Genomic DNA, 245,853 nt, shown 5'->3' with positions numbered 1-245,853 from the left:
CAACTTAGTGGATATTTCTCCTGTGTGGAAGGAGGAGGTCTAAGATGGCCGCTCTGCAGGTGTGGGGAAGGGATTGCTGAACCTGTGAAGCCCATGCTGGGCCTCAGCTGTGCTGCATCAGTTGCCATAGGCTGTGACTTAAGGATCTTTAGAAGGTGCTGAGATAATACCTTCTATATCAACTGGTCTGTTTTGTATGCGTGGAACTGCGTTTGCTTAGCCAGTGCTTAAAATGAGGGTCCTGGGTTTTGTGTGAACATCTTTGTAGAGTTGCTGAAGTGAGGTAGCATATTCCTGCTGTTCACTAGCAACTGTCCTGATTATTCAATCGTAACTGGAAGACCAAAATCTCCACTTGCACCCATGTAGTCAGCTGAGGGGAAAGGTGCAGGTATACCTGAGGACAGGACTTGGCCTGATGTGTTAATTGTAAGGATCTTGGCTTGACGTTCGTATCCCAGATTAATTTTGTAAGACTGGCAGCTTGGAAACAGTTTTACTTAAAACATCCGATAAGGACTCATTAATACAAGAAAAACCCAACCAGAGGTGCTGGCTCCAGTCAGGTACACAGTCCAGTAGGACACAGCCTGGAATCCTGTTTCTGATGAGGGGAAATACGGCTGCAAAAGAAGGGGTGCCCTGCTTTCTTGGGGCTGTTGTGGTTTGTTGGGGGGGGTTTAGATGCAGTGGAGCTGGCATGTTGTTCTTCATAGCGGAATCTGCACTTTGGTATTTAATTTCTGATAGTTTTTTGTTCCAGAGTCTAGACAACTGTTTTCAAACACTGCCACCTTTCTATAGTTAATTTTAAAAATGCTCTTATGTCAGAATACTTTTGAACACTTGTCATTTTTCACTTTTATCTAGAAATGTTTCATCATTCTTTATTTTGATGTGGTTTGTTTTCATCTTATTGCACCCTAATCCACTAAAGGAACTAAATATTTATTGGTGTCCTACACCAGGGGGCAAAGTCCTACATCTTAAGAAGCCACTTTGAAAAAACTCTGTATATCTAATCCCTCGTGTGACGCTGTTCACGTGATGATAGGCGATGGACGTTGCCAAGCATGCAACAGGGGTTGTCCTTTGGGCAGGTTCTCTTCATCAGCTGTTTCTGGCTTCTTGAGGGACTGATCTGGAGGTACAGCAATGCCCATCAGGTCAGCCAGCTGGAACAGCACAGTCTGCGCTCAGAGGCAATTGCTCCTGCTCTTCTCTTTAACCCCGAGTCCCAAAGCCTGCAGCTGGCTCGTCCTGGCCATTCCAACGCAAATCTATAGCATATGAAGTGTTCTGGGGCCACTTTGAATGGAAAAATGTCAACTGTGCTTTTTTCTTAAAATACTATGCTGACACATGGAAAACACTACTATAAAATGGATCTGAGGAAAAAGATAGTCTTTCTTGCAGTGAGTTTCAGGTCCCACAGAAGACTTGATGGAGTCCTCTGGAGCTCACTGGATTTACACGGTTCGTAGCATTTCCTTTTCTGCCAGGAGCCTTCAATGCCGGAGCTTACCTTCCCAGCACGTGCGTGAATACAGCAGCCCAGAACTAGTGACTCATTTTACACTATATGACCCTTTTTCTACAAAGCTGTCCGAGACCTGTATTTACTCAACCTCAGGGAGCAATACAGGGGCAGTTTGTTTGTTAGCCTTGATTAACTACAGGATGAGAGAGGGGGATGGGAGGGCATATTATAAATATCCAAGGCATGGAAGAAAGTGAAGGTTCTAAATGATAAAAAGTAGTTGATACAAACTGTGTTGTTTAATGGCCAGCTAGGGCAATGTTTGCTTCACCATTTACCGGCAGTTTGACAATAAAATTCTTCATTGCTAATGGTAATTTTGCCAAGATCTGTCTGCAGGGTTGTGGGTGGTCTGCGTGCTGGAGAAAAGAGCTCGCTCAGATCTTCGGCGAGGACTGGTTATGGCGCAATTCTGAGATCACTGTCTGAGCGAGAGCCCCCTGCAAGCTTCTACCTGTCCTCACTAGCATGAAATCATCTCACCCACCTTGTTATAAATTGCCTGCAGTAACAAGCTGAACAATGTGCAGTTAAACCTCAAATACCGAACGGTGGAACAGTGTATTCCTGGAGCTGGTTACATAAAGAGTGCATGTCCAGGAAACGCATGCAGTAGTAACGTCTCTTGTGTACCTAGACTCAAGTTTTCTTTTTTTTTTCCTGAAGTGTTATCCTGATGTACGGAACATTTTGAGCTGAAATTTATTTTCTTTTTTCTGCTGGCTGCATCAGGTTTTTTCCCAAGATTCTGCTTCTGAGTACAGCTTTTATTTATATGTCTATTTATGTACATATGCAGAGATGGAGATTATTTTTTTAAATTAAAAGAAATACACTCAGTTCATTTCTGCTTTAAGGCTACAATAACATTAAAAACTTAGAAAAATTTCCATTGATATCTTTGAAAATACTACATACCTACAGCAAAAAACGCTCTTCTAGGTGTTCTGTTAAACTTAACTGTCCTCCCTTTAGGTGGACTGAGGAACAAAACATAACTGCGATATGACTTATGCAGCCGTTTGCCTTATGGCTGCCTGCCTTTTCCAAAGTGGCAAAGGGAGAACAGTAGGAGCTACATACGTAACTTCCATATGGGCCAGTTGCTTTTGAAATCTCAGCTAGCATGCTTTATCTTTATACAGCAATCAATTTTTCTAACTTCAAGTAGTGTTCAGTAACCTATTGTATTTCTCATGAACTCTGCAGGAGTGTTCTCTGGGTCATCTCTGGTACGTTATCAGGTTTGAATTCTTTAGTGTCTTGCTTTTCCTCACTAAAAGTTATAAGAGAATTGTTATAAAGATAAAGAAATTATTTGTTTGTTCCTTTTCCTTGGTACATGAAAGTGTGACCAGTAATCTGATCTGGTATGCAAAGTCTGAGAGGTGCTTGAGTCACTTTGTATTATTGAACTGTGGACTCTGTACATAGCAACAAGTGCTTCTGTTTATTTGTTATACTGTACATCATGTTTCTTATCACAGCCCCTAGCTCTGCCCACGCATATTGCCTTAATTTTGATATAAGTCAAGGAATGCTAACAGTACAGCAAAGATTATTACTTCTGAACAGCAGCGTCATCTGAAATACTAATACTGGTTTATTTCATCAGGACAAGATTTGGTAAATCTATCAAACAGATTTATCATGGCCAAAGCCTTCAAAAATGCAACAAGCATCTAAGCTCGTATTCAGACACAAAAAAGGCACTCTGTTTCATAGGTGCTTGGGAGTTACAGGAGGTCACTGCACGGTCTTCATTGATCAGACTGCTTTACTAAAAGCCTGAATAGTTGCTTATGGAGGGATTTAGGATATTGAGTTGAGGTCAGTAGAAGCAGAGTGGGCTGTTAGGCGCTTTGGGGCTTCTTTGGTAAAATAAATTTCTAGCAAAAGAAATTATTTTAAAGTTTGTAAAGGTCTCCTTGTAATCATAATATGCTATATGTTACACTGAAGGTGTTCTGATCTGTGGAACCCCTATGAGATGTGCTTATTAGATGAGAAATTTTAAGTGGTAGAGTTGATTAGTCTGAAGTTTTGAGGGACGCGATTTTATAATTCTGCTTCTCCCGTGCAATATCCCATATTTGTTATCATGTGGCTGCTTATATTGGCCAACTCATTCGGTGGTGGTTTTTTGCTATACTAAATTCTGTGAAATTCTTTTCAGATCATTTTTAGACTTCCCTTTGTTTTACTTCCTGAGGGCAGGTAATATATCAGAGCCAGCTCACTGTTTAACTAATGTCTCATAGGTAGGAAGAGAGGGAGGAAAAAAAAAAAAAACAGGGAAGGGAGAGTGCGTCACAATGGAGGAGGAGGGTAGCAAAGAAAAATGAGCTTTCTTAAACAAATTGTGTGCAGAGGGACAGGCTGCCAGGGCTCGGGCGCTTCTCAGCAGGGGCTCGGCTGTCTTCCCGGCTGGCCACAATGCAGGAAGCAGCTGGAGTGCTGAAGGAGGGCTTCCTCGTCAAACGGGTAAGTGCTCTGGCTCTCCTTCGTGCGGTTCTGCTCCACCGTGGAAGCAGCCCTTGAGCAGGGACGGGATCGAGCCAGGGCTCGTGGCAAGGCAGCCCGTTGGGTGCTGGGCTTGAGGGGCTCCTGCCTGCTCCTGGGAAAGGAGCTCCTCCAGGTTTGTGCAGATGCCTGCTGGGGGAGCTGCCCTCTCCCAGGTGTTCACCACCCTCCCTCGAGTTTCCCTATATTGGCATTTACCAAGAGGAAAGTGAATTAGCTCTCAGGATTACTCAGGTGACAGAAAGCCAGTATGTCTGTACCTAGGGCAGACCTCTGCAAAGAGCACGTAAAAAACTACCCAGCAAACGGCTACACGGCAGCAGTGGAACTGGCCATGGGTGGATGGAGAGAGGGAAGATGTTTTGGCAGTCTCTTAAGATAGTTTGTGCTGCCTTTAGTGACTCAGGTGAGCAGGGTTTCCCATTTCGTATGAGTGGATGGAGAACAGACTATCCTTTTTGAAGGGGATCAGAGCAATGCAAACATAGAAATGTGTTTGAAATAACTTCTTTCTTCCACACTCCTCAAGCTGCGCTATAAGAAAATCTGAGCCAAAATGTGGAGAAAAGAGCTGAAAGATGGTGTCACGGATTTCAGCCTTTCCAGCACTTCTCCCTACAGGACTGAGTCATAGCTGGGACACGAGGGCAACTTAGCAAGGGGCATAAGCTGCTTTTAGTACCAAGATCCTGTCTCAATGACTAATACAGTCCTTGATTGCACACAAAAAAAGTGATTCAAAGGTTTGTTCAAAGCTTTGCCACGCCTTGGGAAGTGCTTTTGTACAGTACGTGGCAGTGCTGCTGGTGCTAACGTGAAGGTAATCCTGGTCAGGAGCTCTCCTGGCAGGGCTCTCAGCTAGCCGGCCAGCCCTGGGCGGAGAAGGGCTGCATGGTCCGAGCTGTTCCTCATCCTCATCCTCCCTTCTGCAGCAAGGGCAGAGCAGTCCCAGGTCCTGCTCTGCTCTCTGGGCTATGGTTGTATTTTGTGGCAGGAAGCCGAGGCGCTAAGTGTGTGAGAGCAATAGGTTTTCGGCAGCATGCTGAGCTGTAACTGCCAGCACGCTGTACATCACTGAGGTACGCTGCTTGATAGGAAGGGGACCACAAAGATGACTGAAGGAAACTGAGGGAGAAGGAAACAAGGGATCCAGAGAAAAAAAATGAAGGAGTGGGATCAGGTAAAGAAAACAGAGCTTTCTTGGGAAGAGAGCAGAAGCAAGGAGATGATCTAAATGCATTATAAATGACTGAATTATGTATTGTAATGTATTATAACGTGAAAGTGTAGAAGTCAGGTGAAGATAGAGGAAAAAGGTAAGGCAACCTCCTGAAAAAGAGGGAATCTCCAAGAAGGAAGGAGAAGAGCCGTAGCAAGGAACACTCAGGAAAAATGGCCAAGGGACTTTACAACAAGTGAAAAACACACTGAAGAAGGCAAAAGGAATGAGAGAACAAACCCAAGTTAGATAAATTGTAGAAGACATTAGATCTAAAGTGCCCTGGATTTTAGAGACTCATTATCCCACCTTTTCTTGGAAATTGCTGGGTTTCCCCTTTACTCATAGAGAATTAATGAGCTTTGATTCCTGCCACAACTGGACCTTGCATGTTCCTTTCTTCTAGCTATGCCCACCCTCTCCCAGGTGTCAGAGCTTCCTCTACCCAGTGCTTCGCTTGCTGGCTGCAATGCTCCATCGCCTGTAGACATGCAAGTCAGCTCCCCACACGGCGAAGCTGGACCTGACACCATCGACAGGACTGAGCCTGTCAGTGCCAGCCCTCCCTCGGTTTGTTCTCCCGTACAGCTGGGCTAAAGACAGCCGGCGGCTGTTTACAGAGGGGGAAGAAGAGGATTTGTCTGTATTCTGGTATAACCCAGGAGGTATTTGATAGCAGCCTTCATTCGGTCTTTTGCCATTAGTCTATCTCCTTTACAGGAAACAGTAGAACAGGGAATGTTTTAACCCAGGAGGTTGGAGGAAGGTAAGAGAGAAATAAAACACTCATTAGCAGTAAGAGGGGATGTAAGGAAAAGCTAATTCACCCAGCAAAGTGCTCTCAAAACACTTGGCACCTACAGCCACATCAAAATGACAAAGAACAAAACACATCGAACACCACCCAGGGGCACCAGAGAGGAGGAGTTTGTCTCCGAGAGCCCTCACACATTTTGGATTTAGCCCTGTTCCTGCCTGGTGCTGTCAACGGGCAGGCATGCACCTATATGACAGGTCTTTAGGATAATTCATGTGAGCTTTTGCAAGAAACAATTCTTGCCAGCAAAGATGATGTCCTTGCCGGAGAAAGAGCAAAGCTCCATGATTTTATAGTGATGGAGCTGTGGTATTTTGTTACTAAAACCATGTATTTCAGGGAGAACAGGACTTGTGATAACTTCTTGTGTTTCTTTTCATACAATTTGCTATCAGTTTATGGTATTTTCACCCTTCCCCCCCAAAAAGAAAAAAAAGAAATAAAGTATGGTCATTTTTCAATGCTTGTGTTAGTTAGCTATGTGGATTTCTTCCCCTCTAGGGACATGTTGTTCGTAACTGGAAAGTGAGATGGTTCGTTCTGCTTCAGGATAAGCTGCTGTATTACAAAATTGAAGGAGGCAAGAAGGAGCCTTCTCCAAAGGGCAGGATCCTCTTGGATGGCTGCACTATTACTTGTCCATGCCTGGAGTATGAGAACAGACCGGTATGACTGGAAAAATGAAGCCCTTCTCAATGATACTCACTTTCTAACTTCTCCCTAGTTTTTTCCTCTCCTCCTGACTTCTTTGATTACTGCATCTGCATCACTGGGGTATGTGTTTCCAGAATTAGGCCCAGCCAAAAGCAAGCTGCCATTAGCAGTGTAACGAGGACGAGCAATTAACTCCCTCATTGTGTCTTTGCCCAAATCTGAGTCATAGCCATTGACCAAAAAAAAAATCAAAACCCAAAACAAAACACCCCCCCACACACAGTAGGAAGAATAAAAGCAAATGCATCAGCCCAAGAGTGTATGGAGGGAGGACGCAAATGGCTCAATAAAATCTGAGGAAGATGGAGAAAAAGGGAAACTTGTCATCTCTGGTAGCTGCCTTAAACCTTGACTGTGTCCCCGGGACGCTCCTGGGCAGCCAGGTCAGACTCCCTTTTCCTTTGCCAATGGGACTTCACTGTTGTGGAAAGTTTCCAGCAAGAGGGTTCTGGAAGGGAAAGTGCCTCCTGCACTTCTCCGCTCACCCATGGGTAGTGGCAACGCAGCCTTCCTCTGAGCGGGGCCAGAAGGGAAATGACTCTGTCGGTTGCTGACTATTTCAGTACTTCTCATGGCAGAAAGAGCCTAGTGAGAGTTTGTAGTTGTTGAGAAGCTAGAGATCTGGATGTGAAATCTCCACAGTCAGCAGTACACTCCTATGTAATCCAATATCTGTGTGGTCTGCTGTATTTTATGTACCTCAAGCTCCATACATGTAAACCATGCTTGGAACTGAAAACACAGGGATTAGGTTGGGGAGGGAGCAAAAAAAAAAACCCCAAACAACCAACCCCAGAGTTATGCCCACCATCCTTCTGATCAAGAATTGCTCTGTACAGCTCAGGTGGGATGCCATAATCAGACTAATTTGTGTCACTTGGGCCAGTGCCAAAAGAAGCAAAAGGCAAGTGAGGGACAATAGCTAAATGTTGTTATTGCTTTGCACTTCTTTCTCCACAGCTACTCATCAAACTAAAGACAAAAACGAACACAGATTATTTCCTTGAATGTTGCTCCAGGGAGGAGCGAGACTCTTGGGCTTTGGACATCACTGGAGCTATTCATGCTGGTCACCCAGTACAGGTACAGGAGCTTCACAAAATGAAGAACTCTTTCAAACTACTAGAGAACATCAGCCTCCAGTAAGTGTGTATGGTTTCTCCTCCTGCTATTGCTGTAGTTTGCAAAGTGCCTGAACTGATGGATGGGGAGGGTCAAGGGAAGCTCCCCTCTGCACAGACCTGCTCCCATGTGGCCAGGAGCCTCTAAACTGGCTGCTCTGCCCTAGGTTTGCACAAACTTTTGCCAGGTTACGGGAATGCACTTTTTCCTGACGATCATTTTTTGTGAGTATGTGGGTTCTGCACGGGCACCTCACTGCTGGTTTGAAGACCTTCCTACTCAGCTGCAAAGGCTCTCACTGGGGAGGATGTATTACCTTGGAAGATGTGATGTCAGGGAAAGACTGGGCGATGGCAATGTTCATGCCTTTGGGGACCTTTCAAAGCTGATAGCCAGAATCCAGACTAGGATTTTTAGGGTGCATCATATTAAACAAGAGGAAACAGAAAACTGGTTAAGAAATATGAAAATGACATTAATTTGATTTGTGTCGAGGAGGTAAATGGAGGCTGACAGTAGCTCAGTTTGAAGTGTTTTAAATTGAAATATACTTTGTGAGGCATCTTGTTTAGTGCTGCTATTGGGAGAATTAAATTTTCCTATACCATACTTAGGACAAAACTTCTGGGGAAGTATCTACACTGTTTCCCATCTTTATGTTAGCAATCATTAGGGCATCCCAGGTACTGACAGAAGTATGTGACAATTTCTGCCTGTCTTTCTATTCTACTGACGTTGTCCTGTGTTCTCTTTTACAGTCAAATAGTGGAAAAGATGTGTGACAGCAGTACTGGAATTAAGCTGACCCGCAACTTGGAGCAAGGCAACAGATACAAAGAGACCTTCACAGGTAGACCTGCAGCAGGCAAAGAGCTTCCTCACATCTGACACACCATGTTGCAGAGGAAAGGGAGCTACAGTACTACCTTCATGGTGGGAACAGTTGTGGCCCAGTGGCAAGTAGTGGCGCAGCTCTCCGACACCTTTCTCTCTCGCTCTTTGGATATGTGGAAGCACGTGTAGGACCCCACACTTTTGGTCAACCTTGCACTTCATTGACAGTCTTTGTGATGGTGCCAAAATGCTTCAGCAAATGAAGATCTGCGTGGCAGGAGACCATCTGTCTTGCCTCGGAAGAGCACATTTTCTTGGTATGAGAGCTGCCTTTCTCCCTGCAGGTTCTGCCCTGGTGGACTGGCTCATCTCCCATAGCTTTGCTGTGTCACGATTCGAGGCTGTCACCTTGGCATCCATGCTGATGGAGGAGAACTTCATCAAGCCTGTGGGAACCCGCAGCACTGAGGCTACACGCTACACAGACCTCTCTGAGCAGTTCCTTGATGACTCCACCGCACTGTACATGTTTGTAAGTCATGTGGCTGCCAGCGGAGACACCTCCTCTGCCGCTCGCTTGATTTGGGGCAGTGGCAGAGGAGACGTGCACAGCATGGAACCGAAGGCAAAATGTGCGGGCTATGAAAGTAAACATGGAAGGAGCAGCTCTAGGCTTTTAGTAGTGCTAACACTTGCGCTTTTGCTGGAGACAAATAGCTATGCGGATATGGAGGGAACTACAAATTACATAATTAGGCATTAAAAGGGGTGTGTCACTCAAGTGCAGTGCTGTGTCTGCATTTAATGGGGGCTGCGCTGTAGTTATGCTAAAACTCAAGGCCACAGTGCGTGTGTAGGCTTTACGCCTGTAATTTGTTGCTTGTAAATCTCAGATCTGCAAAGCTGAGCAGCAGGGTTACAGAGTAGAATTTACTTGGGCAATATGAGCTAAAAACAGCTCAAGGAAAATAAAATGCAGAACTTTGTGCTTAAAAGTTTGTTTAGGTTAAAAAGAAAAGTGGAACCATCTTTTCCCTATTTTCAGGCTGAGAGCAGTAAGAAAAGTACCAGTTCCAAGGAACAGCTACAATTTAACATCTCTGAATTAAGCGGCACAATTGTGAAGCAAGGATTCTTAGTGAAACAGGTAAATACAGTCTTTGAACCTTCACTGGGAAACAAGAAAAATGACAGCTTTTAGGGCTTCCTAGAGAATAAATGTGATTTATATGAGCGTGGCTGGAGAGTTGTGGGCAGCAGAGGTAACTTGCCTGTCAGTACTGCTATCAGAGATCATGTGGTGAAGAGTATCTAGTCATAAAGAAGTGAGCTATGGAACTTGCTGCTCAAGCAGGATTAATTGCCTATTCAGTATATATTGAGTGTATACTGAAAGGAATAAAATAGTATCAAAAGCAAAAGTCCCACACAAACTCCAAATCCCACCAGAGGTGCTACATTCACTTCCAAGCAGATCCACTGTTGCTCTGGTTTAACCTATCCCATCCGGGTCGTGTGAGCAGTTATGATGTTCTGCTGGCCGCAGACAAATTTCAAAGCTGAGCAGACTGACTTTTGCATCAAGTGGACATTTACCTGTGGACAGTCACTCAGGTACACATGGATGCTCAGCCATAGTAAGGGGCTCCAGGAGCTGGGGAATGCTCTCAGGACCTGGCACAGGCTTGCAGTGCTGCCCTGCACCGTCAGCGGCTGAGAGGGCTGGAGGGGAAAGAGTGGAGAGCTGCAAAAGGACCCAACATAATCCCCTCAGAGCATGCACAGCATGGGTTTTTAATCCAAGAGCCATATTTAACCTGAAATTAAGAGCGGGAATCAGGTATATCATCACTTGATCCTGTCACTCTGCTTTCTTGGTTCTCAGCACAAGGAAGGGAGAGAGGAAGGACTTAGCAATGCGTGAAGAAGGATGTTAAGCAGGAAATCCTGGGAGTTACTAAGATGTCAGAAAAGATTTTTCTCTGTTGGCTCCAAACCCTCTTTTTTCAGTACCTATTTAGGTCTGCCCTACAGCCTGCAGGAGAATGGCCATTGCAGGAGGTATTTACTGGTTGTAACTTTAATTCTTCTGTTTTGCAGGGGCACAAGAGGAAAAACTGGAAGGTGAGGAGATTTGTTTTGAGAGCTGATCCTGCCTTTTTGCACTACTATGACCCCACTAAGGTATGTGAGTGGGGAGTTACTACCCCCAGAAATCCTCTTACAGACCTAAACATGATAAGGAAAATACAGTTGCACTGTAAATGTTTCTCTCACCCAAATCTTCTTCTGGGTTCCTCTATCCATTTCCTGGGGAATAAGACCTCTCTGGTCTTACCTTGGGAGGTTGTCCTTGTAGGATTTTCTATCCCTGCATCTTCCCTCCTGTCTTTCCCCCAGCGAGATTCCTTTTCCTTAGTTGAGGGGCAGCAGCCTTCTTGGGATTGGTCTTTTGCTGTACCCACGCAGTCTGGGACCATGCTCCTGCAGGGATTCTTCCTGGGCTGTGATCTTTCTGGGCTGACATCCCACCACTTGAGGGCCATGCTGCTACTGGGATTTTTTGTGTTCTTATTCCAACAATTAATAGAATCTCCTTGATGCCAAAGAATTTATAGGATTTTCTGCTACTCAGTTTTAAACTTACTTAGGGAATAGTAGAATTTATCTTCATGAATGTAATAATCACTGGGAGCAACCCAGAAGGGCATGTGGCTCCATCAGCCCCAGATGCATAGGGTACCACAAAGCCCAACAGGTTGCTAAGAGAATGTCTATAGAAATGCTTTGTGTGACTTTTAAAGAAAACACAAACAACATAACAGTGAAAAGAGCTTATGGAGCTGGTTCATTTTTTTTGTTGCTTCTTTCTTTGTGGGTTGTTTTTTTTTTGCACTGCAACTCGCCATTGTAATGCTATAAACCCAAACTGCTGAACCTGAAGATCAGACAAGAGAGACTGCTTACTAGTGAAAACAGTCGATTTTTTTCCCATACAGTCTCAGTGAAAAGCAGCAAGCTAAAACCTTGCAGAAATATATACTTTTTTTTTAATATGGGTTGTTATTGATAAGACTACATGTAAGTTTGAAATGTGATTCTTGGCCTACCTTTGTGCTTTTGATTATCTCCACCATTCCCAACTACAGCAGAGAAACATCTGAGACTGAAACAAAATAGTAATGCATTTAATTACATGTCCTAATTGACTTCTCTTGTGACATGGATGTTTTAGATCTGGAAAAACTGACATTACATCTCCACCCTCATAAAAATAATTTATGCGCTCTGGGAAATTATTCTAATGATGATATTTTCCAGATAAGCCTGATTTCCTTTTTCTTTGCAGGAAGAGAACAGGCCAGTAGGTGGATTTTCTCTTCGTGGCTGTCTTGTCTCAGCTCTGGAGGACAACGGAGTCCCAGCAGGTAAGCAGGACCCTCTAAACTTATATACATACATACATACATATTTATGCCATAGCAATACAGTCTTTGGGTGTGGATTTGTGTGTATGGCTATCGGTATGCACAAGTGGGCTGGCCTTTCCTGTCCCCTTGCAAGCAAGGGAAGAGGCATATCATAAAAAATCCCCATACTGCTGGGTTGTCCATACCAGAGGGGACTTTTTCTGTGTTATTTCCACTTATCTTGGGCTTCTCTCAGTCATATGACTTCTGAGACAGTCCTAAGATACTGATTAATATTCCAGAGTTAACAGACAAAGAGGAAACACTTTCTTTTTGGATGTTGTATAGCTCAAAGTCTTGACGCATCCCGATGCCATCCCTGTTCTGTGTGTCCTCTCTGCTTATGCTATTACCTTTTCCTTTTTGATCTGCTAGAACCCAAATGTAGGGGAGACATAAAGACAGCAATACAAAAACCAGTTCTGCTCATGAATATGCTTAGCTTAGGCATTTGTCTAGAACCGCAGCCCCACAGATAAGTGTTTCTGCTGTTAAAGCAATTTATTTTATGGCAGTAAGCACAATGTGTGGATCTCAAATAGGGAGCATCTTTCTAAAGACAAAAGACAGGGTCTGAAAAAGATATGGTCCACGGTGGGGGGTATGATGAACAATAGAGCTACTTACTAAGAGGAACCTGAAGATGGGCAGGAGCAAATCTAATCTACTGCACAAACTGGTAGGGAGTTCATCCCTCCATTGTATAATTCAAGTAAGATTCTCCATCTAAACAGAGGTTATTTTATATATAATGCATAGTACACAGTAGTTCATACAGTCTATGTGAGGGGCGTCTGTGCTATATCTTTATTTTTCAGAAGAAAATCAAAGACACAAGACCTTTAGATGTCTTATCCGTATTGACATGGAAAGGTCTGATACCCTAATTCAGGAAATTCAAATTCTTCCCTATGAAGCATTTCTCTGTGCACCTTCCTGATTTGTCATATTCTTTTTTCTCTGCAGGAGTCAAGGGCAATGTGCAAGGCAACCTCTTCAAAATCATCACCAAAAATGATGTTCATTATTATATCCAGGCCAGCTCCAAGGCAGAGCGAGCACAGTGGATTGAGGCAATCAAACCACTGACATGAGTAAGGTGCCAAATGACACCATTTGTCTCCATGCCAAATAACAAATCACATTTGTGACCAAGTTTCCTGCTCTCATTGTCTGGGAGTGTTGTTTTTCCCTTAAACAGTCTACTTTTGTTATTTGTATTGCCATAGCACCTAGCAATTCCTGGCAGACCAGCATCCGAGGTGCCTAGGAGTCATGTAGATCCAGAATAATTCCCCACCAAGAACTTACCATCTAACCAAGAGACAAAAGACAACAGGTGGATACAGACAAATGGGGCTTTACAAAGAAACAATGAGATGTAATATTCCAATATGGAAGAAAACACTTCTTTTGTACAAGTATTCAGTCTGTATCTGACACATCCAGGTGGTGCTTTATCCTAAAGCAGAAACGTCTTGCTCCTTTCCCCTTTATAAAGGGGCTCATAAACTTAGTTACGACTGTCTGAATCAAAGTCATGAAAGGTCCTGGTGTCTGAGGCAGCCTTTCTTGGTATACCGCAAGAGTCTTGTGCTAAACTGCAATCCAGCTGCCAGGATAATCACTATTGCGAAACAAACCAGGGGTCTGTCTGCCCATCCGTCTGCTCTACCATTTGGTTCTCTGTTAGGCTGGAAAAGACCAAAGGATCCTCCTCTCCAGTATAAACATTATTCTTGTGCTGGTAATGACCCATAGCAGTACAGTACAGTACAGGATCCTGAGTATCAAATCAGACCAGTGGCAGTTATTCCAGACAATCGCTGGTGCTGAATATATTGGAAGAAATCACTCAGCCATAAAAGCAAGACTTTTTCTCTTGATTATCACCATGAGTCCATTCATGTCGAGCACCACTGAGAACCCTAATAGCGGTTCTGACTATTGCTTTTTTCTATTTTAAGCCGTTATATTTTCCATTATTTGTCTAGTAAATTTGACTTTGATATTATTAAATATAAAAGAAAGTTCAGCGCATTTTAATCTCCTGTGCTCTTTAGACATGATTTTTCTTAGGGGGCAGTTTGAATATATGAAAACAATGGTTTCACACACTGTAAATTTAGATTTATATAGAAACTGAGACATTCTCCAGCACACCAGAGGGTGGAATGGAATGTATGAGATGATTAAAACACCCGACCACCCTGCCGATATACAATTTTCATAAAATTCTTCATGTTATCTGAATACCGGTATCTGACAGCCAGACTCTGCAGAGCCTCCAAAAGCCCTCTGAAGACAGCATACTCTTTATCTTCCCTGAAGTCCCAGAGAAATTTGATAGCCCTCTATCCACAGAACCACCTCTTCACAGATATTTTTGTTCTCCCATTTATATACTGAAAAAAGTCTCTTCATCTAGAGACTTTCCCCTTCATCCTGTTACAACCAACCAATCATAACAGAGCCAAAGACAGCAGCTATGATATATGCTTATACATGTATTAGAATAGCCATTTATTTAAGACTTTTTTCTAAATCTACAGCATTGAACCAACAGCACAACACTCACGTGCATTCAAATATTTAACAGAGCTAAAGAAGTTCGCCAGAAGATGCAGTTTTAATTAGATGCACGAATGGGCAATGCAGTTTCAGCCACAGATACCATTTCCTAGGGCTGGTCCAGAGAAGACTGTGAAATCCACAGGTGTTGAAACCTTTCAATTCACGAGAATGCTACCTGCAAGAGACCGGGATGCTGGTAAGGCCTTTATTGCTCTGTACTGGGAAGCACAGGTGGCTTTGTGCTGATTGAGCAGAGCTTCCAGGAAAAGCAATTCCTTCCTGATAATGTGAGCCTTGCTGGGGCTCACCAGGCTCCCTTATTCACTTATAAGAAAATCTCCTGCTTCTCTTTTCTCAGTCCCACCACCTGCATACTGCCCAGGTCTAGTCACAAGTGTAAGAGCCACCCTACCACAGAGGACTGAGCTCTGCCAGCTGGTATGCCTGGGGGGTTGGGAGGCCCGGAGGATATGAGATACTGCATAGCATCATAAACCTTGCAGTTTAGAAGGTCAAAAGAGCATCCCAGCAAAGGCTCTCTGATTTACCTGGACCAGCCACATTTACCTGCACATTTACTCTGATTTACCTGCACCAGCAGTTGCTGAGTGTGTATGAGGAAAAAAGTGTATCTTTCAAACACATCAGCAAATTAAAAAAATACAGTTCCCATTCTCCAGAATCAGCCAGGGGAAAAAGATAAAACATTTCTCAGACAGGAGAAAGTACATTTGCCTCTGTCCCCTGGTGATATTGTGGTCTCCTTTTTTTTCAAGCCACTTTGGTAAGCTTGATGTCCCCCGAAATCTGCAAAGCTTTCACCAAGTTCAGAGGCTGAATGCGGTGAGTGAAGTCACAGAGCTGCCGTCCATCAAGCAAGACTCGTATTTGCTGGTGTTCACATAAGAGCTCCATCTGCAATGGAAAAGGACAAGGGAGGGTGTTAGAGATCATCAGCAGAGTCGATTTCACCAGCATGGACTTAGAACCCCATGTGATGGGGACAGTGAAGCACAAAGTCTACCGGTTCTTCTGAAATGCCCCCGATAAACAACCTACCCTCTGCTGAGATGATATTGTAAAGCTCCTTATAGTGAGTTCTCTCACTAAGACTGGAGAAAGGAATGGATCTCTCCCATCAGGGCTTGAACTGTTGCTCTCTGTGCCATAATAGACTAGTTAACCTGGCAATGTCAATAGTTAGCTATTTGTGGTCATATATGTAGCCTTCAGCCTTTCTCCCCTCCTTTTGTCCACCCTATTTATAGTACCCCAAAAATTACCTTAAATGTGTCGCCTGCTGTAAATGGGAAGTAGGGAATAGTCTTCTCCTCTCTCCCCCATTTCCCAGCAATTCGTGCATTTCGGGTGATGGATTTGTCACTAAAGTTAACTGTAAATAACAGCCCAACATCTTTGTTTGCATCCACTGGATCACAGAGCAGAGTCACTGAAAAGCTGAAAAAACAATGAAATGACTAGGACTTTCAGAAATGTGAAAGGACATGGTGAACACAGCAGATGCCTATAAAGACTACAGATAGCCATTGATTTCTTGTCAGACTGAAACACGGGACTTCTACAGACTTAGAAGCTGCAGAAAGGGATGAAAACAGGCTGGTCTTTGTTTCTCCTCCAGTTTCCAGTAGGATGTTAGTGACTTCTGATGTTGCTTTCCCTCTTGCGACTGAAATCATGCCAACATTTGTGCATGAGTGAATTTTAATTTTGTCCTAAAAGAGGTTAGGGCAAACTCTTTATGAGTGGAAGCACTGGAGTTGATCACTGTAGACGCAAGAAAGTGTAATAAACACAGTTGTTGTCATCCAGATTAAACACAGCAATGAGCCTGCAGCCCCAGCAGACAACCAAGATGCAGGTTCAGAATTGCACCTTTTCCTGGAGGAGAAATGCCACTTGTGTGCCCCCTCCAGTTTGCATTAGATAAGGGCAAGGAGTAGAAAATCCTGACAGGGCAGTCAGAAAGGCTGAACAGTGAATTCTTTCTTGCCCTTTTAATCTTAGTCTAAGAGCAGGAAAATTAAATAAAGCCATAAATTATGAATCTGTTTGATTTTCTTCCTCCAAAGAGCACAGACCCTCAAGAAATCTTTTGAATTTAGAAGACAGGTAAGCATGTTGTATGACAGGGTGAAGCCCCCACCAGCCCTTTCGCCTACCTCTTGGGGTTGGAGTGCACCATTCCTATCACTGTGAGCTTCATGGCTGGTCTCAGGCCACCTTTAATTTCACCAACATACTGCTCCACCTGCAGATAACAGTGAAAATGTGCTGCAGTAGGTCACACTGTGGGTAAACCAGCTTTAACAGCTGCTTTGGTCACCTCATATAACTTGATTTTATTTTTACACGTACAAAAGAACTTAAAAATATTTCTGGTCTGAAGTACTTCTTGCACTTCTGGTATAAATTCTGTCCGTTCTGGTATCTGAGGTGAGCGAGAGGGCTGCTGTAACCGAATGGCTGGGAATGAGATGTTGGCTGCCCGATGGGGCTGCTGGCTCCGGTGGGCAGTTTCTGACCAAAACTGCCATCAGTAAGGTGAGTGGCCGCTGTCAGTGCTCTACCTGACCAATACGTGTGATTGATGACCCTGACGGCATGACTCAGGTGGCTCTGGGAACAGCCACCACCGACTTCAGGTGACTGACGCCACTCCCCAAGACCAGAGCAGGTACTGCAAGCGCTGCGGTGACCCACACGTCTCAGGAGACAGGACCCAGATAGCTGGCACACTTGGGACGAGCCGGTGATGGCTGCTACGGTCTAACAACACAATAAATCTGGTTGCAGCGCTCCACGCAGCAGATCAAAACCTTCGTGGCAGCATGACGCAGAGCACAGACTCTGTGTGAACTTACTCATCGAGTTCAAATTCGTTAACTTGGTAGGCTAACTTGACACCAGCAGGCTCTACACTGGGCCAGGTGGCCTCTGTCCTCTGCCATAAGAGCACAAAGCCAGCACAAGCGCTGCACCCCCATGGCATGCTGACAGAAATGCAACCGTGTCCTCGCAGCTGATCCCAGTCACACCTGTCCCCACCACTTGTTCAAAGCCAGAAGATGGCTTCTTAGTGGAGCTACTGTTGTCCTGTTCACAGAGACCTACAGTTGCAAACTCCACCCGAACATCAGAGCTACATTTACCTGCTCCGAGTAATTCTCCGACTGCTTCGATGGTCAGTGGAGAAACTAATACAGGCTATGGCCGACATGGAAAAATAAAAGAGAGAGCTTGGAAGCAAGTGATAGGGACGTTTTGAGACTTCAGTTTCAGAAATGGCTTTAAAAGGTAAATGCTACACTGTAGCATCTAATCACTCCTTATGCAGAGTCACTTAGAAAGCAGCTGCTATAAAACGCTAAGCATTATTAGCAATTTGCGTAACACTGATAATTTTCCAAGGCAATGCACAGCAGACTCTATTTTAGATAAAAAGCGCTTTATCGTTCCACTGTTACAAGGTAAAAATTCAGACATTTTTTGCTAGAAGACCTGTACATTATATGCATGGTTTAGTATTTTGACTATGAGAAGCGCTACATCAGCATGGAAACCCAGTCTTCTGTTCACAGCAAATGGGCTTCCATTCCAGTGTAAGTTGCTATGAGTATTTCATATGTATTTTTAAATTTGGAAGATATAACCAATGTTAGATTTTTAAATTATTGAATGCCAGCTTGCTTAACAAAAACATAGATTCAAGATGAAAAATGTTTTGCCTATACTCCATTTCATAATTTCGATATACTAGTTATATCTTCTGCTAAGATGACCTTAAACAATTTATCTTCCCACCTTTATATTTACATGCAGCCACATTTACAGTTTCACAGATATATTAATAAACCTCTAATTTCTAACAAGACCAATTTTGGAAGAAATGAATTTAAAAATATCTTTGAAAATGACAGCACTACTTGCAGAAGTGGGCAGTGACTCTAGAAGGTATGTTTTGAACTTTGTAACAAAAGAAAAGCATCAACAACCTGAGATGTCTTATGTGAGGGAGCAGCTCCTCAAGTAAGGAGTCTGACTGTAAGGAGATACTTTAAATTGAATAAAGCAATTAGAGAATGGGTAATAAGCCTTAAAGATCCCAGGCTAAATGAACTTCATTCTCATACAGGTCCTGTGTCCCACTAAAGCTCCTTCCTACACAAGAGACAAGATACAAAATAATACCCCAAACTGAAAGTGCACGTTGAGAAATTGTTTGCGCAGAGCTGCACCATAGTAAGCACCATTGTTAAAGGCACAGGGGATCAGAACTGAGCAGATCGAGCAATGACCACATGGTTTCAGCACTTACAGCTCTTCCAGCACGGCTCAAGTTCAGAGGTATGACTACCCACGTGCCACTTCTCTGCCGACATTGACAGCACAGGTGACAAGTACTCATGATGCCGTAGGAGGTATGGTACAAGCTCCTGTGGCATCTTACATGGTTTATTGGTGGGTGCCAGCACGTGCACACGGTCATAGCCCCCTTCCCATATTTTCCATTCAGGAGCCCTGGGGACTCACTCGGTCACTTACTTTGGGACACCTCTCCTCCGTCATCACCGCTCTGCCTCTTACACTTGCCTCCACCACAGCAGTCCCCGGAGTTTTTGTTTTGTGTGCCAGGACAAAAACAAACACAAAGCCCAGAATAAAGGGAGGATGTTGGGGGGGGGGGGGATTGGGGGGGGTGTTATCTCTGCCAAACACCAGCTGGACACCACCCAGCCCAGCAGCTGAGTCACGGCCCCCCGGGCCCCATCCCGCACGGGAAGCTCACTAGTAAGATGGCTGGTGAGGGCGAGAGGGCAGGGGGCCCACACGGGTGTGCAGGCCCCTGCTGCCCCGCACAGGAATGCCTGGCAAGCCCATGTCTGTACCTGTATCTCTATCTATACCTACACATTGTAATGTAAGTATTTATAATTGTGTGTGTGCAGAACGGATTGTATATGTAATACATATAAATAACATGTAATTTATTTATTTTGGTAACATTTCTGTCCTCGAAGGGATAAATACATATATAACTTATACGCCTATATAGACCTATATAGAGTGAGGTATACAGATAGGGTTATATGCATATACGAGGCATATACACGCTTACATGTATATACCCCGTATGTATACCTCTCTCTATATATAAGTGTGTACATAGATGTATATAACATATGTATAAAGAGACTCCCCTCTGAGAGCCGAGGCGCGGACTCTCACGCCAGCCGTCACCCCCGACCCCACATCTCCCCACAGCCCCGGCCCATTCCTGAGCGCGCGGCACGCCGCCGTGAGAGCCGCAGCGGGGCTGTCCCACTGCGCGCCAGGGGCGGAGCTTCGGGCGAAAGCCAATCAGAACCACGAAAGGCCCGAGCACGGGGCGGAGCTGGCGTGTGGTGAGAGGCGGCCGAGGGGCGTGCCGGTGGGCGATGATAGGCGTGGTTAGTGGGGAGGGCGGGGCTTGCGCTGCCCGGGTTCCTGCGGCGGCGTCAGGCGCCCCAAAGAAAAATGGCGGTTTATTTACATTCTGCCCCAGCTCGGCCAATGAGTGAACGTCTGTCCGCGTGCCCGCCCGGCGGCGCGGTCAGCTGAGGCGGTGCCCAAGATGGCGGCGGTGAGAGCTGGTGTTGCCGGGGCGGTGCAGTAGAGCCCAGCGCCGCCAGGGTGGCCGCGTCCTGCCCCGCCAGGTAAGACGGGCCGCGCCGCGCCAGGACGGGCTCTGGGGGCCGCCAAACCGGGCCGGACCTCGCGGAGAAGGGCGAGGCTGCGGGCGGGTGCGCGGCAGAGCGCGCGGCCCGGGGCAAGTGGCCGCCGCCGCCCCCAAAGACAGTCCCTCTCCAGCGGGACGATGCGGCCCGGGGGCTTGTGTGGCGGTGGGGAGCGGTGGGAGCAGCTCGCGGACCGCTCGGCTGGGTCTCCGCGGGCGGCGCATCGGCGGCGGGGCGGTCATGGCCGAGCGGCAGCCGGGTTGTCAGCCCGTGGTGTTTGTGGCGCCTCACCCCCTGCCCCCATGGGAAGAAGCCCCCTGAAGCCAGAGCTTGGTTCTCCATCTGGCCCTGCCCAGGGCGCGCTGTCAGTGCGAATAAGAAATGTGGGGTGGTGCCCCAGAGCGCCCTTACGGCATCTGCCTCGCGTGTGTCACCCTGCCCCAGGTCACCTGCTCGTCCTGGGAAGATGCATTCTTTTGGAAACGAAGAAGCGGTCTCTCAGGAGCGGCTCTTTGGGTTTTTCTGTGAGTGCGTACAACACGGAGACTGGGAGCTTGCGCAGGCCTGTGTGCCCCAGCTGAGCCAGTGGCACGGGGATGGCTCTGAGAAGGTGGAAGCAATTCTTCAGGCTCTGGTAGCTTGTCCCGTGGGGGTAAGGTAAGTAAGGTACTGTTTTGGTTCAGTAGGCTTGAGTGTGAAATGAGGGAGAGCAATTAGTTTAGTGGTGACTGTGGGAGACAGGTAGAATCTGGGAAATAGCACTTACTTCAGTGCTGAGGTATCTTGGATGTGTCTAGATGTGCTGTTATCTGAATGCTGACATCTTATCTCTGCAAAGCACTTAGCAGGCTGCCCAGCCTGCTGGAGTAATGAGCTGTGTTCATTTATGCAGTTGACATGGTGATTGATGCAAGCTTAAAACTATTTGGAAGCATTTCAGAACTGATTTTGTTATGTTTTATTGAAGGACAAGGAGAAGAAATATCTCCTGAAGTTACATTCCTTTGACACTGAGCTTATGTATTGAGTTTGCCTGACAAGGTTTTGGTAGTGGGGCGGGGGGCTACAGGGGTGGCTTCTGTGAGAAGCTGCTAGAAGTTTCCCCCTATGTCTGACAGAGCCAATGCCAGCCGGCTCCAAGATGGACCCACTGCTGGCCAAGGCTGAGCCCATCAGTGACAGTGGTAGTGCCTCTGGGATAACATAGCTAAGAAGGAGGGGGAAAAAAAAAAAACACAACAAAAACCAGGAACAATTGCAGCCATATTACCATTTATTGGTAATAAATTAAATTTTCTAAGTTGAGTTTGTTTTGCCCGTGACAGTAATTGGTGAGTGAGCTCTCCCCATTCTTATCTTGACCCATGAACCTTTCATTATATTTTCTCTTCCCCCCCCTCTCCAGCTGAGAGCGACTTTGTGGGGCACATGGTGTCTAGCCAGGGTCAACACACCGCAGCTTTGGTTAGTTTAGAAATGGAACCAAGATCAGTGCTGTAGTCATTTAAAATGTTCTTTTGTTTCCAATTCTTGAAAGACCTTCCAATTTCTAAAACTCTAAACTATAAAAAAAATCAAATTATGCTATTGATTTCTTATTTCTGTCGCACTGGTTTTTGAAATGGCATCGGTTTTACTCAATCCTAGTTGGTATTGATCTCTGCTTTTCAGGTAGCTGCATATGCAGGGTGACTTTCTAGCACTTCAGGGAACAGTGGTATTCCCCCTCTCCAAACAGATGATCGTACTTCTTCACATAAAAATTTGTGTAACATTTTGGTAAAGGTTCTAAGAAACAGTTGACACTGATGGCAATTAAAAGAGTTGGTAGGAAGGCATGCACATGGTTAGATGAATATTGTTAACGGCCATGTGAAACATGAGCGGTTTTGATCTTTTTGTTTTTGATAGTTGGACTATGACATCTAAAGGTTTTAGTTAGCACTGCTGAGATTTTTTTTTTTATGGCCAATAAACTATCTTGTGCTTTTTTTCTAGTCTCTTTGACAGTACTGAATATGTTCCCTAACTATGTACGTTTTGGAATGTAAGTACTGGAGCACAGGAAAAGCTTATGGAAATTAGAAGTATTCTTTGTTTAATTAGTACAATAGTTTACTTTTAGTTTGGACATGGACCTGCACTTGTGCTGCTATGACCTAAAACTTAGTTTCATTTTTTGGGGGTAGAACTAGACAGAACAGGAAATAGCAGTGTTTGGCAAGCAGTCAGATTTCAAAGAAATCTGCTGAAGCGCTCAAAGAGGGGCTACACAGACTGAACTTCAGACCAGAAATAAATTTGATTGTTTTGAAGCAAAGAACTATGGCAATAGCAGTGGTATTTGGCAGATCTAAAAGCAGTTACTTGCACAGCAGAAAATATTGAGTTAATGTGTAAGTAGTACCAGTATTCTGGTTTCCCTGCATTCTCATCCTGTCTGACTCATCTTCAGCTATTTAATCTTTTTTTTTTTTAATCTTACACAAAGAAATATAAAAATCAAAATGACCTTTCACAGTGTTTTCCAGGATCTTAGAGATGAGAACAACCTTGTATAATCCAGTGTCTGTGCCTATTGCTTTTGTAGATGTGGACAGAATTCTAGCCCGTGGAGAATTGCATGGCTTTGGCTTCTTGTGCTGGAAAAATGGCTTGCCAGGAGTCAGGTACAGAAACATCTAGCTGACTTCCAAGTGTGACTTTTAGTTCTGACTTCTAGCTGACTTCCAAATGCAAAATGTCTATCCAGTTGCTTATTGAAATTATAGGCTTTCCTGCATTTTGTGGAATTAAGTTCTCAAGGTGCATTGCTTTCACTTTAACAAACTTGTCAAGAAACAACTTAATCTTTACAGTTGCTTTCCCTTCTCCATACTGGAGAGAAAAATTGGGAATTATTTTTGTTTGTTTCCAAATGGGTAAATGTAACTCACTGGTGTGGGAGCAGAACCTAATTGTGGAATAGCCTTTAACTGAGAACTAGGTATCTTCAGAGAGATATTTCAGTCTGCCTCAAAATGTTGATGAAATAGCTAAGATTATTTTCGTTATCACGTAAACCTAAACAAAAGTTTTATTAGCTAATGTCTTTTCTCTTGTATTGTTTCAGAAAACTGTTCCAGTTGTTCTTCAGAGAGAAACTGAATTTTTATTGTTCTTGGAAGAACTGCAGAAAGATGTCTCTGAGGAAGTCCTAAAGGTGAGCTACTTATTTTGCCCTAGTTGTTCTTGTTAGTTATGCAGAATATCCAACTTTATCAGGTTGACTGCCTGAGATACTAATGTGTTCTTAATCTTTTAGGCAACTGAAAGAGACTGTAATTCAGATATCTTTCTGAATTTAGTCCAATGTGCCTGCAAGTGATTTCTCTGACTAGAGAGGAGGCTGTAGGCAGGCAAGGAACAAGCTTTTCGACATGGTCTAACACACTTCATTCAGTGCAGCTACTTGTGAAAGCCTTATATCTGTACACATGTTTAATAATCATAAAGCTAAAACCCACTGTGAGCCAAAATGAACCACAGTCAGCAAGCATATTTTAAAAGTATGTCTGTTTTCTTTTTTTTCCTCCCAAGGTCTTGATTTTCATCTCCTCCGCACCCCTTTGCCCCCTTCTTGGAAGTTTTTGGGTGCTGTACTGTTATTACTGATGTTTTTTGGTAATTGGTATGATGTGTGCTCTGAGGTCCAAGACCCATTTTTCCATTTTTAATTAATACATGCAGACTGATTTATTTGAGAAGTACATGGAAATACACAAAGATGGATTAATACCAAAAGCAAGTATTGGGCAGAAAATCAGGAGAGTTACTAACTGTAGAACTGTCCTAATTTGGTGTTGGTTACAACAGAGTTAGACCTGACATGGTGTGTGGAATGTGCTCAGATTTTCTAGTCTTACAGGTTCTAATTCTTTAAAGATTTCTTTTTTGTTTGCCTTTTTTTAAGAGGAAAATGAAACTTATTCAGAGGCTATTTGCAGCTTTTAAATATGAGTAAGGAAAGGGTGTTCAATATTTCTATAAGGATACAGAATTAGCAATTACAGGATGAAAGCAAGCAAGGTAAACTTGACTGTTGATTAAAATCTGCCTGAAGTCTGTTAATGACTGATTAAGTCTGTGTATATTACCATCTTACCTCCAAGGTCATGAAAGATATCACCATTATCTGCAGTGTTGCACAAAATAGGAGATTCAGCAACCTCATATCATTGTCATAATTACTGTCAGAGGCATGTTAGTAGGTAGAGTTATGTTTTGATCCAGCAAATAAAAAAAAAAAGAGGCTGTGGACTTGTCTTCTACTGCTAATATTTTCTTTTTTGCACACACCAACCACCTCTCCCCTCCATATTCTCTGAGTTGCCTTTTTCAGCCAAGGACAGCACACGCATAGTTCCGGAAGTGCCACAAGTGCTACTGAATTGCTGTTCAACCGAGTTGTCCCTCATCTTCCCACGCCTTATTGGGAGAGCTGATTGGGGGTTTTTTGTTTATTTGTTTTCCCCTTCCTAGTTCTGCAATTCTAGATTTGCTTCTGTTAGTAAGAAAAATTATTGTTCCTTAAGAAAGAAGTCTGTGAGATGGTTTCTGAATCTGTTGGCCAGTTTTAAGCAAGATTGAAAAATTAGTGTTGATGAGAATGATGCAGTTGGTAGATAGATGGTATGAATTTGGAAAAGCAGGATTCAAAAAAAAAAAAAGACTGGACAATAATCATCATACTCTTACTGACTTATGAAGATACAGACACATCGATATATTGATAAGAGGTAGAATACAGTAGTGCTTCAGCCATCCCATAGGAGCTGTCTGTGAACTAAGGTAACTTGCTTATGAGCACATGGCCCATGTAGTGTAGTTAAGTATTATAGGATTCTTTATATTTTGTTATGTATTCAGGCATATCCAGTCTTCTAGGAAGGATATTGGACAAGGTGGACCATTATTAATGGGTTTCCTAGGTAATATGATGTTTCCAAATTAGTTTATCTTCTTGCATTCTCCTATTTTTAAAATAATGTATTTCATATTTTTAATGGAGTCTGAAAGGCTTACTCTTTTATTATTTCCCTGCCAGGAGCTGTTTGAAGCATTTGAGTGCACCCAGAACAAGCACATCACAGACAGGAAAAGAAGAGATGGCTGTTCTTACAGATTCAGTTTGGATGTTGTTTCAGCCCTCCGGAAGCTTTTGCTGCGGGCTCCCCAGAGGGCAAAAGCCCTGCTGGAGTTCTTCCAGGAGGAACAAGGCACGCACAGCTCCTCGCTCCAGCAAGATTTCTCTCTACAAAACATCTTTGCTGAATTTCTTCGTGACTCCTTGAAATCTCTGCAGGGGCTTCAGTGCAGTTCTGAGATTCCAGCAGAACTGGATCAAAGAGAACTAGTAGATACCATTTATGCTGCTCTTAGTATAGTGACTTTTGACGTGGAGCATCAGGCAGATGAAGTACGTCACCTATTCAGGGAGCTCTTGGATGTATGCTGGGCTGAGGGTAGCCCACTGAGGGAGGAGAAGCTACTAAGCTGTATGCTGAGGAAACAGAACCATGGCCTGTTAAGTCTGTATAGCAGTGTTTTCATAGAAAGAACAAGAGAAAAACTTCTCATGTCAAAATCAATAGGAAAAGGTTTGTTTCACTTTTTGCTTTGTTTTCATTTCTTTTTTAACAAAGCCATTGAGGCATTATGCAGGCAAGTTGTCAAGAAGTCAGGCAGTGTTCTTGCTAAGGTGCCTTAACAAGCTATGGAGTCTTGTAAAAGATAATGCTAAAATGACTTTAAGCAAGGAATTGGCATGGGAACCCCAGGGCTCTCCCTACATTTCTGCCATCTATGCTGCCTTCTTTTGTGAGCACTTCCTTTACCCACCCCTTGTTGTGATCTGTTTTAATCTGCTCAGTGTTTCTTCCTGAAGGTCTTGCTTGTAACTACAAAATTGACTCTCTGTATGTTTATAAAGTCTTTATTGGTTCAGCTCCAGCTCTGGGTTGTCTGTGTTGAAGGATGTTCCATTTCAGGCCAGTAACAGTTCAACTACCTCAGTAATCCCAAAACGTTCAAACTCCTTAGTATTGGAGAAGAAAACTTCTGGAAGTGGAAGGGGATGTGGAGTGGGCCAATATCCCAGCTGGAAAGAAGATGTAGTTTGATTACCTGCTTGCTTGCCAGAGCTGAACTGTAGTTTTTGTACTGGCAATAACTTCACAGCTTCTGTCTAGCTCCCTATGACTGGTACGTTTAGTTGAGGCTCTCAGTTGAAGCTCAATGGCAAATGGTGTCCCTGCTCTTGTCAGGGGAGTGACAGGTGAGTCTGCAAGGAAGGAAAAGCTAGAATGCCTACCCTCTTTTGCTTGTCTCTGTACACTTGAGGTGTAAGTCAGTGGGATTTGTATCCTCCCTCCTCCCTTCACTCATAGGGACTGCTGAAGGGAAGGTCAGGCTAATGTGGTGTGGCAGACTGTGGCATTTCTGATAATAACTGCAGGTAGTGCTTCCTCGTGGGAGAAGAGAAATGGAGATATGGATACCTTCCCTCTCACTGGGAGTAGTTCACTTCTTGCTTTGCACAGGTCTGAGAAGTTCCTGTGCTGGACAAGGCTTTGCTAAGGCCCTGCAAAGCAGCATAGTGTCTTGAACCACAAATGAGAATTCATGCAACATACAGATAAGATGCATATGACTAGAGAAAGAAAGGCAGTGTGACCTGAGCTAATGCAAACAACCCGTGTGCTGAACAGGGTCTTGCTATGCTAACAACTGCCCAGGCAGTTTCCTGGTTTCCTATCTGACCTGTTTATTTTCTACCAAATTTTTCTTCTTGACCTTCTTGTTATCCAGTAACAATATCTGAGCATCCTGACTGTTAACATGTAACAGCTGGTTAGTATTTGAGGAAATGTTGAGTGTTTCTCAGTTTAAATTAACAACAATTATGCTTCTTTCAAAGGTGCCCCTCTGTACTGGAAAGTAATCTTCTTGTGATGTTTTTTAGGTTCATCTGAGCAGCTGGATATAGAGCGAACCATGATGAGTTTGTTCGCACATCCCAAAGAGGTTGCTTCTTGGAAGACAGCCTATTTCTACTGCTTGAGCAGCAGCAAGCACTTTCTGGAACAGATTCTGGTACGGTCATAAAGTCATTAAGAGGGAAACCCAATGGTGGCTAAAGTCAGTCTGTGTATTGAACATGTCTTGGTGGCGCACAGAAGCGTTTTGTATTCAAATAGTGCTTACTAGGGGTCATGACTTACAGGAACAAGGAGGTAACTGGTGATAACTCCCCTACTTTCAGCTGTGTGATGAACTCAGAACATTCAGCAAGATTTTTGGAAGAGCTCATCTGCATGCAGACTGAAGATTAGATCTTCAGGATTTAAGAATTCCTGTGTTCTGCTCATAATTTTGTTGGCTATGCCACTTGATTTACTCCATGATCTTGAACTTGTTGCTTTGTTTTTCTGATGCTGGTAGACTTGGGGCAGTGAGACTAGTTTACATGGTAAAATTTATATTTTTAAAGAGCTTGAATACCTGGTGAAAAATGCTCTGGTATGAATTATATTATTTGAATGTATTTACATAGATAGAAGAAGTAGAATACAGGCAGATGGTCACTGTGAAAGTGTGAGTTTTTAAGGTGGAACATATTTCTACTTATAGATAACATGCTCATTCAAGTTTCTTACATAATGCCCTTGACAGAGACATAATTAATAGAAAGAATGTAAAGATAATGCAGTGAGGGAATGGGAGTTGGTTCTGTAGTAAGCATTTGAAATGATTTTTTTTTCCCTCATGACAGTTTTACTGAAAAGTAACCTGATGGTGTGGAAAATACAAATTTAGGGAAGTTCCAGATGCAGAACTTCACTATTTTAGTGAAGTTAATACTGAAATGGCTACTGGCTTACATAACCTGCCAGGCAGAGTCTCTGCATTTTGGAAAGATAAATACTTCTTCCTTTTGCTTTCTAGATAACTGCGTTAACTTTAATGAAAAGAGAGGACTACTCAGGCCTGAACAACTTATTGAGGAGAGAATTCAACCCTCTTAGCCGCCTCTTGGTATTGCTAGGATGGACTCATTGTCAAAGCTTGGAATCGGCAAAAGCATTGCTGTGGACTCTTCACAAAACTCAGGTAAATCAGCAGAAAGCAAGTGGCAGTATCCCAGTCTGAGTCCAGATAATGCAATTTGTTTGCTTAAGTTGTTGGTTGAGTTTCTGATTGGATTTTTTTTCTTGGCTTGCAAAAAAAAGATTTGAAAAAACCCCCCACAACTTTCAACCTCAAATTGTGATAATCTGAACTGTGAATTTTCTTTCAATAAAGAAATAAAACAGGGGGTTTCCAGCGACAATGATAATCTTTCTCAAAATGGAATTAAAGAAGCTGAGATATTGCAGTTGTATGTAGGTAACATTATTTGACGTTTGCCTTTCTTCTTACTCCTCAGCAGTGAAGGGAGTATGATTGCCCAAGGAGATTCTGAAAGTTTCTCTTGCATGAGCTCTTCAGCCTTTGCTGTTAGCATAGAGAAAGACAGCAACGGTTGTTGACTAGTCTTCAAGAGAGCTGGGGTTTGATCTGTGTCATTTCATCCAGTGAGTCATCCCTGGATAGTGACTAATTCTGGTCACAACTAACCGGAGTTCAGCAACAGGATAGCTTGGAAATTTCCCATACCCGTTCTCAAAATGAAATGGTAAATGACAAGAGCTGTGACTGAAAGATCCACCTTGTTTTGGGGCAGTCTTCATCTTTGAAGAGTGAGGGTTCTAACTCGGGGGGGTGTAGTTGCAGTTCAGATGATGTCTGCCTGCATGCAAATGGCTTGGATGACAGAGGTGGGGAGACAGGGAGCCTTGCACTGCTGGATCATTGGGGCAGGTCTAGGCTGGTATTGCCTTAAGGGAGTTACCAAGTATTAGTAATAAACTGAAGGTCTAGTCAGTAGCCTCTGCAAAGTGAAAGTCTTACATCTGACTTTAACAGGCAGGCATCTGTAGTAGAAAAGCACATGGAAAAGAAGAATAACTCCCTGCTACCCAGTATATAATCTGTTCTGGTACATGATTAGTTCTAGAGGTTAGTGTCTTGAACTGTTATTAAGAAGCATTAATTTGCATTTTGAAAGTTAACCTTGAGAAGGGATGTAGCCACCTTTCCATGGTCTATAGGTGTGTCGAGTGGAGGCTGGCTGATTTTGACAGTCCTTCAGAGTAGCTCTTCCTTGCTGGCTTTGTAATAGAACTGGCAATTTTCTGTACTTGAAAGTTACTGTCTGGGTAAAGAAGTCTTATGAACATCCCATATGTGACACAGGGTTGGTTCTGCTGTCTGGCTAGAGGATTGTTTTAAAGGGATTCTTTTATTTGTCTTTCCATGTAGGATATGTGCAATGATTCAGTACTGAAAGATTTCTGTGATGGGCTGTGGGCTCAGGTGGAGGTTCTTGAATGGTGCATACAGCAAAACAGGTAAAATGGTCAGAAGGACTTTTTCTAAACTATCTTACCAAATCTGCCTATTCGTCAATTTATGTATGCAAATTGAAATTGTGTTCTTTTCTGTGAATCTTGGCTAATCATCTCCTAGTGAGTGTGTATCACAAGCTCTTTGTTGTGCTTCATGGGCATTAGTTAGGCTATTTGTTTTTCTTTCTAACTGCAGTAGTTTGGTTGAATCAGAATTAGTGGGAGATATTTCTTTAAAAATGGCTGAGACCTAAATCTGTTTGTGCCACCTCTTTCTTTGTTCTCTCTTGCAGTATTACTATCCCAAGGAAGGTTCTTTTGCAACACTTGCACAGTCTAGATTGCCACACTGCAGTGTACTCTCTTCATCATCTCACTAATCTTCTGGCACTGAATGAAGACGATGTTATTGAGCTTCTTCAAAAAGTTCCTGCTAGAGACCAGCAGATGCAGGGTAAATGTGTAGGGTCGTGAGAACACAGAAAACCCCCGATCCATCAAGTATGTGCTGCTCAGTATTTCTGCCAGGAAGAATTTGTTCTTTTGACCTACTTCTGTAAATAAGGAAGATACCGCTTATCAGCTGTTTTGAGGAAGAAAACTAGAGAGCATGTGGAAATTATTTTAGAATCTCTTTTGGGAAGTAAATTGTCTCCCAAGAAGGAAGTGAGAGCTCTTTGATTTCACGAGGACAGATCTCTGAAAGAGCTTTTTCAAAATTGTAACAAGACTTTGCACATGCTCGTAATATGTGCTACTCATTGTAACTTATATACTGTATAATACCCTTAGCTTGAGAAGTAAGTGTATGTTTTGGATTCCAGCCATCTGTGTGCTTAAATTTAAAATCAAAGGGCAAAGCCAGATGAAATTGACAATATCTCGTACTCTAACATCTTCATTTTTGAAAGATATAAAATGTGTTGTGATTTTTTTCTTCTAATATTAAGTCTTACCAAATCTACTTTAATATTAAAATCAGTAAGACTGTGTTTACATCCCTCTTGCCTCACTTCTCTCATCTTCCCATGTTCCAGGTTGGTGCCTAAAATACCTGAGATTACTAAACACATTAGTTCACTTAGAAGTGACTCTCCCTGTACATTCTTTTGATGGTGGTCTATGTCCATGTTCAGCTGCTGCTATTTTAATGCTGTTTTATGATAGGCCTCTTAATAATGATGCAGAAGCTCAGTCTTCCTGTGTGTACTAGAACCCAAGAAGCTGCAATTTTTTCTGCCTTACTCCTTCTATGGATGCGAATTTGTACATATATAATTTCAACCTGAGTTGTGTGAAGAGCTCTCAGTGATGTAGCTTGCACAGATTTTCCACGTTGCCTAATGGGATGCAGTTTTCTCTCCTTCCACTATCATATTGTTAGGATTGGTTTTCAGTCCTATTTTAATGGGTTTTGTTGTTAAAATTATCATGACGGTTGTCTTGAATAGTCTTAAAAAAATGTAATGATTGAGACTGTATATAGATTTCTGGTTTGTGTCCTGCTTTCTGAAATTAATTGTATTGCTGTTGCTGATGTTGGGTTTTTATAATCAGTTCTCACATTTTAATTATTTTCTGCTTAAATTCTGTCAAAACCTTTCACAAGCAGGAAGAGGCAGTCCCATCATATCTCCTGGGAGCTGCATGACTGTAGCAAAAGAAGTCTAATTGTGGTTTCTCTTCTTTTTTCAGATCACCTTAATTTACGGAACTAGTTAGTGGAAGACAAGTCCTCCCTCTTTTTCAGCCCAGTGATTATTGTAAAATTCAGATAATTCTATAAACACGTTTTAATAGAATCTCTTCTAAAATAATCTGTTTTGAAACTTAAAGGGAGGAGAGGAATCATGAAGTTTTGATTTGTCTGACTTGGTAGTGTGCACAGGCCTTTTTCTTCCCTAATGCCATGTACTTCCCCTTCTTCCCCTTCTTTCTGACACATCTGTCAGCTGCAGTAGTGAAATTGAAGTAGTGGTACTGGTTGACAGTTGTGTTCAGACACCCGTCAGATCAGCACGTAACACACTAGCTTTGATCAGTCACACTAACAAAAGAAATGGTGGGCAGAAATTTCCTCATGAGTTACAGAATTCAATAATAAGGTGTTAATATTTCTGGCATAGGAAAAACAAGTGTTTTTAGTTAAAGGGTAGCTCTTTAGTATTGGTACAAAGAAAAGGGGTGGTTTAGATGTGGATACTGACACAGACACACTGCATCCAAGTCTTTCCACATGGGAGCCAAAACCTGCATTTGATTACCAGTGTGTATCTTGTAGTACCATCTAGCTATTTCTCTTTTTCAGAGACTTGTATTTGTCATATCTCTGGCTTCACCTCCCTGAAGCCCTCTTAAGGCAGTGGTATTGAGAGCTTTCTAGGTGCACGTATTAGTGTAGAGCTGCTGGTGCATTTCTGTGGCCATGTGGGTTCTGCAAAGGATTCATACTTGGATGTTTTCTCAGTTCTGTCTGCTGTCTACATTATAGTTTCCACCATTGTTGCTGTTTAGAATTGAAGTGATAGGGAATAATTGGTTTCAAACAAACTGTTTGTGCTCTTGGGGCTTTTGTCGTGGCTGCCCTGTAATTTTTATAAGAGTTCAGGCTGGTACTTTTCTTTGAAATCATGCTCTAGCCTTGTGGAGGACAGTGCTGAAACACTTTCTAGGTAATGCTATTCAGTCCCAGAATTTGAATGGGGACATTATCAGTACATCAAAACAGTGCTTTGTTTAAAAAAACCTTTGCTAATGCTTTCCCAGTGTGGCAGTAGGGATAGGGGACAGTCTACCCTTTATAGAAGAACATAGGAGAGTGGATTCAAACACTAATTAACAGTGTCTGGGGTTTTGGGTTTTTGTTGTTGTTTTTTGGGTTTTTTAACCTTTGTACAGTAGTTGGATAATTCATCTAAACCTAGCATAACAGAATACATGAGTATATCGTGTTCTTGGGCGAAAGTGATGATATGACTTTTACATAATTTGCATCTCTGTTCTGTTATACTAAGAAGGGATCATGTCTCTGGCATGTGACACCTTCTTTCCTCAAAAAAAGCAAAAGGGACAAGGAGTGGGTGTAGTACTTCTCTGAGTTGCCTTTATTGTAAATGTGTGAAGGAAACTGTGGGACTGTACTTCTTCTTTAATCAATTGCAGATTGTATGTGATCTATATGGCCAGGCATTGCGGATAGAATCAACCGTGATACATATTTATTAGTACAAATCTGTAGAGGTGGTGGTACTCTATTCTCACTATGCTCATAGCCAGTCCATACTATCTCCCTACTTATCCACTGTGTGATAGAACGCAAAGTTCTAAGACACTGGAACAAGACAGGGTTTGTCCCTGTCATGAGCAGATTTTGATCATTCTGTGCTGTAGCCAGGTCCTATAACACAAATCCACAGAAAATTTCCTTTTCAGAAGGGGATCCAGACCTGGCTTTTCTGTGCCCATCTGTATGTATTTGGTTTTGTGGGGTGTTTTTTTCTTTTTTCCCCAAATGTCATGAAGTAGCAGTAAAAGCAAAGCTGGGATGGAAGTGACACTGGGGAAGAAAGACTGGATAAATATTGCTGTGTGGGAACTGCAGGAGAAAATTAACTTGTTTTCTTGTCTACCTCTTACTCTCACAGTGGTCACGCTCCCTAACGCCCTGAGTCAGCAACGCAATCTGGCACTCTTTCGAGCATTTTGTGCCATGAAGTATGCTATCTATGCTCTTTGCGTGAATTCACATAAGCATTCCAAGTGCAAAGATTGCATACGCAGCCTTCTTGGTGATATCCCTGAAGACACGACTTTTGGAGAACCAGCAGGTAATTGGCCTCCTTTCTCAGGTTCAGTAGCTTGTGCTTCTCTGTTTGCTGGGCTCTGAATTATCACTTAGTGTTGGGATAATATTGCACCCTGTGTACCTATGATGTTTTTATCCAGTGGGCTATGAATGCTTTGCAAACAAGTATAATGGCATTTCTTTGAGGTGGTGTTACCTTTAGTAATAATAGATATGAATAAACTACCCACCTTGTTCTAAAACATTTAAGGTAATTGTATTAAAAATATAGTGCAAAAAGAAGGTGATATTAAATATAGGATGGTAGCAGCAGGGATGATTTAGTAAGAGCTTATTTCCCAGAGCTAAAACTGATTTAATGGCTAAAATGGGTGTAATCTGAGTTTGCACATCATTGCACAAGGTGATAATTGGCATTACTGAGAGGGAGGAGGCATGCTACCTTTTTATATGTCCAACATTTCACATTTATTTACTTGATTTGTGGAGGAATGATTGGCTCTGAGCCACTGGGACAGTTCCCCCTTCTAGGATTTTCTTAAAGGGCAAAGGTTGGAGGAAGGAACTCCTGGAAAATGTTGTAAATGTTCTTTATTTTTGTTTTTAATTATACAGATTGCTCTTCAATATTTCCTCAGTACCTTGTGAAGTGTCAGCAGTTCTTAAGGAGTGTTCCTGCTCCTCTGCGCCTGGAGGTTTTGGAGAACATCTTCTCCTTGCTTTTTGTTTCCTACAGTGACCTCCATACTGAGACTGTTCTACCTGAGGACTATGCAGAGGATGATGATCTTGACAAAAAGAGTGCTACTGTGAGTGTAGAAGGCAGTGCTAGTCGGCAGTCTTCCACTTCAGAAAGTCCACAGCACCTAATCGAGGCTGAAAAGAAGTTAGGGAGGCATCTGCTGGCTGCTCAGACAGTTCACACACATACCCAAGATCTTCATGACTCAATATTAGGTGGCAAAAGCTGTGAAACCTCTAGGCTGAGCTACCTGGATCTGAAACACTTTGCCAGTGGTGTTACTGGATTTTTAGTGGATGATGTGGCCATGGATGCCTTCCTCACATTGCTTCTCAGCCATCTGGAAGAAATTCAGGCTTCTCTCCCATGGGACTCCGGTAACGTGCTTCGTGAAGAGCTGGAGCTTGTTGAGTGCTTGAATCTTTCCACAAGCAGAGATGCTTTTGGAAGTCGTGTGTCACAGTTTTCCAAATACCTTTCTGAAGCTCACTGGCGATACAGGGTGGTGATGAGTAACAGAAATGCAGGTAGGTATTTGGCACTTTCCGATCTATCGACACTGTTCTGTTACAGCTGTCCAGGCAGTGGTCTCAAGACTAATAATAATCTTACTGAGGGAGCACATTTTGTCAGATATTAGGGCAGTAACCTAGTTGGAGATCACCTGGTTCTTGCACCATTCTCCAATAGGTGTGATCTCTATTCCACTCAGAAAGCTTGGGTTTTCTTTTTCTCTTTTCCCTCCCCTTTGTGGACGCACTGCTTCAGCTCACCTGTCTTTCTCCTGCCCCTTTGTCACAAATTATGTTGACAGCGCAGTGATATGAAGGGACATGGTGATGTGTGATCCCATGCAAGCCAGACAGACTCATCTCATTCATGGACAGAGTGTTAATTTAGCCTAGTCTAGAAGCATGTTAAGAACATGTATCAGAGGAAGATGTATTATTCTGGGATGCAGACCACTCCTCAGGAGTAGCTAGAACAACGTACTTGGGAAGCTGTTTCCCACCCTTCTCCATATCATGTACTTCTGCGTCCTGACTTCTAACAAATGAGAACAACTACTTTGGGAACATCTTTCAGGGAGAGGTGGCTGGCTTTTCTTGACGCTGCGTATCTCTTGTATTTTCTGTCTCAAGGGCTGTCACCCCCATTACTTGCTCACTTCCAGAATTGTTGACTGAGTTAGGGTCCCCACTACCCTGCATTACTGAAGAACCTAGTTATTTCAGCAAAACTTTAATGACAAATCAAACTCTCTTTTACTATTTTAACTCTTATTCTTTTTTGCCTTGTTTCTAGCTGCTTATGTACTTGGACTATACTGAATTTCCTGTATAGTTAAAATCATAGAATCATTTAGGTTGGAAAAGACCTTTAGTACTCATCAGGGATATGTAGAAGGTATAGTACATTCCAAGCAACGTTGGATGTGAATGTGAAAAACACAGTATTAGTTGAATTGCATCAAAATGACTTCAAGGTGCTGGTTTAAACTTCGCTTTGCAGAAGAGCTATTAGCTGAGATCAGCTGTGTTTCCTTCAGAGATTTGCCATCATAGCTCTGCCTATGTAGATGTGCTTTAAGGTAGACAAATAACTGTTTATGGCCTGTCCAGCTATTTGGTAATGTTTTTGCTTAAATGTTTCACAGAACATCAGCTTGCAGTTTCCAGGAGATACTGCTCTTTAATCAGGTGCTCCAGCTTTAAGAAACGAAGTAGATCTCAAAGGTACAAGACAGGTGGGTTGAAAAAGTGATTTGGAGAAGATATCTCTGAAAAGTGCATAGTTTTGCTGAGCTCATAGCTGAATGCAATTAGATTTAATGGACTATGGAACTAGATTTATTTCCTTTAGTTTTCTAACTGGTTTGAAGTCTCTTAGTCCAGTTCCACTTGGATTGAGGTTGTTTTCTTAAAGCTCATTTGCACAACAAAAAGATAATTCATTTTCTAACCCGAATTTAAAATAACTTCTTTCATGCATAGTCTGATTCAGTGCAGGGAGAACGTTGCAACTACAGTACCAATTCTTTCTTTTCTCCACTATATCCAGTGACTGCTTGGCGTATTTTCATTCCTATCACAATAGTATCTAGGATGTGAATTAACAGGAATTTGTGGCTTAAATTGGCAGCCTTAGGAGAAAGTTGGGTTCCTCACCTTTTTTCTATTTAGTCTTTAAAAGGTATGGCTGGTTTTGGAGTGGGATGTTCCAAAATAAGAAGCTTTAAAGTATCTGACATGAGTCACTGATGGGCCACCCAAACATAGTCTCTTGCCTAGCATTTTGTTCAAATCAGTAGTTTTTGCATTTATGATAGACATCAGTGATGGGTCATTTGTGAGATACTCTCAAAGATATCTTGCAGTTGCCTGATCTGTTATTTACAGTAAGTTTTAATTACCTTGTTTAGAAAAAGTGCATTTAATGTGGTGGTTTTGATTGCTTTCCATTTTAGATGGGAAAGATGGAACTTCCAGTCCATCGTTAGAAAGTACAAGCAGTGAGCTGAGCACCAGTACCTCAGGTATTAAGCCACACAAGTAGTATTTCTTTATCTTGTCAATGTGCATGATGAAGTATTTTCTTGACAAGTTAATGTGAATTACTGTTCTATTCAGGACAGAATTAGAGCTTTTAGCTTCTTGGAGCTCTCATTTTTGGCTGACTTTTTTCTAATTAGAATAGTATATATCTCTTCTTCTGGAATAAGAAAATTATATTTTCCTTTATGTTTTTGGCTTGCAGGAAATGGTATGCAATATAGTGATGTCCAAGCTAATAGACTGGTAGTCGTGTAACCTAAAGCATGTTTAGGCACATTAAATTGATTTAATAGGTCCAATACTTAAGACTTCTCCCTTTATCCATATTCAACCAGTGCCCTAGCATTGCATCCACATTATGTAGCCGCTAAACAGTGTTACGTTTGGATGACATCCAAACTGAAATTTCTGAACAAACAGTGAAATATTAGAGAATTTTTAACAAGGTGTTTATGTTGACCTCTTTATCCTAAAACTTGCTTGTGACTCTGCTCCTATATTTTTGTGTTTAATATGTGAAGTACTGTTACCTCATAGTTGGCCTTTACCTGGTGAAATGTTTTTTCCATAGTAGTATACTGATTAATTCTGTTGTCTTGCAGAGGGAAGTACCAGTAATGTGTCTGGCTCAAGTGATTTGGAAAGCAGGGTGAGACCACAGCAGCAAAACCCCCTCATTCCTATGATGCTTTCCCCACCAGAATCACTGTTAGTTTCTTGCGTTTTGAGAGGAAACTTCATAGAAGCCCATCAGGTAAATGAGTTGCGTGTATTTTGTGCAATTAAAAAACTAATTTGGTATTGATGTTTATGGTTGTGATAGTTGATGAAATTCCTGCTGCTTCTGCATTAGCAAGCATAGGGCTGAAGCATATGCGTTCCAAGTGAAAGGGTCACTTCAGAAGTGGAAGCAAGGGAAAGGAACCAACATCCCAAGGATGCCAGAGTTTTTTTTTCTTGTTATATAAAAATTCTTTCTCTAAACCCAGGTTCTCAAAGTGTGAAAATGTTTGATGAGAACTGGCCAAGTTTAGTGTTTTAGCTGAATGAAAAACACAAAGAGCTCATGTGAGGCCTCATGAGGAAGCAGCATCTGAACTGCTTGCTTTAGTCAGTGAATCAAAACCATGACAATGCCACTTGTAAGCTTGGCAGGAACATGCAGATGTATTTCTTACTCAGAGCTGAGCCAGAGTGATGGTTACGTTTATTTGAAGAAGGTGTGTTTTGAGGTTAAATTTGGGGTACTGAAAACAGGCAGAAAGACTTGAAATTGACAGTCTGTATATTTGTAGTTCTTTGCTCCCTCACAGCTGTGCATACCTTTCTCTATGTGACTTCTGGGCTGATGCTCTGAAAAAACATCTTGAGGTACATCAGTGATTGGATCCTCTGCAGAAAGTAGTGACCTGGCTGAGTTTCAGGTAGTGATATCAGAGCAGCTAATATCATTTAAGCATTGCATTAGCAGCAGGTTACTGCTCAACTCATTAGTTCTGTTTGTCAGGCATGCCACTTCATCTTTTCCCTATGTACAGGGCCAACAGAAGCATTTTGTTTTGCTTTGTTACTTTGAATTTCAGTATTGCTGATGATAAAGAATTCAAGCTTGATTTGTGTTCTGTTGTTGGTTTGATAAGCACAGCTGTGCAAGTTCCTATTATCTACTCTGTGTTAAATTTCTAGAAGGTATTACTTGCTGAATACAAATTTGTTTAAAATGGTTTACTTTGGAGGCCCAACTTGATAGATTTCTCTCGTTACATAGTGTATTGAAATAATGAAGAGACATTCTGAAAGGTATGGTTTGCAGAAATTTATTCAACTCTAGCCTTGCAGAAATAATAGCTGAGCGTTATAGAAATAGTTGTAAAATGTCTCTTAAGGTCCTGTTTTTCAGGCACTTAAAACTCTCTGGAAAAAAACCCCACCATTTCAGCCTGCTGTGTCTGTGGGGATGTTTTTCAGTTAAAATATCTGGTTTATTTTATTCCCTCATCTCCTCTAAAAACGCCAAAAGCTCTTTGACCTTTGAAAACTTCTTTTGACTACTTCTATTCTTATTTTTGAAAGGTGGCTTTGATGTTTAATCTGGATACTTCACCTTGCTATGGCGAATTGGTTTTCATGGAGCGCTACCAGGAGGCCGTACAAGAAATGGCAAGAGTGGAGCACAATATTGAGAATCAAGCATCAGATGGCACTGGAGGCATCAGGAAATCTGGCAGTGGCCGTTCCACACTTCAAGCTATTGGGAATGCAGCAGCAGCTGGTAAGGACTGGATTTTTTGTATTCTTCTCATAAAAGGTGAGGGAGAAGTGGAAAACAGGAGAAAACAATTTGAATACTGTCATAATGGGTGCAAGAATTGTTCAGAAGAGTAAGTGGTGGTTCTTAACTTAAAAGTCAACTAAGAATGCTGAAATTTACTGTTGATACCCAATTAGTTTTATCCATTCTGCAGTAATTGGTCCATGAAGCAGGCCACCTATTGAATTATTTTCCTTAAGGATTAGAGAATAATTATTCATGACAGGATCTGAGATAAATATGCTGTTTGATTAGCAATTGTGTTTTGCTGACATATGTAGGCATGGTGTTTTATTCCATCTCGGATGTTACTGATAAACTGCTCGCAACTTCTGGAAGTCTTGCCCCTACTCTCCAAGAAAACTTCTGGATCAGCAACACCCAGCTGGACCATACCGATCCTCTGCGGGAAGTCCTTGAGGACCTCAGTCCTTCAGCAATGGCGGCATTTGACCTAGCTTGTACTCAGTGCCGTCTTTGGAAGACATGCAAACAGCTTTTGGAAACAGCAGAAAGAAGACTGTACAACAGCCTTGAAACTCGGGGTAGGCTTTTGATTCTTGTGTTCATCAACATGGGCTTGAGAGCAGAAAATGTGTCTCTGTGTTGTGTTGTTTGTGCTAACACCCGAGTCTTAATTAAATCTCATTTTATACTTTCATGTTAGGAGTAGAAAAAGGAGAAGCTAACGCTTTATTTTGTCCCCATTTGCGCAATGACTTTTCCAGGCCACCGACCTGACTTTATTTTACTGCACTCTGAAGGTGTAAAGGGTTTCCCGGCAGTTCTCCAGCAAATAAGTAAAATTCTCAACTATTCCTGCACGTCACAAGGCCAATCCAAGCCAGGTAGTATGCTTTGCTGGTAAGATTTTCTGTTGAAATGTGGTTACATCAAATTCTTGCCTTCTGTTGCAATGGAAATTTGAACATTCCATTTTTGTAGCTTAGTATTTAAAGCAAAAAAAGGCAGGGGACACCCAAGCTCAATTCTGAATAAAATGAAACACTTTGAATTTGGCAAACTAGTTGTATTATAATACAGTTTTGGTTCTGTGGGCCTTTTTCTGTGCAAAAATATTTGTCTTTGTAATAGTTGCTGTTTCTTTCTCCCTTCGTAGAGGTCTCAGATGAGAAAATAGGGAGTCATTTTCGATGCAGTATTGTAGACCACCTGCAAGCTTGCTACCCTGCCTTGACTGAAGAAAGTATTACTAATGAAATTGTTTTATCACAAAATCTGGATCAAATCCTAAAAGCACTGACGCATGTTGAACGTTCTGTGGGTGAGTTATTTTTGTGATCGTGAAGACTGACATATGGATCTAAATTTTTGTTTTGACCTGTTCAGATAACTATAAATCCAGTAGTAATGCTCTTTGACATATGCATAAATATATATATTTTTTAAATCATAAATGCAAAATGTAAAATTTATCTGTAATTCTTACATTCTGAGCATTGGTTTTCAGAGCTAAAATTGTGAACTTGCTAGAGAAGAAAGGAAAATATCAGGGAGTACAACTGAGGTTATTTGGCCTATTTTTCTTCAGTCCAAACAAGGAATTAGAATCATAGAATCATTTCAGTTGGAAGGGACCTCAAAGATCATCTAGTTCCAAACCCCCTGCTACAGGCAGGGACACCCTCCACTAGACCACGTTGCCCAAAGCCCCATCCAACCTGGCCTTGAACACTTCCCGGGATGGGGCCTCCACAACCTCTCTGGGCAACCTGTTTTGGTGCCTCACCACCCTCACAGTGAAGAATTTCTTCCTAACATCTAATCTAAATCGACCCTCCTTCAGCTTAGGGCCATTACCCCTTGTCCTGTCACTCCATGCCCTTGTAAACAGTCCCTCTCCAGCTTTCCTGTAGGCCCCTTCAGGTACTGGAAGGCTGCTGTAAGGTCTCCCTGGAGCCTTCTCTTCTCCAGGCTGAAGAAGCCCAACTCTCTCAGCCTGTCCTCATAGGAGAGGTGCTCCAGCCCTCTGGTCAGCTTCGTGGCCCTCCTCTGGACTCACTCCAACAGCTCCGTGTCTCTCCTGTACTGGGGCCCCCAGAACTGGATGCAGTACTCCAGGTGGGGTCTCATGAGAGTGGAGTAGAGGGGCAGGATCACCTCCCTCGACCTGCTGGTCACACCTCTTTTGATGCAGCCCAGGACATGGTTGGCTTTCTGGGCTGCAGGCACACACTGCTGGCTCATGTTGAGCTTCTCATCAATCAACATCCAAGTCCTTCTCCTCAGGGCTGCTTTCAATCCATTCCTCGCCTAGCCTATAATTCTTTAAGTGTATTTTGACCTAATGGCTTATAGATAAATAGATGTATCCTTACTGTTGCTTTTTTTTTTCTCTTAACAAAAAGGATATAAACTTGTAAAACTATTGTAACATAATACCTTCCAATTTTTGTAGGGCTATCATAAAACTTCTTATCCTTTCTGAAGAAGTCTTCCATGGTTGCCTTTTCTCAGAGCTCTCTTCATTATATAGCACTGGAGTGTTTTCTTTTTTTTTTTTCTTCTTTCTTCCATTCACCAAATTTCTAAATGGCATGTAGGTGCTTGTAAAATATTTAAAGATATTTCTATGTTTAATGAGCAAAAGTTTAGGAGAGCTCTAAGCACAAGGAGTGGTCAACACCTGTGTTTTAGAATAAGCTTATGTGTTAATGACACACAACTAAATATATTTTAGGCTTGCCTTAATATATTTCTAACTTGTCAGAGGCATGGTTACCAATTTAGATGAACCATCGTTTTATTCTGCTGTGAAAATTTCTCTTGCTTTCAATAGGATTACAGTGCCCTGACTAAGATCTGTAATTGCAGAGAGGAAATTAGGCTAAAGCGTTTATCTCTCTCTCTCTCTCTCTCTCTCCTTTTCTTTTTTTTCCTTTTCTTTCCCCTCCCCTTCTTTTTGGCATTTAATATTTACTTGAATCTTGGATATATGTCTGTTCTCTTAAACCAGACTCTAAAGGGAGCCTGCTTGGCACCTTGGTGGAGCAGGCCTCTCTCAAACCTGCGGAGCTGGAGAAGCACCTGGTTTGGAATCAAACACAGCTCCTGCTGAGAACTCTTGACCAACATGTCCAAACTGTTCCAGAGAGCAATGTGCAGTCAAACTTCGTGAAGGCCTTTTTTGACTACATCACTACACTGGCTGCTGTTGTGTTACGAAGTCTGAATGCAGAGCTGGGTAAGGGGTTTCTGCTGCAAAGTCTGACCCTAGCTGAAGATACCCAGACTACATAGTCTGACCTGATTTTGGAAAGTAATTGTGCAAAAATGGTTCCTTGCCAAATGTGCCTACTGCCTGTGTATAGTCAGATCTTTTGACCTCGACCGATTATTGCACTGCTTTTTAAATTTTATTTAACACCTAGGCCACCCACAGCTAAGGTAAAAATAGCTGATGGCAGTAGGAGTACAAGAACAGTAATGTTAACTACTGACCCAGATTCTACACTTCATTTAGACAAAATAAACAACCCCTGGCCTCCAAAAATTCTGATCACTACCCTGTAAGGTGAGATTTATTTTTGCATCCAGTGGATCAGCATGCTGTGCACTTTTCAGCTCCCTTAGAGGCAACCAGTGCCCTGCTGCTCCACAGGGATAAGAAGAGAGTGTGTAGAAGGCTATGAAGAGGTAACCAGGCAGAATTTTTTCATAGAATCAGCAGATTATGGTGGTCCATGAAAAGAAATGCACCATCAACACATAAAGCTGTCAGAAGGACAGAACAATTCACTGTGCTAGGGGAAAAAACACTTGTCTGTCTGTTAAAGTTGACACTAATTGAGCTGTACTAATGTAAAATACCACAGTACTGATTTCAGAGAATACCTTCCCCAGAGGGTAAGAAAAAAGGGCAAAGATCTGTTTTCAGACATGCTGTTTCAGCTCAGGTCACTACCATGCCAACCATAACTTCTGTATGGATTTGATTCATTCCTCATTGACTAACTGCCAAAGCCAAAAAATGCACAATATTTAAGGGCTGAGTGAGTTTTAGGAAAATTTGTACTGGAAAATAAAAGGAAAAGGTAAACTTAGGAGAATCTGTTCAGAGTTACTTGACATAACTCAGTAGTGGATACAAATGCTTTTCAGCAATACTGGCCGGGGTTTCACTCCTTCTGTAAAAGTAGCTGTATGTGTCTAAGTTCCCTCTGCCTTTGCTCACTTTGACTTGAGTAGAGTGTGGACTCACTAATCTACATCCAGAGACTCCTCAGAAACCAATACTGCACGCTTTCCGTGTCTCACCACAAATATGTGTTTTGGTGAAAGTTTGAAGTAGAGTTGTTAAACTATTTGAACCTAGATCTCACGTAAAGGCCAAAGACTCTCCATTCTACCTGTTTTGGTAATAGATCCAGTTAAATGTGAGTCAACAAGTTTGAGAGGCATATCATAATCACAAATGCCTTGCAATTTACTCTGGATTTTACCACAATAATGTGAATGTGGACCTCTGAATCTAGTCAAAGAGGTTTCAGGCTCTGGCTCTTAAATTTTGTGTTTTTAAAATAAGACTTGGTTGTTGTATTCAGCTAATGGGTTTGTATTATGATAAATATTCTGTTGGGTTTTTTTTTTTTAAGATATATCTACAGAAGTGAAAGTGGGGAACCCTTTCATACTGTTACAGCAGAGTCCATCTCAGCTGCTTTCCCAGCTTGTGTTTGAGAGACAGGTTCATCCTGACAGGTTGGTGCTCTTCAGATTATATACTTCTCTAGGTCATTTTGGTGTTGGTGACTTTGGACCTCAGCCAGGATTAAATTCTACTCTGGCTACTTAGCACAGGTAGTACAGCCTGCTGTGTCCCACTAGGCGATCACTTAATGCTGCAAGGATTGGTGTGCAAGGAGGAGCTTTGTCAGTGGCTTCTCTACCAACCTGAAGATTTTTGGTAGGGAAAACTGTGGATCCATATTTTCAACAACTATTGTCTGTTGTAAAGAGAGAGTGCATTTACGTGGATTTTTTTAACTGAATGTGTGACAGTTCAGAGCAGTGCACTTGCAGCTTAGCAATGAAATAAAATACACCAGTTGGGATTCGTAAGAATACAGCTGGGTGTGGCTCTTGTCCTGGTCAGTAGGTAAACTGGATAATCTAAGGTCTTTCCCTCACAAATTATTAAATTAGGCTGGCATGGAAAGGGTCTGATATGACAAAATAGCTCTTAAAAAGATGAGCACTAATGGTGAACTGGTTTAGTATGTTGCTTTTAGATAAAAGTCAGTGTTTGATGAGTAAGTTCCTTTTTTTTTTTTTTTTTTTTTTTTTGTTAAAAGGAATGGCAGCATAAGCTCTGAGTTATCGATGTCGTGCTGTCTGTGTTTTTTTCATACTGAGTAAGCATAGTATATGTACTCTTCCTCTATATGTACCTGTGAAGAATATTAGGGGGCTTGTGTTTTTGGAAGATTTATGAAAATACGTAATTGTAAAGTACCTTTTAGATGTGCTGGGTAAGCTGATTCTGTTTTCGATTCTGTTTTCAATCCTGCAGGCTTTCTTCTCTCTTGGCTAAAGAAGAATTGAACTTGAATGTGCAGCAAGTTATTGTTAACTGTTGCTGTGAACCACTGTCCTTGTGCAGTGCAAGGCAGAACAGCCAGGCAAAGTATCTTCTGACAAACATCAGCAACTTAGCACAGCAGTGTGCCTACCACTGCCTGCCAGATGTTGAAATACCTTTTCACAATTCTGCAATGACCTCTGAGGATATCTCTACTCAGGTGCCATCCTCTGTGAATGACTTGAGCCAGCACACACTCACTGCTTCCTCCCTGGACTTCCTAAAGTCTCAGTCGAAGCTAATGGCCACAGTGGCATGTCTAAGTGCATCTAATATACAGAAAATTCCCAAATCAAGTTTATCTTGGATGGAATTTCGGGGCAAACGGGAGGTTCCCTTAGGTGTGGAACAGATTTCCAGGGAGTGTGAAGCATTGTTGAAGGAGTTCCCAATATTGGAACGATTTCTTCTTGCTATGTTTGAGCCACTTCAGAATCAGCAAGAGGAAGGTGGTAGTTTGGCTACTGTCTTCTCTGGCAAGATGTACATGTCTCTGGTTCTCCTAGGATTGCATTCCACCACAGCTGTTAAGGTATTAATGGGAGTCTTTGAGCAAGCTCTTGCTGCAAAGGATTGGGACAGAGCTCTGAAGGTCTTGGATCTGTACAGTCAGGATGTGGAGGAGCTGGTCAATGTGAAGGATGCTGTGCTGAGCTGTGCAACTGCTGAAGGTAAGAATTATTTAGTCAGGCTTTTTTCCTTCATCTTCTTTTTTTAATGAAGAATACAGCCTGGATCAGGAGGTGGAAACTAAGATAGTAGTCCTTGGGCAAATCCAAAGACAGAAACAGATCCCTTCCCTTCATCCTAGATTTGCTTCCTCTGGTGGTGCAGATTCTGTTTTGCAAATGTGCAAATCCCGACCAATTTAGTACAAGAGAACTGGAATGCATCTGTGGTGGTATTTTTCTGTGAAAAGCTGAGTGCCGTTAATGGAATCTGTCTTACAGCAGTGTCATTGTCATACATGGATGATGTATGCTGTGAAAGGAGGTGCCTTTTGGAGCCTAAAGATACTAAGTGTCCCGTGCTAACTTTGGTTACTTCCCAAGAATCTGACGCTTGGGATAAATCTAGTATAGATTTTTCAGCGCTGTACTGTTTCTTTTGGTGATGCGATCCAGTGAGGATGGGGATTTTTCTATTTTCCAAGTTAGAGAAACTGAGTTTCAAACTAGTGGTTTGTTTCCTCCGCAGATAAAGATGGTTGGCAATACTTGTTCCCAGTAAAAAATGCAACACTGAGAAGTAGGCTGGCCCTGCACTATCTGGACAGATGGCCCCTTGATGCCAGTTTGGAAATCCTAGCTTATTGCATTTCTGATTTGGGCATAACTGATGAACTAAAAGCCAGTCTGCAGAGCAGGAAGAAAGAACTTCAGATTTATCAAAAGGTACAAAGTAATTCTTTAAGTAACCTGTGAGATGAAATAGGCAGCAGAGAGCAAATATGCTTGTCCTTTGAGAAAGTCTTAGCCCTTGGTTCTCTTTTGATAATAATAGCTCTTCAGGTCTTTAATCCAAAACAGTTCATGTGTTTTCAGTGCTGTAGTATACAATTAACACTCTCCTTCCATCTTTCATAACTTTCCCACTCTCCTATTAGCATTCAGGTCTGCAAACATGATTGGACATAAACATTTGTGTGAGGCTGCTTTTTGCAAAGTTTTTGTTTTTCCATTCTGTACAAACGTTAGAGCCTCAGAAAGCTTTCCATGGCAATTCATCATTTTAGAAACTTGAGAGGTGTAGATGTACCAGGTAGACATGGTGTACAAGACTAGTCTAATAAGCGTGTCTGTATTGCAGTCAGTTCTTCTAACTGCAGATAACCAAGTTAAGTCAGACTAGCTGGCCTGGAGTTCAGCACAGACTGAAAAGTCAAACAGAGCAAAAGGGTCATAAATCCCTGCTGAGCTCTGTTTGGTGGTGGTTCTGCTAACTGTGAGTTATCTCGGTTGTCTTTCTGTTAGTGCCAGCAGTGTCTGCAGTGTACATGTGCTTTTTCATCCATAATCGTTGCCCTCTAGTCTTTTGAAAATCTTCCCTTATAAATGTTCTTTGTAGACTCATACCTCTGAGAAAATTGTATACTCTTTTTTTGCAGTGCAAGTGCATTGCATCATCCCAGAAATCTCTTGATTTGATCAGCTCAGCTGTTTTCTTAGGCTTAATGAGTGTTGTAGATAAAACTTTTAAAATTTGTGCTGCCCTAATATTAACTTTTTCAGATTTTGAATGTGCAAAATGAACCATTGTGGAATGACTGGCAGGATCTGAAAAAAGCCTGCACTGATGACCCCCAGGCTGTCATGAATATCATTCTGAAAGCAAAGGTTAGGCATCATCATGCGAATTTTGTTGAATTAGAATGCGTTAAACTTTGAATAGATAAACTTGTTGAAATAGCATCTGAAAACACTGATCAACAGAGATTACTGGGGGGAGGAAGAATTCCTTTCCTCAGTTCTGTGCTACAGAAACAAATACAGTTCTGTGTTTAATGTCAAGATTTACAGGTACTTAATAATCCTTAAGTTTAAGTTATAATTCTTAATCTGAGATACAACCTGTTCTTTTCTCTTAGAATTTTGAAGACTTTAATAGCATGGCTTTTGGCATAATACAGGCTTGATTATTATATAAGTAATAATACTGTAGATCTGGCTGGCTTTAAAAGTGTCTCTCTAAAAAGCCAACTTGCTTACTGTGAGATGGGAAGATATTCTCAATGAAGGCTGTGACTCTCACAAAATTGACTATCATCGTCTTCTCCTTGTCAGTGTAATTACTTACTTTTTGCATGTGGGAGAGGAGTCTAAGCTACAGAATTTCTTGAAGTCGATCAGAACTTTGGGAGAAACAGCTGTATCAGAGAGTAGAGTTTTTCCTTCTTTATTTTTTTATTTTTACTCTATTTTTTGTTTTAATTCTTTAGGATTATGAGTTGTGTGAGGAATGGGGGCGTTTGTATCCTGTCCCAAGAGAAGACTTGATCAACCTTCACCGTGAGCACCTTCTCTACTTACTGGAGATGGGAGACATGGAAAAAGCATTGCAGGTAATAGCAGAACTCTTTCAGCCTTACATCCGTAGGTCAAGTAAGTTGAGAATTGTTTTCTTTGCCTTCTTCATGTGTGTTTTCATGGCCTTTTTGGTTCCTCTCTTGAGATATGCTATTTGCTTAGATATGCTTAGGATCCTGGCTCTCCCCTGTTCCACTTAAGTGAAAATCCAGCTTGGCAATCTAGTTGTTGGACCTAATAGCATAAATGTCACTTACATGGAAATACAAGGCCCCTTTTATCTGAAAAATCATAGTGAAGCATTTCTGTGCTGCTCAAGCAGAAGAAACAGAAGTGAAGCTAATAGCAGGAATCAGTCAGTTGTGCGTCAGGGCCCAAATTAGTGAAGCATGAATTCTTCTGGTTTTAATAATTATGGAACTATGTTGCTAATAACAGAGAGCATAAAATGAAGTGCGGGCTCTTTCAGACTACATAGCTTTGAAAATATTCTGGAAGCAAAGTGAAGCCTTCTCATCACTACACCTTCTGTCCCATTCCTTCCTTAATTTTTTGCTTGCTTGAATTTTAAAAATATTTTGATTAATAAATGGAGAAAATAGGCAATGAGTAGTCTATAAATGGATTATCTGAATAATCCCTATATATGTAAGACACTTATGCAAGTTACTATGCTTGCTGGACCATTGTAGGGCAATAATCTGTCATGGACTGCCTCTCATAAAGGCTACTTTCCAGGAACGTAGTAGGGATTCACTGTATTTTATTTGTAGCTTTTACAGAGAATTGAAGACCCTGGTATTTGCCTTGCCATCAGTGAACAGTCCCTTGATCAGCATCCGAACTTGGCAGCCTCTCACTTCTTGGCTGATTACCTCACAGCTCACTTCTACGTGAATCTGACAACAGCACGCCGTAATGAAATCCAGGCACTCTATATGGGATCAAAGGTGAGTAAAACTCCTGCATTGTGGGATTAATGGCAATATAGAATTATGTAAGTAATTTTATAATATACACATAATATATAAAGTCTGTAGATTTTACCAGAGCATTCTCACCATACCAGGTCTAAGATCGTGAGTCTTAGGATCCAAAGGAAGGTTAGAGATAGCTTAAAACGTCTCTTCTCCATCTTTGCAGTTCCTGTATTATGAGGTGGTTGTAGCTCTCAATATGAACAGAGCAGTCTGGTGTTTGAGCTGTAGGGAGTGGAGGAATGCACAGGCTGGGGGGGCGGGGCGGGGGGTAAAATAAAATCATGGTGTTTATCAGGACAGTCGCTATCTTTGTCCCAGTGAAAAAGAAAGCACCCTCATCTTATTCTCTGTGTTAGAAACACCAGGTGTCCTTCCTGTGTAGCAATATAAACATATTCTCACCTGTATGGTGGTCTTTGACACTTATATGGCATGTTTCTCCCAAGTGCCTTCCAAAGCTAGACAGTATCACTCCTCTTTTTGGATGGCCATTGCCTGTACAGAAGTCATATAGGTTCTGTGCTCAGCCTGGGAATAGATGCATTAACTAGTAGACTACCTTAGTCAAATTCATTGTATGTAAACTAAATGCAGTGCTTTTGATAATGTATATTTTGTTGTAGGACTACAAATAGCAGCTTGCTCCAGTGTGTGCCACAACAGTATTTTGCTGGGCTTCCTATTTCCTTACTTGTCCCTTTTGAACACGTGATTTAATTTGGAAAGTGTCCATATTACGTGTCCGTCTTTAGGAGAATTGCTCTTATTTCCTCCTCTTGATGTTTCCTCAAATGATGGAAGGATGAGGCTTGGGCTAATATTATTTTTCTGTGCTTATTTTAATAGGACCATGTGCCCTACCCTGCTACAACATATTTGTCACAGGGTCACAAAATGTTTTCCACTCTTCAACTGCCTCTGAAATGAGACAGTGTTGTATAGAATGGGAAAGTGGAAGCTAAGTAATTTCTGCAAATCCACTCAGTAATTCTGAAACAAAAGCAGAAATAGGTCTGAGAGGTCCCACCTCCATTTTTTGGCCTCTGTATTTTATTCCATCCTCTGCATAAGCCACTGTGCTAATTTCTTGTCTTTAATCTCACAGAAATACGGTTTTGAACATGTATAACTTTAACCTATGGGTTTTTCCTTGTGTCTCAGGTGCTGCTGACTCTGCCTGAGCTCTCCCGTGTTAACTACTTCCACCTCTCCTCCAGGCCACTGCTCATGCTGGAACAGCTCCTCATGAATATGAAGGTGGACTGGGTAGCTGTTGCTGTGCAGACACTACACCAACTCTTAGCTGGACAGGAAATCGGTTTTACAGTAGATGACATTGACAATTTGCTCTCCAAGTATGCAGAAAAAGCTCTCAACTTCCCTTTCGCATTAAAAGAAAAGAGATCAGGTGACTGTCTGTGAGAATGGCCTTTCTTTCCCAAGTGAAAGACAGCAGTTTCCCCACAGAATCACGTCACCAGTTGTGCCTCAACATTTTTAGATGTGTGCCTCCTCTCTCTCTAGCCCAGAACATGTTCTTAAAGTCTTTGCCTTTCTTGTAAATAGATGTTCTCAAGGACCAACAGCTTCCAAAGTTTCTTGGACTTTCCTTCGTTGCTTCTTTTTGGGTCTTTTTTCTTATGATATTGTTCAATTTTATTTTATTCCTGTTTAACACAGTCACTGATGACTTACGCAGTTCTAAAACCTGCAGCCAACTGCATCTTCCCCCAGATAGAATGGGGATTTAATCTTCCATAGTTTTTCCTTCTACCAGAGTCCTGTTGCTTTTTTCATATAAAAATTCTATTTAAAATTCTCAGCACAGTTCTCCTTTCTGGTTTGCCAGTCCCTTCTCATCCATGTTGTCTTTGATTCCCCTGCATTTGGCGCTCTCCTTTCAGGGTTTTAGAACCGCAACAGCAGAGGGTGCTGCAAATCAAGTCCAGTACTTATGTTTCACTGTATTAAAACTGCATGACGTGTGTACCTATCTGTATCTATTTATACCTATATATATGGTACCAACTTGCTTTATGCCAGTTTCCAAATGTTGATTTTGTTTCATGATTTAAAGATGCAGCTCTTGCTAACATAAAAGCATCAGACTTATCTATCTTTTCCTGCCGAATGACCTATAACTTTGCAAGTATGTTACTTCCACTGCAATGTGAAGCATTTAATATTTTCCATGAGCATCTTGTGTCAACTAATTGTTTTCACATCTGATATTTATTCTCTGTTGTGTTACTCCTGTGCCTATCAGTAGTCTGTTGCTTTGGTAAGGATCCCTTTTCTGTGTTTTAGGTCATTGAATTTTATATAGTTTTGCATGAATTGTTGTGGGCTAATTTTCATGAAAACTTGGTCATTTGTAATCACATAACTAGTCCTGTTTTGTGCTGACATTCTTACATACTGTGTGAATGGATTCCTCTAATCTTTGTAAAAACAGGTAGATGTATGGCTAGTATTGTTCTCTGATTTTTTTTTTTTCTTCCCTTTGTCTTAGATTCTCTGATACGTGTCCAAGAAAGTCTCAATCAGGTGTTGGAGTGTGAAGCACTGTCTAAATCAGCCTCATCGGAACTATCTCCTGTCAGCTTTACTGGTAAGGTTAAGACCTTGGTGCCATTTTCTTTCAATCTGTTTTGTCCTCTATGTATGTGTGTCCCATGGCTTAATAGTAACTTGGGTCGCATTTAATGCAGGATAGTAGGTCTCTACAGTTGGATGCTTTGGGCCCAGTTAAAAGAAAACTTAAACAGGAACAAGTAGTGTATGGGTTTGTTTTGATCTTTGGTAAGTATCTGCAAACTGTCTGAAAAGTCAGCACAAAACCTTTTCATTCCTGACCCTACAGAAAAAAACAAGCCTGAACAGACCATAGGAAACAGGACTACATCTGCAGGAAAACAAAAATTACCTCTTTGCCACAGCTAGGTTGCTAGTGGATTAATGGTGCTGCAAGTTAATCTTTCTGTGTCTTGACTTCTGTACTCTCTCAGTATATAGGCAGAGCTTGTCTGGAAGGCCGTCATTGTGGTACTTCTCCCTGTCTTTCTGTTCTTTGCTCAGTAACATTTTTTCTTCTGGATCTTAACTTTGGTTTTACAGTAGAAATCTCATCCATGTTTTATTTTTTCGTCATTCTTTTGGTCCTTGAATTTATTTTTTTCTGGGATTCCTCTTGTGACCGGAGGGAAATAGCACACCTTGTATTGTCTGAGAGGTTCCACTCACAGTCCTCAAACACAAATAAGTAGAAACAGCATAACTTAAACCAAAACAACTGAAGAATATTTGTGACTTAAAACCAACCACAAATCCTTCTATAGGTTCCATTCAGCATCTAATGCAAGAGATGCACTCTTTGGAGGGAGACAAGAGGTGCACAGTCTGTGCTCTCAGGGAACGACTAGCAAAGGATATCCTCAGACCTCCAAGGCTGGTGATTCTCAGCCAGTGATGGGTCTGAACTAGAGCTGCACAGTGATATTCTGATCTACAGTTTAGGGTGTCTGAACTGTTCTCTGGTTCTGTATCCTGAACTGAAGACTCTTCCTGCTCTGCCTACATGAAGTGACAGCAGCGTCTTGGATTAGGCTGTGTAGCTCTTCAGTTTTTCTCATAATGGTCGGCTTAATATCTGTATGTTGTTAGAAAACTTGAATGCATTGTCTTCTAATGTTCCTTTGCAATCCACATATCCAAGTATCTACTTGGATGAGCATGACTTAGCTTTATTGGAATGGAGATTTTTTTTTTTTCTTTTTTAGTTTAGTATTCATGTACACAGAAGATGGCTTGCAGGGCTGCAAAGACATGTTGAACTTTTTAATTAGCCTGTAGTGTAACTGGCTCACATTGTGTAAACTAAAAGCCTATCTAATACTGTAACCTTGACTCAATGACTATTTCATTGGCAAGGTCAAAAATCCCGAAGGCTGAAAACTTAAACTCCTGCCTCTTTGAACTGATTTCACCACAGTAGATTGTAGAGGAGCCAGAACAGGGAGTGATATGCTGTTGCTAGCTGTACCACACCTCTCCTGAGATAACAAGAAAAAGTCTCAGTCTTCAGGAATGTCAACACAGGGTATCCTTAAGATTATATTTTATGCTATATTGTTTTTTGGTATCCATACACCGGGGTATTTTTTTTTTCTTCCTCTTCTAGGTCTCTGCTTATGATACAAGAACAGATGTTGACAAGTTGTCTTATACTTCTCTAATTGTTATGGTAAAGGTCTATTAATAAGTATGTGCTCTTGCTTGTCAGTATTGAAGAACAAGAAGTTTACAATCTTATAATTTTAGCTTAAAGCATATATATTCCTTACACAATGTTATTCCGCCATGCCTGGTTGAAAGATAATGGTAGTCGTCTTGTGAACCAGAAAGATCTTTTAGCCTCAGTAAGTCTATAGTGTTTTCTGGTATTCAAGACTCCATTAAACAGCTTAAATCCTGTTCCATCTTTTTCTTGGCCTGGCTCTTTTTAAGGTGTCACCGTATCTGCAAGTCCTAGAGACAGAAGTCTGCAGCAGAATTTGTTTCCTCAAGAATTTGTGCCTCCTGAGAAGCCGCCACCAAAGCAGCAATGGATCCCTGATGACACTGAAACAATATGTATGGTTTGCAAAACTGAACGCTTTACTATGGTAAGGAGCACAAACGAAGTACAGACATTCCTAGAGCTGTGACCTTAATATGAACACTTGCTCATAGTCTGTGTCCTAAGCTTTAGCATGTTTGACTGCATCAGCATAGACCTGACAAGATTGCCAGTCCTTTGAGATTTAACCATTAGTTTCTATTTAGTGTAGTTGAGGAGACTGGCAACAGTTAGCTCCTTGCAGAGTCCTGTGAAATGATAAAACCTAAAGAGGAAATCTGGTCATCAGAGAGGAGACAACTATGAGATCTCAAAAATGTCTAATAGCAGTAGTAATATTTCAAAAGGCCATCTAGTTGACTGTGCTGGCAAGGAATAATCTGAATTATATGATGCTCACGTTAGCAATATGGAAAATGTAATCTTTGTTGATGGTTACACTTTTCTAAGTGTAACCAGTTGTTTCATAGAGTATTCCAGCAACTGCATTGGTGCTCTAAGGGAGAAGATTAATTTTGAGTTTTGCAGGTGTGCTGGCATTCTGTTCTCTTCTATTGCTTAGAAACAGTACTGATTTCTCAAAGTATCTGTTGCTTTTGAATTTGGAAATTACTAAGAAGGTGTCAGAAAGATGGTCCACAGCTTCTGACTTTTCCAAGAGATGATCTAAATAGTGCTGTGATCAAAATTGGGACAATTTAAATAGCGGAAAGCCCAAGACTGCAGCAAACGTTTTAAATACCTGCCTCTGGGTTTTGTGTGGTGGGGGGTTTTTTTGTGGTGGTTTTTTTTTTTCTTTGCCATGCTCTCTCCAGAAAGGAATTGTAACAGTGAGAATCAGTCATTGTATAGTTCTGTAAAGCCTCATCATGCGTGCTGTTTCCTGTCTTCAAATGGAGTAAGCTTACTCACGAGTGGAGGCAGATATAGGAGGGGACTGTAGTAAATTCTTTTTGTTGCTCATCCATGACCTCTTTTGCTTAGTTTAACAGGCGCCATCACTGCAGGCGCTGTGGCAGGCTGGTGTGCAGCTCTTGCTCCACCAAGAAAATGGCAGTAGAAGCTTGCAGAGAAAATCTCTCTCGTGTATGCGATCAATGCTATAGCTACTACAACAGAGAACATCAGCCTGGCTTGGTACAAGACATAAGCACGTAAGTCCTGCCATTTGGGTTCTCCTCAATTTCATGTACACAGCAGAGTACGTGAATGGAATGAGAGAGAAATAAGTATTTGGGTTTATCTGGATAATGTAATAACATCAGCTTTTTGGCCTCCAGCTGTTGGGATTTTCAGGTTTGATAGGTGTGGGGATGTTTCTTATGCCTCAGTTTACTTTTCATATTAGAAAGAACATTGGAGAACCAGGCAACAAAGTCTTTCATTCGTTAAGCATTAATCGATCATTAAACCTGAGAATTGAATACTTTGCAAAACATATTCAGCACAAACTACTACAGTGTGACAAAGTTTCTTGCAGTTTACTCGGCTCCTGGATTAACATCACATGTTCACTAGCTCTGCTGAACATACCGGTGGTTTTATGTCATTCCATAATCCCTTGATTATGACTCCTTGAACCCTTGGGGATTCAAAAGCAAGTTCACGATTAGATAGGCTTTGAAGATTTCCTTAATAAAAGGGACTAGCTGTGATGACAGATTTTCATGATGTGGTTGCTTTAAGCTGAGGATTGGACCAAAATTCATTGTGCGTGTGTGTGTGTTAGACCAGCTGGTGAAAAGTGCAGCTGAAAAGAGTGAGTTTTACTCTCTGTGACCCTGTCAAGCCTGCTGATACTGCCATAGCAGATACTGCTATCAGCAGGCTTGACAGGGTCACAGAGAGTAAAACTCACTCTTTTCAGCTGCATTTCCTCTTTTCCTAGCAAGCCTGCAGATAGCAGTATCTGCTATGGCAGTACCAGCAGGCTTGCTAGGAAAAGAGGAATACTGTGCGGATCTGAAAAGGAACCTCTGAAAAAACAAGCAGTCACCTCTAGCTAAAACAGTTTGCTTGAGAATGGTCACTTACACTGCCAGATTAGGTCAGCAGAGCCTAGCAGTGAGCTTGAATGCCACCTGACATGTTTTAATTGCTTAAGTGTCTGGGGTTTTTTTATACTCATCCTTATTTATATAGCAAAACCAACTAAATCTTAAGGACAGAGATCTGGAAGCCAAAAACTTCATTTTAGCTCTGACATATTCTGATACTGGACAGTTCTTGTTCTCAGTGTCTGCTTTTTTTATGATGTGTGCAACATTGGTATTCCTACAGATGGTTATAAGAACTAATTACTTCATGTAGTTGAAATACAACAATGCAGAGGCAGCATCTTAGATTTCCAGACAGTAGGGAGTAGGGGCAGGGGGCAGAGATGTTAGATTTTTACAAGACAGTGTTCAGAAAAGCTAGCCATATTGATCTCTCTTTTAAAACTATGTCTTCCCCAGTGTGCTGGAGTAGGCATGATGTTTCTTTCTGTCATTTTATTACAGCAGAAAAGAAGATCAGGACCAAGTGGAAGGTAAGGAGTAGAGTAATGTTGAACTTCAGGGGTTTTTTTTTTTAATTTTTTTTAAATGCCTGATTAGCAGCAGAGTTAGAGATGGGAAGCTGATATGTTTAGTTGCAGTTGAAGGGCAATCGAAACTTCAGTTACAAAATATCTGATGGGTATTGCATGTGCAGGCTGAAATTGAGCATTCCAAACTTCTTTGAATGGAAATTGAGATTTAGGAGAGATGTCTGAGCCAGTATTGAACATGCTGAATGGGGATTAAAGGAAGGAACTGAAGAACAACAGTTGGAGAATGCACTTTGCATACTAGAAACAGTCAGCAAGAGGCTGTGGTATGAGTAGGAATTAATTAGCCCACTACAGAGCTGTGCTGAGTGATCCTCTGTTTACAAACCATGATAGTACAACTCTGAATACCACCGCAGTGTGCTGTGGTGTTTGATAGCCCATGCTGCCTGGGGGTAGCACAGGATGAGGCCCCTCTTGTGGGTCTGGTTGTATCCTGAGTTCCATCTCCTTTGCTGGTTGTGTGAATATGGACTAGTAATTTCCCTTCAGTGCCTCAATTTCCACATCTAATATCACAACACTTCAGGAATAATAACAAAATTTAGTTGACTTTTTCTCTGCCATTTTTCCTCAGAAGGTATTTACTGTTTGTTGCGTAGTCTGGTGTTTGAGGTGATTCTGCAAGGTTTTCCTACACTGATGTGAAATTCTGGCAGACCAAAACATAGGTATATGAAGTGCTTATAGCAGTAATGTGAAACATGGTGCAGAATTTGCATTTGTGCTACAAAACAGCTGAGAATATTTTTCTTTTCTTATCCCTTTTTAAGTATGATGAGCTATTGGAGCTTTTTTTTTTCTGTTGACAGAAGTTTGCTTTACTGCTACCTTTGTTACAAGACTGAAACAGCTGAAATACAGTTTCTGAGTTGTTGCTTCTGGTTAAATCTTTTTCTTTGCCTCCAGCATTGCTACACATCACTGGGCCCATATGATTCATTTAGTAGGAGGGAATAAGAACAGTATGGAAATCCTCAGGTTTAAGAGGGAAAGTGTTTTATTCTGCTTTTCTAACTTACCTGATGAGGCTGTGAAGAAGGCTTATCAAATGTTTTCAAGCCTGAATTATTCTAATTATTCCAGTTTCCAGTTCAATTTTAAAAAGCATGTTTCTTTTGTTACTCACCCTGCAGTTTTAGAGTTACTCCACACTCTAACAGTCCTTCTGTGAAATCTAGAACAGTTAACTTTGAGACTTTTTTTTTTTTAATGTTAAGTTTTTCCAGGGAGAAGAGGAAGTTGATCCAGGGAAAGAGTAGCAAATTAGCATTATTCTCCATTTCTTAGCATTGTGAGATTGGCCATTGTTTTTCTGCCAGGAACCACAATCACAAACTTGAGCATCAGGGGGCTTGTGCATTCTCAGCTGCACTCAGATGACAAACAATATTTGATTTGTAGCTATTCTGGGTTACTAATTTCAAAACAGAAATGTCCTTAATGTGGAGGAAAGAAAAAGATTTTTCACAGAAATTACATTTCTTGAATCATTTGATCCAAACTCCAATTTTCTGCAGTACTATCTTATATGAAAACTTAATGTCAGGAGTTAGCTCATCTTCTTACAATCTTTCCTCTTAAGCTGCTGGGCTATACCTTAAAATAAATAACCTGAATTTGGAAAAGAAGATACAGGCAGTTAAGTCATTTACCCTTTCTTTTACAACTGGTTCTTCAGTTTCCCTTTTTAGCTGTAACCCACAGCTTGCATATTTCCAGTTCCCTCCTGTTCGGAAATATTTAATAACTTGGATAATCATTTGAAGACATGTTACTGGAGCCAGTTTTTGGTGACAGGGTGTTGGTAACAGTGAGAGTAAGTTCAGGTACAATTCAGCAGCCTGCTGAGGAATGGAAATGTTTCTGTAATCTGTGTGCTGGACATGTGATACTGGCAGGAAGTGGCACAATGGAGAGGATTACAGATGGCTGTTTTACGAGAGTATAGGAGTACTCTGCATTATGTGTCCTTAGCCAGGTTTGTTGCTTCTTGTACAATGATTCTACCCGGTGTTTTCTTTTTGGCTGCAGAAACTTCTAATAATGAATATTCCACAGTGGTGCAAATACCCAAGGCGACTGAGCTTGAATGGATTTTTTCCCTGAATGAAGAGGAGAATGAAATTGTACGCAGTGAATTTTACTATGAACAGGTCAGGTCTGAAGAAAGAGAGTCCAATATAAGCAGTTCCCTAGAGAACTACCTCAATACCCATGTTTGTCTGTCTTTCCTCAAATTGTCAGGCTCCCAGCTCTTCCTTGTGTATTGCCATCCTTAGCCTGCACAGTGACAGCATAGTGTGTGGCCACCAACTGATAGAGCACTGCTGCAAATTGTCCCAAGGGCTTACTAATCCTGAGGTGGATGCTGGTCTCCTTATGGACATCATGAAACAATTGCTCTTCAGTGCCAAAATGATGTTTGTAAAAGCTGGAAGGAGCCAGGATCTAGCTCTCTGTGACAGGTGATTTATCAGATGTTCGCTAGGATGTATTGACGTATTGTCGAGGCCGTTATCCTTTTTTCCTGGGGAGTGGAGGGTGAGAAGGTTGTTTTGTGATTGCACTATGGACATTTTAAACAAGAAGAGAAGTTCATGACGTAAGAATAAATGTAAGAGTTCAAATAGTAGAAATTCAAGTAATATGACTACATAATAATTACTGAGAAAATTCTCAGAGTAGGGAGAAATAATTCACAAAGACAAGGGTAAATATTCTGCTTCTGATATTGTGTATCTGCTTTCTGCAATCTATATTTCAATATAGCATTTTAAACCTGCACTTCCTGAGAATGAGCATTTTACACTTTCCTCAAGTTTTGTCCTACAGAGCTTGAGGTGGCAGGTGTTATATAAATTTCACATGTACTATTTTGATTTGGTAATATATAGATAGTGTCAGCAATCAGGGCCTGCTGGTGTTCCACTGAATGTGGAAAAAAAAAGCCCAATAAAAAATAGTCTGAATAGGATGGTATGATGGATAGAGAAACCTGGTATACTGGTGATTAGGAACCACTGTTGTAAGAGACATAAAGTTCTGTAAGTATATGATAATAGTGAAAGTGTATGTATTTGTTTAACCTCTTTGTTTTCTCCTAGCTACATCAGCAAAGTGGATGTGTTGAATATTTTGGTTACTGCTGCCTACCGTCCAGTACCATCTTTGGATCAGATTCTTCTCCCTGCAGCAGTAACGAGATTAAGAAATCGGCTTCTGGAAGCAGAGTACTATCAACTAGCTATAGAGGTAATGACAATGGAGGGATGTCAATGTTAGTAATGCTTCTGTAGTGGCTTTTTTTTTTTTCTCCCTCCTGAGTTCAGATGGAGGTGATTTGTGAAACGGACAATATTTAAACTGTTGCAAACTGGGATTAAGTTTTTAAACAAGGGAGAAATAATTTTTTGAACACTGGAAAAATTTGAGAAGGAAAAGTCCTTCTGCTGTAGAGCAGGCTGCTGAAGGCAAGGGTAGGGGCCTTGTTTTCCAGTACAGTTAAAAATGGAATGGACTAACTGAAAGAAAGACATTAAATGGAGGAATGTTGCATCCAGTAGAAGGGCTGAGACATCCTTTGTGGCAGGACTTTATCTGAAGTTTGTATGTTTGATTTCATTTGTCTGTAATCCCACAGCAGACACTAGTAAGGCACTTTTCCCAAGCATTTACTTGGAAATCAGCAATGGTGGCAAATCTGTTGGAGCTCATCTGGTGTGGTTTATCATCTTCTGTCTTCCTCCTGCTCCCAGTATTTCGTAAGCTGCTGTTTTATGGCATTGCAGTTTAAGAACAGGATTATGATACTACAAACTTGATTAGGATTTTTAAGGGGTAATAAACAGCAGGAACAGATGACCTATTTGAATAAAAACAGTTCATGTTTAAAGGCAGCTGGTCTGCTAAAGAAAATCAGGAATAAATTTGATCAGCAAAGTTATGCAAAATGAAAAATTTCCTAGTGGTTCATGAAGCATCTTCTGTTGCTTTTTTTTAAACCACAAACCTGATGAATTCTACTCTATAAAAACCATTTGCTGTAGAAAAGTGGATGTGAAAATGTCCTGAGTTTTGAAACTGCTGAACTGAAATTTTCCAGATAAATAGTTGCTTAAACTTGTACAATAAAAAAAATACTTCCTTGTTTGGAGATCGCAGGTGCTTCAGTAGTTGGCATTTTGTGCCAGTAATATTGAAATAATCAGCATGGGTTTTTTTGTGTTTTGTTTTTAATGGGAAATGTGCTCTAGGAAGTGAAAGGTCACAATCACAGACTGTGTGATAAGCCAGTTTTCCTGCTTTCTGTACCGGGACTGATTTGCAATATTAACAAACAATTTTGAATTTAGGTTTCTACAAAATCTGGGTTGGATCCAGGTGGAGCATGGCATGCCTGGGGCATGGCATGCCTTAAAGCTGGAAATTTAAGTTCAGCAAGAGAGAAGTTTAACCGATGTTTAAAGCCACCTATGGATCTAAACCAGCTGAACCATGGTTCAAGGCTAGTCCAGGATGTGATACAGTACCTGGAGTCCACAGTGAAGCCCATACTCATTGCGGTAAGAGTCTTCTGTCTGCTCTGAAGGGCTATAGTAAGGCTAAGTAATGTTGTAATACACATCTTACAGCAATGCATGTTACAATATCAAGTGTTAGGGGGTTTTTCCTTTATCATGATTGCATATTGCAAACTGAATTTGTTGAAAAATTCATTATCTGTTTCATCAGAGTGAATTGGTGGCTGAGAACGAGATCATAGGATTTGATAGTAATTTGTGGTATACTTAGTGGAGGGGAAAGAAGCTGTATTGGTTAACCTGTTATTACTACAGTCTGAGGAAATTAAACTCAGTCCCAACAGTATGTTGTGATGCTGCAGTGATGCCATTTTCCTACTGAAACTCTGATAACTTTGCAGGAATTCAAAGGAGAATTTACAAATGCTGTCCCACTCTTCTTTCCTTGTCAAAAAGCACTATTACATGGTTTGGGATTAGCTCTGGAAGTTCTGATTAGGTACCAAAAATGACTTTTAGTACTAAGTAACTGCAGAATCATTATGATGAAAGACCTCTTAGTGATACATATTTTAGGAGAATAAAAAGCCCTGTTTGAACTAGATTATTGAAGTAGCTGTTGACACTGGAATTGTGCTTAACTAAATAAGCCTCCTGTCTGTCCTGGAAAGAGCCACGCTAGCTACAGCAACAGTCAACAACTCTGTTGATAGCAGGGTTCCAATCTAGTCTTTCTAAAAAGCATTACTCACCCCTCTAAAGTAATATCTCTTTTAAAAACAACTATCACAGAAATGCTTCAGGGCTGAGGGGCAAGATCTAATTGAAAATAAAGTTTTCCTCTTACTCATCACCTACCAATTCTCTGTTTTAACGGCAGGATGACGATTACTTTGCAACGTTGAGGGAACTTGAAGCAACACTGAGAACGAGAAGTCTGTCTCTGGAGATGATGTGTGAGGGGAAGATTCAACACAACAGCTACTATCAAGAATGCTTGTTCTATTTACATAGTTATGGCACTAATCTGGCTATAATAAGCTTTTACATGAGGCACGACTGTATGAGAGAAGCACTGCTTCACTTGTTAAATAAGGTGAGTGATCTAATTTGCCATCACCTAAACTGAAATGTGAAAACTAGCTAAGAGGACTTCAAGGCCAGTCTAAAATGGTAATGAGCATCATGCAGCATTCTGGGTGTTTTTCTGCACAGTTTTGAGGTCCTAAATGTTGTTATACAAACTATCCAGTGACTGACAAGAATTCAGCAACATAGTGACATGAAAAAATAACTTTGATCTTTACATCTTATGTTTAATCTCTCTTCCCCATTGTGTTGAAACAGTGGCTTCTAGAGGGGAGAAAGTGGTTTGGGTTTTGGTTGGAGGGGTTTTTTTGGGTTGGGTTGGGGTTTTTTTGGTGTTGTGTTTTTGGTTTTTTTTTTTTGTAGAGGTCCTGCATCAACAGCACTTTGTCTTTTTTCTGCAAAGCTGAAAATCTGGGACTATTGTCATACAGTTCAGGAGAGAGAAAGAAGATTTTGAATTCCAGCATGCCAATAACGCTAGACATTTTACTCTCTCTCTCACAGTGGCTCTGTCACTTGGTATAGTTTGTTGAATCAGAAACCCACAGGAACCCGGAGAACAGAAGTCTAGGGAAGCCAAACAGTGGTTTCCAATTTTCCCTTAGGAAAATTGCATAGTATAGGAGGGCTTAAGAATATCTGGAGAAAACAGTTCTGTTGGTGCTAAATTACAATTAAACCTAGAAATTATCCCCACAAGGTTCTCACGAATTCATTAAGGGTGCTTCTCAGGAGGTGTGGAGGAGACTTGAATCCATTATATCTCACCAGCTTGAATGATGAGTGTGGGGGGTTTTGTTTGTTTTCTTTAAGTTTCTGTGCTTGTGTTTGACACACTGATTTTTTTTTTTATTATTATTATTAGAAATAATTCTTATTGAGAATGTACAACTTGAAACACCAAATTCCATTAACTTCAGTCTGCTTATGAGCTTTATTAATAGAAAATTAAGTTGTCTTATCAGCTCTGTTTTCTCATTATATCATCAGTCATTCTAAACTCATATACTCATCTGCATATTAAATTTGCTTTTCAAATGTGTTCTTTATATCAGTTTAAATCTGCCTGTGAAGAAAAGTTGCGTATTTTTTCAATGTTGGCAAAATAATTTCACTAGTTAAGCAGCAGAATTTGAAAATACTCTAGACATACAATTGATGTGGAAGTTTTGGACAAGGAGACTGGTAGTGATCATGTAAACTAGAGAGGAAGGTTTGTTACCTTTAAAGCTGTAAGGTTCTAGGCTTCTGATGAAACATTTTTCAGTTGGCTCATTGGAAACATTTTATGTGTACAGGCTTTGTAGCTTGTATATTACTCTGAGATTAAAAAAAAATACCTATCATGTCTTTAAAATGTTTATGCAGGCCATATTGTCACACACGCTTCTTTCTGTAGTAACATTAATATGTGAGGCTGCATTTGCGAGACCATAGTTAGGAGGTCAAGGGAAGTAAATATCCCCCTCGGCTCGCTACTTGTGAGGTTTCACCTGAACTACTGTGCCCAGTTTTGGGTTCCCTAGTACAAAACAGACATTGTCAAAGTGGAGCAAGTCTAATGGGAGGCCACCAAAGTGGCTAGGGGCTTGAAGCACATGATATAGGAGGAGAGAGATAGAGCTTGAAGAAAAGTCAGAGATCTATGTGCTGTTTTCAACTACCAAGCGGGTGATTATGAGGAAGATAGAGCCAGGCTTATCGCACATGTGCAGAGTAAAAGCGTAGAGACAGTGGACACAATTTGGAGCAAGGGAAACTCCAACTAGATATAAGGAAAAGTTTGGGTTTTTTTTTTTTTTTTTTTGCAGTGAGGATGTTTAGACATGGGAACTGGATACCAGAGAGACTGTCGAATTGCCCTACTTGGTTATGATCAGAACTTCACTGGACAGGCCCAGAGCAGTGTGACCTAACTTGGAAGCCGCTCTTTGAGTGGGGATTTGAATGAAATGACCTCCTGAGATCCCTTCCAACCTAAATTATTTATTAATTTTATGATCTCTGTCACTTAATACTCCTTTATGATATATAAGGAAAATCAACAAGCCACAGTGGCTTTGCTTCAAACTACCTTTCTGATATTTGTGTAGGAATCCCCATCAGAAGTGTTCATTGAAGGCATCTTCATTCCAAGTTATGAAAGTGGAAAACTGCATATGTTGGAGAACTTGCTGGAAACCATTGATCCAGGATTGGAGAGCTGGGGAGTCTACTTGATTGCAGCCTGCAAATACTTGCAGAGAAAGAACTACTACCATATTTTGTATGAGCTGCAACAGTTTATGAAGGTAAGACAAGGGTCAGTGCCATCTCTTTCCTTGAAATGTTGAATACTGTCAGACTTTTGGTTATTTATTTGGTGTAAATCCGCATGATGGACAAGTATATTTTTGCTACTTTTCAATTCTAAAAAAACAGATAGGAAGGCCTGAGCCTCACTGAAGCTGACCTGCTATGTGTTTGTCATGGATCTAGTGCGTTGCTGTAGCTTAACTGCTGTTTTAACGAAAACAGAGTATTGTCTTCTTGTGTGAGCGCTTTAGTACAGACAACGATTAGTGAAGGTGTTGTACTTTGAACCGTCTTAGTGTTCAGTGTATTTCTTCTAGGATCATGTTCGTGCTGCCATGACCTGCATTAGATTTTTCACTCATGGAGCAAAGTCTTACACTGAACTGGGAGGCAAACAGACATGGCTTCTAAAGATCAAGGACCATCTCAAAGTCTATCTGCAAGAGGTCTCAAGAAGTTCAGGAAGGAAAAAAATGGCATTCACTTTTCGGAAGAAAATGTCTGCTACAGATGTGTCGAGGTATCTATAAACAAGAAGCCAAATGGTAGGAAAGAGGAAATCCAGGCTTTTGTCTTTTGGTTTTGTTTTGGTTTTTGCTTTTTGTTTTAGTGGTTGTGTTTAAGTTGGCTTTAGCTAACACATGCTAACTGTGCCTGACCCAAATCTGACTTTTATGTAGTTGCAAGTATAGGATTCCCATTACGTTTTCCCCCAACAACCCAACCCAAGAGATGAGCAATTGTTTCTACTAAAAATATCAGTCTATGTATCATCTAGCTTCTTTTAATTTAAAAAACCAACCAAACAAAAACCCTGTAGTGCATAGACGACTATATATTGATCCACAAATTTTCTTGCTTTTACTCTTCCTTTCCACAAAGCAAGCAGCTTTTACTCTTCCTTTCCACTAAGCAAGTGCTTAGCTGTCTACTGGGGTTAATTCAAAACATTCAACTATGTACAGGTTATAGGTGCCAGACATAATTGAATCCCTGTATTCCAAAGTTGAAGTATAAATTTGCCTTGTACTCTTGATCTGTCTTGTACTTGGGCTTTTATATCTTAGTTTTCTTAGGGGCTTTTTTCTTTCTTGCTTTTAGGCTAGACTCTAACTTAAATGTGGGGAGGGGAAGTGTGTGTGATGAGATGAAAAAGAGGGAACAGGTATTTATTTGTCATCCAGATTCTCTGGCTCACTTCTTTGAAATAATGTGAACAAGTGCTCATGTTCAGCTTGTGATGCATGTTAAGTGCACAGATCTGAAAAGTGTCTCATTGCTGCAGACTTAGCTACACAAAAGACAAAGGCAAAAAGTAACTAATATAATTATTATTTGGAAATATGTCTTATTTTGAAATATGTTCAAGAAATTAGTTCACACTAATAATAATTGACACTTTATTTCAAAATAAAATAAGAATTTTTCCTCTATCTAGGCACATCAATACAGTTGATCTGCAGATGGAAGTAACAAAATTCCTGCATCGATGTGAGAGCTCAGGAACATCTCAAATGACAGGTTCCTCCTTGCCCACACTCTTTGGAAACAACAACATGAAAATGGATGTTGCTTGCAAGGTACTTAGTGCTATTTCAAACACAGCTCTATTTTTTTCATCAACAATACTAAGTTGATATACAGGTTGAAACATCTGATGGTTGGAGCAGCCTCTTGTATTTTTCATGGGCAGGTTACTTGGGCATGTATGCAACCTACTGTTCATGAAAAAATCCCATTTTTCCTCAAAGCAGCAGAGAACATGCAAGAACTTGGAGTTCCTCTCCTCCAAGTTCAAGCTTTCAGAGGCAGATGATCCCAAATACAAATAGGCCTTTTGACTATATACTCTGTTGTGTTTTGAAGCAAGGCAAATACTGCTGTTATTCTGACCCTTCTTAACTTCAGCTCAGCTCCATCTGTAACTTGCCCAATGTTCCACAGGGAATCACTGTGTGACAATAGACCCAATATTTGCTGCTCTTGTTGGGGTGGTGCTGTTTTCTGTTGAAGCAATGCATTGTCTTTTGGCCTCTGGGCAAAATTTGGAAATGCAGTATTATTTAACTGTATGTAATGAAAAAGGAATGTGCATCCCTAAACTTGTCTATGCCTCTCTTTTCAGGTCATGTTGGAAGGCAAAAACATTGAGGAGGGGTTTGGGATTGCATTTAGAGTCCTTCAGGTATGGAAAAACTTGAGATAACAAGCACTGTTATTACAAAAGTAATTCCTGCAAGCAGCAATTGTTTAAGCAAAAGACTTTTCATGCGAAATGTCATTTAATCCCCCAAAAGAAAAACGTCCTGTGAGAAAAGGCACTAGTTCAAGTCTTAAATGTCCATGTATTTGAAGGCAGCTTGGTAAGGAAATTAAGATGCTGCTTCAGTAGGACACTTCCAAACTAATTGGGTCCTACAAAAGAACTAAGTACAGCTTTTCCCTTGCTGTGCACCTTGTTCAGTGACTTAACTCTGGCAAATCACAATCACAGGTGTGAGTAGAGAGCTTCGACTTGGTAGCTCTCTGCAGTTCATGATAGCCATTGAAAGACACAGTGAATAAATAAGGCCAGGCTTATCTCTGCGCTGTTCTTCTGGATGAGAGAGTAAAGCTTATTAACTGGAAACTCTCTCTGGGGACTTCTACTTCCACATGTCTGGGTAGAAGTTGAGGTGATTATCAGTCAGGATAGCTCACGAGCCTCCAAACTTTTCTGTGTGTTTCTCATCCATATATTAGGAGCTGTGTGGTGGGTTGACCCTGGCTAGAGGCCAGGTGCCCACCAAAGCCGCTCTATCACTCCCCTCCTCAGCAGGACAGGGGAGAGAAAATATAATGAAAGGCTCATGGGTTGAGATAAGGACACTCCTTCGGTTGCCTCTGCCTGCTCTGTCATGGGGTCCTCCACAGACTGCAGGTGGAATCTCTGCTCCACCATTATCCTCCATGTGCTGCAGGTGGACAGCCTGCCTCACCATGGTCTTCACCGGCTGCACAGGAATCTCTGCTCTGGTGCCTGGAGCACCTCCTCCCGGTCATGCACTGAACTTGATGTCTGCAGAGTTGTTCCTTTCACATCTTCTCACTCCTCCCTCTGGCTGCAAATGCTGCTGGGTTTTTTTTTTTGTTGTTTTGGGCTTGGTTTTTTTTTCCTTTCCTTCTTAACTATGTTATCGCAGAGGCGTTACCACCATCGCTGATGGGCTTGACCTTGGCCAGCGGCGAGTCTGTCTTGGAGCCGTCTGGCATTGACTTTATCTGACATAGGGGAAGCATCTAGCAGCTTCTCGCAGAAGCCACCCCTGTAGCCCACCCCGCTACCAAAACCTTGCCACGTAAACCCAGTACAAGCTGCTAAAAGATACTGTTTCAAGCAGTATAGTTTGCAGTTGCCTCCTGTCTGGGATAGGAAGGGCCACTTCTGGACAGAGGTGGCACAGTGAAAGAGTATTTGTGGATATGGCAGGCCCTGCTCTTTCTGTCACATCAGGATGTACAAGGCAGAACGCCTGTTTGGAGTGAGATGGAGACCCTTAGAAAAATAGCACTTCTTAGCAGCAACAGCAGTCACTACCCCCCAGTAAAAATAGAGTAGCAAGTCCAGCTGCCTGGCATCACTTCTGTTTTCTTCCTTTTTTTTTTTTCTTTCCTTATTCATGGCAAGATCAGTCTGCAGCTTTTATCATCTCTTCCTTCATATGGGAGGTGTACAATGGGCAGTTGCCTCCTGTTTCTTGGGGTACACAAAGGGTGGCTGCTGGTGGAGTGGCTGGAGGAATACAGTGGGAGCTTGCTAAGTGAGGAAGAGGTGAGTAGGGATGTAGGAAAGATCTTTTGCCAGAAGAAATAAAACTGGTTTTTTGCCACCCCTGAAAAGGAGGTGGTAACAGTGCTCTTGTTCTTGAGGAAAATTGAGCTTTACCAGTCTGATTATAGAAAACCTTTAAGCTGTCCCTGAGCAGTGGTGACTGGAAAATCAGAGGCCCCCAAAACAGCTTTGAGTTTTTGGAGCATGGTGTGATATTTTGTCCTTAGGAGAGATTGTCTCAGTTGTATAGAGTCCCTGTGAGAAAACCTGCTGAGAACATTTAACATGTTGCTCTAATGTTCCAACTACCTCTAGGACTTCCAGCTGGAGGCTACAGAAGTGTACAGCAAAGTGGCCAAGCAGCTGGTGAAGCAGCAGAAGTACAGTGAGATCCGGCAGCTCCTCAAGTGTGTCAATGAGTCTGGAGTTGCAGCAAAAAACGATGGGGATAACATTATCCTAAACTGTCTAAATGAGTTCAAGAACATTCCTGCTGAGGTAATTCTGTTCTGCATTGTGACTCTTTGGAAGTAACATGAGTATATAGAACACAGACTAAAGGGAAACCATCCTGTGGTGCCTGTGCTGGTCTTTTAGTGAGTTCTTCGTATCTTCTGGCTCTGTACTACATGCATTGTTTAAAGGTGGGAGCGTGTGGCTTGCCTTATGCAAGTTACTGAGAGGAAACAATAGGGAGCTCCTACCCTGTGCTTCCCAAATGAGTACCCAGGATGGGGAGAGAACCTTTGCTTCACAGGGTCCTGCCAAATACTCCTGAATGAGGTGGGACGTGTTCCCTTCAGTGAGGTTTCCCTGGCTAACAGAGAGATGTGTGGAGGCAGAAACCTCCTGCCTCCATAGGAAACAATTTTAAGATTCCCTTTGCCTACCACAGTGTGTTTTCCATCCCAGTGAAGGAAGAAGATGCCCTCTATGAAGTTCTACTAATCAGGCTAGGGGACACAGTCCACCCCTGGGGTCAGGGTGGGCCACAGGAGCCGACTCCTGCTGGGGTGCAGAGAACCTACAAATTCATTTCATGCAACACAAGCAATGTCCATGGGGGACTCCTGGGCTCATAGCATTCTCTGGGGATACCCCACAGACGTGGCAGGCAGGAGAAGCTGTGGTAAGGGGAAGAATTGGACTTTATTTTCTATATCTGCAGCACTCGCTGTCGGACCAATGTAACCACCTAGCTGTGATCTCAGCACCCCTTCCTCTGTGCAGGGGTTGGGTCCCTGATGAGGTAAAGGTTTGTGAACTATAGTCACACTAAATATGAACACCTTTTCCCTTCTTTGAATACAGGATCTCGACAATCTGATTCAGGATATGGACAGTGATGAAAACAAGGTAAGTACAAGTACAGTAGAGGAACTGCTTTAGCAAGAGCTAAACAGCCCAGTCTTGCTCTGTGGGCTACATGCTCTCTTTTACCATCTTTTCTCTCATCCTCACTTAAGCCAGTTTTGAAGGCCACTTCCTAGATTGTAGAAACCACAGTGAATTCCTCAAGGGTGTGGTGTTTGTGACTGTAGAGCTGTGATGTGAAGGTACTGATTGATGTTATCCCTATTAGTTCCTTGACAGCCCTCAGAGTGAGGGCTAGGCATTTGTTATAGTGGGAGGAAAGTATTTCAGAGAGGCTTGTTGGTGGGTTTGTTGTTACTTTTATCCAGCTTTTCACATAAGTGCGTGTAAGTTTCTATTAATGGCAGACAGCTAACGAGGATCAACATACCTCCAAGATGACCATTTCAGCTTATTGTTTCAGGATTATACTATTTCCATTGTGATCGAGAGTTAAATGATAAAACTTCTCCAATTCTGATACACATTTTTTCTCAGAGGCCTAAACTACCTGGTTTCTTTGTTAGCTTTCATACCAGCCAGCCAAGCCACTGGAGAGTCACAGATAAATATGTGAACTGTAGATGCATGTTTATAGATGAAGAGGCTGTGGCTCAGCATTTGTGGATTGGTGTAGATCCTGAGTGGCATAGCTGGGAATAAAATCTTAAGATGTGTGACTATCCTCTGTCCTGCTCCAACTGACAAACTCACTGTTGTATGTAGATTGAAAAATGGGCTTTTCATGCTGCCTTTATGTAAGATCTATCACTGAGAGATGTGAGCTGTTCTAGAACCAGCAATGGAAGAAAACGTCTGGTTTAGACTCTTTGCTCTAAGGATATGGTAAATTAACGCACAAGATAGGATTCCTGATGCTAATTTCATGGTGATGCAGTGAAGGAGTTTCCACAAGAGACAAACTTAATAAAATACAGCTGTCTGTCTGTCTTTTACATTGGGACCTGCTCCATGCCATACTCTGCTTCATAATATGCTGCTGCTACCTTGTTCACCAGGCTTCTGAACTATGTATTTCCAGTGAATCCTTGCTTAAGCTTGTCCTGTTAGTTTACTACAGCTTTCTAGCCAAGTTCTGACTTCCTCTTCTGCTTCAGATCCAGGCCTATGTGATGTGCAACAAGTTGCGTTCTGCCTATCTGGTCTCGGTGAGGCAGGAGAAGACCAGAGCAGTGCAGCTAGTCCAGCATGTGCGACAGCTGGCTGAGAACAGCGGCGATGATGTTGTGAAGGCCATCTGTGCCCAATGGCTCTCGGTGCACCAGCCCAAAATGAGAAATCGGCTGCCCCAGGGTGCTAGGAAGTAGTAAGTAATTGACGTTCACCATCATACGGAAGGGGAAGGCTTCATGACAGCTTAAAGGCGTGTGGTTCAGCAATCTCTTGGTGAAATGGAAGTCTCTTGACTGATGTTGATGGCAAATGGATGCTGCTAATGTCCCTCTGGTGAAAGGAAGGGAACTAAATTACAAGTGCCAGACTTGTATTTTGACAAACAGTCACTACCTCAGGGTGTTTTTTGGCTATCTTTTTGATGGGGGGGGAGGGGGGTAGTTTCAAACTGAACAAGCAAGAATTTAAGTGTATGGAAGAGAGCACTTCTATTTCTAGTTTGGGGGGTTTTTTGGTTGATTTTTTTTTTTTAAGGCACTGAACTTTATTGTATGGGGTTTTTTTATTTTTAATCCAGAAAACCTATATAGAGAGGACAGAAAATTCTTATCAACTCAATGTAGCCTAAACTTTTTGTAATTATGGGTTTCCTGTAAACTTTGTCAAGATTGGAGAGACCTTCTTTGTAAAAGACTGAAAGAGATTTTTTTTAAGCCTCTATACAAACCATTGCTACTCTTCTTTTTTTTTTTTTCCCCCCCACTAGTACAATGTGCCCAATTTGTTTAGTTTGTTTGAAAAGGTAGGAACTGATTCTTCATGGCAGATTTCTACTTAGCAGTCATACTGTCTGACATGTGCCATACATATGGCACTCGAGCCCTTACTAGATGGACAGAGTTACAAAGGGCATATCCTATAAGGGGAGTACAAAGGAAAAGTAATCCTTTAAAATAGTTTCAAAATCACATAGTTCTTTCTTTGCTATGGTAATATGCAATTAGTTGTTGCAATGCAGCTTTATCACTGAACAGTTGCCAGTAAACTTCCACAGTTTTTTGTCAGGTAGAGCAGAAAATATGGATCGAGCAAGCTGTGGTAAAATTCAACAGGGGGTCTGTATCCCTGTCACACAGGGATTTGTTTCTTACCAGAATAATCTGCCCCTGTCAGGTACAATAGAACTCCAGACTAATTTTTTTATTAACTGGACATACCGTATAGACTCTATTGACAGGCTTTGCTCTAGAAGCATTAGGTTTTTATGAAAAAGCAGGAATCTTTGTGTAATGGCTGTGTTCAGGGATGCTGCAAAAAGCAGCTGTTTCTCTGCAGCCATGACTGGGATATGAGAAATGGGCAGAAGAAAGGTAGACAGTAGTAGGACCTTCAAAAAGAAACAGAACAAAACGTGGCACTCCACAAGAATTTGTGTTTGCCATTTACATGTATTTCAGCACAAGAGGTAGGAAAACTAGTTCACTCTTTTTGTTTAAAAAGCTTAGTTGTTCAAAAGAAACAACAGGTTTTCTGAAGTGTAATATAACTGTAAATAGTTTAGTACATAAAATAATTGAGACTGTCAAATAAGAGTGTTGCACCAGCCCCAAGCTCACTGTAATGACAGAACAGACTTCTATGGTCTTGGAAAGGACTTGGTCCATCTCCATTAGTGTTTCATGAGCAGTGTCCCACTGACATAAACACCTCTCTTGGAGGTGCTCCGCTCACTAGAGCAGGGCTAGAAATGTCTCAGAGCAAAGCAGTCAGAAATGACCACATCTAGCTTTCAGAATCTCCTGACCACAGATTTGCATTATCTCATTAGTGAGCAGTACTAATGAAAGCTGCTTTTGTTTTCCTTGCCAGACTGACCTAGCTTTCCATCAGAGTACAGCTGCTAGGCTAATCCTAAAACGTGACACTATCCATGCCTTTGATCATTTCCAAATCTCTAATTGTGGGGAGGAGGTTTTACTGTTTGTGGGTTTGTGCATTGCTGCAATACCTACTTTCCTGCTCAAGTTCCTTCAGCTGTATAGAGGACAGAGTGGAGTTTGCCATGCAGACCAGTCAGTTCTGTACCTGCCTTTCTTCCTGACCTCTTTGCACTGTACCTGATGCACTTTATATAGTAGTGTTTGTTGTCATTTGATGTTCTTAACCTGGAATTGTAGGGGTCTTTCTCTTACCAGCAGAACTGGAATTCTGATCCTGACTAACTGCCTTGTGTCGCGAATAGTGCAATTATCAAGGGGCTTTGAATTTTTGAGCATCAAAAAGGGATTGAGTACTGCCAATTAAAAAGAACTTATCTATTAATGACCAAGGTTTGTTTACAATGAAAAAAGAGAATAAAGTATTATGACTGTTAACATGTCTTCTGTTTGCTTTTTATCTCAGTATAGCTGGCACTCTCTTTCTAGATCTGTATTTTGCTTTTGGCTGTGCTTAGCAGAGTAATTAGAAGGGGGACAATTGTTCTGTCATGCAAAATCTCTCTCTGCTATATGATGTCCTCAACACTTAGATGAGTTGGAATATCACATCTTTAGAAGTCCTCCCAGTAGCTAGGTAGCTAGCTCAGCCTCATGCATGTACTCTCACAGACCAGTAATCCTCTTTAGAGAGCTTTGCAAGTTAATCTAACTCTCCCTTACAAGCCTCCCTTTGAGACAGCTAAATGAGCTTTAGTTCCCTCATTTTACAGATCAGCCTAGAAGAAGGTATAAATTACTTGCCCAAGGTCAAAAAGAGTGGGGGGGTGTCTGTGGAAATGTGTAGTTCCATGTCTTATGTTAAATCTACAATCAGACATCTTTGAGAAGAGCACTGACCTGCAAGGGCAAAATATTCCAGTCAGACCCAATACACTACCCGTACGTTGTAGTTGTGGATTTAGCTTCATACGCAAGATGAAGTGTAAAGAGGGAGGAAAAAACGTAGAGTGACAGGGAGAAACCCAAAGGGACTTTAAACTGTAACCCAAACTGAGTTCTCTACATTAGTAAGGCAGGTGTGGAGAACAGCAACACCAAAAAAACTGATTCAGCGTGTGTGAAGGAAGGTATAGTCTCCTGTTGTAAAAAGAAAATGTCTTTATTTAGTATTGCTCAGAGGTAGCACAGGACTGATCTGCATAGATAGCATTCAGACAGAATTAATTGTAAAATTAGCATTTGTTTCCCAAAAACTGGCAGTTGGTCACAGTGGCACACTCACATGCAGGTCCAAAAGCTTCTGAACTTTTTTTTTTTTCAGAAGCAGAAGATAATTCTATGAGCTGTAGTGCTTGTCTTCTAACTGCTTAACTCTTTCAGAAATAATCTCTACTTATGGATCATACTCTAGCGGTTTGCACCAAAGTAGCACTAGAGTTCCAAGGGAGCAGTCCCCTTACTACATGGAGTGACCCAGCTGCCTTTTGGAAGCACAAGCGGCATGGCAAGGCCAGGCTGGCAGCCTTGGCCAGCCAAGGCCAGTAACTGTTGGGCAAATGTAAGGATTTCTGTGCAAGTCTTACTTTCCTGTCCTGCAGCTAACTTGACCGTGATACCAACATAGTCCTGACCTCTGCTTCAGCTGTTTAGCTCTAGGTAGTTTGCTGTCATTTAAAGCTAAAGTCTCAGCTGAAGTTGTTCAATGTTTTTTAACATAGTTGAGATGTTCTTTACTCATTCTGCTCTCTTTTCTAGGTTCTAAAGTCATTTAAAGTGCAGCTGGGGGGGTTATTGTGACACTTACACCATCTTTGCTCAATGCTTCCCAGAAGAGATCTTAATTTTTTAAAATAAGATTGTAGCACTCCTGTAGCTTTTAACCTCCCAGTCACTTGCACTGAGACCTGGGTTCTCAAAAGATAAGCCAAGACTCAGTTAACTTACTGCAAGTCCAGCTTCTTACAGAGAATATAGAAGGGAAAAAAAATTTATTCCACTTTAAAAAGTTGCCTAATGCTTTGCACAAAAAGGCCAGCACCTGTTTCTGTGTGCTTGAGAGCATTTGTATTGCATGTAACTGCCAGAAAATCTAATATCCTAAAGTACTTTCACTCTGCCAGGTCAAATAGTAGGAACTGAAAATAACCTCATAGATCATAAGTTTAGAGTCCTACCTTTTTACTATTACTGTTAGGAAAAAAAAAATTAAAGTAATTCTTTGTTACTTCATAATCTAAACCTAAGACTGCAACCTCCATTTCTATTCTAAAGCCAGAGAACAGTAGCCTCTGGCTGTTGCGTGAGATACCAAGCAAAGGTTGCTCCCTGCATCGTACTGTAATTCTTCAGCTGGGAAGGGGGCCTGGTTGCTTACTAATCTCAATCCCTAAGTGTAATATTCCAGAAATTCACATTAGTTTGTGTTCACAGAGCCATCATGAGGGCTGCTGAAATATCAGCATTCTAGGCTGGAGGTCTCTTAGCAATGCTCTTCCCAGGAGAGGAATCGCTGGGCTTAGCCTGAAACACACTTGAGGTCCACACTGCTCAGTCCCACTGGATGCCGAGGAGCTCACAGCTCACGCTCCAGAGCTTCTTTGCTGTCTCATCATCCCGACCCCGTGGAGATATGTATGCTGGCTGGCAATCACTGTAAGAAGAATATTTTTTTATTTTTAAGTCAAAGATCTCCGCCTGCATTAGCACACTGCGATGTCTGTGGTAAGATAAGGGAGTTGTTTTCTACCAGCTTAACTCCAAGACTGATTGAAGAAGGGTGGAAGGCTATCTAGCAAATGAGCAAGGGCTGGTGCTAAGCCACCTTGAGGAAGCTTGCTTTCCAACTGGCTAGGGAAGAGTCTTCCCCCACAGCACCAAGAACTGGCAAGCAAGTCTATACTCTTCAGTGTACATTCTCATTAATACCACTAAAAAGGGCTATAAACACTAACCAAGCTTTTTCAGGAGCAAACACTACAAAAAAGCAACTTGAACAGCTCTTCATTCCAAACTATTCATCCCACTATATTGTCACTGCATGAAAGGCAAAGCTGCCCCAGGATACCACCACTGCAATAACTGTGTATAGTTATCCCCTTTTCCATTAGCCTCTGGACTGTGGCTCCTTTCTTCTCAGCTCCTGCAATCAGACAGCACTCTGTCTGGAACAGAGATCATATGTTCTCATCTGTAACTCTAGATGCTTAATAACATGGGAGTTTAAGGGAACAGGGGAAATTGCATCTCGTAAGATTTCTGTCCAGCCTAGTATTTTTAGAGCTGCAAGTACAGTCTCTCAAGTTCCTGAAATTACTCTGGTGGACTCCACCTGTCTTGCTGTAGCATGCAAATTCTTTTCTTAATGCCTGTACTAGTGCTTTATATTCTATTGCCTGGAAAGTGAAAAGGATTTTAGGCTAGTCCAATGTAAATTGTGAATTACTGTTTAAGCTATTTATTTCCCACCAAGTCCAAAACTCCTTTCTTTTTTGAGTTTAAAATCCACCAAATTTTTTTGTATTCCAGCACATAAATTCTCCATTTATATCCTGGGACAGACAATCATCCAAGGAAGATTAAGAAATCTATTTATACATTCAAGTCTGCTTAAGATGGTACAAACTCCCAAGTGAAGAGCAAAGTCATTACAGAGACTAATCTGGTCAGATATCACGAGAGGAAAGCTCTGCAAAGAAGCAAAGGCTCCAACAGTACCCAAGTGAATAAAAAAAAGAAAAAAAGACACCTTTTCGTGTTCATTTCCCAAAAACAGTATTGTTACACTGCTCTACACAGAGTGAGAAGCTGACAGACACATCTGAACAAAAGCTATTCAAAGGGCAGACTTCAAATCCAGGATGATGACAACTTGGAACTGCTCTGGGCTATAGTTTTGATGGGGGGAAAAGGCATGATTATGCAGGGTCCCAGAGTAAGTCAAAGACATCAAGAAACAACAGGGTTTGTAGCAGGAGCTACAAAAGACAGTTGGCAGGACAGAATGATAAGCACCCTAGCAGGAGCCCCTTCCAGCTGGTAGGCCTGTCACACTGACAAATCAAGTCATTTTGTCACATGCCAGTCCTGAAAAATCTCACCTCCTCACTCTGCAAGCACCATCAGCCCTCCCAGCTCCCTGGGAGCACAGGCCCCTTCCTGCTCCAGTGGGGTAACACTACAAAGAGAATCAGAGTGGTCTTCCCAGGATTCCCTCAAGTGACCTTATTAACTAAACAGAGTGATTTTCCTGTCTCAGGCAGATGAGGATTAGAGCTCTGAGCATGTGACAGCCACTCCTGCACTTTGAGTACAGTGATATTCCTAGCACTGAAGGACCTGCTATTGTGTGAAGCGTTGCACAGGTCAGGGGTTTCTTCTAACACAATATCCACTGCAACAGATCCAGAAGGGGTAATGCTCTAGTATTTGTCACCCTCAAGCTTATCAGCCAGCCTCTTACCCAGTCCCTTCTTAATGAAGAATGACACTAAGTCTCATTTTCCCCAGCCAACAAGGCTGCCTTCCACAGCACATCACTCCATCAGCTTGCACCCACCTGAAATACTGTCCTGTCACAGAGTCTAGCTCTTCTGCTACTGCACAGTAGACACTGGTCTGAGCTCCTTCCTGAGGTGTCTTCAAGAAGAATGAGAATATCTTCCACAGCCACGTCATTACAAACGAGTGCCGGACCAGTTCAGAATGGACAGAACCAGGATGGAGAGCGTTTGCTGTGACTTTAGTGCCTATGGCAAAAGAAAGTAGTCCAGTACAAATCCGCATGCATCAAACTGCCTTTAAAAAAAAGAGTAATATACTCCTCTATTCCACCTGCAGATGTTCTACAACTGAAAGGAGGAGTCCAGGCATAGATACAGGGAAAGTAAGTGAAATTCTCGGTAGTTACTGCTTGCTGGATCACCCCCCACTCCCTTGCAAACGCTGCAGTCACTACACGCCTTCTGCAAAACAATGTGCTAGAAGGCCTGGATGCTAAACACCAGCAGTTTCCATCAGGTTTTTGAGAAGACCAGCTTCTTTTGATTTACTGTAATACTAATTTCCTAGAGAAGACACTACTACTTACGTTTATGAAAAGAACTGAATGACATGGCTGTGACAAATACTATGACATAAGAAGTACTGCCTAGTCCTATGCTTCTATTTTACAGGCCATTGACACTTAAGGCAGCTGAGTATCCCTCAGCTCTTCCATTGCAGACTGCAATTGTAGTCCAGCTCCTTCTGTTTATACAGCTTCCAGCCACGCACCACAATTGTCTGTGTGGATGCAGCTAGGTTTTTGGGTGGGGGTTTTTTTTTGGTTTTTTGTTTGTTTTTTTTTTTTTTACAAGCACCAAAGAAAAAAGACATCCATTCAGCTGTGCCAGGCTACTAAACTCCTCTGCCCTGCTGCTGTAAAGACAATTAGTGCTTTAAGTCTCCTGGTTCCACAGACAAGAGATATTTTCTTCCTGCATCAAAGAGCTGTCAGTGACCCTTGCCTCTAACTATTTCATTTCTATGTAGCCAATTTCCAGACTTTTCTTCAATCCACCCTCCTGACTCATGGTGCTCAAAAACCAAGCAGAAGAACACTCTGCTCTCCGCTGGGACTTGCCTTGCAGCCGCCTTGCCAGCTCCCGGGTGAAGAGCACGTTAGCCAATTTGCTGTGGCAGTAGGCGAGGCCCCGATTGTAGCTCTTCTCACCATGGAGATCGTGGAAGCGGATTCGGCCTCCGTGATGAGCCAGTGAGGACACGTTCACTATGCGGGCTGGGGCAGACTGCTTCAGACACTCCAGCAATAGGAATGTCAATAGAAAATGACCTAGAGATGAGAGGAAATGTCATCCTTTTCTGAAAGGCTCTGCTGCTGGAATTTTAAAGTACTTTCAACATATTACTTACATGTTACATCTCATTGCTGCCTGCATTTCAAGTCCAGGGAAAAGACGACCCCCCTGAATCAACAGCTAAACTTTTTGGGGGCCATTAACTTCTGCTCCTCAGCTTCAAAAAGCCAGAGCTGTCATATGTTTCCAATGTCCCAGGTAACATGTACAGATACTTAAACTGGGTCCATGATAAGTAAACACATTGCATTGCATCTCCAGAACTCTAACTCTGGCCTTCCATCCTTCCCCAAGATGGAGGAAGAGAAAAATCTGACAGCAGGATTTTCCTCTGGCATTTCCCCACAGATAGTGAATGCAAACATTCCACTGGCCTTACCAAGATGATTGACTCCCAGGTGCATCTCAAAGCCATCAGCAGTCTTGGAGTAAGGGCATAACATTACCCCAGCATTATTAATGAGAACATGGAGTTCCTTCTCCTCTGCAACACACAACAGACATCCTTAAACAGGAAAACAGAGAGCAAAGACAGACAAGGCAGCAGCACAAGTCAGCCAAAAAAAAAAAAACCCCCACCTGTCTGAGTTGCAGCCACATTGCCTCAATAAAATAAGGGCAAGTCTCCTACCACAAACTAGCTCATGGCCCCTGACAAGCCCCTGCCTGGAACCACAGTACCCAACACGGTACAGAGATATGCAGGTCAGGGATTTGGCATTTGCTAGAGGAGTGGACAGCGGTACTTGGTAAAATATTCTCACTGAAAAGAAGGATCTAGAGACCGTACCTGCTAGAAATTTCTCAGCAAACTCCCGGATGGACTTTGTATCAGCCAAGTCCAGTTTTTTCACAATGACTTGCTGGTTCCCTGTCTCAGCTCGGATTTCACTGGCTGCAGCCTCTGCCTTCGCTATGTCTCTGCAAGCGACAATCACCCTCGCACCTGCAAGGGGAGGGGAAAGCAGGAACAGAAGCTGAAATCACTGGGAGCACATTGGATGATCAGGGCCATGACAAGCAGGCTGACTACACACCATACTTACACACAATGTATTGTTTCTTTAGGGAATTAGCATCAAGTTAGGGGAGCAGTTGGGAGAGATAAAGCCTTTCCTATTATGTTGTTAGCTCCGATCCAGCTCAAAGCTGTTTTCAGACCAGGAAAATGCACATCTCAAGTGCTTCTGTCAAGGTTCTCCCATGTCAGGCGCAGGTACCACAAGACTGGTATGTTAGGGTTATATCTGCCCCTATAATGGGAGTTGCAAGCAAGGAGCACATGAAGATACATGGATTCCAGCCACAGTAATTGCTAAACGGATTGTGAACAGGTAGTGTAATCTCCTTATCAGTTACCCAAAAAGCATGTAAACCAAATTAGCTTGAAACACAAATAACTAAAGCACACAGCAGTGGACCTATGACAGTTCCCAGCTTCATACAAGCAGAACCCAGTGATACCAGGAACTTCCCCGCTCTTCTCAAAATGGTTGCAGTGCAGAGCATTTTCATGTCACAAGGCACATTTTTGGAGTTCAAGCAATGAAACCAGCTGAGGAACTGGGCACTTGCACTTCAGTGGTTACAGCCTCTGGAGGAGCAACACTTGGGCTTGTCTAAAATAACTTTGGAATCCAATTCACTTAAATGTAAGCATAAAACGCTCCTCCTGTCGATCCAGAAGAGGGACTACTGACACACAGATGCGTACACATCAGCCGCACAGGGATGCCTGCTGATGAAGGCCGGTGACTTGCCTCTTCGTGCGAGGTCTCTGGCGGTCTCCTTCCCAATGCCTGTGTTGGCTCCTGTGATTATCACCACCTTCCCCTCCAGCCTAGCTGTTGACTTGCACTGTCCTCCAGCGACATACCTCCTGCAAGAGAGGGCGGCAGCAGTCACGACGGGATGAGGACCGAGGGCAGCATCCCTCCTGAGGGGACTCGGGTCAGGGCTGTGCGCCCAGAGCCCCGCGTTTTGCGCTCAGGACCCCGGGGACTCACGGGCGTCGTTACCTGAAGCAGTTGATCACGATCCTGTCGTGACCGGGTCACCGGGAACTCGCCCTCCAAATCCCCTCACCCCCCGCCTTACAAACACCGGCCCGAGCACGGACCCGCCGGCCCGCCCTTGCGTCAAGTGGGGCCACGGCTCCCATTGGCTGCCGTCGTCCACTGTGGAGACTTGGCCAATGAGCTCCGCCGCGGCGCCGTGAGGAGAAGGCAGGCCCCGCCCCCCGGGCACCCCGGCCGCCTCTCTCCGCGTCCCGCCGGCTCCGTGGCTCCGGACAGACCCCAGAGTAAGTTCCGGGCGGTCGGAGGCTGCGGGAGGCCACCGAGCCACGCGCCGCCGGCAGTGCAAGAGCTGAGCCGAGCCCCAGGAGCGCCCCAGGTCCTGTCGTGAGCGCCTTAGGGTTACTGAGGCGCTGGAGCTCGGAAACGTGAGCCCCCCTACCCCAGCGCGGGCTAGAGAAAAGGAATCAGTTTTATTCTTACTCCCGTCAAACAAAGAAAGAAGCAGACCTGGCCGCCGTGAGACGCGGCACACGCCGGGTCTGCCCGCCCGCACCCGCCGCTACTCGTACACGCGCGAAAAACCAGGGTCGCGCTCGGTAAGACGCACCTGATGTAGGGCGCTGCCACGAGAAGGAGAACGGGGACGGAGACGGCAGCCCCCAGAGCGGCTCCCCAGCAGGTGACCATCGCCGCCGCCCGCTCCATGCACACTGTCGGTGTCCGGCGCTCAGCGGCGGCCGGCCCGCCCCGGCCCCGCCCCGTCTCGGCCCCGCCCCTGCCCCGCCTCGGCCCCGCCTCTCCGCGGCACCGGGACCCGTGCGCGGCGCTCTGCCGCGCGCAGTAGAGCGCGCACCTGGCGCCCCTGCGCAGTGCCCCTCTCGGCCCAGGCATTGTCGGTCTGTTAGCCGGGTCGTGCCGGCTGCTCCCCGGGCCTCTCGCACCGGACAGCCAGCGGGTCCTGCTCCCTGCCGCGGGCGTGTCCCCGCTGGGAATAACCGCTGGCGGTAGGAAGCTGGCTGGCTCTATGCCAGCAGCCTGCTGCTTTTTTCCCTGGGCAGCGTACGACTCTACTAGAGCTCTCAGAACAATCTGAAACTGCCAGTTTAATTGCACTTTCCAATTAATAAGGTGAGAAATATCTGAAGAGAAAGACCAGTGGCTCTCTGGAAAGACATTCAAAATACATTTTCATAGAATCATAGAATCATTAAGGTTGGAAAAGACCTCTAAGATCACCAAGTCCAATCATCAACCCAACACCACCATGTCTACTAAACCAAGTCCCGAAGTGCCACGTCTACACTTTTTTGACACCTCCAGGGATGGTGACTCCACCACCTCTCTGGGCAGCCTGTTCCAATGCATGACCACTCTTTTGGTGAAGAAATTTTTCTTAATATCCAATCTAAACCTCCCCTGGCACAACTTGAGGCTGTTTCCTCTTGTCCTTTCGCTAGTTACTTGGCAGAAGAGACTGACACCCATCTGGCTGCAACCTCCTTTCAGGCAGCTGTAGAGAACGATAAGGTCTCCCCTCAGACTCCTTTTCTCCAGGCTAAACAGCCCCAGTTTCCTCAGCCGCTCCTCATGAGACTTGTGCTCCAGTCCCTTCACCAGCTTCATTGCTCTTCAGACATGCTCCAGCACCTCAATGTCTTTTTTGTAGTGAGGGGCCCAAAACTGAACACAGTATTGGAAGTGCAGCCTCACCAGTGCCGAGTACAGGGGGACGATCACTTCCCTAGTCCTGCTGGCCACACTACTCCTGATACAAGCCAGGATGCTGTTGGCCTTCCTGGCTACCTGGGCACACTGCTGGCTCACGTTCAGCTGCCTATTGACCAGCACCCCCAGGTCCTTTTCTGCCAGGCAGCTTTCCAGCCACTCTTCCCCAAGCCTGTAGCGTTGCATGGGGTTGTTGTGACCCACGTGCAGGACCCAGCACTTGGCCTTGTTAAACCCCATACAGTTGGCCTCAGCCCATTGATCCAGCCTGTCCAGATCCCTCAGAAGAGCCTTCCTACCCTCAAGCAGATCAACACTCCCGCCCAATTTGGTGTCATCTTCGAACTTACTGAGGGCGCACTCAATCCCCTCATCCAGATCATTGATAAAGAAGATATTAAACAAGACTGGCCCCAAGACTGAGCCCTGGGGAACATCGCTTGTGACCAGCCGCCAGCTGGATTTAACTCCGTTCATCACAGTTCTCTGGGATCAGCCGTCCAGCCAGTTTTTTTACCCAGTGAAGAGTGCACCTGTCTAAGCCATGAGCTGCCAGCTTCTCCAGGAGAATGCTGTGGGAGGCAGTGTCAAAGGGTTTACTAAAGTCCAGGTAGATAACATCCACAGCCTTTCCCTCATCCACTAAGCGGGTCCCCTGGTCATAGAAGGAGATCAGGTTGGTCAAGCAGGACCCGCCTTTCATGAACCCATGCTGGCTGGGCCTGATCCCCTGGTTGTCCTGCACATGCCTGGTGAGCGCACTCAAGATGAACCACTCCATAATCTTCCCCAGTACCGAGGTCAGGCTGACAGGCCTGTAGTTCCCCGGATCCTCCTTCCGGCCCTTCTTGTAGATGGGCGTCACATTAGCAAGCCTCCAGTCGTCTGGGACCTCCCCTGCTAACCAGGACTGCTGATAAATGATGGAGAGTGGCTTGGCAAGCTCCTGTGCCAGCTCCCTCAGAACTCTCGGGTGGATCCCATCTGGCCTCATACACTTGTGAGTGTCCAGGTGACATAGTAGGTCGTTAACTGCTTCCTCCTGGATTATGGGGGGGGTTATTCTGCTCGCCATCCCTGTCTTCCAGCTCAGGGGGCTGAATGCCCTGGGGACAACTGGTCTGACTATTAAAGACTTTTTAAATAATTTTCATAACCTCATGCCAAAGTTGATGATATTAACCCTAGCAAAACAGATGAAATTATGTACATGTGTGTGTAAGCATGTGTTGACAGCTGGGAGAAACGTGGTGGTGGGTTCAGCGGTGCTCACTGTCGCCTTTACCACAGAGCATAAGAGACAAAAGGCCCGGGGCACGGAGCGGCGTTGCCCTCTCGCACCCCTACCTCCTCCAACCGCTGCGCCGCGTGCTGGCTCCGGTGCTGCCTCCCGAGAGGGACTACAACTCCCAGCAGGCAGTGCGCGCCACGAGGCCCCCTCCTCTTCTCGGGGCAGTCCGGGTCAGCGCCTGATGGGCCTTGGCGCCGGTGACCGCCGGGTGGCGTCGCCGACAGCCCCGTCGCAACGCGTGTGGCGGCTCGTTCCCACGGGGAGCAAGCCGCAGCGGGCTGCCCGCGCTGCCCCCGCCGCGGGGCGGTTTTGCGGTCGGGCGGCGCTCGGGGCGCCCGGGCTGCGCTGGAGAAGGCCCAGGCCTCCGCCGATGGCGGAAGTGGCTTTGTAGCCGCGGGGGCAGGGGGAAGCGGTAGCTGTCGCCGACCGTGGCCGGAGGCGGTTGTCCGCTATGGCGGGCCGCGGCTCCGGGTCCTCGGAGCACCTGGAGCGGCTGCACGAGATCTTCCGGGGATTGCACGGAGATCTGCGGGGCGTCCCCGAGCGGCTGCGGGGCAGCGCGGCCGGTGAGGCGCGGGCGGGCGGCGGCCGCTCCTTGTTCCTCGTGGGAGGGCGTAGCGGTCGCGGGACGGTGCGCCGGCAGCAGGCTGGGCTTTACCGGGAGCGGGGGCTCGGGGTCTGGCCGTGCTTTCCCTCCTCCCTGCCTGGGGGCAGCTGGCCCTCCGGCTGGGGCTTCCCCGCGGGCGGTAGCGGGGCTCGGGAGGGCCGTCCAGGGGGCTTTGGGATGTTTCTCCGTGCATAAACCTGGTTTTGCAGCCGGGAGGGCAAAGTCCCTTTACGAAAGCCGTTGTGCGGGGAAGGAGTTTGCCGAGGGAATTGCAGGAATGTAGCGCGTCGCTTTCGGTAGACGCCTCCTTGGAGGGGGCTGGCGGCTTTGCCTAGGTCTGGCTTTACTGCGCCTTATTTGCCGGTTGCTGCTCTGTTCTGGTAGCTTTGCTCCGGAGCATTAGGCCTGGTTGTGCAAAGCCCCGACTCTGTAAGGAGGGAGGCAGGTGCGTCGCTTCACTCCTCTGGAGCAGCTCCTCTTGTCTGGCAAACTTCACCTCCGGAGCTTCGGCCTCATCCCTGCGGAGGAGGTGTGATTGGGAGGTTATTTCGTGCTGTTTCTGGGTGAACTGCCTAAACTGCAGTGCTTTGGGGTTTTCTTTTCTTTTCTGGTCATTGTTGGACTCTTGCTTAAAACCTCATCACCAGAATTAAAAGCAATTTTTGTTATGACAACTGTCTACAACCATTTGTAGACTTACTGGAGAAGATTTTCATTTTAAATTACTGTTTTAAAAATCTGGTTTGTGCACTGCCTACCCACAGACAGGAAAAAACTATCGAGCTACACAAAGTTATATTAGAAGCAAAACCTGATTTTATGGGTATTCTTTATACCATACCAGTTGGTAAAACGTGCTGACAGAACACTTCTCTGTAGGACTTGGCATTGTATTTCTTATTCAGTTCTTATACTTCTGAGAAATGGAAAGGGAAGTGATCTGACAAGGAAAATTTTACCAGTGTCGCTGAATCTCTTTGATCAAATACTTCCGTCATATGAGAAACACGATACACAGTTATCGTGAGCTGCTGTAGCTAATCTTGGGTTTTGTACCACAAGAATGAGTAAGGGCTCTCAGCCACATTCTGCAATAGTCTTGTCATTCTCCCAGAATGGATCACTTTTAGGTGTTTAGGTGTAAAATCATAAAAATGGTTTGTTCAGAATATACCAGTCTGTGCTAGACAGCACAGGCTATGAAAAGCTTGACGTTCTGTTTCTTACCTGGCTTGCCATTTAATAATGAGTTAAATTCAGGGGCACAGTCCTCGTCATCAGCATTTCTAGAAAGGTTGGTACAAGAAAGATGTTCAAACCTGCAAATGACAGCTTTCTTTCAAAGCTGGCTTAATTTCACTAGCAGTCAACAAAAATGAAAAGCATAAAAGATATAGAAAGGAGAGCGGTCAATTTCTTGGTGAAATAAAGCTTTGTCAGGTCTCCTTGGATCTGGGGTAGTCTTGGGCGATGAATTCTGAGCAATGGGCTTAAATGGAGTATTTACGGGCAGCAACTTTTGCAATGCGTGTAGATATTTTTTTTCAACAGATTACAGATAATTACAAACTGATTTTTCAGACACGCTGTGAAATTTTAATATGACTAGTCTTTAAACTTGTTGCTGCAAAAATCCTGATAATATTTTTGGAAAGTATATCTGAGAGAGTTTAAGATCAGTCAGGAATTTGTCTATCTGGTAGAGGCGTTGCACTCTCCTAATGTGCTGTTTGCTTCTTGTGTTTATGGGCAGTGGGGTATATCTTATTTTTCGAGTTATCTGATCCTGAAAACTTCAGGAGGGGATAAAAGATACCCTGCACATGCTTTTAAGATGATTGGCACGCTCCCAATCTTGAGGGAAGACAGAATCTGTAGTCCTTGGGATATCTTTGAAGGGCGGAGGTTTGGAAATGCTGTTCCACTCTATATAAACAAACAAGATAACAAATTCCTAGCTCTAGAAACAAATTTTTTCCTTCCAAATTTGTAAGAAGGCATTTTAAGCAGCCTGGATCAGTTTCAAATATAGATACTTTCCTCTAATTCAGTTAGCTGTACTTTTCGACTGAATCTGTTTCTAACTGGTTAGAAATAAATCAGCTAAATGTTGATGAGCATGTGGGTAACGTTACTGTGGCTTAGGTACTTTTACTGCATTAAAAAAGTTCTCTCAGTATACTTTGAGTCACAGATTAATGTGGAGTGATATGAATTAAAGTGCTCAATGTATTCTGGCATTTCTGTTAGGCCAGATCCAATATGATACTTTCAAGCCACATTGCCGGATTTGTTTTTGGCATATAGACAAAAAAGTCTGAAGCCATTGCTACTTGACTTTTGGAAACCAGCATTTCTTTGGCTGTTCGTTTCTAAGTGCAGTGTTGTCTTAATCTGCTTGGGAGACACAAAGAAGGTAAAATAATGCTTTTTCAGTACTGCACTGGGTTTCAATTAGTTTGTGATGGCAGTTGTTGTAAGAGGGTGCTGCTTAAATCGGATTAGTGAAATGACCTGTGTGAAACAAAATATTGACTTCTGAAGGCTGTTTTCCTGCACTTCATGTCCATGATTTCACTTGCAACCCAGCTACACAAATAATTGCATCGGCACAAATGTATCTGATGGCAAATCGTGGAAGCACTTGAGGAGAGTGTATTTAGGAACCTCAGAAGTCAGCATTTCCTCCTGAATAAACCGGGATGTGAAACTGCGTTTCCTGATTCCAGCTAGTGTGTAATATATTAACAGTCATAATGTAGCTTAGTCTGCAATAATTCTGTGCTACTTGAGAGCACAGCTTCTTGTTAGCTGATGGGTTTTAATTCTGACTTAAGTTCTCTAAGTTCAAATTCTGGGACTTAATATGAATTTGAACTGAAAAGGAAAGCCTGCAGCTTAGGCATGTCGTGTATGTGAGAGGAGCTATCTAAAAATGTTTTGATTGCTTCACATTTTTTTCCTATTCTTTATTGAGAGCTCAGTGGTTTAAAAATTGCTTCTTTTGCAGAGGACCATATTTACAAAAAGTATTATCAAGTAATTTTTTTACTGCAACAATGTTTTCATAATGTCATCTTTAATTTTGTCTTTAATCAAATTAGAGAGGTTTTACCAAGATGACTGACTGCATTTTTTTTTTTTTTTTTTTGCTACCCAAAATTTTATTAAGACTGAATTATTCTTTTTTGAGAGAGATGACTTAGGCTAGTGCATATTTATCAGACTTGTGATAGAATTTGGTTTCATTTGCAGTACTCTACAAGAGTCCTCTGGTGGCCGTCTTCAGAGCTTTTGCAAAAGCTTATAAAACATATCTTTTTGCTCCATAGAGATAAGGAGAGTTTCAGAATTATACTTTCTTTGATTGTGGATATTAGAGAGGTGTGATAGTTTTTTAACACATGCAAAATACATGTCTTAAGGTTTTGTTTAAAAATAGAGTAACAACGGTGAAACCCATTCCCTAGCTACAAGGATCTTCGCAAATGACTGTCTCAAACAACTGTAATGTATAGTGTTGTTGGCTGATTCAAACAACCAATGTCATTCCAGAAGAGGGAAGCTTTTGGGCATTAATCTGTGAACCTGAGGTGATATTTTGATGGCATCTTTAATCTCTGAGTACTCTAGAATGCTTATCCCTTTTACCTAGTTACTTCATGACCACGAGAATGCAGAGTGCCCTATCTGCCAGGAACTTCAGGGCTCACTTGGAAATGTAAATTGACTTGATGTTCTGTTCAAATCCAAATTGTAGTTTCAGCCTTCAGTAATCTTGCCAAAATATGTGCAAGAAATAAATATTAATGAGCTGTTTACCAGCATGTCATCTTTGTTATTCTTTCATGTTAAATGTTTTTCAAGACGCAATTCTGTCAGTGGAGATCGGAGGATAATACGTCAGAAGAAATATTTCAGGTTTGAAAAATGACTTCTTTTGTCTACCAGAGGTAGCGGCCAGCATTTGGAAGGGTGGTTTCTGCTCTCCCCCTGCCACCCCCTTCTGAAAAGTTGTTGTAAGAACAGGCTGTTCCTGTTTGCGGTAGATTTTGACCTGGCGTCTCTGTAATCAGCCGTCTGTGGCAGCTTCCTTGTCTGTAATGGATTGAGTTGGCATTCTGTTGTCATTTCTGTATAGTTTATCTGACATACTACCTTTTCTTTCACAGAGGAGAAGAAAAAACTAGTTCGAGAATTTGATGAGAAGCAGCGTGAAGCAAATGAAACGGTAAACACAAATCTAGGCTGCTGGCCTTTCTGAACGGTTGAAATATTGATGCCTTAAAAAGGACAATACTTCCAAATTTTGCTTTCTTTATGGATCCTATTCTGGCAGGCAGATATTGTATTTTTTAATGTTTGATTAGTTGATCTGTTAGGCGTGTCTGTGTTTGTCAAGTTTGTTGTATCTATCTATATACATATACAGCTATAGACAAATATTTTTAGATGTGTTTGTGGGGTTTTTTGAGTGCTCGGTTTGGATATTGCCTTCCCTTTCAACAAAGGAGAGTGACAGAGGTGCAATTAAAATCGCTGGAGATTGTAGGGACAGCATGTAGCGAATCTGCTGCTTTTTTCTTACCTACTGTCTTTTTTCGTGTTGGTCTTAACCCATCTGATCTTTCTATAATAATCTGATGGTTGATTATCAGGCACCTTGAATATTTGAAACCTCTGTTGTATAGGCTTCCTGGACAGCAGGTGACATGGAGCAGCAGAAAGAAACACCATGTGACTTGTCTTTTTAAGCAAGACGTTATGGATTAAGCTTTCTTTTCATATTAATGTTCTATTTGTTAGGATGTTTTTGAGTCACCGCTGAACGCAATGCTTTATTCCTCTTAACTTACTGGGTTTTATTGAGGTGTATCTGTGTAGGCGATGTATGAGATGTAGAGCTCATATTGTGAGCGAGCTCATTTGGCAAACAGCTTGAAGCATTGTGTATTTGTAACAGCTGTCATTAAAAGTTGATGTGAAAATTCACACATCCAAAATCTCAGGGTTTACAAATCCTAACTTCATTTGCCATGCCCAGATGTTCAGAGTGTGAATTTAGTGGCCTGCCTGCCTCTGCAATAGATCTCTAGTACATAGATACAATGAGAAGCTGGTACCCATCCTATAAATGCTTAAAGTATATGAAAGTGAGAACTGCAAATTTTGAAGTTCTGTAGTGATGTTTCAGAAAAAAACAAGTATTTAAGCTTGGTAATTTTTATTTTTTTTTCTTGAGGCATTGTGTACATGAAAATCTATGTGGGCTGAACAGCATTAGGTAGAATGGCGTACTTGATACTAGATGAGGAGTATAGGGTTTGGGGTTAATCCCCCTCGCCCAATCCCTTCATCTGGTGGTGAGTTTTGAGTATGGCTGCTGATAAGAATAGATTTGGTGCTTTAAAAAATAAACACCTTTTCTTTCGTTAAAGCTGCGGGAAATGGAGGAAGAACTGAAGTATGCTCCTCTGCCTTTCCGCAACCAAATGATGAGCAAAATCCGGGCGTACAGAAGAGACCTCTCCATGTTCCAGAGAGAGATGAGAAGCACAGATTTGGGATTGGGCCCTGGAAGTCACGGCAATATAAAATATGGAATCTTCTCCACAGAAAATGAACAGAGTGTGAGAATTAGATATAAATTTTATTTAACATGGCTGTGATTGTTTAAAGACAGTATTCCAGATGTGTTGTTTACAGTGTTTCTACTTTAATCCACTTAGCTTCTGTGCTTGTGTAACTCCCTGTATATGTAACATGAGTATCTCAGGGAGGAGAAGAAACACCCAGAACTCAGAGGAGAGCTTTTTGTTCTAAAACAGAGATATGAATATAATCAAAATGGAACTCCTTGAATGCCATGCGGTTAGTAACTTACACAACGTTCTGTACTGAAATGCTTGATTTAATCGCCCTACAGCAGTGAAGACGCAAAAGTGATGCTACTGACTGAGAAGAAAGGTCAACTGATCTAGTTTTTAGTCTCCAAAACTAGCAAAGAGTGTGAATCATGCACTGTATAGGTTCCTTGGTAGAATTATCTTTTTAAGCAATCACAGTGGAAATAATTTCAAGAAAATATAAAAGTCATCCTCTAGCACTTTGTTCACTATGGATGTGCTGCTGCAGTGGAAGAAATACACCAATTTCTTTGTTTACCAGATACACTTAGATAGTTATATCTGAGCTAGTGAGACTGAATCTGCTTATTATCTCCAAAATGCTGTTGTCTGTACAGAAAGTTCATGGAGGCTGGCTTTTTGTTTGTCTTCCTTAGATAAGGAAGGTTTGAGGGAGGCTCTTTCCTTAGTATCTTGTTCTGCAGTAGCTTGGTAAATTTTTGTGTTTGATTCCTCTTGATTGGTTCCTCTAAATCCTGAGAGCAGGGTGGTAGATTAGACATTCTGAAGCTTAAGAAAATACTTTATTTTGAGCCACCTTTTGGCCCCAAGGTCAGCAAACATTTCTTATCCTCTAGCTGAGGCTGCTGGCATGAAAAGAGGATCTTTGTTACTGAGCAGTCCATCTGTTAGTGCTGTTTGTTCCTAATCCTTTTGACTGTAAACTCTTAATGATTTCCCTGGCAACCAACTGTGAAATCACAAATAAGACTATAGATACCAGTGGAAGGACAAGTTAGCACCTGGAAAGCAAAGAGATTGTTTTCGTGTAAATGTTCTTTGATGGAAAAGTAGATTGTTGCAAAGACGGTTTTTTTGTAACTGTATTAACTCTTTAGCTGTGCGTCCTTCTTTTTCAAGGTTCAACCAGATTTGGCCATAATCTTACAATGTGAATAAGAACTCTTTCAAAATTAACTGGGCTGCATCAGTTAACATAAGAAGCATGTACAGCTAATACAAATGGATGGCCTACGGAGTCACGTCCTAACTTTTTAATATTGCAGAAGCCTAATACCTCTCCCTTTGTGCTTAATAGTTAAGCGTACGTTATTTTTCAGACTAATCTGCAGTCACAGAGGGTGCTGCTTCTCCAGGGAACAGACAGCCTGAACCGAGCCAGTCAGAGCATTGAGCGTTCGCACCGAATTGCTGCCGAAACAGATCAGATCGGCACCGATATAATTGAAGAACTTGGGGAGCAACGGGAGCAGCTGGAACGCACCAAGAGCAGAGTAAGCAGAGAAACCGTGGGCATTGTAGTAAAACAACTTGATGTTAGCTTGGTGGAAACTCTGTGCCAGTAATGACTCTTGGAGACCTCCCTAGACGTGGTAGTCCAATCCGTGTTTCTGCATACCAGATCCAGGCTGCCATGTTTCTATGCTGCACTCATAAAAGGAAAATAATTACTGTAGAAGGGCCCAAAGGGTAATGGCCAAATGTCTGCTGCTGTGTCTGTGCAAGATCAGATAGCAGAGCTATAAACTTGCTAAAAACAAATAGCATTACTGAAAAAATTACAGATTTAAAAAAAATGCTAAGGAGTAGCCCACCACTAGGTTACTAGTAAAGGTTTAGATTTGAGAGTCAGTTAGCACGTTCTTCTAATGAAATGAAATTTAATAGAAGCTTGGTTATGTAGTAACTAACCTTCCAATATTTGTAGGTTAGCTAAGGAGGGAGAAAGTGGTGTCAGACAAGATGCTTGTTCTTCATCCGTGGGTCAAGCAACTCTGCTTCTACTGTGGAAGCTTTAAAAAGTAGTTAATTTGTTTTGTTTACACACATTTGCAAACCTGGTAATTCAATTTTTGAAGTAACGAACTGATGGCATTTTCTGTGTGTACAAGGGATCCTCAGTGTAAAGCTTTTAGGTGAGTGACTTGCAGGGGCGCACCGAGTTTGGCAAGTAAGCATGCTCAGCCAAAACAAAAAGCAAACCCCTTTTCTTGGGAGTTACCTCTGCTCGTTGCAACAAAGCCCGTAGTTTTTTCATTTAAGTAACTTTTTGATTGCAGTCAGAATTTGATTTGCCCTGCTCCCAAATTTGGGTTGAAAAGCAGGAAAAAAAATGTGATCTTAAGGTCTGTAGGTATAGGTTTTTTGTCTGTTGTTTTTCTAATTAAAAATATTGCAGTCCTTCAAGCACGCCAGTCTGTCCACAGATTGTTCATGAAGCTGTGACATCTCTTGTGAGCCTCTTAGGCGTTGTATTGCTGCATTGCTTCCAGTTGGAATGTATGGGTAATGCAAAGATGGGAAATCTAGTATGCTTTGAATGGACTTGATAGTTTTCTTCCCAGCTTGGTCCAGTCCGTCTCAGTGCAAAGTAATGTACCTATGGAGCCAGTTGAAGGCAATGGCTTAAACTACAGAGGAATTGTGCAGGCAGGTGTCTGTGGTGGTAGGTGACCTGGCTTACCTTCTGCTTCCCTTGGAGGTTTGGAAGTGGAATAGCGAAATCTTACCTGGGGACCTCCAGTGGCCATACACCGTGAATCCTGACTCTGTGAGACAACAGCTTTTTTAGTTGTCCGTAACCTCACTTAATTACCTGCTGCTTAATAGCTGACTGAGAAATACCTGACAGTTTATTTCTGAGCATTACAAAGTGGAAATGGATTATCTGTTAACAGGCCAGAGCTCATACGCACTGGGTCACTTAGACCTGTCAGTGCAACACAGTTTGTTCTTTGCTAGAAATTGAACAGCATTTCAAAGGGTTCCAGATGTGTGCTGGGGAGTGTCAACACATCGGTATCATTTTCTTCTGGTGTCAACAACTAGAATAATGAAATTTAATGAAAGGAGCTACTACCAACTTTCTGATACTTGTAGATTAACTAAAGAGTCAGAAAGTCATCCTAAATTGCATATCTTTGTATGTAAATACGGGAAAGTAAATATGGAAGTTCTTTCCTCCTTAGAAAGGAGACAATGCTTCCAGCTTGTATTGCGTGTGGAGAACAATGTTGTCTGAATTTTCAGAATATATGATTAGCCTTGGTCCCATTATTAATTGTAACATTTCAACACCAGCTATTTCTAGGTGCATCTTTACAGAGTTGCTGTATACTTGTTCAACTGTGAAATCACTTTTGTTTCTTCTTAGTTGGTGAATACAAGTGAGAACTTGAGCAAGAGTCGCAAGATTCTACGTTCTATGTCCAGGAGGTGAGTAGCGTGACTGACCTTAGAGCAACTGCCAGGTTTCAGGCAAAATAATAAAGAATAGGGTGTCAGCTGGAACTGCAGGGAGGTTTAGGGAATGTGTAGACAGACTGTGTGCCCCTGCACAGACCCTGATTTGGGTTTTCTCCTCCCTGGTAATTACTTAATGAGTACAGGCAGTTGAACACTACTGAAGTTGTGCTGCTCGTTTAGGGTAATACAGGGCTTTAACCATCCCGTGTGGTCAGCTGTGGTAAGGGCATAAGCGCAAGTTACAGTGCATTGCTAATGGTAACTTTAGATGCAACTCTGTGTTACTCAGGTTGGAAAAGGCTGTGCCATAAATCACTGCAGCATTAAGTGAGTTAGATGTCTGATGACACAGACAAATCTGGTTAGCCCATAGTAATACCCTAGAGTAGCCTGATTGTCATATGAGAAACTCTGAGCCTGACCGTATGCTATTTTGATGACTAAAGTCTTGGCTGCTTAAGTGTATTTACAGCTTCTTAACTATGTGGTTTAATTATCCTTGTAAACTAGTTCATGAAGGATATTGCCAATAGGTACTTCTGGCCTAACAGCTTTTCCTTTATGCCCATTGCTAAAGGAAGCTATGATAAGTCAGTAATTTTCAGGAGTAAAAGTACATCATTCTTTTGGGATTTGATAGTTTTACTTCAACTACAAAGTTCTAAGAAAAAGCACCACAACATGGGTTTTAGCACAGGAGTTCAATTGATACTTTCCTCTTGGCTTAGTTGAATGAGTAGGCACACATAGAGCAGAATGATCTGCCTTATGCAGGGTGGGAGGAGATGAACAGAACTGCTACTCTTGAACCAGAATTTCCAGGAAAACATGAGTAGGAAACTACTGAGTTTGTCCCTTCCTGCTTGTTAAGAGCTATTGAGTAGCACTTTGGGGTCTAACTGAAACAGGGACTATACTTATTGAAGGTAAGACGGTGATCAAATTGTCTAGAATCTGCTTTCATAATCACAGGGGAAAAAAGCTATCTTGGATTTTATTTTTTTTTATTTTTTTAACTCTAGAGTAACCACTAATAAGTTGTTGCTGTCAATTATCATCATCCTGGAACTAATCATCCTCGGAGGTGTGGTCTACTACAAGTTCTTTCGCAGCAGATGAATCTTCATGACCAAGATGAGCTTTTCCACTGCTGAGGAACTGGAGGGGCTGTCTGTTCCCTTTGATTGCCTGAGGAGTGAACTGTCTCATGAGACAGCATGGTCAGCTGAAATTGTACTGACACTAGAAAGACACAGAATGGGAGTAAAAGGAAAATGCAGAGACAGACTTGAACTACTGGTAAGATTAATAAGAAGGTAATAAATATTTTATTGTCTCAATTTGTATATACTTAACTAAATGAATAAATCTTGGTATGTAATAAAGTAGCCACCGATCAGTGGAAAAGCTAGTTTATTTAAAAATTGAGAAGTTAACAGTATTTGCCAAGTGTTAACTATCAACTCAGGTGCCTCAGCAGAGCTCTATAATGTCCAGTGTACCCAACAGGTTGGGTTCTTAAATCCTCACTTGCTCTTTGCTGTCAGATTCATCTGGAGAACTGGGTGTTGGGAGTTCATCAAAAGCGGTGTGTGCTCCTTCCCTTGTCTGCCCAAAGCACGTTGCTATCACGTCCACTGCAAGACTAGCAGTTGCATTCACTTCCTCTTGAGAAGCTCCAAGCAGTGGATTGACTTCAACCATGTCTATGGCTGAAAGCATGCCTGTGAAAATGATTTACAGCTTTGTTACCATGAAAAAGGGTAAAACCTCTAGTAGGGTTTCTTTTGCAGCCTCTCATTCATTGCAGCAAGGCTGATATTTGAGCTTGTGACCTATTCTATGTCTTAGACAAGTAAAATTGGCCCTCAAGTGAGGGATGAGGTTATCATTCTTAGGTGCAAGTTTGTGGTTTTAATTTGGTTCTTTCTTACATTGTCACTACCTCATTCATGCTTTTAGTATTCAGGAAAAATAAGTTTGATGTTCCATATACGCTTATGACAGGAATGGTTTTTACGAAAGGAATGGTTTGTTAAGCTTGTTTTCTCCCAGTCCAAAAATTAGGGGATATAAAATAGTCTCAGTATTTTTTGTCATCCTATTCAGGATTCTATTGACTCTGTTGTCTGGGTGGTATCTTTTTCCATTCTTTTACTGCAAATAACTCATTGTTTAAACACATTAAATAAAATCTCCATGGCATAAGGAGGTAAGTCCTCATATATTGAGTCAACTTCAGTATACTTAGGGAAAGCTCAATTTGTTAGACTTCAATCCTAGAATGGAACTTCAGACTGTTTAAAATGGTTTGCATCTGTTTTTTTATTCTAGATGCCCATTTTTTACATCTCACCTCATGTGTCTAGGAATAGGGGACAGTATTATACAAGATGACCAAGTAATTTTTGGCATCAGTTGTTAATATATTATGTATTTCATTTACTTTTGGTAAGTTGTTGATGGTTAAGCTGCTTCTAACACGTGTAGTATTGCCCAACCATAAGACTTTTCCCTTACTGAAGGCTGAATTGACTTTGTAGGCACTTTAGCTTTGACTACATTTATTAGCTACTTACACAGGAAAAACATGACCAATATATAGTTTGTCCTGTCCACGCTTAGTCCAGTACTGCTGGTCAACTCCTACCTGTGTTGTGTATTTCCTCCGTGATGTACATGCCTTCTCTGTAAGTTAATCCACCTAGAACAGGAGTCCCAGTTGCTGGAGCCAGTGAAGGATCAAAAGCATCAATGTCAAAACTCAGGTGAATTGGTCTCTGTCTCCTGAAACAGAATAAAACAAGAAAAGCAATCTCAGAACCTTAAACTTTTTCTACATTTACTTCCTACTGTCCAGGCTGATCAGTGAAGTAGCATCATGCTCCATGATGTTAAAGGTGCCCCTTAAGTCCTATACCCTGTCTTATATGCACTTGGAAAGGATTTTTTTTTTTATTTTTACATCTTTGGACTCTGAAACGTCTCTTTCCCCAGTACACATCGGGAAAACAGAAGTTTGTCTTCTAGTTTCACTGAGCAGCCACTCAGGGTGTGATTTGGCTGAAGAGAAGTACTTTAGTTCTAACCATTGTATCTGGTATTTGTCTCCTTAGTTGGAAGAATGTAGAGAAATGTATGATATAATCCAGCCTTTTCTCCTTTTGTACAGCAGGCCAGGGTGAAAGGCTGAAACATTGATTTGCATGGCATCTAGGATGAAGGAAGCACGAAGCTTGAGGATTTCATAGACAGCTCATCAAGATGACTGGGGCATTCTCCATTTTTCAGGTCAATAGTTGAAGGCTGCCTCCAAACTCTGCTACGTAAGCCTAGTTGATGAAAAAGTGAAGGATAATCTCAAACCTAAAACGTTAGTTAGTTACTACATGAAGTCTGGCAACTGATGACAGCCTAATAAATTGGGCACTGCTTGTCACTCAGATGACCTATTTAAGTGGTAGACTTGTACTTCCAACTTACTGCAGGTGCTCAGTCAGGTGAAGCATCTGGATTAGCAACTTCTTTACTTGGCCCAGCTGCAGCCAGGAAGGGTGAGCACATGTTCAGATACAACAGCATGCAGCACAGACACCTGGACCATGTTCTGCTCACAGGACTTGGTTCTACCCTGTGGTGAGCTGTTACCCTTTCTAACCCTGATCCTCTCCCTATATCCCCAGACTAGCACTGATTTGCTCCCTGATCTGGTTCCCCAAACCTCAGCAAGGTTAGCAAAGATACCAGTATTGAACTTAAGTTTAAGAGTGGGTGCAGTGAACTGAAAGTAGCAGTTGTCATCAGGACAGCATTCTGATGCTTCTATCTCATGTACTAACAGCTGAATTCAAGTTACTGTCAAGCTGCTATATACATTTTTAAAAGTATAATGTATACCCCAGACTCTGAGTTGATTAAAACACCTTGTCAAACTGCAGAATTCCTCAAGAAACAGAACAAATCATGTAAAACAGCTACAACTGTAGAAACTAATGTAACTCGTTGGTTTTTTACTAAACACTGTGAAATGGTTCCAGTTCAAGATGTGAAAGTCGAGGACTAAAGTCAGTGGTAAGACTTTTCTGAGCAGTGTCACAGTTCTGTTAGGCTGCCTCACAGTGAGAGTGACATTCGTTTAACTTTCAGCAAAGTAGATAGTCAACAAGTGGATGGTAAGTTTATCAGATAATAGTTTGTTACCTGCCCATCAGTTGTTCGAATGTTCTTTCCATAACTTTCTGAATTCCAAGGCGATCAATATCCCTCATGGAAAAATACTGGATGTCATAGTTCTTCAAAATATAGCTGTTAAAATAAAATTTTTGAAAAAAATCACTATTGGCCTAAATCTAAATCTAACAACCCTTGTGACCAGCTAGATGTGGAAAGAAGTTCATGATTTCAGCCTTCACAAAAATCCTTTAATGTAAATCAACTTACTATTCAGCAGGATCCACATCCCTCAAACCAATGTACACAATATCAGATGCTGAAAGGCAGGGCTTTAGCCAGGAAAAGCCAGGAAGTTGTGGTACCTGCAAGCAAAGGTTTGGTATTATGTTATTTTAATGACATATATAGGAAACCTGTATTTAATGCTTTCCTCAATACTTTATTTATAGCATCCTTTTCTCTGTTTAGACAGAGAAACTTGAGAGTTTGGCTTCCTGATTTAATCAGTCCTTACCTTTGTCATACCATTTTACCTGAGTTGAATGCTAGTGGATGAAGTTTTTAGCTCCTCTACATTTTCCAGTTTGAAGAGAAGAAATAAAAAGCGCAAGCCCACAAGCAATAGGTAATTAGCATCAGTGCATGTAAGGGGGGATGATAAACTAGATACCTGGATGGAGATCACTTACACAGTATATTTAATGGTAATGCTATGCAACTTACCTAGTACATCGTACTTAAGTGGGAGAACAAAAACCTGTGCCTTTTTAGGAGAATCACTAAAGAGTCATGTAAACTTTGTTGCAAAAAGAACATTAAAGATGCACAAATTCAAAGAGGGAAGTTAAAAAAAAAAAGGTATGACAAGAAGTTGGGCCTCCACTCCACACTGGGCTACATCATACTGGTTTTTAATGTAGAACTGAAGAGAGCAGCTCTAGGACAGCAAATTGAAGATGATAAGCAATTATAAAAATCCTTCAGTTAGTAATATCTACTAATTTTAGGAGTGCTTTAAATTAACTCAAATGTCTCTTCTTCCTCTCCCAGCTCTGAAAATGGCTACAGCCAACACAGCTGTCAAGCAGCAAGAAGGCTTTGCTTCCCTCATATACTTCTCAATTACTAATTATATTCTAGTTACAACATTTGGATTTGCTTCTAAATGCTAACACACCCATGGCTAATTTAATTACCTTGGGATTAAATAAGCACATATGATAAAAGTATTTGTTACTCTGGGGCAATGACCTGAAACTTTTCTGCAGTCATGAATTCAGAAAAGGGGTAAATGAATTGGAGTGTTGATAATATTGACAATATTGTCAGATACTCTCTAGTATCAATGATTTAGTAGATTTAATACTACCCTTTTTAACTATACCTTTTCCTCTTTAAATAAAGAAAATGGAATGCCTTAACTTCCTTTGGTAGGCTCTGTTTTTACTTTCTTGCACTAGAAAAGGAGCTGCTGATAGTGAAGTCACACAGGCATCAGAAAAAGGTGCAGGCATTTTCATGGTAAGTTATTAACAGCAGTTTATGAGTTGAGTTTGAATGGTTTCAGGAGCCCTGACACTAATGGTTTGAGGAATGCCAGTCAAAGGATTATAATTTTAAAAAGTTTTTAAAAAACCCTAAAGTGCCACCTTGTTTTGAGGAGTACCAGGGCACTGCTCCTGTGAAGCTACCTGGCCCAACATGGGGGCCTGTGAATGAACTGTGCAAGCAGCACCAGGGTTTGTTCTACAGCAACCTGGCCAAATGCTTTATTTTATTTCATAGCCAGATGCATCACTTTTATACTTCATGTTGTCTGCTACATGGGGACATTTAATTCAGTAGAGCATTGACCAAGCTCATTAGCATTGGCTAAGGCATTCTGAAAACAGGTGAGAACTGCAGCACTTGAAACAGGCCTGGGGAGTTCTTGGCAGTTGTGCTAATTTAAGCAGTTGCTGCCACATCAGTTCCACCCTCATTATGTTGTGCTAGGATTTGATGTTTCAAAAACTAACCAAGCAAAGAGACCGTGCTCCTGACTCAGGTCTCATTCAATCCCACAGAAGGTTACAGCAGCTAAACCGAGTTGGTGGCACGAGGTCAAGAACAGTAAACCAATTGTGCCTCCAAGAGAGACAGTATGTTACACCACTACTTCTGTCTCATGGTCTCTTAATCGGGAATGAAGAACAAGAAGCCTGAAGGTGCTGGAAGAGCAGTACCAGTTAGTAGAGATGGGCAGTGAATCAGGAAGATAAAATGTAATCATGTAGGCTATTTTGCTGTCTTTTTATATCCTCAAAGAAGTTGTTTCTCTGTGGTTCTACAAGACAATCTATACAGGGAGTCAAGTGCTAACTAGCCTTCCTGAGACTATTAGGTTGATGACCAGATCTTGTGACTCAGAGACAGTTTGGTGGAAGTATTGGGGTCCTCCTGGAGAAGCATACACACAGACGTGTCATGGTACAGAGGGGTTGCTCAGAAACCCCTTCACAGCATGAGTGAAAGCAAGGAAGGAGATACAAGGCTCACCACACAATCTCTCTTGTCCTCTCACACTGCTATGCTACGTCCCCTTTGACAAGGTAAAAACCTCTTTGAGAAGCAACTGCTTAGTTTGTCTGTCATTTTGAGAAAGAGCTTATGCTTAGCAGAGTGTAGGTCTAGAGCAGACTTCCTGCTGGTGGCAGGCAGTTTTAGGATTCAAAAAGAATCCTTGCAAAGCACTCAGGAAAGATGGACAGTGATTTTTTTTGTCCCGTTATCAACCCAACTGCTCTACTGGATGCGAGCAAGAGAGCAAGCCATGTGCACCTGTTAGTACATGAAGGTTACCTCCAGTGAGGCTGATATGTAGCCACACAAGCATTGTCAAATGCATGTTCTACTACTCCTAAACAGCTATTTTAAAATCTATACTGTTGTAGAAGTCATCTTGTAGTAGGACAGCTGTTTGTTTTCCTGCTTCTGAACAGGAGTATACTATGGTAAGAAAAGCCTCTAAATGAGCACTCACCTGTTTGTAGCTGCAAATACAGGTGAGGCACTTGTGTCAGATATTTCTGCATAGGCTCCCTGATAACTAGAATTTCAGTGGGCTTGTAATGAGATCTTATTAGCAGCACCATACCTGACTAATTAAGTTTAGCCTAATGTTACTTTTTCTTGACTACTGCTGCTGACAAGAGGCCTGCTCCCCCACTGACCCCAGAAAGCTCACAGTATTCTTTTAGTAGCTCTGAAAAAAAATAAAATACTGCTTTTCTCTGCTGCTCATGAACAGGAGCCAAGCAGACCAGAAAGCAACAATGTGTATCCAGGAAAGAGATTAAATACTTTTGTCTGATTGACAAAAGAAGAAAGCAGCCTTTCTCCTCTTTCCTCAGCTATCAAAGAACTTGGCTTTGTTCTGTTCTCACCAAATATAAAGTGTTCACCTTAGATGAGCTCCAAAATTTACAAAGTTTTCCTTTGGTCTTCCTAGCTCTCCTGCAGAAGTGGGTGCATTGCCAAAAAGAAAAAAAAAATAAGAATCACCCTCTAACTTAGAGGCAAGAAACTAAAAATGTGGTAACCTTTTGTATGAACCTTCTCATGTCTGGGGATATTTCAAGAAGCCCTACTAATTTTGCATTACTTTGGGAAGTCTAGCATGTTTGTAGAGACCACACAAGCATTATTAGGAAAGAGGAAAGTATGAAAAAGCACCAACTGACTCGACTTGTGGATGGAATTCATTCAAAAGAATTTGCAGGAGAAAAGGAGACAAGCTTTACCAGATGATAGCAGTGTTGCTATGCCAAACAGGTACTAACGCAAGGTTATCTTCAATAGCCATAAAGATGTTAAACATGCTTGATCTTACTTGGATGAGACATACTTCCATCAACACATCGCATACAAAATTTATCAGACAGAAAAAAAAAAATCTAAGAGAAATAACTAGCAATGCAAAGCACCAGAATAAAATTGAGAGTCAGGTTTTCTGCAGCTCCGGCATCGATTCTTAACATGTAGTTGCTGATCCTGCTCCCACTCTCCAGCCTAAGCTTCAGCAGAAGCAGGTTGTCATATCTAAGTTCGTGATGCAAAGGCAGCTGCTAACACCACATAGGCTGCCACTGTAGTGTCTCCGGTAGATACTACAGGTACCTGTATACAGAGGTACAGTCTGCAGCTAAGCCAAAAAGGATATGTAGGCCTTAGGTCAACCTACTGCTTAGCATCTTGACAGTAGCTAAAACTGGCGATGCACATTTCGTGTGCCCCGGTAAAGGGCTCTTTTTGATAATTTGTCCATTTTGGAAGACAAAGACTATCTCTTTAAAAGCACCCTGTAAGCAGGTACAGCTGTTCTGACTTGCAATATTTGCCAGTGGAGCTGACAAGAGCAGCCAGTTAGGAGAGATCATGCAGGAACAGCCCCTGTCAGGCCCGAAGGTTGTCAACACATGGAAGAGCCAAGCTAAGCAGAAGCAGCATGCAAGGTGTGCAGGAACCAGCTGTTACTGGGGGTGAGCTCTGCTCTCACAGGCTCAGCTGAGGGGAGGTTCCCACTTTTGTTCTGTTGGTAGAATTGCCAACATTGCACAGCCTCAGCACCCACTCCACTCATCACCCAGGAATGGCACTATGGTCAGTTGCTACATGCAGCTTGCTGTACAACCCACAAGGGTGCCAACACAACAAAAAGCTTTTTCTTATTCTTGTTTTTAAGTCTGTGTGTATGTATACCTATATTTACATATGTCTGTATGTATATGTGCATGTATACATATTTCTATAGAAGTTAGAAAGAAATTCTTTACTGAGTGGTGAGGCACTGGAACAGGTTGCCCAGAGAGGTTGTGGATGCCCCATCCCTGGAAGTGTTTAAGACCAGGTTGGATGGGGCTTTGGGCAACGTGGTCTAGTGGAGGGTGTCCCTGCCTGCAGCAGGGAGGTTGGAACTAGATGATCTTTGAGGTCCCTTCCAACCCAAACCATTCTATGATTCTATACACACACAAAAAAATACATATTTTTGCTCATACTCAGATAAAAGGGGTCCACATTTGCAGCAGATATAAGAAAGCACCTCACACCAGAAAAAGTAAAATACCCTGAGGATTTCAATGCAGGCTAACTGTACAAGCAAGATACTTACTTTATCTTGAAGCTCTCTTAAGAGAAAAGAGAGAGGTTGTCCATGGAGGTTTCCAGACTGAGTTGTAAGAGGGGTGTTGATATCAGCATGCGCATCCACCCAGATCACACCAAGGTGTGGGCACTGTCGTGCGTGGCCACTGACAGAACCAAGTGCCAAGCTGGAAGTACAGTAGCAAAGTCATTAGTCACCATTTCTCCTTCAGAACAACTAAAATGACAATGGCAAGTCTCTGCAATTTCAGTCAGCAACATTGTCATGTTTCAACACATCAGATATCCGTGACAATAAAGGGTGCATCCCATACAAACTGTAGATGCCACTATCATAATTCCAGGAGACTCCAAGGAACTCTACAGGACTATACTAGTACTGACAGATGAGAAGGAGCTCTTCTCTCTCTCCACCATCACCCTTCCCACACTCTAATCTTCACCTGTTCTAGCTCCAAATGATCTTAGAAAATCTAGTGTGCTCACTCATCAATTCTGCTATTCACCCATTTTTGGTTCCAGTCATGACATCTTCCCCCACAACTCATTCTTACATGCCCTACCTTCTTCAACCAATTCTTAGACCAAAGGTTAGTGAAAAAGAGGAGAAAGATATTCACATGTTATAAGACCTATTACAAAGTGGTCTGTGCACAGGCATTACAAACACATCCTACAAGCTGACGTCCTGAGAGTTGAGGGGCAAAAGAGACAAGTCACTAAACATTCAGGAATAAAGAAACTGCAACAGTTCCTAAAGGGACCTGTTTGGGAAAATTTGTGTGATCAGGAAAACCTCATTTGTACATCTGCAGATCACAGAACAGTCTGGAACTAAGCAGTACTGTTTCAGGTGGTCAGATTTTTTGTAGCTGTCTTATGTTCCACCCTAAAAGCCCCAGCAATAAAATCAAAATGCTGCTAGCCTATGGTATTGCCAGGAAGTGACCCCAAGTTGTTCCCATCATCTCCTTATTTTTTAATTAAATTCTTATACTCCCAAGTGTCAACCTGCAGCATGCACCACTAATTGTTTCTAGTTGAGCTCACCTGTGATCACCTCCTATAGTCACACAGCTGTGTCCAGCAGCTACTGCTCTGCTTACAGCATCAGCCAATACCTGGCTGGCTAAGCCCACTGACCGTGGATATAAAATCAGGTTGTTGTACAGTTCATCATTGGGAACTTGAGTGAAATTCAAATCTCCAAAGTCGTACACTTGGCATCCTGGAAAAACAGCAGAAAAGGAGAAAGTGAGTTACTTAAGTGCCCAGAGAAATATTCTAAATATAATCCCCTCAGAAAATCAGTTGGGCAAGTATGAAAGGAACAACAGGAAGGGAATGGATTCATTTGACTATTTGCATGCCCTTGCAAACAACCATGTCACAACTTTACAGATAGAAAGCTTAAGATAGTATTAGATACAGCAATCATAGAAAGTCACCTAGAAAAACAGTTTGGGTTTTTTTAATTATTTCTTGACAAATTTAACATGAAAAGTACAGTTTGTATTGCCATCTTCCTTCCCAGTTAGACAAATTGTATACAGCCTTAAATAAGCTCAGTTGCTCAAAGATGCCTAGGACTACACATTTCCCTAACTATACCTGAGTCCTAACAGTTATTTTCCATTTTCAAACCCCACAAGAATCCAAGCACAAAAAATGTCAAGTTACCGATAATGGAAGTTTTCTTACAGTACTTCCAGGCAACTCCATGGAGGACGCACTACTGTTTTGTAAGAGAATCTGTCCATTTTCTCAATACAAGATGTTCTAGAAGCCATTTTAATTCTGGGGCTTTGATCCCACCCCCCTTTGAGATCCTGTCATTACCAGATACAACTTAATTGGCTGTTGAAGCCTGACAACATTCTGGGTCTAAGACTCAGCCTTTCCTAAAATGTATTTCTGTCTACTTACCCTGAAGAGGAGTCACTTCACAGATTGAGAAACAAGGGAACATTTCTGAGTATTGTTTCTCCTCCTCCACCCAACTAGGAGCATATGTATTAACTGGCTGCATTTGAAGTTTAATTCTATTTCATACACACTATAGAGCTTATCCTTTGAAGTTCTGCTGTCCATTATCATGTGCTTTCTTAACAGTCATTTAGATACCAACATTTCTAACAGTATTTCACAGGCCAGAGCCTCTCAGTTCCAGATAGGTCTGTCGCTGCAGGCACTGGCGAGGAGGACTACAAAGGGCGCATGGTATTTACAGCTACCCTAATAGTGGCTTAATAAGTCAAGACCACCCTGAATACTAGTCATGCTTGCTCCATTTGTTTCTCAGAATCACTAGTCTGCTTGCAGTTCAAAGCATCCAGGCTAGAGCTTGATATTTTGCCTTTAGCCATCCTATGCCTAACAGGGCAATTTGAAAAATTAAGGCAAGCAAATCAACATGAAGAAACAGCTCACTTTTGGGGCTCTGGGTTTCCTGCTTAATTTCCATTAAGCCATTAGTCTAATGTCTAGAAAACAGGCTCCATGAATTTGCTTGGTGGAACTAACATAAAAGTAGCACTGAGAAAAACATGACTTTATTATAATTTCAAAAGGAGTTTTGACTGGTAAAAAGAGTGAAGGAAAATGTTTGAGTTACTAGTGAGAATTAAGCAGCTGGGAAATAGGCAAGCATATTTTTTATAACAGGGACATTGATGGACATATGTCAGGGTATTTGCTAGGAGAGAACATGTCAGCTGAGCACAGCTACTTGACAAGGGATTAAATAAATGTAGTCTCAGCAACTCTGCAGATAATGTGTTTTCTCCCAGAGACTTAAAGCAGTAAGCAGGACCACAACATAACGCTCCCTGGCTTTCAAAGGCAACACAGGCACACAACAGCTTTTTTTCATCCCTTAGGCAATACTTAATTAGCCAGCAGGATGATGGCTCTGGAATTTTGAGCCCATTTTGTTCAGATTTGAATATGCTATCTGATCTCCCTGTGACCACTACATATTTTACCCTGTTTCATTCTGCTGCTGTGCAGCATCCGAAGAGTTACAAATTCTGAGAGATGTTAAATGAGTGTTAAATGATCCTGTCCCCCTTTTGGACAAATAGTACTGTCACATCTCCTGCATCAAGATACCTCTCTCTAGTTATTTTTATAACAAAAGCCTAATGTCTGTTAAAGACAATACATGCCTTCAGTTTTTGTTACTACCTTCAAAAGGTTATTATTGTTCAGATAAGAGTTTATAACCCTTGTAGCAGCTTCTTTTCTCAGCTTTATGCTTCCTTCTTATTTAGGCCCACTGGTTTTATGTGCTTGCAGAGGATAGCTCAAGTTTCCAGGGTGATAGGAATGTTTTCAGCTAAGTATCCAATGGCTATCTGATTAAGATACAGTTAATCTCAGAAGTATGCACTAATCCAATCCTCGAACATTAAAAAAAAAAATAGCAGGAAGAAAAGATATTATTAATTGTGCCTAGAGATTTAATTATTAAATTATTAAATGAGCTTAGGGCAAAAGGAAAGCTCAATGAGTAAGATAGTACATACAAAAAAAAAAAAACACAGTACACAGATAAACCATGTATCTTGAAGTGATTAGAAGTGTGTGTATGCACATATATTTATTACGATTGACCAGATAAAGAGATGAAATCAACATGCACATTTGTCTTAATGCTTACTGAACAGCAAAGAATTTGTCAAATTAAAGTAGTTATTGATGTATTCTCTTAGGTTCTATTTAGAGTGTCTAATACTTAAAGACTTGAAATGTTTTCTATTTAATCTGCCTGCACATAGTTTTGATTTAAAGAAATTAAAGATCTAAGTATTTCTCAAGTACATTATTTTGCCCAACATAGAAATTGCTCAATGGATAGACATGCTGGACTGCAGGGCAATCTGGTGGATCTTGCTGTTACTTGGCCATTAGTGAAAGATTTATATAATCCACCACACCAAACAATATGCACTTACTTTCTCTGGGAGTTGGGGCACTCTATTTTAAGATACTAATAGCCATAAACAGCTTTTTAAATCAGCACAGAAAGTCCACATAAAGAATACATATAGGTCTTAAAAGACAGACAGAAGATCCAAGTTCTGAAAACTAGAAAGAGATGTGGGTAGATAGGAAAGGCAGCTTCTTTACATTCATTAGAAAGCACAACATCCACACCATTTGTCAATGCAGAAGATCAGGTCTAGCCAGGATTCAAGTTCTTTTTAAATGAAATGGTACCATACAGTGCTTACAGACTAAACACCACAAACATTTTGCCAGTAACTAAATAATATGAAGTTAGATATAATCAAAAAGTCTTTTGTTCTGCTTTCAAGCTCTAACAGAAATTACATTCAAATGGAAAATATATTCTGTTCGATTCATTAGTCAATTATCAACAGGGCAGAAAATTTATATCATTCAAGTCAGCTCCATCTGCACTCTGGCTCAAGGCGGGATTGCTTTTTAAAGCAAGGAAAACAACAAAACAGGCTTGATTCATCTATTTCTGTTACAGGAGCTTGAAAGAGATATGAGGGACATAAAGGTGTCAATCTGAATATGAATACACAGTGTAATTACATGAATAAAATGCATATATGCACAACAGTCCTCCTGTTATGAATGATTAGTGTGTAAAGGCAGCATACACATCTCTTCTACGGCTTAAGAGTACAATCCTCAGTGGTTCAATGCCCCCTCTGACTTAGTTTCATTAACAGAGCTGCTTGGGGCACATTTCAGCCAAAAAATAATAAATTAGCTTGAAATAGCTTGTACAGTAGATCTTTCCTAGGTCAACTTCTTTTGACCAGAACAGGTTTGGGAAAGGTCACACAGGCATTCGACCAGCAGACCAGGGGAGAGAGGGCAGTCATTTCTTCAGCCTGCACAGCCAGAACCAGAACATTACCTTTATCTGGTAAAAGAAATCAACATTTTTCATAATTAGGAGCCTAACTTATACTTTGGGGGAAAAGGCAGAAATAAAAATTAAGAACATATTTAGAAAATAAAATTTACTGCTACATAAATAGCTTATTTGAAAATGCATGCACTTAGGCTCAACCCAATAATGCTTGTAACTGGGACATAAGATGCTCTTTGCCATTGCCGTATAGCTTGGTAACGTTCACTTCCTATCATCTTAAGCAAAATACAGTCCATTTATTCAGTACTCACAGTAAGTAGCAGTTACTAGAGTAAGTAATTTCCCTGCACAGATATAGAGAAAATTTTCTTCTATAAAAGCAGGTGGCTCAGAAGTCTGGGGGCATTTAACTGGAAAACATCTGAGCAGCAGCTGGGAAAGCCTCCATCCCCTTCTCCTCTACTAGGACACCACATCAGAGCCAGAAGCGGCAATCCGATAGTAGGAGATTCAGTTTTCAAAACCCAGGCTGCCTGCTGACACTGCCCAATGGCATGCTACTGTAACAATTGTAACAGCTCTCCTAGGCAGCAAACAGGAATTGGAACAAAAGTGTGTGGAATGTGAGATAGAAATGATCTCCTGACACGGCCTGTTTACACTGCATATCTGTGAACTAGAGGTGGAAAAAAAAAATCCTAAATTAATAGGAAAATCTTTCCTCTTCCAGGTTTCTAAACCCTGCTGAACTACTTTCAAAGGAATCTGGAAATCCCATAGTTATTAGACCTTACTTCATACTATGTGTTATGTAAAACTGCTCATGTGAAAGCATCACTCCTCCAAAACGTTTTCTCAGAGTACAGCCCATTTAGTTAATTGCCACAGACAAAGAAAGGCTTTTCAGGAAGCCATGAGTATTGGAAAAATGTTTATAGACAAAGTTAACATTTTCCATCCTGTGAGCCAAACAAGGGGCTACAAGCCCTTACCATCTTTTTCCGTATAAACTCATTAGCTTATGGTATGGACTTTGTAATCCTTTCTCAGAGACGCTGTCAAAATGTTGCACAACAGCAAACAAATGACTCAATTCATTATGGCCAGTGCATTCTGAAGCCTTTTAAAAGACAGTTTGAACCCTCCAGAATTATCCAGGGGGTGTGTGCGTAAAAACTATACAAACAAAGTGCATACTTTGTGTTACATCAATATGAAATTAGGCTAGCAAGGTTCCCACCACAAAAGACGGAGACTTCAGCAGCCTGGTTTAGTCATAACCTTCTTGCTTGGAAGTTCTTTACACAGTGTCTAACTCTCTTTAAACTGAATATGCCTCTGCTGGAAGAAATCTCCTATTAGACACTGGCATTTGATGGATCAATAGGTTTCTGCCAGCTCTAAAATTTTACTTCCTAAAAGACAAGCTCATGTCTCAGTAATTTCCACCCTGCCTTTTAGAATTTTGAAAGGTATGGTTTAAGATAAAGTTTCCGTAGCCGTATCTGTTTAAAAGACTTCAGCTCATACAACAGCAACAAGCAAACCGTATTCCAATTGCTACCCCAAGTCTGTAGTCTCAAGTTGTCCTTTGCATAAAATGAGCCAAGAAATATTTTTTATCAACCCCAAACTGAGCAGCCACCTCATTTCCCTTTGATAACCATTTATAACTTTAATGTCTTATGAAATCCAGTGTGCTTGACCTGAAGAGGTCTCCAAAAACGTCAGTATTAGGTGTTGGGAAACATTTGCACTGTGACTTGCATCAGAGATGAGCCAAGGGTGCAGCTATTGCAGTCTGCCACTCCACCAAACCCTGCACAAGTTCTAATTTCCTTCAAATAAGCTTAACCCAGAAACAGTTCCTGATAGCAAGAACACAAGTAGGCACTTACAGCCATAGGAAGTCATAATACCAAAATAGCTCTCTTCAGCAAGCAGCACCTTGTGCTTTAGATTGTTACAGAAGTAGTTATTATATTAGTTAACCCAGACAGGTAACAGCTGAGAGGAAGGGAGAGCAGACTATATCAGAGATTACTGAAGTTCTCTCTGTCTCCCTCCCTCTTACCAGCTGCAAGAAACTAACACCAGACCAGCTCACATTTTCATATTTAAATGAAAGATCTAGTTTTATTTATTTTTTTTAATTTGACTTCAGTGCCTCATTCCCTGCTTTTCACCACAACAGATTTTTTTCTGTTTTACAACAGAAATTTCTACCTTCCATCCAAAAATAATCCTCTGTACCGTATTCACATAAGCACATACCTGCCATAGGTATCTTGGTCTTGTGAGTCCACAATGAGAGAAAGGATTAAAGTTTCAAATGAGAAAGTAATAACAGATTCTGTGCATCATAAAGCAGATCAAAACCCAACTCATTACCTAAATTTTCCCTCTGTCATCTCCCCTTGTGCCCCTCCCCAGTAACCTTTCTGCTTCAACACCATTCATGGTAAAAAATAAGACAGCATGTAATCTGAACTTATTCCAATCCAGAGATAATATTACAGCTGCAGAAATTCAGCTAAGTCATGTATTAAACCTAATTTTATAATATGAAAATATCAAGGATGAAGGGCATCACCATAAAACTAAAGAAATACAAAACCCCCAAGAGCTCTGTTCTTTGAATCTTATCTCCCTTTACTGAAAGATTAGGAAGAAATAATCAATTCAGTTTTCCTGATCTGCATCAGCATAACTTAATTTTTTTAGATGTATTTAAACTAAAGTGATATGCGGAACGATTACAATTAAAGCACCAAGTGAACTTTATTCCACGTTAACAAAAATTTCTTTTAAAGCCAACTTCATGGATAATACACAACCCGGAATATGCACCAGCCAAATGGGAGAGGAAAAAACCAAACCAACATCAAATCAATGACTGACACAAAGCTTTTCATTCTGAAGCAAACACAAGCAGATGGTGTCCTCCATTAGCATGGGGAAGGGAAGAGAATCAGAACTGACCTACTGCAAGGAATGCTCTGACTACACGTACTTTCACTGCGGGCATTTTTCTAGTAACTTCTAAGGCAAGTTGTAATCATGCAAATATCAAAGAGTACAACATGCAAAAGGATAAGCCATAACTGCTGTCAGAGCACACTCCCCCACGTCGAGGGGCTTAGCTTCCTGTGCTCAAGGTGAACTAGCCGATGAGGCCTGTTGTGAAGAAGCAACCTAGAAATGGCCTCAGTGGAGGCCTCCCCAAAACAGCTCTCCTCCAAAGCCAGGCTCCTCCTGGCTGCCTTCCCTCATGGAGTGGAGCAGCACCTGCCCTTGATGCGTTCTGTCAACTGGCATGATTTCAAAGGCTCACTGCAAATGCCAGTTACGACCAGCCCATTTGACTGTGCTTTGATTTTTGTCAAACTACTGGGCTTTGTAGCTAACTAACCATGGCTAATCAACACTTGAGAGGTAAACAAGAAAAATAGAGTCTCTTGGATCTCTCTCTATTTCTGTATAAATAAAAAAGGTCACTTATTCTAGTTATGGAAGCTGCAGTAAGCATGTTTTATTGCTATTAAACAGAAATGATTGTGCATGCTTGTGTCTAAGGGAAAGAAAGGTAAAAGAAGAGGACTGCCATTTACCTGTTCTCTTTCAGGGGGAAGGTGTGCCTGGGTAAGATAAAGGGCATTCCCATTTCTACTTTGTAGGGCAGAAGACCTAGCTGTTAGTCTAACACCTTTATGCTAGATCCTAACCACTCTTTTCCCGAGAATGTTGCTAGCAAATTAATACTTAGCTTTGACAGTACTGACAGCAGATGTGATCAGAAAGAACCCATAAACAGTAGCATTTCTCATCTCAATAATATAGAGATTTAACTAAACATGCTGCTTAAAATGCCACAGTTATTTAAAATTGTCTGTCTCCCATTTCAACTTTATTAACAGCAGAAAATGTGAGGAAAGAGGCTAAAAAAGACAGATCTTCATGTTACCTATACAATAAATTTAGACTTTACTGGAATTCTACAGATTAGAGATACTTGACTAGCTCTACTAAACTAGAAAGTCTTAAAAAGTTTAAAATACTGAGCTTTGAAGAGAAACAATTGAGATAAGAGCTAGTGCAAAGCTAAACGAGATTCTAACCCAAGAATACTGAATTCCCGACAGATCTTGTTTCTGTAGCTTGACAAAGATCCATTTATGTTAAGCTGTAAGTCCAATCTTAACTCAAATATAGGGCAAGTAGAATGGTACAGTTTATCAAAGACTTCAGGGATACAGGCAACTCTTTCAACACATATTTATTGGATGGGTTGATGAAAATTATTTTCCCAGCACTACAGCTGTAACTCTTGCTAGTCCACATCTGCTGAACCCTAGCATCAGTACTTCATTATGCATCCCTTGGTGCATAATTGAAAGACTATTTATCTTCCTCTTAAAAATTCTTTACCCAAGAAGATTAGGTGGAAAAAGAGGAGATATATGTAGAAGAAGCTGCTTCATGATTTATTGTTAAGACTGAAACTAACCATATGAGCAACACTGATGAGAAAGTTGAATTGCTATTTTTGGCAACAGATGTCAGTAGGAGTCTGATGGTTTTAGGCAAAACAGGAGCATATCTCCAGTCACATGGGGATTAGCAGCTCCATTCCTCTTTTAGAGGGGGTTACTCCTTTCTGAGTCACTACACTGACCTCCTGAATCCTATTACTGAAGAGCTTTGTTTCGGTCAAACAAAAAAGAGTAGTAATATGATGGTCGTTATCTTTGACAAGTCTAGCTCTACTTCTAAGTCACATGTCTCCTGCAGTCCACTAACTTGACAAACCAGCAACTCTGATCCAAACTTTATTAATCTATTCTAGAGTAATCCAACCCCAAGTTCAACTAAACTCAGCAACCCTGCCACATCCAGCTCTAAATAAAGAAAAGAAGGAAAAAGAAAAAAAAAAAGAAATCAACAACAGTGAAAACTCAAGAATAAATACTTGTGAAGAAATTTTATACTAACATTGTGCCATATTAGCAACAGCAGAGGTGCTCTAAGTCACCTCAAGGGCTATAGTAATTAACACAACAGCTATCTATTACTTCTTACAAAAAATGTGAGAGGACTTCAAGTAAGAGGACTCTGGATTTAAGTTTGATCAGATTCACTGCTTAATCTGCAGCAAACAGAATAGGTTCAAGAAATTCTCACTTTAAAGAACTTTATACTTTGCATCTTCTATAGCTTAGGTCAAGTGCATCTTTCACTTATCTTCCCCACTCCTTCCCACCAGAAGTCCAAGAACCCGGACATATTGCATCCATTTATCTTCATTGCCAGAAGAATACATAGCCCTACAAGCTTTGTACTCTTTCCTCCCCCGTGCCAGGGAGTTATGGGCCTCTCTTTTCATACTGCAATTTTTCTTCTTTAGCAGGATGGAAGAGTCCTTTAAGGTCTTAATATTTTAGTTTCCCTTAGGAGAAGGGGCAAAGCCAAAAGAAAAACATCACCAAGGTGAATAAAAAGCCTTACAGGCTTAGTTATATTTTAAATTATCCCTGCTACAGACTTGCACACCCACTGTTTTTGGCTTAGGAGCTGGATTCCTACTACATTAACTCTCCTCCTGACTACACCTTGAACTACTACCAACACGTGACTGTTCTCTCTGCTTCTAACAAGGGGATAAGAGTCAAGTTAGCGGCTCAGATTCATCTCTGGCAGTTTGGTACAGACTAGCAATACCATCTGCCTGTGAGCTCCCTCCTCATATTTCTGCCTAAGCATAAACTGTTCATAGGCAGTCATCATATTAGGCAGCCAAGAATTTATCACACCATGTAGGTATAGTCAGTCTCTTTCAAGGGAGGGATTCCCTCTGAAAAAAACCAGAAAACAGAGCAGCAGCTCAGAACACTACAATAGGACTATGGAAGAAGAGAAATTAGAATAGGGTGAAAGGAACAATAAAATTCCCTCCCAAAGATACCAGCCAGTGAAAGCAAAATGCAAAATAGTGCAAAAAGGAGGAAACAAAGGTCTAGTGTTCTCACTCTGATGCAGCCACTCTGTTTCAAGGCCAGGTTGGATGGGGCTTTGGGCAACCCGGTCTAGTGGAGGGTCTCCCTGCACACGGCAGGGGGGTTGGAACTAGATGATCTTTAAGGTCCCTTCCAACCCAAACCATTCTATGTAGCTTGACCACTATCAATGAAAGTCATTAAATCAGGCATACAAACATATGAAAAGCCATGTGGTTGCTTGATATTCAAAGTAACAAAGAGTAAAACAAACAAGCGCAGTGCATGCATCTTACTACCTGAATGCTACATTTTAGAGGATGCTTCAGAGCATCTTCATTTTATGCAGGTCAAACTGAAGTTGAATATATGAATGAAAAAATAAATCAAAGTTTACAATTTCAGGCAAACAGAAGAATCTGATCACCAGAAATCTCTTCCACTTGAAACAAGTGAGAGCAATTTTATATGAGAGTTACTGTTAATACAGAGTTGTCACTACAGGAACACTTTCCACCACCTATACTTCCTAAGACTGCTCAGAATCCATCCTTGCTCTTTTACTGAGAAGCATCATTCCACAGCTGTTCTCATGTCTGGTTGTAAGCTTGCAATGGCATGGAAAATCATGTTTATAGCACTTCTTGACATCCCAGCTGGGAATGGGAGCATGCAGCCACAGCAACACACACTCCCACCCACATACAAAGACCCTATGGACACACATGCTTCAGAAGTAGCCAATGCAGATGGGAGAACAGAAGCTCTATTTCTTAGATAAACGTTGTTTCTTTTTAAAGGAGAAACCTGGTCTGCTGCAGTATTGTTTACCTGCTCCTTGAAGACAAGCAACAAGGTCTCACAAAAATTATTATTTTAGCATAACAGAAATAGAATATCCAGGTTAATAATGAGAATAATACTGGAGCTCTATTCTCTTCTTCAATGTATGAAAAGAAAATTCATAATGTTAGAAAGATAAAGAAGAAAGCAGCTAAAGTTTTACTGCCAGTTCAGTGTACTACAGGAGTCCAAGCAATGGCACTATTATCACAGTACTACAGACAAAGCTATCCTGCCAGCCCAGGGAAGAAAAATAAACAGCCCTCACACAAAAGCAATCATTTGTTAAGTTTCCATGAACAACAGATGTACACAATACAAAAGGCTACATGGTAGTGTCCTCAGTCTACCACCCTACCCTCAAGCAGATTGTCTTTGCAAGATAGACAACTCCTCTGTGTATGCTGGTGACGGTCATTGTTTCAGGATGGGCCTTCACAGCAGAACCTGTTACAATCCATGTGCCATCCGAACCTGCTCATAAGAGAGCTGCAGAGATATAAGCAGCAATAAACATCAACACTGACTGGAAAAAAAAAACCCCACAACAAAACCCTACTCCAGTGGAAGAACATGTCAGCAATAGGAAAATGAAACTGCAGGAGAAAGAAGTTCTAGAGTCTTTAAAAATTATAAGGGAACAGCAAGAAAATATCTCCATGTGCATTACTGATTAATGAGTAAATAGTCCATAAGCAACTAAACCATGAAAGTATTTTTCACCTTCAACTTACTTTTTAGGTTAGCTTGCTTCATTTCTATCCCCACAACTTTTTGTTACTGGAATCCAGAAATAGCTTATATTCTCCTTTCTTTCTACTTTCTCCAAGTTCCTATTGAAGTGAGCTGTGTCATGCAAATGAATTTTTTCCTAGGTTTTTTCCCCCAAAAAAGAATTCTTACCAAAAGGAAGTATTAGATCTGAACTACTTGAAAGAGAACTCCAAGCCTTTCAGTATAAAGTTCTGTCATCGACACAAAAATAAACTGCTGCCTACAGTCTTGTCTAGAATAACATTCTCCTTTCAAACCTGGTAACCTGTTAGTTTTAAATAGACCCTAAGCTTGGGAACATGCAGACCTGCTTTAATTCCAGTATATAAGACCTCTTTTAGCCATCCTCTTCTATGTTTGTAGAGGTTATAGATCATGCTTACTAGAATTCAAATATTGTCAAGGACAGCATATATCTCAAGTTTGCACAAAACAAGACAGGAAAAGAATTTCTACTCATTTGGTTGCAAACTGGGACTCTTCAGCTTGTGAATCCTAAGATATGCAGGATAAGCCTACAGGGCTGCACAGAACAATACCTTCTGTTATAAAGGGGTCTTATAATTCAGAATAAATTTGCTATAGGGTTATTAGGCCATTATCTTTCCTCTGCATGCATCTAAACTCCACTGGCACTAATCAGACAGAGAGCAGATAGCATAGTTCTTTCTGTGGTCCACTCCTGCAATCCACCCCCATCATACAGTTTTCAGCAACACTTTTTGGATTAAAGGTTCTCCAAGACAGAGTTCAGCTCTACAAGTTTCTATCCCTCATGCCCTGTTTCTAATAACCACAATACAGTTTTCTGCAGGTTTCGGCTTGTAGAAGTGATAGGTGTGAGAAGCTGAGACACAACCAAGTGCATGGATTTGCTGGAATAACTATAGAGGTAACAGTGAAAAGACCAGAAACTTTCTATTCATGCAGTGCTATTCGCAAGTGTTTTCAAAGCAAAGCTTCAGACAAGACCTCATACACAAATCCGAGGATTTCTCCAGAAAGTTCTGAATTTCATCACCTGAAAGCATACAAGTATTTTAGGAACAAGCTAAGTAGCTGGTACTGAACGTGGAAAAAGAAAGCCCATGATACAAGAAATCGAGGAACACAGTCAAGGGTATTATTTGACTGGATACACTGAGCACACATAACGTTTTAAAGAAAAGCTAGAGAAACGTGAGGCCATTAAGTCAACATGGGAATAGCACGCACTCTGTATGCCAACACAGAAGACAGACTGGTACACCCAGCAGTTTCTGGGAGGCCGGAGAACATCGCGCTCGGCGAGCCGTGAGAGCCAGCCTCTCTTTGTTCGGGGAACCCCGCGAGGCCCGCGGTGCGGCTGTGCCCTCCTCCGGGTACTTCACCAGCGGCTGAACGGCACGCACAAGCTGGTATGCGACAAGCCTCTCTGCCGATACCGCAGAACCGCGGCAAGGCATCGCCTTCCCCCGGGCATCGGTAGCTCAGGGGTGGTTTGGGTTTCGTTAGTCACTGAAGGAACCGTTTCCACCTCACCTCACCCCACCCCCCCCCGACCCCCCCCCCCCCGGGCTCGCAGCAAGCGGCTGAGTCACGCTTCGCCGAAGCGAGCTGTGAAAGGGATGCCCTGCCAGGGGAGGGAAGATGAGGGCAGCCCCACAGTCCCCCCCCACCCCGCCGGCGAAGCCCCCTACGCCGCGTCGTGCCTCACCAAGCCCGGCCAGCCGCTCCACCAGCCCCGCGGCGCGGAGCGTAGCGGGACCGTGATCCACTCCCCGCCGTTTCTGCGAGACAAAGAGAAGGGAGATGCGTTAGCCAGCGCTGCCTGCAGTCAGGTACGCGACACCCGCCGAGGGGAGGGGAGCCAAGAGGCTGCGGCACCCGCCTGCCCCCTCGGCGGGGCGGAGGGCGCCTCTCCCTCTCCTGCCGCGATGCCCACCTGCCCCCTGGAGAGCGGGGCGCCCACCAGCGCCACGGAGTGCGCCTGCTTAGGCAGCTGGAGTCCCGCATCCGCCTGCTTGCGGAGGAACCGGGCAAAGCTGCTGCGCAGAGCCATGATGGAAACGCAGCCGAAGGATACCGCTGCCGCCGCCGCCTCGCTCCTTTTAACGAGGTCCAGCCCCGGGCGCGCCGCGGCCAGTAGCCGGATCCCCGCCTCCCGCCCCTCACACGCCCGCGCCACCCAGCCAACGGCGGCGCGCGCGCCCGGAGGTGTGTCCCGTCCCCCGCGGCGCACGCGGCTCAGCGCACGACGGCCCGAGGCAGGGGGAGCGGGGGGCAGGCAGGGGGAGCGGGGGGGAGGCAGGGGGAGCGCCAACGCCCCGCACCGCCGGCGGGGCTCCTCTCCTCCCTCCCTCCCTCTCCGCCCGCCCGGCCTCCCACCTCCCGCCGAGCAACGCCGCGCCCGGTCCTTCTCCTCCTCGCCGGGGTTTTTCCACTACCAACCGCCACCTCCCCGCGAGGACCCGGGGCCGCCTCACCTCGCTGCCGGTGGCCGGCAGAGCTGCCAGGCCCCCCCCCCGGGGCGGCGAGCTGCCGTCCCCTCACGACCGCCTCCACGCGGTCTGCCGGGGCAGGTGCCACAGCGGCTCTACTTTCCCTGCCGAGGGGACAGGCACGAAGCATCGGGCCAGGCCCGGGGCTGGGGGCAGGGGCACATCTAGCTGGGAGAGGCCTCGGGGAATAGCCCTTCCGTTGGTACTCCCCTTCCAGCCGCTGGGAGAGCCCAGGCCCGGGGGCGATGGATCTTAGCGTGAAATGGCGGAGCTCGTCACTGTCCTGGGGGGCAAAATACCGCCTCAGCCGAGCTCTCAGGCAGGCCACCCTGAACTCCTCAGAGCCACCTTGCAGGAATGCTACTCCTTGGCTTTCCTAAAGAAAAACCAGGGTGATGCTCTTCATCTGATAACCTTGATAAAGCATTAAAAAAGCCACCTCTCCAGCACCTGCCTCGAATATCTGATCTCAGCATGTCTTGGCCTGAGATGGTTCATAACTTCTGAAAGCTCTCGCTGTTCCTATCCACAGCGCATCTGAAGGATTACAGATTAAGAAATTATTTAAAAACCAGCAATGCCCCCATCTTTCCTTTCTGTGACAAGGCAACGTAACTCCTGCTCTCAAATGTGCAGTCTTAGGTACACATTTGAAAAGACAGGCTGGCAGCGTTCACGAGACGAGAAATGACAGGGCGCAAACATGGTTAAACTGGGATTTGCCAGTAACACACACAAAAAACATCCATGCACACTTTTGCTTTTTCCCCTTAAGATTTCCAGGCCCGCTCCTTGCCTCTGTATCTCAGTAGCTTCCCATCTCTTTGTGAATGTGAGTCACCATTACCACTCCTCTGGGAGTTCACACTTCTTTTTCCTCCTGTCACTGACCTTCTTGCTCTTCACATTGCTTTCTTTTCTACCCCCTACTCTGATTTTTCTTTCCCCATCTCCCTGTCCCCATCTCTTAGGCTGTCACACCAGAACTCCTATTTATTTACTTCAGTCCTTCTCAACTGTCATTTCAAACATTCCTTCCCTTTTTAAAAAAACCCCTGTAACTCCAGTTTCAATTTATTGTTTTTTTCCACTTTCACTCCATCTATAAACTTATTTCAGCCTTTTTACCATCAACATTTTCTCCTCCATTTCTGCAGTTCATTGTCTGCCATTATTATTTCTTTTTTTCTCTCCAGGCCAGCTCACCTTTTCCCATCAGAGCTCCAGCCTGGCTCTTGTATCAGTGAGATCCTGGACATATTGCATGAATCTTCCACTAGTGCCAACCATCACCCACTCCTCTAGGCCGAGCAAAGATCTTGGTAGTGATTCTTCAACACCCTTTTGCTTCTCATGTCCGTTCAAGACTCCTTTGCTGCCCTGACAAGAACAAATTAACAAGTTTATATATAGTACCCACCCAAGAGCTCTGAAGATACCATGAATGAAGTGAATTGCTCACAGAGAGATGGTATCTGCAATTAAAGCTAGCGGGCACACTCCGGGAGGGGAAACAAAACGGGGAAAGGCGTTAGGATGATGCTTTGGAAATTACAGAGCTGTAGCTTTATGCCAGTGCCAGGTAAGTCATACCAAGTAATAACTGAGAAGCGTTAAAGAGAACACAATACAAAGATTTATTAAGTCTCTGCACAAAGCCAAGTCTCCAATTTACTACATACTTAGCAAGGAACCAGAAAACACCGCTCTAAGCTTTGGAAAAAAACACCACAAGAGCCTGTAGTAAAAGATGGTACAGATAAAATGCTAAGTTTTTATGCAGTAGGAACTGATAAAGGCAAATGAGGGGGAAAACCCATTCTTCTTCATCATGGCAAGAGACACACACAACAACCCTAAAACCTGCGTCGTTTAAAACTTACTAAAACACCAGCGGAAGCAAGCAGTGAATCATCGACTCTTGCAAACCGCGGAAGCTCCTGATGTCGATCAGGATTAAGGAAAGACGCTGAGAACCCAGCGGCACCACCTCCAGCTGGCCGTGCGGCTGGCGGCCTTCCTGGGGCCGGGCCGGGGCGCGGCGCGGCTGACACCCCGCGGCCCTACCAGGCGGCTGCAGACCCACTGCACAGCGGGGGCGGGACACCCGCCCGCCGGGCCGCGCCGCACCCCCACCGCCTTCCCGCAGCGGGCGAAGCGGCGGAAGTATGCGCTTGGGCCGTACCATGGAGGCGGGCGGGCCGCTCTAGGCTGCTTTTCGGTGGTTCCGGTGGGGCGGCATGGAGGAGCGGCGGTACCGCTCGGCCTCCGGGGCGCCCATCGCGCTGCGGCGCCGCCAGCACAGCGCCTCCTGCCGGGAGCTGGCGGTGCGCTGCCCCCGCCTGCAGCTCCGCTCGCTCAGCGCCGTCACCTCCGCCGTCTGGCTGGCGGCCTACGGGCTCTTCGTGCTCAGCGAGGTACCCACCACCACCCCCCCGAGCCGCGGCGCACCGGCCTCGCCCCGTCCCGCCGCCACTGAGAGCTCTCCGCGGCTCAAACGCCGAGAGGTGTGCCGGGGGCCCGGCCCTGAGGCGGCTGCGCCCCTGAGGCGGCTGCGCCCCTGAGCCTGTGTCCCGCTGAAATGGCGGGGGGTAAATCGGGGGCTGTGGTTGGCATCCGAGGGGCTCGGTGGCGGTGTATGCGTCCCCAAAGCCCGCCGGCCTGGCGGGACCCGCGCAGCCTTTGCCGAGCTGCTCCTAGGACATGGGCAAGGAAGGTGGCCAGAGCCTGTGGAAAGGTGGTCCGTGTATCCTGGGCCTCCTCCATGCTCCAGGAGCGCCGAGGCAGTAGATCACGATGAGTATGCGGTGAAAAAGAGAGCTGTGCTAAGCCAGTGTCTGAGGGCCCACGGGCTGCGGCCTGGGTGCTCTTGGTGGCTTCTCGGATGCCTCCATTGGTTTGCAGCCTCTTGCCAGATTGGGTGGATGTACATATGGCTGTTGAGTGTTGCCTAGCCCATCCTAGTGAGTCCAAATAACACATACTTACTTGGAGAGATGAGTTGTGGGAATCCGGCATAAAGGATATATTGAGGAAGGTGAGTGTTAATCCCCAAAGGGATTTTCTTGAGTGACTCAGAGACCACTGCACCGTGAATGTCATCTATTTGCTCGTGTTTCACAGCTGAGGCAGTATGACCTTGGCACTACAGATTTCAAAAGCTGCTGATAAATCCAAAAGTGTTAGTTTAGACATCAGATCTGTGACCCATATGTGCAGGGAAGGACCGACTTGTAGACCCAGACCAGTTATCTGTGGATTGAAGTCAGTAGCTTGACTGAAGAAGCTTGTCACTGTGACCAGTGCTATGACTGTCGCGCTTCAGTTCTTTCAATAATCTTTTCCAAGGAATCAAGACAGAGAGTCAGTTGGCAGGTTTCCAATATGAAAAGATGGTTCCCTTTCCCTGGCTGAAAAGGAAGCCGTGTTTGAGTTTTATTTGTTATAAAAGCATACACCCTAGCCAGTGGTTACCACCCGCTGTCCTACTTGGTTTTACATGTGCTCATGCAGCTTTTATGCAAGTGACTGCAGTCCTTCCTTTCTGCCAGGAAACCAGATGTGAAAGTCTCTTTCTGTGTGGATTTCAGTGTCTGCAATTAATGACTGTTTGTTTTTTCCCATGATGACAAACTTCAGAAGTCCTGTGTCCTGTTTGAATGTGGCCATGGCTGCTTTACCTCACATGGTGGTACAGGCCCAGCTTGAGTGGTAGGACCATGCAGTTCCAGTCCTTTAGGAAGTGTCAGTTATGACTGTGATTCATGGGTATGCAGCCTGGAGCTCTCTAAGAGTGTCCCAGAAATAGGTTGTAGGACCTTTAGGATTTATTAGCAGGTCTTCAGATGACTTACTGTTGTCTATAGTTTCATCAGTTACATGTTATTTTGTGTAACAGCAATCCCAAGATTGCAGTGTGCAAAAGACATTTGTCCTCAGACGAAGCACATGAGAAAGTAAATGTTCTCTAGGTTGGTATTTAAGGCAGGAAGAGAGAGGAGGTTGGAACAAGTTTAGACTTGCAGTTTGTGAGAAGAAAACCACTAGGCCAGTAGTTTTCCTAAAAGATTTTTCTTCCCCTCTGAGACTCTACCCTTAGTTCAAGTAAACATTTCACAACACTTCTCTGTCAGTGACATCATCTCTGTCGATATGTGTATAATATGCAAATAATTGATGTAACTAGCTGGTTTTGCTTGAGATTTCTACACTAAATTTACAAGGGAATAGAATTTTCTTGCAGTTTTCAGTTTCAGCTCCCAGTTCTTTCAGACCATACTGTGAAGACTGATTTAAACCTCATTACACATATATCAGCCAGCCAGGTGAATAAAAGGACTCCACCTAAGTAAACTGTAACTGTAGCTTTAATATTATCATTTACTGTGCAATATTACTTTCTCTAAAGCCATGTTCAGTTAATTGTAAGATCAGAGCTCTATCTTTGCTTGGCTTGTGTTACAGAATAGTATGGTGCTTTCTGCTGCTATTTTCATCACGCTGGTTGGCCTGATCATATACTTGCACTTCGTGAAAATTGACCAGGAATCCCTATTGGTCATCGGCTCACTCGGCATTCAGGTGACTTCATCCTATGCTTCGGGGAAGGAGAGCACAACCTTCATTGAGATGGGTCGGGTGAAGGATGTGGTTATCAATGAAGCCATCCACATGGTAATCATACACAGTCTTTCTTCTGGTGTATCTGTGGGCACACTCACATCCACTCTATTTTCATGAGTGTGATTTACCAGAGCAATTAAAAGCAGCACCATCTATAGCTTTACTGACATCAGGAGCTTTGTTTCAGATTTCTCTCTTTATTCTCTTACCTGTTCTCTCACTTTTAAAGGAGAACTCAAGCCAAACAAATAACCTCAAAAAGCCAAATCCATCCCATAGATAATGCCACTGACACTGAGCTAGCGATTTTAGTTCTTTGCATTGTACTGTTCTTACAAATCCTGATGCCAAACTCTGTAAGTAATCAAGATGGAGATAAGACAGTGCAAGAGATGTTTTTTCCTATTGCTGGGGTTTTCTGCAAAACTCCTGTAGAAAAGCAGACCGTACCCTTCCAGCACATGTGTGTTCTTTTCAGGTTAAAAATTTAATAGAAAAAACCACAGGTAAAATTACTTTTTATTGTGTGAAGGGAGGAAAGCTATACATACAAATTTGTGGACTTGACTGTGGCCTGGGGTGATTGGCCTTCAGCCCAATGAGTTGAAACAGATCCTCTTTCTGTGGTAACTCCAGGCACTTTGATAATATTTTCAAACTCCGATGATTTTGTCTGTTTGTCTTGTAGCAAAAAGTTATCTACTACCTGTGCATCCTCCTCCAGGACCCTGCAGATCCTCAGGGAGTATCTGAGGTTGTGCCGCTCTTTCAGGTGAGTTTGACTGAACGGTGGAGAAATCCAGATCTGTGTGTGTGCGTGCCAGTATCTTTATTCCACTACAAGTAGCTGATTACAGTTGCCTTTCCCTGGCTGGGCCTTCAGGGTGAGTGTTACAGCGCTGTGGCATGGGTGGTATTAGAAGTCTCGTAGAACTACGTATCGGGGATGGTTTTTTTCATTTGCCCTCCATTCAAAGAACAGGGAGCTGTGTAAATCTGAACCCAGCCAGGAGTTTGCATGAACCAGAAGTCTTTGGCTCACACAGGGTACCGAGGACTCGTACAGCTTTCTGTGTAGTCTTGTGCTCAGTGTTACCATCATAACTATGGCACTGTTCTGCAGCTGATTTTTCTGTCAGCTCTGTGTGCCGTAAGTGCTCATAAAAACCTCCTTGGCATTAGAATGACTTCCCCTTTCTCACCCGTTGACAAAGATCACAGTACAAGGTGTGAGCAATTTGCTTAATGTATAATAACTTGTTTGCTTTACCATTACCCTGTCTCCCCTTTCTCTTCTCTTGCTAACTTGTTCTGACTGTTCATAATCCCATTTTTGGGATGGGTTTTCTTTCTGCATGTTCATGCCCAACACAACAAAGCCCTGATCCTTGAGTGGTGGTAAGCGGTCAGAGGTACCTCACATCTTAGACTGCTGAGGTTTATAGCCCTCTCTGTCCTTCTTAATTCATCTGCTGCTGGTGACTCTCATTTTGTAGTCCACATCCAGTTTATGACTGGATACAGTTAGTCTTCAGCTAAATACTTATGGGTAGAAGTAGACTATTGATACTTGCTGCTAACTCAGTCCCACAATTGTAAAGATGTTTACTAACAATAATATAGATTATTTCACACATAGTCAAGGGAAAAAAATGGATTTGCTGGAAATGAACAACTAATAAATTCCAGAGCGCTGCAATCAGGAATCTGATTTTAGTTATACATGCTCCTTTCCAGCTTTAAAGAGGCTGCCTGGCATTTGTGTAGTTTCTCTTTTTTGTTTGTTTTTTTTCTTTCTAGCTCAACTCTGAACAGTTTTATTTTCATGGAAATATCTTAGTATTTGTAGAGTTGACTCCATCAGCAAAGGAGGTACAGAAAGAGCTGTGTCAGTTTGCAATTCATTACCTGCCAGTAATTCTCACTTTAACGTGCAACTTAGTATGTTACTTAGTTTTGAAGGACCAGTAATTAGTAACTTTATTGTGTCTCCTTCATTGGGTTCCTCTAAGTTATGTCAGCCTTCAAAAATACAATTTACCGTGTCACTGAGCCCAGGAACACTTCTGCGATGAACTGACCTATTGTTCTCTTAAGCAACTCTTGCAAGGAGAGGCATTTGATGGACTTTACACAGTAAGGCTGTTTTGGGAGCTCAAAAGTCATGGGACCATAGGAACTGTGGGACTGGGAAACTTTCACCTCCTTGCTGGTTTTAATCTGGTCCAGGTTAGAAGTGATGGAAAATCATTATACTTTGACCACTGTTCGTTGTTGGCGTGAAATGAATTGATGTTTTCGGTTAACCTTCTCTTGTCCTTTTGTTGATGGTACTAGCAGAGGCCAAGGGCCAGGTGTCTAAATTCCCTGTCCTGAAGGTAGATTTTTCAGGGTAGAGATCACCTAGGATGGTGGATGAGTGTATGGATATCTGCTGTTTGGTAGGTCTCTAGAGGGACTGTGGCCTAATAGATAGGTTAATGGGTTGGAAGGTGGAGATTTTCTTCCTTGCTGTCACTGTGCACTATGAGCAGAGAAAGGAGAGGATTTCTGAGTTAGTGAGAGACTCAAGCTAACTGCAGAATGGTGCTGCATGTTTTGACCTGACAGCTTTAGGGACTGGCATTTTTCATCACAGAGCAGGTGTGGCTTATGGAATGGCTTTGCATTCCTGTATCACCAGCTTCCATCAAACACCTGCTGGAGTTTCCTGAATTATTTCTCAACGAACATGTAAAAGGGAAATCTGTTCTCCATTGACTTAATGTGAGAAAGCTAATCAACTGCAGGTATCTTGCTGTTTCAGTCCTTCTACATGTCTGCTTTTTTGATAGTCAGCTTTGTGTCAGTTGTCTCCACATTCCTTTCTCTGCCTGACAAATCTCACTAGTGAGAAAGTTAAAGCTTTCCAGCTCTTTTACAGCCAGTTCAGAGCCTCATTCTCTGTTTGACTTCAATTCTAGAGCTCCAAGCCACGTCTGGACTGCTTGATAGAAGTGTACAAAAGTTGTCAAGAAATCCTGGAGCAGAGGAAGACAGCTCCACAATCAAGTGGTATAAAATAGTAAAAAAAAAAAAAATAATCAAGGCAGCAAACTTGCAGCAGGACTCGGAGAGACACATGGAAAAGCAAGCAAACCTGCCCCATGGCTTTTTTTAATTAGATGAGTAGAAAGTGGTGCAGCAGTACAGTGATGTTAGGGCTAAAGGCTCGCAGAGACTTACAGAGTTGTTACAGAAAATGTCAGCTCAAGCACACAAGTGAACCTTGAAATCCCCTGCTACGAAGATGGTGAGCAGAACTTTTTAGATTCAGACAGAAAAGGTTTTTCCTTGCCTTTCCAGAAAAGAATTAGAAAATAGAAGGGAAATAAGAGCAAAGGGAGGCAAGAACATGCATCAAAAATTTACTCTTTTGTGGATCTGAAAATTCTGATAAACTTACAATGTAATCCTGGCCAGACTGCCAAAAATGTGCACTTTTGTTTCTATTTAACCCTTTGTTTGAAAAAAGCATTTACCACTCTAAATACCAAAGTGGTATTTAGCATTTACCACTCTAAATACCAAAGTGATGGGTGGGCTGGGATGGAAACTTCCTAATCCACAGGAGAAATTCAGAAAGAAAATAACAGAAAATTGCATTCAATTATGTTTAATGAAATAACCATAGGAGAGCAGACCTTGGCCTCTTCAGGGATCTGCTTGAAATAGTCCCATTGAATGGGACCCTGGAGGGGTCCAAGAAATCTGATTGCTCTTCAAGGATCATCTCCAAGCTCAAGAACAATCCATCCCAATGAGCCGGAAGTCAAGCAAAAATGCTGGGAAGCCTGCGTGGATGAATAAGTTGCTCCTGGCAAAACTCAAACACAGAAAGGAAGTGTACAGAAGGTGGAAGCAGGGACAGGTAACCTGGGAGAAATACAATGACACTGTCCGAGATGTGGTTAGGAAAGCCAAAGCCCACCTGGAGTTGAATCTGTCAAGGGATGTCAAATACAACAAGAAGGGCTTCTAGGAGAACATAAATAGCAAAAGAAAGGGGAGATGTGGATCCATTGCTGAATGGGGCAGGGGCATGGTGACACAGGACATGGAAAAGGTGTGGCATTAAAAGGGCCACATCAATTGCTCTGAGAATATGAGGAAAATCTGTTGTTGGCAATGATGGTAATGACTATGTGAATAAAGTTTTACTGATCTGTGCTCTACGGAGTAACTTAAGGTTGGGAAATTCTTCTTTGGTGATGAGCAAAAATTTACTGTAACCTTTACCTGGTATTTTTCTCTCTTTTTTTTTCCCGTGACTCCTTAGTGATATAACAGACAATTGAAATGTCAGAACAAGAGGTAAACCAGTGAGCTGTCAGGAGCCTTTCAGGCTTAATTTGCATACAATGCTGTACTATGGTTGTCTACATAATCTAGAATTAAAACACGTGGCAATCATGCAATATCATCATGCAATATGGTAGAGATAAGGGGATTATTTTTTTTTCCCCATGGTGCAATGAAGTTTTAAAGACACAGATTAGCTTGTGTCACAGGATGTATTCTGGTTGTCCACATGAAAGGCAGCACCCTGGGGATGTGCGACTGGCTTTTGGGTAACGATGTCTAGGTTATTTCATTTTTTATGGTTTTATTTCTCGTAAATACTTTAAATGTTGGGGTTGGCCAGATTTTTCAGTCCAGCGCTGCCCTAATGTAAGTTGGTGGGTCTCTCTGGAGTTAGTGAAGCTGCACCCTGATGCAAACTGTGTTTGGTTGTAGGTCCAGGCAGAACTGGGGAAGGCAGGTGTTGGGGCATGGGGAGCAATTGGCTCTTAACAACAGTGGCAGGCCCTGGGAGTGTGACTGCGTAGGTGACAACAGCGGAGGTCCTTTGACTAAGAACCATGTGGTACACTTGATCTGCGTATTGCTCAAGGTGTGGTTCAGCCAGGTTGTGTTTCTTCATGGGGAGGAGAAATGGTGAAAACCCTTGAGGAGCACTATAGCAGCAGGAAGAGTTGCTGAGCGGTGGGGAGAACATGTCAGAAAATAAATTATGTCTCAGCAGAGTGCACAGAGTCTTAGGCTTGAATGTGCTGGGACAGTGACTATGCTGTAAAAATCCCACGAAGTCCTGAGAACGTGCACTGAAGAACTGACCAAGTAGCTGTGTCACAGGAGGAAGTCTGGAAGATTGTTTTAGCCATCTTTTGAAGGCATGAACATCCTGTGCCCGTGAGAGTGCGCTTTAGTCATCTGCTAAAGCTGAGAGAAGATCAGCAGAGAGAAACAAGGAGTCAGACTAGGGCAGGTTTGCACCAGTTACGTGCCTGGATACCAAACACAATCTTTGTCCATTTTTGTTTACATCGAGACTGTTTTGGCTTTTAGAATAGTTTATTTCACTCTGAAAACACTACAGTTTAATTCATAACTGCATTTTATTAAGAACAAAAATTTCACAGTATCTCCCAGACAGCCTTTTACATACACACAGCAGTTAGGAAAACAAAGGCTTTTGTCATCTCATTCTATGCTGCAGCAATAGTCATTGCCAAAAGCATTGATTAAAATAAAAATTGTTTTCTCTACCAAAGAATCATACAAAATAGATATCTACACAGGGGGTTTTGTTTGTTTGAAGTCAGGTAAGCTATAAATAGGAGGTATATGTGCATCCATCAGAGTGGCGTCGTCCCTGAAATACTCAGGTATTGGTGAATACATTTAAGAAATAAGAAAAAAAAGTTCTATATGCCATGCTTCTCAATTTAAAGTGCAGTTATGACAGAAAATAAGCTTCAGGATAGTCTTGCGTATTCAACACCTCTGCTTCTTGTTTGCCCTGGTACAAGCCTCTAAGGACATGAGTGTTAGCATGGTAAGGTGATTACAGCCCCTGAACTGTGAACTGGAGACTTCCATGCCTTGAGCTTCCCCAGCACCGACGACAGCTCAGCTTATGCTGAAGCAGCTTTGTTATGGGGGGGGATAGAAGAAGCAGGCTGCCAAACAGACCCTCAGGTGCAGGGGGAATTGTGAAGCACAGGGGAGGGAGGAGGAATAATACTCCCTGTATTCAAACTGACGTATCTATACTAAGATGATTCTATGTGTGTGTGCGTGTGAGAGAAAGAGGAAATACATACTACTGACCACTCTATCAGGATATATAGTCATTTAAAAGTACCTAAGGAAAAAGACTAAATACCTTCTCAAAATTGTTTTTGGCTCAGAAAGCTTCCACCCTTTTCTGTAACTTCAAGGGATGGTCCTTAAATTCATAACAAGTGGGTACATTACAAGATGTGCAAATCAGGTCTCTGTTCATATAATCTTTTCCTGCCTTATGTCTGCCAGATTGTTTCCACAACCCACCATGGGATGGTTTGGGTTGTGGGTTTGTTGTTGTTGTTGGGGTTTTTGTTTTGTTTGGGTTGTTTTTTTCTTAATGTTACAAAGATGCTGATAAAGGATTGCTTAGAATGATTTTTTTTTTGCTGTCCCATGTTTTCTTCATTTGTGGCTTTGCACCCACCAGAAGCGTGAAACAAAAACTTCCTGAAGTATCAACACCACTGTGTGCATTCACTGGCTATTTCAAGGTTGGTGGCAGGTACTAGAGAGTAAAGCCACTGGTATGGTTGGTTTGTTCATTTGCAAATAGCTTTGGTTTGCTATTGCTGAATTCTTTCTAATGGTTGGATTCACACTGTTTTAATTTGGGAAAGTTGCCCATGAATGCATAATTGTTATGAAGTTACACATGGTACTTTTGAAACTAAAGTTATTCTTTCTCAGCTTTTTTAGAATGCTTATCAAAATAGCTGAACTCAAGCCAAGTCGATTTAGATTTTTCAAGAAGAATTGCTATTTTTCTTTTATTTGTTTAAAATCCATTAACCTTCTCTAGCATAACAAAGAACCTTTGCAACAGATCAAAAAAACCCCAAACATTCTTTAGAAAAATCCAAAGAACAATACTTGAGCACACAGTTGCTGACTACCTCCTCCTTGCTATGGTAGCATGAAGGAAGCAGGAGTTTGAAAGGCGCAGCCTCTGTCAAGTCAGAATGGCAGAGCTGGTTTGGGGGCTAGGGAAGATCTCTTCCAGTTGCTGAAAGACAGAAAAAGTACAAGATTTGCTTGCCTTGTCTTCCTTTGTCTGAGATTATGTGCAGTTTCAAACCCATCCTGAAACATCTGCAACAGTGATTAAGAGAAAGAGTCTTTGAGAGTGCTTGTCTGATGGTGGAGCACGTGACACATTCAGCCCTGCAGCAGAGATCTAACGTTCACCTATTGTGCAGAAGAGTGTCGACTCCTGCAATGCAGCAGTCCTGTAGGAGCTGGGGCATCATCTGACACCGGGACTGGAACAGTCGTTCTGAGTCCTCGACGTGCAAAGACACTAGGTTTCCACCTTTAGTTCAAGTTGAAAATATTCTTGAGTACCACTGAACTCTGACTCCCTACATCAGGTCTGAAATTACCCTTGGCTTGCATCGGAATTATTCTTGTCAGTTTAGTTCCTCTTCCTTCTCAACAGTGTCTTTCTTTCACACCTGGAGCAACCACTTGGAAAGTTTCTGTCTTTCACTTTTAGCATCAGTCTCAGGGAGGAGTCGTTATAGCTTTAAGGCAATTTAAATTGTCGTGTTGGTTGTGTTAAGCAGTTGCATAAAAACTATTATAGACTCTGCAAAAAGACTATTTTAATAGTGGTTCTGGGAGTGGCAACATTGAATTTAAAATTTAATATGATGGCTATTCACAGCCAGAGCATAGAGCTGAAGTTACGTCTAAACTACCCGATCAGACCAGGTCATGTTAATCTTTACGCTCTGGTAATAGCCTTTTCAGTGTATATCTAGTTTATGATGCAGTGATATGCAGCTCCTAATACAGGCAGTATTCAACAGGATGCATCCTTGTACAGGGTTCATGCCACATGCCACAGCAGCCATAACCACCTGTTTTTACTGCCCTCAGCCCACTGCAGTCAGATTCAAGCCTATAGACCACTCAAATCTGCCTTGCAGAGGTTGCAGTCTGATTCAAGTAAAAAGTGAGCAAGTTAGGGATTGGTGCAAACAGAAGATTACAGGAAATGATAATAACTGAAAGGGACTATGATGAGAAAAAGAGGTCACTAGGAGTGTTAAGAGCTGGACTGAGATTCCAGACACAGGGTGTGCAGTGATCTAAAGGCAGGTGCAAAACTGAAAATGGGATGGATCAAAGAAAACACATGTGCTTGTATCAAAGCACTAAGATCAGGACATGGAAGAAGAATGGGTGCAGGGAAACACAGCAGGAGAGCTAATGTGACTAGAGCACTGTGCAGGCAAATGACCTGAGGCATGGTATTTTGGATGGAGTGTGGCATGGAAAGGAAACTCCTGCACAGTCCCCAAAATCAACATTTTTTAAGAGAAGGGACACTGCCTCTACCCACACTAAGAAACTTTGTCTATTATTATGGAAAAAGAATCAGAGCCCTCATTAAAGTAAGGTGTGTAACCAGCAAAATCATAGCAGTCTGCAATTCAGTACAGAGCAGTACAAAAAAAAAAAATCCACCCCAAAATTGCACCAAAACCCCACCCCAAAATCCCTAAAGTAATTTGGAATGAGCCCTCAGAGCAGGGTGGGTGCCTTAGTGCTTCGAGGCACGGAAGGAAAAAAGCCCTGACTTTCAGTCTCCCAGAGCTTGTTAGCAGGTGTTTTGCTTCGGGAGGGCTGTGTAGAAGATAGGAGTGAAGGTGTCGAACGGTAGTTAATATAGCTGGCAATAAGAAGTGTTGCTTCAACAATCTAGGGAAAAAAGAAAATGATTAACTGTAAGTCAATTAGAGGTAAGAGTGCCCTTTGATTTTTAGAACCTATTGACTGCATAACTTTTGCAAATGGCTTTCTCACATGCAGTTGTTTGGTTTTGAAATGAAGATCTATCTGTAAGAGTTCAGTAGAATAAGTCTCTTGATTAAAAGTTCCAGCTTATGAGGGACTTCTTGAATGTATATAGCTAGTGCTGCAGCCCCAAGTACCAGTCCCCAGGGCTTGTACAAAATGCCCAGCTGTGATGCTCCCAGCTGGAGAGAAACTTATGGTTCATTTTGTAATTACCTTTGGAATTGCCATTGTGAAAAGAAGTTTTTCAGTGCTGTTTTTTCCAGAACTCCTTTCTTTCATTTGACTGACTACAATCATGAAGTCATCTCGACAGCCTCCAAAGGTCAGCACAGAGGAGTATGAATAAGAGACCTTCAAGTGCTGCAGACAACAGAGAGTTTGAGAGAGTCATAATTCTGTAAAAGAAAAAACAGCCACCTTAAACTAATATATTTGCTACTTACTGCAAGAACACCAGATCTCCAGCAGTAACAGGCCGTATAGGTAATTGGCTCTATAGGTAACAGCTGGCAGAGAAATCTCAAATGAGAACCACATTTCTAGTTTTCTCCTAGCTTGCTCGACGCCTTATTGCTTCAGAGCACTAGTCCAAACTGTGTTATATCCCAGGTGGTGGTGGTAAAGCACATACCACTGAGATTTTGCAAGACATATGAGCATGTTTGCTGCCCATCAAAGAGGCAGTTAGCTGTTTCATGAAACCTTACCTTACACTGTAGCTGTAATTTTCCTTTGTTTATGTAGCGTTCAAACATAGCACTGACTTCCCTCATCTCTGACTTCTACAAATTAACTTCTGGATCCATTTGAAGTTAAAGACAAACTTTTAGTGACTTTAAGTGGACTCAGGGGAATGTCTTTCTGTGGGAGGTAAGTTATTGTTCTTAAACAGTTTTCCTCACCATACCATAGTGTTATAATCCAGTATGCTGATGCCATCTTCATTCACAGCTATCCAGACTGGACAGTCTTCCAATGAGGAAGGCAAAATGGGCTAGAGAAAAAGAAAATTATTAATTTAGATATTTCTTGACATTTAGATGTTTCTGACATAAATCTTGGGTTTTAAGGATAAAGCGAAGATGAGAGACAATCCCATAGGCTGAATCCCATAGGTCTGACCTGGTTTGATTTTAAGAGGACTTTTGTCAAAATCTGGAATAACATTTTCAGATTTACATAGAATTTTGGGCCTAGTGGCATAAGAGATGCAATGATAATGAAGGCTTTGAGATTAAATTAATTAAATTCCATCAGTGTAGTTAAAACTGAAGGAAATGCTAGTGCAGAGCAAAAAAACATCAGTTCTGCTCTGCTCTGGCTCTTACACTATTCCCATCAGTCAGGCAGGCAATGAAGCCTCTTGGTTTCTATAATACCTGTGCACCCAGTGCCATCACATCAATGCAATTTTTTTTCTTACAGATTTTGACAAATGTGCGTCAATTATCTGTTAAAAATTAGTTACGTGGTCTTATGGCTCATGACATGAATCCTTCCTGGGAATCTGCTCTTACATGGCTAAGGCCATAGGCTTTGCTGTTTAACTATTCAAAAGTTATAAAATATGGTAATCATCAGAAATATCAACATTATTTAAACTCTGAGTGGAACTATTCTATATTCTGATTCTTCAGTGTTGGTAACCTCAAATACCAGTAACCTCTTCTGCTTTTACTCCTGACAGTGGAAATGATTGTCTTTCTGGAAACTTCTTGTATATTTTCTCACGAGGTCTCTTCCATCATAGAATCATAGAATGGTTTGGGTTGGAAGGGACCTTAAAGATCATCTAGTTCCAACCTCCCTGCCATGGGCAGGGACACCTTCCACTAGACCACATTGCCCAAAGCCTCATCCAACCTGGTCTTAAACACTTCCAGGGATGGGGCCTCCACAACCTCTCTGGGCAACCTGTTCCAGTGCCTCACCACTCTCACAGTAAAGAATTTCTTTCTAACATCTAATCTAAATCGACCCTCCTTCAGCTTAAACCCATTACCCCTTGTCCTGTCACTACACTCCCTGATAAACAGTCCCTCTCCAGCTTTCCTGTAGGCCCCTTCAGGTACTGGTAAGCTGCAATTAGATCTCCCCGGAGCCTTCTTTTCTCCAGGCTGAACAGCCCCAACTGTCTCAGCCTGTCCTCATAGGAGAGGTGCTCCAGCCCTCTGATCAGCTTCATGACCCTCCTCTGGACTCGCTCCAACAGCTCCATGTCTCTCCTGTACTGGGGCTCCCAGAGCTGGATGCAGTACTCCAGGTGGGGTCTCACAAGAGTGGAGTAGAGGGGCAGGATCACCTCCCTCGACCTGCTGGTCACACCTCTTTTGATGCAGCCCAGGACACGGTTGGCTTTCTGGGCTGCAAGCGCACACTGCTGGCTCATGTTGAGCTTCCCATTAATCAATATCCCCAAGTCCTTCTCCTCAGGGCTGCTTTCAATCCATTCCTCGCCCAGCCTCTAGTCATGCTTGGGATGGCACTGACCCACGTGCAGGACCTTGCACTTGGCCTTGTTGAACTTCACGCGGTTCGCATGGGCCCACCTCTCCAGCCTGTCAAGGTCCCTCTGGATGGCATCCCTTCCCTCCAGCGTGTCGACCACACCACGCAGCTTGGTGTCGTCGGCAAACTTGCTGAGGGTGCACTCGATCCCACTGTCCATGTTGCGGACAAAGATGTTGAACAGTGCTGGTCCCAGTACCGACCCCTGAGGAACGCCACTTGTCACTGTTCTCCACTTGGACATTGAGCTGTTGACCACAACTCTTTGAGTGCAACCATCCAGCCAATTCCTTATCCACCAAGTGGTCCATCCTTAGACTTTATTCCATAACTACAGCAGCTTTGACTTCAAAGCAAGAGACATGTATCCATGAACAAGACCTATCTCAAGCTTTCAATAGAGGAGGTTTCTGCTGGGTTGGGGAAGATGGTTAGTGCCAAACCAAGATTTCTCAGACAACCACTATGTGCTAAGACATTAGTTCAGGCAAGGGTAATAGGTAAGAGCTCTAGCCTGGGATGGGCTGAGGGATGGTACAAGCTACTGGGAGAAGTACCCTCTCTAGCTGTTCTTTGCTCTCCCGCCAATGCCCGTGGGCTAGCAGCTTACCCAAATATGTGCTTTAGTTTTTCTGTTTCTGCAACAGAAATGTTAGGATGTTAGCAGTGCTTGCCTCTCTCATGTGGCAAGGAAAGCAGCCAGCTCTGTGTCAAGCAGAGGACAGGACTGAAATACCCATTCTCCTTTTAGCTAGCGTCAGCTGCCTGGTGTGATTTATGGGGCAATCTTCCCTTCCACCCCCCACAGTGGTATGTAAATAGTATTTTTTAAACTATCATTGCAGCCTTGATGACCAGGGAAATTCCTGCCTGAGAAAGCTTTGGCAAGGTTTGTAAGGAGAGTTAGTACCCTGTATTATGATCAACTGATGCAGCCAGGGAACCTTCAGTATTTATTTACTAAACGCTAGCAACCCCTAGTGTTTAGAACATGTTTCTCTTCCCTCTTTCTAAACCTATGTGGTAACAGAGCTGTTTGTTCTGAACAAGAGTATTGTTCAGTTTTCCCCCTTCCTGAAGTAGAAGCGTTTTCAACCCTGGTTACCAGAGATCACAGGTATGTCTCTGCCCAGATAGTTCACTCTCAGGAACAGAAAAATGCGTACTCCAGTTACCTTAGCAGCAAATATTTTGGTTCCAAAGAGAGGCCATTTCCGGGCCACCGTCAAATAAATTCGAATGCATTCTGGTGGAGAGCATCCCTGCAGCACCATCCACTTCGTCGCCAGCCTGTCAGCCAGTTGCCTTTCAGAATCCAAGACACAAGACAGCATTATTTACTAATGTCTTCCAAGGAAAGGTGAGTAAAATTGTAACAGTTAACATATGTACCTCGTATTCCAAAAGGGCTGTTCTACATAGCACTACGGACAGGGCTGCTAGCACTGTCAATTATGAAGGTTGTACAACCTGAGTTTATTTTAGCATTTTCTCTACTTCCACAATTATTTTATTACTAGTTATACTGTAATGCCCAGGAATCCCAGTCACATATGGGTTGCTCGCTGGCATATATATTAAACAACTGTAACGACAAACACTCAGGCAGCTGTTACAATAAAATCCTGCCCACCTTGTCTTCACATTCAATTATACTCTCACCTTCCTCTTAACTTGTCTGTAGTATGCTCTATATGGAGTGGCCAAATATATATTAACTCACTTTTGATTTGGCTCACTAGGGATGGTTTGGCAGCTATCTTGCTACATGCAGATGGAATTTGCTTCCAAGAGGAGCTAATTGTGTTAGTTCCACCACTGCATCCCCAAGTAGCTTTGGATCTGGAAGATTACCATCCTCTCTCTTTAAAACAGTTAGAGCTGAGATCCATGGCAGCATTTGAATTCTGTACTTGAGATCTCTGCATTGTGTGTGAGAATTTCCAAGTCAGAACATCAAAAAGCCCTGCCAAAATACATCCTACCAGAATTACTGCATGGCCTGAAGCAGCCCATATGTGCTGGCTTTATGGCTCGTTGCAAATGTTAGGCATCTGGATTCAATTGACACTTGGGGGAAGGGTAAAACAAAAATTGAGAAAGAGAATTCATATTAGGTTAGAGTTTGTTGGAACTGAGATGCCTAATTTGGAAGTGAAAGGCTTAAACTTCTTGTCTAGGGGAAAATTAGTTGGTGATTTGGCTCTTTTTATATTAGTTAACTGCCATTTTCTTTTAAAGGAACCTTTTCCTGACACTTGTGTTTTGTTTAAGTTTCTATATCAAATAATCTTGCCAGGACTCCTTGAAACTTCTTAAATATAAAGACAGAATTTTGCAAGTAAAATTTGTTTTCAGTGCCAAGTATAGAAGAACAAGCAATTTACCTGAGCTGTTCAGGAGTACTGTTTTGCTTGTAGCGTTTGGGGTAGAATTTATCTAAGACCTGGTGGAGAAGATGCTGCATTTTCAGTTGTGATGTTCCCCCAGGACCTGAAGATCCTGGACGATCCAAATCCCCATATTCCACCTAAGACAACATTATTGTTTATAGTGCAACAGAACTATGGGGGTTTTAGTGCAGTAGAACACTCCATAGATTCCCATACCAATAACTACTATGTTTATTAGTCATGCAAAGAGATGCCATTAGGCAGTGGAATTTTGTCTACAGCATTACCATAGTAATGCATACAACAGAACAACTACTGAGGACATGACTGCCCAAGGAATTCTTTACTGATCTAAAAAACTGAAACAAGATCTCAGCCAGCTACTTGTTGTAGGGAGACACTTCTGCATAACTGCCAAGCTTTTGGGGTTTATTTTCAATTGGCCAATTAAAACAGCAGCCTATTTGTAAATAGTTTGGACAATGTTCCCGCCTTCTCCATCTCAGTTTACATTGCTTTAACAAATGCAACAATCAGTTTCAGCTCAGTAAGAGCTGCTTATCATGCCCACAACCCATACTGTGTGTTTTATGTGGTAAGATGCTAAACGCAAGCCTGGAGGTCTACTGGAGGATCCTACAAGATGCCCGCGTAAGAGGCTATTGGCAATGCAACAGGGAAAATTTTGACTATTAAGTGGAATTCTAGTAAGTGATGTGATTTCTATATCTCTACTAAGGCACTACTTGGAGCAGTTCTGGGGATAGTCCAGCCTCACTTTTTTTTCCAATGTTTTTCTTCAGAAGGAAAGGAGAGGCACTTCTATAGCAAATTTCCCTACAGCAAAAGGTGTTCTAATAACATGTGTATGCTGGTATAATGTGTTTCACATGGTACATCTCACACTGTATGTTTGATAAGAAATATCACTGTTGATGTAAGAGATAGCTGCTTAGTAAAAGACATTCAGTATACAGCTGAAGTCCCTGGAGGACAAAAGGGAGTATTTCTGCCCATAGCCATACTCACCTGAGCCATCAGAGCCACCATTTCCAGAGCTAATTCCTTATTAACAGGAAACCTTCCATTGGCTATTTCATTGCTGACTTGGAAGGCCAGTAGCAACCGCTCCCGGTCTGTCTCACCTTTGGCCTGGCTCCGAAAATATAGCCTAAAAAGCAGAGAGGATTGTAAAGGTAAAAAGGTATTGTAAACCTAGAGTAGAGGTGGGAACTTTAATCAAGGTGAGTAAAAGTGGGGTTTCTTTTTCCTCCTTCTCCAAAGTGAACTTAGTGCATTGCAGGCGGTACTGGAGAGACATTTGGAAGCTGAGGTGCTTCCCTTATGAACCAGATTTGGACAAGGAGGCTCAAAACATACTTTCTAGCTTTGGAAGCCCTTTGAATTCTGAGCGCCAACCACTTTAAGACAGTGAAGCCTTATTAAACACAGGTAAATCAGTGGCCGTCCAACCCCATCAAGCACAGACAGGTAATGTTTAAGATAGGGCCTTCTCTGCTTATCACAGAATACAGAACTGCCTCTGCTCTACATGTATAAACTTCTACATGACAGCCTTGTAGACTTGTTATTTTTGCCAGCTTTGTTTTGATCACTTACACTGATATTGTTACAACAAAGTCTTCAGTTTGCTTCAGCAGGAAATAAGAGACCAAATTAGCAGGCTTTATTTCAAAAATTGAAGAAGCATACTTGTAAATCAAAGCTTCCTACTATTTTTTATTCCCTTTGACCTGGTATAGCAGGGTGACTAATGGAGGTTGAAGACACCAGCTGGGGGAATGCTTCCCAGAACCATTCCTCATGTGTGCCTATTTACAGCCCACACCATCTAATTCAAATATTAATTTACAGCTGCATCTATGACTACATATTCCACAATACCACACAAGATATTCATTCCAGTGGATCAGTTTGTTTATTTTTATGTCAATTTAAGATTAACACCACCATTAGGACCACAGTGACCTTACACGTGTCTTATCAGAGTTCTTGATGTTAGAACAGCCCAACCTTGGAAAGACCTTATCAAAACATCCTTGCTGTCCAATCTAGGCACATTCCAGTTCAACAAAATAATACTGCAAAGTTTCACTCCTGAAACAAATGCTGCCTTCTGGGTCAAAAGCAATAACCTCTGCTTCCACATCTGTTAGACCAACTAACAAAGTTCATAGAAATTTGTTTCCACCAATACAGTCAACAAAATCTTCATACATTCAATACAGAACTTCGTCTCTTTTTGGTTTTGGAGTGGCCTTTGTTTCGCCTGTAGACAGAATTCACATGCAGAAAGACATTCCTTGTTCTCATACACAGCTTTCCATTCACTGTAATTCAGAATTCCTGTCTGTATTATAAATTACAAACTTGTTCCAGTTTTTGGTTTAGATCTTTGCCTTGTACTTTCATTCTCTGCTATCTCTTGTCATCTAACTTTTAACATTTCTTTCTTTATAAAGTCTGGGCACTGCTACTACAAGTCTCCTCTACAACTCATGCCATTTAGAACATTGTTCTCGTATCTTTTTCATCTTTGTGAATCTTCACTTAATTGGAAGTTTCACCATATTTGTTTTCACTGGTGATTTTCCCCCCAGGTCTCTCTTCCTCTCACTTAACACACATTATTTAATTATGTCTTAGAATCTAGGCAAACAAAATTGTGCCAAGTATGTCTTATTGTGCTACAGCTAGTTCTTAACCCATTTTAAGTCTATGCTGCTATTGCAAATGGTTTTGGTTTTTACTTCTAGACCATATAGTTTCTTTTACACATGTACCACACACAGAAGTCATCACATCTCATGTAGGATTTGAACACATCTTAGCTAAAGAACTTTTGGCACTAACAGTGCTATAAATTACTGGCCATCTACAGACATATGCAGTCTAGAAATGTTTAATTAACAGCAGTAGTGAGGCCAACCAATGAAGCACCGTACCTGTTCTTATAGGTCAACTTCACAATTCTTGTGCCACCTTCATACTTCCCGGGATGCAATTCTTTTAAGGCTTGTTCCCATTTAGAAATGACATCACAGATCTTTAAAAAATATCATGGAGAGAGGAGAGACAAACTGAGGTGAAATGGATAGAAGATAAAGAAATAGACTGGATCTGCATAAACACAGCCGAAAGTGGCAAAACAATTCCTTTTTCTATTACACAGTATGTAAAAATTAAAGCATTCCAACTGAAAACTCCAGCTCTAATCTGCAAGGGGACATCTGTAAGTGAATTCTGGTCTGGTAGCAACTCTGGCTATGTCCATGTTAGCAAGTAGCAAAGCCCAGGAGGAGCAGATCTGCACAGTGAAACACCTGTTCCTAACACCCTGTGCCCAACACTTGATGAGTGTCAAAGGGTTTTCCTTTGGACTAGCTTTAGTCTGATCAAATGGCCTGAAAGCCCACCACTGTGTTGGATCACGTCTTCCAGTTCACGTAAAAAGAATCCATTTCACACTCTCCAAGGCTGCTCCTTAATGTGAATCAAAGCATGGTTAATAGGAGTGACTGGGTAGGTTTGCTTCAAAAGTGTCCTGAGCCAAACTAAAGCACTAACGTATCCTCTGAAGGGCGGCTGCCTACATGCTTGGCTAAACCAAACCCTTGGATGTGAATGTCCCAACTTTGGGAACATTTGGTCCTAGATTCCAACTTTGTAACTCAGACATAGTTTTAGTAACAGCAGGGTTAGTCCCTTGGTTCCATTCGGCTTCTCTTGGTTATTCCAGTTCTTTTACAAGTGGTCTAATAAAGGCCCCTACTTCTCTTTAGATAGCATCTCAATAAAAGGAATGTGAACATAAGAAGCCACATGAAATACATAATCAGATATCCTAATCCTCTCTTAAAAAGCTATTGAGGTTGCCTTGGCAAGTAAATAATAACCAGTTAATAACCAGTAAAAGTGATGCCTTTGAATGTCTCAAGCTCCTTCATTTTCTCTAATATCTTATTTCTCCAAATGGTGGTTCAATTACCAGCAAAGCTCCAGATTATCTGGTCTATATCAGGCCATGAAAGCAAAGCAAATAATTTGGCACTGTCTGTGGTAGTTTCTCCTTCAAACTATCTAATTTAAAGTTATCGGCATTTTCTCCTTCCATTGCCCAATGTGAAATTTTATGCTGTGTAAATCTGAACGTTTATGTTCCTTACAGGTATCAGGGCCTCTTCAAAGTTGCCACTACCACTATTCCTCTATCAGTGCTGTATGACAATTATTGTCCCAGATTTGTATGAAAATCTGATATGTCTCATTCATGGCCACTAGCCTGCTCACTTAAGGCAGTCATCCAGGTAAAAATCTCCATATGAAAGGCACAGATGTTAATACTTTATCTAGTTTCCTTTTCCCTCGATCTGAAGCACTCCAGTCCTTTTTAAAGTGAGAGCATACTCAGTAGAGCTTTCTCCCCTAAGTACACTCATCAACAATGAAAACCTGAGTTATCTGGAGATAGCAAGGAGATACTTCATAATCCAATAGATGAGATTTATATAGACATGCCAAGAGACTCACAGCCTAACATAAATTTGTCTCAATTAGGAGTGTCACATTTGATGTTAGTTGTGATATCTGATTATGCTAGCTCAGTCATGTTTTAATTTTGCAGTCAAGACAAATTAAACTTTAATATGTGCTAAAATCTGAGTTAAAGACTTTTAAAAAATTGACAAATTTATCACCTACTAAAACAGAACGTGCTTTGTCTTAACTAGTACCTCAGACTAGACTGAGCTAATTATAGAATCATACAATCATTTTAGTTGGAAAAGACATTTATGGTCTTTCTTTTTTAAAAGATCATTGAGTCCAATCACAAACTTAACACTGCCAAGTCCACCACTAAGCCATGTCCATAAGTGCCATATCTACACGTCTTTTAAATAACCCGGGGATGGTGACTCAACCACTGCCCTGGGCAGCCTGTTCCAATGCCTGACAATCCTTTCAGTGAAGATATTTTTCCTGATAGCCAATCTAAACCTCCCCTGACACAATCTGAGGCCATTTCCTCTTGTCCTAGCACTTGTTACTTGGGAGAAGAGACCAACACCCTCCTTTCAGGTAGTTGTAGAGAGTGATGAGGTCTCCCCTCAGCCTCCTCTTCTCCAGGCTGAACAACCCCAGTTGCATCAGCTGCTCGTCATAAGACTTGTGCTCCAGTCCCTTCACCAGCTTCATTGCCCTTCTCTGGACATGCTCCAGCACCTCAATGTCTTTCTTGTAGTGAGGGGCTTAAAACTCAACACAGTACTCAAGGTGCAGCCTCACCAGTGTGAGTACAGGGGGCGATCCACTTCCCTAGTCCTGCTGGCCACACTATTCCTGATACAAGCCAGGATGCTGTTGGCCTTCTGGGCCACCTGGGCACACTGCCGGCTCACACTCAGCCAGGTGTCGACCAACATCCCCAGGTCCTTTTCCGCCAGGCAGCTTTCCAGCCACTCTTCCCCAAGCCTGTAGCATTGCATGGGGTTGTTGTGACCCAAGTGCAGGAATTAATATCTGATCTCTGAATACTAATCCGGATAGACAATACCCAAGTGTATTTAATCTTGCTGCATTAAGAAAAAATTATTAGCCCTTTAGCAGCTCTTCAAAGCTGTCTGCTGAATGTAGCAGAGGGAAAAATAAATACCTTCATGTTACCCTGCAGACAATGCTCCAAATTCCTGCCAGAAGGATCATCTGTGAACAGAGAAAATCCCATGTGGGATGGCTTCCTCATTCCTGTCTCCTGGTTCAGTCGCTGGATGAATTCATCAACTGTCGAGGAACCATCGAAACCTACAACCTGCAATGAAAGAAGAGCTAATCAAGGATAACTTTCAAGAAACATGACATTGATGGGTATCACAACTAATGAAGCCTGGTTTCCTACAGATTGGTGTCTCATGATTGACTGCCAGCTCCAGTGACTGCACTTGCATATTGTCTCCCTTCATATTGCATTCTTGTACTGAGGCATTTATGACATCTCTCCCTTTTCCCCAGCTACCTTTTCGTCCTAAGACCTGTAGAGCTGGGGTTGGATTCCTTTCATTTTCTCAGAAAAAATGGCTAAAATGGCAAGGAGGAAAAATAGTGTCTATTTCTCAATATCTGACACATATAAACACCATGGTGCCACCCACCCACATGAAGGAGGCAGGTTATGGTGCAGTCCTCCAGTGCCCAGAAGAAAGGCAGCTGCGGTGGCTCACCTGGTAGGTTCCGTTCATGAAGTGCACTGGGATGCTGAAAGGGAGTGAGTGGTGGTAGGGATTTCTCAGCAGGATGGACACAATCTCCATCCGGGAGGGCTTGGCTTCCCGCTCGCCAGTCTGCACAGTGCGGTCTACTGATCTCTGGCAGTAGATGGCATACTTGCCTATTTCACTCCTAGGCAAAGAGGTGGAGATAAGCCACAAACATGCCTTAAATGCCATGTCCTCTTCTATTTCCCATGCCATGCAAAGCATTCCTCCCTCAGGCTTTTGCTCAAGAAAAGATACATCTCTGTGCAGATATCCTAGTTCTTCTCAACAGACTAACAGCTCAAGTGAAAAGCTACAACACAAACCTGAGCTCCAAGGATCTGTAAAATCAAGGTAGACGATAGACTCTCCAGGAAGCACAAGAGCATTCCCTGTTCCTAGATGGACTGGACATAGTATAGGAATATCCTCTTCTGTACCCTGTTGCCATCATAGTATCCATTAAACCAAGACCAGTTCACCCTTAAAATTGCTGTCATGCCAGCGGAATTTAGTTACTATCGTGTCAAGTCCTGATAAGCATTAACAATAAATTGTAATGCATTAGTCTCACTTACAGAATTAGGTAAATTGTGTTTATCAATTTACATGGTTAACCCTATCTGCCAATCAAGAGACTCGACACAGATTCAAAGCAGGCTCAGATTTGTTAGTTCAATACAGTATAGGGACAGTTATTAATATGATCAGTTTACTGTCTACTGAAGAGAGTGCTCCATTGAACAGCACCAAAAGGACACATCTCTCTAAAGCCAGGCAGGAACAGTCAATTATACCTTTTGCAAAAATGTTAAGAATGTATATACTGAATAAATTCTGAAATTGAAGGATTTATATGGATTTATAACTGTGCTATCACTTTGCAGGGGAAACTAATTCCATTCAAGATGCTTTCAGGAGCTCAGCACATGATTAAATCTTCAGTTCAATCCCTGCAAGCCACATGGAAGTCAGGAGCTCTGGCTTTTTACTGTAGCAATATATTGCTCACCTCCCCAGTAATACGTTTGAACAATTTTCAAATGGACAAACAGCAAGAAGCTGTTGTGTCTGGCTCCCAAATGTTCCTGAGCCCTGTGTCTTCTAACCTAGAACTGCGCCCCGCTTTTATTCCTCTCTTAGAGACTGGATATATACTCTAAGGATATATACTTTAAGGTCACCTCTCATGGAAAAACAATACCTAGAATGAAGATCTAATGTAAATCTATGTCACAGGCATTATGCAGTGTTAACATTCTAGTGTCTTGTTTGCTATGAAACAGGGAAAGCATATCTATTTAGCTGGTCAAGAAACAGCCAGATCTGCTCCATCTAAAGACACATAAGTATTCCTAAAGCTAGGCAGAAGGAGCTAAGTCCCATTTAGCAACTGCTCTAAATCTAATCTAAACTACAGATGAATATAAGACCAGTTTGCTGTAATTTCTGTATTTTTTTTCTAGCCCTAATAATTGTTTCATAGCTGGATTATATAAATATATTTCCTCTTTGCTTCTGCTTAAAGTTTATTTGTTGATAAAGGTACTTTTGGGCTAAGAACCTGGCAGACCATCATTACAGTAATGCTTGAAACCAATGGATTAAATGAGTGTCACAGAGCACAGCACATCCTTATGAAATTCAATAGTCCCTAACAGCAGAGCAGCTCCACTACTGAGTTGAATGGGCCAGTCTGGGAGCTGGTAATGCACAAGTTTGAAGAGGTGATTTCTACCTCACTACTAGCCAGAAGATCCCTAACATGTTGCCTCAGCCAATGGAGAGAGAACCTGAACATCGAGGAATGCCTGATAATCTGTTTTTGCTTCTGAGAAGAAATAGCAAATGTGAGGCAGCATATAAGAAAATAAAAAAACTTGATAGGAGCAGTACACAGATTTCCTTTGCAATACCAGGAGACTTTTAGCTTGAGTTCCAAGGCAGACTTAGACTGAGTATTTGAATATGAATATTTGTTTGAAAAGAAACCCCTCTTTTACCTATGTCTTAGCAACAGTATGTTGTTGCAACACACAACTAGACATCTCTAGCTGTGACCTCCTCCCCAAGGACACAGTGAGATATGCTGAAGATCAGATCACCATGGAAACAAAAGAAAGAGCACAGCATGAACACTGGAAAACAACTTCTTGCTGTTACAGGAGATCTTGCGCTGTTTTCTTATAGGGGAAAGTGTTACAGACCAAAAAGAGGTAACAGAAAACAGTACTAGCATATATTTCAGGTTTGTTAGTTTTTCCTGACTTTTTATGGTTCTCCAAGATGTTCTCTGCCTCACATTTTTTCTGTCAGTATGCCTGTTAACCTGACAGCAGAATGTAATCACCTAAAATTCTAATGATTCATTCTAAATAATTACTTTGGTGTGTCTTTCTATCAATAAAAGAAAGTAGCTGCATCAGCAAAAAACTCCCTATGTAGCTCCAGTTATATCTGCAAAAAGTTCTCTTGCTAGTACAGGTCACTCAGTCTTGTGAGCTAGCTCAATATAAGTGAATGACTGAAGAGGAACAGCTTGATACCACTGGGAACCTTCTGTCCCCTCCCTCAACTTATTTTTGCAGGTGTGAGTTACAAAATTGCTTCCATCTTTATCCGTTGTGGATGCAAAAGGCAATCAGCTTAGCAGAAGAAAATGCTGTTGCAGTCTTTACCTGGGGTCTGCATGTCGCTGCAAGTGCTGTTTGATGTACCAGAGGAAGTGATGTTGAGGCAGGAAGAGAGGAGCGCACAAAGCCAGGAGTTGCCAGCACTGTGAACATAAAACTGGACATCATTCTTGTTCTGTACTTCTTGCCTGTTGTCTTTCATAGAATACTGCAACCAGAATGTTGGATGGTGACCACTGCTTTTGGGAGTGACTATTTTTAGACATGTAATTGAAGATGCTTCAAAGGGAAGTGATGGTCAGAGGACAGACTGCTCTTCACTGTCTCAATCTGGACTCTAAGAAGAGGTGTTCTAAATGACTGCCCACTTTTGAAAATTTTGACTAGTGTAACCAAGAGCTGAGTGAATGATTAAGACTTAAAATAATACTTTTGTCCTATTTGTAACTGCAAATCATAACAAAGAACACACTGGGGAATTTTGTTTCAAATTTAGACCCATTATTCTTTAACCAGATTTTCTCATTTGAGCTGGAAATATTACAATCAAGTATCTACATTTATGCTGCAACTTATTCATTTGATTCACTCAATAATTATAGTGCAATAATCAGATTTCGTGATTAATAGTAACATTCATGATTTGCATGCTGTTGATCAACTAAAATGGAAAACAAAACTAATAACATGTGACAGTTATAGCTAGCCAACGTGAACTAGAAATTTTGATTCTGAATATGGTCTGAATAGACCATGTGCAACTGCTAAATGGTTAAATTGAAACTAAAATTTATTTTGCAAGTAGTTGCATTCTCAGTGTTTTTCTTTGCACATTAGTGCCGAGATTCTCTTTCCTCCTGCACAGCTTTAGCATTTGCACAATTTTATGAGAACCAGTCCCATTACTAATTATTAAAACCATAGAATTAAATAGAAAGTATTTGCAGAGTGGAAGTGACAAAAGAGGAACTGACCTGAATGACTGAGTGGTTCTGGGGTTGTCGGCAGCTGGTCTGTTTAACAAGCTGACAGTAAATTTCATTCTGCAGCTCAGTATGTGTCAGGCAGACCTGCAGTGCTGTCTGGGCAAGTGACACGTGGTAATCAATAGAGGGTGCCTCCACAGGGACATTGATGAACAGCTGACAGGACTGTAAAAGGGTAGATGTTAGTCAATGCCATAAATACAGTGACTCTTCTCTGTCAATGCCATGAATATAGTGACTCTTCTCTGGTACTTTCCAGGACAGGTTTCCCAGACATGTTACAGACAATTAATGAATTCTTCTAAATAACCCTGAGAGGAAGGAGGAGAATAAATACTTAGTTGTGGCAACTAGAAAATTCACTCAACCTCCCCCAGCCTGAGGACCTCACAAGTCAGCAAAAGAATCGAGGGGGAAATGTGCTTCCTGCCTTCCATGCCTGTGCTTTACCTTGATAACACTCTCCAGTCTTACTGCTGATCTTAGACTTCTAGAGTACAAGAATCAAATTGCCAACGGCTTCACCATTGGTCTTACTGACACAACTGAGTTTGCCAGTAAAATGTGTTTCCTTCAATCCAACTATTGGAGAGGAAAGAGGAAGATAAGGCTAACTTTGAAGAATAAAGCCTCTGGGGGACACTGCCCCTAAAGCCAGATTCCCTACAAGAAAAAGTTAAACTTTCAAAGAATGAATGGCACCTAATACCCGACTGTCCTGCTGTAATTAAATGACCCAGCAGGCCTGTCTAAAGCAACCGATGGTGACAGTAAATGTTGTGACAAACAACATGACCAAACAGTGTTGCTGACCCAACAACAGAGCAAAATAACTGAAAGCAATGCAACATCCCTTTAAATACCTTAAAAAGTTTCAGAGCTTCAGTCTGTAGAGCCTCTGATGGCAGAGTGGTGAGGGATGTGTGCAACCCATCTTTACTGTAGCACAACATGGGATGTTTCCACAGAGGAGAATCTGAGGTAGCAGATGGGCAAAACCATGCAGTGTTAGAAACAGAAGAAAGATAACAGTGTCCACATTGAAAAGGAGCCTTGCTGAAATGGCAAAGCACCCGAGGAAGAAGCACTGCACTAGACATTTATCTTTGTTGCTACTTCATTGATTTCAGCAAAGTCTGCCATGAACAAGGAGTCACCAGTATTATTAGCCATCAGCAGAAAGAAGTATTGTCATCCGCAATCCTGCTATGTCAGAGCTTCTCATCAGCTGGATTCTGGTGAGAAACTGCTCAGCTGTGTGTTCAGAGAGACATAAACTCTGCCAGGGCAGCCGCCTGTAATGGGGGTCTTTGTTAGTGCAAGTCACTACTCAACAGTAAGCAAGGTTCACACATAGGCCTAGGAATATGTGAGTGTGCAGGAAGAGAGTCTTAAGTAGAAATACATATGTTAATACACATTTGAGAACATGGTGCATAAACATACATGAATGAGCAAGTATCAAAGATGAGGAGGAACAGATGAGCATGGATCTATGTGTGAGGGTTTATACGTGCAGAGAAAGGAACAGATGTGAAGGCAAGTGTGTATTCAGAGGAGAGAGCATGCGTTTGTATGGTCAAAATTCCCAGGAAAGGAAAATCAGGACCAACAATAATAGGAAAAACTAAAGCTCCAGTTCTTTATTTTAATTTGAATTAATGTTACAGAAGTTTCAGATGCTTTAATAAATGATGTGACAATGTGACGGACTTGTCTAGTTTCACTACAATGTTTGTATCCTCTCGGGAGATGTTACTGTGGAACTAGGGGAGAAGGACACTGTATCATATGCCATTCTACTGAGAATCCCTGTCCCTCACCTTTGGCTGGATTAAACCCGGGAACTGAAGTTACCCTTCCTTATGCTTTGCGACCATGGAAAAGAGTTTGTGGTTTCTACTTACTAGGGTCTCCCTCTGCATCCAATAGTTTTCCAATGAGTTGTTCATATGATGTGCCCACCGTGGCACTACTGCTACCAGCTGCTACGGTCAGATGGTACAGCCAGGTATTCTAGGCATAAGGATGAGAACAGTATGGGTCAATTCAGACCTTGTTTTCCACAAACAGGTTCAATATGTATGCCCCATTTGTTCACTGACACCAAAAAGACTCTTGCTCTCCAAAAAAGACTGCTTTTTTTACCTTCTCCTGTTTTGTGCGAATGAGTAAGTATGTGGGACTCTGGTCCTGTGGGTGAATAAGCAGTGTACAGTGGGATGAAAGAAGTCCTCCACCAGTGGCTTCATAATCTTCATCAGAGTCACAGGAACGGTCTACTTCTTCCACTTTGGACTCACGCATAGGCAGATGCCCTAGGGGACACTATAAGGAGGGGAAGCAAGTTAGATAAGTATAGCTCATCTCTCACTTTGGACAGGGAACAATGGGAAAGAAAAGCCAGGTCAAAATGTTAGCAGTTCTGTAAAATGTAGGGAATAAATGACAATTCAGAGTTTAACTAATGTAATTAGATAATCTTGCATTTCTATAGAATCCCTTCTTCATCAACTAAAGTATTTACAAACTGTGTTCGTACTATTATTATTTTTCTTGGGAGAGCATCTACATGTCAAAATAAGAATATGCAAATAAAAAGATGGTATTTCCCACAAGGTACTATTTCCTTCCCTTTGCACTTGTCAGTTGTGTTTACATCATTGGTTCCACAAGGCAGGATGTGTTTTCTGAGGGTCAGTTGCTCAGTATCTTGAGCCACTGTTTTCCAATCCTTGTCAGACTTTCTGCTTACTACTGGAAAATAAGTACTTTTAAAGTTACATAGATAGGTTCAGACAAACAGAGGATATCTGCTGTGCTAACTCTGGAGGTCAGTCCCAGGTATGAGTCACAGTATTCCTTGATATTCTAAAACTTGGGTTTCGCCATCACCAAGACAATGTAATGGACCATTGGACCAAGCTTCCAGAAATGGAAGCACATTACACCAATTAAATTACCTCCCTCTTCCCATATTGTTGTTGCTACTTATTTTCATGACAGTATGCAGAGTATATCAGCTGCTGTATAAAAGTCTGCTCTAAAGGCTTCACAAGACCAAATGGAGAAAGTGAGAAACAAGATATAGGGCGATCTGAGAAAGAGCAGTCACTTGCCGCCTTGTGGTTTAACCTGGCAGGCAGCTAAAACAACCACACAGCTGTTTGCTCACTCCCCCACCACGCACAGTGGGATGAGGGAGAGAATCAAAAAGAAAAAGGTAAAACTCATGGGTTGAGATAAAGACAGTTTAGCAGGACAGAAAAGGAAGATGATGATGACGAGGATGATGATAATAATAATAGAATATACAAAACAAGTGATGAACAGCACGGTTGCTCATCATCCAGAGTTGACGCTCAGCTAGTACCTGAGCTGTGCTGCCTCCCAGCCAGCCCTCCAGTTATATACTGAGCATGACATCATATGGTATGGAACATCCCTTTGGCCAGTTGGGGTCAGCTGTCCTGGCTGTGTCCCTTCCCAGCTTCTTGGGCACCCCTGCTGCCTTGTGGCAGGGCAGCATGAGAAGCTGAAAAGTCCTTGACTGCTTGGCAACAACTAAAATATCAGTGTGTTATCAACATTATTCCCATCCTAAATCCAAGGCACAGCACTATACCAGCTGCTAGGAAGAAAATTAACTCTATCCCAGCCCAAACCAGGGCATGTCTTTTAAGTCTTTTGTCATTTTAGCTTTAAAAAAAAAAATTAGAGAAAATGTTGATTCTCTTTGTGGAGCAGATGCTGTTAGAAGGGGAGAAGTATGGCCAAGGAAGAACTTGAAGCATGAGACACAGAAGCAGTAAAAGAAAAGAAAGTGTCATGAGAGATGGGAAAAGAGAGTTCAGGAACAAAAGGGGAAAAGAAATTACCTTATCTTCATGATTTCGATAGTAGTAGAAAGTTTTTCCAATCAGTGCACACCAGACCAGCTTAGAGTGACCATGCTTGACCTGTGAGGACGACAAAGAAATATATGGTTTTTAACATCAGCAGTGTGCTAGAACTATTTTCTAGGATTTCAACTTTCAATTAAACTCTGCCTTAAAACCTTGCGTATATTATTTGTTCTATGCTGATATGAACAAATACATCCAGGGTACCACTTCCAAAAGTAGATAAGTACATCCCACCTAAGTAAATGGGACATAAGTGCTTATGGAAATGGGTCTGAGATTTTCTGAAATATTTTACTCATTCATAACAACCCATCATTTCTGTATCCTGAAATAAAATATTAAGAATAACCTTTTTAAGATTATAAAACCAAATAATTTCATCTCAGCAGGAAAAGACCAGTCAACATGTAGACTAGGGAGCTGTTTCCTATTGCAGACGAACAAGCTTCAGATGCAGGTTGTCTTTAGCCATCTTTAGATGTTGACCAGAATTACATTAAAAGATTCATAGTAACTTGGTATACAAAACTTATCTACGGAAATGGCATCAAGCATAAGAATTTTCAGCCATTGCACTCTGTACTAATGCACATGCAGTCTGTTATGATAGAAATAAATGCTAACCTGGAACCATACAAGCCATTTCTTTGAAAGTCTCCTATATCACCAAGTCAAGATCAATTAAATGCGGCATTTAACAGCATTTCCTGGTTTTTTTGTTTTGTTTTGGTTTGGTTTTTTACTATGACAGGCTGTGAATTCTGTTGAAGAAAAGCATGCATAAGCTAGATATTTGTTATTACTTACTATTTGACAAAGTCAGTATCTCTCAGTAGCCTTGTTTGTCCCATTCCTTATCATTTATACAAATGTTCCTCTCTGAAATACAGAAATCTACTGCCACTTTTCTTTCTTTCCCCACTTTTCTAGGGAGTATTAAAACACTAATTTCTTGCTGACATTTACTGCGCAAACCAAGAAGCTAGTACACTGTCAATACTGAGCTAAACTGAATAAAGTAAGAAACAGCATTTTACCTTGGTGAGCCAACCTTTCACAGTAGGCTTAGCATCACTGTGAGGAACACCAACAGGACTGGTCACTTGCACTCTCAGGATACTCTGTAGGACATGAATCCATTCCTCCAAGATGTTGGGAGAATCTGCTGTCAGGAAGTAGGTTCTCTTTTCTGTCATGAGCTGGAGGAAAAAGGAGTGAGGAAGTGTAAGTCTGCACATCTGCAATCTTTTCTTCAGCTGCTGAGTTTCATTATCCCATACAGATTTTTTTTTTTGATGGTTCAGGAGGGATTTTTTTGGGTAAGGAAAAAAGGTGTTAACCCCCAAACCCCAAGTGAAAGAACTGAAACTCAGATAAATCACATTCTCGTGAGCTGTTCTGTTGGATCCTGTGGCTTTGTCACCTCTCATACTTTGTTGTTTCTCAGTGCTGCTGCTAATTTTTCATTTTAAAGATGACTACATAAATGGGGATTTTGCTGCCCTCACTTTGTATTGCATTCTGCCTTAAATAGCTTGTGACTTTTTGACAGGAAAGTTGCTATGAATTTAATAGTATTAAGCCTAAACGACTTCAGTTCCATAAGGGCAGACAGTAGCTCACAGATCAGACCACGTGCCTTTCAGTCAGAGTATGAGAGAAACTTTACTGCCACCTTTATAGTGAAGTCCACTAACAATAACGACTCAAAACTGAACCCAGTGATGGGCTAACTTCTAACACTTCGGCAGTTGAATTCTAATAGGAATCCAACACTTCAGATCCTCCAGACATGTAAGGTCAGGCTGGAGATCTTGTGAGAGGAGTCTTTCAGAAAGAGGAGATCCTAGGTACTATCTTGTTTTAATTATTCTAAGAATCACTTTTCTGCACAGATTTCAAGCTCTCAGTCCTAACCGCAATAAAGGAATGTGCTATGGTGTAAACCAAAACAAAAATAAAGGAGAATTTCTTTCAATTTCAAAAAGCTGCATTTGGGTTACAATTTAGCTCTTTCCCCTTTATTAAACTAACTGCCTGGCCTGTGCCAGGAAACACAGGGGCCAGATAAAGTTAGCTCACCTCAACTAAGACATACAGTGCCATTCAACTTGAAATAAATGCTCTCTCATCCAGCCAGGTTATCTGCAGGAGGAAAAAGCAACGCTTACCTGGAATGTTTGAGACCCTTCACCTCTGACAATTTGGCACGAGGAATTCAGCTCCATCTGTCCTTGTGGTTTGCGGATAATGTCACTCTGTGGAAAGAAAAGCAAACAACTTTTTCAGTAGAAAAAAAAATACTCTAAGACCCATCTGAGTTTAAATACAGCGTAATACGCATGTGCAGGTCGGAGTCTGCATTCACGAGCTGGAAAGGACAGCTGAAGATTGCCAGGCTGAATATGAGACAGTGTGATCCCATTGCAATGATAAGCAAAAGTCTCCTCAGTAGTGGGAGACAATATAACAAGGGCAATGACGACAAATACTGTCTCACAAAGTTCAGATTGGACGTTGGGGGCGGGGGAGGGCGGGAATCAAAACAAAACAAAAAACCCAATCCTTTCTCACTGGAAGGCAATACAACACCAAACAGGTACCTAGAGAGTGGCTGAATTTCCACCATTGGAAGTTTTCAAGATTCAGCCAGAGAAGGCCATGGGTGGTTTGATCTACAGCTGGTGACAGTCCCTCTTCAGTGTATCAGTTGGACTACAGTCTTCCAGAAGTCCCTTCCAACCAACAGTCTAAATTCTGTATATTTATGAAATTATTTTACATATATATATATACACACACATGTATAATTTGCTTGTGAATTTTGATGGATAAACCTAGTATCAGAAATAAAGATGCACTGTGCCCTAAAGTATATTTTTGTCTTGTCAGAATATGACAACAACTGAAAAAATAAAAAAGTTGAAAATAAATCTTCTCAATATTCATGACTTGTAAGCAAAGATGTGTATATACATGGAAATACTGTGTAATTATGCAGGCATGGAGGGAATTGCTGTATCCAGAAGAAAAACGTATGGAAAGTGGATATCCCTAAATATAATTCTCTGCAATGTAGCTAAGTACAGCACAATAATGAAGGCCGATAATACACGTATTTTATTGTATATACAAGTTTTGAGTACATACTGCTAGAATTTTTTAAATAACATAACTTCGTTTGAAACAGTTGTGAGTTATAAGAAGTATTTGGAAAGGTTTGAAAGCACAAACACGCTCTCAATATTGTTTCATTGACCATTTTAAGACAGCATCTAGCATGAAAGCTCGTTTTCAATTTTACTCTAGTTTTCTAATACCTCCATGTCCATGTGGGAGGATGAAAAATGAAAGAACCCAGCTTTCTTCCCCCTGAAAGTTGTAGTTTTCCTTAGAGTCCCATATACTGACTGATGAGTATGCATCTGCATTTTCCTGGTATTGTAATTTATTTTTCCTTTATTTTCATCTTAAACATGACCAAAGCTGGGCCATGGTATGCCTCTTCTGCTTTTCATCATCTGTACAAAGTTAGCCAGTAGGTGTCAAGCTTCTGTCCTTATGAACAACCTTTCATCTCCTGGAAACTGCCACAAGGAGCTTCCCTGCCTAAGCAGAGACCCATGGTTGAACCTGCGGGTCAGACAAGGCTCTTTGGCAGGACATTTTGGGGGAAGCTTGCCCACGGCTGCCCACTCTGCTGGTGGTATTAGCCTGGAACTTGTTCTGCAGACAGCCTTTCCCTTTGCCTCCACACAGGAGTAAATGCATCCTAGTGACTCACCGGAGACTTGTAGTACATGATTTGTCTGTTTCTTAGAACAAACCATCGTCTCTTCCACATCTTCACCTGGCTGCCCATTTTCAGCAAGTAACCTGATTTCTCCATGGGTTCCTGGAAGGCAAAGAGCAAGGGGAAGAGGAGGTTATCTTGCACCTCTCAAAATACAAATGAAAGAGTGCTGAAGTCAAGCTCAGACATTTGCTGCATCTCCATCATTTTCCACTTTACTCTGCCAGATGGGAGTAGCAGCCATGCAAGGTCAGTGCTCTCTGCTCAACTTGGAGAGAGTCCTAAACTATCTGTGTTGCTGTAAATACAGCATTGTGGTGTTTTAGTAAAGAGGGCATCTGGAGATCATTTTGCTGATTGTTTGATGCACTGAAAACTTATTTGTCTTCCTACCATAGCAATGATTTTCCAAATAAAAGTGAAGGCTGGCTCTAAGTCATGATTAGACTCCTGTTCCTTGTGTGCTTGATCTCTTACATTCAAGAGTACAGAATTTAATGCTGGCCTTGTTTGAGCTTTTTTTTTCTAGGCCAAAATACTCTATCCTTTCTCCTTCCTTCCTCTGAATTTCCAAACTTGTTTTGTCACAAAAATGTAAGTTAAAGTAGAATGCTACTACAGGAAACCAGTACAGGTCATCAGAAAAGAATACAGCAATAGATGCTTATACTTTTATCTAACCACGTAACAGAAATTGCACCTTCTATTGATGCATCAGATGATAGTGTCTTTTGATACAAACCAGCTGGACCAACAGCCCAGTCTATCACAGCATCACTCTCCAGGGGATAACTCAATATATTGTAATTACACTTTTTCTGTTTCAAGGCCAAGGCTCTGTTTGCATCCCTTCACAACTGTGAGGTAGGAGGACTTACAGTGCAGATTCCACCATCAGTGGAATAGGAGGATGTTCGCTGTAGCTTATGCTCTGGCTCTGAATAGTCACCATCCAAGGAGCAGGCATCAGGAGGGATGGCATAGTCACTCTCGGAGCTCAGTGAGGACATAGATACACCTGTTCAAAATAACAAAAGCATGAGAGTCATGGCTAAACAGAAGCATGCACTGAATATTGCACACTCTGAAAAAGTCTGAGTTCACCATTAAGGCTTTTTTGTTCAAGAGCAAAAAATCAGATCAGACCTTGGAAACTCAAATCCCATTAACCAAACTTCTGAGACTTTTTTTTTTTCCCTAAGCAGACAAGTAGTGAGAGTGAGTTTTGGATACAAACAGTGAAATAAATTTGTTGCTGAATAAAGAGAGATTAAAAAAATATTTAAAAATAATAAACCCCCCCCCCAGATTTGTTACCTAAAGCACAGACATGCTATTTTCAGTTTGGAAACATCCATTATAAAGCCTCAAGCTCGTTTCATTCAAACTAAAGTAAAGGCTTCCTCACCAGCTATGGGGCTGTGCTTTTGGTGAATCTCCCATCGCCAGTCCATGGCAATGCACAGACACATCAGCCAATGCATCACAACAGAAGTTATGACTACCTGAAATGGGATTCTATTTTATTGACTACCAATTGTAATGAAAATTCCACTCAAGGATCCAGTTTAACCTTCCCAGCAGTCAAGAAAAATGGTCCTAGCCAGGACCCAAATTTCCTGATGTGTCTCAAAGATAGGAAAGATTTGTTTACTGGTCAAGAAATTATCAGCCAGTGACAGAGACGTTTTCTTTAATGTGTCAGTAATAGCTTGCTACCAAGAAGCCACAGAAAAGCTACGGATGGCTTCTCTGGATATGTGATGAATTTGGGAGATCAATCCCTCCCACAGTCTTAGTTTAGCAATTGCCTGGGAGGATATCTACTGGTGGTAAAAGCCCATCTAAGAGGGCAGGTTTCTATTGAGTAGCTGTTGATGTCTGCACACTTTCTGGGAGAAGTCCTTAGTAGCATCACCAAGGCTGAGCATTTGCCTGTCACTGATGATGCTGTTCAGGATATCTTGCCTCACCCGTGAGGACAGAGTTCATGCTGCTCAGTAGCAATACTCCTGCTTTACCTCTCTTCATGGCACGAGGGCTGCCTGGCATGCTAGCTTTCCTGTTCTCAGATCCAGCAGTAGAAGTCCTGAAGCTGGCATGGGAGCCACAGTCATCATCAGAGCCTGAAGACTCATCTAAGAAAGGCACGTTGCTGATCTGTGTGGCTTTCTGGAAAACAGACCTGTATGGTCAGCGTGTGAGGGAACAGTTTTCCCAGGAGAATCCCTGCTCAATGAGGAGACAGAGCAATCATTGCAGGCCCTTCATTTTCACACTGCCTTGCCCACTACTGTCCCAGGGCTCCTCATTTCCTCCCTTTCTAGTCTGAGAACTTCCAAGCTGGACTCTCTAGCCTGACTTGTTTGGGTCTCCTCTGGTTACACACTCCTACTGTTCCACAAGCCTTGTGCTTCCCCATTAGCTCTCAAGAGCCCTCTCCCATTTCATTCTCTAGGCTACACCCACTATCACCCCTAGGTTTCTACAACCTCATAGTGCACACTGCAGCTTCCTGGACCAAAACTTGCTGCAATGTTCTGTATTCCTAAATACATTTATCATCTGCTACTCCTTCTGCATTCTTTTGGTGTCCAATACTTCCTGGTATTCTCTAATTTTCTTTCCTTCACTGCACAGCTTCATCCCATTCTCTCTCAAATTACTGGCAGCCCTGGACCATGCTTTTCATACGAGGAAAAGTGAAGTAACTCCTTACCCCCTTCAGCGTAGTGTAGACTGGCACTGTGACATTTCTGTAGATGAGACAGGTAAATGGCCCAGAAGTTGAATGTGAAAAATTGGAAACTGGGAAAAATCAGAGAGACAGCAAGAAAAAAAAAATACAAACTGGTGAAAAGGAGGAGGTTTTAATGGAGAGATACATCTATGCGTGTAAGAACTTATGTAGCCTCTCGGAACATCAAATAACAGAGGACTGCCATCCTGGAGAGTTTGGCCCCAGAAAGACCAGGGGATGTGTTATTAATTACATACAACTCCCAAAGAAAGCTGCAACACTTCCTCCATTTAGCCTGTAAAACATCTCACCCACCCTGTGCTCCCCATGGTACAATGGCAATCCAGTGCACCATGTCCAAACAGATAAAAGCCATAACAGAGAAAGGCGATGGTGAATCGCAAGACTAAAAGCAGGTCACAGACATGCAGAGGCAGGACAGTGTCAGTGAAAGTGATGGAGATAATGGAGTCCCTGAAGATGTCATTGAATGTAGGGGCTCAAACAGTCCAACACCAGCCATCCCTGAGATCAGATATATCCTCCTTTCTTCCTTTCTTTACTGTGGCTATCTGCAAAATCAAATTTACTTTGAAAACAGGCAAGGAAATTAAGAAATGTGAACAGCCAGAAGCTCAGGTACCACACAATCACTGTAAACTCCCTCTAAGGATGGATCTTGTCTAGAACTTACAGCAGCTGGAAGTATCATTCACCGTGGCCACTTCAGACAACCTCATGCCAGACTTGGCCACAGCATAGATTCGACCCTCCTGGAACAATAATACCATGAACAGCAATGGTCAGACAAAAACCTGATTCCTGCAAAAAGAAATGCTCGTGTCACAGAATCATATCACAATCACACCTCTGGGCAGGAAGGAGAGACTCTCTAAGAAAGATTGCTCTGTTCCACCAGATGTTGGGTGAATGACCATTAGTGGAAATGTGCATCTGTGTGCGATTCCCTGAATCACAACAGACTTCGCTTATAAATGCTACAGAGATGATATCCACAGACTGGAACGCCTACATGCAATTATCAATAAATGACTATATTACAGCTTGGAAAAAGCTGGGTTTTTCCACTTTATGAACAATGTATTAAAATTAATCAAGAACAGCCCTAAAACAGGACAATTTATCAAGTCACCACCTGCAAAGGATTCCCATTCTCTTATAAGGGAATGAAAGAAATGCCTGGAATGATCTTGATAAGCCTGTGTCTCAGTTATAACAACACATGGAGCTTTTAGTTCAAAAGGATCTCCAAGTGCTTCACAAATTGATAAAAATTCCAAGGGGGGAACCCAAACCTGTAACTAAATGCAGTGTTATGACTAAGCCATCCACCAGTCTAAAATGGATAAAAATCAAAGGTAGCAATCCTCTTGCTGCTCCTTAAAGCATACAACCAATCACTATCAGATAACACACACAATACAAATACATTAAAGTACTGCAAAGTCAAGTACACCAAAAAAAGAAATGATAGAATTAGCATTTTCTGTATGTGTATGCATTGCAACTTAGTCTCTAATGAAATATGTGCATTTTTTTCCCCCCAGACACTTCATATTCAGGGCACATAATGGACATTTCTTACTGATTAAGCTGCTACTTAATATTCTACTCATGCTTTAGTGTTTGATATACTTAAATTTGCCCTACCTGGGTACACTTATTTGACTCCAGTCTGAAGACAAAATAATGGATTTTTGCTGTGGCGTTCCTGACAATAATACTGCAATGCTTCATAAACATTAATAAAAAAAATTACAAAAAACCCTGGGAGGAACATTGGTGGGTCCTATGGCTATTTTCCAGAAGAGGAACTCAGGCATAGGTTCTCTGAAGTATCCTGTATCTTTGGGCTACCCATTTCAAGATGTCCAAGACTTGACTTTTTGAGAATTTAGCATCATATAACACTGTTTGTAATAAAAACAACTGAATACAGTTGCAGCAGAGAAGTTCTCAGCACTTCTGTAATCAAATTTGCTCACCAAACTCAAGTTAGACATTCAGAAGGTGTGTGTAGATATGATTATCACCTGTGAAAAATTTAGCTAAAGGGACTAGAAGAACCTTACATGAGAAGTCTAGATCAGATAAAAGAATAGAAGCCAATCTGAGATGTGTTTCCCTTCTTCCAAATGAGTACACTGTTCATATCATCTTTCTGACTTCTGCAGCAAAAAAGCCCAGACATCTTGAAAAATGCAGTTTCTTTTACTACACTATCCAGCTTCATCCCCAGCACAGTTCCATATTATGGACTGAAAGAAGAGAGATTCCTTTGGAAAAACAGCTGTGATTATACTGGGGTTTAAACTGGTATCATAAAGGGCACAGCTAAAGATCACAAATAATATTAAGTTTTCATAGAAAAAAATTATAAAACATGAGGATTAACAAGGAGTGCTTGATTTTGCACCTTCAACAAACCATTTGTTTGCCTAAGATTTTAAAAAAGCAAATTGAAAATAATGGAATTATCTCTATTGATAGTATATTGATTTCCACCAAGTTTATCAGTTAGATTGACATATTAGCAAACAATCCAACCATCTGAACTAACAAGTAACTGAAAGTGATAATAACAGACTTCTCGCTCACGTGAAGTAAGCAACAGGACACGTATATTCACTTTACCAAAGGTTTTCACAAAATTTTCCTGATAGCAGAAGTATATCATGAGGGAGGAATGCTGAGATCTAATCCATGTATCTATTCTAGTATTCACAGCTTCTTCTGACCCTGAAACTATCTGGTCTGATCCATTCATTCGCATTTATGACTCACTTCTATCTTAAGCACATGACTACAGAACTAAGGATTAACTTTTGATGACCCATAGGGATAAAACACAATGCAGCATCTCTTGAGTTTCATTTTTATTCCTATGTTTTTTGAGTACTATTTTCTTCTACGGATTTTTTTTTCCCTTATAAAGAGAAAAGAACAAAAAAATTGTCAGTGGAACCAGCATGCCCCATGATCTGGAACTGTCAGACTAGGTGGTTTAGAAATGTGACTGACGTGCACAGGAAACAATTGCTTGAGACTAAGAGCTGTTGTAGCCTAACTCAAAGGCTACAACACTACTCAAAGATAAGCAGCACTTCTCAGACTGTTGTCCTTTCATTTCTTACCCATGATGGGAATCTGTGCAGCGGTGGCGTGGGAGGTTTGCTTCCTGGGTCAAGTATGCCAGCTTCAGAACTCACAGCTTTTCTTTGCCCTGAAGATAAGTGGTTGATTTCCTCACATGGTCCAGCTTCTTCCCTCACCGGGTCACGTTCTGTCTCCATCTTCTCCAGTACCCCATCATCATCATCAATGTCTGTCTCCTTCACTTGCCCATGGCAGACTGGAGAGTCTGATATGGGCTGGAAGGTGCTAGCTTCTAAGCTCATTACACGATGGAAAGAATTAGCCCCTGGCTGTGGTTGGCTGTAATGTCTCTTGGCTAGTTGGATACTGTCTCTTGGTGTATTGGGAGTTCGTATTTTTGGAAAGGTCATACTACTGCCAAGACCACATTCCCTCCCTGGACAGAAGGAATGTGCTGTAACAGCTGATGTTGACACAACCAGGGGTGGCTCAGCAGTTTGGAGACGGCCCTCAAGCATGCTCATTATTTCTCCTGAGGAAGAGGAGTCTAGCCGGTGGGAGCGGAACCTGGCACTCAGATCATCAGAGAAGCGGGTGCTGTCCAAAGCCACTTGTTGCAAGGTGCTCACAGTGCTGTGGTTTCCTTCCAAAGATGACTGAAAAGTGAAAGCCTCAAGGATTCTTGTGGCCTCAGCTGGAGGGTCCAGTGACGTGGGATGAGAGCACCCTAACCTGTGTTCAGAATTTACGGCTGGGAATACATCTTTCTCTGTGGAGAGATTCCAGCTTGATGGGTCAGACACGAGCTTCAGCGTGCTCTGCGAAAGCAGAGATTTATCCTCTCCATCCTCAGTAAAGGTGTCATTGGCAACAACTATGTTTGCTGTAGAGAGGACATGTTTGGTAGGTCCTGTCTGACACACCTGTCTGAAGCCAGGTGCAAGGAGCACAGATTTTTGGTTTATCTTCTCAGCAAAAGAGGCCTCTGATGCTCTGGGCTTCAGAGAATTACAGCTCCAAAGAGATTCAAAGGGAGGAATGCTGGTCATATCTACAACGGAGGAGAACATATGGTTAGGGCATTCAAATGTTTTACTGTTTAAATTGTTACTTGCTAGTACAAGTTGTTCATGTCAGTTGTATTTCAATAGCACCCTGGCCTGGTTAGGACTATACAGAATGGTAAGGAGATGGTGGGGCACAGCTATAACAGAAGTGCTTATGTATTTATAGCTGGGAATAGTACAGAAGAGACAAATAGGAAATGATTAATTGCTGTTTCTTACAAAAGTGGAATTAAGGGGTGCCTAATGAAATTATCATGCAGTGCATTTGAAATTTACAGAAGGAAGATTTGGGGTTTTTTTCAGACAAAAAAGGAAACAGAATGCTGTGGTATCTAAAAGATAGGCCAGAAAAAATTATTTATCAGTGGTACAAATAACAGTTTAGATGACAGAAGTTCTCACCTAGGAACTTCCTAAAACACTGACAGCAGAAGCTGGAAGGGTACATGGAGAGAAGGACAGCTCTACTTGCAATATTTTCTACACTCTTTCCTGAAACATCCACAGCAAACCAGGAAACAGAATACTGGCCTAGGCAAGTTTTCAAGTCTTACTCAATACAGCAATTTTTACTCTTACCTATCCATGATTATGTCTCCTCTTTTAAAACAGTCATGAGAAGGAAGTGCACCTATCCACACAATACTTTGTCAAAAACCATCGAAGTGGCCAGAACACTGCTTAGTGTGGCTTTTGACTTTTGATTTAAACCATCACATAAGCTGGTATGCTTCCTCCCATTCCCAGGGGCTAGATGAGGCTTCCAGCATATGTATGGAGACCTTCATAACCATCACACCAACCACTGAAGTTACTCCCTTTTCAAGAATTTCCCTGGAGCTTGTTGCTATCCTTTTGAACTATATGACCCAAGCAGTGCTTTTTATCAACAACTTTTATAACAGTTACTTACATGTTTTTGCTGTAAAAACTTCTTTTTCTTTGTTTATTTTTAATCTGCCCCTTCAGTTGCTATATTAAAAGCTGATGTAAAAGGTAGATCCTATATTGCCTCCATCGTCTTTTGTCTAGTACCTATCCTCTATAATTCTTCTACTTTCTTCCTTTCTATAATTACTAAAGACTATCTCTGTTCTACAGGTTCTGTTGAATAGCAGCATTAGGGTATGAGAAAGTGTGGATAAAACTTGGAGTGGCAGAGGATGTTACTTCACTTTATAGTTTTGATTGACCTTGGCATTTATATATTGCCTGACTGAAAAGAACCAAGATGCTTTGGAAATTGCAGAAACATGGGTGAGTGTGACTCTGCACAGCTATGGCTGAAAATGCTGCCTGAACATAAACTCTACAGCCACTGCTTAACCACTAATGGTTTTTACAAGGAAGTAGAAACAAACTGAAGACACAAAGTAACAGAAGGAAGGGCAAACAGCAGAATAAATCACTGCTGATTGTGGAGAGGATGAAACCAGCTCTTGCAAACACAGCTCAGAAAAAGACAACCATGAGAGTCTGACCTTGGCACTTGAGTCCCAAGGAACTGAACGCTAACAAAGCTATTCCTAACGCATAACACCGGCACAGACAAATCCTGGCACATATTTTCCCCTGCCTGAGGTAAATCATTAGTGTAGACTGAAAAGAGGCCATTCATTTTAAATATTATTGGTATTTTTGCAGCTTCCTAAAGGTGACAGGACATGAAGCAGAGAAAGCTGTTACTATTAGCATGTCAAGCAAAAAGAGATTTATCTCTCTGCAGAGGCCTCTGAATTCAGCCTGGCACAGTGAGGCTAGTGGGGGATAAGAGGAGCGGGCAGAGCTGTTTACTGCCCAGAGAGTTGGGATCCAGGGAACACTTAATACCAGATTATTAACGCAGCTTACCAGCCATTCTCTTTTTGTAAACAGCCAGAGCCAGAGGGGATGAGAAAACCCCAGTCATAAAGCATGCAGCTAGAAATGTGGTGGGATTTAGAAGGAATTTTGCCCTATTCCCTTGCTGTGGAGTGACAGGAATGCCAGAAAGACTTCTGCAGGAAAGAAATGCCCCTTGCCTGCATACTCAGCAAAGTTCTGGAAACTAGCTCATCTTACTGTGAGCAAACCAAGCTCATAAAAAACTTCTAAAAAAAACCCCACCAAAACCCAAAACAACCCAAACAACAAAAAAAAAAAACCCAGGAAGAAAATGGTTAAAAGAGAATTTCCTCTTCAAAACGTGTTGTGATGAAAGGCGCTGATTTCAAGCCCTGGAGACCAAAGTTCTCCCTCTATCCACTAAAAAACAAGAACCACAAAAGTACAAGCACTGTAAGCAGGTTACTCCAACCCAACCTGATAGCACAGAGGAACCCAGCTTCTAAAGGCAGACCAGACAGCTGCTGCCTTGGCCCGTTCAGTGCTCAGCTACCCAACTCACATGCCAGCAGAGGTTCTGTGGGGATAAGGGTAATTCACATGTGGAGGTGAAGTGAAGTACCTCAGTGACTTCTACCCTGCACCACTTAAGTGAATGGAGAGATTTGCCATGTATTTCAATGAGTGTTTCTAATTCAGGAGCTCAGTGGCTTATTTTAATGGCAAAAGCAGACTCTGAAAAAAAGGGGTCTGTGTTCAACTGCTGGTGGGAAACCAATTAAGAGTTTTTAAGGCAGGTAAGCAACATGATTTCCATCTGCAAAATTGATCCACTGAGGAATAGAGCAATTCTACTGCTTGCTGGCACAAATGCTAATTTCTGACAAAGTTAAGAATACAACCCAGGAATGCTGACTTCCACTCTTGTGGTGGTTACTAGGCTACAATGCCAGGTGAACACATTTACCTTGCAATGTATCCTGAAGGGCTTCAATTTGCTCCGTCAGCCTCTGATTACAGTTTTTCAGGTGGTAATTTTCTAGCTCAAGCTATGAAACAACAATAATAAAAACTGAAAAATAATGCAAAACTGTGTGTGCGTGTGTTCCACTATACAGAACATGTCTTCATTTTTATTACATTGAAGTGTCTGAACAGGAAAAAAGGATGGATGAGTCTACCAGTACCTTGAAATCCTTCTCCTCAGCAGCTCCACTGGACAACCCACTTAAACATTTTGCTGTGCTTTCTCAAATAGCCTCTGTATATACTATTCACGCTTTTCAAACTAGTCTTTTAATTTCCTTCCCTGCTATTGCTTATCATTTATTCCTGTTCCAGAAATAACTGTCATGAAAGAGACAATCAAAAAACTATTACCCAGGAGGAGCATTTTTCCCTCTCACCCTGTATGTGGTAAAAGGAGATCCCCTGGATCCAGGGTACCAAAGAAAAAAAATTAATTAAGGGTGCATTTACATTTGCAATTAGCGCATGAGTGATTCTTTGCAAATTTGCCTTATATCTTTGCTTGAAGTGTTTCAGCATACATTCTTAAATGCAGCAGTGGTGCACCCAAAGAGACTTCCCTCTTGATGGAATCAAAGTTGAAATTGCACCTGTGGAGCTATCTAGAGCAATCCATTTGCAACACAGATGAAAAGTCCTTCGGTTGGCAGCGGTCTACCTGTGCATGGTATGCACCTAGAATCAGCATCTGGCATGAACTTCATTGCCAGTAAAGACACAATGTGAACCTATGGTCCTGGATTCACAGCAGGTCACACTGTCAACCCCTGTGCTTCCTCCTTTGTGCTGCACCAGTCAATAATGTAGATGCACCTTAAGTTATCTCATACAGGAGAATGAAAGGCAAGTGCAGCAGCTCAGTGAATTGTCTAGGCAATTTAATGAGATTACAAAGTCACATTATAACACAATTAGCGCATACAAGGACTACTTCTTCCAACTCCAACAAATTCCCTTTCTAGCATAAACTGGGAAATCTATGGCTTTAACTTGGAATAAAAGGGAAAGACCAGATAGCCCCACTCCCAGTTGTAAACTATTACTGCATCTTTAAAACTGTGTGCTGACCCATTGCTATCTCTCAGTTTTTCTAGAGGGTATTGAATTAGGCCCAGACAGAGGCATGAGTCCACAGGATGGATGGGAGGAAGAGGTTAGACATGAGAAAATGCTGGGCAGTAGGAAAACAGCATTAGTCAGAGATGGCAAATTAAGGAAGAACAAAGGACATGTGTTTGTGTTAAAGCTGCTTTGTCAGAAAAAAAGACAGAAACTGCACCCAGAGAAAAAAGGGAAAGGCAGAGGAAAGCTAGGTGAAAGCCACTTGTGACTAGTAAATCTTCTTCAGAGACTGCTTTCAGGAATTACTGACTTCAGTCATTTAAGTTTGCCTAAAGCAGTAAGTAGCCCTCAGTAAGAGGGATGACCCTAGCTCTGCAACTGAGTATATGTTGGGCCAAACAAGCAGAAAGCCTCTGTGGCAGATCAACTGTCCTCAGACTATTGTCCCTACAGTGCAGCCACTGTATCTAGTCATAGGCCTTGAAACCTGGCAGCAAGCTAAAGACTCACCTCTCTCAGCTTAAACGTTACCCACTCTTTGATCTTGGCAGCTTTCTCTTGAACAATTTTGGCTTCCTCAGTCCTCAACTGTTTCTGTGCAAAAAAAAAAAAAAATTAGATGCATTAGTAGAGTACAGCTAACTGTTCTCAGAAAGTTACTGCATCAGGAGTGACTTAAACATTGAAGGTCCCATTCCAGACGTAAGATTTAAGACTGCTATTTGGATACTATTATTTAGCTGGCCTCTGAAAAATCAAGCTCTAAGTTGTCTTACACAGTCCCTGGAGTCAAATTTGGAGGGTTGTTTCAGGAGTTTGTTGTGGAATAGCAAAATCCAGCTCAGGTATTGATTGCCCACCTATCAGTTTCTTTTGACTACAAACTGCAACTTTTCCTGTTTTAGATGGTTTTGCAGCATTGCTGTTTGCTGTTGAGCATCTATAGTATTCCCTCAGCCTACACACACACACATATTGTTGGCTGAAGTTAATAAGAATTAAGCAGTGCCAGTAAGTGATTTATAAAACAGTGTAATTCTTCAAGCAAAAGGGATTCAATTGCCGCAAGTACAAATATAGAGTATAGACTTTAAAGGTGCACGAGATGGAAACTAATACCAACAATGTATTTAACACACACACACACACTACTCTCATCAAGAAAGTAAATTAAAAAAGAAACCCAAACAAAACCACAAACAAGCAGACTCAGGGTAAAAAAGCTCCAAAACTCAACTTTGAAACACTAAGACCTACTATGAGGTTTTGAGATGGTGTAAGTGGTTGTATGTTTACATATCCATTAAAACGGGTTCTAGTACACACAAAGGTGTCACGGGAATACTGTCGATTTGCACAATTAACATTTTTCCCCAAGTATCTGCTTGGGCAATATTGCTACAACATCATTTTTGCAGCTGTGTTCTCTCAGCTACATTTTTTTTCTTTTTCTGGCAATTTTCTTTGAAAGATGCTGGATTGATATGATCACCTGAAGCCTTCTGTTCATCTCCTGTGTGGCTTCATCAGAAGCAATATCACTGAAAGCTCTCCTATCTACATAATGATTTAAACAACTACAAGGAGAAATCAGTTCCAGGAGCAAGGAAGGGGAATATACTCTGTATGGCACATTCAGCCCTGGTTTCTCTAATTAACTGGACAAAAGTAATACATTCTGGTAGCAGTTGATGGTTTCCCTGCTAGATTTTTTTGTGTGTGATGTGAACAAATACAATTAATTATAATAATAAAAACATCAGTGCTTCCTCCTCATTCCCTTTTTAAATTTTTCACACTGAAGAGTAAGTTCACTTAATGAATACTATATAAATACACAGTAGACTGCAGGAAATTCCCCACATCTTCACATCGCTTTTAATCACCACATGCTATTCATCACCACAACTGCACATTTAAAAGCTCTTATTCAAATATGTTTGCTGACTTTAAAATAGACCTTGGCAACGTTATGGGTAGCAGTAACATTTATAGTTGAGCATAATGAAATAAAAGTAATCAAATCTGATGCTTCAAGAGGAGGATTTAAACAGTTTTTCTACCTGAATATGGCTCTGTGTGTTCCTAATCATCAGATAACAGCCTTTGCTGGAGTCTGAATATTAAACGTGCCTACTGGTCTGAAATGCTCTGGCACATATAGTGGATCCTACCATAGTCCTCTGAATATCCATCACATGTGTATTGCCTTTGAATCCCTAATGACCTGGACTTGTCTCAGATCAGGGACCAAGAGGTAAAAGATTCAGAATATTGTTATGGTACACGGTCAAGTGCAATGCCAAGATTTTATTCATGGTCCTAAAGTAGAATAGTGACATGACAACATCATTGTCACAGAGCTTAGTAAGCCCTGCCTCTAGGTAGAGCCAATTCACTCAGACCCAGCACCTGTAGATGCAGTTATTGTGCTTTAAGATCCAGAAGCAGTTAGGTTCTTTGCATCCCATGCTATTGTGTGGTCCAGACATGACCTCAGTGTTCTCTTATTAATGCTCTGAACTCCACAGCTCTCCTCATCCCAATGAAAATGAACAGGATGCCTTACAGGGACCCTCAGTGACCTTCCAGTGCTGCCACTGTCGCATCGCATTCTGAAACTAAACCAGTGACCCTGATAAAGAGTGTTTCTTGTCTGAAAATGTCAAGCTTTGGCTTTCATTTCTAGAATCTCATTTTGCCTCTTGTTGCTAGAATAAAGAGATTTCTACTAACAGAACATTTTTCCCACTTCTGTGTGTTGATTTTAATCAAATCACACCTCGCATTTTGGGGTAAATCAGAATTTCTTCCATCTCTGATTGCAAGAGCTGCTTCCAGACCTTGATCATTACTGTAGCTTCTTCCAAACACCTTATTTCTCTTCCAAAATGCAGAAATGTCATCTACATACTGCCTGAGCAAGCTGGCCTAGGGAAGTGACCTGAAACCCAGAGTATTACAAGGACTATACTTGGTCTGAGTAAGGTCAGACAGCTTGCCAATCTATTTTGCCCTTGAAATAGGTGACAATTAGTTAAATGCAAAGTGTATCTCAAATGACAAGGGATTTTACACAAAAAATACTTCGAGCTATTTCCATTTAGAAGTAATGTGCTTAGCAACATATAAGAATACCTCATTCTTATTATAAAGAGCATAGGGCAAGGCCTTTACTAGAGCCAAAATACAAGCCCTGCTGTCCTTCCTTCCACTAACTGAGAATGGAGGAGACTAAGAACTATCCATACTGGGAAACAGCTGCTCTTTTATAATGAGGACATCTGACAAGATATGAGCTATGCTAAAGGCTTGCTGAAGAGCACATGCCAAGTCACAGATGGACTACATAATGATTTTGCAGAGCAATCTATATGCTAGGAAGTCAGAGAAATACTGTGACCAGACTAGCATTACAATTCAGGGTCTCAACACTAACTGAACACTAACATAAGGAAGTACTTTAAGAACATTGACCAAACTGCTACAGTTAAGAGACAAGGGCTACTGAGGCTGAATGGATGTTTTTGTCTGAAAAGAGAAAGGAAGGAGAGAATCTTGCACTGAGCATGGCATCATTTTACGGCTGATCTGAAAGCAACCGAGAGGCTAACATGTGATGAAGACATAATCCATGTCTTTGAAACATACATTACAGAATCCCTCCAACTCATGAAAGCTACAGGTCTCCCTGTAGATGATATCTTTACCTGTTTTGCTAGCTGTGTCTCCAATCTGTTGATCAGATCTTGCTTTCCTTGCACTGTGCCCATCAGCTCTTGATATTTCCTGTGCAGAGTGCTGTCTGATTCACCAGTCTTCACATTGGCTAGTTTTATCTTCTCTTCCATAACTCTGACCTGTAATGACAATCAGAGGGATTGTCAACCAAAACAATGGAAATGAAGGAGCTGCTTGTTTAGTGGTAAGACCCTAACTGAGAGTATTCATATTTCTGAAGTCGGGAAAAGAAGGAAAAAAAACCTGAAACAACCCTTCAAGTCACACTTAGTTTATATCCACACATGTGAAAAGAACATTGTCCATTCATTTGTAATACTGAAGCAGTAACAGATAAACACATTGTGGATTATGACATATTTGCACACTATTGGTCAAAGAGACCATACAGGCACTATAGCCTACACAGATGTATGGGCAAGGTACACCACGTTTTCCTCCTTTGCAATACCCTGGTCAGCTTTTTACCCCATTCACTACCAAGGTACACACCACAAAACCCTGGCCATTTGCTTCAGATCAAGATTTCTATAGGGCAATGTACTATGGAGTTCCTTCTTCCTCCTATCCCCAGCTTAGACAATGTTTTGCCAACTTCTGGCTTTCTGACAAGTGTTTTCTCCAGACCTGCTAAGCAGTTAGCATGTTAGAGATTTCAGAAGCTTTGCCTATCTTTGAGCTCCTGCCAGTGCCAACACTTGTTCATCTCAGCAGGAGAAGCACCAATGTAGTAATGCTCCTTCACTACAGACAAAGTTTCAATGTACTAAAATCTAGCTGCTGATCAGGTCAGGTTTTCAGCCTTTCAGGTTTTTAGCTAGTTTTTAAAACCTCTTTGCTTTCTTTAAAACCTATGTCTTTTGATATGCCAGTCTGTTTTATTATTACCTCATCCTTTTGCAATGGATTATAAGACTTCATTTCTATAAGTGAATGGAATTCGTCCAACTTAACGCAAACCTGCTAATTGCAGCACTTAATGATGGGAAAATGTCTGGTTCTAACACATCCCAGAGAGGCTAAATCTGCAAAGAAACCAACTCCAGATACCATTAATTTGGCATGAGTTTGGAACCAGGAAGGCAGAATGCAGGTAGTGATCTGAGCACTTCACAGAGTCTGTGCAAGAGAGTTACTCATGCTCTGTTGAACAGCCTACACTCCATACTTGCAGAAGCTGTGTTTTGTCCTCCTGTCTGCTTGCATTAGGCAGAGAAGCAAACTGCCTCTTCCTCATACTGAATCAGAAAGGTAGGCACCCAACATCTGAGCCAGAAAACTAAGCCTGCTGAGTCGGATGTGTTTTCATTAGAGTTTAGGGTGATTATAGTAAAAAGAAATGGCCCCTCCTTTCTGTCTGATGCCTAAATGCTGACTCTGTACTAGAGGCTCAGAGAGGGGACTGCAAACATGTGATTTCCTTAATTGAGGTTGGCAGCTACAGGGAGCCCATTGAATTAACAAATCCAACCCCCCCAGACTCCTGGAGAGAAAGATAACAAGGGATTTTACACTTGATGTGGAGCCCTCTCATTTGTCAGCTGCTTCTCATTCATGGTGAATATACTTGCTAGCGGAAGGGAATGGTCCTATTCCTTATGCTGTCACTTCTTCAGGCTGTCAGGCAGCAATGAAGTATTTCTCTAGGAACACTTATGTCTGGATGTGGATAAGGTTGCTGGAAAGACAGACCCTACAACTTTGAGGGTTGCTAATCTTTAGGACCTGCCAACACATGGCTGCAAACTGCCAGTGGCAGGTGAGTGAAGGCAATCCTCATTTCTCCTACACTTTCCCAGCTAAGTTCTCCCTTTCTTGCCCATTCTCTGACCTGGATTTGACTTGCTCTCCATTTTTGTCCTTGCTGTCATTCCTTCTTACCATATCACAGACACTCTACTCCTATCATTGAGGTGTCTGCTAGTATGAAACTTCCTTCATTGGCCTGTGGCAATAACTGTATTTCCTGCTGGTACTGTCACGGAGACAATGTTAGCTTTGCCTATCTTGGTTGGATGTGAACTTCCCAATACCAGTCTCAAGAACAACTTTTGCTCTTGGTTGGCAATTGCTGATTTGGCATAGAGGCCAACTGCATGGTGACTAGGCCTAGCATCTTTCCTATATTTAAGCTGGTAAGAAAAAAATCTTGACTTCAATGTCAAACTGGTATGGAATAGTACGTTCTGCAGACAGAATACCTTACCAGGTGCTTCAGGTTCTTGGTTCCTAGGCAATATATTTCCCAAGGCTTATAACACTGTGTCCTTCACTACTGAAGTCCATTCCTGGCCATCTTGCACAGGTCTTAGTTCTGTGCTTTAATCTCTGACTTGATGCTCAGTCCTGCAGCTCTTATCCATCTGGAGACAGCTGGTTCACTTCAAACCTTCCCTTCAGCAGTGGTCTGCAGTGATGCAGGAGCTCAGACCATCTGGCTCTTCCTGGCTCCTTTGTTTTTATAATAGTCCTTCCAGTGCAGACTGTACAACAGTCCATTATTCTTCATGCCCTGTTCACAAGCTAGCTTAGACAATATGCCTAACTTTCAGATGGTTACAGTAATATGCAATGAATCCAGCTCTTACTGCTTTTCTCCATGGCCTCCTGAGCCAGAGCAGTAACTAAAAAGAAAGTCCAAAACAATTGAAAGGTTTTGTAGACACACCCTTACTTCTTTCACAGAACCTTCTCTACTTGCAGGCAAGTCCTTACCAGTACTCTTAAGTATTTGTTTTCTGAGAATCTGCCAGGCAGCTCTATCTCTGCACTTTAATCCTGAGGTACAACATCCCCTTCCTTTTCCATAACCAAGCATGCCTATCACGGATGGTAAAGGCTGTGAAGCTGAGAGCCAGATATAATGTGCTGGTTTTCACTTAGGATTAAACCTATTTAGGCACCTGTTCACAGCTCAGGCTCAAAGACTGGGAAGTAGACCAGAAAATCCATTCACCACTGTAAATCAGTGCTTCCCTAGCAGAGCACAGCACCGCAGAGTGCTGTCTGTATGCTAGACTGGAGGGAATTTAGAGTAAGTTACTGGTAAGAGGACTTGTACCAGAGCAACCATAAGAGAATCTCTTACCTGTTTCTCTGCATCCTCAGCTCTTTGCTCTGCTTCTATCACTCTCTGTTCCAATTCCTGCATCTTCAGAGCCAGAAGAGAAGGAAGGGAGAGGGGGAAAGGAAGAAAGAAAAGAAATTAATATCACCTGGAAATTCACCTGTTTTACTCAGGAATCTTCCATTTCTTGTGCATGTCTACAGATCTTTGGCATCTTTTGGGTTAACTGGACAGCTCTGACCAGGAAAAAAAAAAGTCTTTGACCTTTTCCAGTCTTCTGCCCTACTTTGAATTTACCGGAACTGTTTTCTCATTAGTGAGCTTCATCATTCATTACACGGGTCAAGGATATAGTCCCAAAGTCTTGACCCCATCTCTACAATTTACACACCACGGGCTGTCCCTGCAAGAAGCCTGTCTACAGTGTGCCATTATTTCCTGGTTTTATTTCAGCTAGGATTCATTCACAATGGTAAATAAAAATGAATTCATCTTGGAAAGCTCACAGCAGGTTATCTACAATGCCATATTATAACCAATGAATACTTTGCTTTGGCTTCAAAAGCATCACAGGCTCATAACTGACAAGATTAACAATGATCTTAATTTTCCTATGCCGCTTTCATTTTAAAGAGCTTTGCAAACTGACAATTCTGTGATTCTTTACCTGACCATTGCTGCTATTGAAGTCAAAGAACACTGAATAGAATTTTATTCTAAATGTATACAAACCACTTCATTCTCAGTGAAATGCAGATGTACCTCTAACAACTTGCCACTAGACCCCAGCCTTTTTTTTTTTTGTAAATAGCAACTTAGGATCTCATTCAGTGCTTGCAAGATCATCTTCCACCACCTACCCTGCTTCAGTGGGTCTCAGATTTAAGCCCAGATTTAACATGAAGTCAGTAACACTAAGTTTCATCCACTAAGCTGCAAAATTTGAAGAATGCTTCACAGACCTTCCAGCATTTACTTGTGTTTTACTAATGAAGGAATGATGTAGAAGCAGCTTCAGAAGATTAAAAGAAACATGCTTCAAGTAGAAAACAAACTATAAGGGAAACTGATCTCCTTTTCTCTCCAATGCATTTTATGATTCTTAATAAAGCACTGGAGCCAAGCATTCAGGTTGGTCACTATGAGGACCAAACCAACACTTCTGAAAGCGGGACTTACTCCTCTTGGGTTGATCACCCAGAACGGAGATGCCACCATTCCTGCGTTTCCATCTCCCTTCATTCAGATGGCAACAAAACAACTCTCCTTTTCATACATACACATTGATTGTAAGAGCAGACTGTGCCTATTGACAAACATATCAGAAAGGTACATGTATGTAGACACCTCAATGGTCATATAACTAAAAAAGCCATGCCATGGCCATGCCATCCTGGTTCCTGATCAGGACAGAGAATGTATGTTGAGACCATTCCTTACCACTACAGAAAAGTTATGAAACTTCTTGTGCAAGCAGGGTGACCTGGCTAAGTTCCAGTCAAATCAGTTACTTTTGTCACCCTGATTCCCTCTGTAGCCTTACATGAACTTGTACTTTTCTTAACTTCCTGTACTACATTGTTAGGTTGTCCTACTATGACCTGTTAAATAACTGCTGTGTTTCTCATATACACAAAATGATTACTTCACCCATCCCCAGTGTCAGCTGTCTCACTGGAGCGCATTCAGATTTAATACAAGCATGGATGTAAGGCTCTTTCAAATCCCTCAATGAATTAATAATTATGCTTGGTATTTACATGGGTCCTTTCATTCAAAATGCTTTATAATTTGACAAATGCTACTAAGTAACTTGACCCAGGTCACATAAAAAAACTTAGTGACCAAGCCAAATTCAAGTAACTCTTCTCCCAAACATTGGCCCAGAAAGCTTGTATGGAGGGAAACAGGCCCAGTTGTATAGCCATGCTTGCATGAGACAAAAGAGGCTTTTTCCAAGTGTTTGTTGAAGTAAGACAGAAGCAGGTTAAAAGCTACCCAGATGGCCCTTCTAAAAGCTGCAAAAGATCCTCCTATCAACCATTCACATAGGCCTTCCCTCTCCTGATGGCTCAGAACAGCTAAATAAAATTGAGTGAAAAAAAGTTCCCGCATGTCTCAGCCTCATTTTCTTCCTGTTGTTCTCTTCCAGAGCTTACTCCTACGAGGTCATCTTGCTACCAAGGCAACAGACTGCTATGTCGCTCACCAACAGAGGAGTATCCCTTTCTTTGTGTGCATACTAGAAAGTCAGAGTGGAAACAACAGCCTTGTTCCAGAGAGACCAGATCCCTGCTGATGTCCACAACAAGGCAGGACCCAGAGGTCTCGTGCCCTGCAGGGGTCCAGCAGAATGGCAGAGCTTTGTCTTGGAGGGCTGAGGTCCCTCTACCAGGCTCAGCACAGCTTGGGTGACACTGCTCAATAGCTGAGACTGGGCTACCAATGTGGAAGTTTGCACCATGTGAACTAGGGCACTGGCAGTTAAACCGTTGGGTTTTAAATTCCTCATGTTCTGAACAGCAATGTAGATTATTCAATCTAAGCGGATTTTAAAAATCTGAAGTATTTAAACTGTTAGCACACATCGTATAATCAGTGCCAAGCATGAATGATTGGGGTTTTCTTTGTGAGTTAAAATAGTAAAATCTGCCTTAAAAACCAAAATCAGAAAATTGGTTATAAAGACCAATTTAAGACATGGGGGATCAGGTTTCCAAGCCTTTCAATCAGTAGCTTCCAGACCCCTGAGACGGCCTAGCTGGTGAGCAAGTATCACACTGCTGTTAACATTGTTCTTCACTTTCCCTGGCAAAACCACTTTTTTTTTTTTTAATTAATTAATTTTCCAATTGCTGCAAGCTATATCAGAGCATCTCAGGGGCAATGTTCACCACGGATTGGCATCACAGCTTCAAAGTGCCCACTTCACATTTTTCAAGATCTTCTCCCCTGCCCCCCCAAAAAAACGTTTTGAAAATGCAGTACTCTTTCAAATAACTCTGAATCTCTTCATTCTCACAAATAGAACCATAAGGAAAAAAAAATAAATCACAGTTGCTATAAAATATATGATAAAAATCCCTGGAGTTGGCATCACTATGCATAAAGCATGTGCCTCCTTCAGTTCTGCATCACTGCCCATCTGAGGGGGGAGAAGGATGCAGCATGGACAGGAGCACGAGCATTGTGTGCTGAGCACTGCTTTGGTGCCTCGAGTCGCCCTGCGTCAGGAGAGCCTGCCAGAGCTGCCCCACAGTCCCTGAGGCTCTCCCCTTCCCACACGACATTCAGGGTAGGGAACTGCAAGCCTGCTAGCTCTTTGACCCTTCAAGTAAGCCTACAACGACAGTGCTGTACAAGTAGTTACAGAGTAACCTGATCACTGAACCAAGCTGCTCCTTAATCTTAACAAAGGGAACATCGCTTTGACTGAAAGGCTGGATTAATGGCAGTCAGGCCCCTTCCTTGAGGAGACCCCTGAAGCAGGTGACAATCTCGTTCTCTGCCATGCTCCACAAGCCTCCCTAAAGAGACAGTCAGAAGATCTCTGGCAGGTGGTCTCCAAAAAGGAAGTTTGATAGGTAGGTTTCTTTGCTTTGTGTGTGGGTAACCAGGAAGTTTCTCAAAGCAGGAATTAATAAAGCACGAGGCCACAGATTCCATAATGCAGCAAATGTGGAGTATCACATATGAATACTGTTTGTCTTTACCAGACCTGCACCACATCTATACATGATTTATTTTTTTTAATGTGCCTTTATCTAAATGGACCTTACGACCACTTTCAATGTTTTCCAAGGTAAGTAATCACTACGGTCCATCTCAGAAGCTACCTTGAAAAGATGAACAGGGTGCTTAGAATTGCATAATTTCTTAAAATATGAAGGGTGGAATGAATGTTTCATGCAGTATATGGCATTAGTGCAAATGTAATTACAGTGAAAGCAAGGATGAAGATTGCTCCACTCTGAAGTAGATGTCATGTGGATGTTTTTACATCCAAAACCAACAAATAAGAATATACACATAAAAGTTACATAATAGAAAATGGAGCAAAAGTTAGATTAGAATATATCTGTCATCAGGTACAGCTTAAAAGCATTTGGAGTAAACTGCAGTCAGTTGTAAAAATTTCAACTTCATTAGCAAACTGTGACTGAAAGAAACTGTTTTCACTTTCCAATAGTAATTGGGTATCTGAGCAATCTTCAACCAGACTGTGATAATATAAGCCAAATTTTGAAACAAAGAAGGAACTCCACAGCAACCTACAAACTTGGATTTTATGCAAATTAGAGGTTATTGAAAAAGCTTTTATTCAAATTGAAAAATAATTCAATTTAAGGTAAAGAAAAACCACCAAAACCCCACATCATGATAGAAAAAAAAAAAACAACAAACCCCTCAAATCTTTGCCAGTCCTCTCCCCCAGGATTTCAAACGAGTTCACTTAGTGCGCTTGAAAAGGATTAGTAGGAGATGCCTCTAAAACCAGACAGAGGCCACGCAAGCTTCTAACATTCAGAGCTCAAAGTATCTCAGTCCTGCTCTTCAGTATCCCCAGAATCTTTTGACTGGATATGCAATGTTATTCTAATACTATGGCAGTACATGTACCCCTGTCCAGTCCTTTAACATTACAACATAATTTGTAAGATTTTCTATTGCCAGTCAAGTCCTGATCCTGCTGTTCTTATCCAGAATATCTATCTTTGCTCTGCAGCTGCCTCAGTCACTTTATGTATCTAGAATCTTGCTGGTACAGTGTTTTCCATTAGAATCCAACTATGTGGTGATTTTCCAGTAAAAAAGGCCAAATTCTTATTTTCACTAATACCACTTTACACCACTCTGACAGGCACATCTCTATCTCAAGTGATAAGCAATGACATACTGTAATCAAGGAAGAGATCCCCACTGCAAGTAACAGTTTTATTGGATGGCTCAGCATTTAGGGATTTTTTTTGCTTTCATGCCATAATTCAGTGCAAAGTAGAAGCCGCCACCACTGCCTCACCTTCTCAGCTAACAGCTCTCGGATCTTGCTTGCCTGCAAGCGGAATTTGAATAGCTGGGACTCCAAAGCAAGGCATCGCTTTTGCCAGTCCATACAGTTGCCATTCTCCACTGTGAGTTCTGCCATTGTGAAGTTAATCATCCGCTTGGGACGTCATCTGAGGTGCTCTAAAAATCCTACAAAAGAGAAGGAAAAAAATATGTATTTTAGATGGGCAAACTTTTCACCTCTTGTGCCTAGTCTTCCTTGGTCCGTCTTACAGGACTGGTAACAAAGGCCATTTCTTCTGCAAGCAGAAGATGAAATTGTTCTATCCCAAGTTATTGATATTGCCCTCTGCCAGAGGTCACTTTTAATGAATAACAGATAAATATTCAAAAAACCTTTTACCTCTAGAGTAAATAATTTAGTAATGCATCATACTGTATATTCCACAAATAGCCTTACCGCCATCCTTACAGCCTTGCTCAACATCTACCTATAGACTAGGAGTATTTTTACTCCTGCCTCCTCTGTACCAGTATAGCTGTAAACTCTCAAGCCACTAAAACCTCTTAAAAGTAACTCAGGTAACACACTTATTATTAACTTGGGGCACCAGGGCCTTATCTCAAACAGACTGTATTAAGAGGATGCAACAGTATTCCCAATCCCTAACTACTGGATACAGTCAGTCCACAATAAGAGTAGAAGAGTAGCTGTACCACAGTATGTAAACAATCACTTCGTTCAAACAGAAAAAGATCCCAGCCCGGAATAAGCTAGGACTGAAGAGAAAACACAAGGGTCTACTAAAATCCTTGCAGACATCAAGAGATATACACAACTCCACAAGTGGAAAAGCTATGGTTTTTGAAGTTGTTTTATTTTCTTACTCCTGTTTAGACATTTCAGATACTTTGTGCTGATTTTAACAGATATGTAAAATGCAGGTAATAAGTGTCCTTAATCAAATTCAGGTATTTGTAAGCACTCAGAAAAAGGTTTATAATATCAACTCAGTGTGTGCAGTCCAGCAGCCAGCTGTATTACCCTACAATAACAAATGTTTACAAAGCAAGAACAGTTATTAGTTCATCAGCTTCCTCAGAACACTGAAACCCATACTGAAAGGAACTTCTCAGTGCTTTCCTGAACTGGAGCAAAGCAACAGACCAAGACTTGGGAGAGAGCAGTGAAGTCACTCAGCCTTGTTGCCTTTACATCTGCCTTTGCAGGGTGGGAAAGCTTAAGATGTCCCTCTAGTTGCACCCACGTGTCAGGACATCTGGCTCATATTTTGCATGTAAGAGACTGACATTCAAGTTACCCTAAGTATAGGTAATAGTGTTAAGTATACGTTTTAGTCCTTATAGGTAATAGTGTAAGTATACGTTTTAGTCTTTATTCATAGAGTTTAAGTCCAAAGAGGACATATGAATGAATGGGATAAACTCTAATGGCACAAAGTAAAATGAATCTAATTTACCCCATAGCCTAGGCCAGAGCAAAAGCAATGTCCTCAGACAGTCCATAACTTCCAGTTGAACTAAAATACCCTATTCTGAATAGGAAGTCTAGAACTGGGATAGATGTCCTGAATCATTAAGTCTCATTCCTTCTCACTGTAGACAACTGCATCATATAATCCTTTTCATAAATGAACGCAGCCATTCCCCAGAACTGTGCAGACAGTTTTGCTCCCTCTATTCCTGTTGTTCTAAAACCTCACCCCTCTAATGAGCCACCTTCTAACTACCAGCATAAATATAATCATAATCAGCTTGTATCTGTTCATTCTTGTAGAATATTGCCCTTCAGCTTAGCTAGTTTTTTCCCCTCCCTCATATTTACTCCTTAGTATATTTATAGATATCAAAAGCTTCTCCCTAAAAGCCTCATTTTGCAAGGCTAGAGATAAGGGGCTCTTTTGGTCTCATAAGAAAAGCTCACCACTCTCCCTCTGCACCTGTTCCAGCTTTAGTGCACATCATATACAAGAAATGGGGTTTATCTTTCTCACTCCCTTTCACAGACACGGGTGACCACAACTGCACCTGGAAGGCAATGTGCAGCCTCACCAAAGCCTTGTGTAAAGGCATTTAGTACTTTCCACTCTCCCAGGCAATACCTCACCTGGTTACATTTGCCTTTTTTACAACCACATTACACTGGTGGATGACCTTCACAGACAAGCCAATACAACTGGAGCAGAGGAATCTCAGCTGGCTTTGCCTTTGCAAATGCCAGACAGGGGAGTGCACGGGACCCATTGCAATGATACTGGAACAGATGAATAAAGCACAGGACTGTGCCAGATCTCCACAAGATCAAGGATCTCTGTACTACAGTCCATTGCAAAATTTAACAGGCCCATGGTTACTCTATGATTGATTAGTATATCCAGATCTTTTCCAACTCTGCTGTTTCTAAACAGTGCTCTCCCAGACTTCGTGCCCACTTTATTACTACTTCTAATGTGCAATTTTACTTTGTGTCATTAGAGTTTATCCCACCCTTACTAATCCCCTGGGTCAGTCAGCTCTTGCAGTAAAATACCTACCTTCTAACAGAGTCCCCTTCAGCACAGCATTGTCACATTCTCTTCTGTCATTTCATCTATCTTATTCTTCTATTAATCCCCATCTCTTCCACTTAAGCTAATAACTTCCCCATGTGTCATCATATCAAATGATTTCCAAAGGCCAGAGATTAGAATTATGGCTTTTCTTCTCTCTAGCGAAAACCTTACCCATTTTCAGATAAATATGTTGCATCATGTCTCACATTTACCCCTAAATTACAACTTCATTTACAACTTCAAATTTATTCTGAATTCTCATTTACTGTTAAATGCATCATTCCTTCTCCCTCATTCTCCTAAACATAAGCAGTTCATCTGTAATTTATTAATTACAATATCAACTTTATTTTGACAGACTGGCTTTAAATCCTTGCTACTGGACCTGCCATTTCACATGCCTTTTTTTGTAATTCTTAACCATCTTCATCCGCTAAGTTCTTTGACTCCTCCTTTCCCCCAGCTATTGGTCCTTTTCGTATCAGATACAGAATTTATAGGGTTATATAAACCATATTTATATGTTTATATAAAACTGGTTCTTTTACCCCTTTGGCATATGAAGAAGTTGGAAATCAGATACTTTCAGGTGCAATATTCTTACTTTAGGAACTTGAAAAACAGGAGGCAGCCACTTTATTAAAACAAGCTGAGATTTTCAAAACGTCATTCTTAAATGCATACAGATGCTTCTTAAAGAGCAGCTTGATTTTCAGTGTTAAGTATCAAACAACTTCCAGTGAAGATAATGGGATCTACAAAGTCCCTAGAACTTAGAGGGGGAAAAATGACTGAACCAACTGCTAAATGCAATCATGAGACTTCTAGTTTTGGCTATATCTGCCAGTTTTGATCAACATCGGAGACAGTTCTGACACTAAATGCTACATCCAAAATAAATATGAATATATTTACTTGGAGTGCCCATATCCAGTTGTAATTCTGATAAAGCTAAAATTTATACTGGAATATCATGTTATTTTTTTGGGTTTAGACCAGAATTAGCTGATGTCCCACATGTTGGTGGATCCAGATTAGAATTCAAAACACTTCAGATACTTTGTATATTTCCATCTGAAAAGTCTTCTGAGAATAAAAAGCAATTAATCAACATGAAGACTTTCAGGTACAGATAGAAATGAAAGTAAAGTGTTTGCAGCTTTGTTCATTCAGTGCAAATAATGCAGACAAGTGAAACGGTATTTCTGTATTTCAAATTGAGTGTCTCCTCAGCTGAGCAATCAGTTTACCCAGGCTCTTATAGGGTATTCAGTCAGCACAGAAGGAGCGTGGTTCTTCGTACCTGCCAGTAAAATGCACCAGACCCTGCCCGAACACCAGAGCTGAATACTGGTTTAACTTTCAGCTACCATCTCACTACAAAAGGAATCAGTAGAAATGTGATAAATGTAACACATGAAGGGAGAGAGATTTCCTCCCATGTCACCAAGAGGGTCAGCAGTATGGGCAATGGTCAAAAGTCAGTGTGGAAACCCCGTACTATTAATCATCTCCCTGCCCCCAGTCACCTCATTTTCCACTTCACAACCAGTTTCACCCTCCAGCTTTTTAACCCTGAGGCCATTGGAATTGTTCAGCCACACGGTCGTTTCCAGTTCACGAGAGCGGCCTGGGATGTGCAGAGCACGGGGAAAAAAATAACATGACAAGCTTGGGAAAGGCAAGGGTGGGTGGGTAGGGGGAATAAAAATAATTCCCTCTACATCAGTGCAGGCAGCTTGACTAGTAAAAGTGCCAGAAGGCAGGAAGAAGGCTCCCGGGTTTGCCATTCTGCCTCCGGAGGTCTTGCCCTGCACACCTAGGCTTACCAGGAAGACAGAAGAGACGGCAGGACTTACACGTATTTACTCCTGGGCTGCATTCTTCCCGTCGTGTGGCCGTTCCTACTCCCACCTCCTCCATGCAGCTACAGGGACCAAAGTCCCAGACCCGAAGGCAAACCTACTTATTTTAAACCTTAAATAACAGAGCTGACCCAACATCAACCCCAGAACGCTCCCGTCGGTCCCCTTACCGTCAACTTGAAGAACGAAAAGACGGGAGGAGAAAGGCTGTGATAGCCAACCCCGCACAGACCAGCCCTCCAAAGCCCCCGACCGCCCTCTCCTCCTCACTCAAGGGCTGGCGGCCGGCGGACACCTCCCCCGGCAGCTCCCGCCGGAGCGCCTCCCCACCCGCGCTCACCTTGGCCGGCGCGGGAGTCTCTCCCCGGCGGAGCGGGGCACTGACAAGCGCAGCCGGCGGCGTCCGGAGGCTCCTGACCCCGCGCGGCCACGGGGAGCGCGGCGGTACCGGCCCTTGCCGCGGGCGGCTGCGCGGCGCTGGGTGGCAGGCAGGTGCCCGGCACGGCTTCTGTCCCATTCAGCACTTTCCCATTCTCTCTCCGTTTTCCTTCGAGCGGGAGAGCCCGGCTCAAATATCACAGCCAGCCCTCCCGAGGAGCGCAGGAACTGACATCACCCGCCCCGGGCTTTTAACCCCTTCTCGGGCGCGGCGGCAAGGCAGGTGGAGCGGGCAGCGCCCTGGCCGGGGTGGATAGGAGCCACAGCCGCGCTCTGCCCCTGCCGGAGACATTCCCCCCTCCCGGCCCACCCTGCACCCTCGGGGGCTTCCGTTGAGGCCTAGGGTGCGGACGACCGGCCGGTGCTGACTGGGCATCCCGGGCCGGGCTCCCCGCGGCCGCCCGCAGCGCCCGTCCGCTGCCCCCTCAGGCGGGAGCGCTGCTGCTCCCCCTGTGCCTGGCAGCCATCTTGTGCTGCCAAGCGGCTTTAGGCAAAAGCCGAAGGGTGCTGGAGGGCCCCTTGGGCAGAGCTCCTGGTAGCTGCAGGCTTCTTCCTCGGTCCTGCCGAATAAGCAAGTGTTGGTGTCATGCTCTTGTTACCTCCAATCCCCCTTGCAGTCATCTCCCAGCCTTTAGAGCTTATGTTCCCAAACCGTCCACAGCTCTGAGGCACAGCGGTGTTTTCTGTGGAGCAACCAGGTGGGGAGTGGGCATCCACAGCGCCATGCTGCCCTCACCTTTGAGGGACTGGTGGAGCATCCCAGCCCCCAGCTGGAGCACCCTTCACTGGTTGTAGGCAGCCTCAGGGCACGGGGTTGGTGCCAGCCTAGAGATGAAAACCAAATTAGTGTAATGATGGCTCTCCTGGCTGGCAATCTCCCCACCAAGGAGCGGCCAGCCACTGGGAACGAGTGTGCGCACACAGCCTTGTCCTGCCTGCCGCTGCCCTCTGCTGCGGGCCAGTCGCTGCCAGCTCCCGGCACCTCTTCATACCGAGCTGAGCAGGCCAGGGGCGGGCACGTGGAAGCCAAAGGGACTAGAGCCAAACGGGGGCTCTAGGACCCAGCTTTCCCAGGGCTTTGGGCCTTAGACCAGCGTGTTTCAAAGGGAAAGGTCATTCATTCTGGTTCAGATTTAGCAACTAGTTGTTATTTATTCCGTCATTAGGCACATTACTTCTGTCAAAGATACTTTAAAACTTCTCTCCAAAGCTCTCCTCAGCAGGGATAATGACAGTCATGCTGACATGTATCTCTCTGACCAATTTGCATACACCTTTCACATGGCCTGGTTTGCCACCATGAAAGGTGGTCTCCTCTCCTCTAGAAAGTGAATATGGCTTGTTGGGGAAGGGCTGCACCAAAAAGATGATGTCTTGAGTGATTATGAGAGAATGCTCTGAAACTGTGCTTTGGCTCCTGTTGAGACTACCCACGCAAAACAGGGCAGTCTGAAATAAACAGGCTTGCAACAATCTGTGGAGGAAGCAGGCAGGAGAACTGAACAAAATTATAGTTTTGTACTATAAGCAACACTATTCACTAGGCATGGTTAAACAAGATCTTAAGTGTGGTTATCTGGCTCACAGATATTGCCTGGTCCAAGATCTGCTGTTTATTAAACTTTCAATGTAAACTTTTTCCTCACATTGATAGTGTGCTTGCACTGGTGTCTCAGCAGAGAAACAATGGGTAGCAAATCACTTTCTATGCACAAATAAAAAGACTGATGTGATATAATTAAGTGGTTAAAATACAGAAATATAACTAAAAACATAAGGTCAAGATTTGGACACTGAAGTGACTAAAGGCAGACTCTGAAATCTATACCTCATTATCCAAATAAGTAGTCAGATTTCCAGAGACTCTCTGAACCTTGCAGTTCCCTAAAGATTGTTTCACTTTAGATTTCTCATCCGTTTCCAGTTTCATGGGAATTTGGCTGAATGAAGCTGCCTGTTCCTCTCTAGCTAAAAGACAAAGCATGCATTACAGAGCTGGTTCAGGCAGAGAGCAGGATAGCACTGCACAGAGATAGCCAGAGCGCCAAGTGGAGACAGGCAAAGAACTGAAAAGAAACAGGCATCTGGCAAGGAGCTCTCCCATTCGGCCAGCCGAGCAGGAACAGGCAGGAATACAGACAGAGATGGAGCTGGCTGTTGGGACAGTGTCACCCAAAGAGATTTCTCCAGCAGGGAGACTGCAGGTGCCTACAGTCTGTATGTTGTGTGTGTGCGCCTGTATTAATCGCTACTCCCAATGATCAAAGAATTGTAATAAATAACCAGAACCAACACGATTTATGACTCCCTATAGGTATTTCAGAGGGCAAAAGCTTTACAGAGTCCCCTCCTGAACTGAGGCAGGCCAAAAGACAAAATGGGAAAAGGAGCTATTCCCTTCATGCTCCCCATCCTATTCCTGGCTCCTTTCAGCCACAGCATGTGTCATGGTTAACCCAGCTGGCAACTAAGTACCATGCAGCTGCTTGCTCACTCCCCCCAGGTGGGATGGGGGAGAGAATTGGAAGAGCAAAAGTGAGAAAACTTGTGGGTTGAGATAAAGCCAATTTAATAGGTAAAGCAAAAGCCGCGCACACAAGCAAAGCAAAACAAAGAATTAATTCCTCACTTCACATGGGCAGGCAGGTGTTCAGCCATCCCCAGGAAAGCAGGGCTCCTTCACATGTAACAGTTACTTGGGAAGACAAATGCCATCCAAACACGCCCCCCTTCCTTCTTCTTCCTCCAGCTTTATATGCTGCGAATGACATCATATGGTATGGGATATCCCTTCGGTCAGTTGGGGTCAGCTGTCCTGGCTGTGTCCCCTCCCAATTTCTTGTGCACCCCCAGTCTACTCACTGGTGGGGTGGTGTGAGGACCAGAGAAGGCCTTGACTTTGTGTAAGCACTGCTCAGCAGTAACGCAAACATCTCTCTATTATCAACACTGTTTTCAGCACAAATCCAGAACACAGCCTCATACCAGCTACTATGAAGAAAATTAACTCTATCATCTCAGCCAAAATCAGCACAGCATGCAACCACAGTATTTCTAATCTTAATTTTATGAGATATTTTTATTCTTCCTTTAAAGGCACCGGACAAATTCTCTCCTTTTGCACCAGTAAAGCCAGCAGGATTGTATCACAAACTGAAATGTCAATCTGGCCTTGTGTTTTTCCCAGGCAATGAAGCTTGACTGCCAGGACATTCCTCAGCCACTGAACTTTACACAAAGTACCTCCCCAAGAATTGCCTGCACACACCTTGCTTTAACCCCTGGAGGCCCAGAGCCACATCAGCACTCACACAACTACGTGCTGCCATTTCTTAAATGCAATTACTCTACAAAGCTGTGCCTCCTTATGCCTTCTGTCACTTCTGCTAAATTATTTAACAAAATTATTATTTAAAAAATTAATTAAAATATGGCTTCCATTAAATAATACAAATAGAAAAATATTTTTTACTTCAGGCAGAGAAGGTTGTAAGAAGAGCCAGTAGTATCTCACAGTTCCCAAGTGATTTCCCTTGGAAGTTATCTTTAATATGTCTGCTCAAGCACACTATGTCAGGTCTTTACAATTTGCAGACATATCATTCAGCAAAAAATAAAATTTACTATAAACAGCAAATATCTTATTGACAAAACAAAGTCTCTGGCAGATCCAAGAGAACTGGCTTGGCACTGTCAGACTCTCATTATCACAACACAAGCACAGGCTGCTTTGTTAAGAGCACTATATCCAAGATATCTAAATAGAAGGACAAAAAGATAAATGAGAACAAGGTGTCAGAAAATGAGAGCAGAAGAAACTCTTTCTCTAGTAAGCAAAGTTGTCATAGTTCTGTAGGTGGGAGAGAGCATTGCGTTCCAGACACAGTGCTGCTGAAAACTTACCAAAGGGGCAAGGACACCAGCAAGACCAAGTCCGTGTGTCAGAGCCCCACTGAAGGCTCAGTCCTATGTGGGGAAAAGCTTGCTCAAAACCAAGGCAGTACCTTGAAACACTTGTCTGAGGTACTTGTCTCTCGCCACAAGGAACTTAGGCTTCATATCGTAGTTCTCTAAATTCCACCTATGCTAGATGCTTCAAGATGTTGAAAATGGTCTTTGTGCCTAGCTCCCTTACTCTATTTCTCCTGGGCTTGCAGCGTGCCGACAGACACAACACAGACCTGCAACTCCCTGCCTTGCTTCTCTTCTAATCAGCAATGACAAGTTCATGCAGCAGAAAATGAGAGACTGGCAGCTGTGGATCACCTCACTGCATAAACCAGTTGCTCGTGGGAGGACCCAGTGGGAGGGCCAAGAAACCATCGCCCTCCGGTACTTTGTCAGCTGGTTTTGATCATGTTATGGTCATCTCGTCACACTTCACACATAGGACATAAAGACACTTGTGTGTACTATTCAAACCAGAACTGGAGCGAGAGCATATGTTTTGTATATACAGTCTTGACTGGCACAGAGCAAAACAATGGAGAATTTCTGTTCTCCTTAGGGAGTCATCCCAGAGGTAACTCCAGCATTATTCTCAGTATTAATAGCTCATGCCTTGTTTCATCTCTGGATTTCCCCAATTTCAGCCTCCAAGTACCAGATTGCGTTAGGTCTTTTTCTGCTAGATTAAGAAGCCATCAATTATCATTAAAGAAGTCTGTGACAAAAAAACTTTCTCCTCTATAAAACACACAGATTTAACATCTCTTAAAATAATTAATGTTGTATCCTCTAAGGTTTATCTAGATCATAGATTGGACAACTGGAGTTTAAAAAGTAAATTTGGGGTTGTTATCAGCATGCCTGTGTGTGCCTGTTAAACTCCTGTTCCAGAGGGGAGAAGAAAGGAGGACAGCACGTGGAAGTCTTCAGGCTGAGGAGGAGGAAAACAGTCCTTGCAAGTGTGTTTGTTTTGTGTGGTCTTTCTGTGTCTAACATTGGCTGGTATGCAGCCCATAAGGTTCCCACATACCACAGAGCTCTTTGAGTCTTTTTTTGAGTCCACAGGCTACAGCAGTAACTGCTGTGCAAGTGATGCCATACATGATGTATCTCACAGGAAAACTGTATCAAGCCCAGATGCTGCAACTATGCAAACAGAGCTGGCTCAACAGCACTTGCAAAACTGAGTGTTGCTGCCCTAAGGATGAGGGGCCTGGCTGCCCCTGCTGAGGAAAGGAAGGATGGAGCTGAGACAAGGTGCTGGGAGGAATCAGGGAGAGCCCTGGAAAGTTGGACCTGCTGCTCCTGCAGTCCCAGTGATGTGAGGCATGGCCACAGTTCTGCTGCTGCAAGAAGCATATCCCTCAACTCCTCCTTGGATGGCAGCAGCAGGTTTGGCTTCCCAGAAGCGTAGCTCAGGCAAAGTAGGCAGCAGCCTATGGTCATTTTGTTTCCTCAGGTTTCCTGTGAAATGCCAGGCAAATACCTATTTACATAGCTGGTTCTGGAAACAGTGCAAAAAGCTGCACCAAGGAAAGAGACCCAAACCATGTGGGGAGCAGGGAACAGATTACACATTACTGGTTTGAATTCAGGCCAAGTAATAGAAATAAAAACCTGCTACCCTCTGAGAAGCAAGCAGCAGTAACAGGCTGATCATCTCAGCCCTCTTCTTAAACATCAGCTATCTGAGGGGCCCGTTTACTGGGAGTGAGCACTGAGGAGGCAATAGTGTGTGCTGCAGGTCACCAGACAGAAGAGCTCCATGGTATGGCACAGACCTCTGTTACTGCTGTTGATGATTACAGTTCTGCATCCACCCATTGCTGCAAAGAGACTCAGACCACAAGGGGTCATGGGGAGTAAACCTGTGTCTGATCCCCACTAGAGCTGTGAAAGGGTTTTTGGATGGAAGAGGTTTGGGTAGGCCAAGAGAAGGTGTTGTCCTTTTCCCTGCTGTACCCCTATGACAGAGCTGGGGAAAATTCCATTTCCAGAATTGTTAAATCAATACTTTCAGTAAGGCAGATTTCAGCTTGCTCTCTGTTTGGGTGCTGATCTGAGAACTTTGGCACAGGCACCTGGGGCAGCTCTGCGGTCAGAGTAGGAGAGGCTGCACAAAACACTCCGCTCTCCAAAGCCAGTAGGGTGGCCTGTACTGGCTGGGAGTGGGGGAGAGAAGACACTAGTAAGAGATGGGGCTAGTCTGTGGGAAGGGCTTTGGCTGCCTTCCCAGCCTTGCACTCAAGTCAGGTCTACAGCTGCCAGATGTCAGGACGGGGTGTGGAGAAGAACATGGTTCCCTGCCGTAGGACTCCAACTCGCAGTGCCTCCACCACTGCTGGAACCAGCGGGCGGGCTGTCCTCCATGGGAGTGCAGGAGGGAGGCTGTGTTAGCTGGAGAGGTTTTTGGCTCCTTTCCTGATCTCACACCAGAGCCAGGCACACAGCTCCCAGATGTTTGTGATCTCTGCTCTGGGATCTTTCAGGCTTGTCAAAGCATTGCATAAAGAGAGGAATTATTTCCCTCCCACATTGGAGGTGGAAATGTCAAGAGCCCCCACGGAGATCCCTCTGCCTGCTTTTCCCAGGAGAGGTCACCTTGGAGAGGGCTCCCTCTCTCTGCAGGCAAGATCCCCAAAGTGCTCTGAGAGCAGCAGTTGCTGAGGCTCCCTGGCGTGGCTCTGTTCCTGCCAGTTTCCATGGTGATCCACAAAACCAGCAGAAAAGCACGGATTCTTTTTCTTTTCGAAGACAAATAATAGGATGTGATAGTGCCTGTGGCTGGGGAGGAGGGGACAACCACCCTTTTATACTCTTAACTGAGTTCTGGGGTCAGTCCTGGGGCTTCCCCTACCCCACGAGTTGGCAAGGAAAGTATCACTGTACCATTCCCATAGGGCTAGTAGCAGCTCAGAGCAGTAACTCCTGCTTGTACATGTTACAAGCTGCCACAGGCGGGTTCAAATGACATTGCGAATTGTTTTTAATGGACAGCACTGGCAAATGATGTCAGCCAGCAGCCTAAGCAAGCAGTGCATGATAGTACTGTGACTGGATGGGGTTAGTGGGAAGGGCTGATGAGGAGCCCAGGATGTGCCACCACATGGCTCAGCATGCAAGCACACACACAAAGATTTGACATACAGACAAAACGTGCACGCTGCCCTCTCTCTGTCACGTCTGAAAGCACATGGACAATATCTCAAACCTTTTGTCTTGGTCATAGAGGAAAGCTATCCGTGTGGAAGGAAGAAACTTCACAGTCTTTCCACCAGAGTATCATGTCACCAAGACTTCAACCACTGCCCTGAAGGTCTCATTCTGCCCTCTTCTCCATTACAAAAGCAGCAAGCGTTACTCAGCACAATCTTCCCTGTGCAGTTTAGAGGTGCCTGCCTGCCTGATACCCACCCACCCCCTTGCACGCAGCAACAATTGCCAAACAGCACAGCTGCCAGGATGAAAGGACATGGAGGGATGGGTGGAGAGGTGGCTTTTCTGATCTGCATCATTTTTGTGATGCAGTTTAAGATTTCCAGAAAATTCTGGAGGAGGGGAGGGGTAAAATTGATAAAGGATAAGATGGCTTTCAAACACAGCCAACAAGCGTCTTAAAAAGGAAACCTAATTTTGTGTGCCTCCGCCTCTGGGCAAAATGTTCTTGGCTTGGTTTCAAAGGTGCAGGGAAATTCAAGGGTTGGGTATCTCTGAAAACTGGTCTCAGGGTGCCTGCAACAGGGTGACCAGAAAAAGATGTAAATTTTGAAAATGTCATCTTAAATATTTTTATTTTATTTTGTAATTTCCTATCAATGAGCACTCCATGGGAGGCTCAGGGATTGATCTACAACTTGTCTTTCACTCTATGCACTGCCTGAGGCAAAAATCCTTGTGAGAGAAATCTGTCACCTTGGCCATAGATTTCAATGGTGCTTGGATTTTATTGTGGTGACTGCTGCCATAGGAGAGACTCCCACCCATTTCCTCACACCATGCTACCTTGCCCAGAGTCACGTGAGCCCGCAAAGGAGCTTCTGGAGTTGAGGTCACTGCCCGACCTCTCCCTCCACCAGCGATTGCCTCTCCTGCCCTAGGGCAGCCCTGTAACCTCAGTCCTGATGTAGACATGAACTGTGTCTCCTTGCGCCCTCAGAAAGCCATGCCAGGATGCAGAACAGCACTAGGCAGACGGCTAATTAAACCGGCTAGAGCAGCTCCAACACAAAACTGAGTTAGGACCTTTTGCAAAGGATGTCGCGGGGTAGTTTTTAATTATTGTTTAATTAGTGTTAATTGCACACAGTAGGAGGTCAGAACTCAGCCTGAAAATGCTCAGTCAGCCGGGAAGCACAAGTTCTCTGGCCGTTCTGGAAACCCTGGTTGAGGAGCAAGAAGGAGGGCGATTTGCACTTGGTGCCTGCATGATGATGAGGGCAGGAGGTGAATGAAACCCCAGAGATTTTTTTCTGGACCAGAGGGAAGAGGAGGACAAGAAGGATGGGAAGCTTGTCAGGGGAGCCACCGAGGGGGTGAGCGGCCCCCCAGGCCCCCTCTGCTCTGGAGAGGCTTCAGCATGCCTTCCTGCTGCACAGCCACTCTCCCTAGGCAGTCACAGGCAAAGCTGTCCCACCAGCGAGGGCTCTCTCTAGGTGTTTATTTAAACTGGAGGGTTTCAATTTAACCTTTCTCTTTGGGGTTTTCTTTTGGTCGGAATTGTATTTACATTTGTAGTGATTATAAAACATACTGATAATATTATATATTTATGTATGCATGCATATGTAATAATGTACCTACCCGCGCATACATATCCGTATCATCTGTATGACGGCATAACGCCTTATATGTTATAGTAATTAACGTGCTATATAGAGGCACAACGGTACGAAGAAACACGCAGATCCATTCCGACACTCTGCAGTGTCGCAGGACGGACGCGACCCAGCGCGCGGCGCCCGCGCTGCCCCGGCGGTTGGTAACGGCCGGCGGCCGCTCGCGCCCCCTCCCCGCGCCCCCCGGCCCTGTGCTCTGGCGCCACCTGGTGGCTGTGAGTGGCGCGGCGGGCGGGTTTCTCCCGCAGGGTGTTTGATTTGAGGCTTTGCTCTACGGAGGAAACCCCCCAAAAACGGGTGTCCTGAGAACGGGCGACGCCTTTGTCTGGTTTAACTCTTCTGCGTGTACGTTTTCCCATGGGAAACTGGGCTGTAGATAGGGACAATTGGGTGCAGAGTCAGTGGGGACCCACCTTCTGGCGAGGTGGTTGCGGGCTCAGCTGTGAATACCCGCACCTGTAAAGCCCTCTGTCATTCTTCTAAAACATGACATCACTAACTCACACTCTTTTAAATTGGTTTTCAAATTCCTACAAGCATGAAAGATTTATCTGGTAATATTTTTGGAAAGGTTTCACAGCACGAAGCTCTATGGAGGCCTCATTTTAAACAGAAAAGTTCCACCACACAACACTTAATTGCACCCAACAAAGTGTTCTCATAAGCCAAGAAACCTGCACTGGCTTACAAAGGGAAGGATACACAGGGTGAGCCCTTGTGCTTCCTTGGCATTGTGCTCAGCCACTGGCCCAAACACTCAGCGACTCTCAATTTGTCTCTTTACAGTTTAGCGTTTTCTGTCTTACCAGGGAAAGAAACTTCCCATTGGGAAAGTCAGTCATTGCTCTCTGACAGACATAAACGCAACTGTGCATCTGCATGTTTTAGGCCTTCTGCTAATTACCGCTAATAGAGATTTTTCTTCAGCTGAAATAAACAGAAACCTTGGATCAGACAAATGTGAGCTACTCCCAGGCTGTTCGAAGGGAGCATCGTGGTGCTACAGCTCTGAGGAGTCAGAGGAGAAAGGGGCTGTGCATGGCGATAGGTTTGTTATGGGCTCTCTGTTGGAGGGGTGCTAAGACTCACCCCCAAACCATGTCTCTGAGACACAGGATGCACAAGTTATCGTCTAATCCTGGCTCAAGGGGCATCTGGGCAATTATTCCTAAAAAAGGACATAAACATTGGATTGTTTCACCAGAAAAAACACATGGAACTGTGCAGGGGAATAGGAAATGGTGTTCCTAGGCCAATGGATGCATACTTTAGTTGTGTTCAGTTCAGGCATTAGTTCAAAGAACTGGTTTTCTCTTTGGTGCCACTCCACGAAGCACCTTAAGAATTTTTTTTTAATTTTTGTTAAAGCTGGACCCAGTCTTACCCTTACAACAAGTCAAAATTCAAGCCTGATGTTTCTGTACAAGATACTTGTCCCCTCTCAGCCTTGATTTTTTCTCATAAGGACAAAATAACATTAGAGTTATTACCATTTATGTTTGCCCCAGAATTATGTTGCTTCTCAGAAGATGTCATAGAAATCAAATGCCTTACACTAAACTTTTTACAAATTAAAACCTTTAACAGAATATTTTTCTGCTGGATCAAAATTATAATGTGATTCTTCTAATGAGCAAAAGTAATGCCACCATTACCACAAGAAAGAGTTGCTCTTGCTTTTGAGTCTAGAAGAGCTTTTGAGGTTGTACTGCTAGCTTTACATTCCCTCTGCAAAGCACACTGCAGCTACACAGAAATGCAGAATACCGATTCCAGATTTCTATAGTCTTGTCTGAAATCAGTGCCCATAGTTTCCTATCTGGGCTTAGATTGACTAGATTTATATTTAAGGTAAGCCTGCTGTGATAAAAAAAACACTCTGTGAATTGTAGGCATGTAGGCATAAAAGGAGGGAAGATCTTTCACCAAATTTCCTGCACAGGATCAGGCAAAATCCCCTTGCATGCAAGAGGTTATGGTCACATGGGTTTGTGACTGGATCATGTCTCTCAGCCTCTGCAGAAGAGACAGCAGTTTTTGGAGAGCAGCAGCTGTGCTACTCCTGCAAGCTTGTATTCACCAAAATCTCTGGGAACTGCCCTGAATTTCCAGTAGCTGTTTACTCCATTATCACAAAATCGATCGCAGATGGTGCTTTTGATGCTGGCAGGTTGGAAAAAAATAATCTCTTGGCTTATATCCTGAGCACATTTGATCTGGACTGACTGGGCGGAATCGTGACAGCCCGTCATCTTGTCATTGGTACAGAAACACTTTCCTGACTGCAGCTAACGATTGGGCCAGGATGAACATTTTCCTTTAAATAGCAAACTTCAGCCTTAAATAGTTACACTTTGCCCTTGCTATTTGGTTCTGTTGCATACCAAAGACTTAGCTCTTAGCAACATGAAATCCCATCCTAATTAGCTTCTGTTTAACAATACCACTTTGTACCACTCTCAGAATGCCAAGCTCCTTATATTCTGGGGCTACAGAGGAGGGGAACATTTCATATCAAGTCCAATGCAGTTCAAGACACTTTCTGTGAAATGAATTTTTTTATTTTTTTGGAAAGTAAAGTAGTCCTATATGTTAAAGAAAGGCACTCTTTATAAGTCACACTCAAGAAATTAAAGACTACTAACCAAACGTAGCCCCATATAAGCAAAAAAACCTATCAATCACGAGAAGTTCTGGAAAATTCAGCAGTGTCATAAAGTCAACATAAATCATGCATGCTAGACATAAAGCTTGTGTATAAGTGGTCAGGTGGTATAATTCATTCCAATTTTTCTCTCAGCTGGAGAGAAAAATGTGTATCATTTACTCACTGGGGAGTCAGCGAGCATGTACGAAATAGAGCAACTCTCACACATACAAATAAGCCATCTTCTGCATTTGCATCAATGCTTCCAACATCTCCCAACACTTTCAGTACCAAAAGTAGCTCTGTCTAAGACTATACAACTCTTCAAAAAGAAGTAAGGTCTTGGCATATTTGACCCTATATCTCAAATAGACACAGTTTCATGTGTTGCTGCAACATTAGTGTATTTTCTGATGATAAAGCTGCCACCATCAGTTACAGGACTGCTTATTTGGTCCATTGTTAGGACCTATTCACAAATAGACAGACACACAAACACCGAAGAGGAAGTAATAAGAGACCTTATACTGAAATCTTAAAAACATTGACATAACAGTGTGACCACCTGAATGTATAGGCTAGCTTTTTTAAAAAATCCAGGCCTGGAGGATCACTTGCAGAAAGCATCAGGAGCCATCTACCTCCCTAGAATAAAAAATAAACAAGATGACACATGCAGCTCTGCCCACCATAAATGCCAATGGCTAATGATGATCATTCACACATGCCATTTAGCATTTGGTCTTTATTTTATGCTACTATAAATATTTTCTTCACCTTACAGGAAAGTCTCTGGATTCAAGGAAAGCCTCTTATCTGAAGCCATCTGAAGATACATAGAGTGACAAGGCTGAGCTGTTTTTCTTTTCAGCCTTTCAAGAAAACTTTTTACAATCTATTTCACTTACTGTCCTTGAAACTTTGACCTAATTTCCATCCCACAAATCTCCTCCCCTAAACAACATTATTCATAATAATGAAGATTGCATGGTGACCCCAAATACGTCTATTTGCTTTGAGTTCTAATATTTTGTGGTTACATAGCATTCCATCATCTGTACATTGTGAAGCTGTGCAACCAACATGTTCACATTCTTTAAAAGATGCCTTCATTTCTTCTAAAGTGAACAAAAGAACCCCTTCTTGAAATGGGTTTGGTGCCTATTTTAAAGGAAAAACTCCACTATCATATGACACATTCCAACCACTGTACGTAAGTATAAAGCAACCTGAAAAAAAAAAAAAAATTGCTCAAAAAGCTTTGCTGAGATAAACCTAAGGTTGCAAGCTCGAGTGGATATTGGAGCCACTGTAAATTGGATTGGTCTTGGTCCTGGTCCTGAAATGTGATATCCAGCAAAGCTTTATTTTTCAGATCCCTGTACCCATAAAGCCCTGGAGGCAGGGACTGAAATTGTTGAGATAATCCCAGCATGTTTTGGTTTTTCAAACACAATGGCATGCAGGGTGCAGGTATGAAGAAGCATACATCAGTGCACCCCCTGACCTCCTGCTCTGTGTGGATGACAGACAGCTCTGCAGAGCTATTACGTTTGCCTCAGATGATAGAGCTAAGAGAGCATGTGCTTATCCAGCTCTGGGAGCTGAGTAGGGGCTAGCTGCTGGAGGTTGCTTCCAGGTAAGATTGTTGGAAATTATCCAAAAACCTGTATTAGCTCCCATCAGCAACACAGTTTGTATTTGTTACTCAGCCTCGTAACCTGTAGGTTTTTTTCAAAGTATTATACCTTTGGATATATCCAGATATCAGTATGGACAAAAGTCATGGAGGAGCTGTTCTGACACTGTAAGAACTTTCTGCAGATTATTTTCTCTTCCTCTGTCATCCAGCAGGTGGGAGGAGATCAACACAAACAGTGAAATATAGGGCTACGGGGTGGATTGTCCCCCAGGGATGCCTGATTTGCTTGTGCACAACTCCTCAGGGCATATCCAGTTGCCCTAATTTTCATACAGCTATCCACCAGCCTCAGGGAACATGACAGCACCGTTTTTTACTCTCTTGGAAAGAAAGGAGTTGGGTGTCACAGCGTCAATATTTAAGGATCACAACAAAGGGACACAAGAACTGCCCAGCAATGTCTGCACCTAGGAACTGCCAGCTGAGGTTACAGGGCTGTCATCAGCAGGTGGGGGCAGCGTGGACATCGACTCATCTACCTGCATCTTTTCACTAGTTGTTTTCCCATCAGTTTTAGACATTTCTAAGGTTACTTCTGTAAACATAGCTTCTCAGGACATCCAGAAGACGTTCTGCTGTGCCAAAAATGCCCTAAAAAAAAATTAGCACCAGTCTAGTGAAGTTGCTCTGCCAGAAAGTGTTAACTTGACTGCTGAGCTGCCTACCTGGTAATGAACTATGGTCATTTTTCCTTATCCTGATCATGGTGCAAGGGCACTGAGAATACAGGGAATGTAAAAATCAGGAGAGACAGACAGGTTACGGACCTGTTGTAGCATAAGGGAGAAGTGAGGGGCAACATAGTCTGACCGTGGAAGCAGGGCCTGTGAATTCCTAGTTTATCCAAGTTTTATTTGTGTCACAGTGACGTTTGCAGGTAAGTAACAGCTAAATGTTCACAGAATTATGAGCACATAAATGTTTTATAGTCGGTGCAATATAGTTAGTAGTGGTGGTTCATGCGTGGGATCATGCTAGAGAAACAGCTCATTTGAGGAAGATGTACTATTTCTTTGTCCTCTGGTCTTATAAGAGGGTTGAGAAGAACATCAATTGATGGTCAAGTCTGTACCTCTGAGACTGGCTAATAAAGAACCCTTAATTGCTTGTATTAGTATAGATATCCCTTGAGAAAAAAGCCTACTGAAAATGTAGCTGACTCCAAAAAGATTTTATAAGCTGATATCATCTTTGGCTGTGTTAAACTGTGATGGAATATTTCTCCCTAATAGCATGCCCATTGTTACAACAAAATTTAAAATGGCTTTGAATCAAGAAGCAACTATGGTTTTTTTTCTGAAGAAGCAAAATTCAGTAGTGGCACTTTTACTCTTAAATTCTCCTTCTATTAACTTGTATTTTTCCTTTGGAAGGATATAAAAGAGGGAATTTAGTTCCCATTTGCAAAGACAACTACGAAAAAAAACTTCTGAAAGCATTTGATGGCATAGGTGTGATAGAAGTAAAATTATGAAAGAAGTGAGATTTACTTATGCATCAGAGCCTAATTTGGGCTTCTTTCTGACTCTCATTTGACCAGTTTAGGACCTGTCTGATGTAATTAGTCAGGGTGTTATGGAGCAGAAAGTACCTAGTTTGACCATCAGTCTGGGATTATTTTGCCTGACTTCAGCTACCCAGAAGTCAAGAAATGGGCCTGAACTATTCATCTGGCTCCATCTATCATCAGTGAAGACAGGTGAACTTGTTCCCTCTCCTTAGGATGGAGTGCATCATCATCCAGAAGTGTCCACCTCTCACGACTGAGTAAATAGGGAATTACAGCAGACGGAAAGCAAAGGATCACAATATTCTTGTAGGCAGAGAATACCTAATACAGAATTAAGTTAGTGGGATGTAGATGCAAGTACATCACATTAAGAAATTTGGATACCCTTCCATGTTTGCAGCACTGTTAAGAACTGGATCAGTCCATAGATGAAGGGTCACAACTAGTTGTGCAGATTGGCTTTCACAGCTGGGGAGCTGAAAGGTGCGTCAGGACCTTCGCTCAAGTTCCAGCTCACTTGATCTACTTTTGTGCTTGTATTTCTGAGGTTGATTTCTCATGACCAGCATCAGTTAAACTAGTTGTAACTGGAAGTTTTTCAGGATGACTGGGGTTATTTGATATCTGGAGCATCATTTCTGGTCTCTTCTAGAATAGAAAGTCCTATAAATGGTGGTCTTAAAGTTCACTGGGTTGGATATTGTTAAGCTGTCATTTGTAGTCGGTATAAAATATCTGATAATTATAGATTACAATATGAGAGAAAGTCTCATTTCTTTTGGACATGTCATGAACTAAACATTCTTCAGGGCTATGTACGTACTTAATCCCATGTAATTCTTCACAAAAAGTCTCCTTAATAACTTTCCAAAATGAAAAGTTACTCTTTAGACAATGCCTACTGATGGGGAGCTTTGCTTTATAAGCTATAGATGAATATTTGATGAAGTAGTTATTTATTTAGCGTATCTGTAGAGACAGACAGTCTTTTTCATGTGACTCTTCTTAATCATCAAAAAGATTTGGGACCATTTGGCTCCTACCCCACCTGACCCACTGACGTTTGTTGGCATCATGTGTTTGTTGTGGGACTGCTACCCGGACAGTGATGAGATCCAAAAGGAAAGAAAGGAAAGGGAAAAGCTACTTTTAAAAAAAGTGCAGTAATCTTCTTGTGTATCACTTTGATGTGATGTTCATCATATGCATGTATATGGCACCTGAAATAGATGGTGAGGTTAGGTGACTGCTCGTCCAGGCTTCTGGATATTGTCTCCAGTCCTGTGTGATGAACTTCAGACAAACTTCTCTGTGTTTGAGGCTTCCACTTGAATGGGAAAAATATTAACATGTAATGCATTCTGAAAGTGACACAACAAAAATAAGGTAACAGTGAAATCTCAGAGAGGATATTCAACAAACAATGTGTGAGGACCCTATTTCTAGTGCAACTGTTGTGTAACTCAGTTTTATGGACAAACTGAACTGATGTCACAAAGATTAAAGAAAGGAGGAATTCTTCAGCAGTTTATACACTGCTGCTAAGAGTGGAGGTAGAAGCACAAAATCAGAGATCTTCATTTTTAAGAAGAAAATTAATTTAACCAGCATTCTGAAGCCTTCTGGAATAATTTATACAGTAAAATCTCTTTAGTTTGTCTCCAACAAGAAAGTGAATAAAAGAGGAGTATGAGAAGGAGACAGCGTAAGGAGGATATGCTCTCTCTTAACGACAACCATTGACTATTTTGGAATTGTTAATAACTCAGATCCATGGGTGCTTTAATGCATAATAGGCCAATGTACTAAATAATAACAAAGTGTAAGATACCACGGGGGAAGAAAAATCTCTCAGAGGCCACTGAATCAGATTAGAGAACAGGACAAAACACAGCAAAGCTGAGGAAGAGATGCTCAGACAGAAAAATATGAAAGATATCTGGAAGCTGTTTAAGAGTCACTGGATTAAAAAAAAAACCAAACTCAATTTCATAAGCATAATAGAGAACAATGTTGTTTTAAAATGCCATCCTGGGTCAATGTATGAAGTGGAGAAAAGAAAAAGCCTACATAGCAAATGGATAAAACAGGAAATACACAGCAATCAATATAAATTAGAAGTTATATAACGTAAAAATAGACCCCAAAAAAAGACAACAGAGAAAGATCATCAGCTGGCAGGGCTTAAGACAATAAAAGTAGTTAAGAGTATATCAAGAACAACAGAAGTCTTAACAAGGGTACATGCTGCTGCTTGATGCAGATGATAAAATGATAATGTTACAGAAAAGACAATATTCAATAAATATTTCTGTTCTGCAATTGGAAAGAAGAAAGATGATGCACTTCTATCACATGGGCTGATGAAAAATTTTCCACTCCATTAGTGACCAGGAGGAATGTAAAGTATGCACTGGGGGTAAATATTTTAAAATCAGCAGGATTGGATAGCTTACACAGGAATACTAATGAAGTTTATTTAACTGATCTCTAGCCTGCTGATATTGATATTTCATAAATCCTGTAATAGTGAGGAAATATCAAAATACTAGAGGAGTGTCTGTTCTATGCCAATATTAAAAAAAATGGCAGAGTCAATAATCCCAATAGATGTGCACCAGCAACTCTAACAGCAGTTCAGGGGAAAAAATATTAACTGATAGAGAATCCTCTGACAAAGAATAAGAAAATCTAGGGATGTATTTTTTGACCAAGAAAAAAAAAAAAGACTAATTTAAGCATCCCTGCCATGAGCCGGAAGATGACTAAAGATGCTGTTAAAGTACTTTTTAGCCTTACCTTCTGTGGTTCCCTGAAGACATGGTTACCAACAGAGAGTCCTCACTGGACAGGACTGAATATATGTATGGGATATGAATTCTGCTTGACTTTTATTCCTTAAATTCTTTTCACGCTGAATGTTTCTTCGTGTATAGCATTCAGGTCAGGGGCAGTGCTGAACCTCTGTATCTGGATGAGTCCCACTCACCGAGAGAAACACAGGACAACAGGGTGGTTGAAGCACAGGGAAAACAGTCCAGCCAAGTTTGTCTGCTGGACATACAGCACAACAGAATAAAGTCCTGTTGCCAGTGCTTTGCAAAGGCTATGGAAGTAGTATTAGGATGAATATTAAATTCAGAGCTATTCAACATTTTCATCGTTGCCCTAGAAGTAAATATAAATTCACTGCTGATAAAATATGCAGCTATTAGGAGGCCTGGTGGAATGGCGATGATGAGGGGAAAGCATTTACATAGAGCAGGCTGGATCACCTAGCAGATCAGACACATTCAAGTAAGAAGCCTTTTACTACAGCCAAATGCAAAGTTATGCATGTGGGAACCAGATAGGAGATTAGGAGATGTGTAATCAGAAACTCTACCCCGGAAAACAGCGCTCTGAAAAGGATCAGGGTCGTCAGAGTACGGAGCAGTTTCCCTCCAGTGAGATACTGTGGCAAAAAGGGTGAAATTAATCCTTGAATGCATAAACAAGGGAATAGTGAGTAGAAGTACCAGGTTGCTTTTCTCCCCATTGTGGTACTCATGAGACTAATCATATGCAGGATATTTATTTTCAAAGGTTGTTGAAAAGCTGGGGAAGGTGCAAAAGAAGCTTAGTAATTATTCAAGATCTAAAGAAAATGCCTTATTGTAGAAGACTTACAGTGCTCAACCTGTCTGACTTACTGAAAAAGATATGACTTGATTTATGGCTTGATTAATGAATTGCTACTGTTGGAGGCATATAACACTAGCAGGAAAGGGCTCTGAGCAGACGAAGTCGTACCGGGGACTGAGTGCAGGAATTATGAAGCCAGACAAATTCAAGTGAAGAATGAGACACAGAAAATGATTAACCGCTAGAACAAGTTAATGTGGTGAATTCTTCATCTCCTTATGTCTTCATATCAAGACTAGATGTCTGTCTTATCGGCCTACAGCCAACTACAAATTGCCAAGCATAAGTTATAGCATTTAATACTGGAATATATCCACGAAAATTAATGGTCTATGATACCTAAGAGGTCATTCTAGGTGATTCTGATCTCTGAGATCCATTATGCTGTAGGAGAAAGATATTTATTAATTATTATGATTATGTCAATAAGCGGTAGCTAAACATGCAACTTTCCCTCTGTTCTGCCCTTTAAGTGCTGCCATTTAATGATAACAAGATGAATTAAGGTTGTCAAGATAACTAATGAAAGAAACCGGAGGACTGTAAAAGTCCACGATTGATTTTCTCTCTTTAGATATTCCAGTAGATGGTCACTTTACCAGTTGGACTGGCATAATACATGGGAAATATAAGTTGCTGGGTAACTTCCTTTCCCCTTCTTTGTTCCTCTGTCTAGAAACTTCTTTCTCTGGCTGTGACATGCACCTATGGTAAGTAAGTAACCTGGCCTCATGAACACACTGTATTAACAAAACTAGCCAAAGTATTTTTTGCAGACCTGAATGGAAGTGGAGATGCTGGGTAAGAACCTACTTTTGGTTTGGTTTTGGAACCAAAAATAGATTCTTACCCACAAAAGTGAAAAACCCCCCACAACATTGCCATAGGAGGCAGTGTTTTTAACATTATTTCAATGCTTGAATATGGGAAGCTCTTTTGCAAAAGTGATATTCGATTTTTGGATCACCAAAATGAATAGCGATGAATTGGTGCTAATTTGATCTTGAGAATCCCTGTAGTAGCAACCTGCATATCTGGGTGCCTAAATGCTTTTAAGAATTGGGCCCATGAGAACTTTAATCCTATATAATCCCAAAGCACTTCGGAGGCCTCCATGGCTCTAGGGCAAAGCATGGGATGCTACTGATAGTGCACAGCCTTTCAAAATAACAGTTTAAGTGAGAAGCTGAAGAATCTCATCACTAATGCAACTTCAGGGGAAATTCAGGGAATGAAGAAAGGGGAAGGGCAGAGTAGATAACTTGTATTTATAGTAGACAGCTTATCTGACAGATTTAGCCACTCCTTTTGCTGCTTCAGCACTGTTTGTGAGCAGCTTTTGTTCATCTCAGATGTTTTTGCTACTCAAAAAGCTCTTGCCCTGTGGAATGTTCTCGAGCAGCTCATTGTGAATATTTGATACATGGAAGCTGAGAGTCAAACCATGATTTTTAGCTCTGAATTGCTTTTATGTATTCCTTTGACTCATCCACTTTCCACATCATTTCAAATCTCAGAGGAACACTTCCAATTTCATTCATACTATTTAATTGCTCCCAACCTTCTTCATCTATCTTTTTTTATATTGTAACCCTTGTCTTTTCCATCATTTCCCCTCATCCATTCCCTTCTATCCCTGGTTTATTATCGCTACTTGACTAATGTTTGAGAATTGTATTGTAAGTGACTTGGAGCAGACACTTGTCATTTTACTGTTGTGCAGAGCACTTTGCATACATGTCATGTTGTATAAATAAAAACTACAGCTCCAGAAATATTTAGTCTCTCAATTATATTTTGCAGTATAATAAGTACCAGAGACACAATATGAAATAGAATTATTTATTATAATTATCCCATCTCTGGTACTGACATTCAAAAGCATTTTAGGTAAATCATGTGCCTTCTCTCTTCTCTGTGTCAGTTTCTTAGCTAGCTCAAAGTTACAAGATGTGTCAGGGAAACGCCAGCATTGGGTTGTTTGGCATTCTAGAAACCCTTCAAATGTAACACCTCTTTGCTTACCCTGCTTTCCACTGGCATGTCTCAAAGCCTTCTAGGAAATGTGTTGCCTCTTTTAGAGCTGGGGAAACAGAAAAAACATAGATGTGAATTTGAGGGCATCGAGAAGGCCTGAAGCGTGTCTGTGAACACAACCCAGGTCTCCAAGGTTCCAGTCTACTGGCATTTTTAATGGGCAACACTTCTCCACAAAATAGATTATTGGATGGAGTTGGACTGCACGTGTTCGGGTTTGTATAGTGGCTTGCACCTCCCCAAAACAACATTTGCATTTTGTTAAACTTGGCAAAATAACAGAAGACAGAGTTGCCTCCAAACCCCTCAGGATCTGTAATTTCCACATATATGGTATTTGCTTTTCTTCTGCCCCTGGATCCAGAATAGAAACCATGAGGGATTCTTTTGTTTATTTTTACTAAAAATTCAAGCAAATACAGGCTTACTTAGTCAGACATCAGTCGTGCCACTGGTAAATCTTGCCTGCTGCTTGTTCTAGAAGTCGTCTCAGGCTGCTCTGTTCTGAAGGACCCATCTGGCATCCAATCCACGTGAAGGTAAAGGTGGCAGGAGCTAGTGGAGGATACTGGTGCTCTGCTGAGCAACTTATCTGTCAGTCCAAAGAGATGACCCCTGAAAAACATCTCAGAGGAAACTCAAAAGCTTTGACAGTTTCTGTGAAAATGTCTTGCTAAGGTTCACTCCCATGGATGCCTTGAACGGTAACACCCCTGGACAGGGCTTTCCTAAACAGGCTGCCCTGACAGTAAGAGATGCTTTGCTGCGTGGCACTTTGGTAGCATCTCTTACGAGTGTCTCCTATCCGCCATGTTTAGTTTCAGAGCCAAGCTCTCACCAAGCCATAAGGTATGGCAGGTATGTATTACAGAAAAATGTCTTGAAGAAAAGCAGATAGTGCAAAGCTAAATATTCATACAAACTTTACTATTAAAATTTATATCCAGAGGAAAAAATATGCTCTGAGTACGGGAATGATTTCAGTAATCCCAGAGAGAAAGGCCAGAGTTTTCTGGGTACCTTGGGGATTGCTGTCCAGCCTTTAACATTTTGAGGCTGATCCCAAGGACAGCACCTTACTGGCAGAGACCGGCACATGCATGGTTAAATGAACAAATGTTTAGAGGCCTTCAATTTTGGATAGAGATATGTTAAGAACCTGCATGGACCTAACTCCTGCCTCAGTCCCTTTGTGAATCAAGCACTTTGTCAGGAGTGATGAATATGGCGTTAGTGTCTGAAGACTAAAAAAGAACCCCAATGTATTTTGATAGAGCCTATAGGGGGAGAAAAAAGCCCATGCTACAAGCAGAAGAAAGAAGAAAGGAACCCATCAGACCAGGGAGTCTCCTCCAGCTTGAAGGAGTCATGTTTGAAAATTTCCTTCACATTTTCTTCAATGAACTCATTGAATAAGTGAAGGCAGTGAAAATCGATGGCTTGTATTTTTCCTACCCTCACCAAAAAGAGACAAGGGAACCAATTTCCATGTTACTGCACGAAGACCTATGCAAGCTGATCTGAGACAGCATGTGATTTGTGGTATTCTTCAAAATGCACTTTCTACTTCAGGGATTTGAAGAAAATTCGTCACCACAGTGACTGGGGAGCCCCTTAGGAAAAAAAAAAAAAAGAAATTAGTTCCTTCTTAATTTCTTTGCAAGCTTCAAGACTGCTCTTTGTTCCTCAGTTTCTTGACAGAGAAGCTTGTGTTTTGGGTGTACATCTGTGAGGGGTTTATTATTAAATATACAAAGAGCATCTCATCTCTATTCTATACACCCAGGGAGACGAAATTCCCAATTCCCAGTTGCAGGACCTCCTCAGGCAAACATGAGAGAAAAAGCTAAACCTTCCCAAGGAGGGGAAAATGCTGATTTCATCTTGAGAGGTTTTAAACAATTGTGATGAAGTTTTCCATCATAGGAGTCTCCTTCAATGCATTGGTGGCTGGAGTCAGACTGAACCAGGGCTGGGTAGAGAACAGGCAGAGTTATAAGGTGAGATTCCTGTTTCATCTGTTGCAGAACCCGTTAGCATGTAGAGAGTGAGGCAGGAAATTAGGGAAAGGGTGATTTAATGAGCCAGATGGTTAAACCCTGCTCTGGAAAGCTGGATCCCGTTCCTCACTAGTTCCTAAGCAATGTCAGACAAGTATCTTGGACTAAACTGGTATGACTGACGGAGGTTCCTGATTTTCCAGGTGCTCCTTTTTCTAGACTAGGGCTGGATTTACAGAAGGGATGAGCATCCACAACTGGAATGTAAATATAAGGAGCCATATAAAACTAAATTCTCTGAGGAAAAAGAGATGTTACAAATCTCATATTTATGATTCCTTTTAAGTGTAACATGTCTGAGCTTCAAACCCCAGTCTGCAGAGTGAGATCTTACCTCACTGGGAATGACTACACTGGCAGTAATATTTGTGATGCACTCAGATACCAGTGTAACAACCACATTAAAGAGTTCCCGAAGAAATGAGTCATTCTTTTTTCAGTGTATCAATTGTGCCATAAATAAAACACAAATTACGGTGAGGGAATAAGCTCTGCTAGACACAAAATGGATGAGTGAGGAACCAGCTTGGGTATTGCTGCACTGCACTCCTTAGTGTGCCCAGATACAAGAGTATAGTAGCAAGCAAATATGATTATGCTACTTTCCAGGATGTTTCCATACAGTCAGGTGTGATGCTGCACCCAAATGAACAAATCCTTCCAGAACCAGACAGGATGGTGCAGAGATGTCTGAGCTGGCTTTGGGCACGCATATAGAGGAACTAGATCAGGTGTTACATATCATCTGTGTTATTCCAGATAAAGGCAATGCACACATGATGGGACTATGAGATCATTAACAAGATCAGCTGCATCTCCTGTGCCTGTTTACAAGTGGCTGCAGAGGGGCTACAGCATACTTAGGTCATGGCAAACTCTTATCACCTTGGAGGCAGCTTCCTGTGTACAAACCTGGATGCTCTGCAGAGACTGGTGCTTGCCCCCAGCACCAGGCCCTGGAGAGCTCAAGCCTCCTGGTGAATGCCTGACAAAAAGGCAGTTCTAGGAATCCTCTCTCCTTTGTCCCTGAGGTTCATCCTACTCCAGCTTTCACCATATTATAATCTCAACTCCATTGTTCTGGGTTTTGCTTGTTTTGGTTTTTTCTTCCATTACTAGCTCAGGCTGAAAGGAACAAGGCTGGGCAGAAAAACAATAGCTTTTCTGGACCAGCTAATGGAGCTGGGGAGAGCTGAACAAGCTCTCAGGTGTACAGCACCACCACCAGGTGCTTGCTCTGACATTTCTCCCTCCTGCCTGTCCCCTCAGCACAGTACTGTGTTTGTCTTCATTCCCCTCACCCCTGCCTCACTGCCTCCTCCTTCCTCCCTTTTCATTCTGGGAGCCCTCTCCTTTCTCCTCACCTCCTCCTTCCTCTCTCTGCTTGCTGTGACTAGACAGGAGAATACAGATTTATGTATTCCCTACATGTGCTTCTCATTTTTTCCGGTCCATCTCTGGCTGTTGATTTCTTCTTCTTGTAGGTGAGTATCTCTTGGCTCTCTTCTTCCTTTCTCTTTGACCTTTCCTCTGCTCCATTCTCTCCTCTCATGCTGTGAAATGTTCATGCTGTCTCATACTGTGAAATGATCTCTCTCACGCTCTCTCTCGACTGTGTCTCTAGCATGGTCCTCAGTACTTCCTAAAGGATGCTATTTCACAATAAATACATAAGCACTGCATTAGGCTGCTGTCCTCTGTAGCTGCCTAATCGGATACGGTATTTTAAAGGTGCTTCTTAGAATATCACAGATGCCTTAGCTGTCTTAGCATTTTCCTTCTCAGCTCTGTTGAAATATATATAAAACAATTGTTGGTTTTTTCATCCAGCTTGAGGTCACCAGCACATGCAGTGCTGTCCTAGCTTGCACAGCTTCCTCGCTGAGGTAGGGCTAGCGGTGCGTTGTTCTCCATTTCCCCTTTAAAATGCTCCATCTTTCTGATACTCCAGCTCTCAGTGAGATTGTGCAATCAGGTGACTCGGTGACAGGCTGGTTTGCTGCATTGTGGCATCCTCAGAGCAGCCACAGCGGTTTGTATACAGAGCTCCCCGAGCGAACGCTGACGGGGACGCCAGTCAGTAACCCGGGCACTCTGGGGTTATGCAGAGCTATGCAAAGCCGCGGCGTTTTTTTTGAGCATGCAGCATCTGCTGGCCCTGCAGTTTTGGGGCCGAGCGAGCAGCCTCTCAAGAGAATACCTGCCTTGGAGAGAGCCGCCGTGGCCAGACATCTTGAGAATCCTTCCTTATAATTGCCTCGGGGCTTGCACAGATCAGATGTTGCCTCATCATTGGGACCATTTATTATTGATATCAGAAACGCTGAGTCATTAAACAGAGGTTGTAAAAACATCCTTATTCTGCTAAAAACATTAGCTCATCATTTCTGGTACTACAGAAGGCAGGAGAGACCAGGAAACCTGGTGTCTGTGAGAAAGAAAATGTGGACTGCATTAGAGGCCCCGGGAAGACCTGAGCAGAGCCCGAAGTCAGTAGCTAATTAGGAAAGGCAGGGCAGGGCGTTCCTTAAACGCAGGGCTCGGGGCTCAGGATCAGTTGCCACTTCTGAGTTTGTGTCACTCGAGGTTACCGTTTTACCTCACAATACTTTGATTTCTCTCTGTAAAGGAACAAAACTAAAAGTCTCCCTCCCTTCTGTCTGAAGGCTGTAAGGCACTTCAGAGGCATTAACTAGCTAATCCTGACTGCAGAGAGCTGCTGGTACTTCCTTCCATTTTTCAGAGGGAAGCCAGAGGTACAGAGGGGTCATTTGTTTGCTTGTGAACTCTGGTTCAGGATTGCAATCTCCTGATTTCTAATCCTCAGAATGGCATTTTTTTTCCTGCGTTCTCATGCTGCTGAAGAGTTAATGTAGAAAGAAAAACAATTTTGATTTATTTTACTACCTATGCTTTAAATTTATTTTCTTACTTCTCTTCCTCGGGCAATTTTCTGAATCTGAAGTGATTCTTCTGGGTGGAAAAACACTTCTTGTAGAGATTATGTTTCACTATTTTAACAGTGAAGCTGCAGACAAATATTTCCTTTGATAGTTGTGTTTGATTTCCTGCACTGCAGGGATGTCCTGTCAGCATCCAGATTCAACAACAGGAGCATGGGGGTGATATCCCTTAGCTGCTCGGGTTTTTATTTGTTTTTGTTACGGATTTCTTTAGAAGAGTAAATATGAAGAACCTGTACCGTGGGCTCACCAGCCGCCAAGAAGCGTTGCCACATCGTGCAGCCAGCCAGAGCAAACACTCCAGGCTTTTGGGGAGCTTTTTGAGAGCTTTTTGAGCAGAGTGTTCCCGCCACACACCTGAGCTCGCACCAACCCACACCGGCAGGGTCCGGTTCTCCCGAGAGACACGTTCACCCTCCGCGGGTTTTCCCCCCCGCGCCAGGTTTAGGGTCTCTCCCCCACGCCGGTCCCGGCAGGCCTCGGCGGGGGGGCCGGGCCTCCCCCCCCTCCCCGGCTGCGGATCCAGCAGACCGGCTGCACCTCCGCGGCAGGGCGCGGGGCCGGCGCCCCAGGGGGAGGCTGGCGGGGGCCGGGCCGCTGCCGCCCCGTCGTTGAGGAGGCAGTGCGGGGCAGTAGGGAAAGAGTTAAGGGAAGGTGGCGGAGCAGGCCGGCTGTCGGAAGCGAGCATGTGCAGATTGCAACCGCATCCATACTACGGGCGAGTGTCACTGGCACACTTCACCTCCCGCCGCCGCCGGCCGCAGGGCACCCATGGACCCCGGTGAGGCGATGAGCCGCGGAGCGGCCAGGAGGGCGGGGGGGGGAGGCCAAGCCGCGGCATCGGCACCTGCCCGCGGCCCGTCGCCGCCTCCACGCCCGTCCCGCCGGTAGATGCGCGGCGCCCGCGGCGGCCTCTCCGCAGCCGAGCGGCGGCGGCGGGGGATGCGCTGCCCGGGGCGGAAGGCGGGGGCTGGCGCCCGGCGCCGTTGGTTTCGCTTTCTGGCGGCAAGGAGGGCCGGGTCGCCTCCGCCGGGATGCGGCCGCGCTTCCCGCCAGGCGGGCGTCGCGCGGGGAAGCCGGGCGGACGCCGGCCTGAGCGAGACAAAGGCGGGCGGCGGTGCCCGGGCGGCAGAGCCCGGGCGGCAGAGCGCGAACCTCCTCGCCCGCCGGGGGGCCCCGGGGAGGCGCGGCGGAGCCCGGGGCCCGGGGTCTGGGCGCGGGGTGTCGCCCCCTCCCGGGGAGAGGGGCCGCGCGGCCCGGCCTGAGGGAGCGGCGTCCCCCGGGGCGCTGCCCGTGCCGCACCCCCCCCGCCGGCTGGGCCCCGCCGCCCCTCGGGGCGAGCGCCGAGGCGGGGGCGCGGGGGTTTTGTTCGGGAGCCCCCGGCCCAGCTGGGAGGTGCTCGGGGCTCTGGGGGAGCAGGGTGGAAGAGTTGCTGAAATTGGAGCTGCTTTTCACTGAAAAGTGCCCCTTTTTTGGCAAAAATTAAGTGGTTTGAAACATCTTTTGGTATTTATTTCAGTGAAACTTTATTCCAGGAAAGGAGAAATAGATCTGAAGCAGCCCAGCTTTTGCAGAGCGGAATTGGGAGGTGGGGGCTGGCAATGATCCTTTCAGTGACTTTTCTGCAACCTTGTGAATTACGTGTGTAACTCTCAGAGGTCAGGGACCCAGGTATTACAATCAGCTGAAAATGCGAATTTTTCTTTTTCTTTTTTTTTATTAAACTTTTAATTTAAATTAGTCTCAAGATGTTTGCTCTCTTTCCATTTTTGGTGTGGAAAAATATTTGTAATAATTTTGGCAAAATGGAAAATCTGATTCCTTCTGTCCCCCATCCTTTGCACTAGGGTTTTGAAAATTGTCTCTAGGATGCTTAGGAGCAGGGATGCTGGGAGCCTTGCCCGTCCCTCTCATCCTGAGTTGGAGTCTTACACTGGGATTTCCTCGAGAGCTTTTGGCATTGCTGGTCCAAAGCTACCAGGGAAGTACAGACTTGATAAGGGTCCTAATTACATAGCAGAAGCAGTAGAACTCTTGTCAGATGAAGTATTTTGTGTTGTTCTCTAACATCATTTATTTGACAAGTTTGTCCTGTTCTCCTCTTAATTCTGAGGAAGAAGCAGTCCCTGCAGGAGCTGAATTATTTCACAGGCAAGGTGGTAACAAGTCCGTGACTGCTAGAGCTGTGTGCATTGGGGATTTGCAAGAACAGGTTGCCCAAAGAGCTCTGTTCTGTGGGTTCCAGGAACGCAAATGCATTAATACATGTACGGCATCAGTTAGAGATGGGGATAGCTACTGTTTGGTGGTAAATAGGAAGTCCTGAAAAGAACAATTACTGTAAAATTATTAGGAAGCAGAAAAGGAAGGCTTATTGACATGGAGTCGTTAATGCCTGTAGCCGCTCTCGGCCAGCACTGAGGAAAGCGCGGTAGGAAGTCTGTAAGACGGTCTGATGCCCACGGCACATCCTGAAGGTCCTTCCTGAATCCCAGCGCCTAATCCCAGTGAGAAGGTATGACCTCCTCCATGCAGGGATGTCAGTTATTCTGTGTGTGGTGACAACAGCTTGCTACTGTGGATAAATTAAGCTTGTTCACTTAATTTGAAAGTTGGTATTTTCTCCCTGAGGAGCTTTGTGCATATGTCTGCAAATTTCATAGTTCTGAGGCTCCACTGAAGAGCATGGGTGTCTCCCTGTTTGTAGAAGGGGCAACTGAGGTACAGAAAGGTGGCTTTTCACTTGTAGATGTGATATTGAAACACAAGACTTAACTCCACATCCTTTGGTTTAACTAGTAGCTATAGCAGCTTCCTTAGCAAAGGTCAGCAGAAGTGTTACCAGCAGCTTATTCGATGTCTGTGAAACATTTTGACATCCTCTGATCACAGGCATATTGAAAAAGGAAGTAGTATAGTCCAGTGGAAGGGAAATGGAGGGGCAAGCAAGTGGTGAGGTAGTACTGCTTGTGACTGTGTAACACCTCCTTGCTGAGGCTCTGGCAACACGTCCGTAGCCTTGGTCAGTATTGCTGTTCCCACTCCGCTGCAGGGTGACAGTGAAGGGAGAAAACGAGCTGCTTCATCGGGAGAGTTCAGACCTTGGTGTTCTGGTGGCAAGATCCCATGGCAGTTTACAGAAGCGGTCAAGGGAGGGCTAAAACAAGAGTTGTGGGTAGCTTATTGACAGGTGGGTTGAGAGTAATGTGGATCTCTGCATACATATGGAAATGGTACCTGATAGTGGAGACTCTGCGGTTTTGCTGACAATGTCATAACGTGATGTGGAGCCAAGCAGTCAAAGGCAAATTTACCCTTGAAGGGAGATGCAGGTTCCTGACTTTGAGTGTGAAACCGGAAGAGGTTTTTGGGTAAGGTGGTGGACTCGATAGTGTTTGGAGTCTTTAAATTGAGATATCTTTTTACAATCTATACTCTAATTCAGCATCTTGGAGAAGTCCTAGGGAGTGAAGATGTAGGAATCTCTTTGGCTTTGTAATTTGTGGATCTACTTATTGCCACACATCAAGAGCTCTGTAGAAGAGGGGTTGTTTTGTAGTGTCCTAAAATGTGCTTGTAATACCTGTCTATTTGGTTAGGACAATGAATGTACGTAGCTTGAGTGCTTCAGGGCTGCCGGCAGTCACTGCATTGTGTCCAGGAAGGGTATTTCCTCTCATGGCGTAATTAGCCAGATGAATTTAGGTTTTGCTTTCCTCTGAAACATTAGAAATGAGCCACAATCAGGGACTGACCATGCCAGGAAGGAGGAGGTCTGGGGGCAGTGGGGGAGAGGAGACTGCACTCTTCCCAGGGGAAAAACCCCATCTCTTTGTTGTCATCACGTGCTTTGATGGCAAGTCTTGTTTGTATCCTCAGAATCGTACTTACCACAGAGTCTAGGGCCAGACTTTGTAGGTTTTCTCTTTCCTCTGCAGCGTGGGATCAGTCACTAATGGTCATCTGTGTGAACAGTCCTTTGCCGGTTTTGGTGTTGCCACGCTGGCTGTGGCGTGATTTCTTGGGCTCTTTGTTCATCGTATGCAACTCTAATGTCCTTAGACTATAGGACTTCTGTCCTTACCCAAGTTACTGAGCTCTGTTGCAAGAAACTGCATGAGATTTTAATAAACTGTGATATGCAGGAGGTTTGACTAGATTTTAGGCAGAGTCCTTTCTGTTCTGAAACATTCTGACAGTGGAAAGAAGTTTTTTTTCCTCATGGAAGATGAAGGGAAAGTATCCTGAAAAAGCTGCTAAAAAAAGAGAAGCCTAATACGTTGAGGAGGCTTAAAGGGTAGTGGCATGAGGGAGACCTGCTTGTTCTGATGATGAAATCATGGAAGTAATGGGAAATATTATTGTTGCCAACTGTACCTTAGGATTCTTTGTTTCTGGATTGCCTTTAATAAATGCCATGTTTAAGAAAATGAAATTAAGTTGTGTTGTTTCTTTTGTGTTTGTTTCTTTTTTCAGTTTCAGGCAGCCTGCTGTTACATGGTAAGACAAGAGAGGTAACAACATGACTAATTAAAGGGCAGCAGTGGTTCATTCCCTACGGCTAATTATTCTGTAGAAAATGGGTCAATTACTTAAAGAAATTGTTTGCCAGCAGGAGGCAGGAAAAGCCTCCCACTCCTCACCTTCCTTTTGTGGGAAGCACTGCCCACCTCCACAGGCAGCTGCAATACCTTGGTCAGCTTTAGGATGCCAAAGCCACGTCCTGCCATGGGAAATGGCACCTGAGCAAATTTATATGTGGTCCCTTCTGTCCTGTGTGTTCCTGTATAGCTGCAAATGAAGCAGTGTCCAACAAAGGTGTTCCTGGGTTGGATCTGGAGTGAAAGACGTAAAGTTGAACAATACAGTTGGGAGTTTGCTTTCAAAATGAAATCTGCCAGTTGTGAAAGCTTAAGTACGGCATTTTTCTTCCCTCTTCTGAAAGAAGATGGATCATCTAGGTAGCTAATGTTTTCCAACATAAAAGGCATTATCTGCTTGTGGCTTGTTTGGTATGGTCTTGTAAATGATCCCCTTTTACTTCTCAGATCTGCTTCCTGTATGCATTTTAGTATTCTCTGGTGACTTTACTGCTTGCTTGCTCTTAGCTCTGTAGGCTCAGTACAGACTGGGTGGGGGAGCGGAGGGCTGGTTTGCATTGTACGTCAGAAATAAACTGGTCTGCTTTTCACATTTCTGTGACGGTATGTGAGGCAGGAGTATCCAGATGGTTTCTGAGCTCCTGGGTAAGGTGGTTGTGCAGGCAACCAGAAAGAGTCCTGAAAGAAAGCCAGACTGGGCAAAAGCTTTGGCTCTGTGGGAACAGACTACCCACATCTGTGCCAATTGGGAACAACGTGCTCTTTCTGGTTAGTCAGAGCGCTACATTCCTGGTTGTAAATGATACACCCAATAATGTCTAGTGTGAGCCAGAACCTATGCACCTCATGGTCCAGCTAAAACAAGTGTAAAAGACATGTATTTGCAGGTGCGTGCTGCTCTTTAACATGTCCGTAGAGGCTAAATAAAAGCTAGACTGCTTTAGGGATTTGTTTGTAGGCATATCTGAATGAGGATACCTATCAGTTACTAGTTCACAGGTGTCTAACCATTGTATAAAAGACAGAAGCATTTTATGTTACCCTTTCTTTTGTTCTGGATTTTTAGTAGTGTCAGTGCACAAGAGTTCACCACAACCTTATTTCAAAACTCCCCTGCCCTCACAGGCTTCTGTCAAAGCTGGATTAGACAACTGGAGGGAATCTTCCCTACCACAAATGCACACTGTCTTGCTTTCATTGCATAAGATCCAAGCATTAGTAGTCGTTAGATAAGTGTTGATAGCATTGAGTGGTGAAGCTGCTGTTTGACTCCTTCCTTGCTGGATCTTTGCTCTCAGGTGTGCCATATATTGAAGGCAGCCTATATGAAGGACTTCTGCGAAGCACCTTTCTGTCCCATTCTCCTTGACTTTGCCGGCAGCGTGAAGGAGACGATGAAGTATTTCTGAAGGAGGAAGCTCTCCCTTTAGCAAGGGTAGCTGTGGCATAGTGCTGTGTGTACTGCGAGGTGCCTTCTGGGGATGGGGAGTCTGTTTTGTTTTGTGTTTTTTTCACCCTGAAGGCAGCTAAACTCATTCAGCTCCACCAGCCTCATCTGCACTGAGAAATCTTGGCTGGGACTGGGTCTATATGGAGCTCTAGGTAGAATGGTTTCTTGCTGCTTATGGCAGACAGTGCCTGGTGATAGTGGTATATGTGGCTGTTTCCAACCTAGCAAAGCTGGGCTTGCTTAATCCACAGGGCACTCTTTGGCCCACACATTTTCTTTGTATTTTGTGTCAGCAGAGATTATGGTAAGGATGCTTCCAGTAAGTTCTAGAGGAAGAGTTATTTCTTTTTGTGATTTCTGGTGTTTTCAAGATGTGTATATAGTTTCCCCTAGTGGCATGATAGATACCATGTGATTTGGTTTATTTTGATCCAGCAGTTCTTTCCAAGGCAGATCTCACAATTAAGCTTTTAATTGGAAGTGGACTTGCACAAGAGCTGCAGGATGTAGGGCACAGTTTATAAAAATGCTCTAATGTCTACCAGGAAGAGAGGAGCCGCTGTGAAGGTAATGTCATGATTCCTTAGCAGTACAGAGCTTGGCTGTTGTTGCTTTTGGTTTTCCTTTGATGGTTAATACTTTACCATGGAGATGAGATACTGAGTTTCAAAACATCACCTTCAGTCACTTCAGCTGACAGAGGCTAGTGTGGTATCGGGACCACCCCGGGCTGCTGAGCCACTCCCATTCTGTGCAATGGAAGACTCAAGTGCATATATAAAGTAGGAATTATATTATATTAATATTGGCATATAACTTGCAAATGTGCGAAAAGTCAACTTCTAGAATGCAAGTCCTCCTGTTAGATAATTATATCCTTTTGAAAACAACGCCTCAGTTTGGTGCTTGTATTATGAGGTATTACTGCTCACCATAAAGGCAACTAAATGCTTAATTCTTTCATAGATTAGCTAGAGTGTAATTAGTTTTTCAAAGATCAGATCAATAAGTAGAGCATGTTGATTTCTAAAAATGTCATGTATGCACGTGTTCTGATTCACCTCTGATTTTCATGGTATGAGCTCCAAGAGCTGTGATAATGCATAGTGCTCCAATTTCAATTTGGGATATGCTACCTTGTGTATGGGTGCATGGGGGTTGGGGGTTTGTTTTCTTTTTTTTTTCCTACATATATATCTGACATAGAAGACAGGAAAGTGTTGGGTTCTGATGGGAGAAATGTAGTTTTCGTGATTTGAGATCCTTGTTTGAGAAACAAGGACTGGACAATGTCATGACAATGATTAAAATTTGCTACGCTTTGGACCAGAGCTTAGCAGCATTTGGAGTACTAAAAAGCTCTAAGTGCTAACACCAGCACTTCCACTGCATCTTTCATCTGAGAATCTCTATTCTTAATGAATTTTCAGTATGTCTCTGCGAGGCTGGTATTATTAGTGTCGTTTTGCAGACAAGTAGATAAAATAAAATGCTTGTATAAGCACATTCAGCAAGCTAGAAAAAGTCAGGAATAAAATTCAGGAATAATAATGTTTCAACCTGTTCTTCAGCTACTGTCTTGTACTTTCTGCTTTGCCAGAAAGGAGACTAATGGCATTAATTTTGGTAGCTTCCCCCCCCCCTTTTTTTTCCGTTGGGTTCGGCAGCATAAAAGTGAGACATTATTATGTAACGTATCTAAGTGTGCATGTGATACTTGAAAAAATGGTAATCAGTAAGTTGCTAGGCAACAGTACCCTGCCTTCAATTACCAAAAAGCCAGTGAGTTTGCTTTCATGATGTAATGTGTTCTGTACGTCTTCATAAAGCAAGTGTAGGTGGAGTTTTGTAAGAGTTGCTCCTTATTAACTCACCTTCTGCTTAACATGCCACATTGCGAGGTCAGATTTGACCCCAGTTGTAGAGAAATGTATTCACAGAACCTCAAATCAACAGAAAAAAAAAATGTTAGATGAGAATAATGAAGTATATGTAAGTGTATGTAAGAAGATAACCACACGGGTCTGTGGGTCTTTGATGGTTCACCAGCTTACAGAAAGTAGTCTCTAGCTCATCCTTGGGAACATGAAAAATAAGAAAATTGGTGAGACATTCATGTTAAAAGGTAGATGGCATGGATGTGTGGCTAGCCGTGAGAAATCTTAAGCACTCACAGTGGCCAATTGACCCAAAAATGTTGAGAGCCATGGTAATGCATGAAAACCTGAATGTAAAGCCAGCTCGTTCATTGTCATTGCCTTAGCAGGAACAGAGTGGAAGGAACATAAGCAGGAGAGAGTGTACATGGAGAAAAAGTAAGTGAGAGTCTAATAATAGAAGACAGACCTAGCAGCATGAGGGAATTTGATTGTGTATTTGAAACCCAAGTTTTGTTTTGTGTTTTGTTGGTTGGGGTTTTTTTTCTGTGGGTTTTTGGGGGGTTTTTTTGGTAAAAGACAGATTGCAGGATTACAACAACAAAAAATAAAGACTCTTGGCAGTTATTCTCAACACGTTTCTGCTTTTGGCGATAAATGGCCACAGAAACATTTGCAGATACTGTAGTTGTGTGGGGGTGTGGGCATCTGCCCAAGCCTCTTCTGTTACTGGGTGGTGGCATGGCTTTTAAAAGAAATCTGAAACTCTGGACGTCTAATGTGCTTCTCAAGGCTTTGCCAGAAGCTTTCAGTAGAGATAGGGAACCAACCTAGAGATATCTGGGGAAGGATGCACCTAACCTTGGAGATCATTTGTTTTCATCGGGTAGCTGCGAGTTGTTGCCTTATGGAGTTGTTTTTGCAATTTTGTTGTTGTCGTTGTTCCAGAAGAGAGGTGTTTCCTTTTCAGGAGGTGGCTATTGCATAGCAGTGCATGCCCTAGGTATCGCTCTGAAGTAATTCAGTCCTTTTGGGAAGGAAATTCAGCCACACCTACCATGCTTTGTGTTCTGTCTACCAGTCTAGGTTCAGAGATGTTCAGATCCCAGCTGGTCTGTGTGCAGGTTCGAACGCCCTCATCAAAGGGCAGCAAATTGGGCACTTTCTTCCCAGGAGAATCCCAGATAAGTCCCTGAACAGCGTTGTGACTCTGGTAGGACAGTTTATCACCAGGTAGTTGCACGCACCCAAGCTTTCTTTTCTGGAGCACTTTGGCAATCATGAAGAAGTGTAAGTACTAAAATAGACAGTTGAAGGAATGCACAGGCAACCACTTCTCAGTCAGGAATTTGCTTTCCTTTTTGTTTTCTTGTTCTTTGTATTCTCATTTGATAAGCGCTACTGCTAAATTATGCTAACGTGCAGTCCCCGACCTGCTGACACCAGAAATGTTGGTGTCTGTGTTAGGGAATGGTCAGAGCATGGGCAAGTGCTGTTTTACAGTGCTGGTAGGGAAGCCTGAATCTGCCCTAATAGTGGATTTTAGATTTTTAACTGTTTCTGTATGTGCAGTTGAATGGTCACACCACTGTTGCTGATTTTTTGTTTGTTTGTTTTTTCCCTACTACAAATACTTTTTAAATAATTCATTATTTCAACACAGAAAGTTCATTTATCTACAAAAGAATAAACAAATCCCCTTTTCTGAACAGCTTAAGCATTGTATTAATCATGTAAGCTTTAAGGTCAAACCTTTATCTTCAGCTCTACCTCTCTGCTCATGTGTGCTATGACATAGTTTTTGCTAATGAAGAGTTTCTTCAATGATTATCTTCTTCCAGGAAGAGTTTCTTCAATGATTATTTTCTTTCAAGTGTAGATACATGTGTAACTAAAGGAATGGCTTCTCTGGCACTGTGAGTTCATAGAAATGAAGATTTTTCTGAAAAAGGAACTTCTTTCTGCTGGGCGGTGGCTGGTGAGCCAGATTGGGAAGGTGATAACAGCTGGGAACTAACAGACTTTTTGGGGATAGCATTCAAATGGCTGGTGAGTTCCTTGGTCTTGCTCGCTGTGACGCCCCATGGGTGGCCTGAGTGCTGGTGCCGGGGAAGGGGCTGAATTGAGTGGGACTGTGTTGTCCTAAAGTTAGGTTGGCTTGAAGCCTTTTGTAATGTTCTTATTTGTACATTGAAGGAGTCAGGAGTGCGTTGCAGTTGCTTATTTTATATGGTTTTGTTCTTCACTCCTTTACAAATCAAATTATAGACAAATAATCTGACGATCTAAAAAGTGTTCTCGGTTTTCTTGTGATTCTAGGGAAGTGCTTTTAAAAATTTTGTTTGTGTGTGTCTGATAAATAGTTCAGTAGAAACCTATATCCAACTGTGACAAAATGCGTATGATGAAAATAGAACATGTGCAAACAATTTTTTGGAACATCAACTTTGGAATAATTTATACTATAGCTAGCTAACAACCAAGTTCTTTCCCAGTTTGATGTACAAATACCTAGCTAGTAAAATAGCAACTATGTCTCATGATAGGAGACACTCCAAAGTAGATGCTCAAGCCTCAGTGCATAAGCAGAAGGTGCTAAATGTGTCTCTCTAATACCCATGTTACATTGATTTAATTAGTGGTTTTATGCTATTCATCGCCCTGTTAATCTTGGTGGGAAGGTTTTGTTGGGGGAGGATTAGTTATTTAATCAGCATTTTTAATTGGAGTGTTTTTGTAGTTCAGCATTACCTAAATAAAAACAGCGTAGGGGTTTTTTTTTTGCTTTTAAGGAAAACATTTCTCTTGAATTCCTGTTGGACTTTGGTGCTCAGAAACTCTGAGATTCATGAGGATAACATGAAGATCCCATTTGTTACACAGTCTGACACATGAATGTCTTTGCTCTAACTTCTTCACATGCAATTAATCCAGAAAAATGCTATGTATAGACAAGCCCTCGGAGTGTAAGATCTGTGAGGCTGGCGCGAGTACAATGTTAGATACTTGTGTGTTGGAGCTGGCACCTCGAGGCGTGACTTCTGTGAAAATCGAGAATGTGGTATCCTAAATGTCAGCGCTCAAAGAGAAGGAGAAGTACAGCCACAGCTCACAGGCTCCGCTTGCTTGGGTCGTGTGGCCGGGCTGCCGGAGCCCGATGCGGAGGTGAAAGGCATTTGGGTCACTGGAGTGGGGGGAAGAGGCAGCGCCGGTGCCCCCAGGAACAGGCTGGGGTGGGAGGTGGGTGGCAGTGGCAAGGGTCTGCTGACACGAAGGCCATGCTCTGTCCCAGCGTGGGGAAGGGAGAAGAAGAAAAGTGTGATGGTTGGAGAAGTGAGGAGGAGAGGAGGTGGGGGAGATAGGGAGGCAACGTTAGGAGAGGGAGGATGGGGCTGAAAGGGAGTTAGCAGTGAGGCTTACTTCAAAAATCGGGGGATTGGCCGGGAAAATAGAGATAAAGCACTTTCTGGTAGACCCTTCAAGGGTTAACCGAGACGTTGGCTGAGATGGTAGCAGGGAGCAACCTTTGGCCACTGGCTCCAGTGAAGTTGCTCTGTGTGTTTTCTGTGGCTGGGATCCAGGAGGGCAGCGAAGAGCTGACAGGCTCAGCCTCACCAGAGGAGAGGCAGCTGCCAGGGAGCCGCCTCGGCCGAGGGGCAGGTACAGGCGCCTGCCTGGAGCTCTGAAGTCGTCAGGTCTTCCAGGGCCCAACGTACCGGAGCTAAGCTATCCATACACATAGCTCTTTCAGTGTTTAAAGCCTCTTTTGTGCTGTGCTTCTTTTGGTTTAGGAAGGCTGTCTGGTTGGTGTATTAGCTGTTGGTCACACGCACCTGGTCTGAAAACGCCTGGCATCTGAAACGGCTCAGGCTTGCTGGAGGCAACCTGGTGAACCCGCGGATGCTGTGAACCAGGCACTGACCAAAAAGCGGGAGAGCTCCAGGATTCCTCCCCGGAAAAGGTAAGGGCTGGAGGGTAAAACCGATGGGAGTGCGCTCGTAGACCAGAAAACCAGAGCAGTCCTCTGAGTACAGAGCTGACTGTGTTGTAGATGGGACCTTTGAAATTTAAATATGTAGAGTGCATATAGGATGGTCAAGATGTTATTTCCAGCTGCAAGTTGCTTTCTGTAAGAAAGATCGCTGTTTGCATGCATCGCCCATGATTTCTGTCTGCTTTGAGTCACATCATTCTGATTGCTCGTAATTTATATTGCCAAACTTATTCCAGCGTTATTGTCTCTCTAAAACCTCACACTCAGATAGCCTTAGGCAGTTAAAACAATCAGGACAGTGGAGCAGTATCTCTGAGCTAAACCAGAGCAGTAGGTAAAGAGCAGAGGGTTGCTCTCTCTCTGGTGGTAAAAACACAGGTGTGAGTTGGATGATGAGGAATCTATTCCTGGCCCTAACAAGTAGTGCAGTCTCTGCACCTGATTCACCAGCGTGTTACGCTACTAAATCTTTTTCGGCTCATCTTGCTACTCTCCAGTATCTATGGCAGTCTGTTACACTTGCACAGAGTGGATGTAAAACGCTGTCAAATTGGAAGGGAGATTTATATCCTGGAGCAAAACTTTATATTGATCCTGGTAGATGGGCTGGACGTTGTGGGGCCAGAACAACAATCTCCAGACCCTGCAGCATTTTCAGAGCTTTCTGTGTGTCTGCAGTGTGTGGTGTGGTGCCCTAACAGGAAGTTAAGCACAAGTGCTCTGATACAGCTTGCAGCAGTTCAGGCTACGGTATTGTTTTCCCTGTTGTGGATAAGGTTTCATGGCTAGGTCATACACAGTACTTTAACTGGGAATTTGTTTTGAATATGTAGGTGCTACATATATAAAATTCAGATTCATGTAGCACCTTCCTCCCTCAGCCTATCCTGTCTCAGGGGTGTCATTATCCTCTTTTAGTGGTAGTGCCCAAGAAATCTTATGCTACGGTATTCTGTTGTCCTGCTCTTGTAGGTGTTCTTGCTCTGATAGACCCCTGTCCCTCTCTGAGATCGGGGAGCAGACCCAGTCAGCTGCTGAAGGAAAGCAGTGGACTTAATGGTGGCAGTGCTAACAGTGTGGATAAGCAGGGTCAGCTGCTGCCTCGAGCTCCGACTGTGATCTTGCTGCCCATTGTGTAGCTGAATACTGGGCTTCAGTTGGTCAAAAAGTGTCATCTACTGAACAGTAAAGTCCAGACCAGTGCTGCAAGGTTATGACAAAGCAAGTGTCATCAGCTTCCCGGGAAGGCTGCTGGTGATGGACCGAGCCTTGGAATGAGTCCAGCCATTTTGTCAATGATGCAGCCACGAGTACTTCTGAAGAAAGCTGTGTCTGGCAAGCGCTCTGGTGTATGGAACTATTGCTGTGAATAGAGCAAATGCTGCTTATCGCCTGCCCTCAAGAACCATCAAAGGAAGCACAGACGTCTCCTATTACTGTTAAAACAAAAACTGAGCACCGTATGGGCACAAGAAAACATAGATCCATTGGCAGCAGAACAAGACTATGAATTATTCATTCCTCCAGTGCCTCCTGTATGTTCCATCCACTCAGGCTGTTCAGGATGCTGGCCGCTGGAGATGCGGACAGATCTGCTTCCAAAGTCATGGGGACATGACCCTGCAGACTGTGATCACTGCTCCGCTCAGCTTGTCCTCCATGAAACGGGCTTGTGTGTTGTTGTGACATCCTTGAGGACAGAGAAGTAAGCTTTGATCATCCTATGGGCTGTTGGTAGGAACTCTTGCAACACCAACAAAACCGGGATGCATCTGGTAATGCCAGCCTAGAATTGGTTGTGAGGTGAGAGCAGTGAGTTAGGACCAAGGTGGAAGCACTGACTGCTCTGACCCTTTTTGCAAAAAGGAGATGGGGTGCTGCATCTTTTGTGTAGTGTTGCTTTGGTTTTTGTAAGAGAACTTACACTATGTCAGTTTGTTCCTAGCTTTGTCTTGCTGAGAAGCCAGTGTCATCTGCTAAAAGTTCTCTGAGCACAGGCAGGGTTTTTCTCTCCATGCAGAGTGCTTTAGTGGAGAGGAGTGTATTTAAATGGCTGTCTGGGAATGTCTGTGAAATACATAGTTTTTCTCAACTTGTTTGCTAGTGGTCATTTGTCTATGTAATGGTTGTCAGTGGGCAGCTGAATTTGAGAGGCACTGAGGACTTACAGAGCTACAGAGACTAAATTCTCTTCTGATACTTCCATGAACTGCTCTGAGCAGAAGGCATTGCCAAAGGTTTGTTCGGAAGCTGTTCCTCAATGTAAAATGCTCATACTTAGAAACAGAGGTGTTTTTATTCTTTTTTTGCTTTTTCACTCCTGCTGGTTGGTACGAAGATTCCTTCAGCCATTTCACATACCCAGGCTGCACCATGCATGCCACATTGCAGACTCTTGAGCATTTTTCCCCATTTTCCTTCTGCATCTTCCAGCGTTGCTCTTGGCTATTAGACTTTTGCTGAGGGATATTCAGATTTTTACTGTGGGAAAAGCTATCTGTAAGTAGCAACTGCTGTAGAAATTATGGGCTTCTTAAAGCAAAAGTGTAACCCTTGCATTTACAGCTGGCTTGTAATGTGCCCTACCCCATTTTAAGAGCACTTGAAATGTTCTTAAAGAGCTTTGAGGGAAGGAGGTGAATGATACTTCAGTCAAAACAAGACTTGTGTCCAGAACAGTTTTCAGCTTCTCATTATGCCAGCTAGCTGGATTTGCCCTAGAGCAAGCCACCTTTGGATTTGTCCTAGTCCAGAAGCTGAGGGAAGCTGTGGAGGCTAAGATGAAATCCCAGACTGTGTTTGAAGAGTCCTCAGTGAAAGAAGTGGTGGAAGCATCCTGGGGAGAAGATTGCCCAGGTGGGTTGAGAGGTGGGGTAGGTTTCACAAAGAGGGCTCTCAAGGAAGAAAGGGTTGGTCCTGAAGCAGGCAAAACATATTTATCATCTTCTCCCTTCTGTCAAGACCACAGGAGGACAAACTGGAAGAATACTTTTTTTTTTTAAATCAGCAAAAGAAGTAGACAAACAGAGCAGGCAGTAGATTTGTGGTTTCCATAGTGATGTAGCTGTGGAAGCTTTTGTACGGCTGAGCTTCGCCCTCACTGCAATCACACTTGAAGGCTATGAGTATTCCGCTTTCCTGCCAGAGAAATGTAAATGTACATCAAACAAGGAAATGGCTGAAAATGCAACTGCATGTTCATGATTTATGTTTGCTACGTTACCTGAATATGTGAATGTTGGGAAGCTCAGCTCCATTGTGGCTTACTTCTCCTTTTATCTCTTGTTCTGCACTGAAACAGTGCATCAAACTGTCATAATCTTGCTGCACCAGGCAGGAATATGTTGACCTGTATCCTATGCTTTCTGTCTTCTGTACATGCATGCACATCGCACAACGCTGATGCCTGTGACTCGCTGCTCACCTGCAGTGATTTCAAACAGGCACTGATCAAGAAAAATATGCCTAACTCTTTCAGGGCATGCTAACTGATCAGAGCACCACCCTGTGAAATTTGGAGAGGTGTGCTTCATGCTGTTCATAGCCATCACCTCACTTGTTCCTGTGGGCCACAGAAATGGGCTGCATGTGACATTAAATCATGGTTTATTTTAATGGGCATTTGGAGAGTGTTTTAATAGTCAAAATATATAACCTTCGGGGAATTTTTGCATATGGAGAGAGCTGTTTGCGACTGTGAATGGTTGAATTTGAGAGCCTTTAAATCTGGCTTTCAAAATAAATTGGAGTGCAGAATTTTTAAGCATCTCAGCTGATAGATTATCAGTGGATCCTAGAGGTAGAGGAAGGAGAATGCTCAGTGTGAATGCTGGATGCACACATCAGACAGCTAGGTGTGTACGAGTCCTGCACACCCACTTGCATAGTCTAGTCTTCATGAGTCACAGGCATTTGTGCCTCATCTTCTTCCTTTTTACTCGTACTGCTGCTGGATGCTTCTCTTGCTGTCTCCCTCAACAAATCTCCCTTACCTTCAGCATTTGTTTTGCTTGTCTGATGGTTGTAATGGGTCATCTGTTCCCTTTATAGAAAGGAATGTTAATTATTTTCAGAAGGCTAATTAGGTTGCTAATGAGGAGCTCTACTGTAGTAATATTGCCTTTAATTACTCACTCTTAAGTGCTGTACAGAGAAGCTTATTGAATATGCTGTTAAATACAAATGCTTGTATCTGGCTTAGAGATGCACTTTCAGGCTCCAGGAAAGAAATGCTTTGATAAAGTTGGGAATCCATGTGACACAGATGACTGAGCCAATGAGACTGGTGCCGAGAGCTGCCTAGTTGTGCAGCATTTTTGCCTCTGTGTGAATTTAGTGCTTCTGTTGCTCTCTGTATTCTACTTTTGCTAGATGACTTTTTTGGCAGTATCGGTAACCAATTGTGCTACCTGCCAAACTAATCTATAGTTAGATGCAGCCCTCACATCAAATAATTTAGTCTAATTAGCCAGATGGCAGCCAGAGGCACAGAGAGGTGGAGTGACTCATCCAACGTCATGTTGCAGATCATTGCAAACCTGGTAATAAAGCAGAGGTTTTGTCAGTCCTGTGTTAGTGCACTGCACTGTTTGGCCCCCTGTGCCTCTCTTAGGGCTAGCATAGCTCTCTACAAGACTTGCATCAGTTTGCGTATTGCTTCATGAGGCAGCACAGCTGCTCGACAACCCCATCCATATATCTGCTTTGGCAACAACTTAGGAAGGTCCTTTTGCTTCTCCATCTGAGTCCCAGCTGCTACTTGCTTCTCTCCTTTTTTTACCCTTTGTTGTAGAAATCTCAATGCCTTTTAGAATTGCTCTGGAGAGCTACTGTATTCTAGATGATATTTTAGTTTTAGTACTCCCAGGATGAGAGGTGTTGGAATGGATCTCCAGCATCCCCTGCTTTTTGAGTGCTGAGCCTTCATGCAGCTCACTTTTTGGCAGCATCCTCTAATGTCCAGTTCCTGAGTCTGCTCTTAGCCAGACTCTTGGAATTCTTTACACACCATAGCTCTACCAGGGAAGACGGTGAGGGAAGGCTCTGAATGGGGACAACTTCCAGGTATCAGAAGATGCTCCCTATGCTTATATACTGATCATCAGAGACCCAGTTGGAGAAGGAAGGAAGATCTGTCAATGTTGTGGATGCAGTGCAAAACTTCACACGTTGTACTGTGCTGTCAGAGTATCTAACTGCAGGTGACTCTGAAGAGTGACTTAAGCATAAGAAATACCCAAGAAAGCTATTATCAGCATAAGATAGCAAGAGTCACCCTCCAGTTCTTTTCATGAACAGATGCATGCTGCTAGAACAACTTCTATCTGTGCTCGACACATGCACAGCTGCCTTGGCTGGGGCACATTCATTTAAAAGTTACCTTTGCACAGGTAGCATTTAAGTTAACTTTGCATATCTTTACAGCTGTGGGAACTCCGAGAGACAATGAAGGTATAGCGAAGCAAGTTGGTTAGCTGCAGTGTACGTACAGGTTCTAAGTTAGTACAAGCCTACACGCAAAAAGCACACTTGAAAAATGTCAAGGTATCTATTTCGAACACCTTGGCATTGCTATGAACTGTTGTGCAAAGTAGTAGAAATAGTGCTGTTTAGCATATGTGTAAGGTGACGGGTTTGTTGTTGCATGTATCAAGACTAGTTACATAATGGAAGCATATTTAGGTTGCTTTACTCATGGTGGGAGATAAAAACTTAAATTCTTACTCATCCTACCAACAGTGTATTGCTTAATATGTAGTGATTGTCATAAAAGTCCTTACATGCTGCAGTTTGTGTACCTCTAGAAAGGAATGGACAAGCTGACCAGAACATGTGCCTCCGGGACTGTCAATAGTAGATGCACGATTCAGGCACGAAAATGACAGCTCTTAAGCATTTTACATAAGCAGGGACAAGGTAACATATGGTGCCTCTCTGGTTCCATTTGCTGTGGGTCACCTGATGCTCTGTTTGTTGAGCAGATTTTAAAGGTGGTTTAAAAAGAATTTAGGGTTTGGGGTTTTTTGAGAGGGTTTGCCTTTTTTTTTTTTTTGGTGGCCAGTGTGAGTAGTATCAAACTGTTTTACTTAAAACTAAGGAATTCTTTTCTAGTCTTATCACAAGACAGTTCCCAACACACAGATGAGAACTGGCATCTTTGTTCAGCTGGCTCTTTGCTCAGAGGTTTGAGGTATCTATTGTTGCCCAGAAGGAAAACAAGGTAATGATAAAATCTTGTTTTGTAAGACCTGAAATTACTCTATGTAACCTCAGGTATATCACTGAAATGGATAAATCAGTGTTGTATGTGCTTTAAGCACCTCTAAGTAGGTACTCGAAAGATGCAGGAATGGTAGCATCAGGAATGCTCAAACTCCACTTCTGTCTCCAGGATGTGTCCATCTCTAGCTACCTTCACAGGTTCTAGTAACTACAAATGGGAGCCTGCGGAGACAAAGCTTGTAACGAAGGTATCTTTAAGTGCCTGAAATTCATGAATGAGTTTGGGCTTCTGCGTGTGTGTGCGTGAAATGTTTATATGAAATTCAAAAGGCAGTAAAACTGTGTCATGTGAATAATTAATTTGTTAGAATGGTATCATGTTGCAGTAATAGTGTAAGGCAGATTACTGGAGGCTGAACGCCAAAGAACAAGTCGCTGTCAAAGATGTGTTTCAAGCAATGAGAGCTCAGTGCCTGTACAAAGGAGGGATCGGCTCCTCACTCCCTAACTAACAACTGTGCCTCCTAAAATAACAAGCAGTTGTTTAGAGCGTATCTTTAAACTTTTATCTTCAGGAGATGGCAAAATAAAAGCTGAAAACATAAGTCAGGAGTTGAGGGCACCACAAATGAAGAGCTGGGCAGAAAGCCCCTGGCAGAAAATCGCGTGACCCTGGGGAAGCCCTGCCCTGTTTGGGAGCTCTGTGGCCTATCGTTAACGGGGCAGGACATTCTTGTGACCCCTGACCCAGGCCATTCTGTCTAAATACAGAAGGACAATTACATGGTAGCTGGGTAAAGCCTTAGGTTATAGTTCAATGGAAAGAAGCCAGTTGAATTGCCCTTCCATTAAAAGGCCTCTACTGCTGCGTGAGACTCTGGGATGGCAGGCTTGCCTCCGTGCTGCAGAGGATGGCACAGCTGTGGTTGTCTTCTTCTCTGGTTGTGCTTTGCCAGGCCCCCTGGGGAAACTGAGTCCTTCTGACCAGGTGCAGAGCACAATAAGCTTCCTCTGACAAGTTGACAGAAATTAGTGGAAACTTGGTACTTGACAGAAAGAGAAACTAATTGCAGGAGGTGTTAAGAGCGAACTCAACTTCATGGGTGGGAAGTTGTGGTCTTACCGCTTCGTCTTGTGCGTTCCCATCTGGTGTAAGTGGCTCTGTAGCAAATTAGGCTGGTAGGTAGCATCTCATCCAGTATTGCAGCTTAGTGTGTCCCACGTTTCATAGGATTTGGCCACTAGGCTGCCATGAGACTTCAGAAATAAACCTCTTCTGGGGAACCAGGGGAAGTCCGTTAGCTCAGTATTACCTTCTCTTCAAAGATCAAGTGCAATATGGTTTTCTAAGGAGAGGTAATATGTTTTGCTGGGTCAACTGGTATTGTGGAGGGGGGCAATAAGTTTCAGAAACTCAGGCCATGTTTGGGCTTGAAGCTGTCTGAAGTTGAGTATCAGGTTTCTGTCTCTGATCTGACCAAAGTAGTAAGATTAAAGTTACTGAAAACATAGTCTGGGTCTGCAGTAGCTAATTCTCCCTGGCATGAGCATTTTGCTTGTGGAGCCCAGCAGTGGGGAAAGACTGTGCACATCACAACCCCAGCTGGACAGAGCCACTGGGCCACCAACTCCTCCTCCTTTGTGCTTGTGTCTCCACATGTTCCTGAGGCCCCTGTACGACCATCACAAATGCTTTTGTAAGGGGAATTCAGAGTTGGTGAATCCAGAGTTGTCTGGACTGTCCAGAGGGACATCTGCACTTTTGTAAATGAAAAGCAAGCTCTGACAATGAGAACATGAACTTTCTGTGTTGTGCGTCAATATGAGTTACTTGTTCTGGAAAGAGCAGCTTCCAGAGGCAAGTAGAAGAATCCAGAGTCAACTAGTATGCGGTCGCTCTTCCGAGATAGCCGAGGATCTGGGTCAAGTAGTGCCTGTGTTTGGATTATGAAGATGTTTTGTCAAATATCAGGAATTAAACACATACATATGAGAAAAAACAAGAGCTATGTGTGTTTTGACACATTTTCTTTTTGAAGCCTGAAAAACAGAATAAATAGCATTCTGGTTTCTAGACCTTACTTCTGCAGCAGCAGCAAATAAGAAAGGTGACATGGTATGACATGTTCTTTGAGGCACAGGATGTCTTTCTATGTTTGTTTCTGCAGACCTATGGTACCTTGATTTACTGACACCTGTCTGCTCCTTCTGATAGTAATATTAAGGGAATATATGTCTTACTGTGAAGTATTCTGATACAGCTGAAGATGCAAGGAATTCAGTTGTCTTCAACTTCAGCTTTAGGAAGGTAGGATGTGCAATTTCATGTATAGTGTTACCATTTGGGACAGATGGGAACATTTGGAGCCTTCAGCCAGTGGCGTGTGCCTGCTAGCCCAGGGCTGAGACTGCTGCAGACGATATGCAAGAGCCTGTTCCTGTTGCTGATCATTCGGTCGGGGTGCTAGTCAAATGATAGCCAAGCCCCGCTGCAGTGCCAGGTTAGTGGAGACAGGTTTTTAAATGGTTGTCTTCCTTTTTTTGTAAGGGCCAAACAGGTCAGTGCAGATAGTCTGGCTATATTCAGCCATTTTCTCTTCTTTCTGCATGCAGCAGCTGCTTAGTTTCGGACAGAAGGGAGTGCTGAACTAGAGAAGCACAGTGAACTCCTGCCTGCAGAGCAGAGTGGAATTTACTTTCAGTAAAACTAAAATCGTGTCTTATATCAAGAGAAGCTGTTACTAATATAGCCATCTAAGCTGAGTCATCTGAGACAAGAGACTGGTAGAGAAGCAGTCTTGACTTACCTTGGTACCTTTTATTGTTGGGGTTTTGTCAGCTGTCTGACAGCATATGCAGCCAAGAGTCATAATCTCAGTTTTTCTCCCAGTGGTCTCAGGATTATTTTTCATCCCAGAGCAGCCTTTTGGTCCATATCCCACCATCTTCCTCTTCCTCTCTCCATTCTTCTCTATTCCAGGAACTCAGCTTCCAAGCAAGACTCGCAAAGAGTACATCTCCTCTAAGTCAAGCATGGATCTGTACTGCCAGGTTAGCTTTGCCACTGAACAAAACTCCGATTCTCTGTTCCAGCTGCACCACTTCTACAAGCGCTAGTGTAGGAAGATAACGTGGCTAAACTGCTCTGATGTAACTTTCATAAGTCTTTTATCTGTTGCCCTGTTTGGCCACTGAGAGACTTTTTATGTGCCATCCCCATCTCTTCTGACTTAGATGTCTTGTCCATACCTGAACACTGCCTCTTCACAGCGATTGGTCAGCAGCTCAACAATGAGATGACAATAGCCTCACTTCTCCAGGCCACTTTCCAGCCCCATTGTTCTCAAGGACAGGTTCTTGCAAGGCTTTCCCCAAATTAATTCTTACCAGCTATTCCTCTCTTTCTATGCTTTTGCTCACTGAATCCTAGAGGAGTCAATACAAATATAATAGTAATTTTAAGAACCAAGCAAGAAAATTGCTCAGCCTTCTACTGCGGCATCTCTCTGTGTGTGGGCTCAAATTCAAGTCTCCTTTTATCATTGAGCTTTGACCTTTTGCAACTACCATCTTTCTCCAGCTGAGAGTGGAAAATGTCTTCTGTGCAGATTGACAGCTGATAGGAGTGAAGAGGTGAGTAGTATTTTTACCTCCTTGCTGAGTTTAGGATTAGAGTGAGCAGTTCTTAAGGGTTTTCTTTTCTAAGGTGGAAGCTTAATTCCTTTTTCAGGTGTTTAGCACGTAGGTGGTATGAACATGATGCAGTTAAATTCTGTGAGTCCTGAAGCAGATGCATGTTAGCTGCTAGTCACAAGAGATGGTTTAGAATTTTTCAGAAGGCTGAATGTGCATGTCAATTCTGGGAAAAGGGGTGAATGTGAGTAGGGTCTCAGCACGTACCACAGCCATAAACTGCTAGACCTGCAAAGCAATTTGGAGCTGTGGTATTGCATTACTTCATGATCTGGGCTACTCTGTGCTATGAAAGATGAATTCCTGGACTCCAGGCGTTCAGAAGCATCTGAAGTATCCCTGTGCACACACATACAGACCCATGCAAAACTGGTATTTGCCAGGCTACTTCTGCCTGCCATTCCAGGAAGCCTCTTATCTCTTCAGACATCAATTTCTTAACTCAGCATTGGTCTGTAAACTTTTACTGCTGCGTCCTGCAGATCCGTCCTTTTCCAGTCACTCAGATTATGAAGGTACAGCCCCAGGGGTGTTTCCCAGCGCTGTTCTTCCAACTGAAACATGCTCCCAGCTGCAGCTTCCCACACCCCAGCTCGTGAGCCAGGGAGCTGGGTCGTAAGGATGCCCCATGTCTCCTCTGACTACAGCTGATGTCACCTTGGTTTGTTTCCAACCGTTTCTGAGCTTCTTACTGCCTCTCTCCCAAATCACACAATTGGACTGTTCTTTCATGCTCTAATTTGGACTGGACTACAGATATCTGCTTTAACAAAGGCAAATCAACCCACTGCCTACATAATTTTTAATTCTATCTACAGATGTATAGATATTTAAAGATAGACAGACATATACATTTTGTCCTTATTTTTTTGCTTATTTGCCCTCTCTTCCCCCTTACTTGAAGGTGCAAAACTCACCACTAATTTATTTGCCCATATGATATATTTCCACTGCTGATTACATACTTTGCAAGGCAGCGATGGTGTGATTAATCCCCATGGCATGCTAATTGGTGGGCACTAGTGGGACAAACTCTGGGAAACTGCTCAGAGGAGTTGCCTTTCCCAGCTGTAGGCAGGGTTGCCTATTTGAGGATCTTGTCAGACATGGTGAGATGGTCAGTAAGATTCTGAGATTTATCCTCTTCTACCCTTCCTTTCCAGAATGTTTCTACCTCTGAGGACCTGTCCGAATTTGAAATTAAGAAGATGAGGTAGCCACTGTCTTGGAGGCTCCACAAGGATTCCTTTGGTGAAAAAGAATAATTTAGCAATCTGAGACTGCTCGAGTTTTCTCCTCTGGGGATGTTAGAAGGGAACTTGAGAAATCACAGCCTGGCAAATAGCAGATAGTGCTTGGAAGACCTGGTTCTTTCACATCTCAGCGGTAGTTTAATGTTAGGAAGGAAAATATATATTGAGGAGGAAAATTATTTTCTGTAGAATTGCCATCAAGGGACTTCCAAAAGGGGAAAGAGAGAAGAAAACTGTTAATGACAGTCTCAGGCTGTGTTTCTGGAGGTTCTTAAAAGTGTGCTCCCTCCTGTTTCATTTGTCTTTGTGCTGCCTTCTGCTTGCAAGATTTAAAACTAACTCAGCTTAGACCAAGGTGCTAGGTTTCTTTATGGTCTGCAGCAGTTCTGTTCCTCCTAGATGAAGAGTGACTGTGGTTGCTAGCCGCAGGTGTCTACACTATGCAGTTACCTACTGTCAGTTGGATGCTGGGAGTTTATAAAGGCTTGTGCATGGGTGAAGGGTAATACAAGGAGAGGGAAATAGTTCTTTACAGTTGTGTATATGCAGCAAGAACTGCCAGTAAAAGAAACAGCTAACTTTCTGAAATGCTGCTTTGAGCTTTACCTGCAGCAAACTAGGAGAGACTGCCTTGGATCTGTCAATAATTCTAATATTTTTTTTTTGTCTTTTTACACACACTGCTGTTCTTCACAGATTTAAGTGACTTGGACTGTGTCAGGGTATTAGCAGGCTAGGATTTTAGATACTCTTACTTCACTGCCTTGATCATAATATTCTTCTCTGCCAAGCTTCATTTTCAATGTGAAATGTGTTTGGATTTTTTGTCATTTTTTTTGCCAAACCTGGCTCTCCTCCATTGCATGCTGATTCCGACTTGTTACTGCAGATTGTTCAGAAGAGCTGGACTAAGCATATTTATTTGTTACTGATACTGACCTCTGTGAGTTGTACAAATCAATTTATTATTGTAGCGTTGGAGTGGACTGGTATATTTGCTTTTCATTTTGCTTTGGAAAGAAGATAAGGGCATTTGCTAAGAAAAAAACCAACAACAAACCTTTTCATAAAAGAACTGTCTGAATTTCCAAACAGCTTTAAGAAACAATATAAGATGGGTGACACATAATGTCTTGACCTTAATGTTGTCTCTTCTTTACATCTGTTGGCTCTCTAGTGACAGTGGAAAGGGTATTGGCTATGGCAAATTCTTGTGAACTCTCAGCACGTTCTCAGGATAAATTTTTTCTCTCCATTCTTCATTCTGTTTTTGGTTGCTTTGCATGATGTGCATTCTGTTCTTTGAATGTCAGATTTGCTTCAGTCAGCTAATACAACATGTTAAGCTCAAGCTTTCAAAACCAGCTATGAATGTACTGGAATGCACAATTTGAAATGAAGGGGCCCAGCCCCCAGGACCTTATGAGTCAGGCAGCTGCCCATCAGGAAACTATGAGTGTTCAGACCTAGGCCTGAAGTTGTGGGCTGTAAACTCGCTTTTGAAAATAGGTTTTAGGAACTCAATTCTGCTCTCACTGCAGAGAATAAAGTTAACCTGGACTTACTGTCCAGATTAAGATAATGGTGAATCCAGCAACTGAGCACCCAAATTTGGAGGATGGCTGATAGACATTCTCAGGGCAGGTTGTGCCCCCGCAGACATGCCATCTCCGTTAGGGTAGACCTTCCATAGTGCTGGTCCCCTCCTCCACAGCGTTAGTGGGGAGCTCCGCTCGCTTCTACAGCGGGGTCCTGGCTTCAAAGCCTCTTCTTGCTTGTTTGAGAGCTGTGGTGTCAGCAAACATTGGGGACTCGGCAGGGCAGCTTCTCCAAACAGGGGAGAGCAGCAGGTAAGGCACAGGAGTCTTTGAGCAACAGTCTTGGAGAGGGACATGACCTTACCTGAAAAAGATGCTGGGGAGATTCAGGGGTAATACTTGTAGAGGCTGAGTTTGGACTCAGTCATTTTTCACAGATTCGTCTTGCAAGTCTGCTGCTTGCTTGACTCTTGAGGGGTCTTAACTTCTATCAGGAACATAGGAAGCATCCCTCTTGGTCACTAAATAAAGAGCTGCCACCTTAATTTGTTCTCAGGTTGGAGGCTAAGGTGTGTTTGAGTAACATGATGCCCTGCCTGAGGCAGGGCATGGGAAGTCAGCTTTCTGACTTCTACTGCCATTCATGAGATCGCATTAGTAAGAAAACTATTCTTTAAACTAGCTGCATCTTGACGCTTTCTCTTTGTTCTCTGAAAAGCACCCCCCACCATCCCTCCCCCCCCCCCCACTTTACACTCCCTCCCAAGAAAACTCTACCTTTCTCCTTCCCATTGTGAAATGGTGCTTTCTGGGCAGCCCACACACAGGCATTACCGGTAAGAACTACGCTTCCCCATGCCTTTGGCTTAGTCTGGTAATTGGATTCATTTAATCTCCTTTTGTCATCATTCTTTTTTACTGTATCCCAATTCTCTTTGGAACAGATTTGAAAGATAGGCAGGGATCAGAGGCTGTCAGCAGGTACAGAGTGAACCGGGCGAGGGAACGAGGAGTGGCAGGGAAATGATATGCCTTCTGAGGGAACGGAGCTAGAGACAGAAATGAGGAGAAAATGCAGATTGGAAATGGGCTGTGCTTTCTGACTCACAATACATGGCAGTGTGGGTAGAACTCAGAGGAGGGGAAACAATGTGCATCCTAATGGAGATGGAGTCCAGAGTGAGAAGCAGGAAAACCAGATGATTAATACATTCAGAACTGACCAAAATCCCAGGACTCCCAGATCCATCCTGAAAACGCTAAGAGTAAGGAATGGACGTCAAGTCTGTATTTGGAGACATCTGTCTGTGGCATGCTTTTAGCTTCATTGCAGGGCTTGATTAATCGATCTGCTGGAACTATTCCACACTTCAGTACAGCCAAAATTCTATTTTCTGAGCCACAGTTAATTGAGGCTCTCAGTTACCTGAAGGATGAATATCTCCTCAGAGTTATGACTTCAGCACATAAGTACCACTAAGACTTTACTGCATAAATCTTTAAACACCGATGAACTAATGTCTTGGGGCCAAATCCAGCACCAGTGTTCTGTAAATCTTTATTCCTCATGGTTTGTGTGAGATTTACATGAAAATGTTGAAGCCAGATTTGCAGCACGTTCATTGAATGTTGTCCGTGGTTACAAAGGCATGCTTATTTGGTGTTTATTCACAGGGAAAAATGCAAAATAAGAGAGGAAGAATTGCATTTAAAAAGGTGTTGCCCAAAAATGCATGTAACTTTTCATCAACACATCCTTGTATCTACTTTCTCTTAGTTAAAGCAAAAAAGCAGATACACATCTGATTCTCCCAGTCTTAAGGAAGAACACAGTAGTTATAATGGTGTGCCAATGAAAGTAATTCAAAAAGTCATGAAGAATGGTTACTTTTACATAAGTACTGTTTGGGTAAGAAGGGTCTGAGGAAGGAGAATATCCTGAGCAGTAGAGCTTATGATCCAGGCAGCAGCAGGTGCCCTCTACTTCAGAGCTGTCTGCTGCTCACAGTCCTGTCATTTGGAGTATCCTACTACATATGTGCCTCCTCTATCTGCAGTTACTCTTTCAAATTAAAAAGGAATTATGACATGTAACATAGGGTTATAGATGTGTCCAAGGCATTTCTTAGAAATATAAACATGCATGTTATAAAACTAAATCTTATTAGTAAATACTTCAAATATGAATTTGTAAAATAATACTGTGCCCTAATTTTTTAACTGGCAGAAGCAGCCAGGCACTAAGAATAAGGAACTTCCCGCAGTATTTCAAGTTCACCTGTGGTGAATCAAGTAGCTGACAGAATTTATAGCCTCAGGTCATCACTAATCAGGGCAATTGCCTCATGGAGGTTTTTTGTTTGTGTTTTTCTTTTATTAGCACTTCAGAGTTAATTCAGAGTATTTTGATGAGGTCTCATTATACCTGTCCAGAGGCTGTGAGTCTAAATAATTCTGCTGGAGTAGAGGGAATAGAGACAATCTGGGAGAGACTTTTTGGAGCACAGTTTGGCTTGGTAGCGGGGAAACAGGCAGAAAGCCATCGCAAAGGAGAGCTTTGAAGAAAAATGAACCAGGCAGTGCTCAAGAACTTAATGAGGCATGAATATGACATGCACTGATGTCTCCCCTGCAGTGCTTGTGTGTCACAAATCTGCCGTTACTTCTTGGTCTCCCATCAACCCGTTTTCCAATCACTTGCCTCTTGCCTGCATGGGCTGTGTCACCTGCAAAACCGAACGTGAGTATGAAAGTGCTCCTCTTGCAGAAGGGTCTCGCGCATGAAGCGGGGCAGTCTGGGATTTATGTCCTTTCTCCTTACTTGGCCTGGTGCATCAGGTTTAACTGTATCTTACCTCAAACTAGGGGATGATGAATATCGATTTCAGAGTCGATATTCTAAAATACAAAAGTACAATAATGGTGGTGTTACAATATTATTTTCTTGCAGCCCTAAGCCAGAGTCCTGCCCTGATCCTCTGAACCAGATTTCTGTAAAGACATGGCCCTTCGTACTCTTCCCCCTGTTACGCCCATGCTTGTTCACTGCAGGTGGAGGGGCTCTTGCCCCCTGCGTTGTCGGCAGCGTTATCTGCACAGGCAGGGCAGTCGGGGAAAGGACTGCATGTTCCTCTGAGGCCCATGTGTGGTTTCCATAGACTTGCCTTTTTTCTTCTATCAGCAAGGCTGGAAAAGAAGGTCCTATTGGAGAAGGAGGGAGAATTCCTGTGCTGGCTTAGCTCAGCCTTCCTAATAACACTGTATTAGAGGAACTATTTCTGCTTTAGCTGCTTGAAATGTAATTTGCCGATGATGGAAAGCATCTTCACAGCTTAGAATTTAGAAGCTCCCTGTTTTCCACACAACAACACAGTGTAAGCAGCCTGAGTGCAAGCACGGCCGTCCGTGTGCAGCCTCCAGGACTTGTTTGCTCTCTGCCGAGACAATTGCGTAGGTGGCAGCTGCGTTCCTGGTTTTCAGGAAGCTGCTGCCCGTCCCACTGTAACTACCTCAGTGATGAATGTAATTTGTTTTCCTCAAGAGACTGAATAGCTATCACACATTCAGAGCTTTTTGGTCTGTATTACTGTCACTCCATTAAAAGTTTTGCATCACCAAGTTCAATTATCTACTTCAGGCTTTTCACAAATCTGCATCTTTTACTGAATCCAGTCTTGGCCTTCTGTTTGGATGCTTGTCCCACTAATGTCCTGCAACTACTTTTCAGCTTGATCCTTTTATCATGAATTGCTGCCTGATAAAACAACACTTTTCTCCTTCATTTCACTCTTGAGACCTTGTGCTGTATTGCCTACCAGGCACCAGCCAATTCGGTATGGCTGGGAAATAAGATGCTTGGGAACAGCTGCAATTTTAATTGTTTTCTAAATGCTCAAGTGACTTGTAACCATTACATTGTGCAGTCCCCAACTTGTGCAATGGTGTGCAGCTTGTAGTCTCCCTAGGTATCCTGCATTCCCTTCTATGTCTTACTGTGTACTTTTTATTTTGAATTAAGTATTTTACAGGAGGAGCTGTGATTTATGGATTTGCTTAGTGCCTAGCACAGTGAAAGCAGTTTATGTTTGGGCTACCACACTTTGGCATCTGTCCTGTCTTGGGATGATCTTAATCAGCAGGCAGGCTGTGAGGACTCTTTCAAGCGTATCCTAAGAAGGAAGTTCCCATCAAGGCTGGGCTGACTGGGCATGTGACACTAGAAGGCAAATACTGAGACAGTGTCAGAGCATTGGTGCTTGTCTCCTTGCAGCTGTGGTGAAAGGCTCAGGATTCAGAAGTAGTCAACAGCCGTCTTTGCAATGGGTTTACTTGTATTGTAGATGTTGTCCCAGACCTGGTCTAGCTTCAGTTATTAGACTTCAAGTGTAGTGGCTAGGTATTTTGCAAAGTGTAAAAAAGATACAGAGAATAAATAGATAATTATTAAGTCTGTGGTGTAGAACCAGGTAAGAGAAATCTGCATTGCACGGAGGAAATACTGTGGGGTAGAACAGGACGTGGCTTGTTGGATATATTTGTGTGAGTCTTTTGCTTTGGTGGGCAGGTGTAAGGCAACGGAAATAATTAGCGAGGGGATCCTTGGAATAAAAAGAGAGGGACTGAGAGGGAAGGATCTTCTGTGCATTTGATCCAATTTGTGAAAAGATTTTCAAAATTACAAGGAAAACCTTACAGATGGTACTGCATGCTGTGGATGCTCCCGGCCAACAGTTCAAATATATGTCATGTAAAGCTGGAGAGGGAAGTGCAAGGACTAAGGACCATGAGTGGAAAAATCTTAGAAAGGCTTATTGAAAAGAGGAAAACCGTACAATCCCTTGACAGCTTAGTAAAAACTTTACAATAATTTTCTTCCCTGGAGAATGACGTTCCATATTTCCTCAGTGCCTTACCTAGCAATAGGTATGACTTCTAAGGCTTCTGCATCTTTTGATGTCTGTCTCCTCAGATATTAAAAACTTCTCCCTTCCTGCTGCAGCCATATATCCCCATTCTGACAAAGATACCTGCAGTCCATTTCCTTCTTACTGCTTTCCCTTAATCCTGTACCTCTGACTATTGATTTGTTCTTGAAATTATGTGAGAATAGAGGAATGATATAAGGAGTTGAACTGCTAAGCTTATCAACTGTGCTGGCAAACTAAGTAACATTATGTTGACAAACTTTCATTCTCCTCAGAGAGAAAGTTTGTGGTGCCCTTTAAACACCAGCTTCTTGTGGACCCTGTGGAGATACACCCCATGCATATTTCTCATGTGCTGCCTCCACTGCTGTCCTGTAGGGTCTTTTGGGACTAAACTGTTAGGACACGAGGGAATTCCTAGCGACTCCTTAGTCTTTTACCCACAAGCGCACAATGTGCTGTTGACCTGGATCTGTAGCATCTGATGATAGTTCAGTGTCCCCTGTAAAATGGCTTATGCCATTAGGAAGTGGGTCTTTGTTCAAGCACCCACGTCACACGAACTGCCAAGACTTGTTTGGGTGTCCATTTAAGAGAGGAATGAACAGGTCACAGATACAGCTCTGTCCTTTCCACTTTCAATATTCCCCTGTGAATTCTGCCTGTCTTCTTTATGTTCAATATTATAGTTCCTTTTTCCTTATAAACGTTTCTCTTCTCTCACCTCTTACTAGAATTTCAGTCATACTGCATGTTAATACTTTGTTCAGAGAGGCAACGTGTTGGCAGGGCAGGGCAGGAACAGTCTCTTTCCAGATGGCATTGGAATGACCACACGCAACGTTAGCATGGTCCTTTCCTAGCACCTTGTGCCACAGAGCAGACAAGTGCAGAGCAAAGAAGTTAAATAGCGCCTGATGAAGAGTCAAGAGAAACTCAACTTGAAAGAGTAAGTTTCTAAGAACGAAAGAAGTCAAATTCACCCTGTGGTGTAAATCTGTAAGGCTTCAGTAAAATTATACTTAAAATTAGCTTGGGCCAGTGACTGTAGCATGGCAGAGCAGTGCTTAGGACCTTGTAAATCTCTCCAAAAAGTGTAAAAATTAATAGTGCTGAAACAGTTCAGTGATAAGCAAATTGTGCCCTTTCAAAACCTCTTCATCAAGTTTCTTCCTGTAGAGACAATTAGAGTTTGTTCTCATTTCCTATTTATCATGACTAGCCACCTCTCTCTATGTTCAGCTGTTCCTTTTTCTTCTTGTCCTTTGTGTTTGGCTGTCCTGAAGCCAAATCTGAATGGATTTCAATGGCTCTCTTGTGCTTTTTGACTTGGTATCGGGCAGTCTGACACTGTAAGAAAATTATTTTCCAAATCCTAGCCATTCAATGCATGAGTTCTCTAACAGAAGGAATAACAGTTCAGCTGAATAACAGGTGCAAGGTGTGGTGTCTGAAAGTGTAAAACCTCTGAAACTTTCTCCTCCAGTTTCTGTAGCTCCCATCAAAGCTTAGTTTTTCACTGCAGTAAACATTTTGTGTATAGAGACTGTAATGACAGCTGGAGAGGCCCAGCTCTTCAACACTGTGTTCATCCGATCTATTCCATATTAGAATCAGAAAAGTAGGGGACAGTGCTGTCTCTTAAAAAGAGCAAAAAGGTGATGTGCGCTCCTTGTGAGATGACTGTATTTTTCTACTGACTTGCAACCAGTAAGTTCTTTGGCAGCCTCACCCCTGGCAAAGCCCTTTTACCTGTCAGCTCCCTCCTTGTCGCCAGTGCAATACCAGCTGCGTCCCGCTTCTCAGGCAGAGCGGCATACGTTGTCCAAGCCCATTCTGAGACTCAGAGCCCGGTAAGGTGCCACCTTTTCCTAGGACTTAAAATTTGCTGCGGTAAAAATGAGATGATTTAAAATTCACTTCTTTCTCAGTTTTGTCCTTTGTGGATGTTAGGAGTTGGTGTGTGTTGCCATCTGGGGCATAAGGACTTGTGACATCCTTGTTGACTCCTCTCCCTCTCTCTCTCTCTCTCCGTTTCAGAGTGCCTGCTGGGGTGTGTGCAGAAGAATGGCTGCGGCAGAACCTCTGACCGCTTTCTCCCGATGGTACCTCTATGCCATTCACGGCTATTTCTGTGAGGTGATGTTCACGGCTGCCTGGGATTTTGTGGTCAACTTTAATTGGAAGTTTCCAGGCGTTACCAGTGTGTGGGCACTCTTCATCTATGGCACCTCCATCCTCATTGTGGAGAAGATGTATCTATATCTCAAAGACAAGTGTAACATTTTAGTGCGCTGCTTCATTTACACACTTTGGACATACCTCTGGGAGTTCACCACCGGCCTCATCCTACGCCAGTTCAATGCCTGCCCATGGGACTATTCCCAGTTTGATTTTGACTTCATGGGCCTGATCACCCTGGAGTATGCTATCCCATGGTTTTGTGCTTCTTTCATTATGGAGCAGCTGGTGATCAGAAACACCCTGCGCTTACGATTTGATGAGACTGCTGAGCCGGGGGCCCCCACTGTCCCCATTGCCTTGGCCAACGGCCACGTGAAGACTGATTGAGTAGTGACTCAGAACCACACTTAGTAATCTGAGAGAGCCCAGACCTCTACCACAGACTGTCAGCTCTGGCTCCGAGGTACTGCTCCTTGCTGTATGATAAGATTCATAAACCCCATTTTTCTAATGGGGGTGTGCATGGGATATACCAGAGAAAAAAAAAAAAGGAACCAATAGATTTTCTATGGATTTTACTCTTTGGGCTCCAAGGACCAATATCAGTTACTTGTTAGTTAGGTCATTTCTGATTTTAACTTATTACAGGTGAAAGCAGTCCTTTTGCTTACACTTTTATGTGGAGAAAGAAGAAAAAGAAATGCTACGGTGGAAGTGCATACAAAAAGAGAAAAGCTAATTAGCGGATGGGCATGGACACGCCAGCTAAGTTAGTGATTGGCTTACTCCATTAGGCAATATTCAGGTGCTTGCTTGCAACCAATACCTCCCGTGGGACCTGAGATGCTGCAGGAACAAGGAAAATCCAGCTGCTGTTGAGAAGAACCTAGGACTGGCAGTTTGCTGGGGAGGTAGATGGTGTTTCCCTCGTGAGGTCCCATTGGCCTCTCCCCAGGTTCTTTGTTGCACCATGAAATAATTTGGTGCTGGACATCTTGCTGAATTTATACAGATCTCGTACTCTTTGAAATCTCAGTCCTGATACTCACTAGAATTTTTTTTTTTGTTAATAAAGGCCTTTTTTGCCGAGTGAATTTTACCATAATCTGTGCAATCTGAATCTTGGCAAAAGGCTCAAGAAATAGCGTAAGTCTTCCCATCTCCTCTGTCCCCCCAAAGCAGACCTTGCCTGAAGGTCTGTTGCAGATTCCAGCTCCCATCTCAGCTGTGCAAACCTTGTCGAGACCATACAGGCCACAAGAGTTTTCTGCCTTCCTTCCCAGGGATCCTCTGTTTCTGGTGATGTTGATGACTTAGTCTGGCTGCAGCCCATTGTATTTGAAAGTCAAAACCTTCATGTGGCTAACATGGTATCCAGGATTCGGTCCTCTGGCACTGACTCTCACCTTCCTTCAGCACTGGCAGGTCTCGGCTCAGTTCTGCCCAGTGTTCTCCTCAGTGTGTCAAGAGGATTTGCTTTTTCTTCCCAAATTCTGCTTTAAATAACCACAGCCATATTGTCAAAACAATAATTGGAGGTAGCAAGAGATATGCCATGCTGCCTGATACATTATTTAAATAAAAACAAAAAAAAATCCCTCTCTGAAGGGCACTTCTTCATGCTCTGCCTGAGTGAGACTTCAAGTTAAGAGTGCAAGAGCAGCAGCAGAGATGTGGAGCAGGAGGGAGTGCTGTGGTCCATTGCAGAACTACCTGCACCAGGGACAATCTGAAATTTAACCTACTGGGGACATTCAAGGAATATAGGGAGAGTTGTAGTGCTGGGAAAGTGCTTGATAGTGGCAGCCACAGGTTCATAATTCATTCTGGCAAGTCTTGGCTTTCGAAGTTAGCAACAAACGTGGAGCTTCCATCTGTCAGATGTATCTCACTCCAGACTATCTCACTCCAGACTGGTTTATGGGGGAGGCTTGCTGTAGTTGCCCTGCAGGGCCAGGTTAATTTTAGGTGTTCTTCCACCATAGTCAACAGAGCTGCGCCAGGGATCAATTTGGCTTGAAATGCAAACATGTGGGTGTGGTTGTGGGATTCCGCTCTTGCATTGAGAATAGCCAGGCTACTTCTGTGCGGGTTCCCTGTTTCTGGTAGGGGGTGCTCAGCTGTGAACCTGCTCCTTGCCCTGGGACGTCCATTCCTGAGGAGAAAAGCACTCTGACCCTGTGAGGAGAATTGCTTGTTGGTTCTGCTGTTATGAAGGCAGTGTTAAACCTTTGTGTATCACACAGAGTGCAATTATTTTATTCCTCCCCCCCCCCTTTCTCATACGGCATCCATTGCTGGCAATGGACACATGAAAACGCTGGCGGCAAGGAGTTAATAAAATCTGCCGCAGGGTATGCAATGTCTCCTGAAGCACCCAGAATACTTAGGTGGGTATTTAGAGTTCCCTTTTTATAGCTCATTAAATTAAAAGAGAACAAACACTAAACAGATTTTTTTCCCTGCTGTGATGCCAGTATTATGAAATCAGAGGAACAGTATGTAGTTTATCAGCCTTGATGGTCTTGGGCATGTAGACCCAGGGAAAATAGTCACCTGACACTATATATGGGGGGAAAAAAGAGATGAGATTTGTACGTGGGATAGTGTAGATGAGCTCTACTGGACCAGAACAAGAATTGCAAGGTGTGGTTGAGAGTTGGGATCTCTCTATTTTGGTTCTGATTCTGTCAGGGTCGCTGAACACAGTGTCTAAAGCTGGGTTGTCCTGTCACAGTATAGCTTAAGTGTGGTGTCGTGCTACCTCCTACACCACCCCTGCATCATCTGAAACCCTCAGCTTCACAGAAACATCCTTAGGATCCCTGCTTTCTCCTTAGCTGTTACAAAACTCTTTAAAAAGCTTAAAAGGAGTTAGCAACGTGGTTTGGTGACTCCCAGCTGCAGCTGGGACTGGTGGAGGAGGAGCGGCTGTCCACAGAACTAACTTAGTGCACAGTAACAGTCATATGTCTTGACTTTAGAAGGTGCCTGCTAAATGACACTGGTTTTGCTCAGTGATGTAATATTTAGATGATCAAACTACAGAGGGGTTTCCCAGCAGCATCTAGTATCTTATTCCATTATCCTTATTGCCTGTGCCATTGTAACAGCTATGGTAGTCTGCTTTCCACTGGTGTTCGACATGTACCACCCAGCTACTGTGTCCTCATAGAGCGGTAATTTACACCCAGAAGTGCACTTTACTTGCAGCTTGCACACCAGAAACAGAAAGGGACCCAGCAAATTCTTAAATCAATTAAAATAATTATACATAATACTATGTACTAATGCAGCAGGATTAGCCAGACTTCTATCTGAGCAACGTGGCTATAGTCAGACCTTTGTCTTTTCTGCAAAACCTCCCTTTTTAATACATGTGATGCTTCTTATAACATCCTACAGAAGTGCCCAGAGCACGTTACTGGGGTCTCAGTGGCAGCTCAGCAAGAGCTTGGGAGCTGGACTGAAGTTGTAGAGACATTTCCGTTAAGAAGGAAAAAAAAAACGCACAAGGCCTAACATTTGTTTGTATGTGTATCTTCCTCAGTAGATTAAAGTTGCCTGTTTTGAGTTCACCAGCAATAAAAAAATCTTGTGATTTATCTACCTTGTCCTAACTGCAGTAGGAGAGAGTGGCCCATCGCTGCTTTTCTTTTTGGGGGGGTGGGGGTGGTGGGATATGGACTCCAATTACCCCAAGGTTCCAGTTTGGCCTCCCTTTCCTTGCTGGTCTCTTGTACGATCCACCCTAACGATCTCAAAGTACATGATAAAATACAGAGTCTGGTGTCTTGTGCACAAGAGGCAGTTCAAGCATTACTGCAATGTCTGTTCATACTCTGAAGATCTTGCCAGAGGGAAATAGTTGATTTACAGCAGGACCAGACTGCCTTTTGGCCTTTGGTGTTATAATTGAGAGAAATGTGTACATATGTACCAGGTACTATTGCGCCTTTGGTCTGAGTGCATTTCGTAATTAAAGTGGAATAATCCAATCAAGGTTTTGCTTGCCTAGTCCTGTGACTATAAAAGGTAAAAAAAAAAAAAAAGACTGCAGGGCTTTAAGTGCTTTGAGAATTAGGAAGTGGGTGACTGAAGTCCTCTCGGGTTCAATAGCATTGCTCTGCTGCTGACTGGTTTTCTGAAACCTGCATGGAAAAAAAGGGGATTTCTTTGTTCACCAGAACTTCTGCCCTTTCTATACTATGAATAAAACATGAGCCACCACCAAGATGTGAACTGAAACCAAATGTTTTTCTATTTTAGTTTATCCTGGGCCCTGAATACATGCAATATGCCCTGTTTTCAAGGGAGAGGCTTGCAGACCTGAGTGCTTCAATTCTGCCTGCCTTCCACCTGAGAAGGAAACTATTCTCTTCCCTTCCCCCACATCAGCAGCTGCCAAATCCTCCTGTGATCCATCCCGTTGTAGAAGAAAATCTCTCTTCTGCTGCAGCCCCTGTAAACCAGAAGCTGTTCCCACTGTGCATCCCCCCGCCCAGCTGGTTTGGCACCTAATGTCCAGGTAGGGTCACAGAGCTGGTGAGACCTCGGGGAGCGTTGTCCTTGCTCAGCAAATGGCCTCCACTTGCACCTCTCTTCCCTTACTCCCCTCGGAATGTCCTGAGCCAGCCCCTGGGAAAGAGACCTGCCCTTCCTTCCACCTGGGAAGGAAGAGTGGAGCAAGCTCTGCTGCTGCCCCAGGGCCTCAGCGCCAGTCAAGGTTTTACACTAACAGAGGTCAGTCTCCACTTGGGCAGGGGAACTTTGATTTTAGAGCTGTAAGGCTCATTACTAGCAAGTCATCCACACACCTGGTAGTGAATTTGTACCACGTGGCATGGCTTATTTCGTCTAGGATGGCAAGGGTTTGCTCCATCAGGGGTATGGCCACTTGGTTCACTGTGGACAAGAGGGAAGTTACAGAAGCAAGTGGTGTCCCCAGTAGCTGCCCAGCTTTTGGCCCCTGGGCAGCTAGCACAGATGGCAAAGGCAAAAGTCCTTGGGAGGGGCTGGGGATGCACTGCTTAGTTTGTGTCCAAAGGCACCACTGCTTCAAATACAAAGCTGCGCTTTCCCTCTTGAGATCTTTACTACCTGTGGAAATGCAAAAGTTGTCTGCTTGCCCCAAAGTATATGATTGCCTGCTCTTGCTCTGCAGTAGAAAGGATATTCAAAATCTCTAGTCATCTTTTTCTCTAGGTGATTCCTGACTTACATCTTTGTGGAAAAACACCTCACCTAGAGATATACAAGCTAGTGCTCATTAAGCCAGTATAGGTACTAAAAGCCATACAGCGCTGTGCTCCATCCGGCTAAGTTAATCATGCTGAGAAGCAGAATGCCTTGGCCCACAGAGCGTGCTGCCATGTGGCTATACCACTTCAGCACCTGAATTAGTACAAACGCCTACTCAGGAATGCATTTTGCCTTACAAAATCTACTCTTAATTCCATGGGTTCCAGTGGAAACATTTGTCACGCTTAAGAGGGAGAAAGACCGAGATCCTATATTAGCTTCATCACTGCTTATGATCTTACTGGAGAGCATCTTGTTTAAAGTTTCAGCTACTTAAGTGAGACCCTAGAGACCGAATGTGGAAGGTGACTTGTCACAGCCTTGGAGAAGGTCGCTAGCCTCACGCAACTGCAGATGGCATTGCACGTGGTGTGCTGTGCAGCTCCAGTGCACAGCCAGGACGAGCTTCAACTGTACGAGGACTGTGATGAGTAGAGGTGGTGATACGAGCGCTGTCGGTAACGGTGGCAGAGTGAGGACTGGTGGTGACATCTGCATTCCCAAATCTTCAAGAGCTGGACAGGTCGGAAGCAGCTCTTACGTGTTCTCTGTGTTTGGGACTTCTCGCAGGTCTAAAGCAAACTGGCAGGTTTTTAATTCTGAGAGAAGTACACCATTTCCTTGACTCCTTAGTCTGGGGTCTGGGCTGCTCGCTCCTTTTGTAGCCACTGGATTTTCTGATGTGGATGGACTTCCTTAGTGTCTCAGAAAATAGCAATTTTTAAATGGTAATCCCAAATGCTTGACGTCAGTTGGTATTTATGCTTTAGTCAATTTAGGAGCTAAAGAGCCTTAAGTATCTGGTGATGCTGTTTGTTTATACTGTTGTGTGGCATGCTGTCCTGCTTTGATGCTATAATGAAGAAGGAGGAGAAGGAAATACAAGCAATTTGCTCTTTAATAAAAATAAGTAAACATACACAGTTGAGACAATATTTATTAAATATGTGAGTTGAGATACGCATAGTACTTGTAGATCTCTGGCCTTTCAAACATGGGACACTTTCCAACGCAGAATTTCTCTCTCCTTTTTGGTTATCTATATTGCTACTTCAGTATCATTTTTTACCTAGTATTTTGGGGATGAGAGTAACAGTATTTGCCTTTCTTTTTTTGGTTTTCACTAAAGGACCTCAAAGTGCTCTTCACAAACTACTTAAATAATTCTCAGTTCAGGCCTTGAAATAGGTCAGGATTAACCCCAAATAGGGGTTCCATCAGGAGCTGACGGAAATGTCCTGACAGCTCCCAGAAGGTCATTTCAGACCTGGGAAAGGGAGTTTAACATTCTACCTGTTCACCAAGTTTCCATATTTGAGGAGTTAATGAAGTTCCAGGCTGGGGAACTGGGAAAGAGCTACCCGGTTTCCACCATCTGAAGCTGTCCTAGAAATGGTTTTGTACACCATCACATCTCTCTGTCTGCCCAAGTCCGAGCCAGCACATGAAGGGACTGTCAGAGCTGATAGGCAGCACGGCTCCATCTTGTACAACATAGAACTGATTTCCCTCGGTTCGCTACATAATCCCATCTCCATCAGTAGGGTACTTTTGGGTAAATATTGCTAGGGGCAACAAGCCATGTTAGAGGCTAAACTGAGGTGACCATCTGCTCTATCGGCTCGTGTTGTTGCAGTTACTGCAGAGCTTATCTATGTTGCTGCTTCTGTTGTCAGACCACTTGTCTGATACCACAGCTCTTCCTGTTGCTTCTGTTTCTCCATCAGCATCTTTAGCACCCTGTCCCCTTCCATACCTTACCTCTGCTGCCAGTCCATGCTGCAGCCACAGGTACCCTAAGCCTCCTGTCTGAACCTCACCTTTGGCAATTTAACACAAATGGGCTGATTGTCAGTGAGCTGTAGCTTCCATGAAAGCCTGCAACAGCTGCAGTTGTCAGTGCTTTGGAAGCTCAGGGCAGAAAACATTTTACACACTTGCCTTCAGGCACAAGTATAGCGGCAAGTCTGCAATTATTGTTCAGTGCCTTTGCTGTGACATCCACACAATGGTACGTAATAGGCTTTCAGGGCTAAATTCAGCAAAAAGCTTCTCTGGTCAATCTCTCTGAGTTTCAACGTATGTGGAATAATACATAATTTCAACTGATCCTTCATATAAATGCATATACACATAGTGAGTGTGTGTGTTTAGATGCATAAACATAGCTGATGGCCTCCACGCTGCACCGCTGATGGCATCGTAACTTCTGCTGGCAAAGAGCCTTCACCTGCTTAGCTGCCAACAGCAGTCTGGGCTCAGTCACTGCTACTTTCTTGAGCATATGAGATCCTGAGAAGATCCAAAATGAAGCTCTGCATACACATGAAGCAGGTCAAGAGCTGAGTTGACAGCTCTCGACCTTGCAAGCTGTGTGTCTGTGTGCTTTGGTACGTGGGAAGGCCTCAGTTTGATTTGGCAGGAGGTTAAAGCCTCTCATCGATGAGTGTTCAGCTCAGAGAGGGGGGTTAAGCCCATATTTTTCAAAAGTGTTTTACATAAGGTTTTAAGATCAAATTAATGTCTAAGACAAACATGCCATACTATCCAGCTCCATCTTTAAAAAAAAGGAGACTTACTGCCTTGGGGAC

At 42.8% G+C, this 245,853-nt stretch overlaps 10 protein-coding genes and 1 long non-coding RNA gene across 41 annotated transcripts in view; 7 read left to right on the top strand and 4 right to left on the bottom strand.

The window, feature by feature from the left end:
* Nucleotides 1-2,833: 2,833 nt before the first annotated feature.
* PLEK2 (pleckstrin 2) lies at nucleotides 2,834-16,878 on the top strand. 4 transcript variants are annotated; one of them, XM_054825964.1, is made up of 11 exons: nucleotides 2,834-4,024; nucleotides 6,601-6,765; nucleotides 7,774-7,955; nucleotides 8,694-8,785; nucleotides 9,114-9,301; nucleotides 9,815-9,916; nucleotides 10,870-10,953; nucleotides 12,119-12,197; nucleotides 13,206-13,333; nucleotides 14,839-15,009; nucleotides 15,590-16,878. In XM_054825964.1, the coding sequence occupies exons 1-9, from the start codon at nucleotides 3,977-3,979 to the stop codon at nucleotides 13,331-13,333; spliced, it is 1,068 nt and encodes a 355-aa protein (XP_054681939.1). In that variant the 5' UTR covers nucleotides 2,834-3,976; the 3' UTR covers nucleotides 14,839-15,009; nucleotides 15,590-16,878. The 4 variants fall into 4 exon arrangements, with proteins under 4 accessions (XP_054681939.1, XP_054681936.1, XP_054681937.1 ...); XM_054825961.1 differs by having other exon boundaries at nucleotides 14,792-15,009; XM_054825962.1 differs by having other exon boundaries at nucleotides 13,206-13,338.
* LOC129206559 (galectin-related protein A-like) lies at nucleotides 14,855-19,507 on the bottom strand. Of its 3 annotated transcripts, XM_054825967.1 has the most exons (5): nucleotides 19,150-19,364; nucleotides 16,994-17,082; nucleotides 16,097-16,271; nucleotides 15,543-15,728; nucleotides 14,855-14,988 (listed from the first exon to the last, which is right to left on the bottom strand). In XM_054825967.1, exons 1-4 carry the CDS (start codon nucleotides 19,318-19,320, stop codon nucleotides 15,585-15,587), a joined length of 579 nt encoding a protein of 192 aa, XP_054681942.1. In that variant the 5' UTR covers nucleotides 19,321-19,364; the 3' UTR covers nucleotides 14,855-14,988; nucleotides 15,543-15,584. The 3 variants fall into 3 exon arrangements, with proteins under 3 accessions (XP_054681942.1, XP_054681943.1, XP_054681941.1); XM_054825968.1 differs by lacking the exons at nucleotides 14,855-14,988; nucleotides 19,150-19,364 and adding an exon at nucleotides 19,377-19,507 and having other exon boundaries at nucleotides 15,003-15,728; XM_054825966.1 differs by lacking the exon at nucleotides 14,855-14,988 and having other exon boundaries at nucleotides 15,003-15,728.
* Nucleotides 19,508-20,414: 907 nt separating this feature from the next.
* Nucleotides 20,415-76,134, top strand: ZFYVE26 (zinc finger FYVE-type containing 26). 3 transcript variants are annotated; one of them, XM_054825958.1, is made up of 43 exons: nucleotides 20,415-20,527; nucleotides 20,993-21,205; nucleotides 23,139-23,217; nucleotides 23,661-23,750; nucleotides 25,635-26,187; nucleotides 27,552-27,682; nucleotides 28,535-28,699; nucleotides 29,951-30,039; nucleotides 30,330-30,490; nucleotides 33,681-33,863; nucleotides 34,457-35,110; nucleotides 36,241-36,330; nucleotides 37,051-37,119; nucleotides 37,741-37,892; nucleotides 39,212-39,410; nucleotides 39,731-39,994; nucleotides 40,178-40,297; nucleotides 40,570-40,734; nucleotides 42,427-42,654; nucleotides 44,066-44,171; nucleotides 44,983-45,722; nucleotides 46,249-46,445; nucleotides 47,283-47,387; nucleotides 47,990-48,112; nucleotides 48,851-49,027; nucleotides 50,219-50,465; nucleotides 51,570-51,668; nucleotides 53,564-53,721; nucleotides 54,660-54,829; nucleotides 56,180-56,205; nucleotides 58,300-58,421; nucleotides 58,513-58,733; nucleotides 59,373-59,520; nucleotides 60,621-60,830; nucleotides 61,669-61,884; nucleotides 63,971-64,168; nucleotides 64,490-64,692; nucleotides 65,611-65,752; nucleotides 66,298-66,357; nucleotides 68,299-68,481; nucleotides 69,295-69,339; nucleotides 70,455-70,663; nucleotides 75,936-76,134. In XM_054825958.1, exons 2-43 carry the CDS (start codon nucleotides 21,015-21,017, stop codon nucleotides 75,940-75,942), a joined length of 7,695 nt encoding a protein of 2,564 aa, XP_054681933.1. In that variant the 5' UTR covers nucleotides 20,415-20,527; nucleotides 20,993-21,014; the 3' UTR covers nucleotides 75,943-76,134. The 3 variants fall into 3 exon arrangements, with proteins under 3 accessions (XP_054681933.1, XP_054681932.1, XP_054681934.1); XM_054825957.1 differs by having other exon boundaries at nucleotides 56,177-56,205; XM_054825959.1 differs by lacking the exon at nucleotides 75,936-76,134 and having other exon boundaries at nucleotides 56,177-56,205; nucleotides 70,455-72,845.
* Nucleotides 73,551-81,018, bottom strand: LOC129206558 (retinol dehydrogenase 12-like). Its single transcript, XM_054825965.1, has 7 exons — nucleotides 80,891-81,018; nucleotides 80,026-80,144; nucleotides 79,056-79,211; nucleotides 78,645-78,749; nucleotides 78,031-78,240; nucleotides 76,966-77,155; nucleotides 73,551-75,060 (listed from the first exon to the last, which is right to left on the bottom strand). Exons 1-7 carry the CDS (start codon nucleotides 80,986-80,988, stop codon nucleotides 74,958-74,960), a joined length of 981 nt encoding a protein of 326 aa, XP_054681940.1. The 5' UTR covers nucleotides 80,989-81,018; the 3' UTR covers nucleotides 73,551-74,957.
* Nucleotides 81,019-83,522: 2,504 nt separating this feature from the next.
* Nucleotides 83,523-116,316, top strand: VTI1B (vesicle transport through interaction with t-SNAREs 1B). 10 transcript variants are annotated; one of them, XR_008577505.1, is made up of 8 exons: nucleotides 83,523-83,865; nucleotides 88,079-88,137; nucleotides 89,345-89,536; nucleotides 90,874-91,047; nucleotides 92,928-92,989; nucleotides 94,042-94,318; nucleotides 96,192-96,310; nucleotides 98,243-98,613. XR_008577505.1 is itself a non-coding variant. In XM_054828900.1 (6 exons), the coding sequence occupies exons 1-6, from the start codon at nucleotides 83,751-83,753 to the stop codon at nucleotides 94,136-94,138; spliced, it is 699 nt and encodes a 232-aa protein (XP_054684875.1). In that variant the 5' UTR covers nucleotides 83,523-83,750; the 3' UTR covers nucleotides 94,139-98,613. The 10 variants fall into 10 exon arrangements, 1 of the variants encoding a protein (XP_054684875.1); XR_008577504.1 differs by lacking the exons at nucleotides 96,192-96,310; nucleotides 98,243-98,613 and adding an exon at nucleotides 110,006-116,316; XR_008577511.1 differs by lacking the exon at nucleotides 96,192-96,310.
* ARG2 (arginase 2) lies at nucleotides 94,416-116,934 on the bottom strand. Its single transcript, XM_054828899.1, has 8 exons — nucleotides 116,727-116,934; nucleotides 116,499-116,571; nucleotides 103,388-103,565; nucleotides 102,345-102,504; nucleotides 97,460-97,554; nucleotides 97,220-97,324; nucleotides 95,670-95,806; nucleotides 94,416-94,743 (listed from the first exon to the last, which is right to left on the bottom strand). The coding sequence occupies exons 1-8, from the start codon at nucleotides 116,841-116,843 to the stop codon at nucleotides 94,538-94,540; spliced, it is 1,071 nt and encodes a 356-aa protein (XP_054684874.1). The 5' UTR covers nucleotides 116,844-116,934; the 3' UTR covers nucleotides 94,416-94,537.
* Nucleotides 116,935-119,512: 2,578 nt separating this feature from the next.
* Nucleotides 119,513-126,132, top strand: PIGH (phosphatidylinositol glycan anchor biosynthesis class H). Of its 2 annotated transcripts, none has more exons than XM_054828903.1 (4): nucleotides 119,513-119,699; nucleotides 121,747-121,863; nucleotides 122,594-122,677; nucleotides 124,869-126,132. In XM_054828903.1, exons 1-4 carry the CDS (start codon nucleotides 119,523-119,525, stop codon nucleotides 124,968-124,970), a joined length of 480 nt encoding a protein of 159 aa, XP_054684878.1. In that variant the 5' UTR covers nucleotides 119,513-119,522; the 3' UTR covers nucleotides 124,971-126,132. The 2 variants fall into 2 exon arrangements, with proteins under 2 accessions (XP_054684878.1, XP_054684877.1); XM_054828902.1 differs by having other exon boundaries at nucleotides 121,747-121,956.
* Nucleotides 126,133-127,060: 928 nt separating this feature from the next.
* On the bottom strand, nucleotides 127,061-185,058 carry PLEKHH1 (pleckstrin homology, MyTH4 and FERM domain containing H1). Of its 4 annotated transcripts, none has more exons than XM_054828897.1 (29): nucleotides 184,843-185,058; nucleotides 175,976-176,151; nucleotides 170,977-171,039; nucleotides 167,858-168,007; nucleotides 164,658-164,741; nucleotides 163,024-163,105; nucleotides 159,204-160,216; nucleotides 156,743-156,821; nucleotides 156,028-156,116; nucleotides 155,330-155,480; nucleotides 154,187-154,326; nucleotides 153,300-153,410; nucleotides 151,687-151,773; nucleotides 150,553-150,714; nucleotides 149,489-149,569; nucleotides 147,759-147,938; nucleotides 147,518-147,626; nucleotides 146,474-146,586; nucleotides 145,599-145,775; nucleotides 144,670-144,767; nucleotides 141,959-142,136; nucleotides 141,394-141,549; nucleotides 138,686-138,786; nucleotides 136,749-136,890; nucleotides 135,714-135,856; nucleotides 134,502-134,631; nucleotides 131,726-131,812; nucleotides 131,032-131,178; nucleotides 127,061-130,719 (listed from the first exon to the last, which is right to left on the bottom strand). In XM_054828897.1, exons 2-29 carry the CDS (start codon nucleotides 176,114-176,116, stop codon nucleotides 130,543-130,545), a joined length of 4,371 nt encoding a protein of 1,456 aa, XP_054684872.1. In that variant the 5' UTR covers nucleotides 176,117-176,151; nucleotides 184,843-185,058; the 3' UTR covers nucleotides 127,061-130,542. The 4 variants fall into 4 exon arrangements, 3 of the variants coding, with proteins under 3 accessions (XP_054684872.1, XP_054684871.1, XP_054684873.1); XM_054828896.1 differs by lacking the exon at nucleotides 184,843-185,058 and adding an exon at nucleotides 180,741-180,961; XR_008577502.1 differs by lacking the exons at nucleotides 127,061-130,719; nucleotides 184,843-185,058 and adding an exon at nucleotides 180,741-180,961 and having other exon boundaries at nucleotides 131,076-131,178; nucleotides 131,262-131,812.
* LOC129207657 (uncharacterized) lies at nucleotides 134,503-145,426 on the top strand. The gene is made up of 2 exons (XR_008577512.1): nucleotides 134,503-134,686; nucleotides 141,412-145,426. It is a non-coding gene; the product is annotated as an uncharacterized LOC129207657 (long non-coding RNA).
* A 21,828-nt stretch (nucleotides 185,059-206,886) lies between the features above and the next one.
* On the top strand, nucleotides 206,887-241,564 carry TMEM229B (transmembrane protein 229B). Of its 3 annotated transcripts, none has more exons than XM_054826034.1 (2): nucleotides 206,887-207,005; nucleotides 237,818-241,564. In XM_054826034.1, the coding sequence occupies exon 2, from the start codon at nucleotides 237,845-237,847 to the stop codon at nucleotides 238,346-238,348; it is 504 nt and encodes a 167-aa protein (XP_054682009.1). In that variant the 5' UTR covers nucleotides 206,887-207,005; nucleotides 237,818-237,844; the 3' UTR covers nucleotides 238,349-241,564. The 3 variants fall into 3 exon arrangements, with proteins under 3 accessions (XP_054682009.1, XP_054682008.1, XP_054682010.1); XM_054826033.1 differs by lacking the exon at nucleotides 206,887-207,005 and adding an exon at nucleotides 217,974-218,113; XM_054826035.1 differs by lacking the exon at nucleotides 206,887-207,005 and adding an exon at nucleotides 236,276-236,726.
* RAD51B (RAD51 paralog B) overlaps nucleotides 217,986-245,853 on the top strand; it is a 467,347-nt gene continuing 439,479 nt past the window's right edge. For all 9 annotated transcript variants that reach the window (XR_008577203.1, XR_008577202.1, XM_054826023.1 and 6 more), the window contains exon 1: nucleotides 217,986-218,113. The gene's annotated coding sequence lies outside the window, so the exon portion shown is untranslated. The remainder of the gene's footprint in view (nucleotides 218,114-245,853) is intronic.

The sequence above is a fragment of the Grus americana genome, chromosome 5, assembly GCF_028858705.1.
Source record: "Grus americana isolate bGruAme1 chromosome 5, bGruAme1.mat, whole genome shotgun sequence".
NCBI lineage: Eukaryota > Metazoa > Chordata > Aves > Gruiformes > Gruidae > Grus > Grus americana.
This window is presented reverse-complemented; position numbering and strand designations above follow the sequence as displayed.

Excerpts from the sequence above, each read along its gene's own strand:
- PIGH (XM_054828902.1), top strand. The coding sequence starts at position 119,523 with ATGGAGGAGCGGCGGTACCGCTCGGCCTCCGGGGCGCCCATCGCGCTG. Across the intron at positions 119,700-121,746 it reads GGCTCTTCGTGCTCAGCGAG|AATAGTATGGTGCTTTCTGC; the intron begins GTACCCACCACC and ends CTTGTGTTACAG. Across the intron at positions 122,678-124,868 it reads AGGTTGTGCCGCTCTTTCAG|AGCTCCAAGCCACGTCTGGA; the intron begins GTGAGTTTGACT and ends CTTCAATTCTAG.
- PLEK2 (XM_054825964.1), top strand. The coding sequence starts at position 3,977 with ATGCAGGAAGCAGCTGGAGTGCTGAAGGAGGGCTTCCTCGTCAAACGG. Across the intron at positions 4,025-6,600 it reads AGGGCTTCCTCGTCAAACGG|GGACATGTTGTTCGTAACTG; the intron begins GTAAGTGCTCTG and ends CTTCCCCTCTAG. Across the intron at positions 9,917-10,869 it reads AAGGATTCTTAGTGAAACAG|GGGCACAAGAGGAAAAACTG; the intron begins GTAAATACAGTC and ends TCTGTTTTGCAG.
- VTI1B (XM_054828900.1), top strand. The coding sequence starts at position 83,751 with ATGGCGGGCCGCGGCTCCGGGTCCTCGGAGCACCTGGAGCGGCTGCAC. Across the intron at positions 83,866-88,078 it reads GCTGCGGGGCAGCGCGGCCG|AGGAGAAGAAAAAACTAGTT; the intron begins GTGAGGCGCGGG and ends TTTCTTTCACAG. Across the intron at positions 88,138-89,344 it reads AGCGTGAAGCAAATGAAACG|CTGCGGGAAATGGAGGAAGA; the intron begins GTAAACACAAAT and ends CTTTCGTTAAAG.
- ZFYVE26 (XM_054825957.1), top strand. The coding sequence starts at position 21,015 with ATGCATTCTTTTGGAAACGAAGAAGCGGTCTCTCAGGAGCGGCTCTTT. Across the intron at positions 36,331-37,050 it reads ATCTCAAAGGTACAAGACAG|ATGGGAAAGATGGAACTTCC; the intron begins GTGGGTTGAAAA and ends TTTCCATTTTAG. Across the intron at positions 58,734-59,372 it reads GATCTAGCTCTCTGTGACAG|CTACATCAGCAAAGTGGATG; the intron begins GTGATTTATCAG and ends GTTTTCTCCTAG.
- LOC129206559 (XM_054825967.1), bottom strand. The coding sequence starts at position 19,320 with ATGACCGTGTGCACGTGCTGGCACCCACCAATAAACCATGTAAGATGC. Across the intron at positions 17,083-19,149 it reads TGAGCCGTGCTGGAAGAGCT|GTGGAGCAGTATGTTGGTGA; the intron begins GTAAGTGCTGAA and ends TGTTATCTGCAG. Across the intron at positions 16,272-16,993 it reads GTGCACTCCAACCCCAAGAG|CTTTTCAGTGACTCTGCTCT; the intron begins GTAGGCGAAAGG and ends TTGTTTTTTCAG.
- PLEKHH1 (XM_054828897.1), bottom strand. The coding sequence starts at position 176,116 with ATGATTAACTTCACAATGGCAGAACTCACAGTGGAGAATGGCAACTGT. Across the intron at positions 160,217-163,023 it reads CCTTCAGGATACATTGCAAG|ATATGACCAGCATTCCTCCC; the intron begins GTAAATGTGTTC and ends CCTCCGTTGTAG. Across the intron at positions 141,550-141,958 it reads TCATGAACGGAACCTACCAG|GTTGTAGGTTTCGATGGTTC; the intron begins GTGAGCCACCGC and ends CTTTCATTGCAG.
- TMEM229B (XM_054826034.1), top strand. The coding sequence starts at position 237,845 with ATGGCTGCGGCAGAACCTCTGACCGCTTTCTCCCGATGGTACCTCTAT.
- ARG2 (XM_054828899.1), bottom strand. The coding sequence starts at position 116,843 with ATGGCTCTGCGCAGCAGCTTTGCCCGGTTCCTCCGCAAGCAGGCGGAT. Across the intron at positions 102,505-103,387 it reads ACTATAGGAGGTGATCACAG|CTTGGCACTTGGTTCTGTCA; the intron begins GTGAGCTCAACT and ends CTGTACTTCCAG. Across the intron at positions 95,807-97,219 it reads TTCGAACAACTGATGGGCAG|GAGACAGAGACCAATTCACC; the intron begins GTAACAAACTAT and ends ATTCTGTTTCAG.
- LOC129206558 (XM_054825965.1), bottom strand. The coding sequence starts at position 80,988 with ATGGAGCGGGCGGCGGCGATGGTCACCTGCTGGGGAGCCGCTCTGGGG. Across the intron at positions 79,212-80,025 it reads CAGAGACCTCGCACGAAGAG|GTGCGAGGGTGATTGTCGCT; the intron begins GCAAGTCACCGG and ends CTCCCCTTGCAG. Across the intron at positions 77,156-78,030 it reads GCTGGCAAGGCGGCTGCAAG|GCACTAAAGTCACAGCAAAC; the intron begins GCAAGTCCCAGC and ends CTTTTGCCATAG.